Here is a 287,599-nt window from a genome sequence, read left to right on the forward strand (position 1 = left end):
CTTTCTCTGGCCATTTGGACATGAGGCACTGTGGGGAGTGACCCACTGAGAGGATGCAGTAGAGAGGTCAGCAGGGGTTGGGATGCAGAGGGCCAGGCCAAGAAGGGACACAGGGAGTATTGCTGAAGACTGGCCTATGGGGGTGGGGTTAGGGGTACATCTCAGACCCTCTTACTGCCCTGAGAAACAGCACTACCTGAACTTCCTTGCTGTACGAGAAATCCAAATGTTTTCTGGTTGCCAAACTAAGCTCATGTTTAAGGGAATACGCAGGGATGGCGGGATGGGGTAGGATGGAGAGTGACTGCTGGAGGGCTAGCGTGAGGTGAGCGCTTTTGTACTCAGGACTTAAGGGATCGTCACCACCACCTGGGGTGCTGTTAGACCTTCTGTTTACAGAAGGGAAGTTGTGAGTGGGAAGCCATGTCACCATACAAGGTCGCAAGCTGGGGACTCCAGCAGCAGGTCCCTGGGCCTCAGGGTCTCCATTCCTGGCAACGAAAACCTGGAGGCTGGGTTGGGGGGGAACAGTGCAGGTGTGTTCCCAAACAGCCTCCTCTGAGAGAAAACCTGGCTGTGAGGACACCAGCCTGAGAAGCTGCAGAGTGGATGCCTTTATCTCCAGATAGGAAGCCCCCCCACAACCCCACTTCACCTCTATCCCCAGGGTACTGACCCATTTCTCCAGCACATTCTTGACAGCATCTTGTTCTAGCCCTCCAGAGGCCAACCTTTCCCAGTGCCTTCCTGTTTAAGGACACAGGGATGGATGCAGACTCTCAGTTGAAAGGAGCAGGTGGGCGAACTTGGCTGAATAAATTTTCTTTTCTTCCTCCACAAGGAGAGTGAAGGCTGGACCTTGGGCTTCTGACAAGTGCAGGGAGGGGTTTGGCCCAGCCAAATTCTCAACTGGAAAAAAAAAAAGAGCACAGCATTCTCAGAGGCTGGCCTCCATGTCAGGGACTCGAGTTCCAAATTTCAGACCCATCTCTGTGTTCATCTTAGAGTTTTTGGCAAGCACTGGTGTCAGGTTTCCGGGACAGGAGTCCTCACACGTGTCACAAGAGGGTTCCAGGGTTCTCTGAACTACTTCCTGTGCGCAGGCAAGCAGAGAGCGGCCCAAGCACAGAAACACAGGAAGCAGAAACGCTCATTGGCCTTCCTCCAAAGAAGAGCTTCTTAAAGTACTCGGTGAATTTCTTCGTTATTGTATTGCTTTAATTGATTGCAGTGAATCATGCTTTCATAAAACATAAATGCAAAACAGTTATTTTAAAAGATGAGTCCCTGGTTAGGTTATTTGGAGATGTGTCTAAGATGGAATATGGAGAAACCATTTGGAAGAATCTTCCTGTCTATATAGAATCTGATCTTTCATTCCCAAAGACTCAAGGTTCAATTCTTGAGAATTCTGCCCACCAACAGCGGGCCTGTTAGAGACAGACACAGGGACAAGAGCCGTTAGACTGGGCAGCCAATCAGATTCTGAAGGTCCTGGGTTTGGTTCTCCACCTCTATCCAAAGGGCTTGAGTGGGCCCCAGGGGCCTCTGTCCTCCATGCATCCTCCATTCCATCCCCAAACACTGTTCAATCAACATATTTACTGAGCAGCTACAACATGCCAGGCACTGTTCTGGAATCCAGGGCTGTAGCAGGGGACAAAACAGACAAAAATCCCGCCCCTCACGGAGCTGAACTCCTCATGAGGGAGATGGACAAGGAATACATATATGCAGGATGTGGCCTGGGGACAAGAATTCTGCTCTGAAGACAGTTTGAGCTGGGAAGAAGGGAGGGAGACCTCGTCGGGACATGGGCAGGGGCACTGCATTATGAAGCATGATGTTCAGGGGAGAGTTCATTGAGAAAGTGACAGGAAAGCAAAGATCTGAAGAAGTGAGAGAGGAGACCGCAGGGTTCTGAGGGAGGTACATGCCAGGCAGAACAGAATGTTCCAGAAACATTCAGGGAACATCCCTGTTCTGTGTGGGTGAGTGGCAGAAATTGGAGGGAGTGGGCTAAGAGCACAGGAGGTATAGGACCTACCTGGAGTAGGTATGTCCACGTCCCAGAACCTCTGAACGTGACCTTATTTGGAGAGAGTCTCTGCTGACATGATGAACTGGGGATCACAAGATGAGATCATCTTGGATATGCAGGTGTGCCCTCAATCCAATTACCAGTGTCCTTATAAAAGACACGCTGAAGGCAGGCACAGATGCAGAGGAGAAGCCCATGTGACCACAGAGGCAGAGACGGGAGTGATGAGCTGCCAGCCAAGGAAGGTCTTTGGAGTCACCAGGTGCCAGAAGAGGCAACTAAGGATTCCACACAAAGACCTTTGCAGACAGCATGGCCCTGCCAACTCCTTGATTTCCACCCAGTGGAACTGATTTCGTACTTCTGACCTCCGGAGCTGTGTGGGGTAACTGTGTTAGGTCACCCATTCTGTGTGGTTTGTTACAGCAACTCCAGGAAACACATACACCACTGCAAGGAGCTGATGTGGAAGTGGGGAGACCGGGGTGGCGGTCCACTCTAAGACACAGCCACCCAGGGACTCCCAAGTCCATCGGGCCTGCCTGTACCCAGCCAGCGTTTGCTGTGTTTATTCACCACCCGGTTGTTCTTTTAACATCTTTTTTTATTTTTTTCATGTCAATAAACTCATTTAAAAATGCAACGTTAGATCACTAAGTTAAATATAAAACTAATTCATTTTCCATACATAGACGGTAACTGTGAAAATGAGTTCAAGGAAAAACAGACTGTTACTACGTTACTACATTCTAATGTCATACCCCGCTGCCCATTCAGCTGTCTGAGCTCGTGGCCTCCTCTTTGCATCTAAAACCATAAAATCATGCTAGTGTCAGAGAGGGCATCGAGGTCATTAGCATGAGAGGGAGCTTCTCCCACAATGCCACTCCTTACTCCTTACTCTGACACTACTGCGGTCAGCATGGCCCCATCTTGTACAGCCCACATTTGGGCAGGCAGGGTCCTTGCCAGGGTGGGATTGGGGTGGGGAGAATCGGAGTGGAGGCACAGGAGCCAGTCTGGGACCCAGACCTGACTGTAGAGGGGATCTCTGGGAATGAATAGTCTAAACTGGTATGGGTCAAGGGCCAGGGCCAGGAATGAGCCCAGTTTTATTGTTTTTTTTTCGATGTTCATGTAGAGTGAAGTGCACCAATAAATATATGTCCCCTAGTTACTGATGGCCCCGCCAGCTTGTGTGGGGTTGGTCTCTGTCTCAGACCGGATGTTAGGGAAAAGAGTTTCAGTAGTGGAGTGGGGTAGGGCAGCGAGTCCCTAGGGAGGTTGCAAGTTGAGAAACTTGCCAGGTTTCGCCAGATCTCTAGCCGTGAATTCAGAAGTGCAAGAAATGAATGCCAGTGACTCCAGTTTGCCCCCAAAAGCCACCCTGTGCCCCATTTTGTGCCCCAGATGCCTAACCTCTAGATGAATCATAAACCAACAGGCCTTCCCCCGTGGAGAGGTCAGGTATTTCTTCCCCAGGTCTGCTCCCTGCAGGGTCATCTAGGGCTGACTATGTTCCTTTGCCAGAGGTCATGGTTCCTGGCTGGTGGCCTCTCCACAAAGCCCCTTCCTTCCCAGGTTTCTGATAATGGCACCACCCTCCGCACTGACAGGCATCTGGCTATTACCAGCTAGGGCCCTGCACTGTCCCTCACAGTTTTCCTACACCCTCTCCACACCTCCATAGAGCTCATTTATTAAACCTAACCCATTTGAATGTGCTTCAGGAAACTTATCCTTGGAATGGTCTCTGGGATTCTGTTGTTTAGCTATTTGAAGAACACACAGATCACCCCCTCCTGGCTAGGAGAAAGGGGACATGGAATTCTGGCACCCAGTGGCATTGTGATTCCCCAAAGGAGAGCTGGTGGTGGCGTGCGATAAGCATAGGTGGAGGGCAAGGCATTGGAGCATCGACTGGCTATGACACTCAGTTGCTATAGCAACCATGGCCCAAGGAATAGTAATGACCCTGGAGCATCACTTGTCAAAATGTGGCCTAGTCTATGGACTGGTGCCAGGCACTGACTGCTTGTTGCTGGTCAGAGGTGAGATAAGTTGATAAATCTGGAAACTTTTGCAGCATTTTGGTCCAGCTACGACATTGAAGTACATCTGAGAGTGTGACCAGTGCTTTTACTGCACAGGACAGAAGATCTGTTTGGGCCTTTTCAGAGTCACATGGCATATGGCACGTGTTGCAAGCATGTCCTTGATATATGTAGCACGACCATGTCACTAGGTATGGAGTTTTAAGATATGAACATATTTAAAATATGGAATCCACTTCTTTCTTTAAAAGATAATTTAAATTCCATAATCTATAGAATTAATTGCTGGGACTAGTGCTACTGAGGATTTGGAGATGCATTTTTAAAATTTTTTGTTTAAATTCAACTTAGTTAGCATATAGTGTAGTATTAGTTTCAGGGGTAGAATTTAGTGATTCATAGGTTGCATATGACACCCAGTGCTCATCATATCACGTGCCCTCCTTAATGCCCATCATCCAGTTACCCCATCCCCCCACCTCCCCTCCAGCAACCCTCAGTTTGTTTCCCAGAGTTAAGAGTTTCTTATGGTTTGTCTCCCTCTCTGATTTCATCTTATTTTCCCTTCCCTTCCCCTGTGTTCATCTGTTTTGTTTCTTTAAACCCATTACTTGTTCCATTTTATTTTATTTATTAATTAATTTATTTATTTATTTATTCATGAGACACACACACACACAGAGGCATAGACATAGGCAGAAGGAGGCTCCCTGCAGGGAGCCTGATGTGGGACTCGATCCCAGGTCCCCGGGATCATGTCCTGAGCCAAAGGCAGAAGAGAGGTATCTTGAGATTCATTTTGCAATTTCTACACTCATTTCTGCCAACACATCTCTGTGTGAGACTAGTTTCTTTATCATTAAAGTTACTAAATTTAATAGCACTGGTCAATTTGGTTTATCTAATAAATTAACAAGGAGGAAGCTAGTCCATTAAAACTTCAAAACTAGGAATCATCATTGGGCTTCTTTTTGTTTACTTACAGTTGCAGAATGATGAAAGTAATTAACATAATTATGATTCTTTGTATTAATCATCTATCTACGCTTTCAGTGAAATATACAGCTTCTGTCATTTTAATAGTTTCTTCCCCTTGCTGTTTGTTCTGATTATACTTACTAAAAAGTAATTTTATGTGTATTGAATCTAATACTTTGTATGTCTTGCTCTTAAATTTCTTTTTTTTTTTTAAGTAAGTCATTTTTATTGTATTTATATAAGGATCGGTCTGCAGGAGATTGAAAATTTTTTCGAATGACCTCTCCCCACAGACAGTTTGAGAAGCACATTTGAGAAAGCTAGGGACAGCGGGAAGTTTTGAGCTAAGAATGGGAATGCAGGTGCAGGGCCTGAGGCCGGAGGGGGAAGCCCTAGTGAGACACAGTTTGCAGAGGGTAGGAGGGAAGCTGTAGGAAACACTGGTATTCCCCCATCAGCAAAGTTTCTAAGGGTCCAGGGATCTTGGCTTCAAAGTAGAGGTCCGTTGCTACACCTCGTGTCACCTGGAATGATGCACACTCCAAAAGCCTCTTTGCCTTCCCGGCTTGTAGAGCTTCTGCAGCACCACCACTGATAAACTCAGAGACCGCATTATCTACTGATGGTATCCCACACAACATGGCCTCAAAACAAGGAATGCATTTTACACCAAAGGTGTGCCAGTGGGCTCCCACATACCCCATCACCAAGAAGCAGCTGGCTTCTGGAAGAACTGCCCAAATGCTCCATTAAGATACCATCTGGTGGCGGCGGGGATACCTAGGTAGCTCAGCGGTTGAGCATCTGCCTTTGACTTGGCATAATCCCAGTCTGGGGATCGAGTCCCACACTGGGTTATGAATATCCTGCTTCTCCCTCTATGTTTCTGCCTCTCTCTCTCTCTCTCTCTCTGTCTCTCATGAATAAATAAATAAAATCTTAAGAAAAAGAAAGGATACCATCTGGAGGACAATACCTATTGAGGCTGGAGTGCGAGCCTACAAAGTGTGTATATGCATCAAACTGATGACCAAATATGGTGCCATCTCCCCCATACACAGAGTTCACAGGCTTGAGAACCAGCAGTGGAAATGGGAGCGTTTCCCCCTCACCATTTCACTGACATCTTCCTAAAGAAGACTTACATTCTCTCCCAATCACCTTAGACCCATGAGACCTAATAGGTCCTGACATTCAGGGAGGAATACAGTTATGGTTTCTACCACTGGAAGCTGAGAGCGCTTCCTGCTATGTGGGCTCTCCATTTACTGAACCAACAAGCAGATTGAAGTGGTCTCTGTACTAGGAAGGGAGCTGACCCCAATTATGAGAAAGAAATTGGATTGTTGTAGGCAGTGGGAGCAAGAACTTTGTATGAACCTAAGAGATTCCCTGGGTGCCTTCTAGTACCCCTGGCCTAGTAGTACTGGTCAGTGGAAAGCATACAACCCAAAAAAGATGGGCTCACTAAGAAAGGACTCATGCTATAAGAGTAAAGATTTGGAAAAGAACCACCAGATAAATAACACTACCTGATTAAGGTACTGACAGAGGATAAGGGGAATGCGGAATGAGCAGTGGAAGAAGGAGCCCTAGTTGCCAACTCAAGTCTCCTGAGTTTATGTATCATCCATGGCTATTGCAGCAAAGTCAAATTACAAGAACAGTATGGCTCACAAGCTTAAATATCCGTTATCTGATGCTTTATAGAAAACGTTAGGTTAGTGAGGATGTAAAGAAAAAAGAGCCCTCATGCACTGTTGTGGGAATATAAATTGGTGCAGTCACTATTGAAAACACTATGGAGGTTCCTCAAAACATTAAAAATAGAACTACTATATGATCCAGCAATTCCACTTCTGGTAATTATCCAAAGGAAATGAAAACATGAACTCAAAAAGATGTACGCCCCACCATGTTCACTGCAGCATTGTTTATAGTAGACAAGATATGGAAGCAGGCTATGTGCTCATCAGTGGGTGAATGGATAGCAATTTGGTATATATACACAATGGAGTATTATTCAGCCATAAAAAGAAGTAAATCTTGCCACTTGCACAATATGGATGGGTCTTACGGATATCATACTAAGCAAAGTAAGTCAGACAGAGAAAGACAAATATAGTATGAGCTTACCATATGTGGAATCTAAAAACAAAACAAAACAAAAACTCATAGATACAGAGCACAAGTAGATGATTGCTGGAGGTGGGGGTAAGGTGGGAGAAATGGAGAAAGGTTATAAAATAAATAAGTTTTGAGAATACAATGTACAGCATAATGACAATAGTTAATGTATTGCATATTTGACAGTTGCTAGAGAGTAGATCTTTAAAGTTTTCATTACAAGAAAAAAATTGTAACTATGCATGCTGATGGTTTTTTTTTTAATTTTATTTATTTATTCATGAGAGAGAGAGAGAGAGAGAGAGGCAGAGATACAGGCAGAGAGAGAAGCAGGCTCCATGCAGGGAGCCGGACGTGGGACTTGATCCCAGGACTCTAGGACCATGCCCTGGGCCGAAGGCAGATAACTCAACTGCTGAGCCACCCAGGTGTCCCAGGTGATGGATGTTAAGTAGATTTATTGTAATGATTATTCCACAATCATAATCACAATTTCACAAATAATCACATTATTTCACAATGATATGTTGAATATCATTATATTGTATACCTGAAACTTATATGATGTGATATGTTACTTATATCTCAATTAAGAAAAGAAAGTAAAAATTGCCCAATCCCTGCTATAACTATTGGGGTCCCCTGTGGAGACACAGTGTTCTCTGAGAGAATGGATGCTGAGGCCAAAAAGGGGTGGGATGTTTGAGATGGTTTCCATTTGCCCCTGTAGGGCCCCTCTCCACCCACTTCCATCCCTGTCATATATCTGTTCCGGCTACCTCAAGCGTTCTCTGTTCCTCTGACTTCCAGAAATGGAAGACATTTAGCAGGAGATGGGAGGCAGAGAAGGAAGTGAGATCTTTCCTTCAGAGTTAGTCTCCCACAGCCAAAGGTCACAGCTTCTCTTGGACAACCTTCTCCACGTGGCCCTTCCAGTCTCAGAGTTCCAGAAGCTTCTCCCTCCCTTTACCCCATCAGGCCCAGGCACAGTAATGGGCCCCTGCTCTTATTAGCACCAGAGCCCTGCCTGCTGTTTCCCTCCACACTGTCCACACATCCACAAAGGGCCCTTTTACAAAAATCTTCTCAGGTATCCAATTTGAAGGTATTATCTTAAACCACAGGAACCCTGATGGGTACATAATATAACTTGGCTTGTTTTTTTCTATAAGTAAACTTAATTTGAATCCACCAGGCTTCGGTTTGATTTTAACAGAGTTCTGGTATAATCTCTGTTAATTCGAGATTCCACACTTGCCTGCATCTGGCTAACAGGACCCCTCCCTCCTCTGGGGTCGTGTGAATGTAGAGTGACCCTGTGATCGACTTGTGGGTCAGATAGTCCCAAGTCGACACCTGTTGTCTCAGCATCATTATTGTCTTCTTTCTCATATTCTAAACGATGTTTTTAAGGCTATGAACATTCCTCTGAATACCACTTTGTATGCATCCCCCAGGTTTTCATGTGAATGTTCTTAAACAGCTCCAGTTCTACTCCCTCTTCTGCCCTAGGATTATTTAGAAGGATTTTGATTTTTACTTTCAAGGTTTTTTTCTTTCATAATTTTTTTATTGGTTGTTCTGAGGATCAGTACAGACATTTCAATTTGTACACAATTCTTAACGTACGTACCGAAAATCTAAAAAATCATGTAGTTGTGATTCTAAAAGTTATTCCAGTGACCTTCCAGCTTAAAATTTGGAGGCAAATTTTCCTTAACAGTATATCAAGTACCAATATTTTCAAATTTTGATACACTGTTACTTTGTTAAGTCCCATTAATTCACAATTTAATATCATATACACTACATATTCAAATTTTCAATCTTGCACAGCACATTAACAGTTACTAGAAAAACTGGACTACCACAACCAAGATGTTACAGAGTGCACAAGAATTCTGACAAGGAGAGTCAAGATCTAGGAGTGGTTTTCTTTAGGAAACAATTCTACCAAAAACAACATGGGAATAGAAGAAATTTAAAAAATGTTCAAGACATATTAAATGCACGACTGACTCCAAATTGCCATTTAGTATGCTTGGTATTTATTATAGGATATAAAAACTACCCCGTCTATGGAATGTTGAGCTGACACCCAAAACAATCAAAGCCTCCCACATTCAATATCCCACTATTTTCTGGTTGTACCAAAAAAGTAACAACCAGCAAATGATTTCACCTCTTAAAAATAAGCATTCACACTTAAAAAATGGGAGGAGGTGGGATTCCTTCCTTCTTAAAAATGTTTCTAGAGCTACTAAAAAACTTGCATTTACAAAATAGTTGATAAAAATCTTCCTCTGGATTGTACAAGAAGGGAGACAGGGACCACTGATAAGACATGGTATATGGTATTAATCAGACTTGGCTTCTTTGTCTCCGCTTCATCGGAGGCTGGACTCTCCTCGTTCTTGGTTTCTCCGTTTTCTGCAGGTAAGTCTTCTTTCGTTTCTTGGTTAGCCACTTCAGCCTGTTTTCCCTTTGCTCCCCTCTTCCCCCTTTGTTTGCACTTTTTTGTCTGAAGATTTATCCTTTCCTGCCGCCTTTTTTGGCTTCGTTTCCACTTTTGTGGGAGCAGGTTTAGCTGACAACCTCGCTGACCTCCTCTTGGGCTCCTCCTTGGCCGCGCCCTCGGTGACATTCCTCTTGGGCCTCGTGCGGGCGCCGAGAGCCTCCGCGAGGCTGGGCTGCCTGGGCCGCTGACACTCCTCCCGCCGCCCGAGCTGCTGCGGCCGCCAAGTTTTGTTTTGTTTTTACTATGCTTTTATTGTACTGGTATCCCATGTGTGTTCCTGACACCTTCTCTCATTGTCTTTCTCCTCACAACAGCTCACCCAGCTAGAGTATCATTCCCGTTTCACATATGAAAAAACACAAGTCTAGAAAGGGCTAGGCTTTAAGGTCCTTAGGGACAGAGTAGGGAGTCAATCCTAACCCAGCAGGCTAGGAGAAGCACCATTTCTTGCCCTAGAGGAACAGGCTTTCCACAGAAAGAGGCTGCTGGGCAGTTCTTCTCAGCCCTGTCCTGAGCTTTGCATCTTCTCAGTGGGTGACACCAGAGAGACGAGGCCATCCAGTCGGGATGTGCAGTCTCTCTCTCAGGCCCAGAAGCTACCCCTCAGATTCCAGCTGCAGCCCAGGGCCTGCTAGGTCCTCCCTCCAGTGCAGCAAGGGGAGAAAGATGCTGGCAGGGAGGTTATCTATGGACTTACTCAGTTGGCCCTGTTGTCGCAAAGGCAGTGCGGTGACCAAAGCCAGGAAGCACCTGGCAGGTGCTCATTGTCAGTCAAGGAGCCAGGACCATTAGGTGGCCACTTTCAATAGGGGCACTGGGGAGAGGAGCTTTTCTGGGAGGGGACATGGACTAGCCCTGTGTGGCCATTTGGGACTAGGGGGAGGCTTCCAGGCTAAGGGAACACCAAGGGCCTGGAAGAGGGGACAAGAGACTTCTTATGCTCACTAGAGAATGGAGCTCAGATCTCTGGGCACGGCCCCAAAGTCTTTCACACTATCTCCTGGCCTCTTCCTTGTTCTTTGTTGACACACACATATACACATGTACAGACACACACACACACACACACACACACACACACACACACACACACAAACTGCCCAGAAAAGCTGGGCCCTTTTGATAACATCCTGAACCAGCATAGGCTGTGTGTAGGCTTGGGGGTTAATGGAGCATGTGCTAACCCTGAGAGTGGCTCCACCTGAAGGCCCCCTGCCAGCACCAGCTGGTGGCAGCTCGAGGGTCGCAGCCATGCCACATGAATGCATGATGCATCCGGCCTCTCTGGCCCCTCTCCCCATCTGTCCAATGGGCGGGTTGGCCCAGAAGGCCCCAGTGTCCCTATAGCCCGCCATAGTCTGACTCATTCTGCAAACAAGTAACACACAGCTCATTTTCCTCGTCTGCTACTGACAAGACCATCTCGAAAAATCCTGTTATGCTGGGATGGCTGACAAAAAGGCCATCTGGGCAACACCCGTCCCTAAGGCCACTGATCATTCACTTCCCAGCTGTGTTTTTAGGAGAAAATAATTAAGGGTCTGAGCACTGCCAACAGGGTGGCTTTGTGGCTATCCTTGGTGGTGACCCCCCCACTGATTAAGCTCCCTCACCCTGGCTGGAGCCCCACCTGCTGGTCCTTACCATGGCCACTTGACCTCAGCTAACAAGGCCCCAGTAGTCCCTCTGCATAGATGGTCTCTATCCCTCCCTAGGCTGTGGTTCTCAGACCCTCTGTGGCCTCCCCTGCTCACCCACCTCTGCCATCCTCTGAGCACCTTAGACAGTCTATGCTTTGCAGTTTGCATAGGGCATCCTCATCTGTTCTCATAACTGCCTGGGAGCTAGGCTTTCTCAGCCCCATTTCACAGGTGAGGTTCAGGGAGGTGAAGGGGCTTGCAGGGCCACAGGGCTCCAACAGAGGGTACAAGAACTTGGATTCCTCGGTGTACCCATTCCCCCCACACTCTCCACCTCTTCAGATCCAGGTCCTCAGCTCTAAACCCTGCATCCAGCACGGTCCCTCCCTGAGCTCCAGACTCACCTCCAAAGGGGCACATGTGTCCACAGGCAGCTCAGATCCAACAGGGCCCAATCAGTCATCCCCAACCCCTTCAGCCTGCTGCCATCTTCATGTTCCAAAGAGCAGCAAATAGCTCTCCTGCTGCCCCCCAGAGCTGGATACTGAAGACCATGCCATGGCTTCCTTTCTCCCCAATACCCCTTACTGATAGCTCTGGAGCTCACCTGTGTGACCTCCTATAGCTCCCTGGCTATTGCCAGGCCTGCACCCAAGCCTACCCACCCAACCTCCTCTTGCCTCAGAAATCCTTCTAAAGTGAAAAGCCCCCAGATCTCTTCAGCTTAAGGACAATAATTGCCTCTTTGACCACAGAATTCTGGTTCCTGCTGGCTGGGATCCCCCATGCTTTTCTTCTGTCTGGTACGTGTCCTACCCACTTGTGATAGACAAAATGTTTTATAACCCATTAGCCATGGGTTTAGTTTGGTAAAAGCACTTCAGACTTTATTTGGGGATGCCATCCCCAGCCCCACGATGATGGCATATCCAGACCTATGATGGCATATCCAGTGATTAACTCAGGGATGCAAGATTCCCCGGACCATCTGAGGAAACTGCAGGACTTCTGCTGGAATCTCTGGGGAAGGAGCCCCCACTGGAGGTGCTCAGTAAGATATAAGCCTGGGACTACCAGGAGCCAGCAGGTAAGGGAAGCCGACCTGGAGCCAAAGCAGAGATAAGAGACTGGACACGGGATCTGAGCACCTGGATCCAGTTGCCCCTGTACCTACTCCTGCAATTTTGAGTTATGTGAACCAGCAAAGTCCCTTTCTGACTTGCCACAGTTTCAATTTTTTTTTCTTCCAGGTACACACACTCCAGATCGGTTCTAGGAAGAGTGGGTCACTTCCTCCACTTGCTCCTTTTTATCTGTTGTACTGTGCAGCACAGTGGGGATTCACATCTTCCTCCCGGCTTCACCGTGAGCTGTCAACGGCAGGGATTGGAACCTGACTTATCGCCATCCCTGGTGCCAGTGCAAGGCTGGTGCATGGCCAGCCCAGGAAGTGCCTGAGGGGTAAAAGAGTTTGATCCCCTGGTGGGGGAGGGGTCCACGCAGGGAGTTTTCTGAGTGGATCCCCATCCTTGCCTTGGGGGTTATTGTATTCCCTCTCAATCCTCTCAGGAAAGAGACAGGACTGCTCCTCTCTGGGCAAAGAGAAGACATAAGAAAGGAAGGTTCTCCCTGCTTCTGCAGCCTCTCTCAGACTGAACCTACTCAGTGAGTGTCATTGATGGCTGGCTCTAGTCTCAGACCACCCGGCATCTTCCCTTCTTCCCATCTGAGGACCCTCCCTTCAGCAATCATTCCAGGCGGTTCCAGGGCAAACCCCAGTCCTCAGCTCCCAGAACTGGTCCCCCTGACCAGGGAAGAGAGCTCCCTTCTCTCCCCACCCTGGGGGTGGTTCACTGTCTAAACCTGGCAACCAGGCCGGGCACCTGCCTGAGCCCCAAGACTACCTGGACGTGGGTGAATGAGGACAGCACCACAAGGATGCTATTGGAGCTCCTGGATCTATTTTTTGGAATAGAAGATTTCCTTTCTTTTCTTGCTTAAGTTGATGTCTTAGCTCAGGTGCCATAATAAAATAACCAGGTGATTCAAATGAGAGATACTTATTCCTACAGTTTGGAGGCTGGGCAGTCAGGTTCAAGGTGCCAGCAGATGGCGATTCTTCCAGTTCTTGGTAAGGGTCCTCTTCCTGGCACCGAGACAGAGCCCTCTGCTGTGTCTTCCTGTGGCCTTCCCTCGGCGCCTGTGTGTGGAGGGAGAGAACTCTCCCTTCCTTTTCTTGTAAGGGCACAAATCCCAACAACAGGATCCCACCCCCATGACCTCATCTCAATGGAGTCACCTCCCAAAGGCCTCACCTCCAGATCCCATGACACTGGGAGTTAGGGTTTTGACACACGAATTTTTTGAGGGGATGCAAGCATGCAGTTAGGCAGCCAGCTTGAACTGAGCAGGGACCTGAGGCCAGAACCATATGGCATTCCAGGCTGGCCTCGTGGCCGAGGTCGTGTTCAGGGGACAGAAAGCAGAAGGCGGGGGCCCGTCCAGAGTCCTGTGCTCAGTGGAGATCTTGGAAGTCCCGTCACGAGGCAGCTGTTGAGGTGCACAGGATTTCAGGGATCTCTTTGGTGGCCAATGAGAAAACACAGTGTCACATCCGGAATTATTTTCACTGTGCCAGATGTAAAAGGTGCCTGGCGTAATGTCACATAGTGGCCAGCGTCCCTGGAGGAGGCAGTCACCACGGACCAGCCCGTGTGTGTAGGGTTGGTGGGAGTTAAGACGAGGTCCACGTTTCCCCTCCAGGAAAGGCTTCTGTGCTTGTGCGATATCAGTATCCCTGCGTGATCCCATCTATGCGCATGGACGTGCCAGACTTGGAGGGCTAAGTGTCCGGATGTTGGCCTGCTTTCAATTATTTCCACTCTACAACATCTGCAGACCCACGAAAAGATTCAAAGTATTTCATTCCATAGACAGATTGGTCAGCTTCATGTGGGACAGTTTGTATCCCTAGAGGACACAGAGTGCCTTGTTCTCCCTGCCCTGGCTTCTCTGCCAAGGAGTGGGCTGGCCAGGCAGCTTTGCCAAGAGGCCAGCCCTGTGTGCGCCTCCACAGCCTTTGGCTTCATGGGGCCGGCTGGAGCCTGAGTCACAGGACTGGCCACTGGTTACCTTGCCAGCAGGACAGGAGGCCCACACTGTTCTTCCTGGGCTTGGGTAGGCCCCTCTGCTTTCCAGGAGCAGGAGGCCCTTTGTACAAGAAACTTTTCCTGCCAAGCTTGGAGGCTCCTGATTTCTTTTCTTTTTTTAATGGGAAGATGATGAAAATATTCTCTAACCGATTGTGGTGGTGGTTGGACAACTCTGAGAATAAATATACTTAAAAGCATTGAATTGTATGCTGTAAATAGCTGAATTATAGGATACATGAATTATATCTCTACAAAGCTGTTATATATGAAACCAAATGCAATGAGTAGAGACTTTGTAGCATCTCTGTAGCCCTTTTTTCCTGCCAAATAACATAGCCAGTACACACCCATGCCTCCCCTGAGTCCGAGAGCTGTGCAGTATTTCGGGGTGGGTATATTCCACACCATGAAACCAGGCTCCTGTTGATACATATTGCCACATTTCTCTCCTGAAGGCACTTTCTCAGGCACTATATGATCACCTGCTATCCTCCACATTCTCTGGAAGAGAATGCCTTTCTCAAGGCCATACCACAAGGCTGCTGAGAGTCAGAGTGCAAACCTGACCAGCCCAACTAGGCCAGAGGCCAGCTCTCTGGTCTCCTTGCCTCCTATGAGCTCCGCGCCTCCTGCTTGCTCTGAGCCAGGCAGGAGACAGATGTGCCAGGGAGCAGATACTCAGCCTCGCAGGCTGTAAAAACACTTGCTAATATCAGACCATTGCATGTGGGAGAGGGAGATTGTATATGTTTTCGCGGATTATAAATGTAAAAGTCTTACAGGCATACCAGCCAAAGGCGACCAGTAAGACCTGTTGGGATCCCAATATAAATCAACAAGCAAAAAACTAAAAAATAAAAAAAGAAACCAACGAGCTATAAAAAGACATTTTTGCGACAATCAAGGAATATTGAATATACTCCAATATATATCAATAATAAAGATGAGGTGAGTGTTAGATAATATAAATATATCACTATTAATTCTGTTTGGTGTGATACTGGTTACAGCTTAAGAGCCTTACACATCATGAATTATTTAAGGAATAAATCAATCATATCATGACTTATTCCAACAACACAAAAGTTGGAGAGATAGTTGAGACAAAATCAATTACACATTACAATTATTGAATTGTTGACTCCAGGGCACCTGGGTGGCTCAGCGGTTGAGCGTCTGCCTTTGGCTCAAGGCGTGATCCCCGGGTCCTGGGATGGAGTTCCGCATCGGGCTCCCCACAGGGAGCCTGCTTCTCCCTCTGCCTGTGTCTCTGCCTCTTTCTCTGTATCTCTCATGAATAAATAAATAAAATATTTTTAAAAGTTTAAAAAATAATTGTTGACTCTGGGTGATGAGTACATGGGGGTTCATTAGACTATTTTTGAAATGTTTCAAAACAAAAAGTATGTGTGTACATATGTGTGTGCATGTGTATACATATTTGCCAAGGTCAAAAAGATTTTCTAAAGATGATACTTCTAGGGAAGTTAACAAGGGCACCCTCTGGTTGCCATTTACAAGAAAAGAAAGATGGTTTTTGCAGGCAGATCCAGTTATTCTAGAAAATATGTAAGACCTTCATGTGCCAGCAGAATGGGGAAACCCTGTGAGCTCTGAGACTCCCTCTCTCCCCACACTCCACTGAAAATCAAAGTTATGTTAAAGGTCACATTACCATGGTGATGTTCTCACCTTACAGAAACAGGTGGTGATGCTAAAAACCTCCCATGAGGAGTTCACAAAGATCAGTGCCTGGAGGACCATGTCCCAGGAAGGACCCGCCTCCACAACTCACAGCACATGAAGACAATGACCCCCAACTCAATGTCTGGGCAAGCCGCCTGGAAGCCCCCAAACACAGCCAAGAGCAGAGCCGCAGGAGTCAGGGAGAGGGCAAACAAGGTATCAGTGCCTGAGGGCAGGGGTCAGCCTCACCAGGTAAGGCAGGGCCCCCAGCCAAGCAAGGACAGAACGCCTGAGAAGCTCAGGCATGCATGCCTTCCAGCAGGACTGCAGCCAACACAGATCTGCTTTCCTCTATTTTCTCTACACTCTTGAATTCTCCCCACTGGGGTCAAGCTGGCACAAGCAACACCCCCAGTCCCATATTCTAATACCTTCACTGGACTTCACTGGAAAGAAAACTTCCTTTTTCCAATGGGTCCTGCAACACTCTTCCAGGATGATGTTCCTGGTTCTGGTTCTCATCGGCCTGATTTAGGTCTCTTGAAAAGCCCAGACCCAATTCTTGTGTTCTGAGGATGGTGGCCTCATTGTCTAGGCCTGGGCTATGTGCCCACCACAGTAGTTGGGAGGGAAGCCAGCTGCATATGAGCCAGCAAGCTGAGAAGGAGAGAAGGGGTGGTTCCAAGGAGGAATCCAGGGTGTTGTCTCCAGGGGAAAGGAAAACAGGCCCAAATGTCCTCTTTGCCCATTAGTCACTCCAGACATCTTGGCTTCTGTGTCCTAGTGAACTCCCAGGCAGACCCTCCCCGAAGCCTCCTTCTCACCCTCATATCCCACCTGCCTCAACAAACATGAAAACCAGGCTGCACATGAGACAAGAAAGGCTTCGGATTTGCTCTGGAACCCAGACCCTGCCCTATGCAGTTGGACTGATGCTTGCATAGGATGCGCTCCACTGAGCATCTGCATGGGCCACCCAGAAGCACACCCCCTCCACTGTCCAATGGAGATGGACACCAGAAGAGTCCTGGACCCCAAACCTTCACCCTCTGTCCCTGTCCTAGGCTCTAAGAATCATAGGCGAATGTCACTGTTAGACTGGACGACTTGGAGAGGACACGGGCCACCGCATTTGAAGAGCCCCTCCTCTACCCGCCCCCAGAATCTGCACAACATCAGTAGTGGATGGAGTAGTTGACTCAGCTGCCCTAGGGCCCAGCAGGAAACCAGGGCTGGAAGGACAGCCAGCACTCAGCCTAGGAGGGAGGCTAGGGAGGACATGGAGGGCAAGCCCCTCTAAGGATACAGCCACACTCAGCACCAGGCAACAGTGGCCAGAATTGTCAGCTCTTCTAATCAGTCAGAGACACTGGAAGCCCAGGACACAGACTGAGCCCTTCTCAACCCTGTCTCAACAGACAAGAAGGCGAGAAAGCAAGAATGGAGCATCAGAGCATCCAGAGAAATTGGTAGCAGCCAGAGTGGCCAACCACCCCAGTCTGCCCAGGACCGAGAGGTTCCTTGGGATGTGGAAATCTCAGAACTAACCCCAGGACAGTCGCAGTTAAAAAAAGTCAGACAGCTAGTCACCTTGGGTTACACCCTCAGACAGGATGACAGAGCATTTCCTGAAGGGAACGTGCAGGGTTAAGACAACCAGCAGGGCTGGGTCAGCTTCAGGGGTGCTCAGCCGGAGCATCACCACCCAGAGACCTGATGGATTGGACCCTGACAGGGCAGTGTGGGAGAGGCCACCAGACTTTACCTGAGCCCTCAGGGAGAATATTTATATCCTGACCGCACCCCCCCCTCCAGACCTTCTGCTGGCCAGAGCCAACCAGTAGCCAGGGAGCCTGGGATCCCCATGAAGGCCAGTCTCCCAGGGCAGAGAGTCAGGGGAGGGGTAAAGAGTGGGTCTGGTGCCTCTTTGTCCCAGAGGAGATGCTTGCCTGAAATAATGGGGCCTGAAATAATACACGGCTTGGAGTGGTGGAGCTTCTGTAGTCACATGCAAGCCTTACCATCACCAGTTCCCTGGACCTGGCCAGAGAGCCCCCAGAGTACTCCCAGCGCCTGTACCCCTTGGGGTATGCTACTTCTCTCCATTCACAGATACCCAATAGCCAGTGCATGCAATCCCAGGCTTCTGCTTGCCCACATGCACTCCCACCCTCTCTCACTCCCACCCAGTTTTTCCTGGGTGCCAAGGCAGCAGAAGTGCATTGGTAGCACTGGCTCTCCTGGGCCAGATCTGGGCTTCACAGCACAATTTGAAATTATTTCTAATCAGAGATCAATCTCTGGCTAAAAAAAAAAATTTGTAGTACAACCATATTATTGTTTAAATAATGACTACCAGGGGCACCTGGGTGGCACAGAATGTTGAGCGTCTGATCCTTGGTTTCAGCTCAGGTCATGATCTTGGGGGTCATGGGTTCAGGTTGGGCTTCCACACTTAGCAGGGAGCCTGTTTGAGATTCTCTCTCCCTTGCTACCCGCCCCTCCCCCCCCCCGCATTGTGCTCTCTTTTTCTCTAAAATAAATAAATAAATCATTTTAAGAAAAATAAATAATGACTACCAATGCAAAGAATAATGTTATAGGGGTTGGTAAAAATCTGACAGGATTAACTCTTAAAAGTGTTTTTTTATTCTTTATTTCCTAAAATGAATAGGTATCTCTTCTGGAAGAAAAAAGTTACAAAGATTTATAATTAGCCTATTTTTTTTTTAACTAACTTACAATCATAAAAGAATACAGGAGTTGAGGCTTAAGGCAGAACTCCCCCTCGGTCCCCACAGGACAGAGAAAGGAGGTAGAACAAGTCCATGGCTCCAAGGAATTCCTCAGGAAGATAACCTGTGTGTTGTGTTGAAAGGGATGGGGGGGGGCCTCTCCTGCCTCAGTGCTGAGGTGGGTGGTGGCAGTGGGGTGGAGCCATCTGGCGGCCAAAATTGCACTGGACAACCCTCCCACTTTCCCATGCCCGGACAAAGAACCTGAGGCCTTAATCCCTCCAGGATTCCTGCCTCAGTTTCCCATCCAGCTCTCCATTTCAGGCTGTCCTCAAACCCTGGCCTCGGGCCTGTCTCTCAGACCCTCCTTAGCCCTGAGCCTTTTGCATCTCACCCCATACCTGTCCCCATCCCCAACCCTATAGGAGGGAGGAAGGAGGAGTCTGAGGAGGTGGCTTCCTGATTGACCCCAGCTCTGGCCTCATGTTTTGCACTGCTTTGCACTCCCCACCACAGGTCTCATCTGAGGACCAGCTACCCGGAGGCAAGGAACTCCATCCAAGTCACCATACCTGGGGGTTCTGACCTGGGTTCCCCCAACCCTGTCTGTCATGGGCACCGCTCAGGGTCCCCTTAGAATCTGGCGCCCTGCTGCTGGATGGAGTGATCTAACTCAGAGCTCCAGCTGCAGGCTTCAGCATCCTGCACACCCCCCCTTCCTTGAATCCTCTGCCGAAGCCTGGGAAACCCTGTGCTTCACAGCTCTCTGGGAAGGGTTGGATCTCTGGGCTGAAGGAGCTGACACCAAGGTCTGCCTGGCATTTTGGCTCTCAGAGGGGAATAAGAAGACCAGGAGGAACAGGTGACTAACCCTGGTCACCCTGCAGCCACAGCCCAGCTGAGGTAAGTGAAGACTGGTGCTGAGGACCCTTGATGACAACATGGAAGCTGTTGAAAGCCCAGCAAGGACTCCCACAGGAGTTAAGGGCAGCCCTCATCATGCCATGGACCCCATAACCCTGCCCAGGCCCCAGCAGAAATGTTACAGAAAAAGGCGGCTGAACAGGGCCTGTAGCCAGATGATAGCTGGCACCATTCCATGTCTACCAGGACAGTCATGGGGCTTAGTGGACTGTGTGAGAGGAGGAAGCAGATCTCCGGGTTGTTTGGGAGAATCCAGTCAATGAACAAATCCCCTAAGTGTATCAGAGTTGACCTGAGGTTTGGAAAAAACAGTGCAGGTGAAGAAGCTCTTTGCAATCCCAGCACATGGTCCTGCTCTGCTGGCCAGAAGGGTCAAGGTCACTCCTGGAAAGTGGGACAAGAGCCAGGCTTCCAGCTCCTGCCACTCAGGCTCACTCTCCCAGGAAAACGGGCTGAGGCAAGTGTCTATATACATGGTCTTTCTTTCTCCTTCCTCTGAGAGGGGCCACACAAGGGCCTCCTGATCAGACCAGCCTAGCTGGTCTTCCTCTTCCTAGCTGAGTGACTTTGGGGAGATTGCTTAATCTTACTAAGTCCCAGGGGCCTCCTGGGTTGTACCAGGACAACTCCCTGACAAGGCTGACGGCAGGAAGGGTCTCTAACCAGCAGCACCTTACCAGCTGGGGTCACCAGCTGCCTAACTGCTCCCCTGAACCTCAGATCATGGTTCCTACAGGTCAAAGGAGTCAAGACTCTATTCAGTTGCAAATGACAGAAGTCACTTCAGAGTGCACGCAAAGATGGGAACTTATTGAGTCTTGATACTGAGAATTCCAGGGATAAATGCTGGCTTCAGTTCCAACTAAATCCCAGAGCTCAAAAAAATGTTCATCTTTCTCCATCCCACAGATCTGTTGTGCTCTGGATTGCCTCACTCTCAGACAGCCAGCCCTTCCCCACCCCACCGCACCCCAAAGTTGACAAGAGGGTCCCCAGCATCACTAGTTTACCTTCCAGCCAGCTGTGCCACCAGGCAGGAAAGAGGCTCATCTCCTCTGATTTGTCCCATGTCCCTGAGCAGGCAGAGCTCAGCACAGGCCACATGCTGATCCCTGAACCAAGGCCAGCACCAGCCAGATCTAGTGGCTATGTGGCCAGGCCCAGACCACAAAACTAGCCCCCAAAGAGAGGAGATAATGCTAACCAAGCTGCAGATACCTCCATGGGGGTCCTAGCATCCATGCCACTCCCCACTGGGGAGCTGTGAACCCCCAAGGAGGATGGGAGACAGATCTGGACCCTAATAGGCCCCCAGGGCTCCTGGTGTCTTGGTACTAGCAGAGGGCCTGATGACATGATGCTGTTCCCACCTCAGTTACATGGGGGGGGGGGGGGCTGCTGGTCTAGGGTAGCTAGCACTCTAGTAGTCCTCAGCTGTGGGAACTTTGCATACACCTGAACCTCCTTTCTCAAGTCTGTTAACTTCCTCTGGCAACCTGCCATGGCTCTACTCTGACCTGCACCAACTCCAGCCAGCCCAGTCCCCAGGGAGAGCCTGGCACCCTCTCCATCAACCCCTCCCCATTCTCCCCCCACCAATCCAGATCCCACCTGGAAGTTTCTTCCTTTCTGTATGACACTGGATTAGTGTCTGCCTCCCACCACTATCCAAGCACCACGTACATGCCCAGGCTGCACCATTCTCACTCATCATGAAGTCCCTTTACGCATCAGGACAGGCATGAAGCAGCTGCTTAGGAATGAGGGAATGAGAGAATGAAATGAAATGAAAGCAACCCTGCACCGTGAATGGGGACAGGCGGATACAGTGACTCCAGAGCTGGCTCCACAACTTCCCAGCAGAATGAATCAACCAAACCCCTTCTTTACGGTCACTGAGCCTTAGTATCCTCAACGGGCAAATGGGCAACTCTGCGTAGGACCTGCCAGAGCCGTGGTGAAGCTAGGGAAAGAGTACACCAGGCAAAATGCCCCAGACAAGAGGCAAAAAGCTTCGTTTTGTTCTCTAACACGACTGGGAAGTATCTGTTTAGAATTTCAAGATGTTTTTTAAAAAAGTAAAATAAAAAACACCAGATGCCTTCAAAGTACGCAAATGATGGGCCAATTCTCATGACCTTCCTCGGGAGACTGAGGCCCAGGCCCGGAGAGCAGTGAGGAAGGGAGGAGCCAGCCAGGAACCGGGCGGAGGAACGAGTGTCAGTGACTCAGAGCGGGGCCAGACTCGGGCTCCTGGCGGGCAGGCGGGCGGGCAGAGATGCCCCTGCTGCCTCGGACCGGACCGGTGCGCTCAGGAGGGCCCCGGGGTGGGGGTAGGGTGGGGCTTCCACGACCTGCGGAATCCCCGCTTTCCCGGTCCAGCCCTCCTGTAAAGCCCGGGCTCGAATTCTGCCACTTTGACTTTGCCACCGCCGGCCTCCCCTCTCTGGCCAAGTCCCTTTCCACCTGGGAGGGGCCCCAGTTCTGCCCTCCCTCGGGGAGGCCCCTAGGGTTCTCCCCGCGCCGGGCGGGGGGCATGCTTGAAGGCCGTCCACGTGCTCGCTTCTGATGCCCTCGGGGAAGCCTGGCACCCGGAGGGGCCCCAGGGGAACGCGGGCCTCGTGCCTGACCCTGCGGTCTGTGCCCTACACACAGTCTTAATCCTCACCGGGACCGGGTAGGAAGCTTTCACTGTCAGCCCATTTCGCAGACGGGGTAACTGAAGCGCAGAGCTACTCAGTCCCCCGCCCACAGCCCCACGCCCGGAGCGTGCGGAGTCGGGCTGTGAACACGGACCGTCTGCCGCCCCCGGTCCAACTCCAGGACCCGACCCCCGACGCCCGCGCGTCACAGACCCGGGCTGCGCGCCAGCCGCCCCTCACCCAGTTCCCGGACTCCTGGGGGCCCAGGCCCCGCCGTTGTCACGACAACCGGGGGCCAATGGGGAGCGGGCGGCGGCGGAGGCCCCGCCCCGCCCCCCCTCCGGCTGCGGGCTCCTCGCTATAAGGGGCGGAGGCCGGCGCGGGAGCGAGGCCAGCGGAGCGCCGGGCGCGCACGGGATCCGAGTGTCCGGAGCGCGCAGAGTCCCCGGGCCGCGAAGGGCGCGAGCAGCAGCCACGATGTGCGGTGAGTGCGGTGGGCGCGGGCCGTGCCCCTCCAGCTTCTCGGCCCCGGGGCCTGGGAGCGGGGCGCCGGGGACCCTGACGGGCGCGGGACGCGGCCTCGACCTGCGCCCGCCCCAGAGGTAGAGGCTTCCACCGGCCGGGTTTGCCGCCTCCTGCCCCCCGCCCCCGCGGGGGTGTTCCAAGAGGTGTGGGGCAGGAGGTGCCCCTCCGCGGGCTCGGACTTGGCGAGGGCAACCCAGCCTGGCCCCCCACAAAAGGGACAGAATTGATCCTGTCCTGGGCCGGCCCTTCACGGTACAGAGGTCCCCCCCATGTCCAGTGAGGAAAGCGCCCTCAAGTCGTCCACAAAGGCGGCCACGCACAAGCTCACGCGTCCCAGCCCGGCTCTCAGCCCCCCGCGCCCCCCAGGAGGGGCCACCCCACCTGCACCCTCCCTGGCAGCCCGCCAGGCTCGCCCGCGTGGCGCCGGGAGCAGCCCTCGTGCGCTCGGGAAGGGCCTGTGCGTTCTCCTCGCGTCCCAAAATGAACCTCTCGTCCCTGGAAGGGTTGATGCCGTGTTGCCGCCTCTTTGCTGAAACAGCTCTTGGCGAAGCTTGGGGAGAAGGCAGCATCGCCCGCCGAGCCTCGAGCCTCGAGCCGCAGCGGGGAAGGAGTCGGGTCCGGGGAGCAGGGCCGGGCTCGGGCGTCCCCCGCACGGGGCGGCGGCGGAGACGCGGTGCTGTCCCGAGAGGCTGCTGCGTGGTGGGGAGGGCGGCTGCGGCCCTGCGCGCACATCTGCAATTCCTTACTCTCCTGGCTGGGCCGCCCCCGCCGGCTGGGGAGAGGGCCCGGAACTTCTGCAGGGACAAAAGGTCACTGTGCCTTTTTTTTCCCTTGAGTAGGAGTCAGTTACCCATTTCAGCCTCCTGTGGCTGGAGGACCTGGTGGAACTTTTGAAGCCATGAAAGGCCTCTGTCTGACTTCTCGAGGGCTGTGCGGTGGGATGTGCCAGCAGTGAGCCCTGGGCCAAGATCTGTACAGGCCTCGTTTCTGAGGCCAGCCGCTTCTGAAAGTGAAAAAGAACCTCTGACTGAGAAGCCCGCAGCCCAGCGGCTTTGGGATGCAGCCTCCCCAAGGCCAAGCAGGCGTCAATTTAAATTCCTGAACCGCCAGCAAAAATCTCAGGGCTTTGGGGCATCATTAACAACGTATAGGGCTGCCTGTGGGTATTTCTGGGCTGAGAGGCAAGGCAAAGGTGCCACTTTTGCCAGAAGCCCATTGGAGTCTAAATCCCTCAGTGTGGCATTCAAGGCCCTTGACCAACTGGTAGCCCTAGCCAGACTAGTAAACCCACCAGGATCTGCCCGTCCAACATCTTCCACCTCCCTTCTTGCTCCTCTCAGGTACTTTCTTGCACCCTTCCCCACACCAGCACCCCAGCCTTCCCTCCTGCTTCCTACTTGCATCCAGCTTTCTCTGTGGTCTCTTTGAGCCTAGGGGAGAGATGGGCTCAGACTCTCCAGATCTGGGGTTTGGTTCTGCTTTCTTAAGGGGCCGCACATATTTGGTCCCCTAAGGAAAGGATGAGCTTTGGGCTGTAACCACCTATGTCCTTACATCAGGGCTCCCCACTAGCAGATCCCACTCTGAAGGACTCAGTGAAGTCGAGGAGCCACGTGGAATTCCCACATGGGGGTTATTTCCTTTTCAAGTAGCCAGGAGAAAGTCTCAGCTAGGTGCTAACGTGTCTTTTACAGCTCTCCTACACTTGCCAAGCACCCCTTGCACGAGGACACTGCCCCAAGCTCAAGCCTCATGGCGGCAGCTGGCTAGAATTAAACCTGTTGTTCTGGGTTAGTTCTGGATTATGGTCTGTGTATGTATGGCCGGTGATACTCGATTTCGTTTTATGGTTGTGCTCTTTCACAGTGCATTTATTTAGGTTTTCAAAAACTTAATCAATTTCATAGAAAACTATTAAGGATATGATTGCATGTTTGGTACAAGGATTTGGCAAAATTTGCAAAGATGCTCTTAGAATAAGTCGCTTGCCCTTGTCACTGAACTCCAAAGAAGTCTATGCGCACCTGTGTCTGAACACGAGCTGTTTTAGGTCCCCTTTCTGGGCAGGCTCTGGCCCCCACTACGATCTGCCACTTCGAAGCCTCCTCCTAGAGAAGTCAAATCTCCAGGGCTGCTCCTACAGAGGTGAACAGGGACTGAGCTGAAGGCCTTCCCTTTAGTTGCTAATGACCATGCTCAGATTGGCTCTCGTTCACCCTCATCTCTCTGCATCTCCCACAGAAAGCCAGACCCAGTACTGGCTGATCCTCCACACACTAAGCAGCTGATGTACTGAGAGTTTAGCATGGCAGCAGGGACCAACACATGCATGGGAATTTGGCAAAAAGGATTACACTTTCTGTCCACGGATTTTTAGATCTTCCCTATCCTTTACCACTGCATTTAGTAATGCATGGCGGTGGAGGCTGGGGGGAGAACTTGGCTATGCAGAATTAACGAATTCTTTGTTTTTTCTAGAAGGTAAAGCCCTTGCTTTGAATTCATTATCTTTTGTCTTAGTTGGTGTATTAGTGTCTGCTGGCTGCTGTAACAAGTTACCTCAAACTTGCTGGTTTAAAACAACATGAATGTTATTTTCTCACAATTTGGGAGACCAGAAATCCAAAACTCAGTTTTACTGGGCCAAAATCAAGGTGTCAGGAGGGCCTCACTGACACTCTGTTCTCTGGACACTCTAGGGAAGAATCTGGTCCTGTTGCTTCCAGACTCTCATGGCTGTCAGCATTCCTTGGCTTGTGTCTGTACCTTTGTGGTCACATCACCTTCTCCTCTTCCAAGTCAAATCTCTCTCTGCTTCCCTTTTATAACACTTGTGATGGCATCTAGGGCCCACCTGGATAACCCAGGAGTCTGTCCCATCTCTAGATCTTTAATTGAATTTCACCTGTTAAGACCTTTTCCCATATAAATATTTTTACAGATTCTAGAGGTTAGGACATGATATCTTTGAGGGTCATTATTTATCTTGCTACAGTTGGGCTCTTGCTTTTGGGCACCCTCTCCAAGAATAACTCAGTATCACTAATCCCATATGCTCAAGACACAGCCTCAAGGATGTTGACCAGAGGGCTACCAGTGTCCCCTCTATGCCCAATGCATACACACACCCAAGTCCCCGGGTTCCAGAACTTGCAGATTGGGCCCACCATAGTCAGAAGATGAATATAGGCATCAGTTAAAGATCCCGTCCTTCACTGGCATGGCCAGTTGGAGCAAATAGTCTTCACAATTTTTCTAGAAGTCAGGTCTTGTGTCATATAAATATGGTGCTGACCTTATCTCGCCCTCCATGCAGGTACATACTCTTCCTGCTCATGTCTCCCCTGCAAGAAGCAGACGTGGTTTTATTCCCCAGAATCAGGAGGGGCAGGATGCGTGTGCACGCCCTTCCCCCACAAGCTCTCTTTGCTTACATAGTGGTCTTCAGAAGAGCTTGTTATGTGCTTAGGGGGTTTGTCTCTCATTTCAGCTGAGGAAACAGCCATCCAGAAAATTAGATGACACCGGGGAGAACTCACCCTTTTGTTCCAGACTACTTCTGGCTCTGGGAACCCCATCATATATGACACCCATTTCCTCCCTGTAATGGTTCAATTCATGGGATGGATGCTTCAGAAGAGACTAACCTGGAGTTGATGGGGCACAGACTCTGGAGGCAGGCCACTTGCCTTGCCACCTCCCCAAGCCACAAGAACCTTGCAAAACAGAGCCCCTGCTCCAGGATGTGCAGATAAATGTCTGACAGCTGGCTCCCTGTGGCTAATTTCAAGTCATCAGTGTGGGGTCCTTGAGTGTGGAGTTGAGAAGAGATGAGTATGTTTGGCTCTCAGGAGCGAGCCCTAGCAGTTCCCGCACCCTGCTCACACCCTGCGTGCAAGATTCCTGTGGGCATTCTCGAACAGAGGGCTTCATAGGGGCCAGCTGGGGAGGGGCTCAGCACTGGAAGTGACTCCCCACGTCCCCCGCCTCCTCCCCATTATTACGCCATTCCTCCCTCACTCAGTCTTATTCATCCGGGGTTTCCCAAGTTCGCAGGAACCTTCTGGAAATTTTGTGATGTAACCTTAGTGAACAGTACTTTTAAACCGAAGGATTCTCTTTATGTTTAGTGAAATTTGCTTATAAAGGAAGATTGCCTTGAGGTTACAAACACTCCAAGAAGAAAGTTCTGGAGAATTAATTGGCAAAAACAAGCGCTTTCATCTGATTGTCTGTCTCTTTCATTTTCAAAGGGAATATTTCACCAAAAAAAAGTTTGACCTTTTTTTTTATAGCCAAATTTTGGCAGGTTAAGCAAAGACTTAAACTTTCTTAAAAGTATTTTTTAGTACAACTTAGAGTATCTGTTACTTCTCCCTTTGTTCTTTGTGAAATTCTAAAATGACAAGGACACCAAGAACTTTTTCATTAAAAATAGAAATGCCTTGCCCATGTTTACTGCAGGAAGCAGAGTCTCCTGTTATCTCAGAGATTCCAGTGGTGCAGTAACTTTAACTCATGGAGTCCCAGCGAGGCCAGAGGCAGGGTGAGGCCGTCCTGACCCTGAGCCAGGCCCTCAGGTGCCTGTGTCTGTGTGGGAACCCTGTGGTGGGACCTCTGCCTTGGCCCACTTCTGTGAGAAGATGGCAGCAGCTGTCGTTGCCATTTTATCAATACAGTGCTGCCCCGAGAGGCCACAACCTCCTCGGGGGTCGTCCCTGTTGGCACAGTGGCCTCCCCGAGCTGGGCACCTCACCCAGGAGAGTAGACCTGCCCCACCTCTCCTAGCACACCACATATATGCGCCCAACCCTCAAACACACACTCACATACGCTCAAACACGTACCCAACACTCAAACACAAACTTACACACATCCAGCGCTCAAACACACATTCACACCCATACGCATTCACGCACCACACACACTAATATGCTCTCTCACCCTGACACTCAGACACTCACATATATACATACTCTCACGGACACACACGCTCAGGAATTCTGGGAGGCAGGAGTCTGACTGGCTGGCACGTCTTCTGCCTGAGTGGGGAGTGACCCCACTTGAGAACCGGACTAGTATCTAATTTGTACTAGGCTCTGGGACCAAGCAATGCTAAGAAGCATGGGATGGTGGTGGGAAGAGCACCCTCAGTCTCGTGGAGCACTGGGGAAGGGATCCCCAGCCTGGTGGGGTGGTGGCGTGGACCTGCGGAGTGAGCCCCTACCCTGGTGGGGTGCAGACTGTATCTCTAGCTGCAACTGTCCACCCTCCCTCACAGTGAGGGCAGGGCTTTCATTGAGGAGGAGAGAGGGTGAGATTTTCCAAAACGACAGCCACAGATTCAGAACACAGACCCCAGCCTGCCAATTGTGAATTTGACCTCTTCCCATGTGCACTAGGCCCCAGACAGCCCCTGTTCTCCTCCACCACCTCAGGCATTCCAGGGTTGTAAAGAAGGTTCCAGGAGTTCGGTGCTACTAGTCCTGGCCATGAGTCCAGGGGACACGGCCACCAGACCTGATCATTGTCATTATGGTTCAGAGTCCCCCTGCCTGAGTGAAAGGACCTCATCATCCTGGTGCCTTTGGTCCTGATTGCCTGTATCTCTCAAACCGTTTACAGAGGGAGCGCTAGAACCCGCAGGTCCCCAAAGGGAGCCAGGCAGAGGGGCTGCAGCCCCCTTACAAAGGGCTAGTCTCCATTCTACGTCATGTCTGGAGCCTTCCCTGGAGTTTATCTTGGCTTTTCTCCCTCCAGAACCTTTTCTCACTCACTTTCCCCATAATATTTAAGAGCAGGGCCCTAGAAAGCTGTTTAGAAGCTCTGGATGCCGGGGTGGGGTGTGGGCATAGGGCATGTACTGAGCTGGAGTGGTTAGGCCACAGCAGCCTCTGTCCCAGGGCCAGACATTTCTGTAAGCCACCTTGGGAGGATTTCACCACCCTGCCTGTGTAAAGGAGGGACAGATGGACGTAGGGAGAGCCAGACTTGCTGTAGTTGCCATGTCCTATATGGCAGAGAAAGTGGAGTCAGAAATAGCAATGTCTGGTGGGGCCAGGGGGAGTCTCTTGATGTCACCAGGGCCCAGACCCTACCAGGGAGCTTGGAGGTCTTTCCATCAGGGGTGAGGTGGGCATCTCTCCAAAGACCAGGCCCCTTCTACACAAGCGATTTCTCACCCCTCGAATTGTAAGACGGGGCTTATGCTGATTTGAGGAGCAACAGGGAGACACTCGCCATCACTCAGATAGACCCGGCTGTGACTTCCTCGAGTCTTGGACTTGGAGCTAGAGATACCCTGTCCGTTCATGGGAACCACAGCCTTGGCACAGGATGTTGTGAAGATCAGACGAGATAAGGTTCTGAAAGTACTGGCTTCCTGTGTGCTCCGCGCATCTGCTGCTTGGCGTCTCACACTCCCCGGGAGTGGGAAGACCCTTGGGTGGCTCTGAGCCCATCCTTCTATGCATTGGAAGGTGTGCTCAGACAGGGCTTTCTCCTCGAGACCGTCATTCTTCTGGGTGAGCAGGACTTGGGAGCCACGGAGAAGTCAGGTTGGGCTGGATGACAATCCCAGACCTACCAAAACTAATTCATATAGTGGCACATGGTCAGATAGTGTACATGGGCAGAAATACTGTGACCATGCAAAGAACACACATGCAGTAGGAAAGGAGTTTCTGCCCTATAGCCAATGCCCTCTTCTGAGGCAACCACTGCCCCCCCCCCACTCCCACCAACCTCAGGTCTTGAGAGCCCTTCCAGAAATACCGTATGTGTCTCCCAACCCCTCCCTGCATGATTTACTCAGGTTCTGCGAATTGCTTTTTCCCTTAACAGATCTTGGAGATGTAGCTTGTTTTCCAAGAGAATACAGAGCTTCACCTTGTTCTCTGCAGAAGGCCACCTGCCGGGATCCCTGGGTGGCGCAGCGGTTTAGCGTCTGCCTTTGGCCCAGGGCGCGATCCTGGAGACCCAGGATCGAATCCCACGTCAGGCTCCCGGTGCCTGGAGCCTGCTTCTCCCTCTGCCTATGTCTCTGCCTCTCTCTCTCTCTCTCTCTCTCTCTCTCTCTGTGACTATCATAAATAAATAAAACATTAAAAAAAAACTATTAAAAAAAAAGAAGGCCACCTGCCTGTGGTCCCATAGTGGCCCTGCCATGTGGCTATGCTGCCACCTACCTGGTGGCATCAGGGACCATCTTCAGGACCAGGATCAGGATCCCAACCTTGCCCCCATCTTAACTCCCACAAACAGTGCTGAGCAGTGGCTCAGGCCTTGTGCATGCACACATGCCCCTCTGCAGAGATAGCCGTTGGAGACATTCCTAGCAACAGCTCTGGTCAACAGATGTGTGCATTTTTAATTTTGACAGATTGCCAGATCCTTCCAGAGAGCGCACATGCATTTAAACTCTCAGCTTCTTGTCAAACTGTTTGATCTTTACCAATTCCGTAGGTAAAAAACCGAGTCTCCTTGTAGTTTTTATCATGGATGATCTGGATCCCAGAAGGGAATTCTGACACCAATAGAAATGCCTGGGAAAGCAGCTTTATTCCATTTCTTTATTTTTCTAAGCTAGTAAGAGTATGATGTTAATGCTGGGTGTTGGTTTTTTTAGTTTTTTTAGTTTTTTTTTTTTTCACTTCTTCTCGGGAGAGTGCAGGGAGAAGCCTGCCAAGAGGGAGAGCTGTGAGAGGAGATGGAGGCGCTTCGTTAATGAAAGAGCTTACTGAATAGGTGTCTGAATGCAAGAGATTTTTATGTTGAAATTAGATTTATGTTGTCATGTGCAAAGACCTCGAAAACCACTCCCTGGCACCCCCCCTCACCACAGTATTCTCCCAAACTGTGCTGGGGTGGCTGGGAACCTCCTGGCTGGGTGTGGACACAGCTGGTAGTCCTGAGGACAAGGCGGCTTTAACCAGCCCAGCTACCCCCACCTCGGGTGGAGGAGGGGCTCTGGAGGCAGCACCCCCACCTCCCCACCAAGCAGGCTACCCTGGATCTAAGAGCCAGGGGCGCCTGACAGGAGGACCTCAGAAGTGCAGTTTAACCCAGAGGAAGGAGAATCATAGGGGAAGATTGAAGGATTGCAGAGTAGAGCCTGAGCTCACTCTCATAGAGGCATTTCAGATTCCAAACCTTTCCAGGGTTGGTATATGGGCCTTTGAGTCATCTGCAGTGCCTGTCAGCTCCCCTCAGTGAGGAGCCGCTGTAATTCTAGAAGGATTCCCGGGATGCCGGGGAAGACTACAAAAATGATCTGTGAGTGGCTCCCTCCTTCACATAATTGTCTCCCATGGCTATGTGTCTTTACAGGGACTGGAATTGGCCCACGTCCCCCCAAGAAACTTCCTGATATTTTGCAGGATAATTAACGTGAAAAGTTTCACCCAAACATTAGATTGTAGTGGTGGTCGGACAATTCTGTGAACATAGAGTTGGCCCTTGAAAAATGAATAGTGTGTGTGTGGAGGAGTGGGGTGGGGTTAGGGGCACCAGCACCCTGCACAATCAGAAATCTGCATGTAACTCTGATTCCCTGAAAACTTAGTGACTATTGACTAGAAGCCTCACCAATAAGCATTAACACATATAACTATGTTATATGGAGCCTATACTGTATTCTCATAATAAAGTAAGCTAGAGAAAAGCAAATGTTATGAAGAAAACCTTTAGGGAGAGAAAATATACTTATGTACTATAGTTATCAAAAAAAAAGTGGAGTTGGTAGTTCAATCCCATATTGTTCAAGGGTCAAGTGTCCTGAAAACTATAGAGTTATACACTTTAAATGGGAGAATATTACGGTATGTGACTTACATCCCAATAGAATTGCTCAAAAATTTTTAATGTTTCCATTAGAAGGTAACTAGTGGGGTATTTTTTTTTAATGAGTAAGGTGAGAAAAATACATCCTCTGCCCACGTGTTGAGCTCTGAAGTGTAGGGTAAGGTGTGAGCTCCTGTGACCACACCTTCAGCACCTTCACCCAGCAAGTGCCTGAATATACACAAGCCCCTAGACACAGTGGCTCTCACCTTAGAGTTAACCAGGAACCAAAATAGCTGACCACCAAGATAACCTTAGCCATGTTAAAAAGAAAGCATCTGTCACTGCTCAGAAAGCATAGTGTGCATGTTTTTATATAGAAATTCTATACTTTAATACTTGTGTGCAAATATATCCTGTGTACAGTAATATACAGGACAGAATGCAAAATATCATTTTTAGCACTGTTTAATTTTATTGCCCAGCTTTTGACTGTGTCTAGAATGAATTTTAGCAAGTTGATTATTCATATGCTGTGCCCCTACTCACTGCTTAGAGATATAACATCCCTTTAAGTGACATTGGATAGCTCATTCAGAAATACTATATTGACTTAAGTCTAATCTTTTTTTAAAGATTTTATTTATTTATTCATGAGATAGAGAGAGGCAAAGACATAGGCAAAGGGAGAAGCAGGCTCACTGTGGGGAACCCGATGTGGGACTCGATCCCAGGACCCTGGGATTCTCCCTGAGCCCAAGGCAGACGCTCAACCGCTGAGCCACTCAGGCATGCTTGAATCTAATATTCTCAATGACTGGAAATATTACAGGTGGTTTTCTGTAAGTTGTCCCCTCTGAGGTTCATCTCTGACATTTCCCCCCAGTTTTATTGAGATATAGTTGACATATAACATTGAATAAGTTTTCAGTGTACTAAATGATTTGGTATATGTATATATTGTGGAATAATCACCTCACTAAGATTAGTGAACAGCCATCACCTCACATTGTTACTTTTTCCTTGTGGTGAGAACTTGAAAGAGCTACTGTCTTAGCAACTTTCAAATATACAATCAAGTATTATTAGCTTAGTCACTGTGCTGTACATTGCATCCCTAGGACTTGCTTACCTTATAACTGGAAGTTTGTACCTTCTGACCATGTTTACCTAGTTCCCTCAACTCCTACTCCCCCACCCCTGGCAACCACCAGTCTGATCTCTGTATCTCTGAGTTTGGGTTTTTTAGATTCCACATATCACACAATATTTGTCTTCTTCTATCTCACTTATTTCACTTAGCATAACGCCCTCACGTTCCATCCATGGTTTGCAAATGGCAGGATTTCCTTCTTTTTTATGGCTGAGTAATCTGTCATTGTAAACATATACCATAATTTTTTATCCATTCATCTGTGGATGGATAATTAGCTTGTTTCCATGTCGTGGCTGCTCTAGATAATGCTGCAGTGAATACAGTGGAGGGAGGTGGATATCTGGCAAATTTTTAATCCCGGTTAGACCTTTCTGTCATCCCAGGAAAACAGTGGGAAAATTAAAAATTAAAATAAAATCATTAAAATTAGAAAAATAAACCTTCTACACCTATTCATCCTTGAGGCAGCACTGCCCAGTGGTTAGGAGCATTTAAATCCTTTGGTCAGATCGCCTTGGTTCCCAGTCACAGCCTCCCAGGCTTCTGTTCCAGAGAGTAAAGGGAGGTCATTGGTAGGTCCAGTGCCTACAGCTGATGTGAGCTTTGATTGACATCTGTATGGGAACACTTGGCCCAGTGCATGAGTTCTCAATAAGAAGAGTTACTAAGAATGTTCCTGAAGGCCAGTATTGTTCACAATCCAACCTCTTGGCTTCCCTGATGAATGCAGATTTACAGTCATTCTACTCCACACACACTTATCGAAGAAGCATGGTATGCCAAGACATAGTGAGAAAGATAAAGATAGAAGTGCCAGCCTGTGTCCTTATCAGGGGATGTAAGTGTTCCAGGATGTAAGAGCACCGGGGTGGCCCAGAGCAGAGGAGCCCATCTGGCGGGGGCCTGAGAGGGATAAGCCTGCTATGGGAGGTGGTTGGATCTTTGAGGAGCACAGGTCTTCCCAAGTCAGGTAGGGAGAAAAAAGGGCAGAGAGATGTCAGGACAGGCAATTCGCAGGAGACCAAGGGTCTAACCTAGTCTCGAGCAGGCAGGGACATAGAGGACTTTGGCAAGAACCAGCATGATGACTGGTTTATCTCCATTTAGGAAACTATTATTTTGAAATACAAATACAGAAAATGCAGCCAAATAAAATCTTCTTGGTATGCAGATCTCCCTTGAAGATAAGGATTCTCCAGGGGCCAAGAGATAGTTTTATTTTTGCTGTTGTAAAAGTAGCGTTTATGGATGTTGAAGCTCAAGGCAATAAATAGAAAGGAATAAAGGCCCCAGTCCCTGTCCTCACCTGCTGTAAGAGGCTGCTGTGACCTCCTTAGGACTCTCTCCAGGCCTGTTCTGTATGGATCAAGGAGTCCAATAGGCAGGGACTTCCAGATGCCCCTGGGTGGCCAGGTGGTTTTGCTGATCTTTGCTTTTGTAAATATTGCCACAGTGAAAGCCCTGTTGGAAAGTACAGCTGTAGGAGAAATTCTCTGCAGTAGGATTGCAAGGCCAAAGTGCGTGCATGTGCTCTTCACGTGACTTGTGAGACCTTTTGTCGGTCTCACGGATGAGGCTGTGGGCCATGTCCTTCTCAAAGCAGGAGGGGAGCACGGCTGTCGGGTTATGTCAGGGAAAGGCTGTGCACATGGCCAGAGAGCCCTCCAGCCTCGTCACCTGTGCCAGCATCCTAGGAGCTTTTTTTTTTCTAAACACCAACCAAGCAATTGATAAACCTGTGGCCTCCCGTCTTTTCACAGGAATCTTCGCATACATGAACTACAGAGTCCCCCGGACGAGGAAGGAGATTTTTGAAACCCTCATTAAGGGCCTACAGAGGCTTGAGTACAGAGGCTATGACTCAGCAGGTAGGTCCTGCGGCCACCGCATGCAAGGACGCATGTTCGTTTCACTTGACAACTAGAGACCAATAGGAAGAAGAAATCAGGGCAAGCAGATCTCCACCGGAAGTGTCCCATCCATATCTTCGTGTCCCTGTTCAGGTCACTGCTGTGCATCTGCTGGGGTGCTCAGGGGTGGTGAGATGTCACAAATAGATATTATTTTTTCTATCTGATTTCATGATAGAATTATAATTTTATATCCTGTGTTCATTTCTCTCCCACATTTTCCATTGTCTCAAACTCTTCCTGACGCTCTTTCTTGGTGGCTGCACACTCTGACAGCCTCAGAGTTCACTCTCCATCTACTTGACCTATAGACATCTGGTCTGCTTTCCATTTTTAATTAAGCAGCCTGAGGGAGAAGGGGGAGGCAGATGATTTTATATATCCATTCATTTTTTTAAAGATTTTATTTATATATTCATGAGAGACACAGAGAGAGAGGCAGAGACATGGGCAGAGGGAAACAGGCCCCTTAGGGGAGCCCATTGTGGGACTTGATCCCAGGACCCTGGGATTGCGCCCTGAGCCCAAGGCAGACGCTCAACCGCTGAGCCACCCAGGCGCCCCTATCTCTGTTCATTCTTAATGGAGAGCAAGTCAAATGAAGGATCGCAGGAACACTAATGCAGCAAGGATACCAGCTAACACAGCAGAGTGCACAGTGCACAGCATGACAAATGCCCTCCAGTGAGCCTACTGCCCTCACTGGTGGGCCTGGAGGTGCCTCCCTCACAGGCAGGCTTCCGGGACTGCACCCCAGTTGGAAACCCCACCAGGCAACCACAGCCCAGGCCCAGGCATGCGTTCCCTGCTGGCTGTTGAGCACTGCTACAGCCTCTTTTTCCGAGTCGACATCCTGAACACTGTCTAGTTCTCTTCCAGGCCACAAGCCTGGTGAACGAGAACCGATAAATCCACAGTGCTGTGTAGCCCTCACCCGGGGTTGTACTCTGTAACAAAGGCAAACTTAAATTCCAAAACCAAAAAAAAAAATCATGTGTATACCACAGGTGTGGCCATCGATGGACATAATAATGAAGTCAAAGAAAGACATATCCAGCTGGTCAAGAAAAGAGGAAATGTCAAAGCTCTTGATGAAGAACTTTATAGTAAGTGTAACACAGGCCCTGTCAAAGCAGTAAGTGCAGGGTGCATCAGTTTAAAACCTTTTATTGCAGCAAGACTAAGAATAGGAACTTAACAAGGGGAATCAATAGAAGAAGGGTTCAGCCCACATTGTAAACTGTGTCTCTGAGGGTGTGGATTTTTTTTTTTTAGGAGGTGGTGAATGAGCATTTTTAATTTTTTAATGTTTTATTTTTTCTGGCAAATGATAGTGCTTTTCCATTTATAGTAGTGCTCTGTAATTTTCTTTTTCAAGTAAGCTCATCTTGGTTAGTGAGTTAGGATACTGAAGAGTACTGAGTAAACCACAGTGGTGGAAGGTGGGATGTGCTTCTGACCTAGCTGAGGGGACTCCTGTGTCAGTGCTTATTTTTCTTTGATCTAGAACAAGACAGCATGGACTTAAAGATGGAGTTTGAGACGCACTTTGGCATTGCCCACACGCGCTGGGCCACCCATGGGGTCCCCAATGCTGTCAACAGCCATCCGCAACGCTCAGACAAGGGCAACGGTAGGTCCTATGGCCCTGTTCCCCATCCTGAAGGTTCCATCGGGCCCTGACCTGTGCCAGTGTTGAGCCACACACATCACCAGCGGCTGGCTTCTCTCACAGCCCTGTCTTCCCCAAGGACCCAAACAGGTGGCACCAGGCCCAAAACAGGAGGTGAACTCAGCCTGGCTCCTGGGCAGCGCTGACCCTCCAGGCTGCCACAGGAAAACAGTGACGCATCCCAGGCCAGCTACTGGCCCTTGAGACCCAACCCGAGTGGGACCTGGCAGCATGAGGGGTCGAAGAGTCTGGGCACTGTTCTTTCCTCGACAAGGGACTGCAGTGTTCTGGAGGGCTGGGTGCCTCAGGGAGGGGTAGGTGATCTTGAGCCAAGGCCAGTGGCAGTGCTGATCTTGGTTAACATCTGAAGTGCCCGCTCCAAACCTGGGCCTTGCAGTGAGGCCTTGGCTGCCAAAGGCTTGAGATCTGGAGACGCAGAGGCTGCAACAGGCAGCCTGGGGCTCCCTCCAAGCAGCAGAGCCCTCCACTTGGTTCCCTACATGTTTTTTTAGACCTGAGAATGATAATACCTAAAAGTCTGGACTTCTGGCATCCCTTGAAAAACTGAAAGGTATGGTGACGGGGCTCACAGTAACTTGGAGTTCAGGTGGCAATCTGAGGCTACAAGGTAGGATTCCAGACCCTCGTTGGAGGACTGCAGGTTCCCCAGTTTCCCCACCCGGCCCCTCCACATGGCATGCCTGGGCCTCCAGGACAGTTCTCCACACCATAGTTCTTCACGCCCCCACCCACTCTCGTAGGAGGACTGATAGGTCTAGAGATCCTAGTGGGTCTCCACTGTAGGTTAGGCCTGGTCAGGTCAGAAGCCCCCAGTGACCCACACCTGGGCATGAAGGGGGAGGGTCTCTGGCCTAGAGAATGATCTTTGGAGTCAGCAGGGACCCCCACCCCAAGACATCCCCGGCCCCATATTAAAGTAGAAATCAGATACATCAGAGTTTCTGAGTAATTGAGGAGTGGTTACTGGCAAGCACTCAGCTAAACTCTTGGCCAACCTCACTGCAGTTAATCGTCATGCAAGTAGCATCACAGGAGAGACTGGTGCCTCCCTGCTCACTGTCCTTTACCCCTGTGAATGGTGGTTCATCATGCCTGATTTGGAAGGGTGAGCTCTATGCCCCCTGCTCGGCAGAACAGTTGGGATAACACAGGGGCTGGTCAGAGTCTTGGGTAGTGAGGGTTTTTTTTTTTGCTAGAGATTGACCCTTGGATCTGGTGCATGCCCAGAACCATGGGACATCCACTACTGGGGCAGGTGCCCCATATCCAGGAGGCAGATAGCAGACTCCCTGGTGCTAAGGACCCAGAATGTATGCCCAGCCGAATCCCAAGCCAGATACAGACGCTAGCCCCTGGAGCAAACAGAGTCCCAAGATCATGTACCCTGAAATGTTGCCACCCCAGGTGACACAGTGAACCCCCACTTCAGCATAGATGATGACTCCATGTCCCCCCAAGCAGGGAGGCTCCAAGAAGATCCCCCCACACCCAGACTTGAATATTCCTGCACTGACTCAGGATGAGTAATTGAAAACAACGTGAGAAGGAAGCAGAGATTTGTAGAATTCCTTTAGCAACTCACCAGGGATTAAACCAAAGAGCGTATTTTTGAGGAAGACTTCTACCCAGCAACAGCATTACACAAGAAACTCACTCAGAATTTTCACAAAGAAAACACAGATTCTAGGAAACAAACTACCGATGAGAAGTTAAGACAATTGAGTGAAATGAAAAAAAAAATGGGACAGGGTTAAGAAAATAATCTGAAGAAACCGTGTTGGAGTTGGTGTGAAAAATAAGAGGGGGATGGATATGGCGGCAGTTAATAGAAGTCCAACAGGTGGGTATCCCTGAGAAGAGAACAGAACAAATAAAACAGTAAAAACAAAAGACAAAAAAAGCCCCATACATGTAAAGCTGTACTAGAGTTCAGCTGTGCCTAGCACACTTGCTGAACGTGGCTTTTCTATTCAAGCCCTCCAAGTTTTTGCATGACTTCCCCAAAGTAAACCATAGGTTATAAAAAAATAAAAGAGGAAATTATGATAAAAATAAAGAAAAAGAATAAAGGACCAGCCTGTACTAAAGAAGAACTTGAATTGGGGAGCCAAAGTTTCACTGAACAATAATATGTAGACACATCCTGGTAGAATTACTGACTCTCAAGGACAATAAAGGGTCTTTCTATTATCTGAACTCAGGAGGAGTGGGAGTTACTTACCCAGAAAATTTCTCATGCTGGTATTAGACCTTCGAGTTATTTATCAGCTACTTATTGAGAAAATGCAGTGTTGACTAAGCTGATGTATCCTTGCTCTCTCAGGGCTGGCGGGCAGGGGTGGGGGTGGCTGTTCCTCGTGCAGGGAGTAGCCTGACCTGAGCAGGGTTCTGGAAGGCCGGAGAAGCTGCAGCGGGCAGACCTGCAAAGAGGAGTGTTCATGGCCACACAGGAATGTGGCTGAGCCTGGAGATGCCAGAATTTCTGGGAATTCTTCCTCCCCTGAGAAAATCAGGATTTTTTAAAATAGATTTTATTTATTTCTTAGAGAAAGAGAAAGCATGTGTGGGGGCGGGGTGCGGGGAGAGGGAGATCGAGAGGCAGATGCTCCGCTGAGCAGGGAGCCCAACGTGGGGCTCCATCCCAGGACCCTTGGGACCATGACCTGAGCCGAAGGCAGACGCTTAACCCACTGAGCCACCCAGGGGCTGTGAGAAAAAAATCAGGATTTTTAAGTGAAAATTCAAAAATTTTAAACTTAAATCTTTTTATAATGCGATGTGGGTCAAACAAAGCATCTTCATTCTGAATAATGAAGGGTTCATCCTCCCCCATTTGACATAAATACCAAAGTGTGTTTGACAATACTGTAGGGCACCAGCCAGAGCTCTGTGCATGGTCTGGCTGGCAGGTACTTTCTATCCAAAGAGAACTGTGTATTTCCTTGGGTTTAGATTGTAGTCGTAGTAGATGGTAGACGTCAGCTCTCATCTGCATAAGTGATGTTTGCTAAATAGCAGATGCTGTGGGAGCAGAGCTTGCAGAGTTTCAAGCTGTCAAATCAGTGTCCTTCACTGCTGACTTGAACTTCACTTTCTCATGGCATTTCTGTCTTCACCCAACTTTTCTTCCAGAATTCGTGGTCATCCATAATGGGATCATCACAAATTACAAAGACCTGAGGAAGTTTCTGGTAAGATACTTGCCCTGGATTAACATGTAACTCAAGTGATCTTCCCCAGAAGCTTTCCAACCTGCTCATTTGCCTCCGGGAATGGAGACAGGAACTGAGGGAGACCTACTCTCAGTGACATCTCCAAGCATCGGGTGTACTTCATCCCAGCTCAGCCGCCTCCCCTCACCTTGCTGGAGAAGATAGCAGGGCATTTGCATGTACTTCAAGTGCCACTGCAGATTCACAGAATCAAAAGAACTTGAACTTTCTTTTATTAAAGTGTCTGCATTACATAAGCATATCCACTCATACACCAAATGGAATGTGGGGTGGGAATGCAGATGGCCAGTGTCTGATGTATGACAAGGTTGTGGTGCTGGCTGGGACGTGGGTGGATTTGACTCAACATATTTGATCATTTTGACGGCTGCTGTTTTGCAAAGTCCAGATTAACAGCAAGGACAGGCTTCTGAGGAGGGATGATCTCAGGGAATACTGGAATGACTCAGCTGTGTTGGGCTGTGTGATTCAGGCAGACAGTTCTCATCCTCGCTTTCCTTGTTCTTATCTTAAGTCATGTGAGGGTGGGTGGGTCATAAGAAAGGAGGGGAGCTGGCCACGCTCTATTGCGCAATGACCTTTTCTGATCCTCGGTCCCACGAAATATTCCAGGAAAGCAAAGGCTACGAGTTTGAGTCAGAAACAGATACCGAGACCATCGCCAAGCTGATTAAGTATGTGTTTGACAACAGAGAAACTGAGGACATTACATTTTCAACACTGGTCGAAAGAGTCATTCAGCAGTTGGTGAGTTCCTGGTTCCACCTGGTGTCAATAAAGCAACTCTGTACCTTCACTCTTCAATAGCGTCTATGATGCAAATATGTGCAAAGCACCTAAAGTTTAGAAAAGGTTAGTCTACAGTGTCTGTCCTTAAGATGTCATATTGTGGAGAATTGAGAGAAGTCCTGAGGTTTTGGTAATGAACACCAAGTGGGGAGTGCCTGGCTTCATTTCAACCGCCTGAAACTGTGGTCAGAACTTCCCATCTGTGGCTCTCACGTGCAGGACTCAGTTGTGGTGGGTCCTTTGTCATCTGTCACTTGTGTTTCATGTGCCGTTAATTACATACCCAGGGGTCCATTGAACTGATGTGGGAGACTCCGAACTGTAGCCTTCCCTCCTGTTCCAGTGAAGTGATTGTTTACCACGTGTCCTTACTGAGCAGAGTTGGGAAGAAGAGGAAGTAGAGACAGCACGTGTGGACTTTTGAGAAGCTTGATTAAAGTGTGTTGAGAAATGGCCCAGTGGAAGCAGAGGCTTGTGGTTCTGAGGAAGGACTGTGTTTTTGTGATAGGAGCCATCAGATCAGGTCTGTGTGCTGATTTAGGAGAGACAGAGGCCAGTGGTGTCCCAGAGGGCTGGACCCATAACACTAAGCCTCGAGAAGGGGCACATGCTTTGGGAGATTGTCCACGAAGAGGAGGCAGAGCAGACCCAGGCCATCTGCAAGATGTACAGGGAGGAGGAGAGGTGTCCTGACTTTTCAGAGTACCTCCTCCCAGGCATCTGAGATGGCGGTAGCCTGGAGACAGTGTTTGGGGCCGAGGATCTGGAACATCCAGTGTCAGAGGCTGCTGCAGGCACAACACTGTGGTTTAAAATCTATCACCCTTTGGTGTTTTAAGAGCCTTTTTAAGAAATAAATCTAGCGTGAAACCCTTTGCCCTATGACTCCTGTTTTTGGGGGGTCATAACTCAGAAGACACTTATAAATAAGAGCCTGTCCTGTATGAAATGCATAGTGTACTGTACTGTGTGGTTTACAGTAGGCCGATTTGGTTTTGCAAAACAGTATTTCCTCATTTCCATTTGTAATTTTCAATTTTGGAACTACCTCCACAGTGACAACACTTGTAAATTTCAGTGAGTTCTCATAAGGCAGAGAATGGGAAGTGTTTTTCTCTTCAGAGCGACATTTTGTTGCCAGAACCAGCAGGATGAAGATCAGGATCCTCAGGATCTTCCTGAAGCCTCTTCATTTTGGGTAGTTGGAAAGGCCTGGGGACACTACTCTGGGTCCCTCTACCTGTGTGAGTCAGCAATCTGGCCAATGCACACTGGCAACGCGGGGTCTTGGGTCTGTCCAGGAATCAAAAAAATGGGGCATTTCAGGTGGAGATCCATATTTATAGCTCGTGGTACATAACCCAAGTCTACTAGGGTTGTGGCAAATTAGTACAAAATGGTCAGAACATAGAGAATTTTGCGTCAAGGATTTCAATATAGCACTTGGAGTCTTGAGTTAGGAGAACTAGATTTATTCTGGTTTGCACAGTGCAACAAGCTGAAGCACAGAGAACAAACGACAGTCATTGCTAAAGAAATAATCACACTGAAAACAGCCCATGCCTCTATTGGGTTTTCCATATGGCAGCCACTGTTCTAAGTACTTTAAGCGCATGAGCTCATAGCAGGCATAGAAGGTAGGACTATTCTCATTTCTGTTCACCACAAAGCACACAGTGATTGCCAGTTACAGGGTTTAAACCCAGGCTGTACCATGTGTCATGAATTTTGTTTCTCATAACTGCTCCCTGAGTAGGTACCATCCCGGAGGCCCCAGGCAGGACCCCCAGCCCCAGTTGTCATTTCCTGAGGCTCTAACTGCACCCATCCACCCATATGGTCACAGAGCTGGGAATCACTCCTTGTGGGCTTGGGCAGGGGTGGTTTCCGTCGAGTACCATGAAATCCACAAGTTCTGGTCTTTGGTTCTTCAATGTAGTCCTATTTCACTTTCTCCTCCTGTCATCACCCTGAATGAGCTGTCCTGCGTTCAGCCCCTTGAAGGAGTGACCCCAGGACCCACCCACTGTGCCAGTGGCCCCTGTCTGGGGCAGTGGGCCGGGCTGGCCGGGCCAGAGCATGTTGTTCCTCACCCTTGTTTGCTGTGTTTGCAGGAGGGCGCATTTGCTTTGGTTTTCAAGAGCATCCACTACCCGGGAGAAGCTGTTGCCACCAGGTGAGGCACAATACATTGACATTTCAAGAATAAATAAATAAAATAAAATTGTTTAGATTGAGGTCCAGAGGAGAAGTAGAGTGTCTGGCAAGCTGGAAGTTACCCTCTAAGGGATAGATGTGGCTTGTGTACCCCACCATCTCTGTGGCCAGAGCTACTGATTCTTAAAAGAGAAACCAGAAAGTTGGATATTTATTTGAAATCTCCATATTTTCAGAAGTTGACAACAAATGCAAACTAAAAAAATAAAATTGTAAGGGGCACCTGGGTGGCTCAGTCGGGAAAGCATCTACTTTCACTCAGGTCATGATCACGAACCGAACATCTGAACATCCACATCCAGCTCCCTGATCAGCAGAGAGTCTGCTTCTTCCTCTGCCCCTCCTCCACTTGTGCTCTCCATCTTTCTTTCACTCTCTCAATCTCAAATAAACTCATAAAATAAAATAAAATTTTATAGTGAGGGGCATATCTAGGTTGCAGGTCAATTTTGGAGATTCTCTTTAGAGAAAGCATGCAGAATTATGAACATGAAACTAGGAACAACTAGTTTATTCATCCACCCAAAATTTGTTACTCTACGCTGGGCCCTGGGGGACCTAGTAACCCCTAGCCCGGTCCTGCCCTTAAGGACCGGACAGCAGGACAGCGTGGGGTGGAAGGTATTGATGTTCCACATTCGGGGCTGGGGGGTAACGCAGTGGGGGCATGAGGAGGAACAGGTGTCAGCCAAGGGGAGTCAGGCAGAAGGACCAGCATAGCAAAAGCAAGGGGTGCAGAGTGAGCTCAGCACTTCAGGGATCTGCAGGCAGGTCAGGAAGTCGGGAGGTGGGGAACTTTCTTCTCTCCCAGGGCCAGCGAGTGCTCATTGCCTCCTGCTGTGTGCTGGGCACAGGAGAGGGAGACAGCTGTGAGCAGGGTCTTGTACACACTTTCCCTCCAGCTTCAGGGGAGGTGGGGAGTGAGGATGAGGCAGAGGCCCAGCTCTCTGAGATCAGAGGAGTACAGCAGGCTGCAGGCTTCGTTCTGAAGTTTGGGGGAAGCCACTGAGAAGGCACCTGTGGCCCTGGGCAACCAGTAGAGACGATGAGGCAGCCCTCGCAGACTGCCAGACTCTCTAGGCAGGAAATGATGCGAATGTGTCATGATTCAATGTTTTCCTAGGAGAGGAACTAATTTACTATCCAACATCGAGCTCCTTCAATCGTAGGATTGTAAAAGACCACTGGGTCCCTCTCAAATTTAGAAACCTCTTTTAGGGCAGGCCTGGTGGCTCAGTGGTATAGCGCCGCCTTCAGCCCAGGGCCTGATCCTGGCCACATCGGGCTCCCTGCATGGAGCCTGCTTCTCCCTCTGCCTGTGTCTCTGCCTCTCTCTCTCTCTCTCTGTATCTCTCATGAATAAATAAATAGAGTCGTTAAAAAAAATAGAAAGCCCTTTTAAAATCTGGTATTATCATGGGATTAACCATTTGAAATGTAAACAAAGAAGGCAGCAGTGTGAAGAAGCTATAAATTTTTTTCTAAATTGACTATAACTAGTGGCTCTGTAATGCCCAGAGCAATCTTTGGGTTGTCTTGGGAGCATTATCTGTGGCAAGGCTTAGAGAAAACATAGACCTCAATCTACAATAAAATTTGGGGGGGGATGTTTGCCAAGAAAGTTAGATAACCACAGTATCTTCTCATTGTCAGTATTAAAAAGGCTGTTTAAACTGGATCCCCACTGGACTCAGAACCACATCTCCTCTTTGCTTTAGATTTCTTTATTTATTTTAGAGGGAGAGAGAATTTCAAGCAGATTTCACTCTGAGCACAGAGCCCAACTCGGGGCTTGATCTCATGACTCTGAGATCATGACCTGAACTGAAACCAAGAGTCAGACGCCCCCACCTCTTTGCTTTAGATACAATAAAAGTTGTCCAAAATATTCCGGTGCTCAGAGCACCTTCTTCAAGGCCATAGACTTTGTCCCCTCACTTGGAGAAGCCAGAGAGGGGGCTGGGAATAAAAAATCTAGTTGCAGGTGCTCACTTAGGTCAGCTGCAGGAACTCCCCAAGGCTTTGTCTTGTGAAAATCACTGTCCGCTTTGCAATGGGGTCCACCTCATGCAGACAGGTCACTGCAGTCACCCAAGCAGACAAAACCACCCTTGAAAGCATGTTAAGTGGCTCACCAGGTTGAGCAGACCCAGAGTCAGTCATTTTAATGCCCCCAAAGCTAGAGAACAACTGAGTTAGGCAAAAGGCATGGAGGCAGGGAGAGAATCTTTGGGCAGAGTCTCAAGGACTCCTCCTTTGGAGATGGCAGCAAATGGAGGCCAGCTGGGGATGCCAAATGTTCCAGTATGTTGCCATGGACTACTGAAAGTCTCAGCCTCTGTGATCTAACTCTGGGGATTCACTGGGCAATGGGTGGCACCATGAAAACAAGCTGAAATTCTCCCGCTAGTCTGTTGGTCCCTGCTTCAAGCTCTGGGAGCATCTTCCTGTGGCCAAGGACTCTATCTGTGGCATCTCAATAGGACACCTTCCCCTGGGGGGAGGGTTGGATGTGGGTGCCCATCCTGAGAGCCTGGAGGCCATCCAGCCCTGCCCAGGGTGGCAAGGCAATGAGTAACCGGACTTTTTCTTGTCTCTACAGAAGAGGCAGCCCCCTGCTCATTGGAGTGCGGAGCAAATACAAACTCTCCACGGAACAGATTCCTATCTTGTATAGGACACGTAAGTTTTTCGAGAAGGACCTGAACGGGGCTCTGGTGCAGCCAGCCCCCTTCGGAGACAGGATGTCCTCACTCTGCTGGGGCCAGCCTGCACATGGCTCCAGGTTGGAACGGTTTTTGAATAACTGAGACTTTGCTTCATTTTTTGTAAAAGCTTTGTATTATGGATATTTAAAAAAAACTCACAAGTCCAGGGAGTGGCATGCAGCTCCGTTATATAAAGGCGTCCCCGCTCTTGGATGAGTAGTGATTTGGTTTTGTTTTGTTTGCAGCCATTTAAATGCTCTTGCAGTGGTACTGTGCTATTTGGGGATCATTTGCACAATTTGGCTGATGCAGCCAAAGCTAAAAATTGCAAATTTCTCCCACACATATTCAAAGGGGAAGCTGGAGCTTTGCTTCGTGTTATTCAAACAAAATAGTTTAATGGGACTGGAGATTCTTTCCTTCACTTGCTAGGCAATTTTGAGAATGTGAAGAATATCTGTAAAACAAGGATGAAGAGGCTGGACAGCTCGACCTGCCTTCATGCCGTCGGCGATAAAGCAGTGGAATTCTTCTTTGCTTCTGATGCAAGGTAGCTGAACCTTGTTTCTTTTTTTTTTTTTTTTTAAGATTTTATTTATTTATTCATGAGAGACAGAGAGAGGCAGAGACAGGGAGCCTGATGTGGGACTGGATCCTGGGACTCCAGGATCATGCCCTGGGCTGAAGGCAGGCGCTAAACCGCTGAGCCACCCAGGGATCCCATTGTTTCTTTAATTTTCTAGGATTATGTAATCAAAAAAAGACTGGCTAAACACCAGTGTTTCTAATTTATCCCCTTGTTTTGGCTGTTTTCTCACTGCAAGGAGCAGGGATGATGGCAGATTCAATTCTCTATGACCCTTCTCTGAGAATCCTTCTGTAGTGAGCACCTTGTGACCAGAGACCAGGTTGCCTGACATGCACAGTGTTTGGGGCCTGCACAGAATAACTGAATTATTCGCCAACATTTTAAAAGTGGGAGATTTCCTGTAAAAGTCTGGATTTCTAGCTTGTCTGGAAACTCAGCAGGTCTGAGCACACTGGGCTGTGCTCCCTCTGGCCCAGCCTGTCTGGGGCTGCTCAAAGGCTGCTCCCATTAGGTGGGGCAGATGTTCCCAGCCCCATGGTCTTTCTTGTACCCCAACTGCCTTGCCTCAGTCTGACCACTCATAAAAGACGGTGCCAAGATGTAGGGGTTTGGTGCAATTGATTTCAAAGTCCTTGTTCTCATACAGACAAAACCGTGATCCTGAAATTGGAGGAAGTCCGCTTCATACTCATTTTAGTACCAAAAATTTAAACACAGAGCAGCCTGGGTGGCTCAGAAGTTTAGCACCGACTTCAGCCCAGGGCGTGATCCTGGAGACCCGGGATCAAGTCCCATGTCAGGCTCCCTGCATGGAGCCTGCTTCTCCCTCTGCCTATGCCTCTGCCTCTCTCTCTCTCTCTCTGTCTGTGTCTCTCATGAATAAATAAATAAAATATTTTTAAAAAATTATACACACACATACACACGTGTTCAGAAAAGTCGACACACTTTCCTGGTAGTTGAAGTAGAAAAGCACCATAAACACCACCACTATCTTCTCCATGCAAACACTTCTCATGCCCCCTTCCTGCCGGCCTCTAGTAGGGTCTTCCCACAGCAGAAAGCAAGTGTGGTGGACACCAGACAAGATCTCCTGGAATGCATGGAGTCATAGCAACCTAGAGCCCTTGGCTGTAAAGCCTGGTGCAGCCCATAGCCAAAATTGTACTCAGTGCTCATAGGAAAGGGCAGTGTTTCCCAAACTGTGTTCCTTAGAGGACCATTCCAATGACAAGCTAATACAATCTCGGTGATTCTAAGACACACAATTATCTTACAGATTTTAGCATCTGTATATGGCATCTTACAATGGTAATTTGCTGCAATGTCTGTGTCTTAGAAGTGTATGAAATAATTGCAATCCCTAAGACCAGTATTACCTTATATTCAATGAAATATCCTAAGTGTTTTTTAAAAAAGAAAAAAGGCATGAATGCCTACAAAGAGATGAAATAACTATGTGTAGGCAATAGAATCCTATGATTTTAAAATCCAACTGAAAGCCTTTTGGAACCAATCCTAGAGGCTGGTCAGAGAATGAAGATGTGGAAATTTGACCTCCCAGCAGTAAGCTATCTGCTGAATGGGACAGTGGGATCACATGCATCCCGTTTCCTCTGTGCCTCCTCACAGGGCTGGCACAGGAGACTCTCAGCAAACCTTTCTTGAACAAGAACAAAAAGGAATCTATTTGCCAGACCTGGAAAAACTATTTTAATCCCTTAAAATGAATTTGAACCAAAATAGTCCAGAATCTGTTTGGAGAAGGCTACAAAAGTTCACTGTGAAAGACAGAAACGGATTTGAATAAAGGGAGAGAGTCCACATTCCTTGGCAAAAGGGCTTAGTATTATTTTTAAAAATTTATTAGTTTAAAATTATTTTATTTTATTTTAATATTTTATTTATTTATTCATGAGAGACACAGAAAGAGGCAGAGACACAGGCAGAGGGAGAAGCAGGCTCCATGCAGGGAGCCCGACATGGGACTCGATCCTGGGTCTCCAGGATCACACCCTGGGCTGCCGGCGGCACTAAACCGCTGTGCCACCGGGGCTGCCTATTTTATTTTATTTTTATTTTTTATTTTTATTTTTTTTTTTTTTTATTGGTGTTCAATTTACTAACATACAGAATAACACCCAGTGCCCGTCACCCATTCACTCCCACCCCCCGCCCTCCTCCCCTTCTACCACCCCTAGTTCGTTTCCCAGAGTTAGCAGTCTTTACGTTCTGTCTCCCTTTCTGATATTTCCCACACATTTCTTCTCCCTTCCCTTATTTTCCCTTTCACTATTATTTATATTCCCCAAATGAATGAGAACATATAATGTTTGTCCTTCTCCGACTGACTTACTTCACTCAGCATAATACCCTCCAGTTCCATCCACGTTGAAGCAAATGGTGGGTATTTGTCATTTCTAATAGCTGAGTAATATTCCATTGTATACATAAACCACATCTTCTTTATCCATTCATCTTTCGTTGGACACCGAGGCTCCTTCCACAGTTTGGCTATCGTGGCCATTGCTGCTAGAAACATCGGGGTGCAGGTGTCCCGGCGTTTCATTGCATTTGTCTCTTTGGGGAAAATCCCCAACAGTGCAATTGCTGGGTCGTAGGGCAGGTATATTTTTAACTGTTTGAGGAACCTCCACACAGTTTTCCAGAGTGGCTGCACCAGTTCACATTCCCACCAACAGTGTAAGAGGGTTCCCTTTTCTCCGCATCCTCTCCAACATTTGTTGTTTCCTGCCTTGTTAATTTTCCCCATTCTCACTGGTGTGAGGTGGTATCTCATTGTAGTTTTGATTTGTATTTCCCTGATGGCAAGTGATGCAGAGCATTTTCTCATGTGCATGTTGGCCATGTCTATGTCTTCCTCTGTGAGGTTTCTGTTCATGTCTTTTGCCCATTTCATGATTGGATTGTTTGTTTCTTTGGTGTTGAGTTTAATAAGTTCTTTATAGATCTTGGAAACTAGCCCTTTATCTGATATGTCATTTGCAAATATCTTCTCCCATTCTGTAGGTTGTCTTTGAGTTTTGTTGACTGTATCCTTTGCTGTGCAAAAGCTTCTTATCTTGATGAAGTCCCAATAGTTCATTTTTGCTTTTGTTTCTTTTGCCTTCGTGGATGTATCTTGCAAGAAGTTACTATGGCCGAGTTCAAAAAGGGTGTTGCCTGTGTTCTTCTCTAGGATTTTGATGGAATCTTGTCTCACATTTAGATCTTTCATCCATTTTGAGTTTATCTTTGTGTATGGTGAAAGAGAGTGGTCTAGTTTCATTCTTCTGCATGTGGATGTCCAATTTTCCCAGCACCATTTATTGAAGAGACTGTCTTTCTTCCAATGGATAGTCTTTCCTCCTTTATCGAATATTAGTTGCCCATAAAGTTCAGGGTCCACTTCTGGATTCTCTATTCTGTTCCACTGATCTATGTGTCTGTTTTTGTGCCAGTACCACACTGTCTTGATGACCACAGCTTTGTAGTACAACCTGAAATCTGGCATTGTGATGCCCCCAGATATGGTTTTCTTTTTTAAAATTCCCCTGGCTATTCGGGGTCTTTTCTGATTCCACACAAATCTTAAAATAATTTGTTCTAACTCTCTGAAGAAAGTCCATGGTATTTTGATAGGGATTGCATTAAACGTGTATATTGCCCTGGGTAACATTGACATTTTCACAATATTAATTCTGCCAATCCATGAGCATGGAATATTTTTCCATCTCTTTGTGTCTTCCTCAATTTCTTTCAGAAGTGTTCTATAGTTTTGAGGGTATAGATCCTTTACATCTTTGGTGAGGTTTATTCCTAGGTATCTTATGCTTTTGGGTGCAATTGTAAATGGGATTGACTCCTTAATTTCTCTTTCTTCAGTCTCATTGTTAGTGTATAGAAATGCCACTGACTTCTGGGCATTGATTTTGTATCCTGCCACGCTACCGAATTGCTGTATGAGTTCTAGCAATCTTGGGGTGGAGACTTTTGGGTTTTCTATGTAGAGTATCATGTCATCGGCGAAGAGGGAGAGTTTGACTTCTTCTTTGCCAATTTGAATGCCTTTAATGTCTTTTTGTTGTCTGATTGCTGAGGCTAGGACTTCCAGTACTATGTTGAACAGCAGTGGTGAGAGTGGACATCCCTGTCTTGTTCCTGATCTTAGGGGAAAGGCTCCCAGTGCTTCCCCATTGAGAATGATATTTGCTGTGGGCTTTTCATAGATGGCTTTTAAGATGTCGAGGAATGTTCCCTCTATCCCTACACTCTGAAGAGTTTTGATCAGGAATGGATGCTGTATTTTGTCAAATGCTTTCTCTGCATCCAATGAGAGGATCATATGGTTCTTGGTTTTTCTCTTGCTGATATGATGAATCACATTGATTGTTTTACGGGTGTTGAACCAGCCTTGTGTCCCAGGGATAAATCCTACTTGGTCATGGTGAATAATTTTCTTAATGTATTGTTGGATCCTATTGGCCAGTATCTTGTTGAGAATTTTTGCATCCATGTTCATCAGGGATATTGGTCTGTAATTCTCCTTTTTGGCGGGGTCTTTGTCTGGCTTTGGAATTAAGGTGATGCTGGCCTCATAGAACGAATTTGGAAGTACTCCATCTCTTTCTATCTTTCCAAACAGCTTTAGGAGAATAGGTATGATTTCTTCTTTAAACGTTTGATAAAATTCTCCTGGGAAGCCATCTGGCCCTGGACTCTTGTGTTTTGGGAGGTTTTTGATGACTGCTTCAATTTCCTCCCTGGTTATTGGCCTGTTCAGGTTTTCTATTTCTTCCTGTTCCAGTTTTGGTAGTTTGTGGCTTTCCAGGAATGCGTCCATTTCTTCTAGATTGCCTAATTTATTGGCGTATAGCTGTTCATAATATGTTTTTAAAATCGTTTGTATTTCCTTGGTGTTGGTAGTGATCTCTCCTTTCTCATTCATGATTTTATTAATTTGAGTCTTCTCTCTCTTCTTTTTAATAAGGCTGGCTAATGGTTTATCTATCTTATTAATTCTTTCAAAGAACCAACTCCTGGTTTTGTTGATCTGTTCCACAGTTCTTCTGGTCTCGATTTCGTTGAGTTCTGCTCGAATCTTTATTAGCTCCCTTCTTCTCTTGGGTGTAGGATCTATTTGCTGTTTTTTCTCTAGCTCCTTTATGTGTAAGGTTAGCTTTTGTATTTGAGTTCTTTCCAGTTTTTGAATGGATGCTTGTATTGCGATGTATTTCCCCCTTAGGACTGCTTTTGCTGCATCCCAAAGATTTTGAACGGTTGTATCTTCATTCTCATTAGTTTCCATGAATCTTTTTAATTCTTCCTTAATTTCCTGGTTGACCCTTTTATCTTTTAGCAGGATGGTCCTTAACCTCCATGTGTTTGAGGTCCTTCCAAACTTCTTGTTGTGATTTAGTTCTAATTTCAAGGCATTATGGTCTGAGAATATGCAGGGGACAATCCCAATCTTTTGGTATCGGTTCAGACCCGATTTGTGACCCAATATGTGGTCTATTCTGGAGAAAGTTCCATGTGCGCTTGAGAAGAATGTGTATTCAGTTGAGTTTGGATGTAAAGTTCTGTAGATATCTGTGAAATCCATCTGGTCCAGTGTATCATTTAAAGCTCTCGTTTCTTTGGAGATGTTGTGCTTAGAAGACCTATCGAGTATAGAAAGAGCTAGATTGAAGTCACCAAGTATAAGTGTATTATTATCTAAGTATTTCTTCACTTTGGTTAATAATTGATTTATATATTTGGCAGCTCCCACATTTGGAGCATATATATTGAGGATTGTTAAGTCCTCTTGTTGAATAGATCCTTTAAGTATGATATAGTGTCCCTCTTCATCTCTCACTACAGTCTTTGGGGTAAATTTTAGTTTATCTGATATAAGGATGGCTACCCCTGCTTTCTTTTGAGGACCATTCGAATGGTAAATGGTTCTCCAACCTTTTATTTTCAGGCTGTAGGTGTCCTTCTGTCTAAAATGAGTCTCTTGTAGACAGCAAATAGATGGGTCCTGCTTTTTTATCCAGTCTGAAACCCTGCGCCTTTTGATGGGGTCATTAAGCCCGTTCACATTCAGAGTTACTATTGAGAGATATGAGTTTAGTGTCATCATGATATCTATTCAGTCTTTGTTTTTGTGGACTGTTCCACTGAACTTCTTCTTAAAGGGGAATTTTAAGAGGCCCCCTTAAAATTTCTTGCAGAGCTGGTTTGGAGGTCACATATTCTTTTAGTTGCTGCCTGTCTTGGAAGCTCTTTATCTCTCCTTCCATTTTGAATGAGAGCCTTGCTGGATAAAGTATTCTTGGTTGCATGTTCTTTTCATTTAGGACCTTGAATATATCCTGCCAGCCCTTTCTGGCCTGCCAGGTCTCTGTGGAGAGGTCTGCTGTTACCCTAATACTCCTCCCCATAAAAGTCAGGGATTTCTTGTCTCTTGCTGCTTTAAGGATCTTCTCCTTATCTTTGGAATTTGCAAGCTTCACAATTAAATGTCGAGGTGTTGAACGGTTTTTATTGATTTTAGGGGGGGATCTCTCTATTTCCTGGATCTGAATGCCTGTTTCCCTTCCCAGATTAGGAAAGTTTTCAGCTAGAATTTGTTCAAATACATATTCTGGCCCTCTGTCCCTTTCGGCGCCCTCGGGAACCCCAATTAAACGTAGGTTTTTCTTCCTCAGGCTGTCGTTTATTTCCCTTAATCTATCTTCATGATCTTTTAATTGTTTGTCTCTTTTTTCCTCAGTTTCCCTCTTTGCTGTCAACTTGTCTTCTAGGTCACTCACTCGTTCTTCCACCTCGTTAACCCTCGTCGTTAGGACTTCTAGTTTGGATTGCATCTCATTCAATTGGTTTTTAATTTCTGCCTGATTAGCTCTAAATTCTGCAGTCATGAAGTCCCTTGAGTCCTTTATACTTTTTTCTAGAGCCACCAGTAGCTGTATAATAGTGCTTCTGAATTGGCTTTCTGACATTGAATTGTAATCCAGATTTTGTAACTCTGTGGGAGAGAGGACTGTTTCTGATTCTTTCTTTTGAGGTGAGGTTTTCCTTCTAGTCATTTTGCTCAGTGCAGAGTGGCCAAAAGCAAGTTGTATTGGGAAAAAGAGAAAAAGAGAGGAGAGAAAGAAGGAAAGAAAAGAGAAAGAGAAAAAAAAAAAAAAGGGAAGAAAAAGAGAAAGAAAAAGAAAGGAGAAAAAAAAAGGGGGTGGGGGAAGGAAACAAATCAAAAAGCAAAACAAAACAAAAACAAAAACAAAAACAAAAACAAACAAACAAAAAAAGAACCACCGGGGAGTATCTTCTGATTCTGTGTTCTTTAAGTCCCTTGGCTTCTCCTGGAAGTTGTCAGTCTAGCTGGTGTTCTGGGGGAGGGGCCTGTTGTGCTGATTTTCAGGTGTTAGCAGTTGGGGGAGCTGCTGTGCCCCTGCCTGGTGCAGGGCTCGGTGGGGGTTGTTTACCCCGTGAGGCCGCAGGAGGAACAGCCCCAGTGGCGGGGCAGCTCTGGAAACCTGGATTCAGCTCCGGCAGGAACTCCGTCTGCAGGGCCTGGAGGCTCCGGGCGGGGCCGCTGATCTGCTCAGCTGGGGCAGGAGCGTCCTCGCTGTCCTGGGCCCTCCCGGCCTCTGCCTGTCCCGGGGGAGGCGGGATCCTGGGCTGTGTCCCGGCGCCCTGTGCTCCGGAGCCTGCGCTGTTGGATTCGCGCTCCCGGGCCGCGCAACCCTCTCCGCGGAGCCGCCGCCCGAGCCCCTCCGAGCTGCTCCTGGAACCGCGCAGCCCCCTCCGCACGGAGCCTCTTCCTCTGCCCGAGCCCCTCCGAGCTGCTCCCGGGGCCGCGCAGCCCCCTCCGCGGAGCCGCCGCCCGAGCCCCTTCAGCTGCTCCGGTCCCGCCGGGTCCCGCCGTGCGCGCTGCAGCCCTTAGGGAGCTCGGGGCACTCTCCTGGGCGCGCAGTTGCTCTGTTACTGTCCCCGGGAGCCCGAGGGCCTCCTCGCCCTCCTGGTCCTGCTCCAACTCCCCACGAGCCCCTTTCCGCCCGGGAAGGTCGGTGCAGCTCCTGCTCCTCCGGGTCGGGGCTCTCCTGTCCTGGGGACACTCACCCCGGCCTCAGCCCGGCTCCTCGCGGGCCCCTCCCCCTTGGAGGCCTTTGTTCCTTTATTTCTTTTTCCCCGTCTTCCTACCTTGCTAGATGCGCGAACTCTTCTCACTGTAGCATTCCAGCTGGTCTCTCTTTGAATCTCAGGCCGAATTCATAGATTTTCAGGATAATTTGAAGGTTTTCTAGGTAGTTTGGTGGAGACAGGTGATTTGGAGACCCTACTCCTCCGCCATCTTGCTCCTCCTTTATTTTATTTTTAAAAGAGATTTTATTATTTGGGAAAGAGAAAGAGTGAGCACAAGCAGAGGGAGGGGCAGAGGGCAGAGGGCAGAGGGCAGAGGGCAGAGGGCAAAGCAGACTCCCCGCTGAGCAGGGAGCCCAACTCTGTACTCCATCCTAGGATCCTAGGATACATATACAGATGTATATGCACATATAAATGTAAGAGCACTGGTTTTATAATTTGAGCACCACAATATAAGTGGTGCTTACCTCTTGGAGATGGAATCAGGCCATTTTCTCCCTCTTATTATTCTGTGTTTTCTACTTTTTACACAATGAGTTTATACTGTGTAAAGTTTTTTTCTCCAGTGCAGTGGCTTTCCATCCTTCTTTGCCTGTCTTCCTGAGTATCTGTCTGGAGACACCTCTCTCAGGGCCACAGAATATGATCATTTTTCTCTTTAACTTTGCATTAGGGGTTATAAATGTTCATATTTCTGCACAGGGCACATGTGGGTGTGGCACTTGGTACAATGAGGGTTTTTTCTCCCATGGTCCTATAAGCACCATCTTCATGGGATTTTTTTTAACCACTTGTGTTTTTGATTACCTTTTATTTTCACTTGCCAACTTTTCTAACTCCATTTATTTTTTTTAAGATTTAATTTATTTATTTGACAGAGAAAGAGAGAGCATAGCAGGGGGAGGAGCAGAAGGAGAGGAGAGAGAGAAGCAGGCTGTCCATTGAATAGGAAGCCCAAAATAGGACTCCATCCCAGGACCCCAGGATCATGACCTGAGCCGAAGGCTGATGCTTAACCAATTGAGCCACCCAGGCTTCCTAAATTAATTTATTTTTAAAAGAAACCTTGTGTTGCCATTTTGTGAGACAAAAATCATCACTACTTTCCATGCAGAGAAAGTTATTCTAAAAATAAGCACAGTGAAAAAAAAATAAGCACAGTGACCTTACATTTCATTGGTGGACATATTTTGTACTTTACTATTAAAGTATCCTTTTTACCTTATAAGGTATGAGTGTGTGTGTGTGTGTGTGTGCATGTGTGTGTGCTCATGTGTGTGCCTGCGTTTTGAAACTGAGTCATTTGTCCTGATGACTTTCCTACTGTCACAATTTTGCTGAGTGAATCCCCCATGGTGTCATTTAACATGTTCCCCTGCCCATCATATTTTCTGTGCCCTGGCATTCACAGGTGTCTAGAAACTTGATCTCCCTTGGGTTTGATTTTTTTTGGCAAGACTGCTTCATAGGTGATGGTATGTCCTTCCATCCAGAGGCAGGTAGATAGATAGATAGATAGATAGATAGATAGATAGATAGATAGATAGATAGACAATATATTATTGTCTGTTTTTTGGGGGCTGTAAAGATGGATTGAAGGGTTTAAATGTCAGACAGCCTCACCCCTCCATGATAAAGCTGCTCTCTGCTCTTCACCTCTTGGTTTCAGCAGTCATTGATGGTCCTTGCTTAGAACTGTTAATAATTGGGAGTTCTGATACCATCATTCCTTCTTTATTAGCTATATTCCTTCTATAAAGAGAAACGTGCCTTCATAAATGCTGTGTGTATTCAGAAAGGCAAATCATTTTAAAAGGCAGGATAAGTGTTTCATTCTTTCCCATCCTGGTTCAGAATACTGTGTTGGCTCCCAAGCATTGTCCAAAGGAGATGACACTGTCTGGATCTTGACTGGAAAAAAGTAATCATAAAAGGACACCTGTGAGATTACTAGGGACATTTGAACAAACTGGATATTCAATGAGTTGGAGGAATAACTGACTAATTTTAGGTGTGATCATGGTATTGTAGGTGAAAAAAACAATCCTTTTTCAGAGATAGAAGTTAAATGTTTACAGCTGAGGTGAGATGATGCCTGGGTCTGGCTTCACAATAATTCTGGGGGGAAGGAAGGGGGTGTGAATTGATGTTTATCGTGCACTGTTCCTGTCCCTCCTAAAATGCCATCCAATGCTACTCATATGGACCCACACTTGGGAGGCAGTGACCGCCGTCTTGTAGCAGTCAAGCACAAGCCACATCTGTGACACCTGTATTTTCCTTGCTCCAGCGCTATCATAGAACACACCAACCGGGTCATCTTCCTCGAGGATGATGACATTGCTGCAGTAGCTGATGGGAAGCTCTCCATTCATCGGGTCAAGCGTTCAGCTAGTGATGATCCATCTCGAGCCATCCAGACCTTGCAGATGGAACTGCAGCAAATCATGAAAGGCAGGTGTCCTCTGAGGGTCCGTGGACAGCAGCCTTGGGCGGGGGGTGCAGGTGCTCTATGGGGGTGCTCCGGAGACTCTCTGGCCTACCCTGAATGGGTACCACAGCCCTCCTGCCTGCCATGGCCATTGGGGCAGGACTGAGGGGAGGGGGGTCTGTGGCTTGCACAGCCCAGGGGAAGGGGAGCTCCTGACTAGAGCCAGGCACCGGTCTCCCAGCTTGATCTGACCAGTCCATCCACTGCCTCCCTTTACTGGCTCTCTGGGACACATTCCTATATCCAGACATCATTGCTCCTTGGGGTCAGAGGCCTGCAATAACAGGGGTCTGTGGCCCACTTCTTCTTTCAGGGAGAGTCTGCCTATAACCCCTTCTCCGCAGGGCAGCCTGGGTAAACATTTAGGAATGTGAATCAGACCCTCTTATGCTGCTGCTTAAAGCCCTCTGATGGCTTCCCACTGTTCTTAGCATAAAATCCATACTTCCTGCCATAGCCCACAATACCCCACGTCCAGCCTGGCCCCACCTCACTCTACCCTTTCCCCACTTCGCCCCGCCTACCTCTCTGGCCATCTCACTGTGACTTAGGCAGGCCAGGCGCTTCTCACCTGGGGTCATTGCCCTTGACTGGCTCCTTTTGATCACCTACCCCAAAACATCACCCCCCTCAGAGAGCTCTTCTTTGACCCTCCTCCCTTGTCTCTGCTGAAGGTGGCAGACAGGGAACACTGTAGTGTTCGGTGTCACACGTGTTGTGTATCCCAGAAAACATTCCTACCTTGTCTGTGACACCTCCACAGCTTCAGGCACGACACCTGTCAGGGCCATAACCCCACTGCAGCCAGATCATCTCTTTGACATCACCTGGCTCCATTCAGATCAGAGCCTTAGAAATGCATGTGTGGCAGAAAAGGGTTTTTTTCTTTTTTGAGATTTTACCCATTTATGAAAGAGAGAGAATACAAAAGCAGGGGGAGGGGCAGAGGCAGAGAGACTGATGTGGAACTCAATCCCAGGACTCTGGGATTGTGAGCTGAGCCAAAGGCAGACACTCAACCACTGAGCGACCCAGGTGCCCCCAGAAAGGTTTTTCTTTAAATACAGATGCTAGGAGGGTATTTCTTCAGAAGAAAATTGCATATTTCTCTGGGCTTGCTCCATTTGTACCCCTGTAAGTAGCTTGGTTTTTAGAAGTAAAGCGTTTTCCTTTCCTCTGGCCTTGCTAATAGGAGTATGGCCCAGCAGGAGCAGCCACATACTTATCGCTTCCCTCCCTCACTCCTTCAAGCTGCAGGGTCCTATATGTAAAGTGGAAATAGTGATCTTACCTGACCTGCTTCCCTCTCACTTATCCCCATGAGCATCAAGCAGGACTGTTCCCGGGAGGCCCTTGGAAATCTGCAGCGCCCTCCACGTGTGTCACTGCAACTAACTGCTTCCATGACTTTTCACCCTGGTTGGAAGTGAAGCGCTGGTAATGTAACTAAATTAAAATTTACTCCTTTTGTTGATGTTTATTTGACCAGGCAACTTCAGTGCGTTTATGCAAAAGGAGATCTTTGAACAGCCGGAGTCCGTATTCAATACTATGAGAGGTCGGGTGAATTTTGAGACCAACACAGGTAATCGCTGGTCTGTGCCCTGGGCTGATGCACCTACCCATGTGGGGTCAGCACTGATGCCCTGTGTGTGTCCCGCAGTGCTCCTGGGCGGCTTGAAGGACCACTTGAAGGAGATTCGACGCTGCCGACGGCTCATCGTGATTGGCTGTGGAACCAGCTACCATGCCGCTGTGGCTGTAAGTGCAAGGCGCTGGGCCCTTGTTCGTGTTGGGGAGGGAGCGGTGGCCGAGAACAAGATGTGTCTTAAATGCTATCGTGTGTCTGACCTCCTGAATCTGGTGCCCGTGAGCCAGCATGAGAACTGGCGCCGAAGCCTTTCTCCCACGTGGTGGCTGGTGCATGCCTGCAATTCCCTTACCACCTGGACCCGGGGTGCCTGTGTCTCTGTAGCATCTGTGACTAACTCTGGTCCTCATTCTTGTTGGCTTTAGACGAGGCAAGTTTTGGAGGAACTGACTGAGCTCCCTGTGATGGTTGAACTTGCTAGTGATTTTCTGGACAGGAACACCCCTGTTTTCAGAGATGACGTTTGCTTCTTCATAAGCCAGTCAGGTAAAGAAGACAGGTTTGTGTTAGTTCATCTCAGGGTAATGTACCTCTTGGTAATATGCCTTACGTCTTCCTCCCTCCTTTATCCAGTGAAAGTCTCTGCACACTGACCATGTGCCAAGCTCTCTTGTGCATAGGGTCACTTAATCCCCAGAGCCATCAGTTACTATCCTGTTTTATGGGGGTGACCTAAGGGACCACTCACCAAAGTGCTTATTTATGTGTGCTGGGTTTATTTAGAGAGGAGAAAGTTCTTCAAAATTCTGCCGGTTGAGAGTCACTTTAAGAACTATGTGCCTGCTTTGCAGTGCCCATGCTGCCCAGCAGGGGGACACATAGAGAGACATTGCTCAGGTGTTAGGGCCCACCACACCTTCAGTAAACACTAAGCTTGGGCGTTTGCTCTAGTTGGGCTGGGCAGAGAGTCAGGGAGGTAATTCATGGCTATATGCCTGGACTCTCTATGACCTTTAGAAGGATTTTAAAAACATTTTAATTATGGAAAATTCCAAGTCTCTGTAAAAGTAGAGATTCATTTAAGGAATTGCTTATCCTCAGCAATGATCAGCCAGGCAGGGCTTGTGTCATGCAGATCCGCATTAACCTGTCCCCTCCACTGGGTTATCCTGAAGTCAATCCCAGGCATCATGTTGCTTCATAAATACTTCCGAGTGTATCTCTACATAGTAAAAGAAAAAAAAAAAACCATAACCCTGATGTCATTATCACAATGAAAACATTAACAGCAATACACTAATATCCACTGGGACTTTGAATCCTGTTTCCAATTTGAATTTTTAAGACCATTTCTTTTTTTTTAATATTTTATTTATTTATTCATGAAAGACACAGAGAGAGGCAGAGACACAAGCAGACTCCAAACAGGGAGCCCCATGCGGAACTGGATCCCAAGACCGTGGGATCATGCCCCGGGCTGAAGGCAGACACTCAACCGCTGAGCCCCCCAGGTGTCCCTTTAAGACCATTTCCATTTTCAATAACAAACTAAGAAAAAACAATACGGACACACCCACCATCTGGCTAACTCCCTGGAGCCATGTGCTGCCATATGACTTCAGATGCCAGTGTTGCCTTTGGGTTTGCGATCCTGTCAGAGCCTCAGAATGTTTCATGAATTGGGTGGGAGCTGTCAACCAAAGCAAAGAGGGAGATTTAATGTAAAAATAATGCAGTGGCAGCTTCTGGGTATCTACACAAAAAGAATTTAGTTTCATTTTTGTCCAGCCCTTAAGTTAAAAAAAAAAAAACACCAAACACTGGGAGGGGGGTTGATGAAGATCGAGCCATCCTGCTCCCTGCCTCTGAGCCCTAAGCCCCGTTGGCACCGAGCAAGGGCTGTGTGACAGACACCCCAGTGCCCTAGACACACATGGGAAGAGAAAAAGGAGATGAAGACTGGACCAGCCTAGCACCAGCCTACACTGCAGAAGAGCAGTGGCCATGTGGACATGGACGGGTTTAATTTTCTGATTGGATCATATTTAATTTAGCTTCAGGTTTCGGGACTTACAAATACAGGGTTCTTGTGCTGGCTTATCTGCGAACCTATTTCAGTAGCTTTATCATAAAAATAATTTTGAGTTTGCACTGGCAGACTGCAAAAAGTGTTCTTTAAAACAAGATCTATTTGAGAAATGGTATTCAGGGGCATTCTTGCTTTTTAAACGTTAAATCTCAGCACATTCCAAATAAGGCAGCTTAAAGTCCTAGAAAGGAGACTGGGAGCCAGGCTCACCTAGGTAGGCACCAGCTGTCAGTCCCAGCTGCGTGGCCCCAAGAGAGCAAGGCACGACTTCCCTCCACCTCCGAAGACCTCGTCCTCCAAGGGAGAGCAAGCCAATGGCCCCAGGGTTGGGGGTCTGCCGTGAGAGTTCAGCGAAGCAGGGATGGAACATGCTTGCCACATAAATAGCCAAATCTCAAATCCAAGAAATAACCAGAAGCATTGCTGAGTGTGGATCTTCCTTTCTAAGAACATGCCAACTGTGTCTGGGCCCCGATTGGTGCATGAGTGACAGCAAGACTTCGTGAGTTGGGGGCTGGGGGGAAGGGCTTGAGATGGCACAGCCACACTCCTGTGAGCATGTGGCTGAAAGGGGGGACCCCTGTGGCAGGTGAGACTGCGGACACCCTCCTGGCATTGCGCTACTGTAAGGACCGCCGGGCCCTGACTGTGGGCGTCACCAACACGGTAGGCAGCTCCATCTCCCGAGAAACTGACTGCGGTGTCCACATCAATGCTGGGCCGGAGATCGGCGTGGCCAGCACCAAGGTAGCACCTCCCACCTGTGCCCCCAAGAGCACACTGCAGCAGGAGAGGGGGAGGCAGGGGGTTGTGCGTGTGGGTGCTTGGTGCTGTGCCTCCTCCCACGTGTCCCACAGGCTCCCATTCGCCCCTGCTCTGCCAGAGTCACCATTTTATCCACAGGCTTACACCAGCCAGTTCATCTCCCTGGTGATGTTTGGTTTGATGATGTCTGAGGACCGGATTTCACTGCAAAATAGAAGGCAAGAGATCATCCGAGGTTTACGATCTTTACCTGGTATGTTCCAGAACTGAAGTTTCTGTATGACTGTCTCCTGTAAACAATGCTGTTAATCACTTCCTCCCCCTCAGAACTTCCTAGTCACCATGAAATGCCTCAAGAAGCTCCCCCCAGGCCGTGATTAAAGTCCACACTCCTCACCAGCCCTTAGGACCCTGCACACTGGGCCCCTGCCACCTCTGACTTCATCCTACTCCCTCCCTTCCCTCCTTGGGCTGCCTCACTGACCTTCTGATCCTCAGCAATACCAAGCTCTTTCCACCACAGGGCCTTTGCACTGGTCCTTTCTTCTACAGAAACCCTCTATCTCCAGCTCTCCACACAGCTGATGGCTTCTCATCATTCGAATCTGAGTTCAGGTGTCACCTCCTGGGACCCTTCCTGGCCATCCAAACTAGTCCCCCATCCCAGCTACAAAAGATTAGCCCATTTCTTTTCTTTATAGCACATGCCATGATCTGAAATCACCTGTTCTCCTGTGTACTGGCTTGTCCCCCAACTAACATGTCAGCCCAGTGAGCAGATAATCCTCTCTATCAGAATCACTACTGGCTGCCTGATGTCTGGGCAGGGCAGGCATACAGTAGGTGCTCAGCAAACATCTGGGAAAGAGCAAATGGCCCTGAGCCCTTTCCTGTCCCAGATTTATTTTCACCAAACTCCCCTGTTTTGCTGGGTCCCATCTGTAGTAGTCAGTGAGATGCAATGTCTATGACACTAAATCACAAGCTCTTTGAGGGGACCATGGTTTCAGTCATTCTCCACACATTGATCAGGGCCCAGTGGTAGTACCCTGCCCATGTGACATCCTGAGAGTGCCCAGATAAGCAACGGCTCCTTTCTTTAGGATACTTGCACTCCAGGGAAGCACAGACACCTACTGTGTTTTCTTTGTGCAGCTCTAAAAACCTGAAAGGAAGCAGACCTCACCCCTGGGCTGACTTGGAGAAAATGCCAGGGTACCATGGTCACAAGGCTATCTGGCAACCTCTCCCAGAGACAGGGAAGGACTAGGTCCCCCCTGGGGGCCAGGGGCAAACCCCAGAGAAGGCAGTGAGGGAAGGCCACCATCTAATCATGCAAAGCCCAGACCACTTCCCACCTATTATGAATATCTCTGATGAGGCCATAGTAGTTTTAACAGATGTGATTTCTAAAAAATATTTTTATGATAAAATGTGTCCATTTTTTGAAGATTTACATAACTCAGGCAACCTGTGTTTCGCAAATGGCTAACACATAATGTTACAGAATTATACACATGTAGAACGTCCATTTAAATAACTGTAAGATAGACCAATAAATTTTAATGTAACAAGGTAGGAAAAGTTTATTGATATGATTTCAGATTCTACATTTGCAACTGCTCTTTTAAGAAATTACTGTTTCTTGGGGTACCTGGCCGGCTCAGTCAATAGAGCATGTGACTCTTGAGCTCGGGGTTGTGAGTTCAAGCCCATGTTGGGTGCAGAGATTACTTAAATAAATTAACCAATTTTATAAAAAAGGAAATTACCATTTCTTTTTTTTAAAAAGATCTTTATTTACTTATTCGTGAAAGACACAGAGAGAGGCAGAGATGCAGGCAGAGGGAGAAGCAGGCTCCCTGCAAGCAGCCCAATGTGGGACTGGATCCCTGCATCCCGGGATCACGACCTGAGCCAAAGGCATACACTCAACCACTGAGCCACCCAGGTGTCCCTGAAATTACCATTTCTTGAGTTGGATATAATATCAGGGAAGAACATTCACAAATAGTTGAAAAAGTTATTTAAATGTTCCTCCTGGGGATCCCTGGGTGGCTCAGCGGTTTGGTGCCTGCCTTCAGCCCAGGGTGTGATCCTGGAGTCCCGGGATCGAGTCCCATATCGGGCTTCCTGCATGGAGCCTGCTTCTCCCTCTGCCTGTGTCTCTGCCTCTCTCTCTCTCTCTCTCTCTCTCTCTCTGTGTGTCTCTTATGAATAATTAAATAAAATCTTAAAAAAAAAATAAATGTTCCTCCCTTCTCTAACTATGAATCTGTAGGAGGCTGGATTTTTTTCCTATACTTCAACCAAAAGAACATATTACAAGAGGCTGAATGAGGAAACAGATGTGAGAATCTAAATGTCTTTATTACAAAGTCAGACATTAAAAAGATTTACAAAAATGTAAAACAATACCATTATTCTCACTAATCTTTAAAAATGTATGATAAGTTTACTGAGACTTTTAAATGAATGAATAAAAACACTTATAATTTTCTCAGTTTCTAATCTGATACTGATAGAACCAAAAGAAATGAAGTGTCTTAAGGATTGACAATAATTTTTTAAAAAGGTTTTATTTATTTCTCTGAGAAAGATAGAGACAGCACATGAGTGGGGGGAGGAGTAGAGGGAGATGGAGAAGCAGACTCCCCACAGAGCAGAGAGTCCAACTCAGGAATCGATCCTAAGACCCTGAGATCGTGATCTGTGCTGAGGGCAGAGGCTTAACTGACTGAGCCAGCCAGGTGCCCCGAATTCACAATAATTTTTAAGAGTGCAAAGAAGTGTTGAGAGCAAAAAATTTGGGAAGCGCTGGTCCAACATACACTGACATTGTTTCCAGAGTTAACATATGGGCTGGATTGGTGGGGCATTGATTTGGAGTGTCAGCTCTGTGGCTAGCCAGCTGGTGATTTAGCCTCTCTGTGCCTCATGCTTTACGTGTAAAATGGAGCTAGAAATAACACTTCCTGCTTGCCTTACATGCTCAAGAAAGCATGAACATAAACAAAATCCTGGCTATTAATAACTTATTTCCTATAATCTACATTTAAAATCCTTTTAAAGTAATGCAAGGAAGCCAAGGGTATTAAGTGATGTGAGTTTCAAAACTTTGTCTTATCACCATTTTTCTTTGTGAATCTTGCTATAAAGTCTATGTGATTGGCACCCTTCTGCTGTATTCATGACCTAGGGCTGATCAAGGAAGTGCTGTCGCTGGATGAGAAGATTCATGACCTGGCCCTGGAGCTCTACACACAGAGGTCGCTCCTGGTTATGGGACGGGGCTATAACTATGCCACATGCCTGGAAGGCGCCCTGGTGAGCCTCCTCTGCACGCCACACGCCCCCCACCGCCTTCCACCAGCCCCTGCAGGAGGGCAGGCATGGGAGACGCACTGAGACATAGTGGGAAGGAGGGCAGGGCACTGGACGAGGGAAAGGGAGGGCTGTGTGGCAGCATCAAGCACCAGATCAAAACCAGCTGGTCTAGCCTTGGGGACACCAAGGTGGGGGCCCCAGTCTCCTGAGAAGAAAAGAGAAGGGCACCCTCAGGTGAGCTCCTGAGGTGTCATCCTGTGCCAGGTTCCATCTGCGCTGGCCCAGTCATACTCCAATGAGCATCTTCTGAGAGGCTGACAGTTATTGTCCACATTTTACCTAGAGGGAAACCAAGACTCCAAAAAGTGCATCTTGCTCAAGAGGGAGTGATTATTCTGAGATTCAAATTCAGATCCATATGGCCTCAGGTTTTTCCAGAACCGCACGCAGCCCTCGTTGGAGGATTTGGGCAGATCAGAATTGTGGGGTGGGCTCTCTGCAGAGTTTCCCTGTTAGCCATCAAACTTACAAGGGGAGCTGTAGATCCTCAAGGAATGGACTTCGAAGGCCAGGCTGCCTTTTTTTTTAAATTGGTAACTGGCTACTTTGTGTCAATGAAGATCCAAACTTGAATAAGAGAGCTGATGGAGGATGGGCAGGTGCTGAAATCGAGGGCTTTCAGCCCTAGGACGGACAGGGCTGTCCAGGGGCAGAATCTAGTGCCAGCTCTTACCTCATTATCTGCTTGCTACTTATGGATGGGGATGCCAGCCAAAGCAGACAGGAGACAGTGTCACAGGTGAGGGAGCACTCGGTGCCCAGGCAAGGGCATCAATCATCCCTGGTCCAGCTTGGCTTCCCTCCTCTTCCTAGGGAATAAGTCCTTGCTCTTTCCAGGTCACCCCCATTTGAGAGAAACATTCAGAGAGTTTTACAAGTGGTGGTGGTGGTGGGAGGGCACCAGCCAGAGTTGCCCAACCTTCAGTGAGCTCCAAATTCCACATGCGTCTATGGTCAGAACCTATAGAGGTTCTGACCCCTACCAAAGGAAGTGGAGGGCTGGACATGCTGCTTCCGGGGGCCGGGCACAATAGGAGCAATGCCTGGGTGGAGTACATGTGCAGCTCCCCCTGCCTCTGCTGCCTGGTGCGGGGCGGGGGGGGGGGGGGCGGCGCTGCAGAGCACCAGTGTGCTGTGAAAGATGCATATTGAGCTGTTTCTCCAAATTAGTCTTTGGGGGAAGAAAGAAGTTTTTACGATATTACTGGCACCTGTCAATGGTCCCTCTGTGGTCTCTTAGGGGCTGGCACTCTAGCGTCTGTGGTACCCCAGGTGGAGCCACACTCCTGACAGTGTCCCCCCACCAAAATTAATAGTTCTGGGGGAGTTGAGAAATATTTTATTTGACACTCACCAGTTCAGTGACATAGGTTTGATGGTAACTGAATAGAAATGAAATAGATCTCCCTAAACATAGGGGAGAAAATCTAGGAACAACCCAATGTGTGTGATTTTGCTTCATAAGTAAGTTGGAGGAACCTTTTGGAAATTATTAATGGTCTAGAATTGGGGGGAATGACAATCATTACAAATTAGAACTGTGGGGAGGCCATAGGGGCAGCCACAGAGCAGAAGGGGAGAGCCAGATCAGCACCGACTTGTCCATCCAAGGGTGGTGGCTGTGCTGCATGCTGGGCCTCGTGCATGCTCTGGACAGCAGCCAGCTCTGGCCCCTGCCTGTGGCCCCAGCCTTGTGAGATGCCTTCAGTGCTGTTGACCACTTGGTGCATTCGTCCGCCCTGCAGCCCTCAGCTCCCTGCTTCTGGATTCATCCCTTCCACAGCTCCCCTTCCTCCCATCGGCTGATCTGCTCCAGCACCGCCCACCCTCTGCCCCATGTCACACTGACCCCACCTTGTGTTTCCCCAGAAAATTAAGGAGATAACCTACATGCACTCGGAAGGCATCCTGGCTGGGGAGCTGAAGCACGGACCCTTGGCACTAATTGACAAACAGATGCCCATCATCATGGTCATCATGAAGGACCCTTGCTTTGCCAAGTGCCAGAATGCCCTGCAGCAGATCACAGCCCGCCAGGTGACAGCTCTCAGCTGGGCTGGGGCCCCTTCTTTCTTGTCCCCTTCCACACAAGCCCACCTTACCCACTGTCTGCCAGTGCTGGTTAATGAGTGGTCCTGCCACTGAGCAGGCTGGACCACACACTCTCTCCCAGGCCCTTTCATGAGTGGTACACACACTCAGAAATGGCTGGCCAGCCTGTGGCCATGTGCACACTGGGTCCTCAGGGAGACCTTGTGACCCACATTGGCTCGAGCTATTCTGGATCCCAAGCGTGGAGTGCCTTGGAGGTAGGAGCTCGCAGAGCCCCCCCAGATTCATCATGAAATTAACCAGGGCTCATGAAGTTACCAAGAGATGAAGTCCAACAATGACCTTGAGCTCAGCACAGTGGACAGAGAGAAGCTATAAAGCACAAATCACTTTATGTCCCTACTTAAAACCTTCCAGTGGCTTCCCATAAAACTGTAGTGACCACAAGCCTGCATTATCTGGCCCCTTTCTTCTTCTTCCCCTCATGCCAAGCTGATTTCTGCGTCATGCCTTAGCGCTGGCTGTTCCCTCTGCCCTCCATGTACTTCCCATACCTTTTCCGAGTTGGCCTCTAGTCATTGAGGTCTCTGTCCAAATGTCGCCTTTTTCGAGAGGGCTTCCCAGACCTCACTGGTGTCCTGCAGTCATATAACCACGTTTTACTGCCTTTGTGGCACATATCTGGAATTCATCGTTATATAGTGGTTGGCTTGTTTGTTTTTATTTTCTACCACTCAGTTATGAGTCCCCTCAGAATAAGGAGTGGGTGTGCCCTGCCCTTGGGAAGGCTCATTGAGGCTACTCAACGAATGGGAGCTGGATGAATGCCATAGGCTGGCGATCATCCTACCAGGGGAGAACAAGAGAGACTCACCAAACAGCATCAAACACTTTGTCCTTCACACTATCACCTCCTCCCATAATTGCAACAAAAGCAAAAGATCACTGTTATCATTGCAATGAGGTTTATCTCAGAAACTCTGCTGTGTGTGAGGGGTTGCTTCTTTCAGAGACAATCTGCATGTCCTGATCCTATTTCTGTGCTTTAGGGTCGCCCGATTATACTGTGCTCCAGGGATGACACTGAGAGTTCCAAGTTCGCATATAAAACGATTGAGCTGCCCCACACAGTGGACTGCCTCCAGGGCATCCTGAGTGTCATTCCACTGCAGCTCCTGTCCTTCCACCTGGCTGTTCTCCGAGGATATGATGTATGTCTAAAACTGCGCCGAACCCACCGAAGGGGAAAAACATAACCCCAGAACTTGATTTTGTTCTTAAGTGCTCAGTTGGTGTAAATATTCATAGGAGAAATTTTTTCATTTAAAATAACTCTCTTCTCAAATGAACTTATACCCCTTGAGAGCAAGGTGAGACCTGCAAGATTATGAAGACCATTTCATTAGGCTATAAACTCATCACCCAGAGAAGCAACGTTAATTAGTGCATTTAATAATTTACTCAGTCTTTTCCTTGTACATGTGAATTTTTTAAGATTTTTATTATTATTTATTTATTTATTTATTTTTAAAAAGATTTTATTTATTTATTTATTTATTTATTTATTTATTTATTTATTTATTTATTTATATGAGAGAGAGAGAGACAGAGACACAGGCAGAGGGAGAAGCAGGCTCCATGCAGGGAGCCCGATATGGGATTCGATCCTGGGACTCCAGGATTACACCCTGGGCTGAAGGCAGGCGCTAAACCACTGAGCCACCTAAGGATCCCCAAAGATTTTTTTATTTTTTATTTATTCATGATAGAGAGAATGGCAGAGACACAGGCAGAGGAGAAGCAGGCTCCATGCGGGAGCCCGATGCAGGACTTGATCCCGGGACTCCAGGATCGCACCCTGGGCCAAAGGCAGGCGCCAAACCGCCGAGCCACCCAGGGATCCCCCTGTACATGTGAATTTTTAAACATTTTTTTGAGATTTTACCAAGGATGGCATTTTACATCTTCCTTTTAAATATATTTATAAGCATTTCCTTATATCTTGAACTTATTGTAAGCAACATTGACAATATTCCCTATACAATAACGGGTTCATGTTGATACTCCAACACAATCTTGCAGCATGGATTATAACAGTGATTTAGCCAGTCTTCTGTTATTTAAACTGTTGCTAATTTGGGGGGAATATCTGCACAAATCACAACTGCAGTCAACATCTTTGCACATATATCTTCCTCCCGCATTTAAGATTTGTCCTCAGTCTGGCAAATGATTCAACATTTTGAGACTCCCTAAACATATTGTCAATTTATATTCCAGAAAAGAACCAATTTATGATCTCACTCGCAAGTGTATAAAAGCATATAATTCGCTGTGTAAAGAAATAGAAGTTTTGTTACAATTTTATTTTGAGAAGCTTTTAAAGATACATAAACATACCAAAAAAAAAAAAAAAAAAACCACACACATAATGTAACAAATACCTCATGGTGTACATAGCCAGAACTGCCATGGGCCAACATTTTGTCATATTTGTTTCTTTTTGTAAAACAAAAAACAAAAAAAAACAACAAAACCCCCCCCACATTATTGTCACAAAAAGACATTGCAGATAGAGTTGAAGTGTGCCCTGTCAACCATTCCTAATCACCTCTTCTTCCCAACCCCCACCCCAAAAACAAGTCTTGTGGATTTAGTGTGTATCCTTCGAAGAAAAGTGAATATTTAACAGGTATTTAACAGGACAGACTGAGCCAGCTGGTTTTAATAGCATGAATCATATCCTTTTAAAAGTGTTCACACAGAATGACACATGTTAGGTGCATACTAAATGTTTATTGAATGAACTAAACATTACATAGTTGAGTGCAGTTTCTAGAGTAAGGAAGCACTTCCAAGACGTAGGTCTCTGGGAGCTCATGGTCGAAGGTGACCAGGAAGCCCATGTCCTTGTCTTCAAGAACTCTGATAAGAGGCTGTATGATATGGCATGTTTGCTGAGATCTGTGGAGTCCTGAGCGCTTACTTTCTATCTTTTCAGGTCGACTTCCCCAGAAATCTGGCCAAGTCCGTAACTGTGGAATAGAGAACCAGAGGCTGAGGAGGCCCCTGCCACCTATATAGTATGTGGTTCAAGGCCTGCCTCAGGGACGCCCACGTGGGAAGAACAGCGGGCATTCTGTGTGTTCCGAGTAGATCCCAGTAGAGCTTGATGGCTTCCACGTGCCTTGTACCCAAGTGCTTTGCTTACAGCAGATACTGTTTCTCTGTGTCCTGAAATTGCCAGAGGAGAAGGGAATCATTGTTTACACATGGGGATCAGAGCAGACTTTCCCACTACTGTGCAATAGAGACACAGCTCTCTTCAGAGTAACTGTGAACCTTTTTTAACCAACACTAGTTAGTTTTAAAGACAAAATATTTATGATGATTGTATAGCCTTTAAGTTATTTTTCTAGTATGTGGCTTTCTGTAGCCAAGGCATCTCCCAAACTGTGTGGCCCAGCCTCCCGGCAGGGACACTCATCTCAGATTTGAACACAAGGCATTGCCCCTCTGGACTCCATCCTCCAGATTTCCTGTCCTCTCTTGACTCTCCCTGAATCCTGTCCCTGACGTCAGGGAAGCCCTCCCACCATTGCCCTATGCCTTCTAGAAATCCCTTTAAAATCTCAATGCCTTTCAATGATTTCTTCTCCTATAGATTTCCCCACCTCCCCCCACCCCCGCCAGACTCTCCAACTTCTGTTCAATCTGGTCATGGTTCTTTTTAAGCCCAGGCAGCATTTTGGTCCCTGCTCCGACCTATAGTAAAACAGCTTGAAATATCCCATGCAAGAGAGTAGTTTCAAGTGGGCTATCCTGCCCTCTATTTAAAAGCGTGCACAATCAAAATACTATGCAATTTTAAGATAATAAAGACAGTACAATTCTTTTTTGGTTTATGCGTTTGGATTTTTGTTAATCTCCTGCTTGTCATATACTTGGATCTTGAGGGCTCCTCAGGACAGGAAATCCACAGTATCTGGTGGGTGAGTCCTGTTTCTGGGTAGCCAGTGTCACCGTCCCCACATCTGTAACCTGCGTGCTTTCTAGCATGAAAATGAGTATTTATTTTGCGGGACCGAACAAAATGTAAGCTATTTGGGACTCTTGGTTGAATCCACTGAACAGCTATTGGAAGGGGTTGGACCACATGGTGCTGTTTAGGAGGATTGCCCAGAACCCAAAGGCAGCATGCAGGGGTGAAACTCTCAGATCTGTACTTTTTCTTTCCATGAGTCCATTTATTAACTATGATGGTCAATAAATGGTCAATAACTGACCAATTTTATTAATATAATCGTGCAGGAAGATAAGAAGCCAGGGACAGGGTTCTGAAAGCTTGAGGGGTCAGAATTTAGGCTCCCAATGAAAGTGGCCATCCCAGACGGCTTGAACGGTTTCTTCATGACCACTCATTGGTGTGAGTAGCTCTAGTATCCCATCAGACCTCTGTTCGGGATTACCTGCAGGCTACTCAGCAACTATTCTTCCCTCTTCTATGCTATCCCCTGTGTCATAGAGGTTTGCAACCTGGGAATTACATTTCCAAGTTAAATTCCACCAGGGAGAAGCATCATGGAAGGTCTGGAAGGTAGTTTAGAAATCATGTTATTGGGATCCCTGGGTGGCGCAGCGGTTTGGCTCCTGCCTTTGGCCCAGGGCGCGATCCTGGAGACCCGGGATCGAATCCCACATTGGGCTCCCGGTGCATGGAGCCTGCTTCTCCCTCTGCCTGTGTCTCTGCCTCTCTCTCTCTCACTGTGTGCCTATCATAAATAAATAAAAAAAAAATAAAAAAAAAGAAATCATGTTATTGAGAAATTATGTTACTATTCCTCCTCTGATAGAAGCAGAGAGAAGCATGGCTTCAGCAGAAAGGAGGGCCTGCTATGGCCACTAGCCCCAAAACACACACTATGACTAGCTCCCTGCAACTCCCCCACCATCCGGTGCTCTGGGCAATGGCAATCATCAGCAGAGGTTTCCTGCGGCTCCTCCAGAATCCCACTTCTGAAGAGCTGGCAGGCACCCTGGAGCCATGGTGGCATTCTCTGAGCCACATCCTCCAGACTTTCCCACAGATTATCCAGGCCTAAATCTTGCTGGAAACACCAGCATTGGTTTCTGTCTTCTTTTTTTTTTTTTTTTTTTTTTTTTTTTTTTTTTTATGATAGGCACACAGTGAGAGAGAGAGAGGAAGAGACACAGGCAGAGGGAGAAGCAGGCTCCATGCACCGGGAGCCCGACGTGGGATTCGATCCCGGGTCTCCAGGATCGCGCCCTGGGCCAAAGGCAGGCGTCAAACCGCTGCGCCACCCAGGGATCCCATGGTTTCTGTCTTCTAAACCAGACCATGGTCATTACAACTTCTGAGGTCAGAAGGCTTTACAAAGTAGCCAGAACATTTTTATCTGGACAAGAACCAGAGAGGTGCATTTCATCTTACACCCAAAAGGTGATTGCCATCCTGACTTTTGTGCTAATCATTTCTTTGCTTTTCATTATAGTTCTACCTGGGTTCTATCCCCCAGCAATACACCACCTAGTCTTGAAAATGGGGGCAAACACACACAAGATCATGATCCAATTTCCCCCTCTCTGGGAGTTGACACATGTTAGGTGCATACTAAGGCCCCTTCTGGGGAAGTTGCGAGCAAAGTCACAAGTAGTCTTGGGAAATATGGATCTCTTCACATTTGGCTGCTTAGCAAAACTAAGGTGTGGACCAGGCACTGGACGTGCAGTAGTACAGTCAAAGGGAATGGGCTGCCATGCCTCCCGCTGTCAGGGAAAAGCCAAGAACTTCAGTGAGTGACACCCATGTCCTCAGCAGAGCGTGAGGGGAGAGACCTCAGGAGCACATGGTCAGGACAGGCCAAATCCTGATGAGAATCTGGGCCAAGCTGCCCTGCGTGTTCTGTCTTTGGTTTAAGAAGACAGCCTGATAGAAATGAGAGGGTCTTAGTGATGACCATCTCCCTGGGGTCACACTGCTGTAGGACGACGGCTCAGCTCCCTCCACATCTGGTGCAGAGCTGCCTTCAGGGATCCCTCTGTCATCCTCCAAGGGATCCCCTGGTCATCCTGCTTCCTGTATCTCCCATCTTCCTTCTGAGTTTCCTTTTACATTTTGGTGGAGTATATCTTTCTTGAGCAATGGAGCCTGGGAGTTAAATTTTTGAGATGCTAGGAAATATATGACTCCACACCTCACATGGGACTGAGGGTTTAGCTACATAGGAATTCTAGGTCACAAAAAAAAATTTTTTTTCTTCAGAACTGTAAAGGTAATAATCCATTAGCTTGTTCACAGTTTTGCAATGGAGGGCTTCAAGGTCACTCTGTTGTAGGTGACTTTTTCATTTCCTTCTTCTCCCCCGGTTTTCTGGAATGCCACCCTGAGGTGTCTTGGGTCTCTTCTCATTTAGTGTTGATTTCAGTCTGATACCTTCTGCCTGTCAATTCCAGGGAATTTTCTTGAATTACTTTTTTTTTGTGGATTTCTTTGTTTTTCTGGCATCTTATTTCAGAGGTTGAAGTTTCTGGACTGGCCTCTCTTTTCCTATCATTTTTATTGTGCTTCTTACATTTTTGCTCTACTAATGGGAGATTTGACTTATTCCCTCAACCTGTTTACTACTAAGGGTTTTCCTCTCTGCCAATACGATTTCATTTCCAAGGGCTCTTTTTTCTTTTTTAAATTCTGAAGATATAAATTCATATATATTTAATAACACATATTTTTAAGCCCATACTTTATTCACATTTCCTTAGTTTTATCTAATGTCCTTTTCCTGCTTTTTCCTGACATCACATTACATTTTTCCTTAGGCTCCTCTTAGCTGTGACCATTTCTCAGACTTCCTTTGTTTTTAATGATCTTGACATTTTTGAAGGCCACTGGTGGCCTTTCTAGAATGTTCCCCAATTGGGTTTGTCTGATGTTTTTCACATGGTTAGACTGGGGTTATATGTTTTGGGGAAGAAGACCCCCAGAAGTATAATGCCATTCTCATTACTTCATATGCAGAGGGGTACATGCTATCAACATGTCTTGTCACTGTTATGTTAGCTTGGTCACTGCCTGAGGTAGTGCTTGTCCGGTACTCTAATTTTTCTCCTTTTTATACTGAACTTTTTTGGAAGGAAGTCACTATGCCCACCCCCATTGAAAAAGTGGGGAGTTATGCTTCACCTTCTTGAGATTATCTACATAAATTTTTTGGGATTCAATACAGACTTGTCTGTTCTTCCTTGTTTTTTCATTTATTAAATCATTTATTTCTATTAGTATGGACTCATGGATTTTTTTTTTTTACTAAGTTATAACCCAATACTGTTATTTCTTTTTTTGCTCATATTGTCTCCCACCATTGGAAGCTCTTTCAATTGGCTGTGTCCCTTTGACTACCCCCTATGTGTGTGTATTTTGCAAGCAGTTCCTTATTTTCTTGTACCACAAGATGCTTCAGGCTCCCTGCCCCAGCCCTAGAATCAATCATTGCTGATTTGGGATCACTGGTTTCTTTTGCTGGAGAGTAGCAGTAGAAAACAATTCCTGGGCTCTGGGTGTGCTTTTGCTATTGGGGTGTCACTGCTTTTATACCATCTCAGCTGAGAGCAAGGACATAGCAGTGCACTAAATATCTTTTTAATGGCTTCAAGGATGCAAGACCTTGTCATGCTCTCTGAAGCTGGCAAGATATTTTTCCTTTTAGAATTTCCTTTCTTTTTCACTATAGTTTCTGTTTCATTCTATATAATAGGCTGTCTTAGTTTTGTGATGTTTTGTTTTTGTTTCTGTTTTTTTGTTTTGTTTTGTTTTGTTATTTTTTTCCACATGGCCTTGGGCTGTCCAGTCAGATTCAAGGTGGGGGGGGGGATGTTTTGAGTACACCATGGGACCCATTGATGCCGAGATTCACTGCTGGGCAATCTGGGGGAGTTTGCCACAGGGGGGTCGGGGGTGCTTTAGGTTTTAAGAGGTCTGGAAATATCTAGTGGGTGAGGTCTTTGTTTAGGTTTTAGGGCTGGTCTGACTTCCAGAGAAGAATTTCCCAATCCCTTGCCTGACAGCAAGGGTCCAGTTGCTGGTGCTTTGGGGGATGCCTGGAAAAGGAGGGCTGAGTGCCACTGTATTCATTTATACAGCACCTATGCCCTTTTTCTTATCAGAGAATAAGACCCCAGCCTTCTGCCTCTCCCGGCTGTTCCTGCTCTTTTCTCCTGCCATGTTTTCCCATGAGTATGACTGCCCAGCCCAGGGGTGGGAGCCCATGCCCCAGGAGCCCATCAGAGTCATCTTCTGGAGATCTTCAAATTTGATTTGGGACAGAGGGCCTGCCCCCACTTGGGTGGTGGGAGAGCAGAAGGTGACACCAGGAGAAGGAAGCTGACCCAGAGGAAAACAGGGTGTGATGAAAAAGTTTCCCCATAGCTTCCAAGGCTCTGGCCAGGCTCTCTAGGTGGTGGTCCTATGGCCAAATCCACCCATGCTCTCCCAGGTGTTAAAATGCAGAAACATGGGATCAATTGTCCCCACTGGATTAAGCGCAGATTGGCTTTCTCTAACACACAATTGGAACAGTCTTGACTTCCATTCCCTGGCATATGAAGTCCTGGTCAGGGTTGGGGAGGAGATGGGGAGGGAATGCGGGAGCAGGAGGAGAACGGGCAATGTGAGGAGGGAGCAGAGGAGGCCAGCACAAGGACACTCACTGTCCCCTCGTGCACTGGCTATGCCCTGACCTTGGCACTTCTCTCCTTGAGCTCTTGAAGCATTCCCATCAGGTGGGGGTCACCACCCATGCCCACTCCCCATGGAGCTGAGGCTCCAGGAAGCAAACCTTTTGCCTAGAACAGCACAACTAAGTGAAAAGCCTAACAGGAACCCAGTTAAGGCAAGTCCAGATGAGTGGATGATGAGATTGGAGCCATGGAAACCGGTCAGCACTGTGATCCCTGGACCAGCCTCCAGTGCACCCAGCACTCCCAGGTCATGGCATGGAGCCTGAGTTCTTCTTTCTTCCCTCCTGTGCTCCACGCCCCCCCCCCCCCCCGCCTCTGCCGCCCCAGGGCAGGGAAGTGGGCAATGTCTGCCAGGTGGGCGGTGTTTGGTGTCTGCAGCTGCCACCCAGCCCATATAGGAGCCAATGGACTTCATCTCAGAGGGCACATGGTCAGGGCTGCAGAGGCAAAGGTGACAGGAAAGGGGGAGGTGACAGAAGGCAGGTGGGCAGTCGTGATGCAGGTACAATAAGGCCTTCTTCTCAGCAGGAGAGGGAGCAGCCAAGGCCAGAGGTCCCCACCCCAAAAATCAAGCCAGGAACCCTGGCATCCTCCTTGACTCCATCTCCTTCATCACCCCCACATCCCACCTCTAAGGCTGACAATTTTTTCTTAAACAGACTTCTTTACATCAAGTTTTTTAGTATAATTTACATCCACTAGAAGTTACACTTTTTTAGATGCCTAGTTCTCTAACTTGAAATAGTGATATGACCATTATCATCATTAAAATAGAGTATACCTGCCTGGGTGGCTCAGTTAAGCATCTACCTTTGGCTCAGGACATAATCCCAGGGTCCTGGGATCAAGCCCTGCATCAAGCTCCCTGCTTAGTGAGGAGCCTGCTTCTCCTTCTATCTCTGCTGCTCTCCCTTTCTTGTGCACTTTGTCAAATAAATAAAATCTTAAAAAATAATAATAATAAAATACAGAGTTTACCCATCATCCTCCAAAATTCCCTCCTGGCCCCTGGGTGATCATTCCTGCCCATGCCCCTTACCTTGACCTCTGGCAATCACTCATCTAATTTTGCTTTTTCTAGAATGCCCTATAAAGAAAATCATAGAGGATGCAGCCTTGTTTGGCTTCTTTCACTTAGTATAATGTCTTTTTTTTTTTTTTTAAAGATTTATTTATTTATTCATTCAGAGAGAGCGAAGAGAGAGGCAGAGACACAGGCAGAGGAGAAGCAGGCTCCCTGCAGGAAGCCCGATGTGGGACTCGATCCTGGGTCTCCAGGATCACACCCCGGACCGCAGGCGACGCTAAACCGCTGCGCCACCGGGGCTGCCCAGTATAATGTCTTTTGTACTTTTTCCATGTTGTACATTTGTCAGGCCAGGGTTTTTTGTTGCTAGGTAATATTCCACTGTATGGATGTACCACAGTTTGTTCACCCATCAGACAACCTACGGGCATGGGTTGTTTCTAGTTTCTGTTTTGAATAAAGTCGCTATATTTACGTAGAGCTCTTTGTGTGGACATGATTTTATTTCTCCTGGATACATATCCAGGAATAGGATTGCTGGGTGGTATGATAGGTATATGTTTGATGTTACACGAAATTGCCAAACTGTTTTACAAAGCAGACATGCCATTTTGCTTTCCCACCAGCAGCAGATCAGAGTTCTAATTGCTCCACATCATCACCACCTGATATTGTCTGTCTTTATTATAGCCATCCTAGCGGCTGTGTGGTGGTAGCTCACTGTGACTTGTCACATCCCTCAAATCTTGAAATAGTTTTCAAATCAGTTCCTTCCTCTTCACACCTGCCCCAGGCCAGGCCTCTCCTTCTCTTACTAGGGTCTTCTCTTGCAATAGCTCCCTAAATGGTCTTGTGAACATAAGCCCCTCGTCCCTGAAACTTCATGTGCTCTACTGATCTTTCCAAAATAAACACCTAATCACATCATTCACTTCCTTTCTTAAAATCCTTCAAGAGCTGCCCTTTACCTCCATGGATGGGCCCCTATGCTGCAATGCCCCAAGGGCCAGCTAATGAAGTCGTGACCAGAGATGGGTCATAAGAAGTAGCAGGGACTATGGTGACCTAGGAGCTGCCCCTAAAAGCTGCCACTCAGTTCCAGCTGGTCTCTGCCTTCTGGGAATGCAGGCCCCATGTTGCCAGAGCTTCTAACTATTCAAGAGAAACCAGCAATTGAGATTCTTTTCCAAGTGAAAGCTCCCAATTTTCAAATGTTGGCAACTAAGTCAATTAAAGAAACAAACAAACTGGGCTAAACAAGGCATATCAGTGAATTGAAGTGAGCCCATGGGTTTCCAGTCCACCTCAAGGCCCTACTAACCCCCAGTCCACCTCTCCCCATCTCCAGCAAGACCAGGTGACCTCTGATTTCCTGAACACACATATAGGTCCTTATGTCTGAGTTTCGGGTCTCAGGGCCCATTCTGCCTAAACCACTGGCCTAGCACATTCCTGTTAGCCTTCCCGCCTCAGTGGGGGCTTCCTCCTATCCAGGCCTTCTCAACTACTTCTCACCACCTGGCAGGCTAAGTCAGCTGTTAGTCATGCTCATGTGTGCAAATACCCTCTCCCTTCCCCCTGCACCCTTTATTCACTTGGCCTCCACCAAAATTCTGTGCACTTTTCCAAGCATGGACTAGATCCTTCCTCATCACCTCAGCTGTGTCCTCAGCTTTGCTCCTTAAACCAGAAAAGGCAGAATCCTTTTAGAAAATTATAAGTGTGAGTGTGTGTGTTTGCACATGATTTTAGGTACTCACTTTTCATGGGGTGCATGTTGTAAACTTGACTGAAGGGTGTAGCAATGGGTGTCCCATCCTAATCTAAGGGGAAGCAGCCATGAGTGCTTCTTTATGAAATGACAGCTCTGACAGCCAGGCTTTACTAGTCTCCCATAATCCTTGATGATAGCAATTTTTGGATGTGTTTTCTCTTGTGCACCTGGGGCAGGTGAGGCTGATGTGAGGACCAGTGTGGGCAGGAACCCACCGGATGGGCCTTCAACTCAGAAGCTACAATTTCAAGCAAGGATGGGCCATACTCAAGTTCAGAAAACTCCCTCTGGTGGCCAAGGTAAGGAGTGGCCTAAGGGAGGACACCAGGGCTGGATCCCTTCCTCTTCCACTCCTTCGCGGAGGCCCTGGAGCCCTCGGTCTGGCCCTGAATCTCAGACTTGCCATCCTTCCCAAATTCTCTCAGCACCCTCCATGCCCCCCAGCTCCTTGACCTCCCTAGGGTCCTGCTTCCTCCTCTCCGTTTGTCCCCTGCCTTATCACGCAGTGGGTTCTGGCATCCTGTGAAGGCTGCTCCTCTTTCACAATCCTCTACTCATCCGGTCCCCAAAGTGTGCATCGCCCCCCACCCTATTCACGGACCTCTGAGCTTTCTTTCCAACGTGTCCAGCCCCCTTGCCTCACTTCCAGCTTTGCTTTTACAAACGCAAATCTGGCAACACGCGATACCCTGGCCTCTCCCATCATTTCACACGACCCAGGCCTGCTGGAACCTGACCGAGGGCCAGAGTGTTGCAGAAGTTGGCTCAGAACGTCAGCGTCCACGGAGTCCAGGCCCTAGGGGGATCTTAGCACTGCATTCCCTTCAAGGCCTTGCCTTTCTCCGAGTCAGAGGCTTAACCCCAGCCCCGGATACACCCGCCTGTCCCCTCCTCCATTCTGTGAAGGACCCGCCGGGGACTCGAGCACGCGGCCACCCGTACTCCTCGCACCGGGCTCCCCACTCCTGGGAGTTCACAGAAAGCCGCAGGGTGCAAGACCCCTGCCTCTCCTTCCCGCTCCCTCGCCGCCTGCGGGTCCACATCCCTCCGGGGCCACACGGCTCCGATTCCTGGCCGCGCGACGCCAGGGCTCGGATCTCCCCTGGCCCTGGGCTCCCCCCTACGGGCCGCCTCTCCGCCGGCGCCGTGCACCTGCAGCGCGGAGGGCTCCACGTCCCGCCGCTGCGCCGCGGCCCCGGCCCCGGCCCCGGCCCCGGCCCCGGCCCCGGCGGGGGGATGGCCGGCTCGCACGCGAGCGGGGCAGGCCCGCGTCCCCCGGCAGGCAGGCAGCGCTCCGCACCGGCGGGAGCAGCTGCGCGGCGGCGGGCGCCAACCCCGCGGCCCTCGGCTCCGAGCCCCCGGCTCCGCCCGCCGCCCCTCCCGCGCCGCCCGTCACGCCCCGCCCCCCGGCGCGATTGGCCGCGTCTCTCCGGCTTCCCGCGCGCTGATTGGCGGGAGCGCGAGTCCGTCAGGCCGGCGGCGGCGGCGGCGGCGGCGGCGGCGGCGGCGGCGGCGGCGGCGGAGGGGGAGGAGAAGGGAGCCGGACCGGAAGGGTCGAGTAGCCCCGGCGCCCCTCACACCCACTGCGGCGGCGGCGGCGGCGGCGGCGGCTGGGTGGAGCGGGGCGGGGCGGCCGGCCGAGACCCCGGCAGCGGAGCCGCGAGGGCCGCAGCGCAGCGCCGCCCTCCCGCCCGCCCGCCCTCTCCCCTGGCGCGGCGGCTGGAGGCGAGGTGAGCGGGGCTGGCGGGCGAGGCCTGGCGGGGCTGCTGGAGCCGGGCCCCACCGGGCAGGGGCGGCGGGGGCCGCGGGGCGGGGGCGGCGGGGCCGCGGGGCCGCGGGGCGGCGGCTGCCGAGCGGGCCGGGCTCTGCGGGGCGCAGGCGGCCCCGGCCGCCGCCCCTGCCCCCAAGGCTGCCGCAGTCCCCCTCCCGCCGCCGTCAGCATCCAGGGGCTGCGGGCCTGCTCCCGGCCCGGCTGCGCGGACCCAGACACCCAGGATCCGGCGGGAGGCGCGCAGCTGCGTACCCGCGCGGGGATGCTCGGGATCCCGGGTCTGGCCCCCGCGACCTTGGCTAAGGCACTGGCCCGCGCCGATCCTCTGCCTTCCCCTGGGGGAGTGGGGAGATGTCTACCCTTTGGGACAGGGCTGTTGTCAGGCGGTAGGAACGTGTGTGAAAGCGCCTGGGCAGGAACCCCCGGATTATAGGTGGAAAATCGGGCGGGATCCTGCCCCATGGTGGCGTGAGTAGGGCAGGAACCCCTCGGCTCCCCGTCCGCGCGGAGACCCGGCCCCCGCGCCCTGCCAGTGCCTAGTCATCGCACATTCAAGTGCCCGAGCGGGCCCTGCCCACCTCCCCCGCCGCTCCCACCACCCAGAGTACGCGTTCCTGTCCCATCCATCGTCTCTCCTGCCTTGACCGTGCAGCCCCGTTTACCTCAGGACCTTTGCACTTTCGTTTCCAGTGCTTCGAGCTGTCTCTGGGATCATTCCACAACAGTCTCTTGCTGGTCAGATGTCTCATTTTCCACGAGGCCTTCCTTGACCACTCTCTTTCTCCCCTTAGTCATTCTATCTCATTATTTTGTTTAATTTTCTTCCTAGCATTCACTCTGCTTTGAAACTATTTGTTTATTTTGTTTCTCCTCCTAGGATGTAGCTTTATGAAAACAGGTAGTTGTTTCACTTGTCCACCGCTTTATTCCCAGTGCGTAGAAGGCACACAGTAAAGTATTCAGTGATAGCAGTTCAGTGAACGAATGAATGACCCTGCCTGCTGTTGCTTTTGCTCTGTCCGCTTATTTAGTGACTTCTGACTAACTTGTGAAATATGTAAGCAGATGGAAGCTTGTTCTCATTTTGCAAAACATTTTAACGTCCTTGACCCCTTTATTTGGTAACTGTCAGAACAAGCTGGGATATAAAATTTTACGTTTTTGTAATATTTTAGCTCTAATTGCCTTCCACACATTCAGGAGGCGTTTACCAAATTCTGCTTTATCTAGGTCAGGCTTTCTGCTTGGCACTGGGGACACAAATGCAATAGCAACAGGGTCTCTTCCTCCAGAGAGCCCGGTAGAGGCAGCAGACATGTGGACAGGTTAGTGCCAGGACAGTGTGATGCTTGCTGTAGTGGGGGGTCCACACTGTGGAAGTATGGAGGAAGTAACAGGTGGTGCTAGAGTTGGGCCTTGAAGGGTGGTGAGAAGTTTGCCAGGCAGGGAAAGGCGAAAGAAGGACTGTAGGCCAGCGTGGGGTCAGGAATCAGCCTGCAGGGCCAAATGTAAAAGATCATGGACTGGTGGGGACCCTGGAAAACTAAACTTCAACCAGCAATTTTTAAAAGAAGTCAGAACTTTATGCTGTATTTCTGTGCTCCTGATTCTTAAATGTTGGCAATAGCTAATTCTTAAAAATTTTTAAATGCTCTGAGCCATGCAAAATTCACTTCGTGTGGTTGCAGGACTGTCGATCTCCAAGGCAGGTTATATAGGAGGGAAGAACTGCAACGAGCTGGAAAGGTAGCCCAGGGCCAGGGGAGCTGGGCCCTGTTTGTCCAGGTACTCTCACTTAATTGTCCCTGGAGCCCTGTGTGCAGCAGCCGTGAAACCCATTTCTGCAGAAGAGGACGTGGAGGCTCACAGAGTTTCAACAGTCTGCTTCCTAGCAGGCAGCTTGGAAAGTGAAATTTGAACTGGGATCTCTCCCCAGCTAACATCCTTTCCTGGGTGCCTCTGCTCTCACTGTTCTCTTTTGGCTTTTAATTTGTTCTGAAAGAACAACATCCAAGGTATTTTTCTTCATTAACCTTTTCTTTTTCTTTCAAAAGGATCCTGTAGAATTAAAAATAATCCTGTTTTGGCATAGTCTTCTCTGAAGAGCTTTGATATTCCTGAGGATTTAATTTTTGGGATGCCAGGACAGATTAACATGTGTTTAAAATAAGTGTCGGAGGGCATATTCAATTTGTCTATCTAAAATAAAATGTTCTTAATTTTCTGGATAAAGAAAAGTGCCAGATGAAGCAATTAACAGTGAGTAAAGCAGTTGTTTTCATGATGCATAAGGTAAAACAGAAACCACATTTTCTTAACATTTGATTTGGCAGTAGGGCAGCTATTTGTGGTTTAAATATGTAGCTATACTTTACCACTGATTAAGAAGATGACTTGTTTTTTTTTTACAGAATTTTCTTGAAGAATAATTAAATCTGTACTTCACCTTTTGTGATTGCATGAACTAGTTTCAAGGCCAGTCTTTATTTTAACTGTTTATTATGAGAACTTTCAAACAGACAAAATTAAATTAGTATCCAGCTTCCAATGTTATCAACTCCTGCCCCATCTTATTTCACACACAACTCATCTACTCATACCCTAATCCCCCTGTTCTTGTCAAGCAAAACTTAAATGTCATATGTCATATCTCTAAGAGATAAGGACTCTTTTAAACTTAGAAATGCAGTAATTCCTTAATATAATAAAATAATCAGTCAACATTCAAATTCCCACTTGTCCCATAAATGTCATAGTTCTTTAACTGTTTGTTTATTGGAATCAGGATCTAGATAAGGTGCATAATTGTGATTGGTTGATACATCTCTTAAGTTTCTTTTTAATCTGTAGATTCCCCCTTTATTGCTTTTTGTTTGTTTTCCTTGTAGTTTATTTGTTGAATCAGTTGCTTGTTCTATACCATTTCCATGGTTGGTGTCTTACTGACTGCCTCTCTGCAATGTAATTTAACCTGTTTCTTTGTATTTCCTGAAAATTTATAGTTGAATCTAGATGTGGCTTGGTCAGATTCAGGATGCCCTAGGTGGGGTGCTCTCTTCCATCTAGAGGCAAGTAAGCTCACTCTGTGATGTTAGCAGGTATTGGTGCTCAGTGCTTAGACCCATTGATGCATTAGGGGTTGTATTATTTGGGAAGCAAGTTTATATATCTTTTGCACAACAGAAGCTCATTGTTTTGGATTTTATATTGCTTTTAAATTGCCAGTTAAAATGTTTTTAGTTGCTATCTCAAATCCTCTTTGGAAAACGTTAGGGTATAGATTAATAGGTATAAAAATGAGCAAAGATAGTAGTGTTTTAATATCAGACTTTCTTATTGCTAAAGAAGTTTACTAAACATTTGAAGGTAAAATTCAAGAAATTTGATTTGATTTCATGCATTTGGGTTTGTTTGTTGAGGTTTGGTTTGGTTTCGTTTCGTCTGTAAAATATTCCACTCTTCCTCTCTGCCCCCAGCTAATTTTACTAATTTTTAGTATCTTTCTTACGCAAAGACTACACACTCTAAAACTTTTCAGAAATAGTAAAATTGGACTCTAAGGATACATGGATAACAAATGAAATAATTACCTTTTTCTTAAAAAATGAGGCCTTAGTATTAACTACCTGTACATTAAATGGGTTCTTGCCTATTCTGAAGTTGTAATTTTTTTTTTTTTTTTTTTAAGATTCTGTTTGTTCATTCATGAGATACACATGGAGAGTGAGAGAGAGAGGCAGAGACAGAGGGAGAAACAGGCTCCCCACAAGGAGTCCGATGCGGGACTCGATCCCGGACTCCAGGATCAGGATGTGAGCCCAAGGCAGATGCTTAACCGCTGAGCCATCCAGGTGTCCCCTGAAGTTGTAATTTGAAGTATTTCTATAAGTGGATTTTGGGCTTTAGGAGAACAAACACTGTGAACACCTTGTAGTGGTATGTTAAAAGTTTGTCTTTCCATAGGCCAGGATAGGAAAAACTTAGGGATTCGTTTAAAAAACAATTTGTCCTCCCTCTGCCACAACAGTGCAAAGGATAATTGAGAAAGAATGACTGCTTTTAAAAGAACTTCCTTTAAAAACTATATATGTGTATGTGTGTATATACGGATTTGTATAGATCTATGAGTGATTTAATGCGTTAGACTACTTAAGTGTTGTGCATCTCATCCAGTGCTGCTACTAGTTTGATTTTAGTGTATCAAGGGGTGAGGGTGCAGCCCAGGTAATGAATCCACCAGCTCTGATTCTGAAATCAAAATCTGTTTCACCGACTCTTAACTCTCCTCTCAGAAACATAGCACCTCTTATGAAGTAGATGTCTTCAACAAATGTCCTGAAATATCACCTGCTGGGCCCAATCTAGAATGAAAAGTGAATTCTGTGCATTGCCTCCTGTGTGTTGTTTTTGTTTTTGTTTTGTTTTTAAAGATTTTGTTTATTCATGAGATAGAGAGAGAGAGAGAGAGAGGCAGAGACATAGGCAGACGAAGAAGCAGGCTCCATGTAGGAAGCCTGATGTGGGACTCGATGCCAGGACTCCAGGATCACACCCTGAGCCAAAGGCAGATGCTCAATCACTGAGGCACTCAGGCATCCCCTGTCTGTTGTCTTTGACTGTGATGCTCGCCCAGTAATGGCCATGTCATCAGCTTTCCTCTTACCTGATCTTAGTTCACATTTTCAGAATGCAATTGTTTGTTTGGGGGAGAAGTAAATAGAATGGGTGTGGTAATATCTGTCCTAATGGCAGCAGACTTTGAGACCTTGCCCTCTGCGGGCACTGTGCTCACTGTCCCCTGAGTTTGATCCTGTGCTTTTTCTCTGTTATACTGATGATTGTGGTCCAAGATCATCTGGCTACGTGGCAGGCCCATTGCCCTCTGACCCCGGAGTCCTAATCTGTTTTTTTTTATTTTTTAAAAGATTTTATTTATTTACTTGAGAGAGAGAAAGCACAAGCAGGGGAGGGCAATATTGTGTTTCCCTGATAAGCAAGGAGCCCGATGCGGAGCTTGATCCCAGGACCCTGGAATCGTGACCTGAGCTGAAGGCAGATGCTTAACCGACAGAGCTACCCAGACATCCCTAAACTGTTTTTTTAAGTAGATATCTTTATTGTGCTATTATGTGTCACAAATATCTAAAGAGAAAATATAGAAATCCTAATCTAGATAGCTATTTTGATAATTCTTACAAGAAATACTCACTCTAAATCTTAACTCTATATACTATATTCTAGAGGAGAGTAATACATGTTTTTTCTTTCTACTTTTTGGTCTCCTTCACCCATTTCTCCCACCCCCAACTGCACCCCTGGCAACCACCAATCTGTTCTCTGTATTTATAAGGTTGGTGGTTTTTATTTTGTTTTTTTAGATCTCACATATAAGAGAGATCATATAGTATTTGTCTTTTTTTTTTAGATTTTATTTATTTATTTATTTATTTATTTATTTATTTATTTAAGAGAGTGTGAGCATGAGTGGGGGGAAGGGTAGAGGGAGAGGGACAAGCAGACTCCTCACTGAGCCTGATGATGTGGGGCCCAACCCAGGACTCAATCCCAGGACCCTGGGATCATGACCCAAGCCAAAGGCAGATGCTTCACCCACTGAGCCACCCAGATGCCCCAGATTGTCTAGGTTTTTGTTTTTTGCTTTTTGCCATTGAACTGTATGAGCTTCTTACATATTTTGGATATTAGTACCTTATGAGAAATATGATTAACTGATATTTTTTCCCATTTTGTAGATTGCCTTTTATTTTGTTAATAGTTTCCTTTGCTGTGCAGAAGTTTCTAGTTTGTTGTAGTTCCATTTGTTTATTTTTGTTTTTTGTTGTTTTTGGTGCCAGATTAAAAAAATCATTATCAAGACCAGGAGCTTACCGCGTATGTCTCCTTCTAGAAGTTTTATAATTTCCGGATTTATGCTCAAGTCTTTAATCCGTCTTAAGTTAATTTTTGTGTATAGTGAAAGAGTGGTTGAGTTTTATTTTCTTGCATTTTCCACCATTGTGTGGTGTCCCGTTTTCCCATGACCATTAATGGAAGAAACTGTCCTTTCCCTGTTATATATTATCAGCTCCTTTGTCATAAATTAATCAACTGTATACATGTGGGTTTATTTCTGGGCTCTCTATTCTGTTCCACTGATCTGTGTGTCTGTTTCTTTGCCAGTACCATACTGTCTTAATTACTATAGATTTGTAATACTTAATTACTATAGTTTTGAAATCAGGGAGCATGATGCCTCCAGCATTGTTCTTTCTTAAAATTGCTCTGGCTATTCAAAGTCTTCTATAGTTCCATATAAATTTCAGGATTATTCGTTCTATTTCTATGGAAAATGCCCCTGGAATTTTGATAGGAATTGTATTGAATCTTTAAATTGCCTCAGGTAGTATGGACATTTTAACAATATTGATTTTTTCTAATCCATGAACGCAGAGTATCTTTTCCATTTATTTGTGTCTTTAATTTCTTTCATTAATGTCTTCTGGTTTGTTTTAAGTTATTCCTGGGTATTGTATTCTTTTTGATGCAGTTATGAAAGCATCATTTACTTTCTCTTTCTGATGGTTCACCAACATAGAGAAACATGAAAGATTTTTGTGCATTGAATTTGTATCCTGCATCTTTACAGGATTCATTTATTCTACCAGTCTTTTGATAGAGTCTGCCCAGGAGCTTGCCCTCTGACTCCAGCATCCTAATGCTAACCATGGCACCCCACCGCCCTACTACATTTATTCTCCTACTTAGTTTTGCCTTTAACAGACATTTACTGGGCACCCACTATGTAATTAGTAAAGGATCAGACACATTTTCTGCTCTTAAGGAGCTCACAGAGTGAAGTGGAGATAGACTCGCCATGCAGTATAAAATGAATATAAGTTGTGCTGCCAAACACAGGGCCAAGGCCCCCACAGTGGGAAGGGAGAGGCTGTAGACGAAACCTTGCAAGAGAAGCGGGTGCATTCACTAGATTTTGAAGGAGGATGAAGCTGGTCAGGAGAATAAAATGGGGAGGGAAGTCACTTCAGGCAGAGGGAAGAACTCAGGAAGAGGACCAAAGGTGGCCAGGAGCTGTGATGTCAGCCTGGGTCTCTGGTGATTTCATATTGCCTGAGAGTGGGCCAGAGGTCCTGCCATGTTAAAGGGTTAGAGCTTTACTCTCCAGGCAGTTGGTCACCATCAAAGGAATTTAAGCAAGAGAGTGGTATGATCCCTGTGCATGTTCAACAAATCTTTTTGAATTTCTTATTTTGAAAAAATTCTAGGTTCATAAGATAATGTAAAAGTCGTACAGAGAGGTCCCATGCATCCTTCACCCAGTTTCCCCCATTGGTTGTATATTTACATAACTGCAGTATAATACCAAAGCCAGGAAAGTGTGTGCATACAGTTCTATGGCGTTGTATCACCCGCAGAGGTCGGCATAAACACCACCACCAAAGTCAAGATTCACAACTGTTTCATCATCCCAGAGATCTCCCCTGTGCTACCCTTTACAGCCACATACCCCGCCCTGACTCTCCACCATTCATAACCCCTGGCAACCACTAATCTGATCCACAGCTCTATAATTTTGTCATTTCAAGAATGCTGTGTAAATGAAATTCTACTTTGCAGATGGGCTTTTTCACTTAAGGATAATGCCCTTAAAATCTACCAAGTTGTTTAGTGTAAGAGTCGTTGGTTTATTTCTGTTGCTGACTGGTAATGGTACGGATGTACAGCACTTTGCTTAACCATTCACCCACTGAAGGACACCTGAATTGTTTCCAGTTTTGAGCTGTTAAAAATGTAGCTGCTGTGAGCATCTGTGCATAGTTTTGTTTTATTTTTAAGATTTTATATATTTCTTTAAGAGAGAGAGAGATAGTGTGGGGGACAGAGGGAGGGAGAGAAGCAAGCTTCCCACTAAGCAGGGAGCCCCAAGTGGGGCTTGATCCCAGGACCCTGGGATCATGACCTAAGCCTAAGGCAGACACTTAACCAACTGAGCCACCCAGGCAGGCGCCCCATCCCACCCCACTCCTGTCATGTGCAGTGTTTTATGCGGGCAGATCTCCCTTTCTAAATGGCATGTGTACAGTGGTTTGGAGGTAGCAGGAATGGAGGCCTGGAGAGCACTTGGGCAGTTGCCATATCGAGGGAGCTCTGAGAAAGCCATAACCAGAGCAGAGGAAGGCAGGGCTGAGGAGGGGAAATGGACAGGCCCAGCTATTTGCAAGGGACCTGTAGGGAGGAGTCCTCAATGGATCCTTCCTTTCTAATCCAATCGTGGGGACTGTGATCACCAAACACTAGTGGTTGTCCTTTATCATAGTTTGTAGTGTAGTTTAAGAACTGACATCCGGAAGGATGTCTCTGAGATGCTGTAAGTCTCTTGATGATCAAAAACAGAGTAAGTTGTTATGCTGTGCCATTTTTGATAACAAAGTAGAAAAAATAAACGGATTAAAAACTTGAACAGCAAGTACTGAAATTAAGAGGGCAGTTGTGAAAACCTGCTTTTAATGGCAGTGGTCAGGTAATCTGTAGATACTGTATGTCCTGGGTATTCTGAACCATTCCTGTGGTTGAAGGTTGGTTGGCCTGAATCTGTAGATGACTGACTCATCATCATCAAAGAAAAACAGTCTTGGTGGAGTGAAGCCAGTAGGATGAGATGTAAAGGCCTGTGTTTTTTCCTGGCCTGGTCCTGACCAGCCCTTGGACATACCTAAATACAGTGAGAGAGATGAATTAGAATGGTCTATTGGGAAAGACATGAATATTGTCATCAGACACACCTAAATTAAGACCCCAGACCACGCCACTCTCCAGCTGAGGATTTGGGCAGCTCCCTCCTGTCTTCCGGCTCTTGTCTTCAGCTGTAGAGTGGGAGCAGTCCTGCTCACCTGCCAGACTGTGTGGAGGGCATTTATATCCATGTAGCTTAGAGCCTGGCCCACTCCTGCCTCCAGTCTCAGCTGTACCAAACCTACCCTACATTTAGGTCTCAGCTCTTCATTTAAAAAGATTTAATTTGTTTTTTGTTTTTTTTATGTGAAATATGTGCATGACTAAGAAAAAGCAACAGAAAGTTATAGTGGGAAGAGTGAAAGTCTCATTTTCCACTGTGTCTCAGCACTTGCTAGCATAGTGTGTGTATGCACAGGTGTGTTTGTGCATGCACACGTGCATGTGTGTGTATGTGTGTGTGTGGCTTTTCCCATAGATTGACATTTAATACGTGCACTCTTTAACTTGCTTTATTTCCTTTATATATCTTAGATATCATCCCTTTTCAGGACACAAATCCCTACATTATTTTTAATGGCTTTATTATGCTTTTATGCCATAGTTTATTCACTCATTCCAAGTGTACATTTTAGGTTATTTCTCATTTTTTTTTGCCAGTTACAAGAAGTGCCACGAAACATTCTTGCACAAATATCTTTGAATATTTGTACATATATGTTTATCAGATACATTTGAGGAATTGTACTTTCCAGGTTAGGAGTCGCATGCATCTAAAATGTTCATTAGATATTACATATTCTCCTCCCCAAAAATGTTGTGCCAATTTACGGTGCTTACCAGCATGTATGAGAATGCCTGTTCTTTCACACCTGGGTTGATACTGTGAACAGACTTGCACTCAGGTCTTGACCCCTCTGGGAAACCTTCCTTTATATCCACTCTCACTCACATACTCCTGCTCATTCACTGGCTCCCCATCCCCACCCCCACCACTCTGCTGGGTTCCTGCTCTTAGGCCCACATCTACCCCCAAGCCACTTCCTAGGTGGTGTGATAATTATACTTTTGGCTGTTCATGGGAAGGGTCTATCTGGTTAGTGCTCTTTCAACAACCTTTGCCTTGTGCTTGGTGCACAAGACGCCCTCATGAAATGTTGGGAGGTCCCAGCGGATGATACCTGATGTCCCCGCAAGACTTGGACATTAATATTGTATTTATAGTAGTTGAATTGCTTATATTTAGAATGTCAGAGAATTTTTTATTTTTTAATGTTTTAAATTTTTTTGAGAATTTTTTTTTTAAAGAAACATTTCTTATTCTAGGCTCTAAACAAGTAGGATGTTCCTCCTACCCACTGCTTGTCTGTAGAGTGGGTAGATTTTACTCCAGAATCCTGGAGAGGATTCTACAAGTCTTCAGTCTTCGACAAATAGGGATTTTAGATCAGAGTGCTTCATTCAACAAGGGTTCATTGAAGCAGCATGGTAAAGAGGGAAGGGTGTGGATGTGAGCCAGATGCCTTTAGCAAGGGCTGTGCTCACTCCTTCCCCAGAGGGGTTCGCCCAGCACACTCAAGTCTGAAGAACCCAGGGAGCAGAGCGTGGCCCCCAGGGAGCTTCTTCAATGGCTGATTGGTAGACATTGGACATTTCCTTACATTTCTCGATGGAGGAGAGGGAAGACAGACCCTCCCTGCTTGTGAGGTGCTCCCGGCCTGGGGAAGGGAGACACAGGCCTACGGAAACTGACAGTCCAGAAGCAACTTGGGATGGGCAGGGACTGGGTCTCACTGCAGGGATCCCAGGGGAGGAACTAGCGCCCTGTACTGAGGGAAGTGAATGCACTGACTGCACCTTCAGTGTGGTGATAGCACAAAAATTCATACTCTTCCCAATTTGTAAACTGTCTTCTAAAACCTAGTTGACGTCCATTTTGTTGAAATATAATCTCAGCAGAGTTGATTTCATTATTGGCTAAATTACTGGCTTCCTTGGGTTGCCCTGAGGTGCTCACGAAGCCCAAGTTGGGCAGAGAAGGTGGCTTTGACAACTTCTCTCTTAGGTGAGTTTGGTTGGTTGGTTGGTTGGTTGGTTGGGTTTTTGGTTTTTTTTGTTTTGTTTTGTTTTGGTTTTTGGTTTTTGGTTTTTGGTTTTTGGTTTTGTTTTGTTTTTGTTTTGTTTTGTTTTGTTTTTGGCAACTAAGGGCAACATGCTTTAATTTAAAAATTATTTAAATCCTGAGATGAAAATACATCAATTCTCAAACCTAATGACATTATGTTCTCCCCATATTCACAAAAGCTAACCTATTGGTGTACCAGTCAGAATCTAGGCTACAGCAGCTGTGGCAGAGAGAGTTGCAGGGCTGCTCAACAAGGCTTGACTTAGCTTCAGTGTGGGCAGGTGGACCAGAACAGGGGGCGGCTCTGTGCCACAAGATCATTCAGGACTCTGGCTGGTGGGTGGCTCTGCTGTCTTCAGCATGTGACTTCCAACTCTGGGATCTATGACAGCTATTCCCCCAGCCAGCAGCAAGGAAGAAAGGTAAGGTGAATGGCAAGCAGCTTTCTTAAAAAAAAAAAAAAAAAAGAAAAGAAAAATGATGTTGAAGTGGCATACATCATTCTGCTCGTATCTCATCAGCCAAAAGCTGGTCATCTGGCCATTCCTGGCTGTCAGGAACGCAGTCAGATGTCATCTCTGGTTGGGCAGCCATCCGTCCAGCCAGAGCACAGAGGCTTCTGTACTAAAACCAAAGATGGAGGCGTGGGTCCTGGAGCTCGTCAGCAGCCCGGGGTTATCATGCTGCTCATCTCTCAGGCACTGCACATGCTTCTGCCCCAAGCCAGACTCGCAGACTGCATGTGTGCCCTGCCTATCTCCACTTGCTTCACCTGATTTCTCCTCCTTTTCTCTGGGTCCTGTACACCCTTCCTCCACACCGTGCATTCCTTTCCTCTCCACACCCGCCATGGCCCTGCTGTGTTTCTCCAGATCTGTCTTCTGTCCTGCCCACCCAAGCCACCGTTCTCTCAGCTTCCCGAATGAGCACTCTGGAAAGCACATCAGAGCACTTGCCTCTCTGCCTTGATGGCTCCACAGCCCTCAGGCCCGGGCCCAGATGGCTCCCAGCAGCTTCCAGGGCCCATGGTGATCTGGCGTCCTTCTCTTTCTCCTGCTTCTTCCCCTACTGCCCAGCAGAACGAAATCCAATGACTTGTCATGCTCAGAAGGCACGTCCACCTCTCTGCACATGCTCCTCTCTTGCCCAGAGCCTTGTCTATCCTCTGGGTTTAGGGGTCTCCTTGTGTCGGGGGCTCTTCCTGAGTATGCCCACAGTGTCAGCTCACCAAGGACAGACACACTGGCTGTTCCAGCATAGGACCTACCTTGTCCACAGTGGTGTCAGGAAGTGCTTTTTGAAGGCCAACAGTGCTGGTGTACTGCAGTAGGGCTAAGAAACAGCGGGTTGTAGTGGCCACCTGCCTTTCCTCTGGGTCTCCCTCTGATCCTTGGCACTTGCACGCCAATCTACCAACTTGAGCAATTCAGGTCTGGGCACAGTCCGCTCAAGCTCTGTACCTCTGCTGTCTGTCTCTGGCAAAAGAGTCCAAGGCAGATGCCACCTCCTCCATGAAGTCGTCCTTGCCTTCTGCACCCCTGCCAGTGCGTAGCACCTCTTTTGCCTTTTGAATTAGTTTACTTCTTGCTTATGCCCTTATGTTATTGTAACTTGTGTTATAATATGGATAGCAGCCTCAGTTCTCACATTTCTTCCCTCAACTAGCGAATTATGTGTGGTTTCCAGCCTAGCTGATTTGGGGGCACCTGGGTGGCTCGGTCAGTTAAGCATCCAACTCTGTTGTCCAGACCCCTGTTGGGCTCCACACTCAGCATGGAGTCTGCCTGAAGTATTCCCTCTTCCCCTGCCCCTCCCCCTGCTTGCCTGCCCTCTCCTTCTCTCTCTCTCTTTCAAAATAAATAAAATCTTTTTTTAAAAAAAGGACTAGCTGATCTTGCTATATTACCTATGTCACTTAACACCTTTTTGTACAAAAGGACCCCATGAGTGTTGAGTTGAATTGTCTCAGCCTCATAAAAACTATTTAAAAAATCCTCTTTAGAAATGGATATTCCTTCAGATGTCAGTAAAATGAAGCAACGTCATGAGAGAATCACTAGATACTGAATTATGGATCAAGGCAGCAAAAGTTTATTGAATGCTTATACTGTCATCCTGTCCCAGCAGTGTGAGATGCCTCAGTAAGCAAGACAGACCAGTTCCCGTACACCTGGACCTTAGGCATGGCTTGGCCAGGCCATTTAGCTCACAGCCTACCAGGCACTGATAATCCTGCTCTGGGTTGTCACAAGCCCGTGAGTCCATTCATCTAGCGCAGTGCTGGCTTCCCAGAGGTACTCCCTGCCAGTGTGCAATGAGTCTGTCACAGCGGCTTCTGGTAATCATGAAAATGGGTTAAAAAAAAAAAAAAAAAAAAAAACTGGCAAGGGGCAGTGAAAGGAGTGGCCAGTTGGAGAAACTATCCAGTTGGAGAAACTATTCATTCGATCCAGATTCTTTGTTTACACTTGTTATTAATCAACCTATTTCCAGGTTTAATGGAAATTCTAGGCATCACTTTATTGAAATACAAATTATCAAAATTATCACTCCAGAAAACTCAGCAGGTCGACATCGAATATTAGATGGTAGAACAAACAGGAATTTGCTGGAGCTGTGCAATAAAATTTCCTGTTTTAAGGCATACAGAATGTTATTGTTGGCTTGGTAATTTTTTTAAAAAGAGCAAAATAAATAGCTTGCTGACTTTTAAATAAATGTCTTCAGACAAGAGCCAGGGAACCAAATTAATGTAGCTGCCTGCTGATTTCTGTTTGCTTGTTTTCTGTATAAAATCACACAGGCTCCTGCATGGTAGGGATCTCAGCCTATTGCCTGAACTACCAAAAGGCCACTTTGGGACTGCCAGTTTTTACTAATTTATCATAAATAAATGTCAGAGCATCCATGTCATTGACCATAGGTTACAACAGTTCTCCATCTAGGGATTTTACTGAGCCTGCTGGATGTGGGGTTTGGGCAATGCAGGTCCGCTCCAGGATGTGCCCAGGCACATACCCATGTCATCAGGCCCGCCATCCCATTGTTCTGTAACTTTCTCCTTTTACAGTCACTTTGACATAGGACTTGCTTTCTGCTTCATCACTTCACCTGAATTTGTGGACTTAGAAGAAGATAGGCCCTTTTGTAGTTTTTTTTTTTTTCCTTTTTTTTTCCTTTTGTAGTTTTTGCAGGAATCATAGAAGGATCCCTTTGAAACCTCTCCCGAATGCCGTCATCCCTGAGACAGCCCAGCATATGCCAGTTCCACAGGAAGCAAGCTGATAAGAGTCATACAGTGACATAATCTTGTCATGGCTAGCAAACTGTACAAGTAAAAGAAAGGCTGTTATTTCCTAGTCCATTCCCTGGAAACCTGGTCATCCCTGGCCTGAGTGTTCCTTCCTTTCACGAGGGCCTCGTACCTCTGAAATGTTGCCTTTTTTTTTTTTTTTTTTGCATGTTGCTGAAGTTCAGAACTTGGTGCAACTGAGTTTATCAACTTACAGCCCCATTGTCTTATGCCAGAAAATTTGCAGCACTCTTTAAGTGAGCTACACATGTGTAATCTCAGAATGTATGTTCATTCTGTTTTCCTTTTAGGGAACCTGACGACTGTACCAACTCTTTGGAATATTCTATGATACTACATCATGAGTGACAGTAAATGTGACAGTCAGTTTTACAGTGTGCAAGTGGCAGACTCAACTTTCACTGTCTTAAAACGTTATCAGCAGTTGAAACCAATTGGCTCTGGAGCCCAAGGAATTGTTTGGTAAGTATGATCTGTTTCAGTAGCGTGGACTGAGTTTTTTTCATCAAAAAACTAAATAAAACTAAATTGTCAGGACTTAGAAAACACCGATGATAAAAAAAAAAATACTCTTTTCATTGCAATAGGTTTTTGAACTAAATTGAGTCAACCTCTTGCTCTAGTTATATGTAGTCATATTGTAGGATACAAACCTAAATTCTTAGAATGCTGCATAAATTTAAATAGGTAGCAGTTTTTCTCTTTTTTCTTTTTTCTTTTTCTTTCTTTTTCATTCCTCCTGTCATTAGATAACTAGAGTAATAGGTATGACAGTGAGTTGTAACAGAAATTTGGAGTTTTATTCATTTCTTCATCCTGGCCACCTCTCCCTCCCCCCCTTTTACCCCCAATCACTCCTATTCATTTCTAGGCGCCGTCACTGCAGTGCCTTGCCCTTCCTTGGCAGGACGAGGCCACTCAGTGTCATTATCACCCCATGGATTAACCAGGAAGGGATGCTGTGTGAGGGGTTGGGCTGGCCGTCTCTTCCTTGGTGTCTCACTTCAGCCATGTGTCCAGCCCGTCAGAACTGTTGGTCTGACCGTGAGCCTTAGTCTCTTGCATGGTAAGACAGTCAGCTGCCGCGACATCACTGCCCAGCTAAAGGTAAAGTCTTTCACGTGTTTTCTAGACTACAGTTTTCAGCACTTCTCCAACTTTTTATCCCATAGTTTTCCTGGGCAAGACTTTTTTTTTTTTCCTTTTTTGGGTCAATAAAAACAAGATCATCTCTGCCTCTAAAAGAAACCCTGATAAAGCTAAATATCAAATGTTAACTGCTTGTAGGCAGAGGGGATTCCAGATAAGAGAGGACTCTTCTGGATGTTCTGGTAGGGGTGCTTGTTTTCATTAGAGATTTTGAGTTTAGAGACTCTGCACCAGTGGTTTGTAATGATCCTTGGTTATAGAGACCTGCAATCAGGAAGTCAGGTGCTTCCTTCAGCCTAGGTGGTTGGAGGCCCCAGGGGGTTAAGAGGAGATTGCAGTTCAGAGCTTCTCAGTTCAGAGCTAATGCAGGAGAAGGGGCTGTGTGGAAGGAATGTAGGCATGTGTCTAAAATAACGGTAATCTCAATTTCCAAATGATAGCATGCTGTACTGGTACTAAAATCCAGTGTGCCAAGAGAAGTTTTAAAGTCACTGGATGGTCCGATTGAGGACACTTCAATTCGTATAAAAAGGTCTAGACAACAAAACATTCTTTTGATTCATAATCCATCTCTTATTTGGAATCAGTTGGTCATTTGACACAGGTAATTTGGCAAGACTGTTATCAAGGGCATTTAATGTAGTAACCACAGTGAGAGCCTGACTGGAAGTTTAAAAGTCATTGTAAAATGGAAGGTTTTATAAACGGCAGGCAGCTAAAATTAATGACTCAATACAGCATGGTGAATAACAGTAAAATCATGTGCTACTTGATGAAATACTATTTTACAGAGATTGGTTTTGACTTCCAGGTTGCATAGGCCACGTTTCATCTTTATTTTTTAAAGAAGTGTTTAATAATGAAATTACTCATTATGGATGTGTGGTTTTTTTTTTTAATTAAAAAAAAATTTTTTAAGATTTTATTTATTTATTCAGAGAGAGAGAGAGACAGGCAGAGGGAGGAGCAGGCTCCATGCAGGGAGCCCGATGTGGGACTCGATCCCAGGTCTCCAGGATTACACCCCAGGCTGCAGGCGGCGCTAAACCACTGCACCACCGGAGCTGCCCTGGATGTGTGTTTTTCATTTAAAAATTTTTAGTTTCAAACACAAGTTCCTAATATGCCATTATAAACTAAACTTCCTCTGGAAAAGCAGTGGCAGAATTTTACAGGATGGAAAATTCTGAATTAAAAAAAAATTTAAAAACTCAGAGTCCAGAAATAAACCCATACATTTATGGCCCGTTGATTTTGGAAAAGCGTGCCAAGGTTATTCAGTGGGGAAAGAACAGTCTCTTTAACAGTGCCAGGACAACTGTATATCCACATGCAGAGGGATGCAGTTAGATCCTTACTTCATGTCCTGTAAAAGTTAGCCCAGAGTGGATCATTGACCTACGTATGAGAGCTAAAAGCATAAAACTCTTAGAAGAAAAAGTGGGAAGCTTCATGACTTTGGATTCTTAGAAATGACACCAAAAGCATGAGCAATACAATTAAAAATTGGACTCCATCAAAATTGAAAACTTTGGTTCATCAAAGGACATGGTCAAGAGAGTGAAAAAACAACTCACAAAATAGAGAAATGTTCACAAATCACATATGCAGTAAGAGTCTAGCATCCATATGTATAAGGAACTCTTACAACTATAAAAAGACAATCCGATTTAAAAAACAAATAGGCAAAGGACTTTAACAGACATTTCCCCAAAGATCTGTAAATAGGTTAACAAGCACATGGAAAGGGTATCATCGTTAGTCATTAGGGAAATGAAAATCAAAACCGTAGTGAGATACCACTTCATACCCACTGGGATTGAAGAAATTAGAACCCATACACATTGCTGGTGAGAATGTAAGACAGTGCAACCACTTGTGGAAAATAGTTTGACAGCTCCTCAACATGGAGTTACCTCGGGTCCCAGTAAATACACCTAGAATTAAAGACAGATATTCAAACAAAGATTTGTACACACATGTTCCTAGTGGCAGTGTTCATAATAGTCAAAAGATGGACACAGCCCAAATGTCCATCAGTGGATGAACAGATGCACAAGTTGTGTTATATGCATACATGGGATATTTATAAAAAGGAACAGACCACTGGCACATCTGACAATATGGATGATCCTCAAGAACATGCTACACAGAAGAAGCCAGACATTTATGAGAAACATCCGAAGTGGGTAAATCCATAGAGGCAGATACAAATTTGTGGTTAACAGAGGAAAGATAGTGGGAAGCAACTGCTTAGTGGGTGTGGGGTTTCCCTTTGTAATGATGAAAATCTTTTGGAATGATCTGGATACGGAGGTGGTGACTACATGATAATGTGAATATACCAAACGACACTGAAATCATTCACTTTCAAATGGTGAATTTCATGTGTAAGTGAATCTCACCTCGGACTTTTTTTTAAAAAAAAAGCAAACTGGAAGATGCCTTAAACAAAGGATCTTTGTCATTTATAGTGGATATTTAACTCCTGATACCATAGTATCATATGTGATGACATTTTCATACTATATTATGTATAAAATATGTTGTCATTTTCCTGTAGTAGCTAAATTTATATATTCACAGAATCCTAACAGTAATTTCACTAACTCTTAATATTTTCCTTTACATGATTTTATGACAATTTTATTAATATTTATAGGAGCAGTTTTTATTTCACATGCAGAAAGGTAGGAAGAAAGAAGTATGTTGTCACTAAAAATTTTTTTAATGATTTTATTTGTTTGAGGCAGAGCACAAGCAGGGGGAGGAGCTGAGAGAGAGGGAGAAGCAGGCTCCTCACTGAACAGGGAGCACAATGTGAGGCTTGATCCCAGGATCCTGAGATCATGACCTGAGCCAAAGGCAGACGCTTAGTCAACTGAACCATCCAGGTGCCCCTGTAGTGGCTAAAATTTTAACACCATTCTAAATCTTATCTCTTGCAAATCCCCATTCCCATAGCCTGAGTTTTGATTCAAAGGAAAGATCAAACACTGGGTTTCTGTTCTTTCTTTTTTTTTTTTTTTTAAATTTTATTTATTTATGATAGTCACAGAGAGAGAGAGAGAGAGAGAGAGAGGCAGAGACACAGGCAGAGGGAGAAGCGGGCTCCATGCACCGGGAGCCCGATGTGGGATTCGATCCTGGGTCTCCAGGATCGCGCCCTAGGCCAAAGGCAGGCGCCAAACCGCTGCGCCACCTAGGGATCCCGGTTTCTGTTCTTTCTGCTCAAGAAAGAAGTCATTAGGGGATCCCTGGGTGGTGCAGCGGTTTGGCTCCTGCCTTTGGCCCAAGGCGCGATCCTGGAGACCCGGGATCGAATCCCACATCGGGCTCCCGGTGCATGGAGCCTGCTTCTTCCTCTGCCTGTGTCTCTGTCTCTCTCTCTCTCTCTCTCTGTGACTATCATAAATAAATAAAAGTTAAAAAAATAATTAAAAGAAAGAAAGAGGTCATTAGGGGCAGCCCTGGTGGCTCAGTGGTTTAGTGCCACCTTCAGCCACCGGGGTGTGGTCCTGGAGACCCGGGATCGAGTCCCGTGTCAGGCTCCCTGCGTGGAGCCTGCTTCTCCCTCTGCCTGTGTGTCTGCCCCTCTCTCTGTGTCTTTCATAAATAAATAAATAAAATGTTTAAAAAAAAAAAAAAAGAAAGAAGTCGATACTTGGAGCTGATTAAGCCTAATTAATTAGTTAAAACTTAATGAGCCCAGGCACACTCTACAGTTTATTTCACAGTCTTGGATGTCACTATTCACTTACCTTTGTAACACAGCCAATTAATCATTACCAGATCAAAGCCTATTGGCTGGGGTTAACTTTACTGGATGCATGCAAAGGGGGTTAATGTGACACAGATCATTGATGTCTTTTTTTAGAAATGTTGGTACAATTATGAAAATCATTCTTAAACTTCTGAGATGTTTCATCTTTTGGCCTTTAGATGAAGTGTCATCCTGGGATTTGGGCCTACATGGCTAGAGACCTGGTTTCTGTGATTACTACATTGCTCCTCCCCACCAGAGCTGGTGCTGCCTTGCTGTCAGCCAGGGCAGTGGGTGACTGCCCCTCACTTTCCTGCCAGGCTTGAGGCTTCGTGGTCCCGTTGAGCTGCAGCAGTGGTGGTCCTCAAATTGAGAGGAGAGTACTTTTCCCATGAGACTTTCCCCACATCTTCTGAGGACTTCTTCTTGGCTCTATTTTGCATTATTAGCATCTTGGGTATTGGCATTTTGCTAAAAGTTCTCGGAAGAAAAATGTTCTGTACGTGGTGCAAGGAGCAGCCTTACCCCTCGTTTGAATAGAGCAAGAAATCGCTTCTCGACCTTTTGGCTAAGATCAAGTGTGAATAGAGCAAGAAACTACTAATGGTGCCAGACAGACCCCTTTCTGTCCATCAGTGACAGAAAGACCTGAATGTCCCCACCATCAAGCCCTAACTTCTAGATAACCAGTTCTCTCCAGCGTTCCTTTCCCTGCAAACATGGCAGGTTCTTTCCCATGACCATCACTTTTGTTCCCAACGCATGTTCAGTTAGATTGTCCTCAGAAACCCACCAGTCTTTCAAGACACTATCCCTGGTCTTTCAAGATTAATCTCGTGTATGAAATGTCCCCAGGTAATCACAGCTCATGTTTAGAATCCAGCCTCCGCTATGTTGAACCAAATGCTTGATCGATGTGCACATGTGCAAGTGCACATGCGTGTACACACATACACACACACACACACACACACTATCTCACTCTCACTCCAGAACCATAAAATAGTAAATCTGTTATTTAAACTAGGAAATTTGTGGTAATTTCTTATAATAGTAATAGGAAACTAACACGGGGGCATGCATGTTCTTACTTTTTTTTTTTTTAAGATTTTATTTATTTATGAAAGACACAGAGAGAGAGAGAGAGAGAGAGGCAGAGACATAGGCAGAGGGAGAAGCAGGCTCCATGCAGGGAGCCCGATGTGGGACTCATTCCGGAGACTCTAGTATCACGCCCTGAGCTGAAGGCAGACACTTTAACTGCTGAGCCACCCAGGCATCCCATGTTCTTACATTTTTGAGAAATAAAATATCATAGTAGCAATAGTACATGGTTTACCAAACTTGTTCATTGTCTGTTCAAAGTAGAGCTTTATAAAGACCTAGGGACTGGAGTGTGGGCAAGCCAAGGTACCAGTACTGGAATGGGATTACATGGAAGAGCTGTGATCAGAGTAAAAACAATTTTTAATTGTTTCTGCAATTGTCCTTGATTTGTTTCTATGTTTTTGTTGTTCATTAAAAATATTAGTAAAATAAATTAGGAAGTAAGTTTTAAAATGTTAATAGCTTTGGATTATTCATAAGCATCAACTAAATTATTTAATAAAATTAAGTCATTGGAAGATTTTGACGCTGTAGTGGGGAAAATGTGTGTACATTTCTTTTATATCAATTCAGTTTTTTCTTTGTCCTTCTAAAATCTCAGGTTGTTCAACCAAATTAGGATTATCTGTTTTATGGACAGCTGTAGGAAGTGTATATTTTTAAAAAAATGTTTAATATTGGATCCGGCAGTCCCTAGAAGGGACCATTAACCTGAACATGAAATGGTTAGTCTAGCTCTTACTCCTGTTCCTCTCTCTGGTTCTGTGTACCCATGAATGTTGCCTTGCTCTCACACCGTTTTATTTTCTTTCTAGTAGTGCAAGTAAATAAACACATAACTTTCTGCAACAACATTTCTATGATGAAGAAGGTGTATAGCTTAAAGTGCAGGAAGAGTGTGATTCGAGAGGACTGGGTTCCTAGGCCAGCTGTGATCCACATCGCAGGAGTCTTTTGTGACCTTGGGCAAATCCTTTTGTCTTTGTGGGTCTTAATAGTTTCATCTCTAAAATGAGTGGTTTAGAGCTTCTGGATCAGAAGCTAACAAGATGATCCAGGACAGTTAGTGCAGAAGAGCTTTTAACAAGTTTCTCAAATGTAAAAAGTAATTGGGAACTGGGTGCAGATAAACAGAGCAGAGGAAGTGAGAATAAGTAGACAAGACATTTGCACAAGGAAGAGGACCTATCTATAGTAAAACCCCAAAGAGGCTGTGGGTATAGAGATGACAAATACAGAAAATGAAGATGACACAAGTGGCTAGAAATAGGAGTGTTCATTATGAAACATTCATGCCAGTTGGCTCCCAGCATTCCCGTCCTCACCCTCGCACTCAGCATTTGCACTTAGAGTGCAAGTAGGTGAATGAAGAATTACTAAGACAGGATCCAGAGGAGGGCAGAAGCCTAGTGAGGGGAGCCCCGGATTTGGGGCTCTTTCCCCTGAGGACATTTGAAAATTCTAGAATGGGCAGCTGAGGTATTGAGTAATACTTGAGATTGCCTTGGGGGGCACTGGCAGACAGACATTGGAGCCCAGGGCCCTGTAAGGGGCCTGGTGAACTTCTTCACTTTGAGTGGAGTCCTCTAAAGGACTGCATCCAGGAAGTGAGAATGAACCAGAAAGAAACCGTTCCCTGCAGGCACTGCCACTCTGCTTCAGATCACCTCAGTTCACTGAACTTGAACTGAAATTGCTAGTGCCCTGCACCAGGTACCCAGAAGAAGTGAATTTAAATTCTCCCTAGAGGAAAACAGTATCATACTGGATAGTAAATTATTTCTAGATAGCAACACATAATCACAGATAACTAGTCACTGAGGAGATTAGACAACATGCTCACCAGCACAAACAGAAAAGAAACAGATCCAGAGGGGAAATTGGTATTATTAGATCCAAACTTTTAAGTAGCTATGATATTATGTTCAGGATGGTAAAAGGGAAGATGAAAAATGAGAACTTAGAAAAAAAGAGAACTAAATAGAAACTCTAGAACTGTAAGATAAGAAATCAAATTATGAAATTAAGGGACCATAATTAAGGCAATAATTATTTCCATAATTAAGGAAATTAAGGCAGACCATATAACTGAAGAGAGATTTATCAATCTGAAAAATGGATCAGGAAAAAATTCCAGGATGAAGCCCAAAGAGACAAAAGTATAGAAAACTACAGAAGAGCAGATGTATTAGTTTTCTAGTGCTGCATAATAAATTACCACAAACTTGGTGTTTAAAGAAAAAAAACAGCCATTTATAATATCATAGTACTATAGGTCAGAAATCTGCATGGGCTTGCCCAAGTTTTTGCTCAATATCTCACCAAATTGACATCAAGATGTTGGCTGGGCTGCACTCTCATCTGGAGGCTCTGAGAAAGAATGTGCTTCCAAGCACAGTCACAGGACCCAGTTCCTTGCAGCTGTAAGTCTGAGGTCTCCATCCCTTGCTCTCTGTCAGCCAAGGGCCACCACACTTTTAGAGCCTCCCACATTCCTTCTTACAATGCCGCCCCCCCACCCCCATCTTCTAGGCTGCAGTGGTCCGTCTAACCCTTCTCACGATAAAAAATCTCAGACTTTCTCCTCTTCCCAGCAGCCAGAACAAACTCTGCTTCTAAAGGGCTCTTGTCATTAGATTAGCCCCAGCTCCTGTTTCTTAATTTCATGAGAGTATGCTTAGCCTTGTTGTAGGACATGGGTCAATATACGTAAAAATCAAATGTCTAGAAATTGGTAGAATGAACCACTTTGACAGTGGTTTGACATTATCTACTAAAATATATACAGTCTCATCCTTAGCTATGTACTTATCAGAAATGCATGCATAGGGGACTCAGAGCCCTGTGTGAGAACATTTATGACCATGTTTTTTGTAATCGCTTGCAAACTGAAAACAACCAAAGTGTCTATCAACATTATGTCATATAGCCATGCAAAGGCATATTATAGCAATGACACAGAATAGCTACACACAACAACAGACGAGTCTCACAAATGTAATGTTGAGTGAAAGAAGTCAAATTTCAAAAACTAGGCAAAAATAAGCCATGGGAGGTGGGGAGAGGGAGCTTGAAAATTCATGTTTAGCTGGTTGAAGCAAGGAAGTGATTATCATAAAAGTCAGATGTAGTCAGAAGTATCCCTCCTGTCATCTTTGAGGGACAGGAGGGATAGTGATTAGTAGATGTTGTGGGGGTTATTGGAGTGATGCCGACAAAACATGGCTCTTTGTGATAAATCATTAAGCTGAGGAACAGGACAGGAAGTTGAGGAATGAATATCACCAGTACTCAATGTTGGAAATCTGTGGAGTTCTCAGAGAAAATTGAATGTGAAGTCAGAAGACAAACCATCAGTCAAGGCTGAGAGCAAAATAAGATCATTTATCTTCCATACACTTTTTCTGAGGAAATTCCTTGAGGATGTATGTATTCTACCAAGAAAGAGAATATGAGAACATGTATGACCAGAAACATGGGGGCCAGTGAAAAAAATTCCAGGGATGAAGCTGTGCAGCAGGTCTTGAAAGAAATTGCAAGAAAAAAATATCTTCAAGAATGGAATAGACCCCAAACAATATGTGAGTGAGAAGGTAGAAAGTACTGGGGATAGCCTTCAGAAAGGGGTATTTTTCTTCTCCCCACCCCCCCAACTTTTATTTGAGAGAGAGAGAGAGCAAGAGCAGGGAGGAGAGGGAGAAGCAGGTTCCCTGCTGAGGACCTTGGGATCCTCACCTGAGAGAGAGGAAGGCAGATGCTTAACCAACTGAGCTACCCAGGCTCCCTTTCTTTTAATAAGAACAATCCTTCGTTAGGAACTTGTGGTGGAAAAGCTAGAAAGTCATGGTCCACATGTCAAACAGCTTTAAAAGGACATGATGTTTGAACAACTGATGGAATTGAAAAGAATAAGAAAAGAAAATCCATTTGACTGATGCCAGAAGTCGTCTCATTCTCTTGTGAGTGGCAATGAGGGTCATGTGATCCTTAGAAAATGAAATGTCATCTCAGCTCTGCAATTAGGAACTTTGACATGTGCCTGCATACATAGTCTCTTTGTCTTGGTTTTCAACTTTTGGACACATCCAAAACAAGCCCAGAAGACTTAGTTGTAGAGTAAGGAGATATGTTCTCTGGCTTGACTATTTGAGACAGAGTTTGGAGGAAGGGAAAGAGAGCAGAGCGTGCTGAAGGCCAAAGAGATGGACTGTGATGGCCTCATCTTACATACTGGAGGTCCTGAGGTTCCCTTGAAAGTTGATAGAACAAGAAGTTTAGGCACATTGTTTGGAGTTATAAAGGTAACCAAGGGAAAAGTTTAAAATAACATGAGAGCAAAAAACTGGGAGGAGTTCGGGGTTTCAAGTAAAGTGACTAAATCTTTAGTTTTGGGGGAGTAGATAGACAATTTCTGAAACTGATAAATGAGAAAATAATGATAAAAGTATATTTGGAGTTGAGTGAGCACAAGAATTCAAACCAGAAGTAATTGAAGGTGGTTTTTCCAAGGATTGGCACTAGTAGTGGAAATAGGTGTCTGTACACGTCTGCCCATTTGGCTCATTTTGAACAAAAACTTTTGAGATCAAAAAAGGTGTAACTGTTGTCACATTTTAAGACTGATAAATATAGGTACAAGTACACATGTATATTAATTGTTGCACAAGTAGATTTATCATTAACATTTTATAATTTGTATGAATGGTGCATTTTCATATGAGCATGAAGATTTACATATGTGTATACATGTACACATAATGTGACCTGAATTAGAAATAATTACAAAGTAACATGATCTCTAGCCTTCGATTTAAAAAAGATTGACCTGAGGATTGTTGGCAGAAAAACACTAATAGAAATGAATAAGTGAAAACAGTGTTACAAACTGAATAAAATAAATACATAGAAATAATATATTTTTTAAGATTTTATTTATTTGAGGGAGTCAGCATGAGGGAAGGTGCAAACGGGGGGAGGGGCAGAGGGAGAGGGAGAAGCAGACTCCCCCAACAGCAGGGAGCCCAACTCAGGGCTCGATCCCAGGACCCTGGGATCACAACCAGAGTGGAAGGCAGATGCTTAACTGACTGAGCCTCCCAGGCGCCCCCCTGGGTAAACTATGAGCGAAGCATCATAGTTTAAATGATGCTTCGGTTCTTAGGTGGTCCTTAGCAGCTTTTGGCCTCTGATGAGTAGCTGAAGGGTAATAATAGCACCAGGAGTGCCATTAGTACTAATTTGTACAGAATGTACAATCAGGCTACTCAATTTTTCCTATTTTCTGGAAGAAAAAGGAACCATGGCTTTCAGCTGGGAACTTGAGATGCCAGAAACACAGCCTCTGCAAGATTTTATTCATACTATAATGGTACAAGGAGTTATTTCTAGCAGGATTTTATATATAGTAATTGCTTACATTAGGGGTTTTGTATCTTAGGGATTTTACCACGAGCTGAGATGCTGGCTTCTGTTTTCTTTTAGATTCTTTTGTCTGGGGAAAAACACAAACAAAGCTTCTCATAATATTCTTCTCATGAGCTCAACCCTCTCCTCCACCGTGATATGCCAGAATATATTTATATTTTATTCTGTGATATCCAGTGACTGTTTCAATTTATTGGCATATTTAAACTGAAGACTTCATTTCTTGACTGGTCTTACATGCTTTGTATTGAATTACTTGTTTCCAAATACAATAATGTCAACCAATATAATGAGAAGTCAGTGTGCCTCCTAACTGCAGCTGGCATGTTCGTGCTTCTGCAAAGGAGTCAGTCCATTCTACCCTCTTAGCCCCCTTGCCTTGCTCTTGGTGTGTAGAGGTACCCTAAGTGGAAACAAGCTGAAAGGTATTTCCTTATTTGTTACTTAGTCAAAAAGAGAATACATTGAACAAAGACCAAAAAGAGAATACATTGAACAAAGACCGTGCACTGCAGTCTTTTCCAGAATCATCCTAATGGGTTCCTTATTATATTTCCTGATTACAGTGCCGCTTTTGATACAGTTCTTGGGATAAATGTTGCAGTCAAGAAACTGAGTCGTCCTTTTCAGAATCAGACTCATGCAAAGAGAGCTTACCGTGAACTCGTCCTCTTAAAATGTGTCAATCATAAAAATGTAAGTTATGTCTATGTTTTCCTCTGATAATATGGTCAACAATATGGTAATCTTGTGGGTCTTTGGAAATACCTTGAGTTCAGAACTCAAGTAAACTAGTAATAACAGTAACTATTTAAATGGTTCTATTTTATTGACAAAAATTTTTTAATTTTATTTATTTGAGAGAGAGAGAGAGCATGAGTGAGGTGAGGGGCAGAGGCAGAAGCCGACTCCCCACTCAGCAGGGAGTCCGATGTAGGGCTCCATCCTGGGATCATGACCTGAGTCAAAGGTAGATACTTAACCGCCTGAGCCACCTAGGTGCCCCTTATTGACATAATTCTTAATCAGCATTGGGGGAATTGAAGTCAGCCAGAAGCATCATGGTTCAGTCTAGGTCTGATAGCAATATCAATTAACCCTGCATCATTTGACTTTCACTATTTCTGTTACTATAAAATGGCAATAATATTGACCTAACAAACTGAGAAACACCTAGATAATTTCTTAGAAAAACATTGTTCTACAAAGTGACTTTTTACTTTGTATGATGGAAGTTTCATTTCTAAATAAATGTGAGTAGATGGTGTGGTATTCAAGATAGCTGTACTTGACATCTCCACAGAAATCAAAGCACTGTAAATTTCGAGGAGAAATTGTATGTCTTCAGAAAATGAGGTACTCAGGCACATTGTATGTCCACTACTGGTCTCAGAGCATGATTCTGATAACCTTGCCATGTTATAAAAATCATAAAATGTAATGTCTGGAAGGGGCTTTGGAGATCACCCCTTGTGACCCCTTTTTTTGTTGTGGGGGATGAGTATTCAAGACTACACTCAATACTACGTGACTCCCTTTGTTTTAGCGTTTATGCTGGATCTTTATGGTACAGGAACATTATGTACAAAACTAAGATAGGTTTATTCTTTTGAGTCTGTGGTTTGAATTTGTTTTTAATTTCTCCAATGCATACTTTATTTTTATACATTAAAATTTTTTTCAGGTTACATGAAACTATGATTATTATTTTTTAAATTCAAATAAAATAAACAAGGCAAAAATCATTGAATCCCTCAGAACCCTACCATTAACGTTTTGGTGAGCATTCTTACACATGTATCATATGTACATGAGCACAATCAGCTATGTTACTGTGAGTCCTGCCTTTTCCCTTAGGAATGTTTCTGGACCTCAAATACATTACATAGTGTACTATTATTAATACACAATAATTTATTTAGCCAGTCACCTGTTACTGGTTTTTAGATTGCTTCCAGTTTTTGCTATTATAACCAATGCTGCAATAAACATCCTTATACATGCATCTTTGCACACCTGTCCAGGTGAACTTCTTAGCCAGAGCATATACTGCACATTTCTAATTTTAATATATGCTGACAAATTGACCTCAAGGAAGACTGTCAATGAAAAGTTAATGAAAGTTTTGCACTTTCATTAAGATTATCTGAGGGAAAAAAAGAATATCAAAGAATGTGTTTTATTTCAGAATCCCCTCAGGACTATGTACATATTATACATTTTTTTGTTGTTGTACTTTACCAACCTGAGAAATGACAAATGATATTTTATTCTTACTTGTGAGGTTAATTTCTTTCCATACTTTTTAAGCCATTTATTGTTAAAGAACTTGTTTCCCATGGCCTTTGGCAATTTTTCTCTTGGGCTGTTTTTCTCTTTCTTATGCATTTATAGAGGATCTTTGTATATTAAAGCTATCAACCCTCACTTCTTTTCCATTTCAACTCATTTAGGTTGCTTTTGCCATACCAAAATTTTTTTTTTTTTTTTTTTTTTTTTTTTGGTTTGTTGGTCTTGGTTTGGGTTTAACACAACACATGTCCTTGGTTTCCTATCATGCTTAGAAAAGGCGGTTCTTCACCAGGATTACATAAATGTTTATCCACATTTTAATATTTTGTGGTTTCGTGGTTTACATTTAAATCTTTGTTCCATTTTGAGTTGATGTGAAGATCAAAGTATGGATTTGGTTTTATTTTGCACTCGGTCAGCCAGCCACCCCAATCCTATCTACTCAATCATTCATCTTTCCCTTGGTCATTTAAAATGATAGAGGACATGTGTGATTCTCAAGCAGTGGGACTCACTGTTTAACTGTTGTGGTACCAGGACCAATGTCTTGTGGTAAAGGTCTTTCTAGAACTCTCTTAAGTAAATACATAATACTGTGAGGGATTCATCTTCATCATTCTAAAAATACAAGCTTCATATTTCAAAAGTTTAGAAATTTGTAGATAGTATTTCAGTTTTCAGAGTTAACATATTGCTTTCATATTTTTTTGCCCGTAATTTCTACTTTTTTATGTTCAGAGCCCGAATGACATTATGTGTTAAAATTCTGTCATAATAAGATACTAGAGACACATAAAATGTGATGTGATTAAAAGCACATCTTATTTCCAGGATGAGAATCCTAATCATTTAACTTTTCTCATATACCATGTAACAGGATGTTTTGGTAAAACTAATAATAAATACTGAGCTCTGCTATGCTTTGTTTTTCAGTTTTAATACATTTTCATGTTAATTTTTATAATTATGTAGAGTTAGAGTTACCTGATGTGCTGAGGTATAATAAACCTTCTCTTTTCAGATAATTAGTTTGTTAAATGTGTTTACACCACAAAAGACTCTAGAAGAATTTCAAGATGTGTAAGTATCGTTTTTACTCAGTAATACACTATGTATCAAAGACTAAATATTTAGAAAAGAAAGTAACTGCTTTTTTTTTTATTTAGGAAATGTAGGTAGCAATATATTTAGCCACTTTTTTCTGTGGAGGAGAAATAGTAAGGAAGATAAATAATAATATTCAACTGTTTGTACCTAGATATTATCATCTCCCTAACAGAGAAAGGATGATTGAAAATAATTCTTCAGAGCAAACAGTGACCATTAATGCTGCCCATTTGCTTTGCTGAAATATGAAATGTTTTTCTCCAGCCTCCTGAAAGCCAGGATTACAGGGTTTGAGGGTTTATAATTATTATTTGAAATCGTTACATCATTAAATGTTATGTGTTTCCAAAATCTGAAACAGAATTATCTTACTAGCAATAAAATATTAATTTATCGTATTGAGGTATAATGCACAACTAATGCTAAACTTACTGGTGTGTTCATTCAACAAATATTTGATTGCCACTCATGTGCTAGGCACTCTCTTGGACTTACTTGAGGGAACAAAACAGGCAAAAATCCCTTTTATTATTAAAAATTGCATGTAGTCATACTCACTTTTAGAGCTCTGAGAGAGAGAAGAAAAATAACCAACAAAAGTCAGGAAATGATGCTCATAAGGACTTAGCACATACTCTGGAAGAAGCAGAACTGGGTTTAGGGAATCAGAAGTGCTGGGACTTGGAAGTCAGGTTGAGATTGTAAGCAGGGTGGTTGGAGAAAGACCTCACTGTATTGGTGACATCTGAAGAAAGCCTTCAAGGAAGTGAGGGGTTAGTCCTATAGATATTTGAGGGAAGGTAGGTTCAAATAAAAGGAACAGGTAGTACAAAGGAGTGGAAGTGGAGCCATACCTGGTGTGCTTTAAGAGCTGCGAGTAGCCAGTGTGGCTGGAGCAAGGGGAGCAGATGAGAGAAGAGGGTGGGCTCAGGGAAGTGATGGGGCCACACACTGCTGGGCCTCTAAGCCATTGGAAAGACTTCCTTTTACTCCAAGGCAAGGCAGAGTGAGCTTCCCTGACTTACATGTTCAAAGAATAGCTTTAGTTTCTGTGTTGGGAACTCACCACAAAGGGTGGTGACACAGAAGCCCAGTTAGGAGGCTGTTGCAGCAACATAGGGGAAAGGTTATGGTGGTTGCATTTAGACCAGAGGGTAATAGGTAAAGGGGAGAGACTGGAGGCTGAAATGTCCTGAAGGGGAAGCTATGGTGGAGGACTGCAGTATGAGGAGGGAGAGGCTAAGGATGACACCTGGTGCTGGCCTGAGCCCCTTGCAGCCTGACAGTGCTCCCACCTGAGCCGAGGAGGGCTAAGGCAGCACAGACTGGAAAGTGAGGTGGAATCAAAGGCTCAGTTTTAGACATGGGCCTCACAGTGCCTCTTGGATACCCAAGTAGGCCTAGGATGTGGGCAGGTGGATACATGAGCCTGGGGTTCAGGAGAGAGGTCTGGGTGCAAGATATGAACTTGAGAGCTGACAGTCAGTGGATGGTATTTAAAGTATTGAGACCAGAGATCAGTAAGACTGGGATAGTCAGAGAAGAGAAGGAGGCCAAGGACCAAGCATCAACACCCCCCAACAGTAAGGTGTTGGGGAGAGGAGCAGGGCACAGTCAGCAAGACTGTAGGACAGGCCTTTGGGTTTAGCAACATACAAGGAAGTGCCCAGGAACCTGGGCGAGGACAGGTTCAGCAGTGTGTGGGGGCACAAGCCCCATCAGAGTGAGATGGAGAAAAAAATGGGAGAAGAATTGGTGATGCCAAGTGTCGATACCTCTTTGGGGAGTTTTGCTTACAAAGAGAGGGAGAATATGGGGCATGGCTGGTGGGGAAAGAAGGTCAAAAGTTTTCTTAACATAAAAAAAGTAGCAGCATGATTTCTATACTAGTGAGTATGATCCAATAGCAAATAAATAAAGATGTATGTGAGATTTTGAATGTTTGAGATTGTTTACTATTACATAAAAATTGTTTTAATTTGAAATGTATCATTTTTTTAAAACTTCTACTAAGTTCCATTACATGTTTAACTTTTTTACAAGACACCTTATAAATATTTAGAGAAAATAAGTTATCTTTTTTTATACTTTAGCCAGTGCAATAACTAGGTAGTAAATTATTACTGTTTCATAGAAATATAGTTCAGTAACCATAAAGGAATTTAGGGTGATTTTTATATGTACATGGCTGATCTTTTTTTCTTTCCCAGGTATTTGGTTATGGAGCTAATGGATGCTAACTTATGTCAGGTTATTCACATGGAGTTAGACCATGAAAGAATGTCCTACCTTCTTTACCAGATGCTCTGTGGTATTAAACATCTGCATTCAGCTGGTATAATTCATAGAGTAAGTGCTGACACCATGTCAGTTTTATTTTTAAAATCACAATCATTTTGTTATCGTGATTGTCTAGGTACAAAAGAACTATTTTTTAAAAAGTCATCAGTGTCAAGCATCCAAAAACCTATGGAATCGTGTTAAAGTCCCCAAATACCATTGAGATTAGAAGACATTTGTGGAGCACTTCATTCGCAGGAGCTACTCTGGATGCAGGCTTGAGCTACTCTGTTTGATGCTGTGGAAGAAATCTTATTTTTTTTTAATCTTTAATTTTGAAGTATTGTAAAATTTTAAAGTTATAAGAATGGAACAGAGAACTCCCAAGTATTATTAAGCCAGAATCATCTATTGTTAATACATTTGCCATATTTGAAATACCATTTTTAATGAGGCAGGAATTTAGGTTCGGGATGGGGAAAAGTTAGAGGCTAAGTAGTAAATGATACCGTTGCTTGAGAAATCATACATAAATTATGGGTCAAATATCCATGTCTCATATTGTAAAACTTTGCCACTCCAGCATTCTGGCCCCACTGATGGGAACTTTTAGAATGGCCCTGGGTGGGCGTCTTCACTGGGCTAACCTGGGATTTGATGACAGAGTTGCCATTAAGGTCAGGAAGTAACCATGAAAAACCAGCGGGATACAGTGTAACTCTCTAAGCTGATTTTATTAGTTTTTGTTTCTTTTTTTATTTCTATCACTGTGTAAGCAGAACATCATGATAGAATCTTCTTTAACTACTAGAATGTTGAGCGAGACTCCAGGCAGAGATAATAGAATTTTGTTGGAAACATTCTTGGCGTTCCCTAAGTTATTACCATACTAATTTTGTCGACAGACTATCTTTAGATATTATATTTCCAACATCAAGAAGTTGTCACTTCTCTGAACCAAAATCTGTGTGGGGAGAAAGATAGTGAGACCAGAACAATGAAGCCTATTCATATAGAAAAGAATAGAGAGATTTTCAATGATGCAGTAGATTTGTTAGGTGCCAGGAAAATGTTGGCCACAGTGGCACAGCCCGCCAGTCCGGAGAGAACCAAGCTGCCCTTGCCTCACACCATGAGCCTCAGGTCTGTGACTTCAAAGCCAGTAAGCCTGGGCATCATACCTGGTCCTCCTCCCAGGGCCTGTCTGGGGCCTAACACGCTTGTAAAGCACCCAGCTCCTGACAGTGCTATTTCTGAAAAATACAGCCTTTGCTGCCACCAGGTGTTCAGTTAAAATAATATAAATTCTGTTGACAAATTTGCTTTTAAAATAGTACTACTATTTAAAAAAAATAGTACTATTCATTTTTTTCTTTAGTTTTTATTTAAATCCCAGTTGGTTAACATACAGTGTAATATTAGTTTCAGGCACATAACAGTGATTCAGTACTCCTTAAATCACCAGGTGCTCATCATGCGTGCCCTCCTTACTCCCATCACCTGTTTCCCCCATCCACCTACTTTTCTCCCCTCTGGTTGTCTTTTGGTTTGTCTCGCTCTTTTTTTCTGTTTGCTTACTTGTTTCTTAAATTCTGCACATGAGTGAAATCATACAGCATTTGTCTTTCTCTCACTTCTTTCACCTAGCATAATAGTACCCATTTTTTAAAATTAAAAAAAAAGATTTCCCAATACACCATTCTGTATGTCTGCCTAAAATTTTACAGGCCATTACATAAATTAAGACACTCTTAGCAGCTCTTAAACAGATTTTGCTTTAAATTCACACTTTAGAATAAGTTTCCAGACTTATTATTATTAGGCTTCATTATATTAAGCCTTATTGGTTTTGTAAATGAACACAGTTTGCCTGACTTGTGTCTTTCTTCTCAGGCCCAGAGATGTGTGGGGAAACAATATCCTCCCGTTCCTGGGGACCTATTCAGGGCTGCAGGACACATGCCCATGTTAGGGAATATTCAGTCCCTGGAGTTTGGTCCCACTCCCACTAACCACAATGTCAAAGGGAGTTCAAAGAGGTGTCTGCTTTGCCCAGCACAGTGTTTAGAAACCTGAGAATACCCGAGCAAATGATCCCATGGACCACTTCTCCATCCTGTCCACCACCCCACCAGGCCTTGCCACTGCCCCTTCTCACCTTGTACCTGCGCACACATTCATAGGTCTACCAGGCTTTATGTTTGCTCATGAAAGTACCACATGCTCCTTATGGGAAAGGGAGATAGAACAAATAGTGAGAGGCCTGAGTTGGCCCAGCCCACCCACGAGAGATGATGAGTTGCAAGAGCCTTTTAATGAGTTAACGGTTGTCCACGAGCCATTCTAGTCCTTTTTCCTGTATACAACACCATACTCAAGGTGTGCACTTTCAGTTTTGCTTATTAAAATGCTTCTGTATTAAAAGCAAAATTTAATTATTTGAAAAATAAAACACCAATAGTTCCACGACTTTTTATCTTTACAATTCAAAAAACTAAAAGACGGGAAAGTCCCCCAGCTCTCCACTGTTGCCTGGAGGTGGCCAGTGACAGCAATTGGTTGTGTTTCCTCCCAAACTTGACAGTGATGCTCTTTTCTTACTTATGCTAATACCAACATTATCTGTGTATACTTATGTCCTTTCCAATTTATCCTTTTCAAACAAGATCCTCTTGTATGTAATTGTTCTGAAACTCACTAAACAACTTGGTTGGTATGTTCCTTATTTTAATCAAGGATCAAATAGTTCTACAAATATATATTAAAAAAAACAAAGTCCCCATGTCCTCTGAATTTCTCACTCCCCAGAAGCAAACTCATTTCTTTCAGCTGTTATTTTGGTGTTTATCCCCATACCTTGAAATAATATCATACCTTTATTCATTGGCCTTTTTTTCAGTTTCGGGCATAAAGTACCAATTTAGCTCCCTTTCATCAACACAGACCTCCCTACCCCGCCACCTTTCCTGTTCCCTGACCTCCCAGGTATTTACAGCATCATTGGATTTGGACCATGATCCCTAAACGCTCTCTGATGCACACTCCTCTGTTTATACTGTGATTGGATTTCTTTTCCTTTCAGCTTTTTGTCTGTGGAGTTAACAACACCTGTCTTTTATTAGTTTGCATTTTGGCCTTTGTTGTTTTGTTTTTCAAGGAGCGAGCAGTATGTTATATACCCACAGTGCACTCAGCCAGCTCATTTCCTGCCTCTCTGCTGCTTTTTGTCCCTATAGAGCATGTGGGGACTTTCATGCACAACATTGGCATGCCAGGATAGGATTAGACACACAAGACACGTTCTGGAAGAAAGCCTGTGAGGAGGAACCAGGGAGTGGGCTGGAGGGGGTGGAGAGGCAGACAGAAGACAGCTCAGGTCTGACCCCCTGGAAGAGCCACAACTGTGGTACAGCTCTCAGACAACTTTGCCCACCCCAGAGTCCATGGGCCATCTGTCAGGGGAGTCTGCTGTCTCACAGGAATGGGTTTCTGCCCCACACAGTCACTGGCCAAGAGCCACACAGGTCAGGAGAAGCTCCCCGGTTCTCCCCATGGACCTCTCTTCCTGAGGGGAAATTGAGAAGAGGGCAGCCACAGGAGAACACTTTAGCTCCTGTCACTGCAGTTGTTATCTGGGCCCTAGCAGGTGCTCTTTCTCTATGCTCTCAGCCATCACCTCAGCAGGTCTCCATGGCTTGCCTACATGTGACCCTGGTGCCTCAGAATGGGCTTCTGGGTCCATGGATCCACCCAGCAGTCATCTCCTCAACCCTGCAAGTGTATGATTGGAAGGGCTACACTTGGCAGTTGGAGTGACCCCTGCATTGGTTCTTTGGCCTACGAGGTAAAAGGTGTCATGATGGGGAAGGCCAAGTGGAAACATGAAGTTCCTCACAAGATAAATCAAAAGTATTATTGATCTCAGGGGGCAGGAGGGATAGAGATTAGTGCCACCATTGAAATTCCAGGAATGCAAGGACAGCAGTCCATGTCATATCTCAGTTTGACTCCCTAGTCCGGCCCTGGAGGAAACTAGATGATCCTAGAGAATGTGGACTGCCAAGGCATAACCAGCTCGCAGTCCTGGCTGCAGCTGCAGTGGTGGCCACAGTAGAGTTGTTAGATCAGTAAGGCCTCAGGTACAGCGTGAAGCCACTGTGGGGGAAGAACTGGGGAAGTCAAGGCAGCAGACACTTTTCCCCATGTGCAGGGTCCTTCTAGGTCCTGCTTTGGTCAGTGGGTTGTGAGCTGAGAACTGACTGGGTGAGGTGGTACTCTATAGGGAGATGCCTTCAGGCCCCTGCTCCTCTGATCTTTCCCTGCTTTGGTTACAGATGTTTTATGCAGTCTAGTTGTCTGTCCCAGGGACACTGCTCTCTTAGCCATCCCCACACCCTGTGGTCAAGCCCCAAGTTCAAATGTCCTTTGTATGTTAACACGTGTTTCTTGTTTTCCTTGTTTGGAGTGGTTTTCAAGATTTGAAGGGGCAAAACTGTCTTTGCCACCTTGAAGCTCTAAGTCCACTTTGTTCAGGAAAACTGCTGCTGGCTGTATGTGGAGGCTGATGAGAGCGCTGTGGAAGTGGGAGAGGCAACCGGATGCCTGTGAAAGGCATCCAGTTGCCAGCTGCCTCTCCCAAGCCTGCCAGGACTGCCGGCCACATCCTCAAGCAGCTTGATTTGCATTTTGTTACCATAGTTTTCCAGCAGATGGCAGGAAAGTGTGTTGTTCCACCCAAATCTGTGCAAAAGGAGAATCTTCCAAGGGTAGAAGTGGCTGGAGACGGGCACGTTTGCCGGGCATGTTTTCTAGCTCACTCTGCGGTTCATTGAGTGGGCGGTTGGCGAGCTGTTCCACTGACTCTTATCACTGTGGTTGCACTTTATATCAAGGCCGGGCTGGATTTCAGGGGCTGCTAGGTGTCCAAGTAGAGACATTTCAAATTTTTAAAAAATCAGCTTCCTAAAAAGAAAGCACCTGTTGACATCCCAGCCAACAGTGTAAGGCTCTATGTTAGCTTCTCTTACCAGCCCTGGTTGTTGTCATTCTTTTGCTCATTGCCACACGGGAGACTATAGTTCCTTGTCATTTGGACATTTAAAAACTTTTTTTTTTTTTTCACGAAGTTGAGCATTATTTCGCCTGTTAGCAAGCTGTATTCTAAAATTCCTTTTTTTTTAATTTATTTTTTATTGGTGTTCAATTTACTAACATACAGAATAACCCCCAGTGCCCGTCACCCATTCACTCCCACCCCCCGCCCTCCTCCCCTTCTATCACCCCTAGTTCGTTTCCCAGAGTTAGGAGTCTTTACGTTCTGTCTCCCTTTCTGATATTTCCCACACATTTCTTCTCCCTTCCCTTATATTCCCTTTCACTATTATTTATATTCCCCAAATGAATGAGAACATATAATGTTTGTCCTTCTGCGACTGACTTCACTCAGCTGTATTCTAAAATTCCTATTCTTGCCACAGGCTTGGTTTTAAAAAAAGAAACTAGAAGCAAATTGGTTCTTTGCCTTAGTTGCATGGTTGCCTCCTCAGGGGAAAGGTTTGCTGGTGTGTGTGAGGGGCCGACTAGCAGTTGCAGGTACAGGGTGGGGGTACCCCCTGGGTCTCCCCTACATCAGAACACACATATGAGAAGGTAGTGTTCACGCAGTGTTCTGGGGCCAACGAGGCCAGAGCATCTGCTTGGGAATTGGTGGGGAATTTTCATTGCATTTTTCAAACATATTTATACTGAATCCAGGAAGTTTAGAACATTTAATAGTCATGAAACATAATTTTAGCTGATGTAATTTTTAACTCTCTTGCACACCTGTCTGTACCCAAATGTGCAGGAAAGTGTTAGATGCAGGGCCTGACACCCCACATGGAGTCCTCCCAGGTCCTCCTGTGTGGCATGACTTGTGAAGAGAATAGATGAGCATAGCTTAGAAGGCAGTTTCTGGGGTGAGTTTGCAGGCTGCTGTCCCAGGCAGAAGTCAGATCCCTGTGGCCTGAGGAAGGGTCTGGGGACAGAGAGGGCTTCACCATGAAGGAAGGCCCAGGACTTCCTGTGGGAAGAGACTCTGGAAATTTGTTCATATGTTCAGGGTGTGGGGTAGAGGGGAGTGTGATGTGTGTGTTCACACAGCAAGTATTTCCTGAGCGTCTGCTGTATGCGGCTGGGCTCTGATTACTGAGAGCACAGCCAGAGTCTCCTGTCACAGACCTGGCACTGGCAGGGGGAGATGGGGCTGCCTCACAGGTGGTGTGTGCAGTGGGGTGGGCTTGCTGATCATGGCATTCTTTTTTCTGGGCGAAGAAGGAGCTGTTCAAAGATTGCAGAGTCAGAGAATTGTAGCCCCATGCCATGTAGTATGGCAGCCACAAACCACATAGGGCTGTGGAGACTCAGAATGTGGCTCTAATTGTAAATATACAGTGGATTTCATAGACAGTACCAAAAAAAAGAATGTGAAATATCTCATTAATAATTTCTAGATGTTGCTTAATGTTTTAAAATAATGTTATGGATATATTGGGTTAAATAAGATATACTATTAAAACCTACTTGTTTATATTCATTCTTCTTAAGATGGTTACAAGCAAATGTATGTAAATTATGTGTGTGGCTTGCATTAGATTTCTGTGGGACAGCTGGGAACTGAAGAATGAACAGGTGGGAGGAGGGATAAGTGGGTTCTGTGGCAGCTCCGAGGAAATTTTAAGGAAAGGGATGTCATGAAGTTTCTCACACAGGGATGAGGGCAGCCATCTGACTTCTGCAGGCTGATTTGTATTCATTTTAATTTGAGAGAGTAGGGTTTTCCCAAATCACAGGGTTCATTGCTAACCCTCCTCAGTGTCCCAGGACTCAGGTACCTCCATAGACCCCGGCCTCACAAATCCCCACCAACACAAGCTTGTCTCTTTAGCATGCTCTGGTTTGTTGCACTCATTTAAACCATTTCTGCCCTAGGATTTGAAACCTAGCAACATCGTAGTAAAATCAGACTGCACGCTTAAGATCCTTGACTTTGGCCTGGCCCGGACGGCATGCACCAACTTCATGATGACACCGTACGTGGTGACGCGCTATTACCGGGCACCTGAAGTCATCCTGGGCATGGGCTACAAAGAGAATGGTGAGTGTGGGCAGCACCGGCAGAGGCTGTGGCGCTCCTGTGCGGCTGCAGCTCACCACTAGCCAGGTCCCCTGAGCCAGAGGAAACACCACGTGGGGGCTGTGTTATACGCAGGTTGTCATGGCCCACAGACTCGAAGTCATTCATCTCCCGTCTCCACTGGCAGAAGTCACCCATATCTACAAATATACTTTCAAAACGAATATTTTCTCAAAGTATAATGTATTTAGTATAGAGAAGTATGTGGACCCATACCGCCAGCAGTACCCGGAACCTCCCCAGACCTTCTCCAGGTCTCAAACCCCAAAGGGAGCCATTATCCTAGTTCGTGGGGCCAAAACTTGGTTTTATTTATTTTTGAACTTGGTACAAATGGAATAATACATGTTCTCTTTTGTTTAAGACTGGCTCTTTAACATTAAAACTTACCCTACCGATACCAGAGCCCTTTGTAACTGAGCTCTTGACAAATTTGTCAAAAAGAGCTCAATCACAGTTATTTGCTGAGTCTGAAAGTTTGCACAGGTCATCTGGACTGAGCCATGCTTTAAGATATACGTGCTTTGTAACCAGTGCTCCCAGCCTGACAGACACGGTTCTGTGGCTACGTGTTGGCCCTGTTGGCTCCTCCCACCAGCGCCAAGGAGAGGTACTAAATAGCCCTCTGTCCAGCCATCTGAGGCCTGGGGTTCTGATGGGCCCCAAGGAAGCCTAGATGAGCAAGCCCACCCCTGTGAAGACCTGCCAACATGGCAGTTTAGCAGAGGATTACTTAGGAAGCATTGTGTCCGTATTTCACAAAAGCTCCCATTGACAAGCTGGGTTTGTCTTTGTTGGGAGGGGGTTTGAGAAAGATGCATGGGGGTCTCTGGCTGGTTTTAATCACCTGGTGTTTGGTAGTGGACATCTGGTCTGTCGGGTGCATCATGGCAGAAATGGTCCTCCATAAAGTCCTGTTTCCAGGAAGAGACTGTATCCTTCACAGGGAGAGCCCCCGCAATGGCCACCGGGGTGGGCATGGGGGGAGGGCATGTGGCCTACAGATAGCTTTGTGGGGACAGGCACCTCTTTTTTCTGGGGTTTTGTTTGTCTTTTCAGCCATAAAGTACTGGAATCTTTGACACTAAAGCCCAGATTGCTGCAAGCTGAAGGCCAAAGTAGCAGCCAGCAATCATTCACACTGTGTAAAAAGCTCACCTTTAGCTAGAAATTTTTTTCCATTTTTGTGTGTTTAGTACACTGTTAGAATTCCTTTTCCTCACCTTTGTTTTGTTCATGGCACTTCATAATTTTGTCATTTCATTTTATTTTCAGTTGATATCTGGTCAGTGGGTTGCATCATGGGAGAGCTGGTGAAAGGTTGTGTGATATTCCAAGGCACTGATCGTATCCTTCCCGGGACGCTCCCGGCCATGCTTTCCATAAATGCGAAAGGCAGCAGGAGCTCAAATGGAAAATGTTGTAATTCTAGACTGTGTCCTAAGGGGTTCTTTATTATGTTTGTTAAATTAGTGTCACAAACCAAATGGTTCAGGTTTCTGTTTTCTTTTTCACTTGACTACCTGTAATGACTTTATTAAGGCTTAGAATTAAGTTAAACTGATGATATTCTTAATTTTATTAAAAATAGCTTAGAAATTGATTTACTCTTTGACAAATGTATTCTGATATTTGAATGAAAATACTGCTTATTTAGTTCACTGAGTTAATTTAACAAGGGAAGTTGCTGTCTAAATTTAATAGACCAGTATTGTGTCATTTACTTACTATACCATTTTGTTAGTTATCAGTATGGATTGAAATATCTTCCCCCAAAGTAAGAACTGAAGCGTGCTACATAAGACTGAGGTAAAAGAGACCAAAAGGAAAAGTTTGTGAGGAACAGTATATTAATTTTCTCGCCTGTTGACATTTTATAGAAGTTTTTTAAAGATCCATCTAGAAGGTTCTTTTGTGACACACTTGGGGAAGTCTAAACAAACATGATGCAGAAGATTAACTTATACTGTGGTCAGCAAATCACATCAATGACATAGAGCATAAAGCAAAAGAGACAATAGAACAGTTATAAGAGCTTTCTTTCCTCGTGGTCCTCATATTCTTCCATCTTTAACATTTTTTACTCTGACATATTCCCTTTTTCATTTGTGTTCTAACCACTTACGATTTTCATTAGTCTTTGATTTTGTTTTTTTGTTATCAAAGCCTAAAGTAGTCTCTGTCTGTTGGCAGATTGATGGTTATTTTTAAAGGAACTCAAGCTGTGTAGTCAGTGTTTAAATGTATTTTATTGAAATTATTTTAGTTTTTTATAATTTTATGAGGGTGATTTTCTTGTAGTATAAATTCTTTACAACACAAACATGGAATGAAAAGATTTTGTTCCTATCATTTTATTTGCCTTCCTTGATGTTTTTCATATCACAGATTTTATGTGAAGTTGAATACAGCATTTTATTTGTTCTAATAAATTTCCTAGCAGTTTTCCATAATCTTTGCTTTGATTCGCTTGTTCTAAACTGTAAATAAGGAGGTCTTTCTTTGGAAACAGACTCAGCTTAAAAGGAAGAAGTTGATATATTCTAAAGAGAAATAATTTAGAAATATCTACCTAATGTTCAGTCTCAATTCATAGTCATTTTGTGTCTTTCTTTTTTTTTTGAATTAATTAAGAAATGTTTTCTTCAGAAAGTACAAAAACTGGATACTTTTTGGTGGATTTTTAAGCAATTTAAAATCCTTCCTTACATATTAGCATCTTGCAGTATTGGTAATTGATAGTTTTATATATAAGGCCATCTAATGTCATTCTCAAAATACACACAGAGATTAACATCATTTTGCAAAGGCAATTTTGCCCACTCTTTCAAACAGTAGATTAAAAACTGCTAGGATGGAAAAAGATTCTGGCACCAAGATTGCAGTTCTCTGAGATTTGCTTCAGATGCATGACCTGGGATAGAGGGGGACCTCCTGTGGCCACAATAGCCCAGCAGAGGGAGGGAGCTGCAGCCAGCCCTCCTCCAGCACATGGGGCGCCATGCAACAACCTTCGTGAGTCGGGGCCTCCCCAAGCCTTGCTCCTGCTCAGTATAACCAGAGGCCCATAGCCACCAAGGGACAATAATGCATGCACACAGCCGGAAGACCAGCCAGCCTTGTTGGGTTTGACTTTTCCTTTCCCACCTGCCCTGAGTCAGTCTACAGAAATGACCCTTTATCGTGAACACACTAGACATTGAGCGCCTACCCACTTCTAGGCTCCCATCTGACTCAGGTTCGAAGAGGTCATGGCAGCTGCTGCATGGAAGTCCGGTCGACTGTCCCAGCAAGAATAGAAGCAGGAGATGAGGGACTGTTTTGGATAACCCAGGGGAAGGGAGGGTGGCGAGAAGGGCTGGAGGGCTGCAGGAGTCTGCTACAGCTGCACGCAGGAAATGAGGGAGTGAGACAGGAGAACATGCTAGTTACTCCAGAGGCCAGAACCCATCTCGTGAGCCTGTTCAGTGAAGCAGGAGAACATGCGTTACTCCAGAGGCCAGAACCCATCTTGAGAGCCTGTTCTCGTCCTGTGTTCCTTCACAGTGATGTGACTGTTTTTCTGAGACAGACCTCAATCAGATTTTCTTTTTTAACTTTTGAAAACTGCTTTTTAAACATTGCTATTTCCATGATTTCTTTTTCCTACATCCTTTTGTATAATTGTTTACAGTCTCAGAATTCCTTTCCAGTTCATGATGCCAGTTATTATGCCAAGCCCCACCTCTGGAAAATAGGCCACGCTTGTATTCTCACATTTTATGAACAAGTCAGATGAAGAGCCAGGGAAGACTGGGGGCCTGGCACCTGCTGTGCGGCAAGTGTGGTGGAGTCTGAAACCCAGGGCATGTATTTTGAAAGGAAGTCAGATGCGCTCTGGGTCCTGCAATGACAATCAGAGAATGACCTGCAAAGTTGTCCATCTAAGTGCAGCTCCAGGGTGGCTCACGGCCCTGTTGGAGAGGACAAGGCTTGGGCTCCAAGAGCCCCAAGCCCCAGCTCATGCACTGCACCGGGCCTTTGCTTCTCCAGGCGTGAACCCAGGACTCTACTCTGTCTACTTCAGGGAGCTTTCAAATTTAAGACACCTTGGTGTGAAAATTGATTTTGGTTTGCCTAAGTCATCTTTACCTAATTTCACCTTTAATCACTTCTGTCACAGGTAGTCTTTAGTAATAAGAATAACTATGTTGATCTAGAAGGGCATGGCATACATCCCTCGAGGTGTTGGTCTAATAAACTGTGATCAGAGTTTAGAAAGGTGCAGAGGTTTTAAAAGTAGTCTCAGAAACCCACACTGTATTTCAATATTATTTCAGAATACCTGTGCTGCCCCAGTGGGGTAGCCTCGTTAATCACCTGTTGGCAGGTAGAAAGAGGATTTTAGCGTTTCTGTGAATGATGCTACTCTGTGTAATGCAACCGTAAGGTCCTTCAGTTATATTTTCCTCAAGAGACTTCTTAGATATTGATCAGTGGAATAAAGTCATTGAGCAGCTGGGAACGCCGTCTGCGGATTTTATGAAGAAACTCCAGCCAACCGTGAGGAATTATGTAGAAAACAGACCGAAATACCCTGGAATCAAATTTGAAGAGCTCTTCCCAGATTGGATATTCCCATCAGAATCCGAACGAGACAAAATTAAAAGTAAGATGCCCTTCATTTTCCCTCATACCTGTTTCTGCAGCCTGACACCCCTGGACGTGGGGAGATAAAATAGTGGAAGCCCTCAAATTGAGTGAGGTACAGGTGAGCCTGAAGGCTTCTAGACCTAAAAGTTCTGTCCTCAACAGAATGGCCTCATGGAAACCTTTGGTCAAAACAAAAAGGTTCACGTCAGTCTGAAAAACTCATGTTAATTATAGCAATTGGAATTCACACAGTTTTCAGGTCCATGGAACACTTGAATTAAGATTCTAGCCCATAATTGATTAAAAAAAAAAAAGTGGGTGCCTCAGTGGCTCAGTGGTTGACCATCTGCCTTTGGTCAGGTTGTGATCCTGGGATCAAGTCCCAGATTGGCCTCCCCACAGGGAGCCTGCTTCTCCCTCTACCTACTTCTTTGCCTCTTTCTCTGTGTCTTTCATGAATAAATAAATAAAATCTTTAAAAAAAAAAAAAAAAGCTGCTTCTCCCTTTCTCCTGTGCCCGTCACCAAAAACATGATTTAAAAGAATAAATTTCTCTCCACATCAGGGTAAACTGCCTCGGTCAGAAAAGCTCTGTCTCTCCTTTGCCTACCCATGTGAACTTTAATTGCCTAAACCTATGTGAGCCTTACATTTGACTAAGTTACTGAGCTTGTTGGTTTTTTTCTAGCAACTAACCTCTAGATTTTTTTTTAAGTGTCTGTTTCCAACATTATATATAGCTGTGGTCATAGCGGAGGTATCTGTAAAGTATTCTATGGTGTGCAAATGTGAGATTGTTTTATGGCTTAAAAAGCCTGTTCTAATTTTGTTTTGATGGGCCATCAAGAGAAAAGCCTTGCTCATGCTCTGTGCCTGCACTCCAGGCAGCGCCATCCTTATCTCAGCTCCCCTGCCTGCCCTGGTGGCAGCATTCCCCGGGCACCATGTCAGCCTCTGGCTGGCCTGTGTCCACCTGGTACCCTTTTCCCAGGCCCTGCCACTCCTCCCCTCCCAGTTCCAGAGGCAAGAAACCTGAGTTGGAAGACCAGATTTGTAGTGAAAGTGCCTCCTTGGCTTATTCTTAAAGAAAAAGCCTCAGCTGATCCAGAACCTATCAAAAATGTCAAGTTTTAATACATCTTTGTTCTATCTGTACTGTCACATTTTCTCTGTGATTTTCTATGTTTCAGCATTAATTTATTAATTAATCTGATATTTGTTTTCATCCTAGCGAGTCAAGCCAGAGATTTGTTGTCAAAAATGTTAGTGATAGATCCTGACAAGCGGATCTCTGTAGATGAAGCTTTACGTCACCCTTACATTACTGTTTGGTATGACCCTGCTGAAGCTGAAGCGGTAAGCATCTGTTTCGGAAAGACTCGTGTGTAAAGGCAGGGAGTCCGCTTCCTTGGATCTTCTGTCGTTCCAGAATGGCCTCAGTAAGGATAGCAAGTTCTAGATTTCAGAGGACTCCCGAATACAAAGAGGCCAGGGGTTGTCCAAGACCTGGCCTGCTTCTGGGACCTTTGCTCTGGGGCTGTCGCTCAGTGTACTTTAGGGGTGGACATGCTTCTGCTGTGGTGATAGCATTGTCTTCCTTTATGCAGATGCTGATGTATGAGTGTAATAACACGGTTTACTAAGCCTCCATCGTGTACCTGGCAAGGTGCCATGTGCTTTGCCTATAACACCTTGGTTAAGCCACCCCCTCAGAGAGGCTTAAGAAACTTGCTGAAAAGCACAAGTTTATTTATCCTTTCCCAGAGGCACTTGCTGGGCGAGTTCCACTTCCGAGCTCAGTGTTCAGGCGCATTTTCCCTTAGCAGCACCAGCATGGGTGATCTCTGGCTGTAAGCGAGATAACTGGCATAGGGGTGGGCTCATTTTAGGGCTGGCCTGTAGATTTTTTTTTTTTTTTTAGTTTTTTTTTTTTTTTTTTTGGCCTGTAGATTTAACCACCACAGAAACATAACGTTTCATATGAAAGTCCCATTTATAATAAGCATGTGATTTTTAAGGAAATTTTTGGGATGGCCCAATGTGAGCTGCGGATTGGGTACAGGGGCTCTAACATGAACTGTAAACCTGAGCTGGCATGTCCTTATCCAGGACTGGTCTCTAGGAAGTGGCTCAAATTACTGATTTTATAGTTACATTTGGACAGATGCCTTTAGGGTGTCTTGAGGTCATGTTATAATTAAGAGGACCATAATAGCTCCATTTTGGGGGGGGCTAATTTCCCTCTAATTATTTTGATTCTGAAAATGATGTAATATCACACTTATAAAGAAATCTTTAAAAAGCTACATATGAAATGAAAGCCACATGATACATAGATTAGACTCTCCCTGGTGATTTTAGTGTCTTCATGCCTCGTTATGGTTTTAACTGTTGACTTCATATGTAATTTAATTTTCAGCCACCACCTCAGATTTACGATGCCCAGTTGGAAGAAAGAGAGCATGCAATTGAAGAGTGGAAAGGTAAAGAACAGAGCTGATTTTGCCACTCGCTTGCGGCACTTTACTCTCAGCAGTAGCCTTCCTAGGGTAGGAGCTAGGGACCATGCAGCCCCTCTCAGCCCATCTCTTCACAATCCCTAGCACAGAAGAAACTTGCAGATAACAATTAGTGAGGAGCAGGTATGGATTGCATATTGTTTGCTTCTGAAGACTGTAAGATAAACCAAACAACCCACAATAAACTAAACCCATAATCAGGAGGTCAAATAACAATTTTCCATTAAGAAGCAGAATCAGTAGTAGTTGAGAACCATGGTCAGTGCAGGTCAAAGGTGGCAATGTGCCCTGCCCAAGCAGATCATGTCTCCTTGCTCCGGGGCGTCCAGAGTGCCATGACCTGCATGAACACATGCTCAGCAGGCCGACACACACAGGCACAGCCTGTGGCCAACGGTTGGCTCATAGGCCTCCAGAAATGTTTGCAGTGTTCTCATCTTGATTCACAAAGGCCAAAATTTTAAGAACCCCTAATGCTTCCTTAGTATGTTGTTAGCTTTTCTCACAAATCAGAATCAAGGAAATGGAGGTTGAAGCCAAGAAATGACTGAGGAACTTGGATTAATTTCTGGCCAGTCTGGAGGGGCTTCTCACCCATAGATAGATATCAGTTCCTTTTGGAGAATCCCAAGTAACAATGGAGAGAAACATGTGCAAACAGTGTGAAAGCATCCAGTACTCTGAAATGCTCTGTGAGAGCCCTTTTGCTGGTCTCCAGCCCCTTATAAAACCCCCTGTGGGTTCAGAACTGCCTACGTTTTTGGCTGCCCTAACAGTTGAGTTAAAGACGTGGGTGTTTTGGTTTTTGTAGGTGATACTATTGAGTTAACCAGATGATATTATTGAATTAACTGTATACCATAATTAAAAATAAGGCATCACAGTGCCCTTGGAGTGGTTCTGATTGATTAGAAAGCAGGGTTCAGAGACACAAAGAAACTGATGAAGCCTTTTAACTTGCATTTCCATTTGAAGAACTGATTTATAAAGAAGTGCTGGATTGGGAAGAAAGAAGCAAGAATGGTGTTGTGAAAGATCAGCCTTCAGGTTAGTGATTGCTTTAATAGTTTGATCTTAGCACCCCCTCAACCCCATTTCCAAACTGGCAGCAGTGCGCTAAATGCTGGCTTGACCAGCACTGGGCCTGAAAGCTCCCCGAGGTAGATGGTCTTCCTGTCTCAGTGTGTCGTGGTAGCAGCAGCTAACGGGTTACTGATGTAACAGGCACTAAACTGTGTTATAGACATCCCTGCTCTGCACTTGTCCCTGCTGCTGTCAGCTCAGTTTACAGATGAGGGAGCTGATTTAAAATGTTACCAATTTGTGTGACCCTCTTTGTACCACCACACACACACACACACACACACACACACACACATACACACAGTGATTAAAGAAAATTAGCATGAATCTAAGCAAAATGGAATTTGGTTTTCTTTTGAGAAAATCATTCATGTGATTCTCCTGTATTTGTACTTGGTCTGCCTGGGAATCTGTTCACACCGTGTGACTGTTAGAGACCTAACACATGTGTCAGTAGGATCCCACCTGCTTCCTAAGTGAACTCCTTTGAGTTGTATTTATCTTCTCACTTCACATCCTCTGCCACCCCCCACCTCCACCCCCACAGGAGCACACGCACACAGAAGTGCAGATTGCACCGTGTACTCATTCTTGAATTTTATATTCAGCATGACATATGTGTCAAGCATCTAGAGATTATGTAACTTTAGCACAGATTTAGGTGCTGTGGTTAATCAGGCACAAATTTAAGAATGCAAGCACTGGCCTCCAAGAGCTCGACTGTTTTATTTTTGCTCAAACCAGCCTAAAATATGGACAGTCGGTAATGGCATGGTTTTGTGTACTTCAGAAATCAAAACATCAGTATTGGAAAAAAAAAAAAAAAAAAACAAAAACATCAGTATTGGGGATGTAGAAAACAAAAATAAAATGAACAAGAGGCCACTAAATTTTTTCCTTTTTTTTTTGTTTGTATACAGTCTTTAACAGTTTTTTTTTAATTTAAATTCAGTTAGCCAACATATAGTACATCATTAGTTTCAGATGTAGAGTTAATAATTCATCAGTTGCATACAACACCCAGTGCTTCATCACATCACGTGCCCTCCTTAATGTGTATCACCCAGTTACCCCATCCCCTCACCCACTTCCCCTCCAGCAACCCTCAGTTTTGTTTCCTAGAGTTAAGAGCCTCTTATGGTTTGTCTCCCTCTCTGATTTCTTTCCACTCCATTTATATTACAAAAGAATTCTTCAAAGGTTCCTGTTTTTTCCCTTGGACAAAGTGTTGATGATTATAGCTGAAATGTCTGATGACCGTTGAACCCTATTTGGGCTTCAGCCTTTTGTGACACCTATATTTGTAGGATAGATGCAGCAATTTTCTATTAATATCTTTTTTAAAGAAGCATATTTTTCAAACATTATACACATGCACAGATGTGATGTTTAGCCACTAGGAAGAAAAGGAGAATGTTGTAGGGACAGACAAGAAATTTTTGGAATACTGGACCCAAAGAGAGACTCCAGAAAAAGTTGGGCACGTGTAGCAGGCTCATGGGTTGTTAGTACGAGCAGTTAGGCTGGGGGGCCACAGAAGCATGGAGCTGAGAAAGGCCTCATGTCTCACTGCCCGAACCTGCAGCAGTGTCGTGCCTCAGATTTTATTATATTTGGTTTTCTTAGCACAGATGCAGCAGTAAGTAGCAATGCCACTCCTTCCCGGTCATCATCCATCAACGACATCTCATCCATGTCCACGGAGCAGACGCTGGCCTCAGACACAGACAGCAGCCTTGATGCCTCGACGGGACCCCTCGAAGGCTGCCGATGATAAGTCACAAGTAACAAGCTCGTCAACAGTGAAGGAGCTCTCGCTTCCATGGGCCTGAAATGCTTGGGGGTTGATGGAACCAAACAGAAAACTCCATGTTCTGCATGTAAGAAACACGATGCCTTGCCCCTACTCAGTTCTAATAGGATTGCCTGCCTAGATTCTACAACGAAGCAGATTATGTCTGGAGAAAACACGTGCAAGCCACACTCTTAGAGATTTTGTTCAAGGTCATTTCAGGTGAGCAATTAGAATAGACAATTTTTTTTTTAAGTTGTGCGGTCATAGTGACAATTTCTCATCCTCATAACTGTTGGGACTTACATGCATGTGACCACATGTGCTTGCTCAGACTTGCCATCTAGCACTTTGGAAATCAGTATTTAAATGCCAAATAATCTTCCAGGTAGTGCTGCTTCTAGAATGATCTCTTAATCCTCTCAAGTAATTTGGTGTCTGTCCAGAAAAAATAGATTTATGTGTTAATTGGCCACCATCATATTATCACGTCTTACCTTTTATGATACAATTTATTCTATCTTTTGTATTTCAGAAGGAATATAATTAAATCTATTTAATAAAAAAATACAACTTTTTTTTAAATTTTCATGTTTTGGGCTGAGAATTATCACTGCTGAAATCTAGACATTTATATGGACACTTTGTTTCCTCTAAATTGTCTGAATTTGGGATGAGTGTACATTCATCTTTATTGCATGATAAAATTTTAAGTTTTGTGCTGCCTAAGACAGATATACCTTTAAAATCCTAATCTACCCTCACTCATTTTTCCTGGTCTTCTGGACTTATTAATTTAAAATCCCACCTAAAACTTCGCCTTCTTGATCAGGCACCTAACACTTCATGTCAACAACACAATGGCAGATTCTCAAGTCCATTAGCGGTGAGAGTAGAATTTGACAAGACGGTCACTGAAGCTGACTGCGGTGACTTCCTGAGCGCTTGCTTTCCCCAAGCCTGGTCAGGGTCATTCCCTCATTCCTGGGGAGGTGCACCATCTCCCAGGACAGCGTTTCCAATTTCCAACCTAATGTTCTTATTTGGCTTTTCTTTCTTTGCTGAAAGAAGCCACATAACCCCATCCATCCACCCCCAACCTCCCCACACTTGGATCTGTTCGAGGAAGCGAAGTGATTCCAAACGCCTGTGTGGTGGTGGTGGTGGTTTTTTCCACTTCGTGGAGCATCCCCTTTTCCTAAGGGAAACCCATGAATTTTCTGGGAAACCTCCTCATGGGGTTTTTTTGGAGGAAGTGCCCTCAAGAGTGGTGATTAACCATTGAGTACTTTCTGATTTAAAACTGCTCACCTGAAATTGATGCTTTCAGACTTTCTGATGTGGAAATTATTCAGAGTTCACTAAGCTACTGAGTACTGAAGTGTCACTGCAGAAATGGAGTTACAATGATCACATTTTTTTGGTTACCTGTGCTCCTAATGCTTGCCCCATGAGCTTATTCTGTTAAAAATTCATATCTTGTGTTTTACTGTTTTTGGAAGCTATTGGGTCAGCATTCTATAGGAATGTGTTCTGAGGAGGAACTTTGATAAGAAATTTTATTATAAATATTATCAAAAAGATATGATTCTCTCGCACCAGTTGTATCTTATTGGTGGGTCTGATCACTGGAAACTGGAACCCTTGATGAACAAAATTATTATTGAAGGTAATAGTTTTATATTGTGAGGTTTAGACACATTCAGGTACAAGATGGAAATTCTGACTTGGATTAAAGGAGAAATACCTATTATGATATGGCTCAGGATGGTTTTGGCTTTGGAGGCCTGATGGTATAGTGAAGAAAGTTATCATTATCTATATATAAACATCTTAAAATGGCCTTTTCTCTAATACATATTCTTTAAAAAGACTTCACTAAATCTATCTTTAAATAGAAAAAGAGAGAGGAGAATTTTTTAAATGTATGAACTGCCCTTGGCTTCTGTGAACGCGGCCTGGGGATGCTGAGGGCTTGTGAAGCTCCTGTATCCATCCAAGGTCTGGATCCTGAGAGGAGCTTGGGTGCCTCTGCAGACTGGCTTTTTACTCAGTTATCATTCCTCCTGCATATTCTTGGATGGAGCTTGTCTGGGCGTGGGTGGGCTTCCTGCCATGCCCACCACCCATCAGACAGCAGGAGTGCACCAGGGTGGGACAGGCCACTGGCCGCAGAGAGCAGAGCTCCCATAGAAATACCTCAGCCCCCATCATGGTCCTCCGTCCTGAGCCAAAATGTGCCAGGGTCCTGGTGCATTGCAGACAGTTTCAAACTGCTGTCTATGGATGAATGCTGATGTTGGGAAAAGAACTAAAACGTGCTCAACTTTTTCATCTTTTCTATTTTATTTTTGTAATTTATATTGTACACAACCCTGGAAGTAACTATTTTGGACACATATTTTTATAAACCAGGTAATTTATTATTAGCCTGGAATTGGGACTAGGTTTATTTTATTTGTTGGCTTAGTTTTCAGTCAAAAAGGAAACGACTGCCTCCCCTATGTCAGGTCTTGACCTCAGGTGCAGGTTTCAGAGAGCAGAGAGGGTCTATCAGAGCAGGAGAACATTGTGGAAACACGGACTGCTCAGTGCTGATCAGTCGTGGTCGCAGAAATGGAAGTGGGGCTCTGTTCTTCTCTTGGGGACATGAAACTCAGAGCCTCCATGCTGGAAGGAGAAAACCCTTGGCAGGGCCCCCTGCTGACACCCAGAGTCCCTGGTTGAACCTCTGGATGGGATAATCCAGCAGTTTAATCCAGATTCAATACTGTGTAAGTCATGGTGACCATGTATGAGTCTGTCTGGTTGATTTCTAATGTCCTCCTCTGGTGTTTCATGCTGGTAGTAAATACAGGTGTGACCTTCAGATTGCAGATCTCAAAAGTAACATTGCCTAATGTTTTATAATAAAATATATTATGTGTGTTTTGATTAGTGAAAATAATACAGATACATTTTAAAAGAGAAGTATATAGCATGTCCAGTTCTTGTGTGTTTCTAAGTGACACTTGGCTATATTTCTACATCACCATCTCTGATTACAGACTTAACGTGAACACGGGTGGATGTTGGAGTGTCGTCATTTCCTTCCAATATTAGCAAATATTTTTAATCAAAAGGCAAAACGTTTCTTTTTCGTCTGTTGCTAAAAATGTCCTGCAAATTTCTGAATCTCAAGTTTTCAAAAATATGCAAGTATACTAATCAGATATTCCCGAGTATTGGTATAAGTGTTTTTCTCACAAGGTGTGGCCAGGAGGATCCACCGAGGGGTCTTTCCTTGTCTTACTTAGAATCCTTAATGGTGCCTATGTGCTTATAGTTTTGTGAACAGGATGAGCCACTTTGATTTCACTCCTAGTTTTGAGGTACTTGAAGATATTTACTACTCCAGGGCAACCAGGTAGCTCGGTTGGTCAGGTGTCCAACTCGATCTCTGCTCAGGTCTTGATCTCAGGGTCATGAGTTCAAGCCCTGCTTTGGGCTCCATGCTGGGCATGAAGCCTACTTAAAAAAGATGTTCACTATTTAAAATCACAGGACTACAAGGGTCCTCAGTGCCTCGCTTTCTCTTCTCTGCTTAAAAGAGCTAGAATCGTTCCAGATAGATGAGTGTTAGTCTTATTTTTTTAATAAATTTATTTTTTATTGGTGTTCAATTTACCAACATACAGAATAACACCCAGTGCTCATCCCGTCAAGTGCCCACCTCAGTGCCCGCCACCCAGTCACCCCCACCCCCTGCCCACCTCCCCTTCCACCACCCCTAGTTCGTTTCCCAGAGTTAGGCTTATTTTTTTTTAAAGATTTTATTTATTCATGAGAGACACAGAGAGAGAGAGAGAGAGAGAGAGAGAGACAGGCAGAGACACAGGCAGAGGGAGAAGCAGGCTCCATGCAGGAAGCTTGATGTGGGACTCGATCCTGGGTTCTCCAGGACTATGCCCTGGGCTGAAGGCAGCGCTAAACCGCTGAGCCACCCGGGCTGCCCTAGTCTTATTTTTAAAGTTCTCTAGAGAAGGAAAATATTTCTCTTGATACAGATCTGGGTCCCATTTTTTCCTACACCCTTCAGACTTTCAATGCAGACAGTACTAAAATACTTTTTTATATGGACTGAAAGGGTAAATGGAGTGGAGCAGGAGCTTTTTGGCAGGGGGGAGGGTAATCTTTCAAAAGTTCCTGAGGCTCCTCTGGCTATTGTATGAATTTAAGCATAAGGTTACCTTTGGCAATAAGGCAGTTATTCAATATTTTGCTTCCAGTAAGGAAAACTGGTAACAGACTGACAGAGCGGTCGATCACATCTTGTTGCGAGTGGCCATTGGGAACTTGTTCGCTGTGTCCTCAAGGCCCGTGGCCACACACTCCTTTCACACTTTGAAAGAGCAAGGCTTTGAGGGCCTGGAGTCCTTGTGAGCAAGGGTGTTTGCTTCTGCCCTTTCTCTGCTGGTGCTTTAAAGATGAGAGGGAAGTTCAGAGTGAGTTCTCTAACATAGCCCCAGCCCCGCACAACCCGGAGGCTGAGTGAGGAGGGAGCACAGGCATGCCTCCGAGCACACCTGGTGTTCGTGCAGGTGTAGAACCAACTCATCTTTTAGTTATAAGTCCCATTGGAGGAGAGGGGGGCTGAGGCAAATGGTACTCCCTCCCAAGAAAATGCCATGAGCACAAAATTCTGCCATACTTTTCGAGGAGTCTTGGCCCCTGGTGGCTTCTGTGTGAAGAGCTCCATTCTAGAAGCAGCTTCTAGATGCTTTGTGTGTGGGAAGGGAAGCAGAGCCTGCACAAGAAGCCTGTTCCACTCTTACCAACTGTGACACTTTCACACGGATGTCAGACATCATCAGGGACGTCTTCACTCTGAGCCCCAGCACTAGTCAGTAGTTTCAAAAAGAGAACATAGGGGTTCAAGTCCCATGAAATGGATCATTTCTATTATTCCTTCCATGTGGAATTTAAGTGCAAGATTGAAAGGAGCTCTAGGATTATATTACAGACTTCATGGATAAACGGATAAAATTAAGTCCCATCTCTTCATTTTAAAGAAGTAGTTCGTGGGGCACCTGAGTAGTTCAGCAGTTGAGCGTCTGCCTTTGGCTCAGGACGTGATCCTGGGGTCCTGGGGTTGAGTCCCACGTTGGGCTTCCTGCAGGGAGCCTGCTCCTCCCTCTGCCTATGTCTCCGCTTCTCTTTGTGTCTCTCATGAATAAATAAATAAAATAAAAATTTTTTAAAAGAGTGAGGATGGATGGACAGACCCTCCAGTCAACACCTGGCTCAAGGGCAGGAAATCAACTGAGGGGGCTGCCCATCCTCCACTTAGATGGCTTTAATGAAAGGAAGGCCCTCCACGCATGTGCGCGGAGTCTTGTGTAGTTTTGACTGTCAGTTCTTCCTTAAACAAAACTGAATCCTGGCTCCCACAGCTTCCATGACGGCACCCCAGGCGCCCTTGTGTGAAACAGAAGAAATTGATCCATCTCAGGAGACAGGCTTCCCTCCATTTGTTGAGAAGCTAAGCTCTAAATCTTCATCTCTCTAGCTTCAACTCAGAGTTTGTCCAGCCCTCTCCCACATGACCCCACCCCACCCCAGAACCTCACCATCTTGGTGCCCCTACAAATGTGGGTTCCAAGGCGAATGTAATGTTCCAGATAGAGCCTGAGCAGTGTAACAGTCTGCAACTGACAGTCTCGGGGGCCTTAGCTTGACCAGCATGGCACACATGATGCCTGGAGTCCAATGGGGTCACTGGATTTTGTGCTCTTGCAGTTAATCCTGACTCTGTCATCCTTCACAAGCATTCTCTCCGTCAGCTTGTGACCTCTGTCAGTTTTTAAGAACATGAATATGCCTCGTGAAAATTCATCCAAGTGTTAACAGCCTTGAGTGGCAGAACAGAGCCTCGAGGCTGACCCCATCTGTCACAGAGAGGCACCCAGGTGGCCAGTGCTTTGTCGCCTCCTTGGTGACAGCCCCAACGCTCAACAGCGACGTCATCCAGCTCGTGCAGCGTGTCATCTTGCCACCAGGTCAGGAAGCAGGACCTTGATGGACGCCACACAGAAATCATGAAGGCACTTTGGCAGCATCCTGTGAGCTACTTCCTGGTCACATCTCAGGAGGAGAAAGGCATCTGTCACTGTGCACTGGTGCTCAGAATTCATGCTTTTGTTTTCTCTTGGGCAGAGCAGGTGCAGAGCGCCAGCTTCCTCTTCTATATCTATGTTCCTGACAGCCCATGGCCAGTTGTCCTAGTATCAGCAGGTCAGTGGGTAGGGGCCACGGTAGAAGCACATGGTGGCCTTACCCTGTCTCCGTGTCTGGCCCCGACACTGAGACGCTCTCACGTGGCCCATCCACGACAGAAGCATGTGTCAGGCAGAGCCTGGCCCCGGCCTCGGATGAGTGCAGAGGCTTAGCGCCTTGAGCACACACGCCGTTTCGGGAGGCCTCCTTGGTTTTCTCTTCAAGGAATAACCATCACACTACTGTCAAGAATCTGTAAGAAGTATTTGAGCAGCAATATTCAGCTGTATGAGTTTATTTTCACATCCCATCAGAGGTGGTCCCTCTCCGGATGTGCAGTAGAGTCTCCTGCCCCATTCCCCACCTCCAGTCACGCATGTTAGAGGGAGTGAGCTCCTAACCTGACATCCCCCTTGACTCGCTCCCCTTTGCAACACAAATCAAGAGCACTCTATATTCACTTTCTCCACCTCATCACCTCTCATCAGCTCCCTGTTTTAAAAAAATGTGAAATATATATATTCTCTCCCCATATATATATGTTAGAAAGTATAATCAAAGATGAGAAACTAAACATGCTCTATTCCCCCATTGAGAAATGACCACTGTTAATAACCTTGTTCTGTATCTTTCAGATGGTGGTCTATGGACATATGCACATCCAGACGGGGTTTTTTTTTGTTTGGGGTTTTTTGGTTTTGCTCAAATGAGGTCCTACTGTACATGCTTTTTATAACCTGCATTCTTCATTTACTGATCTCTAACTATCCGTGCCTGCAAGTTCTCATCCAGCCTAGTACCTAGGGATTGGGATTTCCCTAGTGTCCCCAAAGTCTTTTAATGGTATATCCGGCCCTCACATTCCTGGTGCCATTTGTTCTTTTCCTTTCTTTCTTCTTTTCCTTTTTTATCTTTTCTTTTTTTCAAGATTTTATTTATTTGACAGCAAGAGAAGAGAGCAAGCACAAGCAGGGAGACCAGTAGAGGGAGAGGGAGAAATAGGCTCTCCACTAAGCAGAGAGCCCAATGTGGGGCTCGATCCCAGGATCCCAGGATCATGAGCTGAAGGCAGGTGCATAACCAACTGAGCCACCCAGGTGCCCCCCCCCTCCCCCCATGCCGTTTCTGCTTGTTGTGTCCCTAAAAAACTTCTAATCTCCCAGGACAGTGGCCTGTGGGACCCAGCAGACTGTCCTGAGAATGTGGGCGCCCTCTAGCGCCATGTGGCTGCTTCCACAGTGGTGCATTGACCCTGTTCCTCATCTCCAGCATTTGCTGGATTAGCAGGTTTTATCTAAAGGTTTGATAGATACATGTATGTCTTTAGTTATAATTCATTTGGGTGATACTGTGTCCTTTGCATGAACTCCCATCAGAAGATCTTTTCATTCTTTTTAACCCACTGTGGGAGATGCTAAAATTGCCCTCTGGGTTTGGGGGTCTCCAGCCCATTCCTGTATCCTACAGCCATATAGAGTCACAATCTTTCTCCCCCTGACCAGAAGGTCATCCATGTGGGCTTACTTTGGGGGTGCCATGTGCTGCCAACCCCAGGTGGTCATCCTTGCCACAAGCAGGAATCTCATGAGAGCTAAAGGAAGATGGAGGCCCATGATTCTGCCCTCCCCCACCTCTTGACACCATTACTGGGGTTCCGCTTTCAGGGAGAGCCTCATGGCATCAGCTGGGGCTGCTTGGTGGCCCCCAAGGGCAGCCTGGCTAAAGGGTGGACTCCACACCTGTCCCTTCTCTCCAGCCACCAGTTTTCAGAGTAGGATGTGGGTTTAATCGCTGCCTCAAGTGGTATCACAGGAGGGCTTGTTTTCTCTTCTCGTTGAGTATTCAAACCACTTTTAAAATATTTATTCATGAGAGACACAGAGAAGGCAGAGACATAGGCAGAGGGAGAAGCAGGCTCCCTGTGAGAAGCCTGATGTAGGACTCGATCCCAGGACCCCAGGATCACAACCTGAGCTGAAGGCAGATGCTCAACCACTGAGCCACCCAAGTGCCCTTCAAACCATTCTTTTTGAGACTTAAATGGCCATAACTGTGGCCAGGGAAGCTCCTCAATTCCTGATTCCCACCAGTCCTCTGACTGCATTCAGCTTTTAACTTTTTGTTTTGAAGTAGTTTCAGAGTGGGAACACCTGGCTGGCTCAGTTGCTAGAGCTTGCAACTCTTGATCTCAGAGTGGTGAGTTCAATCCCCATGTTGGGCCTGGAGCCTACTGAAAATTTTAAAAGTAGTGATAATGAAGTAGTTTCAGAGTGACAAAAAAGTCGCAAAAATATTCAAAGGATTCCCTGTATACCTTTCTTCACCCAGGTTCCCAGGATACAAACACTTTACCACATGCACTTTAGCCTTCTCTGTATCTGCGCAGGGTATATACCTGTGTAGGTAATACATGCATTTATGCTGATATATCTATAGTCACAAATCTCCCCCTACTGATTTTTACATACGGGCAACCAGACTTTTTAAAATCTATAATCTCATGCATACCTGAGGTGCATGCTTGCACTTTGCAGACAAAAATGTAAGTACACAGAGACACATGCACATAAACACCTATATATCAAAAGTGGGTGTGTTCATAGGGTTTATAATAAGCAGCGTTCTTGTGGGTAAATGTGTCCACATGACTTGAGAAAATCTGCTGAAGAATCTGTGTGTGTGTGTGTGTGTGTAAAATGACTGATGGTACCACAGAGAGAAAAAAAAGTATAGTTGGAATCCATTCCTCTCAGAAACTAACGGGTCAAGCAGGTGAAAAATGAGCAAAGATCTAGAAGATTGGAATGCCAATTTAACTTGGGCTCATACACAGTGTTATACCCAATAGGCAAATTCCCTTTCATCACACATAGAACTTAAAGGAAAGCAGACTATGTGCCAGGCCACAGAGGGCATCTCAGTAAATCCCAAAGTCAAGCAATATACAACTGATTTTCTTTTATAAAAGATTTTATTTATTTGAGAGAGGGCATAGCAGAAGAGCAGAGGGAGAAGCAGACTCCCCACTGATCAGGGAGCCCAATGTGGGGCTCGATCCTGGGACCCCAGGATCATGACCTGAGCTGAAGGCAAATGCTTCACTCACTGAACCTCCCAGGTGCCCCACAACTGCTTTTCTATGATAATGCAGTAAAATTTAAAATAATTAGAAAAGATCTCCCCCATTTGGGGACTAAGCAGTGCACTATAAGCAATCTACGTGAAAGAGCTGAAATCATGAAAAAAAAAATTGAGATATTCCTAAAAGAGCATGGCCTCTCAAAAACACAACATACCATATCTGGTAGCCCTCAGCTAAGACCTAAATACATTTATCATAAGACGAGACAAACTAGGGATGGCTGGATAGCTCAGCGGCTGAGTGTCTGCTTCCGGCACAGGGCGTGACTCTGGGGTCCTGGGATCGAGTCCCACGTCGGGCTCCCTGCAGGGAGCCTGCTTCTCCCTCTGCCTGTGTCTCTGCCTCTCTCTCTCTGTCTCTCATGAATAAATAAATAAAATCTTCAAAAAAAAAAAAAAAGACAAACTGTTACACTTGAGTTCATATCCAACTGGAGGGATTGGCAGAAGAGCAACAGAGCAAAGCCCAAAGAAACAAAAAAGTAAGAGTAATAGAAACAGGACAAGGATAAGAAACTAAAAAATAAAAATGAGGAGAAAATCACCAAAATCAAAACACTACTAAGGTAGACAAATCTCTGGCAATACCAGTCAAGGAAAAAAAGAATATACAAGTAACAGCGAAGGGAGATAATCATAGATGTGATATTTGCAATGTTCCAATGCATATGATAATCTGCAAAAAGATCATTTTCAATAGCACTAAAAAGACTGCAGTTGTCTCAAGAGTGACGACTGAGTATACGGTACAGGTGAATTTATCCACTCTCTATAGTTCCCGTGAGCTCAGCATTATTTTCTCCATCGTGAAGTTGGGGGACAGAGGCAGGCAGACAACATGAGCTCCCACAGCCAGCTTATGTGCAAACAGGGTCTGGACCAGTCAGGTAGGTGCCAGTCCCATGCTCATAGCTACTGCAAGTTCTGGACAGTCTCCAGAAAAGTCCAACAGACCAGTGACCATCAGAGAAGGGGAAGTGGCAACCAAAGGCCACCCCTACCCCTTGAAATTTCTCCAGGACAAATCAGTCTTCCAAGCCAGTTTGTACTAAACTGCCACACAACAGAAAAACCTTACCTAATCCAAGATTTCCAAACCACCCAACTACCTTTAGGAGGTTGGTATCCTCTTGATTCCAAAACTGGAAAAAGGACAGCCCGGTTGGCTCAGTGGTTTAGCGCCGCCTTCAGCCCAGGGTGTGGTCCTGGAGACCTGAGATCCAGTCCCATGTCAGGCTCCCTGCATGGAGCCTGCTTCTCCCTCTGCCTGTGTCTCTGCCTTTCTTTCTCTGTGTCTCTCATGAATAAATAAGATCTTAAAAAAAAAAAAAAAAAAAAGGAAAAAATCAAGATCATATGCCCTTTCCACGGATGCTGACTGAATCCAACATTGTCTGGCTTCCAGAATGGGAGGGTAACTCAACACAACTGTTTCAATAAATAACCTATTTTTGTTTAAAAAAAAGGGCTCAGAAAACTCTGAAAAGAGCTTCCTTTGGGGAGTGGCAGGGCTTATTCAGGGAAGAGCAGGGGGAAGCAGAAATGTCAAACATCCCAAAGCCACAGCCTGAAGCCACCTCCTGATGGAGACTGGAGCACATGCATGTATGTGTGTGTGTGTGTGTGTGTGTGTGTGTGTGTGTACCCACATATGAGCTGGCCACCAGAAACGCATGATACACCACCAGTAAGGGACCGCCTGGCACCCAACCAACCAGGAGAAGTAGGCAGTGGCTGCACCCGGTGAGAGGACAGAGACCAGGCCTAGCACTGCTGAGGTGCAGTGCCTGTGTCCTGTTAGCCTGCCGATGCCCCAGACAGCCGCTCCGCTGGAGGTAGAGAGCCCTGGTCCCCAGGGAAGTCCTGCTGCCTCCGTGCAAACGAAGATGCATCCTTCCACAGGACCACATGCAGAATCCTCACCCTCCTCACCCGGGCTGCAGTGCTTCCCCAGCTCCCCTTCCCAGGTCCACCCCCCCCCCCCCCGCCCCCATCCCCTCTTCTCCTCACCCAATCACAGGCCATTCCTTTATTTAGTTCCACAAATGCTTACCGAGCAGCTCATAAATACCTGGACCATAAACCAGCACAGACCCTACCCCTGGACACTCTGCTCTGTGGCTGCAATCAGACACTTAATGCAGGAGAGTTGACAACTGAAGACAAGGAGAAGTCACCTGGGTGAAGGAGGACCTAACCCCTCACCTCCATCACCAAAAGATAAGTCAGCTCTGCTGCCTTCTCCCCATCTCTACCACCACCGGGCTGCAACCCTGTCCTTATGCGTAGGGACCTCGGCTGTCGTGCCAGAGGGTCTCCCTGCATCCACTCTTGTCCAGCTACTGCCTGCCCTTCACCCAGCCCTGGAATGAGCCTCCAGGACACAGCCGTGACCACCGTGCCACTGACTCCATGGCAACCTCTGTGGGTCCCAGTGGACCACATGGCTGTTTTTCAAACTTGAGTCCCCACCCACTGCCACCGCTACACCTTTACCTGTATATTATTGGGGTCACCAGCATCATGTTTAGGACCGATGGATGTCCCAAAAGCGCATTTTGTGTTCTCTCTGCTGGTCCATCATAAAGAACTGAAGGCCGGTACCATGTTGATGCTGCAGTGATGGTGCCACTGCTGCAGGATGCAGATTCCTGTGCCCATCGGACCCTCTGAGACTCAGCCCTTGATAGGGTCTCTAGCATCTGTGTCATAAATGAGCTCCCAGGACCAGGCCGAGCATACATCCTCTCTGCTCAGCCATGCGTGGGCCCTGCGGAGGACAGTTCCCTACCCCAGCCATTCTGCCTCCCCCACCCCACACGGGGCAGCCAGAGGAAGGCAGGGAGGACTTGGGTGCTGGCTCTGTTGGGCCACCTGCACAAACTGCCTGCCCACTCTGAGCCTCTTCTGTGGAATGGTGTCTTAGTTTCCTACTGGCTGCTGTCTCAAGTTGCCACTTACCACAAACTTAATGGCTCAAAACAACACAAGCATGTTATCGTGCAGTTCTGTAGGTCAGAAGTCCCACACGGGGCTCAGTAGGCTGAAGCAAGCTGTGTGCAGGACCAGGTCCTCTTGGAGGCTTGGGGTGGGGTGAGGGGGGATTTGTTCCTTGCCTTTTCCCACTTCCAGAGGCTGGCCACGTTCCTTGGCTCACCCAGATAATCCAGGAGCATGTGCCCATCTCAGAGTCCTAACTGAACCACACCTGCAAAGTGCCCTTTGCTGTGTCAGGTCACCTACTCACAGGTTCCAGGGATCAGGATGTGGACAGCCCCTGAGGGCCGCTATCTGCCCACCACAAATGGGGGTGGTCACATTGCATCCCCTACAGTCAGTGTTTTTCCAGAATGTGCCCCATCTCCTGCCAGCATCTGCGTTACCTGGGGACTGAGGGACCACTAAGATGCCCAAACCTGAGTCTCGATGGGGGTCTTGGGGTGCTGCCTCTCCAAAAGTTCTGGGTGATGCCTCTGCATGGTGGCACTGGACAGCCTGGAAAAGCGAGGTCTCCAGTGTGGCAGGAGCTAGGAGCACTCAGAGGGGGCAGGAGGCTCATGCCATCAGTCCCCTTAGAACCCAGCAGTCACATCACACTGCAACTTTGCCTCCCTGAGCTTGGAGGCTGAGGTTGCTAGGGAGGTGCTTCCCGGGCCCACAGACTGAGGCTGTGCTGGATGCTGCCCCCGGGACCCAGTGGGGGCTCCTCTGATCTATATCTCCTTTGATCTATACCTCCAGGACAGCAGGTGTCCCCAGTGGCCACCTAGGCTAGTGGAGTTGCTGCCTGCGGGTACGGAGGCTCCAGGGAGTGGCGGAGGAGGGGAGTGACCATGTGGACCTAATGTAGAACCTGAGGGAATCTGAATGTTCCTAGGTGGGGGCACTGTTGCTGGCAAGCTTTGCACCCCATGCTGAGTCCCACCTAGCTCAGAGCCTGGGTGGATGGCTCCGTGCACGTGTCAGGAGCGGCCCACCTCCCGTTCTGCGTTTCCACCTCGGATTCTGCTTGATATACAAAGTCTGCTCAGCCTTCCTGCAGGAGCCATCTGGAAGTACAGGGGACATAACTAAGCTCTCTCAGCAAAAGAGGCGGGGACACTCCCCACACAGTTTCCCAAGATCTGAGCCCATGCTGGCCATGAGTGTACCCATCCCAGTAATGCACCCTTTGCGGGCTATTCCCCCTTCTCTACTTCTGTCTCTCTGTTCTCCCTGGATTCCCGGGGTCCTCACCCACACAAACCATCTGCACAGACCTCAGGCTTTGCCACCAGGGGACCCCACCTTTAATGCCTGCCTCTGTCCTCAGACCAGCCCCGCTTGGAGCCTTGTGCCAGGCGGGGGGGGGGGTGAGGAGCAGATGGGGAACACAGTCACATTCATCCCCCCACACACACATGCACACCACACAGAACACACACACTCACATACCACATGCCTGTGCCATATGCATGCACCATGCACATAGACGGAACACACACCAGAACACACACGCAAAAGTGCACACCCTCCCTCTCTCTGACCCTCACTCAGGGGGCATCGGTGCGTAGTCAGGACCCTGGCCCATGAACAAGAATCAAATGTGGCTGTCTTGGTCCCATCAGGCCACTATAGCAAAGGGCCACAGACCGGGCGGCTCATAAACCACAGAGACTTACTTTTCACGGTCCTAGAGGCTGGAGGTCTAGGGTCAGAGAGCCAGCATCACTGAGTTCTGGTGGGGGGCCATGTCCGGGTGCACAGATGGACACTGTCTCCCTGTGTCCTCACAGAAGGGGCAAGGGAGCTCTCTGGGGTGTCTTTTATAGAAAGGCATTAACCCCGTTCATGAGGGCTCACTCACTGGACCCGGACCGCCACCTCCCTAAGGCCCACATCTTAATACCATCACCTTGGGGCTGAGGATTTCAACCCATGAATGGAAGGAGGGGTCCCATTCACTCACAGTGACCCCCGCCAGTGGCTGGCTCTCCCCTGGAGCCTTGCCCTTGCTATAAGCGTGGAGGATTTGCCCCAGACCCAAGGACAGATGAGTTCGGAGTTGCACTAATACAATGTTGGCTGGAGCCCAAAGTTCTGTCTGCACCACTCACAAATGTTATTGGTGACACCATTCGGCTGCCCTGCTCAGGTCAGGTTCCTTTCTGAGTCACCTGCTCTTGCTGGGCCAAGGGTTGGGACAAACATGCTGCCATCTCTCGCAGGCTCCAGGTGCAGAGAACCCCAGCGTCCCCTCCCTCCAGCCCTGGCGGCCCACGAAGGGCCCAGCACCCCAGCCCAGGAGACTCCAGGCGTCCTCCTCGTATCCTCCCTGACCCCAGTCTCAGCAGATCCTTGTCCACTCTAGCCACTCTGGCCAGGCCCCAGCCACTTCTGTCACTCCTCAGGCATCCTTCTCATCCTTCATCACCTGGACGCTTCTCCTCTGGCAATAACCCCCAGCGCTGCCCCTTCCCCTGCCCACCACCCTCTCCCTCTCCTCCACCCTCTGGTGATGAGGACCCCAGCCCTGCCAGCCCAGTGCTGGGCCAGTGGAGCAAGCTCAGGTGGCCTCAGAGTCTCAGGGTAGGAGACATACCATCTGAGCCCAGGGCCACCAGGAGAGGGGCGAGGGGTGTGAGGAAAGGGTTCGTGGGTGCCAAGACCATACACCTGGGGACAGTTCACCTCCCCTGGGCCACATCCGGAGAACAGAGTCCCAGCTTCTCATACCCCAGGATGCCCCGGCCTGGCCTTGCCGCCTGCCACCTGGGCTCCTGCTCTGTCTCGCACCCTCTCCTCCTCTTTAGGCATGGACACTGGGCCTGACCTCTTGCAGGGCCCAGACACAGCGCCAGCAGCCAGAGCTCCCCTGGAGTGGCCCTGTCCAAGGCCAGATCAGGACTCGGCTCAAGGGGCTGCGGGGCTGTGCTGCTCCCTTGGCATCCACCTGACCTCCTGTGCAGCAGGAAGAGACATAGCAGACCTCGCGGGACCATTTCTTCCCACCACAGGGCACAGCCCCACCCACTGCCCCACTGGGACATGAACTGTGGCCACAGGCAAGTTTGCCCTGGGGTTTCAGCTGCTCCCCCCAGCACTGCCCCAACCCCCGGCACCCACTCTTCACTCAGTGTGGCAATCATGTGTCAGCGACCCTGGAGCTTTTGCTCCAAGACAGGCAGCAGGGTGTGGAGAGACTGCCCTGCTTCTCTGAGCTGCACTGGGTTGGGAGGTCCCGCATGGCTGCTCTGACGCCTCATGTCACAGATGAGCAGGCCGGCTCTTACCAGTGCTCTCCTGCAACCTTCTCACCCTAGAACCCAGCATGCCTCTGGTAACACCCTGGGCCTAACCTGAGGGCCACGGGATGGGAGGGAATTGGGGAAAGCATCCCAGCCTGAGGATTGGCCCCAGCACGTGCCGTTGTCCCCTGCTTGCCTCTTCACCCCAGCCCAACCCCTGACGTCGGTCTTGGATATCACCCTCGCGGGAGCCAGCCTCTGCCCTGGTCCCGTCCCAAGGTCCTGTTGCCTCCCTGCCCCATCCAATCAACCCACACCGGCCCTGACACACGTGTGTGCCCCAGGCAGGCACCTGCTGACTCCAGGCCTATTTCCCCAACCATGCAAACCATGGCTGGACTCTGCTGTTGTCACTCATCCAGTGGAAACAGCTCTCAGGACATGCTTGGAGCGGAGCCCTGCTCCATCCATCCTCAGGGTTAACACAGAGCAAACTCCATCCCAGCTCCAGGGAGGCAACACCCGGGCCTGTAATCCTCAGTGTCCAGGTCTGTGGGCCTGAGCCAAGCTCCTCCAAGCCTGTGAGCGGCAGCCTTGGGCTCTTGCCAGAACTATCACACAGGTGCGCACTCTTTCTGAGGGTGTCAACCCAAAGCTGCGGGGCCACTGTGCCACAGCGAGTCTGAGAGATGGGGGAGGTGGATTCCCATTTATATTGTTTCAGCACCTGGATCCAGCTATTCCTTGGCTTTTAAATTTTTTACATGCTTCATGAGCCAATAAATTATTTTTGTTGAAGGTGTTTGGGTTGGGTCTCCTGCCACATTTCATTGGACAGGTTCTGACTGAAACAGAGGACCGCCGTCCTGATCTCTATGCTGGGATACACCAGGAAAATTTAAAGTCCGGGTGGCGCCAGTTGAGGAAGGTCGCCGGATCCTGCTGAGGCTCCCTCCAGCATTCTAACAGTGAAAGAGCACCCAGCGGCCTCAGAGCGGGGACCCACCCTCCGTGCGGGCCGGTCCCGGGCCTGCCACCCCTCCCCCGCGGAGAGCCGTGGGGCGGGGGCGGGGCGGAGGCAGCCTCCCTGCCCCCTGGAGACTCGCTCTGCGCCCACAGGACTCAGGGACCCCGACAGAGCACACCCGAGTGGCCATCGCAGAAGGAGGAAAGGCCAGAGCAGCGGCCAGGGCCCAGGAAAGGGGGTGAAGCGAGGTCTCGGGGCCGGGGGCTTGCAGGGCGAGAGAGCCGGTGGGGGTGGCTCGGGGCCGGAGCCCAGCAGGAGCCACGCTGGGGGACGCCGCCGATGCTCACGTGGGTCCCGGCCACCGGGGTGGGGGGGCCGGGGCGGACGGCCGCGCTCCGCCTTGACCTCGGGGTCGGGAGCGGAGGAGGGGCGCGGGGCAGGGCGGCGGGCGGCGGGCGGCGCGGAGGCCCAGGAGCCGGGCGGGGAGGGCGCCCGCAGCCCCGCCCCGCGCCCCGCGCTCCCCCGGGCGGCCGCGAGGGGGCGCCGCGCCGCGCTGCTTCGGGGCCGCTGCGGGCGCCGCGCGGGCGGGAGGGGGCACCTCGGCGACTGTGGGCGGCGGGCAGCGCCCGGGGCCAGGAGCCGCAGCTCGCGGTGGGCGCGGCGGGCGCTTCCCATGGGCCGGGCCGGGGCCGGGCGCGCAGGGAGCCGGTGAGTGGGGGCGCGGCCGGGCAGGACTCGGGCGCTGCGGGCGGGGCGGGGCGGGGCGGGGCGGGGCGGGGCGGGGACGCGCAGGCCCGACCCGGGCACAGGTGCGCGCGCGGGGCCGGTGCGCGTGTCCGGCCGGTCGGTCCGCGGGGGCGGGGGCGCGGGCGGGGGGTGGCGGGGGGTGGCGGGGGGTGGCGGGGCCCTGCGGAGGGCGCAGCCCGGGCCGTGGGGCGGGCGCCGGCTCCCTGCGCGCCCCCCGCCAGCGCGCTTGGGGTGAGCCGCGAGCTTCCGCAGCCTCCCGAAGAGGAGCCAGCTCGGACCCGAGGCCGCCGCCTCGCACCGCACCTCAGTTTCCCGCTCTATGAAGTGGGAACAGCTGGGCTGCCGGGTGCTCGTGATGAAGGGGGCGGGAGGACGATGTTGTCTCGGAAACTGGGGCGAGATGAAGGAAAGAACGGGCGCCACCGCCATCAGAGAGCCCGCGGGGGGCGGTGGGACAGTTTGGGGTTCGGAGCCTGTGCCTCTCGCAGCGGCCGTGGACAGGGGCAGGGGACCCTGAGTCACTCCTCTCTGTGTTCAGGGAGAGCAAGGCAGGCCCGAGGGGAGGTAGTGGAGGTCCTCCCAAGCCTGCCCCATGGCCTGGGGCGCGTGTGGAAGGGGCAGACGGGGCAGCTTGGGGCGGTGGGCGGCCTCACCCCCCCCCGCCCCGCCCCGCCCCTTCCCTTCCCTCCTGCCTCCGGGGCTCCTGACGCAGATGTCCTGCTGAGCTTCAGTCCCCACTGAAGTGCCTGCAAAGATTCACCTGTGGGCAGGAGATGTCTCCCCGTCTTACAGTGCAAGTGACTGAGGCCTTGAGAGGTGACAAGACTTATTCAAGGTCACAGGACTAGGAAGTGACAGAGCTGGGTTTCCAGCCCTGGGAGCACTGGCTCCACAAGCCATACTCCAGCCGTTGTGCCAGGTGGCCAGGGGAGGCTTGGGGTCCCGGCTCACTGGCCAGAGCATGCACTGAGCCCCGACTGGGAGCTGTCTGCTCCCAGCCCCAGCAAGTGCTTAGAGAAGCTGAGCCAGCAGAGAAAACACCGAGGTCCTGGCGGAGGGTACCTGCTAGGAAGAAAATCAAACAGGGTTATCGGAGCAGAGAGAGATTGGGGTGGGGGCCTAGCCTTAGCCTGGCGAGCGAGGGTCAGGGAGAGCCTCGGACCAGGAACCCTGGCTGGGATGCAGTTTCAAGGGCAGAGCCCACCAACAAGGTCTGAGGGAACAGCAGATGCGGGGCCCCTGAGGCAGACACAGGCGGTGGGTGAAGGAGCTGACACAGAGCCACTGAGGGGTGCAGTGAAGTTTGGATTTTCCTCTGGGTGCAGTGCACAGTCCCCAGAAGGTTTAGAGTTTGGGGAAATAATTCCCCGGAGGCAGGCAGAGAGAATTCAGGGGGCAGGAAGGGGAGCAGGAAGGAGGCTGCTGGAGTCTGCCATGGATCTTCTAGGAGGAGCCAACCCACCCAATGTAGAGTCACCTCCATCCTCGTGGGGATGTCCCCGTGGCTCCTTACAGGGCCAGGAGACATGAGGAGGCTGGAGCATTCTGCAAGTGGTGGACGAGGGAGCCTGGTTTGGGCTTGCACACTGCCCCAGTCCCTCCATGTCCCTAGTGGATCCCTGGTGGTCTTGCACCTCCCTGTGTCCGATGCAGGAGGGACACCCATCCCAAGTTCACAGGGATGCTGCTAGATGTTTAGGCCAGGTGTTCAGGCTGCTCTCTGGACATGTCCCTTTGGACATGTCCTATAAGTCTTTGAGCAGTGTCCCTGCTCTCACTTGTATTTTGACCCAGACATATAGAGTCAGCCCCTTCTCCACGAATCCTCCACACCTTTTAGTGGGGGGTGGGTGTCCGAAACTAGTATCTCGACATTAGCAGTGCTTGCCTTGATGCCATTGTCTCTAGGTCTTCTCAATGCACTGAGGGAAGAAATCTGTTTTTTAACTAAAAATTAATGTTTTCATCTTCCTCCCACACTAAGAACCAGGTTCTCCCCAAACATCAATATATGTAATCATCTGCATAGTCTTAGAATACATCCCAAAGAGTTTTAGAGTCACTACATCCAAACCACTGCCTACCGAAACCTACCAGGTCAAATTCAGGATGTCTGTGGGTGTGCAGGGAGCTCTGTGTGAGTGTGTAGTACCAGCTCGAGTATACAGATAGCTTCATCTATTTCTGTTTGCATGCAATTTGGTTTTTTTTTTCCCTTTTAGTCTTTATGATATAATTTTCTTTGATTTTTTGAGTATATAAAACATTTACATGGTTCAATGTCAAAACTTAAAGAAAGCTATACCGAGAAGTCTCAATCCTGTCGCTGATTCTTCTTGTCTTCACACTGGGTGTAACCATTTGAAATCATTTCTGGTTTACTGTTCCTGGGTGTCTCTTGCAAAGCAAGCCATTTATTTGTGCGTTACCCATCTCCTTTGCATCTCACTTTTTTTCAATTAAAAATATCTGCTTACTGGTTCATAGACTTTCCTCATTGTTTTATACAGCCGCCTAGTATTCCATCGAGTGGCTGTATCGCACTTAACTCAGCTTGTGCTCTACGGATAGACATTTGTGTTTTCCAGGCTTTCATTACTCCAAACCACAAGGGAAAGGATAGCCTTGCACATATGTTGTTTGCATTTGTGGAGGTGTATCTTTAATTCCAGAAGTAGGAGTAAATATGTATTTATATGTTAGCTACTCCAAATTCCCCTTCTCCCCTGGCAATGTATGGCAGTGTCTGTTTCCCCTGCAACCTGGCCACTCTCAGAGCCAGGAAATAGCATTTTAGTGCATTTTAATTTACATGTCTATTGTGAGTGCAACTGGACATCTGTGTGTATGTTTTCAAGCCCTTTGACTATCTTTTTCCATGAACTGCCTGTCCATCTATTTTGCCCACTTCCTGTTGGATTTTTGGCCTTTTTTTCCCCCTTAGATTTAAAAGGTTGTTTAAATACATATTAGGGAGATTAGTGTTTTATCTTTATTATTATTGCCAATGTTTCCCCCAGGCCTTTTTAAATTTTGTTTATAATGGGTTTTGCCATTAAAATCTTTCTATTTTTAATATATTTGATTTAATCATTCTTTTATTGCATCTAGATTTTGAATCCTAGTTAGAAAGGCTGTTCTGGGATCCCTGGGTGGCGCAGCGGTTTGGCGCCTGCCTTTGGCCCAGGGCGCGATCCTGGAGACCCGGGATCGAATCCCATGTCGGGCTCCCGGTGCATGGAGCCTGCTTCTCCCTCTGCCTATGTCTCTGCCTCTCTCTCTCTCTCTCTGTGACTATCATAAATAAATAAAATTTAAAAAAAAAAAAAAGAAAGGCTGTTCTGATACTGGTTGTATGGAATCTACCCATGTTTTCCAATGCTTGTTTATGGGCCCAATTGAATCTTTTTCCAAATGTCTCTTTATCCCAACATGGTACAGTGAAGACGCCATCTTTTCCCCAGTGATCTGAAATGCACCTGTATCGTATAATAAACACCTGAATGCAATGGACTTATTCCAGGCTTCCATGTCTGTCTTACTAGGTCCATCTCTTCACGTGCTGGTTCCCCATGGCGGAAATTGCAAAACTGTCATTGTGTGTGCATGCACGTGCGTGCATGTATGCATATGTGTGCAAACACAAGGAAGGCTTTATCTACAATTATTGCAATAAGAGGGAGAGATTGAGCTCAACTCCCATTACTGTGTTTCAGTATCTGGTAGGGCCTGTCATCCTCCCTCTGCTTTTGTGTCGGGGGATCCTAGCTCTTCCTGTGTATGGCTATCTTTTGTTGGGATCATACCACATTCTCAGATGCACTTCAGGGTAATTGACATTGTTATCAAGTTGAGCCATCTTATCCAAAACCAAGGAATGTCTTTTTAGGTGTTCTAGAATACTTCGTCTTTTATTTGCTCAAGACCACTCTTGGGAGCATTTTGAAGTTTTCCTCACATGTTTTTGTTAAGTTTATTCATGAGTACTTGGCTCTGTTTGCTGCCTTAGGAATTTTTTTCTTCCGTCATGTCTTGGACAGATCATTTTTTGTGTGCCTGTTGTTTTTGTGTCTACCGCACTGAATTTATTTTGTTGTTAGTTTCATGGGTTCTTTTAGAGGGTTTGGGTATTCTGTCATCTGAAAATTGAAATAGTTTGACTTCTTTACTGATTTTTATGCATCTACTTGCTTTCTCTAATGAAGCTGGCTAAATAGCTTCAATTCAGTACTAAAAATTGAATATAAATGAGCCTCCTCCCCTTGCTCCTGAGCTTAGTAAAAAGACCTCTAGTCTCTGTTGGGAGAGATGCTGATTAGGAGAGGGGATAGGGAGATATTTGTGTATGTAGGTGGGAATACACCTTAATTCCTCTTTGGGGAAGGGCTGGTTTCTTAAAACCAGGAATGAATATTGATTTTCATTGAAGACATAGACGGAGATAATTATATGATATTTCTCCTAGCACTGTGAATAAATGAATCATATATATTTTTAAAATATGGAATGCTTCACCAATTTGCATGTCATCCTTGTGCAGGGGTCATGCTAATCTTCTCTGTATCATTCCAACTTCAGTATGTGTGCTGCTGAAGCCAGCACAATAAGATGAATCATATTAATGGATTTCCTAATTTCAAGTTCTGGATGAGAGGATAAGGCAAACAATAAGATGCAAAATTTATTAAATATGAATATTAAGCCATCCTTGCCTTCCTGAAGTGGAAGCCACTTGGGCATGATATATGTTTTAATATGGTTATGTGAGCCATCTATTGCTGTGTAATATGTTAGCATAAACTTAGTAGCTTAAAACAACACACATCAACTATCTCATAGTTTCTGCGGATCCAAAGTCCAGGCATAGCTTTTCTGGATTCCTGCTGGTGTTGGCCAGGACTGGGTCCTCATCCAAAGGCTCAGCTAGAAATGGGTCCACTTTTCTCTTCATGTTGTTGCCAGCAGCACTCACTTCTTTCCAGTTGCCTAAGAGCTTAAGTGTTTTGCTGGTGGTTGGCTGGAATCTGTCCTCAGATTCTGGAAGCCACCCACAGTTACTAGGGGCTACCTATAGTTCCTTGTCTTGTCAGCTTCCTCAACACAGCCTCTTGCTCCTTTAGGCTGGCCAAGAACTCTCTTGAGTTCTTTTATCTAGAGTAAATCTTCTAGCAAGACAGGGTCTTACATAGTAGAATCACAGAATTGACATCCTATTGCCTTCGCCATATTCTGTTGGTTAGAGGAAAGGTTCAATCCACACTCAAGGAAGAGCATTAATGCCAGGAGATAGAGATAGTGGGCACTTTAGAGTCTGTCCAACATAGGGGTGTTGGATTCTGTTTGCTGGTATTTATTTTTGCTACAGTGTCCCCAGTCGTTCCTTGCTTCGCTATAGCATAGCTTCTGATGGGTTCTTCCAGAAGGACTCATCAGTACCACATTCCCTGATTTCTCTCTTGTTGAAGTGATGTTTTGTACCGGTGATAGCCAAAGGATAGTTTGGCTGGTTATAAAATCCCAGCTCACACTTGCTTTACTTGAATTTGTTATGATGTTGCTCTGAGTTGTATTGCTTACATGTTGTCAAGAAGTCTGATATAAACATACTTTCCTTCCTTTTATGGGTGACTTGATCATTTTTCCTGGAGCTCCAAAGATATTTCACTAAGTTGCCCATTCAGTATCAATTTTGTCAGGTGCATTTGGGGGAGCAGTTGAATACGCACATTCAAGTCTTCCTTTATTTCCAGAAAGTTTTCTTGGAAAATAATTATAATGTTATGTTGTTTTTCTTCCAATGCTACACCAATACACTAGATCTTTTTTGCCCATCTTTTGTATCCATCACTTTCTATATAACCCTCTTCACTACTAACTTTATTTCATTTTGGTTTTATGATTGTTTTCATTTGTTTCCTCAATGAGCTTTACTAAAATTGCAGTCAAATCTATTTTCCCTAAAGAGAGCATCTAGTTTAGGCTTCACTTCTGAGATGATGTTGTGTTTTTTATTTCTCTCCAGGGTTTGGGCAGTTATAGTTTCATGTTTATCTCTTTTCTGTGTGTATGTGTGTGTTCATTTCTGTTTTGAGTTTTCAAATTCATACTAAAGGGGTTTTGTCACAAATGCTTTCTCAAGGCTGCTCAAGTCAAGACGCTGTGTTATGTTTTTCACCCACAAAGTGGTTCATGGGGAGAATGGCTGTCAGATCCTTATATTGCTTTTGTATGGATATTGTCTATTACCTTCTGTTAGCTTAGAAATGTTTTTATGTTTGCAGGGACTGCTAATCATAGACAAATGTAGGTTGGCACTGGGGAGTTGGGTAACCTCAGGTTTCTTAGCTCAGGAGTGCCCTCTTGTGTTGGTTTTGGGAACTGCACTACCCTTACTTGGAGTCTTAAGGGGTTGCAGGTTTGTTAGCTGTCTGCTGAATTTACCCTTTGCTTTTGCTTCTCTAGACCCTTGAATTCCCCGTGCTATGTCCTCCTGTCCATTTACCACCGACCCTCTAAGGGCTTCTACCTTTTACCCCCAGCCTCTAGAAGTAGGGACTTTCTGAGACAGCCAACTCTGGTCCCATACATTTTCTGCTTCCCACCTGATCTCAGACCTGCTTGCTCTCAGAATTGCCCCCCTCTGGTGGGCCTGTCTCCTTCTGGTGTTATTTTATCTAAATCCTTGGCCTTGGTTGCCTGCTCCTCGCTCCCACCGGGTCACTGCCCCTCCAGCCATGCTAGCAGGGCTCCAGAGCAGGCTCTGCAGGTTGAGTGTCTTGCAGGTTGGGTGTCTCACACCAGCAGCAAGGGGACAGCAGACTGTCTCTGGGTCTTGCTCTAGGCCTGAGTGTGAGTGGTTTTATTTGCTCTCCTGGTCAATCTGCATTTAGGAAGCTGCCATTATCTCCAGGGACCTGGAGATGTCCCCAGGCTTTTCACTGAGAAAGCTTCAAGCAGCGCATCCCAGGTGGCTCAGGGGTCTAGCACCACCTTCAGCCCAGGGCCTGATCCTGGAGACCCGGGATCAAGTCCCGCATTGGGCTCCCTGCATGGAGCCTGCTTCTGCCTCTGTCTGTGTCTCTGCCTCTCTCTCTGTCTCTCTCTCTCTGTCTGTCTCTCATGAATAAATAAAATCTTAAAAAGAAAGAAAGCTTCAAACAGTATGGTGTACTCCCCACTAACTCCATTCGTCATTAACATCCAACAGCTTGCACTTTACCTCAGTGCTCATGACTTCTCCTGAACCGTGTACGACCCAAGTAGGGCAGCATCTCCTCAGGACAAGGACATTCTACAAAACCTGAATACAGGAATCACACTCAAGGAGCAACATTAACACCACATCTTTGTCATGTACAGTGCATTGTCAGCTTTCTGCAGCTGCCCCAGGAATGTCCTTCTGGGCTGTATTTTTACATCTGGGATCCAATCCATGATCAAGTGTCATCCTTGTTTGTCATGTTTACCAGAGTCTTTTCATCTACCACAGTTCCTCCATATTGTTTGTCTTTCCTGACATGGGTTTGAAGTCTTCGCATCAGTTTTCTCCCATAATCTGGATTTGTTGGAGTCTTCTCTCAAAACTCAATTCATGCTAAGTGTTTTGGGTCAAAGTTGTTTTATAATTACAGATGGGGGCACCTGGGTGATTCCGTGGTTGAGTGTCTGCCTTCTATTCAGGGCATGATCCCAGGGTCCTGGGATCCAGTCCCCTATTGGGTTCCCTGCAGGGAACCTGCTTCTCCTTCTGCCTGTGTCTCTGCCTCTTTCTGTGTCTCTCATGAATAAATAAATAAAATCTTTTTTAAAAACTTCAGACAGGGATGCGTATCTAGGAAGAGAAGCCCATCCCATGCCCTTCTGGGGGCAAAGCAGCTGCCAGCAGTGGCATCAGGAGGGGCCATTGGGAGGAGCGGCTGGGGCCCTGGGGCTGCACGCTTTACTGTGATGTCCCATCTGTTTCCCCTCCCACCCTCCTGTCATCCTTCCCAGTACCTTCCAGGGAGCTGCCTGGCCTGTGTACCCGGCTCTGCCTCAGGGGGTTGCTTTTTGCAGCAAAAGTGCCCACCATGCACCTTCCATGCAGAACCCCCAAAGATTCCTCAAGGAAACAGAGGCCACCAGAAGCAGTGTCCATCATGCGGCCGAAGGTTGAACCCCCTGCTTCTTCACTGGGGAACTGCTCTTACGGTCCCAGAATGAGGCTGGGTTCCAGACACCATAATGGAGCCCACAGTGCCAGGGCCTGGTACAGAGTTGGCATCCACAGTGCGTGTATTTCCTTCCCTTCCTGGGGACCCGACATGCATCCCTCACTTTCAGTAACGATCACGGGGCGGGGTGGGGTGGGGGGTGGAGCGCGGCTGGCCCTCCCTTGCCCAGCAGAGCTCCCTGGGCTTGCATTTACAAAATGAAGCCTTCTCATGCATGTCACATCTGTCTCCGTGACTTCCTTAAGGCCTCCCTACTCAGGCCACCTCCATCGAAGATGCCCCAAACTATCAAGGTGCATAAACTCAGCCAGGAAGAGTTGTCCAGATTCATCTATGAAAGGCCCAGGACTGGAGGTAGAGGCTGCCTCGGTTATATTATTTTCGAAACAAGCTAACACAAGCTCCAGTATTTTTTTTTTAAGATTTTATTTATTTATTCATGAGAGAGAGAGATTGAGAGGCAGAGACACAGGCAGAGGGAGGAACAGGCTCCATGCAGGGAGCCTGACGTGGGACTCGATCCCTGGTTTCCTGGATCAGGCCCTGGGCTGAAGGCGGTGCTAAACCACTGAGCCACCCAGGCTGCTCCAAGCTCCAGTATTGCCCATTTAAGGCCTTTCCATCCTGCTCCAGGGATCATCCTAATTGGGGAATTCCTGCTTTACATGCACCAGGTCTCACCAAGGGCAGGAAGGAGCATGGCCTCTTGAAATCAGAGAAATACTGACCCTGCAGAGTAAAGATTTACTTGATTTATTTGGTCAGCAAATGGTTCCTTTGTTTTTCAATCCAAAGAACATCCAAAAGAAACAGGTTGAAGCACCTGCATTGGGCCAGCGACTGGGACCATGTGGCCTCAGGTACTCTTCCCAGCAACTTCCATCTGCTTTACAGATGAGAAAACAGAGGCTCAGGAATGTGAGGGGACCTCACAGCATCACCCAGCCTGTGTGGGCCTAGGATATCAGTCTATGCTATTTATGGTCTGAGATGTTTACAGTCAGGGCTGCCTATAGGTGGAGTGACCTGCCTGGTGCTTCTGGATTTCAGGGTTCTCTGCTCTCTGCTCAGCCACCTGTCTCTCCATCCACCCGACCACTGGACAGACATGTGCTAAGCAGCAGGAGGTGCCTGTCTGAGGGCTTACTATCTCTCAGACAGGGTGTGCCAAGTTGTTTATAAACATTATCTCACGGGCCCCTGGGGGGCTCAGTGGTTAAGCATCTGTCTTTGGCTCAGGTTGTGATCCTGGGGTCCTGGGATCGAGTACCGCATGGGCTCCCTGCAGGGAGTCTGCTTCTTCCTCTCTATGCCTGTGTCTCTGCCTCTCTCTCTGTGTCTCTCATGAATAAATAAATGAAATATATTTTTTAAAAATTATCTCATGAGATAGGAAAGTGAATAAAACAGAAAACAAGAGAAAAAAAAAACCCTTTTGAAAGAATTGATAAAACTGACAGATTCAGGAGTGACTAGGAGAAAACACAAGTTACCAAAACCCTGCAGACATTAAAGGGATCACAAGGGATTTTTTTCTTTTTTTTTTTAAATTAGAGTTCAATTTGCCAACATATAGCATAACACCAGTGCTCATCCCATCAAGTGCCCCCCTCAGTGCCCAGTCACCCCCCACCCACCTCCCCTTCCACCCCCCTAGTTCATTTCCCAGAGTTAGGTGTCTCATGTTTTGTCACCCTCACTGATATTTTCACTCATTTTCTCTCCTTTCCCCTTTATTCCCTTTCACTAATTTTTATATTTCCCAAATGAATGAGACCATATAGTGTTTGTCCTCCTCCGATGGACTTATTTCACTCAGCAAAATACCCTCCAGTTCCATCCATGTCAAAGCAAATGGTGGGTATTTGTCATTTCTACTGGCTGAGGAATATTCCATTGTATACATAAGCCACATCTTCTTTATCCATTCATCTTTCCATGGACACCGAGGCTCCTTCCACAGTTTGGCTGTTGTGGACATTGCTGCTAGAAACATCAGGGTGCAGGTGTCCCGGCGTTTCACTGCATCTGTATCTTTGGGGTAAATCCCCAGCAGTGCAATTGCTGGGTCGTAGGGCAGTTCCATTTTTAACTCTTTGAGGAACCTCCACACAGTTTTCCAGAGTGGCTGCACCAGTTTACATTCTTGCCAACAGTGCAAGAGGGTTCCCTTTTCTCCACATCCTCTCCAACATTTGTGGTTTCCTGCCTTGTTAATTTTCCCCATTCTCACTGGTGTGAGGTGGTATCTCATTGTGGTTTTGATTTGTATTTTCCTGAAGGCCAGTGATGCAGAGCATTTTCTCATGTGCTTGGTGGCCATGTCTATGTCTTCCTCTGTGAGATTTCTCTTCATGTCTTTTGCCCATTTCATGATTGGATTGTTTGTTTCTTTGGTGTTGAGTTTAAACTTTTTTTTTAATTTTTTTTATTTATTTATGATAGTTACAGAGAGAGAGAGAGGCAGAGACACAGGCAGAGGGAGAAGCAGGCTCCATGCACCGGGAGCCCCATGTGAGATTCGATCCCGGGTCTCCAGGATTGCGCCCTGGGCCAAAGGCAGGCGCCAAACCGCTGCGCCACCCAGGGATCCCCTGGTGTTGAGTTTAATAAGTTCTTTATAGATCTTGGAAACTAGCCCTTTATCTGATAGGTCATTTGCAAATATCTTCTCCCATTCTGTAGGTTGTCTTTTAGTTTTGTTGACTGTTTCTTTTGCTGTGCAGAATCTTCTTATCTTGATTAAGTCCCAATCATTCGTTTTTGCTTTTTATGAAGAACTTCATACCAGTACATTTGATGAAAGGGACAAATGCCTTGAAAGACATAACTTCCCAAACTTGATACAAGGAGTCATAGAAAATCTGAATAGGATTCTTCTGTTAAAGGAATTTGATTTATAATTAGAAACCGTCCCAGAAAGAAATCAGGCCCAGGTGATTGGCCCAGTGCATTCTATCAAATAGTTAAGGAAGCAGCACCACTGCCTGCTCATTCAATTAAAAAGTTAGTTATGTGCGGTAGTAAAAATGCTGGAGACGAGGCGGATCAATAGAAACCGTTCTAATCTACCTGTGGTAGTATAAATTGGTGCGTCCAGAGAATTGTGTGTGCATGTGCTCCCTGAGCCCTGCCCTTAGGAGCAACAAGTGGAACACACCAAGCTCTTGTGTCAAGAAAATGGAAAAAGTCACAGAGCAGACTGGTAGAAATATCGATGGACGTCATCTCAGAAATACCATGTCCAGCGGGAAAAAAAACAAGTCACAGGGCGCTATAGACAAAATGACACCATGTTTATAAAACTGAGAAGCAAGCACGCTATGTAATATATTGCTTAGGGATACATACTTCTGAGAAATTTCTTTCTGTTAGGATCAACTCTCTTAATAACTTCTAAATATATAATACAGCAATGTTGACTGTAGTCACCATGCTATAGACTACACCCCAGGACTTACTTGCTTTATAATTGGAAGTCTATACCTTTTGACCTCCTTCCCCCATTTTGCCCACCCCTAACCTCCCCTCTGGCAATCACCTACTTGTGCCCAGTATCTATGAGTTTAGTTTTCTCAGATTCCACATATAAGAGAGATCATATGGTATTTGTCTTTCTCTGCCTGACTTATTTCACTTAGCATTATGCCCTTAAAGTCCATCCACATCATTGCAAAGAGCAAGGTTTCTTTCTCTTTTTGTGGTTGCATAATATTCCTGTGTGTGTGTGTGTGTGTGTGTGTGTGTGAGAGAGAGAGAGAGAGAGAGAGAGAGAGAGAGAGAGAGAAAGACCACATTTTCTTTTTTTAAGTTTTGATTCCAATGTAGTTAACATACAGTGTTATTTTAGTGTCCAGGGTACAATATAGTGGTTCAACAGTTCTTTACGTCACTCAGTGCTCATCACACAGTGCCCTCCTTAATCTCCATCACCTGTTTCTTCCATCCTCCTACCCACCTCCCCTCGAGTGACCATCAGTGTGCTCTCTATAGTTAACAGTTTGTTTCTTGGTTTGTCCCTTATTTTTCCTTTGTTTTGTTTCTTAAATTCGACATATGAGTGAAATCATATGGTATTTGTCTTTCTTTCATTGGCTTATTTCACTTAGCATCATACTCTCTAGATCCATCCATGTTGTTGCAGATGGCAAGATTTCATTATGTTTACGGATGAATAATACTCCACGGTGTGTGTGTGTGTGTGTGTGTGTATAGACCACATCCTCTTTATCTATTCATCTGTGGATGCTTGGGCGACTTCCATAATTTGGCTATTGTAAATAATACTGCTATAAACAGGGGTGCATATATCCTTTCAAATTAGCATTTTTATATTCTTTGGGTAAATACCCAGTAGTGTGATTACTGGATCATAGGGTACTTCTGTTTTTAGTTTTTCAAGGAATACTGTCTTTGAAGATACTGTCTTTCACAGTGGCTGCACCAGTTTGCATTCCCACCAACAATGCACGAAGGTTCCTCTTTCTCCGCATCTTCACAAACACTTGTCGGTTCTTAGTCTTTTTGGTTTTACCATTCTGACAAGTGTGAGGTAATATCTCATTGTGATTTGCATTTCTCAGATGATGAGTAATACTGGGCGTCTTTTCATGTGTCTGTTGGCCATCTGGATATCTTTTTTTAGAGAAATGCCTATTCATGTCTTCTGCCCATTTTTAAAAATATTTTATTTATTTATGATAGACATAGATAGAGAGAGAGGCAGAGACACAGGCAGAGGGAGAGACAGGCTCTATGCCGGGAGCCCGATGTGGGACTCGATCCCGGGGCTCTAGGATCCCGCCCTGGGCCAAAGACAGGCCCTAAACTCCTGAGCCACCCAGGGATCCCCGTTCTGCCCATTTTTAATTAGATTGCTCTTTTGGTGCTGACTTGTATCAGTTCTTCATATATTTTGAACACTCACCCTTTATCAGATGTGTCATTTGCAAATATCTTCGCCTAGTCAGTAGGTTGCCTTTTAGTTTTGATTATTTTTTTTCTTTGCTGTGTAGAAGCCTTTTATTTTGATGTAATCCCAATAGGTTATTTTGCTTTTGTTTCCCTTGCCTCAGGAGACATGTCTAGTAAGAAATTGCTACTGCTGATGTCAGAAAGATTACTGCCTATGCAGTCTTCTAGGATTTTTATGATTCCAGGTCTCACACTTAGGTCCGTAATCCATTTGGGGTTTATTTTTGTGTATAGTAAGAAAGTGGTCCAATTCCATTCTTTTGCATGTAGCTGTCCAGTTTTCCCAGCACCATTTGTTAAAAAGACTGTCTTTTTTTTTCCCTTTGAATACTCTTTCTTCTTTCATCAAAGGTTAACTAACCATACAATTATGGGGTTATTTCTGGGCTTTCTATTCTGTTTCCTTAATCTGTGTGTCTATTTTTGTGCCAGTACCATACTGTCTTGATTACTACACCTTTGTCTATTACTTGAAGTCTGGGATTGTGATACTTCCCATTTGGTTTTTCTTTTTCAAGATAGCTTTGGTATTTTAGAATATTTTATTTTATACAAATTTTAGGATCATTTGTTCTAGTTCTGTGAAAAATGCTGTTGGTATTTTGATAGAGATTGCATTAAAGGGCAGCCCTGGTGGCACAGCGGTTTGGTGCCACCTGCAGCCTGGGGTGTGATCCTGGAGACCCGGGATCGAGTCCCACATCGGGCTCCCGGCATGGAGCCTGCTTCTCCCTCTGCCTGTGTCTCTGCCTCTCTCTCTCTCTCTCTCTCTCTCTCTCTCTCTGTGTCTATGAATAAATAAAGTCTTAAAAAAAAGAGAGATTGCATTAAATGTGTAGATTGCTTTGGGTAGAGACATTTTAACATTTGCTCTTCCAATCAATGAACGTGGAATGTCTTTCCATTTCTTTTGTTGTCTTCAATTTCTTTCAACACTGTTTTATATTTTTCAGTGCTGGTTTTCACATCTTTGGTTAAGTTTATTCCTAGTTATCTTATTAATTTTGGTGCAGTTGTGAATGGGATCGTTTTCTTAATTTTTCTTCCTGCTGTTTCATTATTAGTGTATAGAAATGCAATGGATTTCTATACGTTGATTTTATCCTTCGACCTTTCTGAATTCATTTATCAGTTCTGGTAGTTTTTTGGTGGAGTCTTTCAGGTTCTCTGTATACAGTATCATGTTATCTGCAAATAGTGGAAGTTTCACTTCTTCCTTACTAATTTGGATGCCTTCTATTTCTTTCTCTTCTCTGGTCGCCGTGGCTAGGACTTCAAGTACTATGTTAACTAACAGTGGTGTGAGTGGATGTCCCTGTCTTGTTCCTGGCCTTGGGGAAAAGCTCTCAGGTTTTCACCATTCAGGATGATCTTAGCTGTGATATACCACATTTTCTTTACCCATTTGTCCATCAGTGGACAGTTAGGTTGTTTCCATATCTTGGCTATTGTAAATAATGATACAATGAACATGGGGGTATTTTCAAGTTAGTGTTTTTGTTTCCTTTGGATAAATACCCAGAAGTGGAATTGCCAGATCATATGATAGTTCAATTTTTAGTTTTTTGAGGAACCTCCATCCTCCCTTCCATATTGATTGCACCAATTGACATTCTACCAACTGCGACAAATGTTCCCTTTTTTCCACATCCTCACCAACACTTGTCATTTCTTGTCTTTTTGATCCTAGTCATTTTTACTGGTGTGAAGTGCTATCTCATTGTGGTTTTGATTTGCATTTCCCTGATGATGGGTGACATTGACATCTTTTCATGTGCCTCTTGGCCATCTGTATATCTTTTTTGTAAAAAATATCTATTCAGATCCTCAACGCACTTTTTTTTTAAAGATTTTATTTATTTATTCATGCGACACACACAGAGAGAGAGAGAGAGAGAGAGACAGGCAGAGGGAGAAGCAGGCTCCATACAGGGAGCCCAACGCAGGACTTGATCCTAGGTCTCCAGGATCACAACCCAGGGAAGAAGGCGGCGCTAAATCTCTAAGCCACCAGGGCTGCCCTCAACCCACTTTTTCAATGAAGTATAATTATTAACCATTAACTAATTATAATTAATCCATTTAATTGGATTGTTTGGGGGGGTTGCCATTGAATTATATGCATTAGATAAAATATTTTTAATGAATTTATTTGAGATTCCCATACTCCTCATGTTGGTCTGCACTCTGGTGACACACACTTTCCTCTTGGAAGACCACTAAGTCAATCAAATTACGGGTCACCAGCAGACCCTGGTGTGGGGCCTAGGGTGTCCCTGAACTCACACCTGGGTGAGACAGGGCTGCAGTTGGGGTCAACTCTAGGGAGGCTCCCTGGGGGATCCCATGACCCAGCTGCTCTGGAAGGTCAATCAGGAGGTCAGGTAGGAGAGGAAGGATTTATGGGTATAGGCCACCCCCCTCCACCCACGATCAGACACCCCAGCAGGTCAATGCCTGCTCTCTGCATCTTGACTTGAGCAGCTCAAGGAGAGACGGTGGACCACTGTCGCTGCCACAATGCCCACAGGCTGGAAGTGCACCATGGGGTATACAGTGTGCAGGAGGGCTCCGGGCCCTCTTACCCTCTTAACTAGCCAGCCCCTAGTTCCCTTGTCAGCCCTCAGCAGACACAAATGCAAGAGGAGCAGGGAGAGGGGCCAAGAGGAAGGAGCTGGGGCTCTGGGCTAGATTACATGCCCAGACCCACCCTGGGCAAGCGACTTGGGGGAGAGGTTGCCTCTAATCCTCGGAAAAGGCTAACAATGCATCGACACCCCTGTTGGGAGGCGAGATCTACTTGTGATACATCAACAGGAAAATGGTTGAACTCCCCAGTCCTTTGAGATTTAATGGTGACCCCCATTGGTCCCCCAGGGATGCCATGTCCTGACCACACCAGGGACAATCACAGCTCAGCAGCTCTGACACCCGGGCTGCTTCAGGATAAAACATTGTCCACATGGTGGTTTGTGTGTATGTGTGCAAGGGGGATTGTGCAAGAGATGACAGAGTATGTGACAGCTGCACCCGGGCATGAAGTGCAGGTCCCCAGCGGCCTATGGATTGAAAACAGATGTTTCTGCATGAACGCAGCCAAATTGTATTAGCACTTTGGATGATGAAAAGGGCCTTAAGTGTCTGCATGTTGCAGTTTTGAAATGTTTGCCAGAGAAAATGTCCTTAAATTTTGCAAACAGTGAGCGTAAGGAGGGGGAACAAAGTGGGTTATTGTGCTGTAACCGATTTCCAGGAGCAGAGCCATTGACAGGTGCAAATCACATGTAATGCACTGATCATCAGTGTTGCCACTCACCTTAATGAGGAAGCCTGCATCCCTTCCTGCTGCTACCTTCATCCCTGGCTCAGTCCGGAAGCGCATCCCAAGGTCACACCACAGCCCCGGGCCATGGGACCTTCAGGGAGAAAACCACAGACTTCCTCTTTTTTCTTTTTTAAACATTTTCTTATGGAAACTTTAAAAAATGTAAACATGTAGAGAGTAGGTCAGGGATGCCTAGGTGGCTCTTGATTTCAGCTCAGGTCATGATCTCAGGGTCATGAGCTCAAGCCTGGTGTTAGGCTCCATACTGAATGCTGGATGGGCAGCCTACTTAAGTAGTAGTAGTAGTAGTAGTAGTAGTAGTAGTAGTAGTAGTAGTAATAATAATAATAATAATAATAATAATAATAATATAAAGAATAGGGCAAATATGATCTGCCACCATGTCCCTGTCTCCCAGCCATCAGATCTTGGCTCACCTTCCTGTGTCTGTGCTCCCACCTGGTCGTATCCTGGCTGGGACTCTGACATTGACAGCCTGTATCTGTATAAGCACCATGCCACTGACGACACCTAATGAAATTGGTAGCTCAATCCCACAACCCCAAAATCATGACCTGAACCAAAACCAAGAGTTGCACACCCAACCAATGGAGCCACCAAAGGCATCCCGTATTTTTTGTTTCATATGTTCTTTGCTTCTTATATCTTCTTTTTCTTTCTTTTCTTTTTAAAGATTTATTTATTTATTCATGAGGGACATACAGAGAGAGAGAGAGAGAGAGAGAGCAAGGCATAGACATAGGCAGAGGGAGAAGCAGGCTCTTCATAGGAGCCCGATGCAGGACTCCATCCCAGATCCTGGGATCACGACCTGAGCCAAAGGCAGCCACCCAACCGCTGAGCCACCCAGGTGTCCCTTTTTTTCTGACGACTTTTTTTTACCTCCTTTGTTGACTTACTAGCTATATTCCTTTGTTGTATTAGTTTAGTACTTGATTTAGGTACTATAAAATATATCGTATCACTTTTCTGCTGCTGCTTAAAACATTAAAACAATCTTGGCAGCAGAAGACAATAAATATTTATTATTTTAGTGTTTCCATGAATCAGGTTCCAAGGACAGCTTAGTTGGGTTCTCTCCTCAGAGTCTCACAAGTCTGAAGCTGGGGTCTCATCAGAGGGGTCCCCTTTTAAGCTCATGTAGATGGTGATGGAAGTAATTTCCCTGCAGCTATAGATCTCATAGCGGCTTACTTCTTCAAGGACCCCAGGAGAGCCTCTGAAGTGAGTCTCTGACCTCTTCACCTTCTTTTAAAAGAGCTTGCCTGATTAGGTCAGGCTCACCAAGGATAATCTAGATTTGTTCAAAGTCAACTGATTAAAAGCTCTGATTAAATTTGCATAACTCCCTTTACCCCTGCCATGTAACAGAAGCTAATCACTGGATTGCAATCTATCACACTCAAAAGGGCATTATACCAAGAGTGGGGGGCTGGGGGGGATGTGTATCTTAGAATTCTTGCCCCCACATTTTTAACGTACCACAATCTACTATCAAGTGATATTTATGCTACTTCCCAGGTAGTGTGACGACCTGATGCCAGCACACTTCCGTTCTCCCTCTTGACCTCTGCACTCCCACTCATTTCCTAGGACTGTGTAACAGCATACCACAAACTGGGATGGCTTAAAACAATGGGAATTTCTTTTCTCACAGCATAGAAGTCCAAAGCCGAGGTACCAGAGGGCCATGCTTCAACTGAAACCTCCTCCTGATTTTCTTTACCAGAATCTTTGACGTTCCCTGGCTTGGGGTCCTATCTGGACTTTCAGTGTCACATGATGTCGTTCTAGAGTGTCTGGGTCTTCAAATAGCCATCTTCTCATAAGAACACCAGTCACATTGGAGTAGAGGCCCATCCTACTCTAGAATCACCTCATCTTCACTGATGACATCTGTAGAGAGCCTATTTCCAAATAATGTCACAGTTTGAAATACTGGGGCTTCGGAATTCAATGTATTTGGTGGAGGTAGGGAGAAAAGGGTCGGGGGGGGACATAATTCAACTTGTAACAGGGCTGTATGGTTGCCATACAAGGCTGCCCACATATTTACAAATGCTGTACTACATGATTTTTGCTTTTAATGGTCAATTATATTTAAAAATATGTAAGTGAAAAGCAAAAGTCTTTCCTTTAAAATTTTTTTAAAGATTTTATTTATTCATGAGAGACACGCAGAGAGACAGACATAGGCAGAGGAAGAAAGTGGCTCCCTGCAGGGAGCCGGATTTGGGACTCGATCCCAGGACTCCAGGATCATGACCTGAGCCAAAGACAGATGCCCAACCACTGAGCCACCCATGTGTCCTGAAAATAGTCTCTCTATTTACCCATGTGGTTAGCATGTTCCTGATCCTTTGTGTAGACCTGGGTAGGGCTGAGCACTGTGTTCAGCCCACCTCAGCCACATGGGGCCAGGCACGCGAGGCCCATCTCATATTCTCTCTCCCTAGTTTACTCCAAGCGTCCCTCTGGGCTCGGCGTGTCTTGGGGTTTGGGTGTTTTGAACTGCAATGGTCTCCCCATGTGGGAATCCCTCTTCATGTTTGTTTCTTTCCAGATGAAATGAAGGGTTAGTGAAATCAAGAGGCTCAGGCTGGACTTCTGGGGAGCTGAAAGTGTGTTCTTGACGTGGGTTCTGGTTACACAGAGGTATGTTTGCTCTGGGAGCGCTCACCTGGCTGCACATCTCAAATCTGTGTGCATTTCAGGACAGATGCTATACTTCAATAAAAAGTTAGGAAAAAACCCATACAAAACAGGGGTGTCTGGGTGGCTCAGTTGGTTAAGTGTCCAACTCTTGATATGAGCTCAGGTCATGATCTCCATGATCTCAGGGTCCTGGGATCAGGCACCGTGTCGGGCTCCATGCCCTCAGTGGGGAGTCTGAGGATTCTCCCTCCTTCTCTCTCTGCCCCTCCCCCTGCTTATGCACACGCTCTCTCTCTCTTTCTCTCTCTTAAGCAAATAAATCTTAAAAAAAAAAAAAAGGAAGAAACAAGCAACTCACTAAGGCTGAAAGAGAAGCTGAGGACCCCCAAGGCCCTGCTTGTGCAAGTGGACTTGGCTGTTCACTGGTGGCCAGTGTGGGGCCACCATGGGGCTGGGGCTCGGCTCTCCAAGCCTGGGGGCAGGGACCTAGGACCCAGGAGTGATGATATCTGTTAAAACTGTAAAGTGCTTGCACATGTCCATCTGAACCCCTAAATGGCCATTTGTCTTCCGACTACTTTGGCTCATGGGACTCATGTCAAAGAGTGGTGGTGGCAGCTCTGGTTTTAGCAAAGAGGTGGCCTTGCAGCTGTTGTGTGTCTGAAGGCAGCAGCCAGGCACCCCTGCACACCAGCCTCTGCTTTGACAAATGACTTGGAATCCATCATCCCTGCCTTTGTTAAACACAAATGCGCCCTCCCTGCTTCTGCATGTTATTACCACCACAGACTCTTAAGTGGCTGGAGAGAGAGGCCTTTTAGTGGAATTGGCTGGTTTTCCCTGAAGCAGCAGACAGGTGCAGCTCCCGCAAGAGGCCCCCTGCTCCTGACCGCCTGCAGGGTGACCAGCACTCCCACCCACCTGCGGTACCGCACTCCACACTCATCACCTGTTTGCTCTCTTTTCCTTTTGAAGGAAAAAAAAAAAAACAGAAAGGGGTAAAGCAGAAACTAAAACCACTTACCATCCCATTATGTGATGAAATAATCCTTCTTGTCACTAAACATACTAGGGCTTCTCTGGGTGCATGGAAGTAGAATTTTCTTCTGCAGAGATCCATTTCATACTAAGCAGAGCCTGAGTTATCACTGGCTTTTCTCACTCCGGTAGCTGGAAGACATTCTTCTCAGAATCTGCTGTGCTCCTCTGACAGCCAGGTGGTATAGTCCCTTGAAGAGCAGGCCCACACTTTGTTAACCAGTGTTCTGTTTCTGGGCGCTCCTCATTTTCAGCCCAAGGCGGTGCTACTGATGGTTATACCCACACTGGATTGGGTCCCAAGTAATTGCTGGGTCTGAGGTCAAAGGTGCTGATCTAGGCTGGCTTCTGCCTTCATGCCATCCACTAGCTGTTCTTGGGAGGGTCCTCAGAGCCTCAGGCATCACCCATGGGGTCACTGCCTCATGCTCCCCTGCACATCTCTGTACCCTGGGCCCCCTGGTCAGTCCTTCTGTCCTGCACTGCCCCCGCTCTGGGCCTCCAAGACCCCCTTCCCTTCTCCAAGCATTCTCCTGCTGCACCCCCCTCCCCAGTCTCTCCTCCCCGAAATCTCCCTCATCCTCATTATGTCAGCCAGGTGGTCAAGTTCTACCTGAGTAGCTGAGGACCCTGCCCATCAGTGATGCCTCTGCCTTCCAAACATCAACATAGCCTGTGGGTGTCACCTTCCCGATCTGGCCAGAATGCAGCCACTTCTCTCTATCCCCTGACTCCTGCCTGTTTCACTCCCCTGGCTCTCCCTCCACCCACTCTTGTCTCAACAGTCAGAGGGATCTTGTCGCAACCCCCTCCAGGGATCATCCTGCAGCACATGACCAAACCCATCTCTTCCACAGCCCAGGCCCTGCCTTCTCCCCATCCTGTGCCCCACAACGAGATTCCTTGTCAACCTACTGAAGCCACAGCAGCCTTGCTTCCCTTGGCTTGCTCCTTTCTCTGGGCCTGGGTGCTAGCTGAGCCCCTACACACACTCCCAGAATGTCCCTTCCAAGGCTGATTCTTCCTGTCACTGAGTTTAACCAGATGTCACCTCTGCACATCAGCCTGGGAGCTGGGGTCATTAGGCCCATTCTACAGGCAAGAATGTGAGAGGGCAAGTGACATCCTCCAAGTGTCCCAGCCAACAAGGACCAAGCCCACAATCACCCTCCGGTTCCAAAGCCTGTTGCCTCTGCAGCATAGCTACTGCCTGCTAGGGATGGTGTATTCCATGTGGGCATATTCTACCCACATCAAGAGTCTGGGGTGTTATGACTCTGTGTATGGCATGTGTAGAATCTCAATTTAATCAGACTTAAGCTCAAAGAGATAATGTGTTTGTGACTGTAAATAAAAAGCCAGGCATAGCTAGATCTAGGACCCAGTGTCCATCTCTCTGCCTCTTGGCTCTGCTTTCTCCATGTGGGCTCAAGGGTGGGTACGAGGAGGTCCCAGCAGCTTCACACTTATTTCCTAGGCTTTCCTTGACCTGAGCAGAAAGACACAGTGCAATAATGAATGTTAGTAAATGTTCCAAGAACTGAGTCTCGGTACTATGCCTACCACGAATCTATTTCAAAGGCTGGAGGGATGAAATGTACTGGTGCCCAGGCCTGGATCCCACACCCATCTCAAACCGTTGTCGGCCAAGGCAGTTCCTGCCCTGGGTAGGCTATCAGGGCCATATGCCCTTCTATCCCAGGCTGGAGAGGGAGGACACAATGGGTTTTGTAGACAGAAGAAGGAGGGACAGATGCTGGGCAGGAAGAAGCTGCAGTGACCCTGACCCTGGGCAGCTGCTGCAGGACCAAGTCTTGGCGTGGAGCCCAGAGGCAAACCCAGTCTCCCTCTGGCCTGCCAGCGCCTGCCACACCCCGACCTCACGCGGTCCACCTGCTGCAGCGTGGCCAGGGGATGGTGCACACACTCACCTGAGGGCCCTCACTGGGGCTGCTGGAGCACAGACGAGGCTAAAAATGGAGCCAATTAGAAACTTACTCTCTTGGAGAAGCTGCTAGGTGAGCAGAGCGTGAGCCTTCAGTGAAATCAGCTTGAGTAATTAGGGACAACAGCACGCAGCCCCTGTGCTGGGTGGGAGGCAGCCAGCCTCTTTTCCCCAAGGGGGAAAACACTGGGGCTGCTGAGCCAGGCACCTGATAGGCCACTGGCCCCAAAAACATCGTTTCCACAGGGTGGGTGTTTCTGGAAGTAGCCCCAGTTGCTCTGTGGCCCTTAGGCCAGGCTTTCTATCCCTGCCTCCTGCCCAGTGCAGCCTGACAGGGCTGGAGGTATGACGCATGACAGCTGTCTCGGCCTGCAGCCGGTGGCAGAACCCAGAGTTGTCCTGATGACAGGCCTGATGCTCCTCAGGATGTGTTTGCAAGACTGAAGCAGGCACTCAGTGTGGCTGGATCATCCAGCACCCTCCTTAGCCTCCATCTGCAGGAGTGCTCGGGGAGTGGGGAGGGCTGCAGGATGGGGGCTGGGAGGGCAGCCATGGCCTCTGCCTCCAGAGCCACCTGCTGCCTGAGGGTGTGACCCACTGAGGCCCAGGCACGTCGAGGAACCAGCTTGGTTTGCCTAAGAGACCCCAGGTAGGAGGTCCAGAAATCTACGCCATGTGACAGCCATGTGTCCTTGGCAGCCAGCAGCGTGCAACAATGTGTTTGTTCACTGCTGAGTTATTACATATTGATGTGTTTACTTTAACACATTTTAAAAAGCATATACCCAGTGCATTAGACCCATGAGGTCATAGATAGTGTTGGTAAGAACAATGCTAATTTTAAAACGTGAATTGATATGAGGAATGTGATTAGCCGAATAGCTACATAGGGCCTAGACATACCCCAAAAGTGACCCTGGAATGCCGCAACTGACAGACACTGAAATGGTTTCATGTCCCAAAGGCCCTAAGCCTGAGGCCGGGCTCTTCAAGGGACCCAAGGGGCTGCCCAGGGCAGGCGTGCTCAGGGAGAGCCCTGTCTGCATCACCCGCCAGCACCTGGCATCCAGGTGTCCCCAATCCTGGGACTGCTCCTCCTCCTGCTGGAAGCCCTAGCTCCTCCAGCATCCTTCAGGGCTTCCACGGGCACACACGCGGAGTGCGGTGAGCTGGGTTCCGGGTCACGCAGTGCCACAGCCTGGCTCCCTCGTCCGCGGGGTAAGCCACCGCTGCTGTCTCCCAGGAAACAGCAAGAGAGCAACCTGGTACAGGTGGGCAAGGACTGCGCGAGCCAGTGCAGGTGACAGCCGTGCCGCTGTGATCACGCTGTGATCACGATGACCCCCCCCTTCACGACTGCTCCTGCTGGGGGCTCTGTTGAACTGGTGGGAGGGAGACAAGCCGTCCCCTCTGCGCTGAGGCTCGTTCTGCTTTCTGATGCCCACGTGTCCATGTTTAGGCACGCATGTATTGGCTAGGTTTGGACTGTGACTTTCACTGGTTCATATCTGTACCCTCCCCTTCACCGACATGGGGCAGCACACTGGTGTCCACTTCATTAGGAAGCTCTGTGGGGGCTCCGGGGCTGGGGAGGGTGGAGCAGATCTGTGGGGGCTCTCAGGTCAGGGACTTCTCTGGGTGAAGGTTCTTGCCAGCCTGAGCACAGGAGGTATGCAGACTGACCAGGAGCTAGGGCATCTATGAGTGCCCCTGGATGCAGAGAGTGGTGACAATTGTCCAATGCCCGCAGCTGACCAGTGGTGAGTGGTCCTGGCCCCAGAAACAGGGGTTCGCTGGCTTCTGCACTGCTCCACAAGTGGCTGTGTGGCCTTTAGGCAGGACTTGGATCCCGGCAGCACCTCTTTGACCATCTTTCAGGTCAGTGGCCCAGGAGACCCTGTTCTGCCCCAGGCCCCGGGGCTAACCCCGTGCAGTGGGGTAGCCCCTAGGGTCTGTGGTCTGAGTAGCCCACCATCCAGCCGGGGCCCCTCCCCACACAAGCTGCCTGGGGTGTTCCTATGTGGAGACCCGCCCAAATCAGAGCCAGTCCCTGCTTTGGGCTACCCTGGACCCATTTGCAGAAGACGGTAAAAGTCTGCCAATCAATTTGAGAGCCATTTGAGCTGGGTGACCCAGCACAGGTCAGGTCTTCTCTCTAAGCCTCAGTCTTCCCTTCTGTGAAATGCACATAAGGACAGAACTGCTTTTCAGCAGGTCTTGAGAGAAGCCAACTCACAATGGTGTGTTTGTGCACCGTAGCCCTGATGTCGGCCTGTGGCCCAGGACAGGGCAGGGAACTGAACTCACAATTGCGAGTGGAACCACCAGGCTGGGGGGTGGCTCACACACACGTACACACAGCTTCCCTGACTTTCTGACAACGGCCTTTTCTCTGTCTGCTGGATGTTTCTGAGAGAAGCCAGAGGAAAACAGTATGCTTCTTTGTTTTATTCTCACACAGATGACTCCATCTCCCCTTGTTCTTCCCAGAAAAGACGATGACGAATTTGTTAAAGTTCAGCCATGAGAGCCTCCTCTTACAGCAAGAATGACGAGTATTTCGAGGCAGCTTCTTGCTTTTTGGAGTTATTTTTGGATAAGTGGCCCTACTCCGGCTGGAGGTGGGTCCCCGGCTCCCACTGTCCATGGGGAGGAGGGCCGGGAGCACCTGTTCTGGCATCTTGGCTCCCCAACCCTCTGGGTACCCCCACCCACTACCATGTGTCTGGACCTTGCAGCTGTGTCCCAGTGACTGGGCACCGTGAACAAAAAGTTGTGCAGTTCTCAACTCATTCACCCAAATTCCCAAATTCAGGACAGAAATGAAATGATTTCTCTGTCCTTTAAGATTCTCTAGACCCTTGACGGACCTCTAGTTAGGAGGAAATGAGTGGCTCTGGGGAGTGAGCTCCGTGCAGCCCCCACTCTGCGCTGATGTGGAGCACCCCTGCGCTCTGGGCCCGGCCTCTTCAGCCACCCTGGGATTGGGATCCCCGGGCCCTGACCGGGACAGCCCCAGGTGCACGTGGCCAGGCTCAGAGAGAGGACAGGACAATACGAGTGGTGATGGAGGCCAGGCAGCCTGCTCTGGGAGCAAGTCCTGCCTGTGGGGAGGCGGGGGACAGGCTGGGGCGGCCCCCCAGCTGTTGGGGTGTGATGAGGAAGATGGCTGGCAGAGAAGGTGGTTCCCCTGGTCCTCCTCGGCCCACCCTGGGGAGCGGTGGGGCGGGGGGTGGGCAGAACATATGGGTGCAGCACTGACCCTGCTCCCAACCCAAGTATGTCTACCTACCGGGTGGGGGAGGTCTGATGAGCCTACTTTACAGGTATGGAAACTGAGGCCCAGCCAGGTGAGGGGGCTATCTCACAGCCAGACAGCGGAGCAGACCCCCCATGGGCCACATGCTGCCCCCCACCCCTGGGTGCCACAGAGCCAGTAGCAGCCTCACAGGCTTGCCTCCCCAGACCATTCTTTGAAGCAACTCCCAGAAGCTGCAGGGAGAAATAAAAGTGTTTATTTTTGCCGACCGTTCCTCCTCCCCGAAGGTGCCCTTGAGGTGTCTGTCGGGAGGCGTGGGTGACTCCCGCAGATGCTCCAAGACGGAACCTGCTGTTTTTGCTGCAGAATTGGGCATGCCATTGTGGCCCAGGCTGACCAGCGGGGAGATGGGGCAGTAGAGTCGGTGTGCCCAGTGCCGCCAGGGTTCCTGAAAACAAGGCCCTCGGCCAAAAAGGCAGGTTCTGAGTTCCTCAGGATGCTTGTCAACTCCAGGGTCTCCTGGCCCCCAAAAGGGTGATGTTGGCCCCAGGCTATGGGGAGGGAGGACCGTGATCCTGGTTGCCCCACGGTCCTCCATTCTGCATCTGAATGTGAGATGCCCCCTGTCCTGCCTGCTCCAGGCTGCAGGCCCCAGATGACTCCTGCCTGAGCCTTGCCTTTGTGGGTGCAGCTGGGGGAACCCAAAAGTCCCAGGCTCTTATAGCTCAGGAGCCACAAAACTTGAGCTGTGAATGGTTTTTCTCCCCTATGCTCCTTTCACTGGGTGCTTCCTCCCTGAGGAGGTGAATGGAGGGCAGGCCTAGAATGGAGGGCCTCCGTGGCCAGTGTCTCATAGTGGGGTTCCCACATCCTGGAACCAGGGCCATGGCCTTCTGACCCAGGCTGTCCTCCACTTCCTGGGACTCAAGGGCTTTGATTTGGAGAGGCTTCAAGGTGCTTATGAGAGCCCCTTCCCTCCAGGCCCACACCTGAGCAGGAGCCACAGGGGGGGTCATCCTGGCTCTACTCACAGGAGGGAGACACACCCACTGAGGTTAGTCCTGAGGACAGATCACACAGCTGCCAACATGGTAGAGACTCAGCCCTGAGGACAACGGGAGCAGGAGAGGAACGTGACCCGGTGAGCAGGTGCCACACAGAGAGGGACTCAGAGCCAGACAGGGCAAGTGGCCTGCAGGGTGGGCAGGGCAGTGGGGAGGTCTGGGTGGTTCCAGTGCAGCATGGGGAGGAGGGAAAGCACCAAAGGAGGGCGGAGGCCATAAGAGCCATCAGAAGATTTAACGGGAGAGGAAACTAGGAGCAGCTGACCCTGAGTGCTCACAGGAGGGTGGTGAGCCCTCCCGGGGCAGGGGTCCCACCATTATGAGGCGGTCAGGACTGGAGGAGTGGCCTAGCAGGAGGCCTGTGGGGCTGAAAGATTCTCAGCGCAGGAACAGTTAGCGCTTTCATCCCCAGTCCTCCCTTCACACATCTCACTGGCAAATGTGCTCTTCACACAGTCTGATATTCATTCTCCGTGTAAATAAGACACTTGTTCCCCTCACAAAATAGGCCATGTTGCTCCCTGGCAGCTGCTGCCTGGCTGGCCAGGCCACAGAGCAGCCTGGTCACCGCTGTCAGCCTCAGCTGGTTGCCAGACACTGCCAAGCACTCTCTCCACCCTCCTCCATGGGCTGTTGCGGCCAGCGACCTCCCAGTGACTGTCATTCCCTCAGCCAACTATCCGTGCATCCACCCATCCACCTGTCCCTGTGTTCACCCAGCAAGCAAGCACTGATTGACAGAGCCCTGGTCCAGATGCTGGGGGCACAGCTGCAAGCAGGACTGAAAAGACTGTGCCCCAAAGGAGCTCACGGCCATGTGGGGAAGACGGGTGATGAGCAAGTAGATAAAAGGCACGTGAGAACTTCACACTCAGATAAATGGCACAGGACAGCAAATGAGGCTCGGGGTACAGTGAGTGCATGGCGAGCAGCCAGGGGAGGGGGTACAGGACGGCTACCAGAGGAAGGCCCGGAGGATGAGCATTCCCAGTGGGACCACAGCAAGCACAGAGCCCTGAGGCAGGAGTGAGAGGGGAGTATGGAGAGTATGGGAAGAATCAGACACAAGGTCAGAGAGGCAGTCCGGAGCCCAGGCAATGGACTCACGGGCCTTGAGAAGGACTTGAGGGAAGGGCCTGGGCCTGTAACGGGATGCTCAGTGTTGGTGCTGAGTCCCAGCCGCTCTGAGCTGACCCAGGCCTGTTAGCCCCCTTGGGCGTGGGGGGAGACTGAGGCTCAGGGAGGTGCCTGCGCCTTTCTTTGCTGCTCACATCCACCTGCCAACAGCACCTCTTCTCCAGCTGACTGGCTCTTGGATGTGGCCCCTTCTGAGCCCCAGTGGCTCAAAGGACCTTTTCTCTGCATTGACCCCAGCACCCCTCACCCCTGTCTGCTGTGGTTCTGAAGGTCCCTTCCAGGAGGGGACCCTGCAGCTGGACCTCCAGGGAACAAAGGGAAGGGTGTTCTAAAACAGAGGAGACAGTGAAAAGCCTGAGTCAGAGGCAGCAGTGTGGATGGCATGTCTGGGACACAGCAAGCAAGCACATAGGTCTGGCGTCATCTTGCTGGTTTTTTTTTTTTTGTAAAATCAATTCATTTACTAAAGTGAATATATTCTGTGATGAAATTTTATGTTCTTACCTAAATCACCAACATCACTTCCCATAAATAGAAAGTGACTGTAAAAAGTCAGGTAGCAGGGGCACCTGGGTGGCTCAGTTAATGAAGCATCTGCCTTCAGCGCAGGTCATGATCCCAGGCTCCCTGCTCAGTGGGGAGCCTGCTTCTCCCTCTCCCTCTGCCCACCCCCCCACACACACTCTCTCAAATAAACAAACAAAATCTCTAAAAAAATGTTTTTTTAATTCATGTAACAAAAACAAGTATTAATTTTTAAAAAGAATAAAACTGCAAAATAAAATACAAGCACCAGTCTTCTGGTTCCAGGCTGGTTCCACTCTACCTCTCCCACCAAATGTGGGGCACCTTCCTCTCCAAGCAGAGCTCTTATCCCCCGGAAGGCAAGAGGAACCCACTGCTTTTCTTTCTCCCTCTGTCCTCCTACCTCTAGACACAGGTATAGTCATGGGGAAGTGCTCAGCAGAGGGGGGTGACTAAAGCCCGTGCCTTCTGGCTGGCCAACCGAAAAGGGGAGCTCCAGGAAACTGCAAAATACCATGGAGATTTTAGAAAAAGAGAGCTCAGGAAAGCAAGATCCTACGGTTGTGTATTACCTCAAATCATAGAAATCAAAGATATATACACAATGATATATAATACAAATTGAATAAAAAATATAATAATATAGTTTTATTTTATGTAACATATAAACTATATAACCAAAATATAGAAACAAAAACAGAAGACTCTTCAGACATTTATACATTAAACAGCACATTTCTAAATAGTCCACAGAGAAGAAAATTTCGAGGCAAATTTGAAAATATTTTGAACTGAAGGAGAATGAAAACATTACATGAGATTTTGTGGGTTGTGCCTCAAATAGTACTTAGAAGAAACCAATAGCATTAAATTATTGTATTAGAAGGGAAGAAAGGTCTTAAATCAATACTTACAAATTTCACCTTAAGAAACTAAGGGGGAAAAAAGCAAAATTGACCCAAAGCGGGTGGAAGGAAGTAAATAATGAAGATAAATATAAAAATCAATGACATCAAAAACATACCAGGCTCATGGGTTGGAGCATTATCAATTCTCCCACAAATTTATCTGCAGATTTACTGCAGTTCTGATCCCAAGTCCCAGCAGGGTTTTTTTTGATAGATAGGACAAGGTCATTCAGAAATGTATGTGGAAAGGCAGAGGAATGAAAGTAGCTTAAAACACCAACATGTGAATAGCAATAAACATAATTCAGTTTGTGACAATACATGCCTGTAGAGAAAGTTCCTTAGTGAGACCAGGGGTATCATTTATCAAATGTCACCCATGAGGGACACCTGGGTGGCTCCGGGGTTGAGCGTCTGCCTTCGGCTCAGGGCATGATCCCAGGGTCCTGGGATTGAGTCCTGCATCGGGCTCCCCACAGGGAGCCTGCTTCTCCCTCTGCCTATGTCTCTGCCTTTCTCTCTCTCTCCGTCTCTCATGAATAAATAAGTAAAATCTTTTTTTTTTTTTAATGTCACCAATGAAAGGCCATCTGGCTTTGTTGCTCAGGGTAGCCCAGAGGGGATCAAAGCCAGGACGATCATTCCATTCTGGCTCTGAGAATCTGAGACTCCCTCTTGCATCTGCTCTACATGCTGGTATGTGGTCTTTGGCCCCTGGGTCCACCGCCCAGGATTGGGGGCCCCCAGAGTGTTTGGGCATGGAGTGCAAATATCTCCATCTCCTGGCCCAGCAGGATTATCACCTGGCACTTGCAGAGACTCAGGGGTGAATGCTCAGCCTCTGCATGGGGTCTCCGTGAGCAGGTGGCAAGCAAACACCATTCTGATTTTCAGAAAGAAGGCAGGGCCGGTGAGCAGGAAACCAGGTTGCTGTTGTCTGTGGACAGTCCTTATGGCTCTAGGAGTGCAGGTCCCGATCTGTATGGACATCTGAGCAACCCCGGCTGCATCCAGGAACTAGATGTGGGAAGCTAGGATTAGGCACTAGATGTCAGAGGCACCTCACACTGGGGATGCCCACGGCCCCATCTGGCCATGCAGGTGATCCACATTTCGGGCCCCAGGGTCCTCTGCACCCCTCCCTGCCTGGGAGACACTTCTCTAGCTTGAAGGCTGTGGAGGTGACCTGTCCATGTCCACAGTGTCTGGCCCAGGCATATGAAATGCAGAGACCCAGACAGTCCCCTTTTCTCTACTGCTCTGCTCTCTGCTGACCCTTCCTTCCTTCCTTCCCGGGGCTCCACTGGCGATGGGGGCAGTGGGCAGGTGGGGTGGTGGTCACCATAGGGAAACTGGTTATTCTCTTAAGTGAGGCCTCTCCTCTTCTCAGTATCCACAACCTTCCAGGGTAGTGGGCTGAATACAGGCGTGCGCCCCACCTCGGTGCTCTGTGCCCCCTCTTGGTGACACCACCTTGTGTTCTGCTGTGGGTATGTGCGTCAAGAGCAGCACACCAACGCCAAAGCCTTAGAGCATCTGAGGGAAATGCTCCTGAATCCACACTAGGGATCAGCCGGTTTTCACTGGCAGGTTCTTAAGTCGTGGGTGGATTATTGCTGCCCCTGCTGAAGGAGGTAGTCTTCTCAGTTCTCTGCCCTATGCTCCTAATTGGAGATTAATTTTCTACCCATCGGCTCTAAAGGCATTTTATGTATTTTTTAATAGCTTTTATTTATTTATTCATGAGAGACACAGAGAGAGAGAGAGGCAGAGACACAGACAGAGGGAGAAGCAGGCTCCCTGTGGGGAGCCCGATGCAGGACTCAATCCCAGGACCCTGGGATCATGCACTGAGCTAAAGGGAGATGCTCAACCGCTGAGCCACCCAGGTGTCCTGGCTCTAAAGGCATTTTAAAAGCTTTCCTAACCGTGTGTCATTGGTGACAGGCATACTGCATATGGCTTATCAGCAATAGGGAGCCAGGTTTTTCTTCACAGAGGCGAGGCTGACCTGGATGATGGGGATGACACTGGAATTGTGTTAGGATGAGAGAATGTGGGAAAGCAGCTTGATGGTCTTTCCCTGGAGGCTCTGCTCCACAGAGCCAGGTGGAGGGACCCCAGGTGGTGAAGCGGTGGCCAGTATGTGTCACCAACACGGAGAACCTTCTTTCCAGCATGGAACCCACCCCTTGCACAGCCTGGAAAAGTATGTCTCAGTCCATAGAACAACATGCCTGGGTGTATGGAAAGTAAGGGGTGCCCAGTCTGGAGGAGCCAGAGGCCAACTGCTCATGGAGGGAAGTGATGCCTTGACTGGACCCTGGAGCCCTCACTGACCCCTCTCTGCTCCTCAGGCCCAGGCAGCGCTGGATGGCTTCTTGCAGGAGGGACCTGAGAAGGGTGCAGGATGGATTCACCAGCAACTAGGGGAAACCTACAGGAATTATCTCCAAGTTAGCAAAGAGTTCTACTGGTACATCCCTGCCCACCTTCTATGGGATAAATGAGGCCACAGGTGGGCAGCTGTTAGCCCCACAAGCAGGAGTGTCACTGGAGCAATTGTTTGGCATCAAGATTCTTTCCACTTCTGGCGACACAGGCCCAGGTCAAATTGGCCTTTAAAAAAAAAAGAAAGAAAGAAAGAAGAAAAAAGAAAGAAGAAAGAAAGAAAGAAAGAAAGAAAGAAAGAAAGAAAGAAAGAAAGAAAGAAAAGAAAGAAGAAAGAAAGAAGAAAGAAGGAAGGAAGGAAGGAAGGAAGGAAGGAAGGAAGGAAGGAAGGAAGGAAGGAAAGGAAGGAAGAAAAAGAAAGAAGAAAAGGTGATGGGATTTACTCTTTCACATCCAAAAAAGCCTACCATGGATGGGAGGACAAGTCCAGGAGGTCCAACATGAGTAGTAAGAGTTCCCAACAAAGGAAAGAGAGGAAGTCTTCAGTGTAATTGCTTAAATATCCCAGCACTGAAGGCTTGAGTTTCCAGCAGAGGACACTGGCAAGTGCTCTACACAAGGGATGGAAGTGACCTGTACAAGGTGCATCATTGTGAAAGTTCAGGACACTTAGGACTATGACAAACAACCATCTTGGTTTGCCTAGGGCTGAGGGGTTTCTTAGGATATGGATTTTCAATGCTACCAGCTGAATGGTCCTGGGAAAGCCAGAATGGCCAATCACCCTACTGGGACCCAAAAATATCTACAAAGCTCAGAAAGAAGCCAGAAGACAATACCTTCAAAATTCTTAATGAAAATGATTTCTGATTTAGAATTCTATACCCACTGAGCTTTCCATCATACTACCAAGTATGACAGTAAAGTAAAAACGTTTCCAAAAATATAAGGTCTCAAAAATTTCTCCCTAAGGATCAATTTTCAAGAAGCAATTGGAGGAAGTGCTCCATCAAAATGAAAGAATAAGCCAAGAAAGATGAGGAGACAAGGTATAGAAAGCAGGTGACCCAACATAAGAGATGAGGAGGGGATCCCTTGGCGGATGATGGAGAGATCCCCAAGGGCAGCTCTGCACCAGATGTGGAGGGAGCTGAGCTGTCCTGTGTGACCCCAGAGAGATGGTCATCACTAAGATCCCCCCATTTCTATCAGGCTGTCTTCTTAAAACAAAGACAGAACACCCAGGGCAGCTTGGCCCAGATTCTCATGAGGACTTGGCCTGTCCTGACCATGTGCTCCTGAGATCTCTTCCCTCACGCTCTGCTGAGGGCATGGGTGTCACTCACTGAAGTTCTCGGCTTTTCCCTGAGAGCGGGAAGCATGGCAGCCCATTCCCTCTGACTGTATTTCTGCTGCACGTTCCAGTGCCTCGTCCCCACCTTAGTTTTGCTAAGCACCCAACTGTGAAGAGACGCATGTTTCCCAAGACTACTTGTGACCTTGCTCACAACTTCCCCAGAAGGGGCCTTGTCAACTCCCAGAGAAGGGGAAATTGAACCATGATATCTCATGTGTGCTTGCCCCCATTTTCAAGACTAGGTGGTGTATTGCTGGGGGATAGAACCCAGGTAGAACTATAATAAAAAGCAAAGAATGATTGGCACAAAGGATGGTCATCAGCTAGAGTTGAGGGTTGAGCAGTCAGCTTGATTTGGGAAGGTGCATGAAAGATTTTTAAGGTACTGATAATGCTTTCTATATTAGCCTGGGTATTAATTCACAGATGTTCATCTAGTTATAGTAATAGACAATTCTTATTATTTAAATTGTAGGTGTGTTTACAGACTCTTATAATTTTTGTAAAAGTGTAGAGAGGAAAACATATCAAGGGAACATGTCTCTAGGGTGATCTCCCAACAAGGCCCAGGATTTACTCTGATTGGATAACTTGGGTCCCTGGTCAGGGGTGAGTGGAGGGGATGTGGCATTCTCACTGGCCAGAACCCAGTAAGCCCCACCCCCACCCTAAGCAGGGTTCTAGCCAGTGGGCAGAAGGGGTTGCAGGAAGTAAGGAAGCATGTCGGTTGGGATCCTATCTTTTAGGATCCAGGTTTTCTCAACTATGAAGTCAGCAATCATTCCCATATGGTTGTTTGAAGGATTAAGTGACATGTGAGAACAAAAGACGCATAAAGCATGACACGTGTTTTCTCTTGAACTGAGGCCTCTGGAGCATAGAAACTGTCCGGGTCAGGTGGCACAGGCACTTTATCCAAGATCCTTGGAAAAGGCCTCAAGTTCAGCTCCCCACCCCCTAAAGGTACAGGAACTGTCCCCATTCCTGCAGAAGCAGTTCCAAGCAAAGATGCCCACTTGGCTCTTTTAATAATGCCCTGGTCTGGCTGAAGCTCCAAACACGGTATCTGGGGAGTATGTCTGATGTGGACCCTGTGAGGAAACCTGTAATTGAGGCTTCTTCTTGGAGCTCCTGTAGGCTCTGCACAGATAAAAGTAAAACTGAACAAGGCTGAAGCATGGGCTCTGAGGAGGCCCAGCTGGACTGGACAGGCACTCTTTCTTATGAGGAAAGGAAGAGACCTGGGGTTTTCAGGACACACACAAGAACCGTATAGCCCCAGGTCCTCCCAAAAACCTGCAGAGGGACTAGGAACATCATCCTAGAAAGGCTCTCAGCTCAATCCCCAGAGCACACCTGGCCCTGATAGAACAATATAAGATGCTTATTTTCACCAGCATTATTATCTTTGTTTGTCCTGGAAAGTTCTGTTTAATATATTGTGACAAGAAAAGTAAGTAAGATTTAACCATCAGAAAGGAAGAGATTAAGTCACCATTAATTGTAGACATAATTGTATTATGGAAAAACAAGACTGTTTAGAACTAATGAGATTTTAAAATCCACATATAGGGCACCTGGGTGGCTCTATGGTTAAACATCTGCCTTTGGCTCAGGGCGTGATCCCAGGGTCCTGGGATCGAGTCCTGCATCAGGCTCCCTGCAGGGAGCCTGCTTCTCCTTCTACTCATGTCTCTGCCTCTCTCTGTGTCTCTCATGAATAAATGAATAAAACCTTAAAATAAAAGATCCACATATAAAATCCAATAGCAATATCCAGTTAAAGATACAATGGGGAGAGGAGGGTTATTAGGAAAGACAGTGGAGCAGGAAGCACCAAGTCTTCACCATCAGTTAGCTGAACCAGCACAATCCATCTGATGTAACCATTTTAGAACTCGGGAACCTATTCTGGACTTTCAACTTCCATAAGAAGCCTTGGAAAATTTCATTAATTTTGTCAATTTCAGCTCTTAACACAGTAGCAGCTACCCATCCACCACCACCACCACCCCAGCCTCTGAACAGACAGCCATGCATATGTTCCTGGAGTAGCTTATCCACAGCTAGTGGAACCAAGGTGGGCAATAAGGGCCTTGTCCTGCAAATACTGGGGAATCTGTGTTCTGATGCTTATTGCTGTTTCTGATCACAGAGGTGCAGACGGAGGCAGGCCACCATTGCTGCAATCTGTACTGGTTGAAGAGGATTCCAGGGGACTTAAAGAGCCAGAACCTGTTACTTTCCCTCTTCATTTTTCCCTTTTTCCTCTTTTGGAAGCCAGACATTTAAGGACTAGGATATTCAAAAGCAACCCCGTATACAGGGAAATTTAGAAAGTCACTTCACATGCCCAGAGAAAGGTGTAGGCTCAGAGAAGACCTGTAAAGGACCTTAAATTTATACCTCAGTCTGATCCTGGGACAAAGGGTACCTTAAAGCAATTAAAAAAAAAGAAAACAGAAAATGCTGCAGAAATATGATTTCTAGAGTTACTACATTATAAGATTCAAACATTCTATTTTCAATAACAAATCACAAGACCTACAATAAACAGTAAAAGAGACTATCCCTAGAAAGATGAGGTGATGAATTTACTATGCAAATACTTTAAAACAACTATCTTAAGGATGTTCAGAGAGCTAAAGTTAAAGTCAGATAGTCAGGAAAACTATATATGAACAAAATAGAAATATCAATAAAGAGATAAATAGCATAAAAAGGAACCGAAAGGAAATTTTAGAGCAGAAAAATACAATACCTGAAATGAGAAATTCACTAGAAATTTCCAAAAACAGATTTGAGCAGATAGAAAAATCAGTGAACTTGAAGATGAGACCATTGAAATGATTGATTCTGAGGAACAGGGGAAAAGAGATTGAAGAAAAATGAACAAAACTGAAGGGATCTGTGGGACACCATTAAGCAGACCAACACACATGTTGTGAGAGTCCCAGAAAGAGAACAGAGAGACAGGGCAGAATGTATGAAAAACCTGAATATAAACATGCAAGAGGCTCAACAAATTCCGAGTAGGATAAACTCAAAGAGACCCACACTGAAATACATTATAATCAGACTGTTGAAAGACAAAATCTTGAAAACAGCAAGAGTAAAGTGATTTGTCACATACAAGGAATCCTCAATAATATTATCAGCAGATTCCTTATCAGAAACTTTGGAGGCCAGAAGGCAATGGGTTGATATATTCAGACTGTCAAAAGTAAAAAAAGAACCCTCTAAGCAGCAAAACTGTACTTAAAATATGAGGGGAAAATTGAGACATTCTCAAAAGCTGAGGGAGTTCATTGCCACTAGACCCGCCCTACTATAAATACCAAAGGGAGTCCTTCAGGTTGAAATGAAAGGATACTAGTTAGTAACTTGATGCCATATGAAGAAATAAAGATCTCTGGTAAAGATAGATACATGGGCAGTTAGTTATAAAAGCCTGTATTATGATAACTTTGATTTGTTACTCTGCCTTTTGCTTTCTCTATGATTTTATAGAGACTGATGTATTCTTTTGTTAAAAAAATAATCACTAGTCTATGTTTTTAGACACATGCTGCATAAAGATATGATTTTGTGGCATCAATAAATGAAATGAGGCAAGGCAGTGTTTCTGTATGCTATTGATATTCAAACTGGAGTGTCATAACTTCAAAATATGAAATGTCAACCCCATGGTAATCACAAAGAAAATAGCTATAGAATATACACAAAAAGAAACAAAATAATTTAAATGTTTTACTATAAAATTATCTAAACACAAAGGAAGACAGTAATGCAGGAAGTGAGGGACAAAAAGCTAAGACATGTAGTAAAAATAACAAAATGGGAAAAGTAAATCCCTCCTTGGTTATTTAAATGTAAGTGGAGGGATGCCTGAGTGGCTCAGTGGCTGAGCATCTTCCTTTGGCTCAGGTCATGATCTCGGGGTTCTGGGATCAAGTCCCTCTTTGGGCTTCCCACAGGGAGCCTGTTTTTCCCTCTGCCTGTGTCTCTACCTCTCCCTCTGCAATCTGTACTGGTTGAAGAGGATTCCAGGGGACTTAAAAGGCCAAAGCCCATGTGTCTCTCATGAATAAATATAATCTTTAAATAAATACATACATACGTACATACATAAATACATAAATAAATAAATGTAAATGGATTAAATTCTCCAATTACATGGACGGAGATTGGCAGACTGGATTTCTTAAACATGATTAAACTATACAATGTCTATAAGAGACTCAGCTTATATCCAAAAATCCAAAGAATTAAAAGATATTCCATGTAAATGGTAACTCAAAGAGAGTGGGGTGGCTATAATAATAAAAAATAGACTTTAAATAAAAAATGGTTACAAGAGACAAGGAAGGGTATCATATATTAATAAAAAGTTCAGGGGTACCTGGATGGCTCAGTTGGTTAAGCATCTAACTCTAGAAGTTCTAGTCAGCACAAAAAAAACAAAAAATAAAGGCAGTCAAGTCAGAAAGGAAGAAGTAAAATTAGTTCTTTGCACATGATATGATCATATATGTAGAAAACCCTAAACACACACCACACTGTCACACACATGCACACACACACACACCTATTGGACTAATAATTAACATTCATTTAGCAAAATAGCAAGATACAAAATCAACACCAAAAAAACCAGTTGTGTTTCTACACACTAACAATGAACAATCAAAAAGGGAAATTAAGAAAGCAACCCCACTTACAATAGTTTCAAAAAGAATAGACTTAGGGATTTATAGTTAGGAATCAACTCAGCCCAGAAAACAAAAGACTTATACAGTGAAAAGTATAAAACATGGCTGAAAGAAATGAGAGAAGACACAAATAAATATGGAAAGATACCCCGTATTTGTGGATTGGAGGTTTAATTTCGTTAAGATGTCAGTACTATTCAAAGCAATCTGCAAATTTAATGCAATTTCTATCAAAATTCCAATGGTGTTTTTGCAGAAATAGAAGCCTCTATCCTGAAATTCAGATGGAATCTCAAAGGACTCTGAACAGCCACAATGATCTCAAAAAAAGAACAAAGTTGGAGGAATTGCACTTCCTGGTTTACTACAAAACTACAGTCATCAAAATAGTGTGGTCCCGGCATAGAGACAGGCATATGGGCCAATGGAATGGAATAGAGAACCCAGAAACAAACCCTGTATATTGAGTCAAATGATTTTCAACAAGACCATTCAGTGGAGAAAGGACACTGCTTTCAATAAATGGTGCTGGGAAAACTGGATATCCACGTGTAAGATAATGAAGTTGGACCCCTACCTAATACCACATACAAAAATGAAAATAGATTATTAAAGACCTAAACATAAGACCACAAACTATAAAATTTCTGAAAGAAAACAAAGTTTCAAACCTTGGTCAATTCAAAAATGAGCCAAGAGTTTGCATAGACCGTTCTCCAAAGGTTATATATGCAAATGGCCAATGAGCGTGAGAAGATGCCCACCATCACCAGTCACTAGCAAAACACAAAATCACAATCAAGGTTCACAATGAGATACCACTTCCCACCCTGATGGATGGCTACTATCAAAACAAAACAAAACAGGGATCCCTGGGTGGCGCAGCGGTTTGGCGCCTGCCTTTGGCCCAGGGCGCGATCCTGGAGACCCGGGATCGAATCCCACGTCGGGCTCCCGGTGCATGGAGCCTGCTTCTCCCTCTGCCTATGTCTCTGCCTCTCTTTCTCTCTCTGTGACTATCATAAATAAATAAAACTTAAAAAAAAAAAAAAAGAATGTGCTAAAAAAAAAAATAAAAGAACGGGCCTCAGTGTGGAGAAATTGGAATCCTTTTCCATTGTCAGAAGGAATGAGAAATAGTGCAGCTGCTGTGGAAAACAGTATGACAAAGGTAGAAACTACTCAAATACCCATTGGTGGATAAAGCAATAGAGAAAACATGCAGTGTGTATGTGTGTGCACGTGCGCACCATATGATTCAGTCTTGACAAAAGGAAGGACATTCTGACACACGCTGCAGCATGGATAAACCTTGAGGACATTATGTGGAGTGAAATAAGCCAGTCACAATAAGACAAATACTACATGGTTCCGCTTATACGAGGACCTAGAATAGTCACATTCAGAGACAGAAAGTAGAACGGTGCTTGCCAGGGGCTGGGAGGAGGAGAGAACAGGGCATTATTGCTTCATGGATGTGGGGTTTTAGTTGGGGAAGATGAAAAGATTCTGGAGGTGGGTAGTGATGATGTTTGCACAACAGTGTGAGTGTACTTAATGCCACTGAGGAGTACCCTTGAAAATAGGTAAATGGCAAATTTGATGTTAAGCATAGTTTCCCAGGATTTTTTAAAAAGATGTAAGAGTGAGGGGCTGATGGGTTGAGAGGTATAGATGTACACAATCTGCTACATACTAAGGCAAAGGCAGAAGGCTCCGATTTGGAGTTGTGGCCATATGTTAGCCCGCATGGCTAAATTGGCAGCCATTCATAGCTGCTCTCAAAGGCCCAGTGGCCACAGGACTGGATGAGCAGGGGAAAGGGCCATCCAGGCCACAGCCAGCTTGGAAACCCTGGTATATCGCAGGAACCCAGGTGACAAGTTGTTCTGGCACAGAGCACCATGAGCAGTTGGAATAACACCCCGTGTTGTGGTTCCAGGGCCCTTGGGAGGATTGGTCCTGGTGGCCCCTTCATCTCCATGGCAGGCATGATGCTGGGCTCTTTATGCACTTAATTTCGTGACTCTTCTCCCTAAACCGAAGAGGAGGGAATATTCCTTTTCTTAGCACGTGAAGGCACTTGAAAAGCCCAGGAGACTCTTCAAGAAGCAAAGAGCCATCCTCTAGGAACATCTTTGTCTCTGTCCCTTCAGCTGGACCCGACCCAGCCCCCAGAGGTGCCTGAGAGCACATCTCCTCTTCAGGCCCCAAGACACGCTTTGCTGACCAGTTGCATGCTTTTCTTCCATAGGTTCTATGGCTTTCCATTTTTTACAGATTTTTTTAATGCCAACCAACACTACTGGGGACTGTGACAACAGAGTGGTGGTTGCAGACTGGGAGCTAAAGATATTGTTTCTAAATATGCTTTTGTCTCACAGTGTGGCCCTCATGGTGGCTTTTTTCTTTCTTTAAATAGGTTTAATTGCCACCTTTAAAATCAGAGTACCTGGGGCTACTGGGTGGCTCAGTCAGTGGAGTGTCTGATTTCTTGATTTCCACTCAGGTTGTGATCTCAGGGTTGTGAGATCAAGCCCTGCTTCGGGCTCCTTTGGGCTTTGGGTGTGGAGTCTGCTTAAGATTCTCTCTCCCTCTCCCTCTGCTCCACACCACCCCAAGAAAAACAAAATAATAAATAAAATCAGAATACCAAGCATACAAGTCAGGAGTCCTAGCATTCCTTAAACTTGGAAGATCTGAGCATGTGGTCAGCCTCCCAGGAGCCCAGTGGAGCTGTACTTTTTTTTGTGGCCACAGCTCTGGCCTCTCTCTAAGAACCTCACACTGGGGGAGGGGGGATGAACATAGAGCACCCCAGGGCCATTGCCAGCCTCTTGCCAGGTCAGCTTTTGTGTTTTCCAGTGAAGAAGAGAGTTAGATATTGGGTACACATATCTCTGTCAAAAGTTGGGGAATGAAAGAAAGGTTATCGTCTAGGTCTGTACCTTCCTTCTAATCCCACCTGGTCCAATGCTTATCCCTGCAGACATTTCCCCCTGTCTCCCATACTCCCATACAGGAGTTAGGCTTGGACCACACAGCCCCAAAAAGTTGTCCTACCCTAGACCCCGATGGCAAGTGGTCTCAGGGTCTGAGCACAACTCCAGAAGGAAGGGTGCTCAGCTGCAGGGTGGTTTTCCCAGGGGGCCCGCTCCCTGCTGACACAACACAGCCTGGCCACCTGTGTGACTGTGGTGGGAGCCCCAGGACACCCAGATGCCAGGCCTGGAGACCTACACACAGGAGACAGATGCACCTGATGGGTGGGGGCCGGGCAGCAGGAGTAGGGAACGTGAGCAGGGAAACCAAGGCAGAAGCACATGCGTAGGAAGGGGAAGCTGTGACTCAGAAACCAACTCCTGCCTGCAGGGGTCAGGCATCTTCAGGTTGGGCCCCCTTCGGGTACATTTTTCAGGGTAGCAGCGCCTGATGGGCCCAGCCTGGGTCGGTGCCTGCCCCTGGCCAGGTGAGGGTGGAGCCTCCCTGTGGGTCTCACCACCCCTTCCATATTCAGCAGAGGGCATGGTCATTCCCCCCAGCAAAAGCCTGGTGTTCTGGCCACAGGGAAAGGCAATGTACACGGAGGACGCAGACCTGACAGCTGGAGGCCCCAGGGGTGGTGGCCTTGGGTCCAGAGCCAGGGTCTGGGCTGGGAAAGAGACGCAGCACCTGAGGCTAATGCCCACAGCCCAAATGCCCTGTGTGCATTTTTTTTTTTTGACATGAAAGCTTTTTATTTAGTATTGTTGTCATTCAACAGGAAAGCATGAGAAATTCACCTGAAGAATATGTTAGGTCACAAATTTTTAACAATTATTTATCTTTTATTGAAAAACATATTACTTTAAGATATAGTCAGCTCTTAACTGTAGATTTTTCACAGATGTTCCTTATCAAGTTGAGGAAGTTCCTATCCATTCCTACTTTGCTAAGAATTCTTACCATGAATGGGTGCTGGGTTTTGTCAAAAGCTTGTTTTAATGTCAAGTGATATGATGATATGATCTCTCTTTTTTAGCCTGTTGAAATGGTAGATTACAGTGATTGATTTTTTTTCATGTTAAACCAGCTTTGCATATATGAATAGATACCACTTGGCTGTCACACAGGGCACACAGGGCATTGGGGACCCCAAGGCCAGCCAGCGCAAGCTTCTTTCCTCACACACTGAGCATCGCTGAGTCACTTGAACATCACACACTGAGCACCCGCTGTGTCAGGCCGAGGGTGGGGTTGCCCCAAGGGTACAGCAGTGAGTGCGGCCAGGCCCCTTTTAGACCACACACAGTGCAGGAAGACCTAGGCTGGCCTGAGGCCTAGCGTCTGGGAGGCGGTGGGCAGGTCCAGTGTGTGCTTAGGCCCGGTGAGTGGCTTGTCCTGGGGCAAGAGAACCTGCACTGGACAGGTCAGAGACTGGGCTTGGGAGTTCCAGCTGCAGAGAGTGGCTTGGTGCCTCTTGGATGTGTACCAGACAGGGACCCTGTCGCAGGGTGGACACGCCCCTGACCCGAACCATATCCCCACACAGGGCCCTGGGATCCGTCCAGGTGTTCCTGGGGCCTGTCATCATCATGACTTTGATGACTGAGCTCGAAGGAATGACACAAAGTCACAACAACCGGACCGACAGGGTGGTAGGGATGCACATCAATGACGCCCATTTCAGTGCCCCACTGTAGTCTTCTCTGCTCCAGTAAGCAGATCGAGCTCTGTGCACAGTACTCCCTCCTGTACCACTGAGCCTTCTTCGCCACCACCCCAATGGCAGCAGACACCCCACTAACAGATGTGTAACAGCATCCTCACGTCATCATTCGTTCATCATCTCTGGCACCCTGGATTGCAGGGAACCCGATGCAGGACTCGATCCCAGGACCCTGGGATCATGCCCTGAGTCTAAGGCAGACGCTCAACTGCTGAGCCACCCAGGTGCCCCCATTTTAGCCATTTTTAAGGGTACAGTTCAGTGGCGTTAAATGTATTCATATTACTTAGCAGCCATCCCCACCGTCCATCTCCATAACCCTTGGCAGCTTGCAAACCTGGAAGTCTGTCTCTGTTAAACACTAACTCCCCCACCCCCAGCCCCCCAGCCCTGGTAGCCCCCATTCCAACTCCTTGTCTCTATGAACAAGACTATTATAGTGCTTCATCTCCATGGAATCACTCAGCGTCCGTCAATTTATAGCTGGCCTGTCGCATTTTGCGTACTCCCCTCAAGCCTCATCCATGGTGTTGCACGTGTCACAGTTCCATTCCTTGTTAAGGCTGAACAATATTCCATTGTAAGGATAGTCCACATTTTGTTTATCCATTCACCTGTCGGTGGACACTTGAGTTGCTCCATCATTGCTTTTAAAAATTACCCCTGGACGTCCAAACCATAGAATACCATGGGACAGTTTAAATAAACAAACAAACAAAGAAACAAATAAATAAAGCAAAGACACTCTGCCCTGCTATGGAAAGATCCCCCAGGGATCCCTGGGTGGCTCAGTGGTTGAGCGCCTGCCTTCAGCCCAGGGCGCGATCCTGGAGACCCGGGATCAAGTCCCACATCAGGTTCCCTGCATGGAGCCTGCTTCTCCCTCTGCCTGTGTCTCTGCCTCTCTCTCTCTCTCTCTGTGTCTCTCATGAATAAATAAATGAAATCTTTTTAAAAAAAAGAAGAAAGAAAGAAGAAAGAAAGAAGAAAGAAAGAAAGAAGAAAGAAAGAAAGAAAGAAAGAAAGAAAGAAAGAAAGAAAGAAAGAAAGAAAGAAAAAGAAAGAAAGAAAGAAGAAAGAAAGAATCCCCCAAATGCATTGTCAGGGAAGAGAGCACAGGAGAATGTGTACAATATGCTGATGAAGACAGAGGAGGGGAACATGTATTTCTAGTTCTTTGTCTTTGCATGAAGCAGCTCTGGAAGAATGGACAGGAGGTGAATACAAGCAGCTCCTTATGGGACAGGGGCATATGGGGCACTCGCTCTTCATGTGGCTGTGTTTTGTACATGAGCATGTGATACCCCAGCACCCTGCACTCTCCCTGACCCCTGACTTAGTCACTGACTACTGTCTCTTCAGGATGCACAGCCTGGCTCCTGCCACCCAAGCATGCACTCCCATGATCACAGCATGTCGCCCCCAGCTGGACTGAGCTCTTGTGCACGCTGAGCCCCCGGGCCTGACGGCTGAGTCTCTAGGTAAACTGTCTCCTGTCCTCAGTTCTGAGCACAGATGGCACCACCCCTGCCCCAACCCTTCTCGGTGCTTCAGGCAGCCTGGAGCCCTTACTGGAGGAAGGAGGAGGCTGGTTTGTGCCTCTAGGGGTCCCCGTGTGGAGGCCAGGGGTGGGTTCCCACAGCCTGGTGCATACCAGCACACCTGCAGGAAGGGGCAGGAAGACTGGTGGGCCTTGACCACAGCTCTGACTTCACCTACCCTCTCTATAAAGGGAGCCATTACCCACCTCTCCCCTCGCCTGGGCACACCCTGTGGAGCACGTGCCTCAGTAGAACAGTCTGTCTGCACACATTGGCCTGCTTCTTGTCTGCCTTCCTCCACCGGCTCTGAGAAAGTGGGCTCGGTCCACAGTACCTAGAACAGTGCCACTCCACACAATAGCCAAGGGAGGGAGGCACCCAGAGACTGTAGCAAGAAACTATCCAGGAGACTCAGTTGGGGACACAGTGGGTGGCTGGAGGTCAGAGGGGTGACCCTGGCAACCTGTCCACTCTGGACATCGCTGTGGATCATGATGGTCTGGTCTCCAGCCCCACCCCAGCCTCTAGCCTATTGTCCCAAAGCAGAGCTGAGTCTGAGCCCACCTCCCTCCCCATGTGCCCAACATTCCACATCCAGGCCCCAGTGGCACGCCAGGCCTGGAGGTGTTCTGGGTGCTTCCCAGCTCATCTCTTGAAGATCCTGGCCTCCCCCAGGAAGGCTTCTCCCACACTGTCTGGTAGACCACCCTGTCCTGCAGAGAGGTTTCCAGAATCACCTTCACCCATGCTATTGGCTCATCTTTGTGAAAATTGGACTGGGATCCAGGGCAGCCCCAACACTGCAGGGAAAAGGTGCCAGGAGGAGGCACCACACTTTGCCAGCCCCATGTGTGTTCTTTCTTGTGGAGTGAGGCTCCCACACAGGGCCATGGGCACGATGCAGAGCTGGCGCCCACTCCAGAGCTGCCCAGCACTCCCCAGTGGGCACAGGCAGCCCCCTGTGTGCCCAAGTGCACGGCAGCCTCCCCACCGGGTTGGCAGGAGGTGGTTTTGTGACATTTTATAGTTTCATCAGCTAAGAATGGAATACTTCCAGCGCTGCTGGGGAGGTGAAAATAAAGTTGCCACTGTTGCCGGGGCCAGGGCTGGGCAGGCTGCCATCCACACTGGTTCCCAAGCCACCCTTGGGGGCTTCTTCCAATCCTCCCAACATCAGCTCTGACTCTGCACATCCTGACTCTACTTTCAGGGCCAGATAACCCAGAGGTAACAGGAGACAGACAGAAATGGGCCTGGGTCCCCATCTGTGATGGGCACAGCACAGGCCGGGTGAGCAGGGTGATGGGGAGACTCTGTCCTCTGGAAGGTCCTGGTAGTGAGCCTGCGGGACTCCATAGTTAAGAAGCTGGGGGTGACTTCAATGTCCGGCCTGGGGAATGGTGGTAAAACAGACATAGGCTTGGCCAGGACTCACCGCCATGAGCACCTTGAAGGCTTAGTTCAGGGAGACTTGCACTCAGGGATATGCAGAACCTGGCCGAGGAAACACAGGTCCAGGGCACATGCATGGATGGGCAGCTGCTGTGAGCCAGACCCTTGACTCACTGTCCGCTCAGAGCATGTGCCCCGAGCCCCCGCTGGAGGAGATTCGGGTGGAGACGTCACCATACAAACACTTATGGGGGCTTTCCTCTGCCCCCGGCACCACAAGCCGTATGTCCAGTGCCCCCAATGCCAACAAGGAGAATCTGGTGACACCCACTGGGGGGTCGGGCCCAGCCTGGGTCAGGGTTCCTGCAGGGAAGAAAGGGAAGGCTTCATCGAGGAGGAGGTGGCATTTCAGCCATGTCCAGAGGGATGGAGGTGTGGACACGGTGGGAGAGCCTTCCCATGGGGGAGACAGCTGAATGGGTCAATGGGTCTGAATCACAAAGAGCCTAGAATGCCAGGCTACGGAGGGGTGCCTGCAAGAGTCCCAGTTTACACAGGTTCACTCAATGGAAAAGCCCACACAGCAGTGTGCAGGTCCTCACCCAACGAACTCAGGAGTATGCCCACTTCCCTGGTGCTCTGTGAGCCAAGATGGCCCCAAGAGTGCCATTCTTCCAGCTCAGGGACCCAAGGTGGAAGAGAGCTTCCACCAGGGTGCCATCTGAACCCTCCAGTTGGGATTAGGCCCAGTCCTGAACTAAGAGTTTTTGTGGCCAGGGGCAGGGGCAGGGGCAATGTGCTAATTATCTAAGCCTTGTCAAAAACAACCTTCCCCAGGGGTAGGAGTGGAAAGAGTCAGTCCCTAAGTGGCTTAGACAAAGAGTAGAGGAGGGTTGGTTCCTGAGGGATGCTAGGCTGTGGGGGAGGGATCCCCAGCAGCCCTCCCAGGAAGTGATCACTAGGTTTGGATAGGCATCAAACCAAGAGGAATGACCACCGAGCCAGGAGCCCAGAGGAACCAGCGGGCCCCAGCGCAGGTGTGCCTCAACTGCTCCTCTTACTGCAGACAGGCATGCCCCGGACCCTGAACACCTCCAACATGGTCACTCCAGGCAGCCTTGGCCCACCCCCCACCGAGCCCACGGATGGCGAGCCGGCCGGGCAGTCCCTCCTGGATGGAGCTCCCTTGTCAGCCTCCCTGGACACCCTGATCCAGCACCTGGTGCCCACGACTGACTACTACCCTGAGGTGGGTGACCTACCCGGCGGGGTGGAAGGGCACCAGGGAGTGGGCTCCCTTCCACCAGGCATGGGCGAGACAGTAGGGCTGGGGCTGGTCTTGTGAGTACATGCTGCTTTCTCTGTGTCCCCCTAGAAAGCCTACATCTTCACCTTCCTTCTGAGCTCCCGCCTTTTCATCGAGCCCCAGGAGCTCCTGGCCCGAGTCTGCCACCTGTGCATTGAGCAGCAACAGCTGGACCAGCCAGTGCTGGACAAGGTAAGGGGCAGGGCAGGGGGCCCGTGAGTAGATAGACATGCCCCTGACATGCCCTCATGCATCAGCCTCTTGGAGTGGTAGTGATTATCTCCATTCTCCTGAGGAGGAGCCTACAGGGGGCTTCTGATATGTCTGAGGCCCAGAGCTAGAAGGGACAGAGTTAAACCATTAAGCCCTGTGGGAGCCCCTGAGCTCACACCATGCCCAGAGCCCCACCAGTAGGACCCTTGCCATCTGGGATGGCCCTGCAGCATCTGCTGGGCTTTCTGCCCTCTGCACACTCTGTTCCACCCTGCCCTCCTCTATAGGTTCCCCATATTCACTCTGTCTCTGGTCAGATCCCAGGAATTGTGACTCTCTATTTATAGGTATGTCGATCGAGCTCTGCTGCTATTGTGATAGAAACCCAACTTCAACTGGCCTAAGATGAAGGGACTTTACTAGCTCATGGAACTGCAAAGTCTCAAGTACCACTAGCTCCTGGGGGCTCAAATGACCCCGATGGAAATGTGGTCTTTCTCCCTCCAACCCTCTGCTCTGTTTCTGGGCCGGCCTCACCCTCACTTGGGCAGGTTCTCCTCACACAATGACAGGTGGCCTCTGTCACTCCAGGCTCACCACTTACTCTTCCCAATTCAATGGCAAGAGCAAGCCCCGTTCTAAACAGGTTCCAATGCAAGTCCCGATCTCATTGGCTTAGCTTAGGAGACATGTTCATCTGTGAACCAATCACTGTTCAGGTTGGGGAGTGTACCATGTACTCTTTGACCAGCACTGATCTGGGCCCATGCCAGGGGACCTGGGGCAAGGTCAGCTGCACCTGAACCCCAAGGGCTGGGGATGAGAGAGAGGGAAACCCCCAAAGCAAGCTGAGATGTTATTATCACAGAGAGGGAGATGGAATGCCCAGCAGGCAAACACAACAGAGGATACTGCCCCAAATGTGTCTGTCCATTGCTGTTCCCCCATGTGGTCAGCCCCCATCCCTATGTCATGTCCCTGTCACCTGACCCAGAGAAGGCACAAGGCATACCTCCTTTGGCTACCAGAGGCACTGCCCTAGTAGCCCAACCCCAGCTAAGGATGCACAGTGAGTGGCCAATGCGCTAGCTGATGGGGTCCTGCCTCTAGGCACCCTTCACCTTGCGAGGATGCTCCTTGGCTTGTCTTGCAGGCCCGGGTCCAGAAGTTTGGCCCCAAACTGCTCCAGTTGCTGGCCGAATGGACGGAGACATTCCCGCGGGACTTCCAGGAGGAGTCGACCATTGGGCACCTGAAGGATGTGATGGGCCGCATTGCCCCCTGTGATGAGGTAGGCAAACCTAGCACAAGTCCTACACCTGTCTGCACCCCTGCAGACAAGCCTGTTCCTGGAGCCAGCCTCAAGGCCTTCCCTCATCTTCTCATCTGTACCCTGTAGCCCCTGTAAAATCAGCCCTTTTCTCCATCAGGAAATTAGGCCTGCAGAGCTGGCAGGGAAACCAGGCCTCTCTCCTCCCCCGCACTCATACATGTCATCAGATGGCAAGCGAGGAAGGACCTACTCACGGGCTCTTGTGATCAGGCCCACTGGTCAGTGACCCATTAGGCTGGCCTGGAGAGCCCTGGTTGGGGCAGAGGAAGAAAGAGGGGGCCCCCCTGTGGCCAAAACCACATCCCAAGGTACCACCCTAGTACTCTAGTGGCTTGGAAGACAGCCAGTGTAGTGGGCATCAGGTGCTTCTGTACCCCACTCTACCCTGTTCTCCCAGCTGTATTACTCTGGGGGGAAGACCTTTAAAGGTATAAGGAGGACATAGATCCCCCCATCTCAGGGTAAGGGTCAGAATACAGAGCAGGACCCTGTGAAGCAGAGGGAGGTCTCCTGGCGCAGTCAGAAGAAGCAAATGTAGCAGAATCTCCAGAACAATTCTCCAGCAGTGCTCCAGTGGCCAGCACTGATGTGTTCCCTAGGACAGAACACGGCAGGGGGGTGGGGGGTGGAGGATGCAGGTCAGTTGCCCTGGGAGGACGCTGAATGTGGCAAGCTGGTAGCTAGTCACGTGCCTCAAAGTGGTTCAGACGTGACAGAGCCAGGTGCTTGTGAAACAAAGGAAAACTGCCAAGGCAGGATGGGCAATAGGGAGCCATAAAGCCTATAGCCTAACAGGCTCAGGGAAGGAGGCCTTGCCTATGGGCCACTTCACATAGTAAACAAGTGACTTAGCCACTCTGAGGGCTCAGTGAGATGAGGGTCATCTCTTCCTCCTCCATCTCCTCCTCCTTCTTTCTTCTCCACCCCTTTCTCCACCTCCCTCCTACCCCTCCTCCTCTGCATCCCCTAATCCACCTGGGGATCCTGACACTTGGCTTAGGATGCAGCAGGATATAGGGTCAGAGAAGACTCAATGATTGGATAAATCAAGAAGGATGGATTAGAAGCAGGGAGGGTATGCTGGCTGACTGGATGGATAGTTAGCTACTTTGATGGATGGGTAGAGGGGGGAAGAGAGATGTTTGGATATTCTGATAGGAAGATGGATATTTGGTATGAGTGGATGTGGAAAGATTGATGAGTGGGGATGGATGGATGGATGGATGAGTTGATGGATGAATAAGAATGGATGAGTGGATGGGTGAATAAGAATGGATGGGTGGATGGATAGGTGGATGGGTGGATGGGTGGATTGGTGGATAGATAGTGGATGGATGAATAAGGATGGATTGGTGGATGAGTAGATGGATAGATGGGTAGCTGAGAGGATGAACGAATAAGAATGGATTGATGGACGGGTATGTGGATGGATGAATAAGGAAGAATGGATGGGTCAATGGATGGATGGGTAGATATGAGTAGATGAATGGATGTGTGGATGAATAGATGGATGGATAGATGAGTAGATGAATGGAGAAGTGGATGGAAGGGTGGATGGGTAAATGGATGGATGGGTAGGTGAGTGGATAGGTGAATAAGAATGGATGGGTGGATGGATGAATAAGGGTGAATGGGTAGGTGGATGGATGGGTCGATATGTGAGTGGACAGGTGGATGGATGGGTGGGTGAATGGATGAGTGAATAAGGATGGATGGATAGATAGGTAGATGGATGGATAGATGGATGGATGGATGGATGGAGAGATGAATGGATGGGTGGTTGGGTGGTAGAAGGTTGGGTGGGTGGGTGGATGAATGGGTAGGTGAGAGGGTGAGTGAGTGGGTAGATGGATGGATGGGTGGAGAGATGGATAATTGGGTGGGAGGGGGAGTGGCTCAGTGGATGAATGGGTGGAGGGATGGATAGGTGGGTGGATGAGTGAGTGGCAAACATTAGGAAGGAAGGAGGAAAGATAGATGAGTAAATTGGGATGTGGGTATCATATAAAAGGAGAGATGGGCCCTAGCAGATGGGTGGATGCAGGGGTGGATGGATGAGGGTGTGCAAGGAGATGAGAGTCTCCTGCTTGAGCCCCTCTCCCCAGGAGGTCTTCAGCAGAATGAGATCTGAACCATCCACAAGACAAGACAGAACCATCCACCCTTGTCAGGCCTGCCTCTGCCAGTGTTGGAGCCGTTTCAAAGGCAAACCCTACCCTTCCAGCTGTGGTGGTAGGGATGGTTTAAGTCCTGCCTGGTTTCCTAGAGAAACAGGGCCTCCTTGCCAGCCTCTTAGAGCTGTCAGTCCTGCCACCAGGGCTGTGCTGGGAAATCCTTTCTAATCACGCTGTGGATGAGAAATGAGTGAGGCTTAGGAAGGGCTGTTGAGGGCAGCCATCCAACAGGTGTGGGTGTTCAGAGAACAAGCTCATTTGTTAACCTGGGATCCAGTCAGGTGTGCTGAGCACTGTGGGCTGGAATGAGGGTTCCTTGGCCCCACGCCCATCCACCCAGGCCCAGGCCAGGGCGCTTCCATGTGTCTTTGAGATCTCCAAGTTGCCCAGTTGCCCTTAACAGAGAGCAGCCACTCCAAAGTGATACCCTCTGGGTGCTGCCTCCCCTCCCCTGGAAGCTGCAGGTGGAATGTGGGTGGCTCCCCTTCCAGCATGGACGGCAAGGGCTCAACCCAGAAAGGAGCTGGTCTGATCAGGCAGGGCCAGTAGGACTCAGAGCATGAGGTCTGGATGGGGCCGCCTGAGCTCACTTGGATCCAGGCTCCAAAACCACAGCTGTGTGGCCTTGGGCAAGGCGCTTCACCTCTCTGAGCTTTGGTCTCTTCATCAGCAAAACAGAGAGAAACCGTTGCCACCACACAACTTTTTGGCAAAGAGTCCCCGACATCATGTGCACTGTTATTTTGGCTCTTGGTATATGTGAGCTGTGATGAGGAACAAATTGTTTCCAAAATTCAGGTGTTTGGGGCCTACTTTTAAGCTTTTACTGTGGAACATTACAAGCATACACAGACAGAGAAAAACAACCATTAACTCCCGTGATTTCATCACCTAGGCTCAACAATCATCAGCATTTTGCCAAATTCACTCCTTCTATCCCTTCACACATTTCTCCCTCCCTCCAAAGTATTTTTAAACATTGTATCTTTGGCTCCAAAAATATTTCAACATTTTGCTGTAAAGGATTTCTCACACAGGGATCGGGTCAGATGATATAAAGTGCCATGAGCAGGTCAATGAAATGATCCCGAGTGTTTTCAGAGCTGTGTGTCTTTGGGCAAGTTACTTGACCTCTCTGAGCCCTAAATGTCGTTCCTATAAAGAGGGAGGGTGATCAGGGCTATGAGATAACAGTGGGGCCCAGGGAAGAAGAGCATGTTTACAGCATGGGGCCAGGGGCCAAGGGGGCTTCCTCATCAGAAGACCAGAAAAAGTACCACCTCTCGCATCAGCCCCCGCTCCTGAACCCCCATGTCCTTCCTTCACTACCCACCGCCTGGGAACAAAAGGCCAGAGAGGAGCTGAACAAGCCCTACTCCATGACCAAACATGGAAGCTTCCCCAGCATCTGGCGGTGGCACCGAGGTACCTGCTCAGGGCCACCCTGTGCGAGGCAGGGAAACCAGCCTTGGAGGGGGTACTGGTAGGTTGGACTCAGTAGTCTGGGTTCAGGGAGGCCAGTGCCGAGGCTGAGGATGGGAATCCAGGGAAGGTTCCAAGGTCCCAGCTCCAATAAGGGAGACCAGACAGGAGGACACTGGTGTCCTGGCCACACCCGCTGGATCAGCTGCAGAAGAGCTGTACCCTGGGCCCTGTGGGGGACTGGCTTGCTGTCCCCTTTCCACGACTACCTGCTGGGCTGACCCTGCTGCCCTCAGAGGCCCCCTCGCCCAAGGACACAGGTGGTCAAAAGCTGACACTGAAAATAACTGTGGCAGGTGAGGAGCTTCTGCCCACACAGGAGGGGGCTGAGCCCATTGCAAGTCTCCTGGGCTCACTGAGGTGGGATTTTCGAGAACTTCAAAGATAGAGGCCCATGGCTGTCCAGGCAGAGAAGAGGCTGGATAACGACAGCCTTCATCCCTGGACGACCCCTGCACTTGAAACCCAGCTTCATGTATGCAGCAGGTGGCTCCGTGGATTGCATGCGCATGAGCTACAAGGGGAAAGGCTCTCCCACGTTGGGCATGCCCCGGTACTCTGGAATCTGAATTCCTGATGGCGACAAGGGGCAGCCTCAGCATCCTCAGAGCCAGGTCTCTGGGTCTGCTCAGACGTACCTAGATCTCTCAGCTTCTATCCATGATTCCCAGGGTGTAAGAATCATGAGACAATGAGAGAAGGTGAAAGAGAAGGATAAATGCCATCCCCATATTCAAAGGGGGTATAGAAGATTCAGGAAAGAACCAACGGATAAGCTTGAGGTGAACACCACCGGAAAAATTCTAAAGGAAACAGAAAATGATAGTCATTCGGAGTACTGGTTTAGTAGAAACAAGTCTTGGGAAATTATCTGCGTATTTTTTTAAGATTTATTTATTTATTTATTTATTTATTCATTCATTCATTCATGATAGACACAGAGAAAGAGAGAGAGAGAGGCAGAGACACAGGCAGAGGGAGAAGCAGGCTCCATGCCAGGAGCCCGATGCGGGACCCGATCCCGGGACTCCAGGATCACTCCCTGGGCCAAAGGCAGGTGCCAAACCGCTGAACTACCCAGGGATCCCCTATCTGCGTATTTTTAAAAGAGGGTAAGCACATGGTTCTATCAAACTACAGACACAAACACAGTGGGCCCCTGACCTCAGAGGGGCTCCACGGTCTACGCTGGCAAGGCCGACCAGCCAGAAGCAGGTGAAGGCCACATTCATCCAATCGGCACATGTGTGTGAGCCCTTCCCGTGTCCTTTGTGCTGGGGATGAGCAGAGAGTGACCTGGTCTGATCTTCATGGAGCTGGTAGTGCAAAGAGGAGATACACGATCCCCTGATCCACGCTCAGCCAAGGGTTGAAGGAGGCTTGGTGCTCTGAGGTCCCAAGGACGAGAGGAACATGCAGGGAGAGGCTGCACAGGCCCTGCCGGGGTCTCAGGCGAGAGGAGCAGGAGGGGCCTGTACCTGGAGCACTGAGAAGGGTAGCAGGGGCCATGTGGAGGCCACCAAATGTGGCCGGAGCTGACTTCAGGAATCCTGAGCCCCATTGCGGCTTCTGTCTTTGCAAAGGCACTGGGGCATTTTAAGGAAGATGTTAGATGTGCATTTTCAACAGACCTGCTCTGGCAGCAGAGTGGAGTGGAGAGGCTGGCACAATACGCCCACCCTACCCCCTGGCCCAAGGGCCTCCTGCAGCCACAGGGACACAGCAATGGCCTATACCACAGACACAAAGCACGGAAATGGCAGGAAGCAAAATCAGGAGGAGGCCACCAAGGACAAGGGGAGTGAGAGGTCCACTCACACACACTGGGTGGGGGTGGCCCCATGGCCGAGTGGCTCCAGAGCTCAGAGAAGCTGCATCTGTTCAGCTGGATGCTGTCCACGCAGACACTGAGTGACACACTGGGACATGAGGCAGCACGCCTAGGGACAGGGACAGACCACAGGGAACAGAGGGCTACACAGAGGCAGGGCAGCGGAAGGACGGTGCAGAGAGGCCTGCCCACAGCCTGAGGCAGGAGGGACCGGAGGCAGGTGCAACCTGGGAGGGGGCCCGGGGATGCCTCCCTCAGAAGGTGGCCATGAATGAGGCCACATGGGCCAGGGTGGAGGACAGGGCATTGGGGAGGAGGGAACATGATGGCAGTGTGGCCGCCCAAGTGAGGAGAGAGATGGGGCCTGGGTGGGCATTGGGGCTCAGCACGCACTCAGTTCCCTATTTTCCCGGCATGCAAACGAGGACCTAACTGGCAATGTGCCAACCACACTCTCAGACTCAGCAGAGTTGTTCCTTCCACAGGTGATGGATGGAAGACTTGGACCTCAGTTTACCCACATACTGTCCAGTGGGCCTGCCCCCACCAAGGCTCTGGGAGCAAGATTCAGGGTTTGGGTTTGGTTGAGATTAGCAGCCTCCTGTCCTGGTTCCTGTATCCCAAAGGCTCTTGTCTGAGGCCCCTTGACAAAGAAGCACTTCCGAGAGTGCCAGATGATGCCACCTTGGTCACCGGAGCTCTGGGCACCAACAGTGCTGGCTGGACTTCCCGGCCCCCTGGAGCCCTGTTGGGCTTGGGGAAGCACTGAGGCCTCCCATGCACACTTGGCCCAGGTAGCCAGATGCCCCACCTGCAAGCATTTTTTATGTGTTTCAAAGCAGCATGAGAAAGCACGCTTTTTTTTTTTTTTAAGATTTTCTTTATTTATTCATGAGAGGCAGAGATATAGGCAGAGGGGGTAGCAGGCTCCATGCAGAGAGCCTGATGTGGGACTCGATCCTAGGACCCCGGGATCATGACCTGAGCCAAAGGCAGATGCTCAACCACTGAGCCACGCAGGTGCCCTGACAAAGGACGCTTCTATCCGACGGTATCCGGCCGCACCAGCTCCTGAGCATCCGTTACCCTCCCAGGCCCCTGGGGCCACTGGGCACCCGCCTGCCTGCATGATGGCTCATCACTGCCAGGAGGCCAGGCCCAGACACTTTCCACTGCTCCCAAGCCAGTTCCCCCTGACTTGTGGGGCTTGAATCAACCTCTGGGGGTGGGGGGCATTTGCTGACCAGTTTGGGGGTTTCTCCTGTGGACAACTGACCAACCCCTTGGAAGCATGGGCGTCAAGCTCAGTAAACACAGCCATGTCCAATGATGTCTTTCTTGGAGACAGGGGTCCCCCAGGGGGAAATAGAGCCCATGCCAGGGAGGGTGTGGGTGTGGGAGGGCAGGTGCCCCTCCAGGTCACCACACCCCATCCAGGGTGGCCCAAAGCAAGAATGCATCCGTGCCAGCTGCACGGTGAGATACTTTTGTCAGTGTGAGCGATTATTCAAGGCCTACAGTGTGCCCAGAGCCAGGCCTCGATCTGCCGACACAGAGGGGGCCGCTCAGGCTTCCCTGCCCCTGCCGAGCTGCCACTCTAGTGAGGTGGTAAATAGCCCTGGTCATCTCCCACGGTGGTCCTATAGGGAAGTCACAGAGGGTGACCTGAACAAGTACTGTCGGGGCACAGATGGGGCTATGTCACTGGTCAGGAAGGCCTCTCCAAGTCAAGAGAGAGGAGGGCCTGGGTGGGAACCCCCATGACAGCTGGGCAAAAAGCCAGTACCAGGGGCAGGGCCCATTCCATGCCTTCCTCCTCTCTCCCCGCCTCTCCGTGGTGGCGCACCCCAGTCTGCCCCACAGCCCAGAGAACTGGGGCAGCCCTGGGAGTCACCCTCCCTGGCATGCATGGGCTCTTCTGGTAATCCTGCAGCCTTTCCCCACTGCCCTGGGCTGGATCCTGCTTCAGGGTGGGGACAGGAGCAGTCACCCCTAGCCACAGCTCACATCCCAACTGGCCCAGAGCCTCAGACGCTAGACGCGAGGAGATGGGTTTGAGACATGAGCTCCTCCCTTTCCACCTCCCCTCCAGGCCTACCGAAAGAGGATGCATCAGCTCCTACAGGCTCTGCACCAGAAGCTGGCGGCTCAGGGCCAGGGCCAGGGCCCAGAAGCCGTGCTGGGGGCCGACAAACCCATCTCCTACAGGACCAAGCCGCCAGCCTCCATCCACAGGGAGCTTCTTGGCATCTGCAGTGACCCCTACACTCTGGCCCAGCAGCTGACCCATGTGGAGCTGGTGAGCAAGCCTGTGCCATCCTCTAGCCAGACCCAGAGGCAAGGACAGCTGAGAACCAGCCATCCCTGGTCCTCACCTTGGCTCAGCGTACCCCAGGGCTTGAGCCCGTCACAGCAGGGCCAGCTGGGCACCTCTAGGATGCCCTGGCTCTGGAGCAGTCTCTCACCTTCCAATAGGAGGGCTGCACATGCTAGGCCTGCCCAACTTTGACCCTTGGCCTGCCTGAGAGGATGGGCCTGGGACAGAGGAACTGGGTCCCAATCCTGGCTCTGCCACCCCCTGCTGTGTGAGCTTCCTACCACTGGTGTCTTCCCTACCAGGGCCTCAGTTTTCCCATCTAGGACTCACAAACACTGCACCACCACCTTCTCCTTCTGGAGAAGTCCGATAGGCTGGACTCTGGATACATGCAGCCTAGCCTTCAGCATGTTGGATTCCTTGTACATGCAGAGGCCAAGGGGCCTGTCCCAGACAGAGGGGAGGTGGGGGAGTAGGTTTCTTCTCTTTTAAACCTCCGCCACCACCATTTATGGCTCCCTGACTGCTTTCTGGTGTTATACTCAGCACTCTATGTGTACTATCTCAGTTCATCTTCCCACCACTCTGTGTGGGAGGTGCTATTATTATTCCCTTTGCATCAATGAAGAAACAAAGGTCCAGAGAGTTTAAGTGACTTGCCTGAAGTCACACAGTAAAAGGGACAGAGCCAGGATTGAATTCTGACCCAGACCCTGGGCTCTTGGCCACTAGGCCTCCCCTGGAGGAAGCAGGTAATTACCCAGTTTCCAGCCTGGTGTCCTGGGTATCACACCTCCCAAGCACCCCTTATGGGGACATTGCCTCCTGCCCCCCATGAGCTAGGGACGGCAGCCCTTGGGCATGGTTTCAAGCTCTGTGACAACCCAGAACGGGGTTGTGGAGCGCTTGTGAGAAGGGCAGGTGTCCAGAGACCCTCCCGGGGTGGGCTGAGGGAACCTGCAGGAGGACATGCCAGCCCCCCAATGCCATGCCCTGCCCATGGGTCCCCCCTTTCCCGACTCCGCTTTTTCCTTCTGGTGCAGGAACGGCTGCGGCACATCGGGCCTGAAGAGTTTGTCCAGGCTTTTGTGAACAAGGACCCTCTGGCCAGCACAAAGGTAGAAGGCCCTTGGACAGGCCGGCCCACTGGGCCCTCGGGGGAATGCCACGAGTGTCAGCTGGGCGAGCTTCCGGCGGGCCCAGAGCAGAGCAGATGGGCTTTGGGGGGCTGTGCCCACTCCATCCCTGCCCCTCCAGCTTGCCCCCCAGACCGAGGGCCTCAGACCCCGACAGCCCTGAGTCCTGGGGAAGCCACCTGTCACCAACCCAGCGGGGGCGGATGCGGGGTGGGTGTGGAGCTGAGGCCGCTGGGTCGGGAGGAGAGTGGAGGGCGCCCCAGGTGCGCTCCAAGACCTCCAAGCTCTCTGGGCGCGTTTCGGTGGGCGCTGGTGCCCTCCAGCGGCCACCCGGGGTAGCGCCCTAGTGGGCTTTTGCCCTCTGGCTTAATAGAAGAAGAGCAACTGTATTTAGAATGCATTTTCACCTCTCAGATAAGCAAAGATTAAGCATTGTGGGTATGTAGGGGAAGAAGCACACGCGTACATGGCTGGTACAGGGTGAAATTGGCACAGCCGCTTTGGGGGGCATCTTGGCAATAGTATCAACACTTGAAATGTACACTCTTGACCCCAACTTTATCCGCCTAATAATTTATCCTACGGATATACACACGCACGTACACGAAGATGTGTGCATGAAGATATTGTGCACTATTAGGGCCAAAGGCTGGAAGCAAACTGTCTTATCATCCTTGGGGACTCAATTACAAGTTATAGTATGTCCACATATGGAATGCTATGCATCTATTACAAAGAATAAGTGACTAGAAGTATAGAATACCCAGATCCACTATAGAGAGAAAAAACTAGAGTGAAGGTCAGGACAAAGAGGATGTGGCCATTTGTGTAACAACAAAAGGTGGGTGCGTGATACCTGTTTGCACAATCCATGCCTGTGAACAATCTCTAGGAATATGGGTTACTCGCAGGAGCTGGTTGTTCTTTATGTTTGGTTTTGCTTTGGGGTTTTGGCCATCTCCAAGAATTACTTATTTTTTGTGAAGTACATCGAAGATTGCACGTGACCTCTCTTCACCCATCTGTGGTAGACGGACATTTGTGGTGTTTCCAGCCTCTTGATTATAGATACTGCTGCTACAAATGTTCTTACATGTTTCCCTGTACATTGGTGCGTATTTTTCTAGGGCATCAGTTCTCAAATAATTTGGATTTAGGATCCCTTTAGACTCTTAAAAATTATGCAGGACCCCCAAAAACTTGGTTATGTAGATTATATCTACCCATATTCATCATATTAGCTTTTAAAACTGGTAACTGTAGGGCAGCCCTGGTGGCGCAGCAGTTTAGCACCGCCTTCAGCCCAGGCCATGATCCTGGAGTCCTGGGATCCAGTCCCATGTCAGGCTCCCTGCGTGGAGTCTGATTCTCCCTCTGCCTGTGTCTCTGCCTCTCTCTCTCTCTCTCTCTCTCTCTGCCTCTCATGAATAAATAAGTAAAATCTTTAAAAAAACTGATAACTTTTAAAGATATTTATTTATTCAAAATAGCAATAATAAACTATTACAGGTTCACATAAGTGGTATATTTTATGGAAATAACTAGATTTTCCGAAGTAAAAAATTCTTGGGAAGAATGATATTGTTTTACAGTATTCTTACAAATCTCTTTAATAACCAACATAACAAAAAGACAGCTAGGTTCTCTTACCTGCTTCTGCATTCAACCCCTTAATGTACATTATTTTGGTTGAAAATCCAACCTCTCACAAATATATAGTTGGAAAAGGGAAGAATATTTTACAGCATTTTCAGATGAGTGAATATTTTCCTTTGATACTATGCTAAAATTCAGCAGGTTTGTAAAGATTAATTGCAATTTGGAATCTGAAAATATACCAGTGGACTTTCTGTGCTCTATTACATTAAAATCCATTGGTCCATCTTGCATCTTGAATGGATCTTTTGCTCCTGCATGATATTATAACATCATACATCAGACATTTGGAAACTATGAGTTCACTGAATTGGGCAGATCCTCCAAATGTTGGTACATTTCATTCATTATACAACATTTTTAAATCATATCCACTAAAATCATTACTGATCTTATCCTTCCAAAAAAAGCCCTTGAGTATTGGGAAACTCTCAAGATCACAGAGGAAGATACATATTTTACAAGTTCCCAATTCTCTGTTGAGATCTTGAATTTTAACATTAGCAACAAACACTATCAATTGTTTTCTTGAAGTGACAGGCTCATTTTGTTGGTTTTCAAGAAAATATCAACCAAATAATGAAGTCCGAAAAACCATAGTTGGTCAGTCCTTTGAGTAGAAATGGTGTTTCATGAGAAAAGTGGCCAGTACTGCTCACAAGTCTATCACACTACTGCTTTTCCTCAAGATTTGACTTCTGTATGCAGAAGTGCTTTTATGTACTGCTTTGTCATGTAGAATATCAAAGAGATGTGTGCACAAGATTGAGATTTGATAGGATTGAAGAGTTTGCTTCCCCACGGACATTCTGAAATCACACTCAATTTTTTTCTCTTTGACTATGAACATGTGATAGTGAAGAACGTAATGACCATGAGTATGGTTTGATGACTCTGCCTTGTTTTGGGCTATGTTGGGAGGGATTTTACCCACTATTCTTTTACACATCTGTGCAAATGTCAACACACTGGAAAGATAATGACACTGTGTGAATATGAAACTGGTTGTGCCCTTGAAGAATTGTCACTCCACAATATACCTAAGAGGGAAATCACACTGTCACAGGCGATGCCAGGTGAGGCTGTACCCATTAGCACTGCCAGCAGGGAGGTATTCCTTCTCCACATCCTCAATGACACTTAAAATTGTCAAACTTTTACGTATTTGTCAAACTGTTAAAGGGAGCATCTTTTCATATGTTTTGAACATTCCTGTTTTCTGTGAAATGCCTGTCATCCAGTTTCCTATTGGGGTGATTTGGCTTTTTCTTGAGTATTTTAAAAGAGGTTTTTTGATGTTTTTTTTTTTTTAATATTCTGTATTTTTTAAAGATTTTATTTATTCATGAGAGACACACACAGAGAGAGGCAGAGACATAGGCAGAGGGAGAAGCAGGCCCCCCAAAGGGAGTCCAATGTGGGACTCAATCCCAGGACCCCGGGATCACAGGCGGAGCCAAAGGCAGACGCTCAACCACTGAGCCACCCAGGCTGCCCTGGTGTTTTTAATTTTAACTTCATCAAATTCACTAACATTTTCCTTTACATTTTTTTAGTGGGGAAGGGAGTAAGAAATCCCTCCCTACACCCTACCCAGGTCATAAATATAATCTCTAATGTTTTATTCTAGAAGTCTTAGAATTTTGCCCTTCACATTTAAGCCTTGGATTTAAAATTCACTTCGTGGATATGGCCTGAATTGGAGATCCATGTTCATGGTTTTACCACACAAATAGCAACTTTTCCTACACCATTATTGATGTATTGTCTTGCTCACTAATACGCCCCAACGGTTTTGTCACTATCATATGTCATGTTCAATCAACATGTGTAGATCTGTTCCTGGACAGTCTGTTCTGTCCACTGGTCAATTTTTCTATCTCTGTATCAATATACACTATCTCCATTATTGTGGTTGTATGATCAGTTTTTTCTCATTGTCTAGTGAAGGAAAGCCTCTGGTTCTTCTTTACAAGTCACTGAGATATTCTTGGTCTTGTTTTTCTATTTGAAATTTTGTATCCCTTGTAAATTCAGTGAAAAATCTTACTGGGATTTTGTTAGAATATATGAAATATGGACCAATTTAGGAGGAATTTGCGTTTTCATGATACCGAGTCATCCGACCCATACAAATGGTGTGTCCTGCCATTTACTTAGATCTAATGTTTTACTTTCTAATGTTCTATAACTTTCTCCATAAAAATATTAAACAGATTTAGTTATATTTTCCCTCTGAGTTCCTTATGCATATTTTTGCTATTATTTATGGCATATTCTATTGTACTTATTTCTGAACTGCTTCTGTCATTTAAGGAATGTCATCAACTTTTGTATGTCAACTTTGTATCTGATGATACTGTACATTCTTGCTATTTCTCATAGTTTTTCTTTTTTTTTTTTAATTTTTTATTTATTTATGATAGTCACACAGAGAGAGAGAGAGAGAGGCAGAGACATAGGCAGAGGGAGAAGCAGGCTCCAGGCACCGGGAGCCCGACGTGGGATTCGATCCCGGGTCTCCAGGATCGCGCCTTGGGCCAAAGGCAGGCGCCAAACCGCTGCGCCACCCAGGGATCCCCCTCATAGTTTTTCTTAATTCTTTGGTGTTTTTCACATATACAGTTACATCATCCAAGAATAGAGACAGTTTTTTCCTTCCTTCCCAATCCTTATTCTTTTTATTTTTAGTGTAGTCATACAAAGAATCCTCCACTGATATGAGATGGACATGAATAACATATGGGTCCCATGTTGTACATCTCTGAAACATTAGGATTATTAGTTGTTGCAGAATAATCCCGCTAAGTCTGACCAAATTTGTTTTTCTTGCTCATTGTGCTAACTAGCACCCCTGGCAAAATATTTAAGAAGTGTTGCTAACTGACATCCTTCTTTTGTCTTTATTTTATTTTAAGATATTATTTATTCATTCATGAGAGACAGAGAGAGAAAGGCAGAGACATAGGCAGAAGGAGAAATAGGCTCCCTGCATGGGGCTTGATACAGGACTTGATCCCAGGACCCCGGGATCACAGGCAGAGTCAAAGGCAGAGTCAAAGGCAGATGCTCAACCACTGAGCCACCCAGTTGCCCCTTTTGTCTTGATTTTAAACAGAATATTTTTACATGTCACAATAGAGTATGATGTTTGCTCTGAGATTTTTTTTCAATGACATTTATCAGCTCAAGGAAGTCCTATGGTCCTACTTTGCTGAGAATTCTTATCATGAATGATTATTGCATTTTATCAACTATTTTGTCTGAGTCCATTAACCTTATGTTCTCTTCCCTTTCAAACTGTTACGTGATTATTTTATACAGGAGTCCCCCTCTTTATCTGTGGGGTATATGTTCCAAAACCCCCAGTGGATGCCTGAAATCATGGATGGCACTGAACCCTATATATACTACATTTTTTACTACACATGTTATGATAACACTTATGAATCAGGCACACTAAGAGATTAACAACAATAACTAAAAACCAAAAAGAACAATTATAACAGTATACTCTAATAAAAGTTATGTGAGTGTGGCCCCCCTCTCTCAAAATATCTTATTACATTGTACTAACCCTTCTCCCTGTGATGATATGAGATGATAAGATGCCTATGTGATGAGATGAGGTGAGGTGAAAGCCATAGGCAGTGTGATGTAGTATTAGACTACTAGTGATCATCTTGCTTCTGGACCATGGTTTATGCCAGGTAATTGAAACCACAGACAACAAACCATGGATAAGGGGAGATCTAATGTATTAGTTGGTTTTTTTTCTTTTTCAATGTCAAACCAACCTGGCATTTTTGGAAAAAAATGAAACTGAGTTGTGATCATTATCTTTTTTGTACACCCTTAGGCTCAATTTGCTCTTATTTTATTTAGGATTTCTGCAACTATAATCATGTGATTGACTTGTCAGTTTCCTTTCTGTTCCCGTTCTTGTCTAGTCTTTGTTTTCTCTCTCCCTGTTCTCTGTTCTGTGTTCCTGGACCATTTGGTAGAATTTGCTAGTGAAACCATCTGAGTCTAGTATTTCCTTTTAGGGAAGACTTTTATGTAGCTGTTCAAGATTTTCCTTGTTTTAGTAATTTTAGGACTATTTAGGCTTTCTATTTCTTCTTTACTCTGTTTAATTTATATTTTTCCAGAAAGTTGACTCAGTCCTCCTAACTTTTCACATTTATAGACACAAAGTTATTCACAATATTCTCTAGTTATCTTTTCAATCTTTCACACTCATATTCACAACTAATCTTTATATTTATCTCTCCATTTCTTCATCAATCTTACTAAGCATGCATCAGGGTTTTTTTTTTTTAAGATTTTATTCATTTATTCATGAGAGAGAGAGGCAGAGACATAAGTAGAGGGAGAAGCAGGCTCCACACAGGGAGACTGACGTGGGACTCGATCCTGGGTCTCCAAGATCAGGCCCTGGGCTGAAGACGGCGCTAAACCGCTGAGCCACCCAGGCCGCCCCATTCATCAGTTTCAGTAGTCTCTTCAAATAAAGAGTTTCTGGCTTCATTGACTCTATAGAGAAAAAAAATGAAATAGTGAAGAAAGATGCAACACATAGAGTAAATCTTTATTATTTCCTATCATCTGCTTTCTTTGGATTCTTTCTTTGTTATTATTTTTCTAATTTTTTATGTTGGATGTTCAGCCTGTTTTTATCCTTTCTTCTGTCCTAATAAAAGTATGAAAGACTATTCGTTTCTTTCTAAATGTATTTTTTATTTTCAGCCTCCAAATTTTGTCTTTCAGCATTCTCATTTTCATTTCCTTGGTGACTTTATCTTTGACCCATAGATTATTTTTAAATGTGTTTTTAGTTTTCTATTTGAAAAGAATACACATTCTCATATGATTGAGTGCAGGCAGGCTTCCAGACTTGTTCATTAACTCAACTACGTAAATTGTGTTGCTTAAATTTATAACTGTTTTTTTAATCCCCATAGTCTATGCATTGCTGATATTATGTTAAAATCTCCCACTGTGGCAATAAGATTTGATTTCTTCCTACAAAGGAGTTTACCCTTCTGACTATATTTGCCTCCATATTTTGAGGCTATGTTGTTAGGCACAAGCAAGTTTAGATTTGTGACATATTCTTGATTAATCAAATCTTTTATCATTATGCAGTTACCCTTGAATCTACTCTGGTGCTTTTTGCCTTAGAGTCTTTTTTTGCCTTAAAATCTATTTTGTCTAATATTAGTATAGCTATGTGATATTCATCATATATATTTTTCAATTTTTTTACCTATATCCTTGGGCTTGGGGTGTGCCCCACTACTTGAAAATAGCAAGCAGCTGGAGTTTTAAAATTATAGCAACTGTAATTACCGACTTATATGGGTTCAGTTTTACCACCTTCTGTGCATCCTTCACTTGTCTTCCCACCTCTTCCCTGTCTTTTCTCTCCTTCCTGTACTTCTTTTGGATTAATAGATCCCCTGTTACATTTTCCCCTCTACTTATCGAAGGTCACACTGACAATTTCAATGTGGATATTGAAGTCAACTTGAGTTGAATCTTTTAAACGGTGGTGCATTTATGCAGTTGAATTTTTAAAAATATTTTAATTTATTCATAAGAGACATAGGCAGAGGGAGAAGCAGGCTTCCTGTGGGAAGCCTGATGTGGGACTTCATCCCAGGAGTCTGGGATCATGGCCTGAGCAGAAGGTCTCATAACCTTCGTGATCATGATCCCCCTGGGATCACAACCAGAGGCTCAACCACTGAGCCACCTATGTGCCCCTGCAGTTGAATATTTTACCTCAATTGAAAAATTATATTTCCAAGGGATATTTTATGGCATGAAAAAGTTCATGTGGAAAAATATGGAAATATATATATAATTATATATAGATAGAAAGAGGCCCACATACAGTTGACTCTTGTTATTTAACATGATTATATCCCATGATATCATCATGAACATACCACTGCAGTAAATACCACTGCTCCCAAGGGAAATACAGGGTTGGATCCCTTGCAAGCCTCACACCACATTTACATCAACCAGTCCATACATAGCCTTGCATTGTGTGTGTGTTTGGCTGAAAAACACCTTATTTAATATATATTGTTCTTCCAATAACATTGAACTCATAGCCAGCAGTGCCATGATTCATGTCTGAGTGAAGCTTATCTAACACATATTTTCTCCTTAGGGCACATCACAGCCTTCAAATGCTTAGAAGCTTTAGTGCTAGTGCTTGGAGCGCTTTAAGCAGGGAACTCACCATCGCACTGAATAGACCACAAGAAAAAGAAAGACTTGTTCACAGTATGGGAGCTAATACAAGAAGCCAGGTTGTCACTTAGCTCAACCTCAGCTGGGAATACACAGTCACTTTGGGTGACTCAGATTTTTTTTGCCACCCTGCACATATCCATGAATGACAGTGAAAGTGACAGGAATAGTGATTTGAGGTTACAAATATATTTTTAGCAAGCAGACATATTCACAAATACAGAATCTATGAATAATGATAATCAACTGTGTGTGGGGTATATATATACATATGCAATTACATATTATGTATATCATATTAAATTATGTCTTTGAATGTATAGAAAAAAAGACTGAAAGGATATACATCAAATCATTGATATTTGTAAATGGTTTTAAGGTTCCAGCATTTTCTGGATTATCTATAATAACAACAAACTGATTTCATTCCAAAAGTTGACAGAGAGACTGAGTATGGTCCTTGCATCTTTCCTAGCCTTGTTTCAGTGAGAAGACTACTAATCTGGAGGCTTATGTGAAATGGTTCAACAGATTGTGCTACCTCGTGGCAACTGAGATCTGCATGGTGTGTAAAAAGCTGGGGGGGTGGGACATGACCTGGCACAGCCAAAGGAGGCCAGGGACATGATCTAGCATAGCCAAAGGTGGCAGGGGTTGGGGGCAGGCCCCTTGGAGGGAACCAGAACCAGAAGCCTGTCTGTTTCCAAGATCAAGAGAGAGGTGCCCAAGATCAAGCTGAGCACCTCTCTGGGACACCAGGTGTCACCCAGCTTGCATGCAATGACATTTCCCTCTGGGTAGAGCCTGGCACAGATCCCCTGGACTCTGACAGAGAGTGCCAGAGACCACTTGCCGAAGGTGTAAGAGGCAGTTTACTGCTCTGCCAAGTGGCTCTGCTCCCTCCATCTGTGCCTGTCTGCCTTGGGTGGGCCCGGCCAGCAGCCATGCTGTGTTTGCCTCTCTCAGGATTTAGAATAGAAATGACCCAACCTTTAATCTCCTTTGGGAGATTGTACATGTAAAGTCCAGGTTTCCAGCTTCTCCCAGAAATCAGGAAGACTTGTCAACACCAAGCCAGATGCACGAGTCACAAGTCATGGTCCCTTAGGACCAGACCCTGTTTGCTCTCTTCACTTCCTTAGAGTGCAGGGATCCTCCTCCAAGCCCCTCTCACCATCAGGTGAAGCCCTAGGGCACTTTTATCAGGGAATGATTGGAAGCAACTTAGGTGCCAGGTGGAGCTCTCCAGGAGCAAATGCTGAGATAGAAATTGGGAGAACAGAGAAAGGGGCAGGAAGGCTCAGAAGGAGAAGCTGGTCTGCGGTGCCTCAGCCTTGGGCTGAGCACCCACAGCGGGCTGAAATGCTTGGCCTCTATCCCCCTCCTTGCTCAGCCATCACTGACACCGCATAGGCTGCCTGGGAGGGACAGGAAGGACCTCAGGAGGGAGGCTTTCTGAAGGTGGTTCAGGCAGCATGTCTCATGCTTCTTGGTAAAGACCACTGCTGCACATAAGTCGGGCAAGCTAAATCTGTATGGGGAGAACAGAAGATAGGGTTCTCAGGCCCCCCTACTTCCTGCATTTCCATGTCTGGCCTGACAGCTCAGATGGGGCTTTACTTGGGCAAAGCTGGGCTGAGCCTTCCCTGGAGTTGGGTAGTGCTTCTCCAGGATGGCTGGGGGGATGATAGAGATTGTTTGGAGCCCCCAGAGAAGTCAAAGTCCCAATCACTTAGCCGTAAGCTGGAGGCGAAGTCATGCAGTCATTTAACAGAAAACAGTGACAGGGCTGCTCCTGGGATGGGACCTGGGTCAGTGTGTGGCCCCAGTGTGGGGAGAGCCAGCTTGATGCTGGGGGGGCGGGCGAGGGAGCCATGGAAGGTGCTGGAGCTGGACCTGAATGTCGCTGAGAGACTGGCCTAAGGTCAAGGTGGGGACGTGTCAGAACTGAAGCTCCCGTGCCCTGTCCCCAGCCGGCCAAGAAGAAGCAGAGGGCCCAGGTGGTGGAGTTCTTCATCGATGTGGCCCGAGAGTGTTTCAACATTGGCAACTTCAACTCTCTGATGGCCATCATCTGTGAGTAGGCTGGCCAGGCCCCTGCTAGGAGCGCCCCCTAGAGGCCGGTGCTGGCACATATGGGCGAGGGGCGGGGCGGAAGCCTGGGCACTCCTCTGGGCAGGGTGGGTGCAGTTAGGAGCACATTCCCTTGCCCCCCGAGGTCCCGGAGAGGTGCCCCTTTGAGGCAAGTTTAGCCTCCTTGGGGAGCTTCGGGGGCGCTTGGCCATATGTCCCCAGATCCAGGGAGAGTGGGGACCCAAAACAGAGCTTGGTCAGGGTGCAGGGCCAGTGTCGCGGGGAGTGGGACAGGGGCCTGCACAGAAGCCAGGCTCACCCGGACACAGTGGCCACCAGCACCTGCCCACCCACCGTCCTGCCATCTGTGGCAGGCTCATCCTGCTGGGGCCACCCCCCAGTCCCCCTGCCCCAGGGAGTAAGCAGCCTGTGACACCTGGAGATGCCCCCCCAGCCCCACCCTCCCTCTTCCAGCCGGCATGAACATGAGCCCTGTCTCCAGGCTGAAGAAGACCTGGGCCAAAGTGAAGACGGCCAAGTTTTTCATCCTCGAGGTGAGCAAGGGCCACTGGGCTGCCAGCTGGCACTGGCCGACCCTAGGACACAGCTCCCCTACTGCCTTCCTGTCTCTTTCTAGCACCAGATGGACCCAACAGGGAACTTCTGCAACTACAGAACAGCCCTGCGAGGAGCGGCCCACCGCTCCCTGACAGCCCACAGCAGCCGAGAGAAGGTAGGTCAGAGGCTGGAATGGCCTTCAGAGCTCCTCCCTACTCCCCACCTTGGCCCAGGTGGGCTGCATCAGAGAGCCTAGCTGGTGGCTCAACCCCCTGCCGTTCTGCAGTATCTATGTAGACGGCCATGTTCCCTGGATGCCTCCAAAATGCGGGACTCACCACCTCACAGAACAGATTACCCATGCCCAAGCAGCTCTAACTGATAGGAAGTACTTCCTGGGGGGAAGTACTTCAGGCTGGGGTTATCCTCTCTGGAGGGTCATGCCAAGTGAGGCTCCTCCCTCTTCTTTTTTTTTTTTTTTTAAGATATTTATTTACTGAAAGAGAATGCAAACACAGCAGGGGGAAGGGCAGAGAGAGAGAGAGACTCTCAAGCAGACTCCTAGATGAGCAGAGACCAATGTGGGCCTCAATCTCACGACCCTGAGATCATGACTTGAGCCGAAATCAAGAGTCAGATGCTCAGCCAGCTGAGCCACTCAGGCACCCCCTGGCTGCTCCCTCTTCTACCCACCAGTCCTTAAGTACCCCCAGGTCCCCTCTTCCCTCCAAAGCCAACAGCCCAGGCCTGCCCCGCTGTACTCCAGTCTCCAATCCCCTCCGCACTTGGATCTCTTTGGTTCCTGAACAGTTTCACTTGTCAGGGTCCCTCTGTTTCAGATCAAATTGTTTCCAATATATAGGGACTTACACCTTCTCATTCTAAATGCAATACCTTCATTGATGTAGCCTCAGATCACATTCACATGTATGGCAAAGAGTGAACCAAACTTCTCACTCACTAAAACTGCCTTTTCACAGGTTCTGTTCTTAAACATTTGCACTTGGTTGGGGGGAGAAGGGGGCTTTGCTGACCCTAATCAATTTTATTTGTCTCCCAAATTCTTCTGGTGGCCTCCACACAGGAAACTGGGCCTTGGTTGCAGTGAGCCTCTGGCTTAAGACCTGGTACCAGCCTGATGATTATAGTTGTCATCTCCATAGAAAGGAAACGCCAGGCACTTGCTGTGCCTTTCCTGCCTGATCTCTTGGCAGGAGTATTGGAATTAGGTCTCTGCCATGATTTGTGCAGCTCTGTTTCCAGCTTGAGGGGTACCGGAACAAGCTGCTCCTCTTGAAATTGAAAGTCATTCTGGAATTGGATAGGATGGGTACCAGTGGTTAGGCTTGGGAAGCAGGCCAAGAATGCATCCTTGTGCCCCCGGGAACATCTTTCAGCCCTACACCCCCCTCCCAGCAGGGGTGTTGTACACACACCCTGGCCACATGGATGGCCACGTCTCATCCAACTGGCCTGTCCTGGTCAGGCTGTGAGCCTTTCAGCAACTCTGGCTCTGAGGAGGGTTGATGCTGGGGAGCAGCATTCAGTAAGGCAAGACCTCAAAATCCAGGACAGGTGAGCCTGTCCCTCGGAGCCAGGAAGCTAGGAAACCAGAGCAGCAGGGAAAGAGACCTTGCTTTACTGAGCACCTACCACCTGAGAGCCACTTGACTCTGTTCCCCCCGCCCACCTCCCTGCATTTAATTCTGATGACGACTTACAGGGTGGAGTCTAGCAGTGCCATTTCACAGATTGAGTCTCAGAGAGGATATCTCACTTGTCCAATCACACAGCAAGTAGGCAGCAGAGCCGGGAATCAGGCTTTAGCCCCTCCAGCACACCACCAGGCTGCCTACCATTCCCAGAGTACAGGTGTGTGTGGCAGTCACAGAGCTACTGGCCTATGGCCCAGGAGTTGGACTGTGAAGTGGAGGAGCTGGCTGCAGCCTTGGTCTGAGATGTCAGCTATGACACTAGTTTTTCTTCCATCTGTGCTGGCCAGTGTCTGTGGGGCAGACTGGGATGTCCTGTTCCTGCACGCTGAGCCCCCTTCCAGATCTGGGGTACAAGGATGCCATAGTTTAGGTCTGTGGCTAGAGGTGGATGATTTACAGAGCTGTGCATTTCATTTCACTGCATCCTCCTCTAACTTCCAAAGAGATGTGGACTATCAGCTGGGCTCACAGAAGGTGTTTCATAAATGTATGGGAGACTGGAGGATGGATGCATGCGTGGGTGGAAGGAAGCAAGCAAGCAAGCTTGCAGATGCTCTCACAGTTTCCAGATACCCCTGCTGAAATTTTGAGGCCAAGAGATCATGGCATTCTGTGCTTTCTTCCAGGGCAGGTCAGGGAGATGCAGGGAGACCACCCTCCCTCCAGGCACAGTGAGGAAACAGGCAGGACAGGGGCTCTGGAGCCAAGCCACCTGGTCCTAGTCCTGCCCCTGCTACTTACTGCTCTGTGAGCTCGTGTGACTTACTTAGCCTCTCTGGGTCTCGGCTTCTTGTCTGTCAGGCAGGGTAATAGAGCTCTGCTTCCCAGAACTTGCTGAGAATGAAACTTGATCCTCGAGAATGTGTCTGGTTTGGCACAGTAAAGCACTCAGACCCACCACCAATGCCCCTGTGATGAGGGTGTGTGGGGGGGGGGAGACTCTTTAGGTGGCCAAGACTTTGCACAGGGCTCATTCTGTAGGTGGGGTTTCTGTGACCTTCTCCTGCTACACTGGATGGGCCTGATGTGCCTCCTTTTCCCCAGCACCTGGCATGGAGAAGCCCTGGCAAATGTCTGCAGAATTGACAGATCTAAGAGGACCAGTCTGTCCCAGTTTCCCTGGGACTACTCCAGTTTGAGCACTGGAACTGCATCCCAGGGACCCCCTCAGGCCTGGACAAACCAGGCAGCTGGTCTCCCTGCTAAATCTGGCTCCAGTCCTGGCCCCAGTGTTCACTCGCAGGGTGACCTTGGGCCAGGCCCTGCCACTCTGGGGACCTTGGTTCCCCACCTGCCCTGCCCTGATGGGCCATCCATGCCTCTGTACTGTGCCATGTGGTCATGCCCAGGTCCTCACCTCAAAGCCCTTGTCAAGTTGGATGGGGGATGGGGAGAGCCGAAATGTCAGGGCCCGGCACCTGGTCCCAAGGGTGCCACAGACGTGTTAGTCTGTGGGGCCGGCGTACAAAGTACACAACCTGGGCGGCTTGGAACAACAGAAATGTATTCCCTCCCAGTTCTGGAGGTCAGATGCCAAAATCAGGGTTTTCAGGGCCATGCTCCCTTCAAAGTAGATCCTTCCTTGCCTCTTCTAGCTTCTGGTGGTCCCAGTATTCCTTGGCCAGTGGCCAATCCTCTGCCTTCATGTGTGCCTAAATTGTCCTCCTTTCTCAAGGACCTTGGCCACCACAGTAGAGCTCATGATGCCCAGTGTGACTTCATCTTAGCTCAATCCCATCTGCCAGGACCCTTTTCACCTAAGGTCCCTTCACAGGCATGGCATTGAGGACTCAAACATAGGTTTTTGGGAGGCACAGTAAACCCACGGCAGCAGCATACAGCCAGCTGGCTCCCTGAGGCTCATCTGAGCTTCCAGCAGCAGGTGTGCCCTCTCTAGGGCCCCCAGTTGGCTCGTGCAGAACAGGCATCCCACAGTGATGCACAGAGCCCCTGCCTTCCTCCCGCTGAGCTCAAAAGTCAGACCCCTCAGGCACCAGAGCAGGGCACCACAATGCAGCAGGCCTGGATCTTTAGCATCCAGAAAGGCACAAAATGACAAATCCTTATAAATACATTTTTTTAAAGGTAGGCCAGAAAAGTTTGCAAGAAGCGATTCACATTCCGTATGCAGTTAGTGGCGGGCTCAGCATGCACCTGTGCTCCTACCGGTGTGCTTGAGCCAAGAGGCCCAAGTCTGTGGATCCCTGGCACAAACTGCCACAGCCTTGCCCAGTGGGCAGTGGGGGAAATGTCCAAGGCATGCTGGGACCGTGCGTCTTTCATTCAGCCCCAGGGAGAATGGCACCATATACATCATGCGCTCAGTCTGCACTGGAGTCTCGGGGCCCAGGAGGAAACAGTCTGGGCCCAGGGTCAAGGGCCTGAGCCTCCTACTGACCCAAGGCTAACCGGCCCTCCTCCCCCTAGATTGTCATTCCCTTCTTCAGCCTGCTCATCAAAGACATCTACTTCCTGAACGAGGGCTGCGCCAACCGCCTGCCAAATGGACATGTCAACTTTGAGGTAGGGTGCGGGGGCCCCGGATGTGTCAGGGTCCCAGGGCAGAGGCAGAGGGGCGCTGAGCACAGGAGGAGGTGTTCAGACAGAGTGGGCAGAGGGAAGGAAAGATTTCTACTCCCTGTCCCCTCCTCCGGGAAGCCCTCCATGACCTCCCAGACAGAGGGAGGCCCATGCTCAGTGGGCCAGACATTCCTCGGTCCCAGCACTGTGGTCCCCTAGTTCTTTAGAAGCAAAGTCAGGCTGACCCCACCTCATGGGACCACCCAGCACACACATCTTAGAGTGGCTGGTGGGCTCAGCTCTGGGCCTGGGAGCCCCGAGAGCACTGGTCACTGAGTCAGGCAGTCAAAGCGTGCTGTACAACAGTGGAAGGAGGAGGCGCTTTTCCTTTGGGAAGGCTGGCCTGCCCTGGTGCTGGCTCCACCCAGCCTCCAGTACCACCACGGGGCAGTCAGTTCTGGGCTGGCCCCTTGCTCTGTCTGGGCCTCAGTGTCTCCCTCTATAAAACGGGGCTTCAACTACGGGTGCACAGCAGGCCCAGCAAGTGTTCCCACCCAACATCTGGGCCCTTTGGCCTGAAGCTGCCTGTGCTGTGGGGCCTCACACAGTTGCAGTCCCACCCCCAACCCCTGCAGCAGACTTCACATGCCACTTGCAGGCCTGGCTACCCCTGAGGGCCTGCGTAGCAGGGGACATGCAGTCCAGCAGATGACTGGGTGCTGCATCCCCAGGAAAGTCTGGACTGGAGGTGACATGGAAGAGGCTGGGCTTTCATGAGACAGCCTGGGATCATACTCTCCAGGAAAGCCTACACACACTAGGTGTGGGAAGCCCTGCATGGGGCCCTCCTGGCATGGGTCCTCAGAACCAAGACCAGGACATGAAATGCAAGGCTGCGTGGTGCTCATGTGGACACAGATTTGGGGCACGGGCAGTAGGAGCTGGAGCCAGCCACAGGACTGATCAGACGATGCCAAACAGTATAGTTCCCACCCACTCATGACTTTGTGCTATTTATTTTAAATAAAATCCTTTTTTAAATTAGCACAGTTTTTTTAAATTTAAATGCATTTACTTAAATTTTACTTAAATAAAATTCTACTTAAATCTTCCTTAAATATATTATTTGCTTAAATCTTCCTTCAATATATTTATTTAAATTTCTTTGCATCATTCTCTAAATAAACAAACTTGTAGGGATAATCACAAAAATAAATAGAAATTAATGTTCCCATGTAGCTGGATGTACTGCCTGCTGATGACCTAGCCCTCTCCCCAGATTCCTCAGAGAGACTGAAGAGATGTGGCAAACACCCAACATTCCCAATGGAGGAGTCTGTCATTTACTGCCTGGTGCTCGCCCTGCCCTCCCCAGAGGGATCTCTGTGGGACAGATGAGTGGGGCTGATCTCCAGGCACTGAGGGGCTCCCATTTTGTGTCTCTATGACCCTGGCAGAAATTTCTGGAGCTGGCCAAGCAGGTTGGAGAGTTCATCACATGGAAACAAGTAGAGTGTCCCTTTGAGCAAGACCCCAGCATCACTCACTACCTGCACACCGCTCCCATCTTCAGCGAGGATGGTAAGGTGGTCCCATGGCCTCTGTCACCCCCAGCTCTGGGACTCTTGGGTGGTTTCTTAGTCATAGCTCCATTTGGGGCTCCTGCTCTGAGCAAGATGCATCAGGCCTGTGTTTACTTGATCTGAGAGGGAGCAGAGAAGGCTGCATCCCCTGGCTGGATGGTTGCCACCCCCAGAGCATAGGATAGGGCCCAAGGAGCTGCACGCTGGGACCTCAAGGGTCCCAAGGGCCAGGTTTCCCCTCGAACATAGCGTAGATGCTGTTGGGCCTCATAAATCTAAACCATCTTTCTGACCCACCTTCCTCATTGGTGAAGCTGGCATGTTGATAAGAACTACCCTCCCAGTGCTCACATAAGGAAGATGGAGCCCTGGGCTCACTGTGGATCTTTGTACAGCTGGGTATGTGTGCAGGTGTGTGTGTGTGTGTGTGTGCGTGCGCATATGTATAATGAGATGAGGTATCTTTTCTCCAGAGTGCCATTAATGTCTGTCCCTTTCAATAAATCAGCATTCCCATCTGATCATTTGTCAAATGTGACACATTTGCTTGTGAACTTGTTAAGCAAGCATACCCCAGGAGCCCTTCAGGAAGAGAAAGTACTGGAAGCAAGTGGTCATCTGGGCCTAAGTTCATCATCCCAGGGTAGGCCCCATGGCTAGCTGCCTTCTGGATCCAAGACCCTCCACCCACCCTGGGAGGTCCCTGCTCTGCACAAAGGAGGCCTGCCTCCTCATCACAGCAGGCATTTTACAAAGGGATTCCCCACTCATGCTCAGGAGAACATTTTCTGCCAAAAACAAAAACTTAGGGGAAGGATTATTTTCATGATTTTGCTTTTAATTGTTAATACTTTCAAGTTTGCCATTTTATTGTTTATGTTTTGGAGCAAGGAACTTTTTGGAGGGGGTCTCATCTGTAACTGGGAGCACAGCAGCTTGATGGATAAACCAGCCTGGGCTACTTCCACCCCAGCAAGCTATGTGACCCTGAATAGGTGCCTCACCCTCTCTAAGCCTCATCTGGTGCATCTATAAAGTGGGGCAATGAGAGGACCTACTTCCTAAGCCACGGTGAAAATTACTTGAGTTGGCACAGGCAAATCCTATAGGACAACACTCAGTTGAGTGTTGACTGATACTAGTTGTGTTAGTTTCCTATTGGGCCTATAACAAATCACCACAAACATGGTGGCTCAAAACAATAGTAATTTATCCTCTTACACTTATGGAGGTTACAGTCCAAAATCCGTTCCACTGGGCTAAAACCAAGGTGTCAGCAGAGCTGGTTATTTCTGGAGGCTCTGAGGGGAGGGTTGTTTCCTGGCCTGTTATGACTTCTGGTGGCCACCTGCCCATATGCCTTGGCTCATCACTCCTTCCTCCACCTTCAAAGCACATCATTCCAACCTCTACTTCCACCATCACATCGTCTTCTCTCTCCTGTGGTCAAGCCTCCCTTTGTCTCCCTCTTAGAAGGACACTTGCAGTGGGATTTAGGGCCCTGCTGGATAATCCCAGATAATTCCCCAATTCTAGATCCTTAATCCCACCTGCAGGGTCCCTTTTGGCCATGGAAGGTAATGTCCAGGTAATAGTCACATGTCCCAGGGATTAGGATCTGGATATCTCTGAGGACCATTATTCAACCTACAACACTAGTCACTGGGATGATTGCTGTCATTAGCCAATAGAAGTTGGGCAATAAAATGTGTCAAAGCCATATTAGAAGAGGGGTGGGGGTGGGGTCTGAGTCAGGGAGAGGTGTGAGATAGGGCATTTCATTCACTCTTTCAGCAAACAGTATCTCTAGAGAGCCCACTGTGTGCAAAGCAGTGATCTGGCTATGAACATACAAATAAAACCCTGGCCTTTCTGAAGTGTACTTAGAAAGGAGCATCTTACAGTGACCCTTTCTTCCTCCTCTCCCTCCTACCCTGAGAAAAGTGGAGAAAGCAAGAGACCTAAGCTGTGTTGAGCCCAAACTGGTCTGTCACAGCCTCTGACAGAAATCCTGTCCTACCTCAGCTCCAGGCTCCCCCTGGCAGGACCCACCTAGCAATCAAGTCAGCCTTGAGGCTTCCTGAAACAAATGATAATATAAGAAGTATCAGCAAAGAAACAGAAGGTATAAAGAAGAACCAAATGGAAATTATAAGACCGAAAAATACATAACTGAAATAAAAAACTGAGTAGATGCGCTCAACATCGGAACAAAGAGGGCAAAGGAAAGAATTGATGAACTCGAAGACAGAAGAATAGAAATTATAGGATCTAAACAACAGAGCCTCAGGGACCTGTTGGACTACAACAAAAGATCTAACACTCTTGTCATCAGAGTCTGAGAAGGAAGGGGAGAAAACAGGCAGAGTTGAAAAAAAATCATCTAAGAAGTAATGGCAGGAAAGTTCCCAGATTTGAAAAAGATATGCCTACAGATTCAAGTAGCTGAGTAAACACCAAAGAGGATAAATTCAAAGAAACCCACACCAAGATACATCATAGTCAAATTTCTGAAAACCAAAGAAAAAGAAACAAATTTTGAAATCACCGAGAGAGAAATGATACTTTACCTATAGGAGCAAAATGATTTGGATGACAGATTTCTCATCAGAAACTATGGTGGCCAGAGGCAGTGGCATATTTTTCAAGTCCTGCAAGAAAATAACTGCCAGCCCAGAATTCTATATTCAGTGAAAATATCCTTCGGGAATTTACTACAGATAAATCAAAAGGGAATTCTAAAAACTGTTCAGGTAGCCCACAGGAAGCTGATTCTCTGAAAAGAACTATAACACTGCCATTCTACAACAAAGAACTCGACAAGGAAAAAGAGAAGACAGAAATACCTAATATCAAGACTGAAATGAAGGATATCATTACAGACTCTGCAAAATTGGAAGGCTAATAAGGAAATAGAATGAACAACTCTATACACATTAATTTGACAAGTTGAATGAAATGGACCAATTCCTTAAAAAAACAAAAACTACCACAAATTCAACACAAAGTAGATTATTTGAATTGCCTTATGACCATTAAGGAAATCACATTTGTAATTCTAAAACACCCCAAAAATGAAATCTCTGACTTCAGATGGTTACACTAGAGAATTCTATTAAACATTTAAGTAAGACTTAATACTGATTCTGCATGATCTTTTTCAAAAAAAATAGAAGAGGAGGGGCCTTCCCAATTCATTTTATTAAGTCATTATTACCCTAATACCAAAACCAAAGATAGTAAGTAAAAAAAAGGGGGGGGGGGTAACAACAAAGATCCCTTATGAATATAGATGCAAAAATTCCTTAACAAAATTTAGCAAATAGAATTTGGCAATACCAAAAAATAGGGGCGCCTGGAGAGCTCAGCCAGTTAAGCGTCTGCCTTCAGCTCAGGTCATGATTTCAGGGTCCTGGGATCAAACCCTGCACCAGGCTCCCTGCTTAGTGAGGAGTGTGTTTCTCCCTCTTTTTCTGCCCTCCCTCCCCCGCTCCACTCCTGTACTCTCTCTCTCAAATAAATAAATAAAATCTTTCTTTACGTACCATTATCAAATGAGTTTATTCCAGAGATACAAAGCAGTTCAATATTTGAAAATCAGTGTGATCCACCATATTAACGGGTTAAAGGAGAAAAATCACTCGATTCTATCAACTGATATAGGAAAAGCTTTGACAAATTTCAACACTTATACATGGGGAAAACTCCCAGAAAGATAAGAATAGAGGGGAATTTATCAACTTGAAAAATCGCATCTACAAAAATCTTTCCTCTAACATCATATTTAATGGTGAAAGACCAGTAACAAGGCAAGGATATCTACTCTCCCCACTTTTATTCAGGGTAGTAATAGAGTTCTAGTCCATGCAATAAGGCAGGAAAAGAAAATAAAGACAGATCAGAAAGGAAGAATTAGTACTGTCCCTATTTGCAGAAAATGTAAAAATCCCAAAGCATCTGCAAAACTCCTAGAACTAAGTGGGTTCAGCACAAGTTGAAGAATACAAAATAAAGATGCAAAAATCTATTGTATTTCTATGTGCTAACATTGAATATTTGACACTGAAATTAAAATACAATCCCATCACTCAATATAATCACTCAAATACATGAAATACATAAGTATAAATCTAACAAAGCATGTTCAAGGTTTGTATGCCAAAAGCTACACAATGGTAAAGACAGAAATCAAAGATCTAAAAAAAAATGGAGAGACATGATGTTCATGAGTTGGAAGACTCACATAGCAAGGACAGAGTAGAGAACCCAAGAATAGACCCACGCAGATATGCCCAATGGTTGACAACGGAGCTAAAGCATAAATCTTGTGATAAATGATGCTGGGGCATTTGAACATCCGTAAGCCAAAAGTGAGCCTCAACCTCAGCCATACACCTCCTACAAAAAATTAACCCAAAATTAATCATAGACCCAAATGTAAAATGTAAAACTGTACAACTTTCAGGAAGAATAAAAGCAACAGAAAATCTTTAGGTTGTAGAACTATTTAGACTTTCTTGTAAAACTAAATATGCAACTGCTATCTGACTCAGCAATTGCACTCTTGGGCATTTCTTTATCCCAGAGAAACGAATCCTTGTGTTCACATGAAAACCTGTGCTCCAATGTTTATGGCAGCTTAATTTGTTCTAGCTGGACACTGGAAACAACACAGATGTCCTTCAACGGGTGAGTGGCTAACCGCACTATGGTATATCCACACCATGGAACACTCTACAGCAAGAAAAAGGATGAAGTATGGACACACACTACAGCTTCAGTGACCTCTGGAGGATTACTCTGAGTGAAAAGAGCCCATCCCAAATGTTGTGTACTGATTCCATTTATATCGCGCTCTCGGAATGACAGAATCTGCACACGGGGAACCTATTAGTGGTGGCCAGGGGCTAAGAAAAGTGCCCCCTTGCCAGGGCAGCATGAGGCAGTGACGAGGATGTTCCGTGTCCCGACTGTGTCAATGTCAATATCCTGCTGGTGATCTTGTGCTATAGTTTTGCAAGTGGTTCTCTCTGTGTCAGGAGAAACTAGGGAAAGGGCACACCAACCTCTCTTTCTTAATTGCTTCATACGACTGCATGTGGGTCTACTCACAGCTAATTTAATTTAAGAACAAAAAACAGGTCAGACGCTGAGTGTGGAGCAGGCTATCATCGCTGACCATAACTGTAATTTCACCTTGCTTCCTGACCAGGTCTTTATTTGGCTTCTTATGAAAGTGAGAGCCCAGAGAACCAAACAGAAAAAGAGAGGTGGAAATCTCTAAGGTGAGTCCGTGAGCCAAGACAGGACTGGGGACGGACTGAGGGGAGAGGGGTGGGCGCTTAGGGCCAGGCCAGGGCCCAGGGGCTTCACAGATACCCAGGTCCACAGGGAGGGGGGCAGGCCGAGCCAAGCTCCTCGGGGTGAGGGCAGAACTCAAGCCTGGGATGGGAGGAAGGCTGGGATTGTAATGGCCTCCCAACCCCCACAGCTGGAGGCTGCCCCTATGGACTGTCAAGATGAGCGTCCAGGCCCTGGAACTCCCAGTCTGTATTTTTACGCCAGAATGTGAGACAGCACCTCCTGTTTGTGCAGCCTGTAAACACAGCTGAGTGGAGGCTGGCGTGGACTCGCAACAGTGGGCTCTGAGGACTGAGCCAGGAGGGTTGTGTGGAACCCCTCTGGGGTGGGAGTCACCTGCCTAGCAGGTGACATGCTGGAGAGAAATATAAATACCACCCTGGACATATTTAAATCTGCAGATCTTCTATTTTGGGGAAGACGTGAGAAGTGCTGAAGTGGCAGAGGAGGAGGAGGAAGAGGAGGAGGTGGGGAGGAAGTCAGCAAAAACCTTCCACAGCCCTGCCTCAGCTGGCCCAGCAGAAAATAGAGGTGTTGGTACCTCACTGTTTTGCAAATGGTGACCCTATGGCCTGGCGCCCGCCCCAGCAGCCACATGCCACAGGAGAGCTTTCTCCACCTTTCGGAAAATTTCAGCCCCAGCAGGCCCAGGGCCTCCTGACATGTGGGGGGCACATGCTGCAGGGGCTCTGCCTTCAGGATGCTGGGGGTCACATTGCTGGTCCATCTGTCCATCCTCGGCAAGGACATGGCACCACCCCAGAACGTTGAGCGATGAGTGCCACAGAGGCTGACACCCAGTCTGTCACCAGGTGGCCTGGGAGCCTCCTCCTCTCCAAGCAGGCACCACGCCAGCGGCCCCTGCCATTCTTCTGATGGACCCTACCCTGCCCCCCAATATGGGCTGGTTCCTGCAGCCCAGTTCATCCCCTCTATGGATCCTGCTGGTATCAGGGGATAGCTTTCTGGTGACGACTGTGACACAGGTCACAGGACAAATCTGAGTCATGAGAATGACTGTACAGTACATTGTAAATTTCTGAGTTGGTATCAACACGTGGTATATACCCTGCATATCTACATCCAAGCTGCTTTTCACTTATGGGCCTGGGATCGGCTTCTGTTAGGATGCAGGGCAGTTTCCCAAGCTCAGGCCTGGGAATGTCATGGCCTCAGGTCAGGAGAGGGACATGGTGGCCATTTCCACTCCAGTACTCTTGTGCTGACAGGGCCTGGCAAATGGACACTCACAGCCCTGCATGTGGCCAGACACCTCTGATATTAAGGTGGGGTGGGATGGGGCTAATGAGCCCACCATGAGGCTCCTCCCTTTGCCCCCCTCCCCAGAACCTCATACACTGAGTCAAGTTTCTGGGCCAGGAAGTAAATGGGAAATGGAGCTGCTGAGCCCCCACCCGGCATATGACCAGGTCACGCAGCCAGGAAGGCAGGGAGTACGATACATACCCGGTCTCCTGGTCATGCCTGCTGGGAAGAGGGGTGTGTGTGTGTCGGTGAATGCTGACCCACCCTGGCCAGCTCCTGGGCCCCACTTGGGTCCAGACATGGCTGTCCTGGTGGCATGAACTTGGGTCCCGTCTGAGGGACAGGGAAAGGCTCCTCTGACTCAGAGAGTTCCGCCTGGTGGGCCCAGGACCTCCGCAAGGCCCAGAAGGCATAAGGATGTCAGGGTTGAGCAGGATCTGCTCTTTGCCCCACCCTGCCCACCCCCTTTCTGTCTGAGACCCCAAGAGGGTGAGTGGTGGAAGGAGCAGGGGCTGGAGCAGGGTCTGGGCTCCAGCTGGGCTCAGGCTCCCCCCTCTCCCCACCTTATGCCACATCCAGCTCCTGCTGGGGCCTCACAGAGCCCTGGGGCCCAGGAGCTGGTTAGAAGCACCTCCTCCCCTCATTCCACCACGAACAGGCCCCCTCGCACCCTCGCATCCCTGGGGCAGCTCTAGACAGGACCTCCTACAGACACCAGCAGGCACTGTCCCTGCCTCCTGGCCACACTGGGTACTGCGCGTCAGAGGCAGGGAGCCAAGCATCACAGAAGGAGCTGGTGGCCTTGGATAAACACTATGGCAGGTCCAGGGCTGATGCCGAGGGAGCTCAGGAAGGCTTGCTCAGAAGCCAGTTCCCACCACAGGATGTCACCTCCTACCCCAGCCACAGGGAGATAGGACACTCTACTCTGTCTGGCCCAGCGTTCCAGCTCTTTCTCCAAAGCCAAAGCCCTATCTGCCTCCCCAGAGCCATGCGTCCCCATCGCCAAGGCCCAGCTCAGTCCCTGCTCTGTCCCAGCCCCAAGATGGCAGCAGCCTCCCCCAGGCCGCAGTGAGCGTGAGGAGGGCACACGGGAGACAGCAGAGCAATGCCCATAGTTGCAGCTGTGACGGTGAGACAGGGAGGTCGCTCAAGCTTGTCAGTGCCCACAAAGGGTACTGCTGGCCCTACCACCCACAGGCTGATTTGTCCATGCTGTTCCCACTCCCCGGCATGCTGTGCCCCACCTCATCAATCCAGTCAGAAGCCCAGCCTCTGGGGAGGGATTCCTGACCTGCACCCTCATCTCCATGCCTGCTCCCCACCAGCCCCGAGTGGCTCAGAGCAGAGTGGGTGGGAAGGACGGCGGGGAAGGCCGGTACTCACCACCCCACCCCCCACCGCGCTGGGCAGGTGAGGATCATGGGGTCCCTTCACCAGGTACAGCTTCAGAGCCCTTCAGGGGTAGTGCCCTGCCATCATCACGTCTGGGACTCATGGCCCTCCCCTGCAGAGGCCTCTTTGTCTCCTGCTGTCCCAGCCTCAGCCCTTACCACTGAGGGAGCTGGCCTGTGGGGCTATAAAGGGCAGACCCCACACCTGTGGGCAAGTGTCAGCAGGACGGGTGGTGGCCAAGACGGTGCCTGTAAGTCCGGGCTTGGTGCCAGGTGACATCACCCCTGACACGTGGCCCAGGCTTTGGGTCTCCAGCTGGCCTTTGAAGGTGCCCAGCTCAGCCACGAGGCTGGCAGCTGGGCCTCGAGGTTCCAGGGCAGCCAGTGGCCTCACTGTGTGCAGGGGGCCAAGGCAAGGGCATGGCTGTGATCTCTTCTCGTGCTTTCTTGAAGACATCCCCGACTGGGGTTTGCTTCAGAGACCCGTGGGCCTGGGCTGAGATTCAAAATCAATTCATTTTCCAAAACCCATGACCCCACATGGCTGAATCACTGGAGACACACTCCACCACGCCCAGCCCCCCAACAGTTCCTGAGGTGAGGTCTTCTCCATCATGACCCAAGATTTATCCCAGTAAACTAGCCACCTCCAGGCCTCTGCAGAAGCCCTTCAAGGTAGGACCCCAGAAGATCCCAAGGTGGTTCTCAAAGGCTGCCCCAGAGAACACCACAGACGACAACCCTTTCCCCAACAATTCAGGGATTGATAGCTGCCAGCACAGCCCCCGGTGCTTCGGACCTCTCAGGCAGTTATCAGACCTCAGACCATCGCTTCCCCAAGACTGCAAGGCTCATGTGAGGTTCTTGAGGAATCGGCACCCCCAAGCAATGCCCAGTCTCTTTCAACAGCTGACATACCCATTGATGCGCCAAAGTGGCAAGAAGCTGAGTAACGCAGTCAAGAGCCATAGTCCGGGAGTGCCCCAGCTAGAAGCTCCATTTTACCTTAAAACTCAAATGCTTCCGTCACAAGTGCCAAGTGCCAAGCCCCCACCAGTTAGGCTTTACACACAGCCTAACAAACCCCAGGGGGTAGGCGCTGTCACCATCCCATTTGGCAAGTGACAAAACAGAGACTCAGAAGGACAAAGCCACTGCCCAGGGACACTCACCTTACAGGGATGACACCTGGGCCTACCAGAATCCAGCAGCCTCCCCAGCTCTGCTTCTGAGGGTGTGGAGAAGCCAGGGGACTCCAGCTGGCCACCTGGTCTTCCTGCAAGCACAGACACAGTGACACACATCTCTCCTCCACTCCTGCCCCTTCCTTTTTTGGAAGGTCTATGCCCCCGGGTGCTCCCTGGTGTTTTAGGAGTGCCCTACAGGGTCTCACACATCCTCAAGACAAAACCTCCTGCCTGTCTCCAGCTACCCTCCATGGGCCCCACCAGGCAAAGCCATGCCTCATGCTCAGCGGCAGAAGACAGCAGGCCTCATTCCCCATCACACCACCCTTTATCACCAACATGCGTGCTGTGAGGTTCATGTCCTGCTGCATGGCATCTTCAGCAAAAAATGGCTCCATTTTCACTGAGTCCTGGGGCCCTGGGTCAGGAGACAGATCAATAGGAAGACCTGGAAACATATGTGCAGCATACCTCTCAGCCAAAACTGTGCCCTTGCCCATGGCTGAGCAGGGTGCCTGATACCATCTTCCTCTGGCACCCTACCCTGGGCCTCAGACAGGACCAGACAGTTGGAAAGGTTAACTGGAAATGAACAGACCTGAGTCATGAGTTGGAACCCTCACTACTGATCAGTGGGCCTTGGCCAACTGGACAAGCAAAGAGAACAGTAGTTCAGCAAAAAGGAGGGAACAGAAATCCAGTATTTCTGGGATAGAGAGCAATGGCAGGATAGACCAGCAGAGGCCATACAGTGGGAGGTCCCATAGGGCTGACCAAGGAGATTGGAGTTTATACTGCAGGTCTGAGAGAACAGGACAGGGGGGCAGGTATTGAAGAATTTTAAGGAGGGATGTCATGGTTAATCTGATGTGTCAATTTGATGACACCATGAGGTACCCAGATATTTGGGCAAACATTACTCTGAATGTGTCTGTGAAAGTGCTTCTGGGTGAGATTCCTACCTGAATCAGTAGACTGAGTAGCATGGATTGCCCTCCCCAACGTGGGTGGGCCTCGTCCAATCAGTTGGAGGCCTGAATAGAACAAAATGTGGAGGAAGAGAGTATTTTCTCTCTGCCTATCTTCTGCATTTGGAATGGAATATACATCATTGGTTCTCCAATGATCTTGCATTCAGCAGATCCTGGGACTTCTTAGCCTCTGTAATCATGGGAGCTAATTCATTATAATAAATCTATCTATCTATCATCAATCTATCTATCTATCATCTATCTATCTATCTATCTATCTATTATCTATCCAGCTATCTATCATCTATCTATATCATCTCTCTCCTATCTCTCCTTTGATTTCTCTGGAGAACGCAGACTAAACTGGAACAAGGTCAGTTTTAGAAAGATCTCTTTGATAGCTTTTAACTCAATAATTCTACTTTTGTAATTTATCTCATGGGGAAAAAAATCCAAGACTAGCACAGTATTTGCATAACAGAAAAGTAATGAATGGTTACATTATTCCCTTTCCTGGGGCAAAAAGCAGGTGGATTTAGCTCCCCAGCCCAGCCCAGAGCCTGGAGAGCCCCCACTGCTAAGGAGTCACACCTGAACTGTTTCTTAGAGCCCAAGGGGAACTCTCCTGGCGTCCAGGAGAAGGGGCGCAGGATGAGCTAACAATGAGGGCTAAGTGCTACAATAAGCTCAGCACGGCCTAGCAATGCAAAAAGGTTTTCGGGCACCTAGGTGGCTCAGTTGATTAAGTGTCTGCCTTTGGCTCAGGTCATGATCCTGCAATCCCAGGATTGAGCCCCACACAGGACTCCCTGCTCAGCAGAGAGCCTGCTTCTCCCTCTACCCCTGCCCCCTCCCCAACTCATGCCCTCTCTTTCTCTCAAATCAATAAAATATTTTTTTAAAAAAGAAAACTTTTCAATGGCTTTGTGGACAGTTATACCCTCTTTATTTCAATAATGATTTACCTATTTGGAGTAGAACAGAAATAAAATACAGCCACAGAGAACACATTTGGGTTTAAATTAAGATCTTTTAACGCAAATGTACACAACCTCTCTGTGTAGGTCTGCCTTTAGACTTAATTGTTGGATCTCACACACCACGGTTCTTAGCAGGGAGAATTGCTGGCAGGTGATGGGGTTGAAAGAAGAAGGTGGGCTGGGCTGGGGTGTGGCAGCAGAGTGGCAAATGGTGGCCAGGTGTGGGGCATATTTGGAAGGTAAAGCCAACAGGATTTGCTGAGGACCTGCAGGTCAAATGTGAAAACCAGGAAAAGGTCAAAGCCGACCTTAGGAATTTTGGCCTCAGCGAACAGAAGAGTGACATTTCAGAGAGAGACTGGGCCTGGATACATACATCTGGAAACTTCAATGTGCAGGCTGCTCATACAGCCCTGGGCCTGGGTGACGCATCTATGAAATAATGAAGAGAGAGAGACCCAAGGAGAGGGTGGTCAGCTGTGCCAAGTGCTGCTGAGAAGCCAGCAAAGACAAGGACCAAGAGCTGGCCTCTGGGTTGTCACCATGGACGTGAACAATGGCCTCACAGGAAGGAGTCCCAGGAAAAGGTTAGGGACAAAAATCTGACTGAAGATGATTCCAAAGAAAATGGAAAGCTCGGGATCCCTGGGTGGTGCAGCGGTTTGGCGCCTGCCTTTGGCCCAGGGCACAATCCTGGAGACCCAGGATCGAATCCCACGTCGGGCTCCCGGTGCATGGAGCCTGCTTCTCCCTCTGCCTGTGTCTCTGCCTCTGTCTCTCTCTCCCTGTTTGACTATCATAAATAAATAAAAATTTATAAAAAAAAATAAAAAGAAAATGGAAAGCTCAAGTATCCCGTAGAAGAATGGGCAGGGGACGAAAACAGTTCACAGAAGAGATATGAGTGGATCAAACATGTGAGAAGATGCTCAGGGATCGCAGGAATGCTCACCTTTGCACCTGCCGCGCTGTCTCCCTCCAACCATGGAGATCCTCTGCCCAGTCTTCAGATCGATTTCCTGGGTGTTCCAAGTGACCTGACCTTAATACAGCTGTATTATAGGGACAAGGAAAGCCCAGGGTCCCCCTACTGCTCCACCATCTTCACTCTGCACCCAGGAATGCTCACCTTCACACTGAAGAAGACCACACAGGCATACCATTGTTAACTCTTAGATTGACTAAACTAATAATAGTAATAATAGTAATAACAATAATTATCATAACATCGTGTGGACAAAGCTGAAGAAATAGGCATACCTACCTTGCCGTTTGGGGTGTAAATTGATAACACCCCTACAAAAATGAGCCTGGCAGTTTCCATCAAAATTACGAGTATGTGCACGCTGTGGTGCAGCAATCTGACCACTAGCAGTTGTTCTTCCCATCATGCTTGCATACCACCAAGTGAACAAGCCCGCAAAAGGCTATTCATTGTGGCACTGTGTGACAGCAAAAGATTGGAGAACACCCAAGTGTCAATAAATAGGAAACTGGTGAAGAAATCAAGCACCGCACAGCCCAAGCATAGAACACTGTGCAGCTGTAATGAGGATGCTGCTCATGTATTGATATGAAAAGGACCCATGAGATGATACAGGTAGAATGCACCCTGTAGAGTAGGTTAGCATTTGCATAAAAAGAAATGAGCAGGAAGACATATTTACATTCATTTATGTTACATTAAAAATCTCTTTAAGATAAATAAATAAATAAATAAATAAATAAATAAATAAATAATCTCTTTAAAACTTAACAAACATTTAAAAGTACCCAAAAGGGCACCTGGGTGGTTCAGTGATTGAGCATCTGCCTTTGGTTCAGGGCTTGATTCCAGGGTCCTGGATCCAGTTCCGCGTCAGCCTCACTGCAGGGAGCCTGCTTCTCCCTCTGCCTGTGTCTCTGCCTTTCTCTGTGTCTCTCATTAATAAATAAATAAAATCTTTAAAAAATAAAAATACCCACAAACTTAATAATAATAGTTAATTGGGTGAACAGAGAGACTTTCTGCTTCGGTGCCATGCATGTATGTTACCTATTCAAGAATGAAATTAATTTTCAAAATTTAACACACATAGTGAGGGAGCCTCTAGCTGAGAATCTGAGGGGAGAGGGCTTCCAATTTCTAGCTATCAGAGATTCCCTGTAGGTAGGATTGCTAGACAGGATCCATAAATTCTCAATTTCACAGAATATAGTAATAGTGGTTTCTAGAATGATGGTACCAGAGTGTGCTCCCACAACAGAGCTCCCCAAATTCTTGCCAACACTTAGCATCATTAGGATATGGTCTGCTACAAAGTACGTGCCCCAAAATGAAGAAATAAATCAAGAAAGATGATGAAGGTCAGCAATCACAGGATCCAATGCAGGGCAAGAACAAGGAAAGTCCTAGGAGACAAAGGGACAGTCTTAAGAGAGCACCCAGGACCCACTGGAGTGAACAGGCGGATCCGGGCTCCAGGAAAAGCCTGGCACTGAAAGAAGGCTGGCAGGGGTGACCAGAGTGCCTCCGTGAGGTGGAAAAAGACTCCCAGGCTCTGGGCTGGGCTGGAGAGCTAAATCCACCTGCTCTTTGCCCCTGCAACAGGACTAACGACTGGTTTCTGTTACAAAGGCTTTAACACTGTGAATTATTTTCAAGTCAAACTTTGATTTTAAATTTTAATTCTAGAAATAATTTCTAAAGCCAAATTATAAAGTCCCATTCAAGCATTTTCAAACAAAGAATCACAGTAATTCACTGTGGGAGGTAGGGTCCGGTTTCCAAATCTGGGATGGCATGTGACCTTGCAAGGGAGTTCTGCCCTCAGACCATGGGGAAGTATAGGAACAGCAAAAGATGGATTTCTCTCCCAAAGGCTATCTCCTTCCAAAAGACTATGATCCCAAACACACAGGGCTACCTGGGGACATAGGATGGGGAGAGGTGGCTATACAGATGCTCTGCTCCAGGTGGGTACAACCAAAAACACATGGCTCCCTCTCCCCATCCCCTGCCCAGATTAAAGTCAGGAGTTACCATATCTCCTCAAGAGGAGCAAACTGCCTTCCCGCTACATGCTGCAAAAGGTAAGGTTAAGTGAGTGCAGCTGAGTGGTTGGGGTCCACTTTCCTCCACCTGGTCCCTGTCATAAATTGGAAACTCTACGCCAGGTGCTTTCATCAGGGAATACTGGGGCCCTGATCACCCTTACCTAATGTCGTGTGTAGGGTGTTCTACGGTAGGAGAGGCAAGTCAAAAAGACCAGAAGTTACATCCAGTGCTCTGCTCATGAAGCAAGGGTATCACTCTGAGAAAGTGGGCCACTGTCAACTCTGGAGCACGGCTCAGAGGTTTTTTCAGTAGGGAGAGGCAAGCTATAAGAACAGAGAACTCCCAAGCTCTACCCAAAGAAAATTACTTGACGTAAAATAGAGTGTAGGGAAGCTCCAACTTAAGGGGCTCCTAAAAACAAATTTTGGTGGCAAGCAATTCATAGGAGACTGGTAGCTTCTTGAGACCAATCTAAACCGTAAATCAGCTAGTTTATCAGAGAGAATCATGGGAAAGGACAGCCATGAGGAACCCAGTCTTTTCTCGAGAATCCAATAGTAGCAAGGACTTCACTGTCCTTTGGGTGCTGGTGACCATATCTCTTCAAGCCCCTTCAAATTGCCACCACCAACCACTCCCAAAGCCAATGTCACATAGTTCAGGCTTCCACTGAGACAGTGACCCACTTCCAGATACTGACATTTGTTCCAGTTAGCTATTGCTGCATAAGAAACCACCCCAAAATTAGTGCCTTCCTAAAAATGATCACTTTGTTTTATCTCACAATTTTGTTGTTGATGGTAAATTTAGGGGCTCAGCTGAAGATTCTCCTGCTCCATGCAGCATCAACAGAGGTCACTTGGCAGTATTCAACTAATAGATGGGTTGGTCTAAGAGAATCCCACTGTAAAAGAAAACCCAATATTTTTTTCTTCCTATGTAGGGAAAAAAAACAGTTCTTCCCTAATATGAGTTTCTTACATGTGAGCCTCCTTCCCTACTCACACAAAACACTTGACTTCTGACATTTCTGGTCATCAAATGTCTGGAGGTTTTTCTCCCATGATAAACAATTCTCTGTGACACAACCTGGGTGTCCTACAAATTAATCCAGTTCTGACACATCTCTCAGGAGATAGTGCAGGAGATAGTGTCAGGTGACACAGGTTAAGGGCTTGGTCCCATAAGACTGTTCCTACCATCACCATTTGAGGTGCCAAATTACAAGACCAGGTTGTCACCTATGCTCCTGGCCAACCAGATACAGACTGAAGATTCCAGAAACCACCTTCCTTGGGTTCTATTAATTTGCTGGAGTAGTTCATAGAATTCAGAGAAATATTTTCATCTACCAGTTTATTAAAGGATACAATAAAGCATGCAGAAGAACAGCTAGATGAAGAGATACATAGGGTGAATTGGAGGGCCCCGAGCATGGGACCTTCTTCTGCCCCATGAAGTAGGCATGTGTCATCCTCCCAAAGTGGATGCACTCATCAACCTGGAAGCTCTCTGAACTCCTTGATATTAAAATTTTATGCAGTCTTCTTCATGTAAGCATGATCAATTATTACATCCATTTCTACCTCTTCTCCTCTCTGCAGAATAGTGGAAGTGGGGGATGCTGAAAATTCCAAGCTTCTGATCAGGGCTTGGTCTTTCTGGTGAGCAGCCCTGAGCTGGGAGCCATCCAGGAGCCCCTGTAATCATCTAAATAGTACAATAGAGGGATCCCTGGGTGGCGCAGCGGTTTAGCGCCTGCCTTTGGCCCAGGGCACGATCCTGGAGACCCGGGATCAAATCCCACGTCGGGCTCCCGGTGCGTGGAGCCTGCTTCTCCTCTGCCTGTGTCTCCACCTCTCTCTCTCTCTCTCTCTCTCTCTCTCTGTGACTATCATAAATAAATAAAAATTAAAAAATAAATAAATAAATAAATAAATAAATAAATAAATAAATAAATAGTACAATAGATGCTCCTAGAGCTCTTATCACTTAGGAATTTACAAGGGTTTTAGAAGCTCCGTGTCAGGGATGGGGTCAAAGGCCAATACTAAAACAAGAGATATTCCCATTATTCTTATTCCTGAGGAAATTACAAATATTTCAGGAGCTTTGTGCCAGGAAACAGAAGTAGAGACCAATATCTATTTTCTGTCATTCATTCATATGACTAGCACATTGGTGCAGGGAATGATGGTAAAGTTGAACTCAGTTGAGACTATTAAGTAAAGCACCTATGGTCGTCCTCTATGTATGATAAGCTCAAAACTTTTCAGACAGGGCAATCTCAGGGTGATCAGGCTTTTTGCATGGTGGCTGGATTGCTCCACAGTGAGAATTCCAAGAGGATAAGTGAAAAGTGCCTGATTTCTTATGACCTAGACCTAGTCCCTGATTATTACTTCCACTGCATTCTCTTGGGTTCTTTTTTTTTAAGATTTTATTTATTTATTCATAGAGACAGAGAGAGAGAGAGAGAGGCAGAGGGAGAAGCAGGCTCCATGCAGGGAGCCTGATGCGGGACTCGATCCCAGGTCTCCAGGATCACACCCCAGGCTGCAGGCGGCGCCAAACTGCTGCGCCACCGGGGCTGCCCGTTCAGTTGGGTTCTAAACCCAGCCCAGATGCAAGAAAGAAAGAGGAATAGATTTTACTTTTTTTTTTTTTTTTTGAGAGAGAGAGAGAAGGGGAGTGGGGACACAAGGAGAGGGAGAGAGAGAAAATCTTAAGCAGGCTCCATGCCCAGCACAGAGCCCAATGCAGTGCTGAATTTCACGACCTGAGATCATGACCTGAGCCGAAATCAAGAGCCAAATGCTGAACTGACTGAGCCACCCAGGTGCCCCAGATTTTACTTCTTAATGGAGAAATACCTTAGTATTCAGGGCAGAAAATAATTAATGATGGACATCATGGAGACAAGTCACCACAAATAGAAAATATCCAAATTAAAGTAGAGATTTTTTTTAAAATAAGAGAATATACAGAAAAGAGTGTAAGAGACATGTAGAACACAGGAATGAAAGTAAAACAGGAGAATTGGAGCCCTAGAAAGTGAGAAGAAGAAATTCAGCAGAAGCAATATTTGAAGAGAAAATTGCTGAGAATTTTCTGAAATTAAAGACATCAGAGCACAGATTCAAGTGACAAATTCCAGCAAGATAAATACAAAGAAAACCACACTTAGGCATTTTAGTATAAGAATGTTAAAATCAAAGGGGGGGGGGAGTAAAAATCTTAAAAACACCCAAATAAAAAGAATATGCTACCTTCAAAGAAACAAAAATAAGATTAATAACTGACTACTCAGCAGAGATTATGCAAACCAGAGCACAAAGAAACATCTTTAAAGCATTGAAACAAAATAATTATTAACCTAGAATTTTAGAGCCAGCGAAAATATCCTTCAAAAATGGAGGGAAATAAGGGTGCCTGGGTGGCTCAGTCATTTAATCATCCAACTATTGATTTCGGCCCAGGTCATGATCTCAGGTCATGAGATCCAGCCCTGAGACAGGCTCCACACTCAGCAGGGAGTCTTCTTGAGGTTCTCTCTGCTCTCCCCTCTCTCTTCTCTCTCTCTCCCCCAATCAAACAAACAAACAAATTCTTTTTTTTTAATGGAGGGAAATAACAACTTTTCAAACATACAAAACCAGAAAGAATTAATTGTCAGCAAACTTATAAAACCTAAACCTCAAAAAAGTTAAGACAGGAGAAAAATGATTCCAGAGAGAATTACATAATTGAAGAAAGGAATGAAAAGTACAAATAGGGTAAGTATATGGGTTAAAATTAATGAGTACTGATTGAGTAGTGACTATACAAAGCAATAATAGCAATGTCATGTGGCATTTAAAAATACATGTAAAAATAAAACACATACCAACAGTACTGCAAAATCCAGGAAAAGTCTATGTGATGGAAATATTTTGTTTATTTTGTTTTAAATATTTATTTATTTACCTTAAGAGAGAGAAAGATAGTGGGGAGGGGCAGAGGAAGAGAATCTTTCAAGCAGTCTCCCTGCTGAGCAAGGAGGCTGACTCAGGACTCAATCCCATGATTGATGAGAGCATGACCTGAGCCGAAGCCTAGAGTTGTACATAACCAACTAAGTAAGCCACCTGGGCACCCCTGGAATTGAAATGTTTTAAGCATCTAGCATTAATAGGGAAATGGTAAAAGTAGTAATTTGTTGCATTTGTAAGAAGAATATTTGTTATACTCTCTAGGTTAAAAGAATGATAAAAGAAATATAGCAGGGCAGCCCAGGTAGCTCAGTGGCTTAGCGCCACCTTCAGCCCAGGGCATGATCTTGGAGACCCAGGATTGAGTCCTAGGTCAAGTTCCCTGCATGGAGCCTGCTTCTCCCTCTGCCTGTGTCTCTGCCTCTCGCTCTGTGTGTGTGTGTGTGTGTCTCTATGAATGGATAAATAAAATCTTAAAAAAAAAAGAGCTGTCTTTAAAAAAATAAGACCAAACATTCCAGCAGAAAAATGGACAAAGAGTGAACAATTCATATTGGCCCTTAAATATATGAAACAGTGCACATTCTCATTCATGATAAGAAAACTGCAAATTAAAGTCACAACAACATATTTTTCACCCATAATATTGGCAACACACTCTTGACAACTTGTCAAGTTTGCAGGGAATAGCCACTTACAGGTTGCCATAACACAAAAGAAAACAGATTGAGTGGTTTAAACAGTAAAATTTATGTTCTCACAATTCTGGAGGCTAGGAATCTAAAACCAAGGTGCCAGTTGATTCTGTTTTTGGTAGGATTCTATTCTTAGGTTGCAGGCAGACACCTGCCATCTTCCTGTGTTCTCACAGACCTCTTTTTTGTGCACGTGTGAAAAAATAGAAAGCAAGTTCTCTGGCGTCTCTTCTTATAAGGCACTAATTCTATCTGACTAAGGCCTCAGCCTCATAACCTTATCTAACTCTGATTACCTCCCCAGAGTCCCATCTCCAAATACCATCATATTGTGGTTTAGGGCTTCAATATATAACTAGGGAGGGGTGTCACAAAAATTCAGGCCATTATAGCACCCCATTAAGGACAATGTGGTAATAATATACATCAAATTTATATTGCATTTACCCTTTGACCCAGTTATCCCACTGCCGCTGATACAGCAATTGTCACAGGCTGCCTTGTGTCCACCCTTCAAATGCACATGTTAAAGTCCTAACCCCAGGTAACTCAGAATGTGACTATATTTGGAGATAGGACCTCTCAAAAAAGCAGTTGAGATAAAATGAGGTCCGAAGAGTTAAGATGGCCAAGGAGCAAGGGGGCTGTTTGTCTCCACTGTGGAACACATTTAGATGGTTATCAAATCATTCTGAACACCCAAGAAATCACTTGGAGATCTCAGAGAGCCAAACTACAAGTCTACAAGTAAGAAAGCAACCACCTTCTGGAAGATAGGAGGTGCAGGTTGATTTGGGGGAGATATAACTGTGGGTAGTGGGGTGGGAAGGGAGCCTGCTTAAGGAGGCTACCCAGAAGTATTATCATCAGTGGAGTGCAAAACCTGAACTTTTAGAAGTCCACTGCAGTGGGGGTGATGTGCCTGACTTAGAGGTGCTCGGGTGGGAAAGTAAGGCAGAGTCCCAAGAGCAACAGCATCGTCTGAGGATCCTCTGGGTTGCAAGAAGAACAGGTGGCACCAAGGGCTACACTGTTCCTGGCATAGGAGCCGGGATGCCAGCTGAAGGCAATGCATCCTGCTGCAGCTTTCTCCTCTTTTTGGCCATAAACTCTGAATTGCTGTACAGTCGTGTAACCACTTTTCTGAGACAGGCCAGCAAATGGCAAAAGTGTGACAAGACCCTCCCCCAGAGGATCAGCGCATTGTGGGAGCCTCAAAATTTGGAGTACTGAAACTCAGTCACATTCCAGAGATTAAAAAAAAAAAAAAAAAGCTTGGGCACAGGCAGGATGAATGCAGAGTTCTGTTCTGATGGGAACGGGCAACACAAGAGGGCGATTGGTTGCTCCTCTGTGAGGGTTCCCTGAAGAGCAGGAGGCACGGAGGCTACAGAAGGGGAGGGTGGCCTTCATTCTGCCCATCAGCGCTGAAAGCCTTAGGGAGCAAAAGAGCGCCTCCTAGTGGAAAGGGAGTCGCTTACAGCGGAGCCGGCCTCCCCGTGCCCTGGTTGGGCATTTCCACTAGGGCAAGTCCACCTGAGAATCAGCGCAACAGGCCCCTTTCCCAGAAGACCAGCACAAACAACTCCCTTGCACCAAGTCTACTGATCACAGAGTGCTGCAAAACCCCAGCTCCAGGGAAAATGTGATCTAGCTTCCTTTTCACTTTTTTAAAAATTATTTCTTCATTTATTTTCTTATTGTTTTCAATTCCCTTTTAAATTATTTAAAAATTTTGTTTATATATATTTTATGTATTTTCGTTTATTTTCTTTTTTTAAGATTTATTTATTTATTTATTTATTTATTTATTTATTTATTTATGATAGACATAGAGAATGAGAGAGAGGCAGAGACACAGGAGGAGGGAAAAGCAGGCTCCATGCCGGGGCCCGACATGGGACTCGATCCCAGGACTCCAGGATCGCACCCTGGGCCAAAGGCAGGCGCTAAACCGCTGAGCCACCCAGGGATCCCCATTTATTTTCTTTTTAAAAAACTTTTGGATCTAGATTTTTTTAACAAGCCAACCAAAACACATCCAGGATCTAGATTTTTGTTTGCTTTGTTTTTTTGTTTGTTTGTTTGTTTGTTTTTTCTATTCTTTTCTTTTCTGGGCAAAACAATGAAATGGAGAAATTCACCCTAAAAGAAAGAACAGGAAGTAGAATTCAGCCAGTGATTTAATCAGTACAAATATAAGTAAGATGTCTTGAACTAGAATTTAAAACAATTATAGAACACCTGGAGTTTCAGTCAGTTAAGCATCCAACTTTTGATTTTGGCTCGGGTTATGATCTCAGGGTCGTGAGATCAAGCCCTACATCAGGCTCCACACTCAGCACAGAGTTGGACTGAGATTCCCTCCTTCTCCCTCTGCCCCTCCCCCTACTTGTAGTCATGGACGCACTCTCTCCCTTTCAAATAAATAAATAAATGTTTTAAAAAAATAAAACCTAAAACAACGATTATCAGGATACTAACTGGGGCTGAAAAAAGCATAGAAGACACTAGGAAATCCCTTACTACAGAGATAAAAGAACTAAAATTTAGTCAGCCAGAAATTTAAAATGCCATAACCAAGATGTAAACCCAAAGGGAGGCCATAAAAAAGAGGATGGACAAAGCAGAGGAACGAATCAATGATATAGAAGACAAAATGTTGAGAAATAATGAAGCTAAAAAGAAGAGAGAAAGAAAGGTAATGAGTCATGAACATAGACTTAGGGAACTCAGTGACTTATTAAGACACAATAACATTCATACCAGAGGAGTCTTAGAAGATGAAGAGAAAGAAAAGGGGGAAGAAGGTTTATCTGAACACAGCACGACAAATTTAAAACAACAGAAATCATAATGTTTGTTCTCAGACCACAGTGAAACTAAACGAGGAATCAAGAACAAATAAATAGCTAGAAAATCCCCCAAATACTTGGGAGATTAAACAACACACTTCTACTTCTAAATAATGCATAGGTCAAAAAAAATCTCAAGAGAACTTTTAAAATATTTTGAACAAAATGAAAATGAGAACAGACCAAAACTTGTGGGATGCTGCAAAAACTGAGCATAGGGGGAAATTTATAGCATTGGATGTGTAATTAGAAAAGAAGAATATCTAAAATCAATCACCTAAGCTTCTACCTTAAGAAACTAGGAAAAGAAGATCAAATATAATCCAAAGTAAGCAGAAAAAAAGAAACAGTAAAAATCAGAGAAATTAAAAACAGAAAATTGGGACACCTGGGTGGCTTAGCAGTTGAGCGTCTGCTTTTGGCTCAGGGCATGATCCCAGGGTCCAGGATCCAGTCCCACATCAGGCTCCCTGCGGGGAGTCTGCTTCTCCCGCTGCCTATGTCTCTGCCCCTCTCTCTCTGTGTCTCTCATGAATAAATAAATAAATCTTTAAAAAAATAAAAATAGAAATATAAAATCAACAAACTCAACAAAACCAAAATCTGATTCTTTGAAAACAAAATTTAAAAGGTTCTAGTCAGATCAATGATAGAGAGAGAGAGAGAAAGAGAGGACCAACTATTGATATCAGAAATGGAGGACAGGATACCATCAATGCATATCCCATGGACATTAGAAGGATAGCAAAGGAATACTATGAGCAACTCTATGCCTACACAGTTGAGAAGAATCTGGATGAAACAGACCAATTCCTGGAAAGACAATCTCTGAAAACTCACACAAAGAGAAATAGATAATCTGAATAAGCCTATATTTACTTTTAAAATTGAATCAATAATTAATAACTCTCAAAACAGAAAACACCAGGCCCAGATGTGTTTACCGATTAACTCAATTTCTTTAAGGAAGAAATTATACCAATTCTCCACAATATCTTTTAGAAGATTAAAGCCGGGGGAATACTTCCTAACTCATTCTATGAGGCCAGCATTACGCTAACATCACACTTAACGGTGAGAAACTAAAATCTTTTCTGCTAAGGTTAGGAACAAGATAGGTTTCCACTCAAGACTCCCTTTCTTTTTTTTTAAATTTTTTTTTTTATTCATTTATGATAGTCACAGAGAGAGAGCGAGAGAGAGAGGCAGAGAGAGAAGCAGGCTCCATGCACCGGGAGCCTGATGTGGGATTCGATCCCGGATCTCCAGGATCGCGCCCTGGGCCAAAGGCAGGCGCCAAACCGCTGCGCCACCCAGGGATCCCTCAATACTCCCTTTCAACATTTCCCAGAAATTCTAGCTGATGCAATGAGCCAAGAAAAGGAAATAAAATGAGTACAGATGGAAAAGGAGAAACTAAAACTGTCTTCGTTTTTGCAGATGACATGACTAATATGTGAAAAAAAAACAGAAAAATATCCAAAAACTTCTGAAACTAATAAGTGATCAGAGGAAGGTTGTCCACACCTATTAGAAAGGCCAGCCTCCAGAACACTGACAACATCAAATGCTGACTCGTGACAACAATGTAGAGCAACACGAAGTCTTGTTCATTATTAGTTGGAGTGCGAAATGGTGCAGCTACTTTGGAAGATAGTTTGGTGATTTTATATAAAGTAAACATACTGTTAAATGAATAAATGAACAAACAAAAAGCAGAATCCTATAAATACAGAGAACAAACTATGGTTGCCAGAGGGAAGGGGGGTGTGCAGATGGACAGAATGTGTGAAGAGGAGTGGGAGATATAGGCTTCTAGTTATGGAATGAATGAAGTCACAGGAATTAAAGGTAGAACATAGAAAATACAGTCAATGATATTGTATGGTGACAGATGGTAGCCACACTTAAGGTGAGCACAGCATAATCTATAGAGATATTGAATCACCCTATGTTATACACCTGATACTAATGTAATCTTGTGTGTCAACCTCACTCAAATAAAAAAAATTAAAAAGCAAACAAGAAAAACTAAACATTTTCTTGCCATACAACCTAGCAATTGCTCTCCTTGGTATTTACCCAAAGAAGTTGAAAAGTCCATATAAAAAGCTGCATACGGATGTACACAGTAGCTTTAATTGCCAATACTTGTTATCAACCAAGGTGTACTTCAATGCGTAAAAAGATGAATATCTGTGGTACATCCAGACACTGGAATACTATTCAGTTCTAAAATACAATGGGCTCTCAAGCCATGAAAAGGCATGGAAGAAACTTAAATGCATATTACTGAACCAAAGAAGACAATCTGAAAGACTACACATTATATGATTTCTACTCTATGACATATTAGATTACATAAAAGTATGGAGATGGTAAAAAGGTCAATAGTTCTCCAGGGATTAGGGTCAGGAAAGGGATGAAAAGGCAGAGCAGAGAGGATTTGGGGGCCAGGGAAACTATACTACAGAGGTAGATATATGTCATTATACATATGTCCAAACTCATAGAATATAGGCTCATCAATTATAACAAATATGCCACTCTGGTGTGGGAAGTTGATACTGCGCTTACATGGGGCAGAAGAGATATGTGAACTCCCTACTTTCTGCTCAGTTTTGCTATGAACCTGAAACCACTCTAAAAAATAAAGTCTAATTTTAAAGGAGAAAAGAAAAGACTTATATCAAGGCTATTTTGCACAGTGCTTGCCCTCCTCCTGCCGTGTAGCTGACAATAAAGAGCAAGAATCTCTTCCATGCCTTGGCAAAGTCTCATACTCCATTCTGAGTCTGGTATCCACTTCTGACATTTTATCCTTTGTGCTTTTAATGTTCCTTTAATGTGAAGCTTTTGGCTGACATCATTTACTCTCTGACATCTTCATCCTTTTGTCCTGACCCCTTTCCACAGGTACTGATTGTGCCTTTACTAAGTAGCTTTAGTTGCATATTTACTCTCACTTTGCCTGCAGATTCAACATTCAGAGGCAGCTATTCTGTAGTGGTTCCTTCATATTCTGTGAGAATTGCATTTCCAAAGAATCGCTTTCTGTTCCCTTGTGACACATGTGCCTTTGTTGTCTCTCACTCCCACTCAAGATTATCCAGTTTTGTGATCTGTGATGTGGATGTTCAAGAGGAGGACAAAGATGCAGCAGAATGACATGTTTGCTGTCTGGGTATCTGTGTGTGAACTGAATAACGTGCACGGGGACCAAGCACTGCCTGACTGAGAAGGAAGTGACGGCTGATCATGACGCACATCTGTTATCTGTATGGTAATTTGAGTTCTGAGGAATTAGCTATGAAGTTTGTACTTCATGTATTTTCTCGCCCTTAATATATGGTGGTAACTAAAATGTGAATTGTGTTGCCCTGGGACCGAGATTATTTAACTAAATAGTGGTAACTGAAATTTGTGCAAAGGTGTGCAATGCAGAGCAAAAACTGCCTGTATAGCATGCATTTGGTAATATTGTAAGAAAAGGATAATGTAGAGGAACGTAAGGTAGGATGAGAAATACTGTTCTTATTATAATGAAGTCTTTGTGAAAGCAAAACATGAAAGTGAGATGTCAGAAAGAACCAGGCAGTGGATTGGACATTGTGTAACTTAAAAAATTCTACATGGCAAAAAGTAATCTAAACAGAGTTACATACAGATACAGTGAAACGCAGGAACACCTGCACCCCAATGTTTATAGCAGCAGTGTCCACAATAGCCAAACTGTGGAAGGAGCCTCGGTGTCCATCGAAGGATGAATGGATGAAGATGAAGATGTGGTCTATGTATACAATAGAATATTACTCAGCCATTAGAAACAACGAATACCCACCATTTGCTTCAACGTGGATGGAACTGGAGGGTATTATGCTGAGTGAAATGAGTCAATCAGAGAAGAACAAACATTATATGGTCTCATTCATTTGGGGAATATAAAAAATAGTGAAAGGGATAAAGGGAAGGGAGAGAAAGTGAGTGAAAATATCAGTGAGGGTGATAGAACATGAGAGACTCCTAACTCTGAGAAATGAACGAGGGGTAGTAGAAGGGGAGGTGAGTGGGGAAGTGGGGGGTGACTAGGTGACCGGCACTGAGGGGGGCACTTGATGGGATGAGCACTGGGTATTATGCTATATGTTGGCAAATTGAAATATATATATATATATATATATATATATATATATATATATATATATATATATATATTGCATTTCTCAACGGATTCAGGTGCTACCTGAAATTAACATTTCAACCAGATTATTATTTCTAGGTCTTACTACCAGCAATTTCTGAAACTTAACTCCCCTCAGTTTCTGCGCACATTCATTTCCTCGTCCTCATTCATTTCTCTTCTGCTTTGAGTTCATGCTTGTCAACTTAGTCCTTTTCCTAAACACAGTTTATGATAAGGCAACACAGCAAAGTGATTAAAGTCTAGATGGTCTGTTTTTGTTTTTTGTTTTTTTTATTTTATTTTGTCTTTTTTTTTTTTTTTTTTGATGGTCTGGTTTTAAATCCTGGGTTTTGCTACCAACTTACTGTGTGACTTGGACAAGCTATATAACCTTTCTGGTTTCCCCCAAAAAGTGGATATTATGAATAATACCTATAGGGTTGCTATTATGAGGATTAAGTGAGTTAATATTTGCTAAGTACTTGTCATAGTGTAAGCACTACACATATTTTTTTTTTTATGATAGTCACAGAGAGAGAGAGAGAGAGGCAGAGACACAGGCAGAGGGAGAAGCATGCCCCATGCACTGGGAGCCCGACGTGGGATTCGATCCCAGGTCTCCAGGATCGCGCCCTGGGCCAAAGGCAGGCGCCAAACCGCTGAGCCACCCAGGGATCCCTACACATATGTTTGATAACAATGATAAATGCAAAATCCAAGCATATAACTTTCTCAACATTCTGTCATAACTTTTTCAAGGGGAACAGAAAGATATTTCTTTTTTTTAAATAAATTTATTTTTATTGGTGTTCAATTTACCAACATACAGAATAACACCAAGTGCTCATCCCGTCAAGTGCCCCCCTCAGTGCCCGTCACCCATTCACCCCCATCCCCTGCCCTCCTCCCCTTCCACCACCCCGAGTTCATTTCCCAGAGTTAGGAGTCTCTATGTTCTGTCTCCCTTTCCGATATTTCCCACACATTTCTTCTCCCTTCCCTTCTATTCTCTTTCACTATTATTTATATTCCCCAAATGAATGAGAACATATAATGTTTGTCCTTCTCTGATTGACTCATTTCACTCAGCATAATAGCCTCCAGTTCCATCCACGTCGAAGCAAATGGTGAGTATTTGTCGTTTCTAAAGGCTGAGTAATATTCCATTGTATACATAAACCCCATTTTCTCTATCCATTCATCTTTCGATGGACACCGAGGCTCCTTCCACAGTTTGGCTGTTGTGGACATTCTGCTAGAAACATCGGGGTGCAGGTGTCCCGGCATTTCATTGCATCTGTATCTTTGGGGTAAATCCCCAACAGTGCAATTGCTGGGCCGTAGGGCAGGTCTATTTTTAACTCTTTGAGGAACCTCCACACAGTTTTCCAGAGTGGCTGCACCAGTTCACATTCCCACCAACAGTGTAAGAGGGTTTCCCTTTCTCCATGTCCTCTCCAACATTTGTGGTTTCCTGCCTTGTTAACTTGCCCCATTCTAATCGGTGTGAGGTGGTATCTCATTGTGGTTTTGATTTGTATTGCCCTGATGGTCAGTGATGCAGAGCATTTTCTCATGTGCTTGGTGGCCATGTCTATGTCTTCCTCTGTGAGATTTCTCTTCATGTCTTTTGCCCATTTCATGATTGGATTGTTTGTTTCTTTGCTGTTGAGTTTAAGAAGTTCTTTATAGATCTTGGAAACTAGCCCTTTATCTGATACGTCATTTGCAAATATCTTCTCCCATTCTGTAGGTTGTCTTTTAGTTTTGTTGACTGTATCCTTTGCTGTGCAAAAGCTTATCTGGATGAAGTCCCAATAGTTCATTTTAGCTTTTGTTTCTTTTGCCTTCGTGGATGTATCTTGCAAGAAGTTGCTGTGGCCAAGTTCAAAAAGGGTGTTGCCTGTGTTCTCCTCTAGGATTTTGATGGAATCTTGTCTCACATTTAGATCTTTCATCCATTTTGAGTTTATCTTTGTGTATGATGAAAGAGAGTGGTCTAGTTTCATTCTTCTGCATGTGGATGTCCAATTTTCCCAGCACCATTTATTGAAGAGACTGTCTTTCTTCCAATGGATAGTCTTTCCTCCTTTATCGAATATTAGTTGACCATAAAGTTCAGGGTCCACTTCTGGGTTCTCTATTCTGTTCCATTGATCTATGTGTCTGTTTTTGTGCCAGTACCACACTGTCTTGATGACCACAGCTTTGTAGTACAACCTGAAATCTGGCATTGTGATGCCCCCAGATATGGTTTTCTTTTTTAAAATTCCCCTGGCTATTCGGGGTCTTTTCTGATTCCACACAAATCTTAAAATAATTTGTTCCAACTCTCTGAAGAAAGTCCATGGTATTTTGATAGGGATTGCATTAAACGTGTACATTGCCCTGGGTAACGTTGACATTTTCACAATATTAATTCTGCCAATCCATGAGCATGGAATATTTTTCCATCTCTTTGTGTCTTCTTCAATTTCTTTCAGAAGTGTTCTATAGTTTTTAGGGTATAGATCCTTTACCTCTTTGGTTAGGTTTATTCCTAGGTATCTTATGCTTTTGGGTGCAATTGTAAATGGGATTGACTCCTTAATTTCTCTTTCTTCAGTCTCATTGTTAGTGTATAGAAATGCCACTGATTTCTGGGCATTGATTTTGTATCCTGCCACGCTACCAAATTGCTGTATGAGTTCTAGCAATCTTGGGGTGGAGGCGTTTGGTTTTTCTAGGTAGAGTATCATGTCATCGGTGAAGAGGGAGAGTTTGACTTCTTCTTTGCCAATTTGAATGCCTTTAATGTCTTTTTGTTGTCTGATTGCTGAGGCTAGGACTTCCAGTACTATGTTGAATAGCAGTGGTGAGAGTGGACATCCCTGTCTTGTTCCTGATCTTAGGGAAAAGGCTCCCAGTGCTTCCCCATTGAGAATGATATTTGCTGTGGGCTTTTCGTAGATGGCTTTTAAGATGTCGAGGAATGTTCCCTCTATCCCTACACTCTGAAGAGTTTTGATCAGGAATGGATACTGTATTTTGTCAAATGCTTTCTCTGCATCTAATGAGAGGATCATATGGTTCTTGGTTTTTCTCTTGCTGATATGATCAATCACAATGATTGTTTTACGAGTGTTGAACCAGCCTTGTGTCCCGGAGATAAATCCTACTTGGTTATGGTGAATAATTTTCTTAATGTACTTTTGGATCCTAGTGGCTAGTATCTTGTTGAGAATTTTTGCATCCATGTTCATCAGGGATATTGGTCTGTAATTCTCCTCTCTGGTGGGGTCTTTGTCTGGTTTTGGAATTAAGGTGATGCTGGCCTCATAGAACGAATTTGAAAGTACTCCATCTCTTTCTATCTTTCCTAACAGTTTTAGTAGCATAGGTATGATTTCTTCTTTAAACGTTTGATAGAATTCCCCTGGGAAGCCATCTGGCCCTGGACTTTTGTGTCTTGGGAGGTTTTTGATGACTGCTTCAATTTCCTCCCTGGTTATTGGCCTGTTAAGGTTTTCTATTTCTTCCTGTTCCAGTTTTGGTAGTTTGTGGCTTTCCAGGAATGCGTCCATTTCTTCTAGATTGCCTAATTTATTGGCGTATAGCTGTTCATAATATGTTTTTAAAATCGTTTGTATTTCCTTGGTGTTGGTAGTGATCTCTCCTTTCTCATTCATGATTTTATTAATTTGAGTCTTCTCTCTCTTCTTTTTAATAAGGCTGGCTAATGGTTTATCTATCTTGTTAATTCTTTCAAAGAACAAACTCCTGGTTTTGTTGATCTGTTCCACAGTTCTTCTGGTCTCGATTTCGTTGAGTTCTGCTCGAATCTTAATTAACTCTCTTCTTCTGCTGGGCGTGGGGTCCATCTGCTGTTTTTTCTCTAGCTCCTTTATGTGTAAGGTTAGCTTTTGTATTTGAGTTCTTTCCAGTTTTTGAATGGATGCTTGTATTGCGATGTATTTCCCCCTTAGGACTGCTTTTGCTGCATCCCAAAGATTTTGAACAGTTGTATCTTCATTCTCATTAGTTTCCATGAATCTTTTCAATTCTTCCTTAATTTCCTGGGTGACCCTTTCATCTTTTAGCAGGATGGTCCTTAACCTCCACGTGTTTGAGGTCCTTCCAAACTTCTTGTTGTGATTTAGTTCTAATTTCAAGGCATTATGGTCTGAGAATATGCAGGGGACGATCCCAATCTTTTGGTATCGGTTCAGACCCGATTTGTGACCCAGTATGTGGTCTATTCTGGAGAAAGTTCCATGTGCACTTGAGAAGAATGTGTATTCAGTTGAGTTTGGATGTAAAGTTCTGTAGATATCTGTGAAATCCATCTGGTCCAGTGTATCATTTAAAGCTCTCGTTTCTTTGGAGATGTTGTGCTTAGAAGACCTATCGAGTATAGAAAGAGCTAGATTGAAGTCACCAAGTATAAGTGTATTATTATCTAAGTATTTCTTCACTTTGGTTATTAATTGATTTAAATATTTGGCAGTTCCCACATTCGGGGCATATATATTGAGGATTGTTAAGTCCTCTTGTTGGATAGATCCTTTAAGTATGAGATAGTGTCCCTCTTCATCTCTCACTACAGTCTTCGGGGTAAATTTTAGTTTATTTGATATGAGGATGGCTACCCCTGCTTTCTTTTGAGGACCATTTGAATGATAAATGGTTCTCCAACCTTTTGCTTTCAGGCTGTAGGTGTCCTTCTGTCTAAAATGAGTCTCTTGTAGACAGCAAATAGATGGGTCCTGCTTTTTTATCCAGTCTGAAACCCTGCGCCTTTTGATGGGGTCATTAAGCCCGTTCACATTCAGAGTTACTATTGACAGATATGAGTCTAGGGTCATCATGATATCTATTCAGTCCTTGTTTTTGTGGATTGTTCCACTGCACTTCTTCTTACAGGGGAATTTTAAGAGTCCCCCTTAAAATTTCTTGCAGAGCTGGCTTGTTGGTCACATATTCTTTCAGTTCCTGCCTGTCTTGGAAGCTCTTTATCTCTCCTTCCATTTTTTTTTTTAATTTATTTTTTTATTGGTGTTCAATCTCCTTCCATTTTGAATGAGAGCCTTGCGGATAAAGTATTCTTGGCTGCATGGTCTTCTCATTTAGGACCCTGAATATACCCTGCCAGCCCTTCCTGGCCTGCCAGGTCTCTGTGGAGAGGTCTGCTGTTACCCTAATACTCCTCCCCATAAAAGTCAGGAATTTCTTGTCTCTTGCTCCATTAAGGATCTTCTCTTTATCTTTGGAATTCGCAAGCTTAACTATTAAATGTCGAGGTGTTGAACGGTTTTTATTGATTTGGGGGGGGTGGATCTATTTCCTGGATCTGAATGCCTGTTTCCCTTCCCAGATTAGGAAAGTTTTCAGCTAGGATTTGTTCAAATACATATTCTGGCCCTCTGTCCCTTTTGGCACCCTCGGGAACCCCAATTAAACGTAGGTTTTTCTTCCTCAGCCTGTCGTTTATTTCCCTTAATTTAACCTCATGGTCTTTTCATTGCTTTCCTCAGTTTCCCTCTTTGCCATCAAGTTGTCTTCTATGTCACTCACTCGTTCTTCCACCTCGTTAACCCTCGTCGTTAGGACTTCTAGTTTGGATTGCATCTCATTCCATTGATTTTTAATTTCTGCCTGATTAGATCTAAATTCTGCAGTCATGAAGTCTCTTGAGTGCTTTATGCTTTTTTCTAGAGCCACCAGTAGCTGTATAATAGTGCTTCTGAATTGGCTTTCTGACATTGAATTGTAATCCAGATTTTGTAACTCTGTGGGAGAGAGGACTGTTTCTGATTCTTTCTTTTGAGGTGAGGTTTTCCTTCTAGTCATTTTGCTCAGTGCAGAGTGGCCAAAAACAAGTTGTATTGGGAAAAGGAGTAAAAGAGAGGAGAGAAAGAAGGAAAGAAAAGAGAAAAATAAAAAAGAAAAAAGGAAGAAAAAAGGAAAAAAGAAGAAAAAGAGAAAGAAAAAGAAAGAAAGGGAAAAAAAGGGGGGTGGGGGAAGCAAACAAATCAAAAAGCAAAAAAAAAAAAAAACACGGGGGAGTATCTTCTGTTTCTGTATACTTTTTTTTTTTTTTAATTTATGATAGTCACACACAGAGAGAGAGAGAGAGAGAGGCAGAGACACAGGCAGAGGGAGAAGCAGGCTCTATGCACCGGGAGCCCGATGTGGGATTCGATCCCGGGTCTCCAGGATCGCGCCCTGGGCCAAAGGCAGGCGTTAAATCGCTGCGCCACCCAGGGATCCCCTGTTTCTGTATACTTTAAGTCCCTTGACTTCCCCTGGAACTTGTCCGTCTAGCTGGTCTTCTGGGGGAGGGGCCTGTTGTGCTGATTTTCAGGTGTTAGCACTTGGGGGAGCTGTTCTGCCCCTGCCTGGTGCAGGGCTCAGTGGGGGTTGTTTACCCCGTGAGGCCCCAGGAGGAACAACCCCAGTGGCGGGGCAGCTCTGGAGCCCTGGAGTCAGCTCCCGCAGTAACTCCAGAGCTCTCGGTCTGCAGGGCCTGGAGGCTCCGGGGCGGGGCCGCTGATCTGCTCAGCTCGGGGCAGGAGCGTCCTCGCTGTCCTGGGCCCTCCCGGCTTCTGCCTGTCCCGGGGGAGGCCGGATCCTGGGCTGCGTCCCGGTGCCCTGTGCTCCGGGGCCTGAGCTGTTGGATTCGCGCTCCCGCCCCGCAGCCCCCTCCGCGGAGCCGCCCCCGAGCCCCCCGAGCTGCTCCCGCCCCGCAGCCCCCTCCGCGGAGCCGCCCCCGAGCCCCTCCGAGCTGCTCCGGGTCCCGCCGTGCGCGCTGCAGCCCTTAGGGAGCTCGGCGCACTCTCCCGGGGCGCAGGTGTCTGTTAGTGTCCCCGGGAGCCCGAGGGCATCCCCGCCCTCCTGGGTCCTGCTCCAACTCCCCGCGAGCCCCTTTCCGCCCGGGAAGGTCGGTGCAGCTCCTGCTCCTCCGGGACGGGGCTCTCCTGTCCTGGGGACACTCGCCCCGGCCTCAGCCCGGCTCCTCGCGGGCCCCTCCCCCTTGGAGGCCTTTTGTTTCTTTATTTCTTTTTCCCCGTCTTCCTACCTGATAGGAGCGCGAACTCTTCTCACTGTAGCATTCCAGCTGTTCTCTCTTTAAATCTCAGGCCGAATTCGTAGATTTTCAGGATGATTTGAAGGTTATCTAGGTAATTTGGTGGGGACAGGTGATTTGGGGACCCTGCTCTTCCGCCATCCTGCCCCTCCTCTCCAGAAAGATATTTCTATCCAGAAAAAAATTTTTGAGTGATTGTCCATGTGGCTAACTTAGGTATTAGCCAGTGTTTCCAAATTTCTGTATGACAGCCTTGGTTAGTCTAATGGAAAACTGGAAACTGAACTTCTGTTTTAAAGCCTTTACCTCAAGGCCCTTCACTGCCATCTCTTTATGCATAAACTTTCATTCGTCCTCCACGTTATGAAAATCTACTTCTAAGTCTCTGATGTCAAGCTCAGCATGGATTTAACAAAAAGACACTACATCAGAGAGAGAGTTTTTCAGGCCTGGTTTTGTCTTGTTTTTTTTTGGTTGCCCTCCTCACACCTGTAGCCTCAGACAAAATCAGGAGATCCACATCATGGCTCTAATTGTTAACACCTGTTTGATTCTGCCAGCCTCAGTTTTCCTAATCTGGAAGGGATATCTTCCAGAGGACAACACGGTCTTGGGACTGCTAAAATGAACATTTCCAGCTCTGTCTCAGGTGAGGTGTGAACTGCTGGTGGGAAGCCTGGTTACATCACATGACCCTGGGATCTTAGCAGTGATTGGGTCAGGAAGGGCCTGCGCAGGCTCATCACACTCAGGTAGTTTCTAGATCTCTAAAATGAATATATCTAGGGCAAGAAGATATGCATACATGAGTCTGAACCACTGAAATTTTTCACAAGCTACCTTTTAGTTCTTGAGAAATATATGTAGGGAAAATGTCCTGCTTATTACTAACTGGAGTTGTAGCCCAACATGCCATATAAAATGTTTAATCTTGTAAAATGTATGGGCCCTTTGGTGAACCCTTACTTAAGGCCCAAATCAGTATTTGGTATAATATGGAAAGTGGACTATTTGGATCATAATTACCTGCAGTGCTGGTTGAAATCAAGATTGTTGTTTCTCCCACAGAACTACAAACTTAGGATAGTAGGGCCAGAATTATGCATTTTTCATAATTAGTGATTAGTGAGCATTTCTGGCCTAGCCTAAAAGCAGTTTGAATGGCCCCTTTGGCTCCGTTTCTCTTAGAATCATGCCTTACTTTGATCATGTGTCTTCCAAACTGAGAAGGGGAGGGGCAAAGGGTTCTAGGAAAGGAAGGGATCTGGCCAAGTGAACACTACTGAGTTTGAAAATAAAATAGTTTAGGGCGCCCGAGTGGCTCAGTCCATGAAGCATCTGCCTTCAGTTCAGATCATGATCTTGGGGTCCTGGGATTGAGCCCCGAACCAGGCTCCTTGCTCAGCAGGGAGCCTTCTTCTCCCTTTCCCTCTACCTACCATGTTCTCTCTCTCTCTGTCAAATAAATAAATCTTAAAAAAAAGAAAAGAAAATTACTAATGAGCAAGTGAGCAGTGCAAGGATTTATAAAAGAGGGAAACAATTCAAATTTTAGGAAAAATTATTTAAAATGTATGAGAAAATAGTAGATGAAATATCAAGCAAACTAAAATAGAGCTTGATTTTAAACAAGGAATGGTAAGTAGGAGTGCTATACTGACAGAGTAGAAAATATAATCCTACCGCATTATTTTCCCCAGGACTAAGCAATACTTAGTCAATACAGGCTGTTGGTTTTCAGCCCTTAGAGCCAAGCTGTGGATAAAACACAGAACACGTTGCTACAATTGTATGGAAACATGTAAATACTAACAGCACAAACAAAAGCAAACATGTTATTGATAGAAAGTGAGTTAAGTGAGTTAGTTATGCAAGGGGAAAGGCAAGGCAGAGGAGCCATGGCACACAGGCTCATGCATAGAGAAAAATCACGAGATTAGGGTGAAGGTAGGTAACACAAGAAATAAATAATTGTTAATATTTCTTGAGCTGTCCTGTGTGTTAGACACTAAAGTCTGCAAATACGTTACTATTTGCATCATCATAAGCAACCCCATAAGGTAGGTTGTGATTCTAATTCAAGTAGCGCATCATCAGAACCACAGCTTTTAGCCCTTTGCTACCCCTTCCTTCACCAATAAACCCAGCGCAGTTACATGAAGGTACAACAGGGAAACAGCAAAATTAATTGAATATGATGTTTGGAAAGGAAGAGGGAGGGAAAATAGTGGGAATGGAATTTATCTTCCTCCATCATGTTAGACTGGTAAAAACATTGTCTAAAATGACTATGTCATGATACAGCAGGATAAGCATAACGTTTAGAATTATGGGGGTGACATCAAAGTAGCAAGAAACTGACTCTGGAGAGGGGACCTTGACGGAGAAGGGCTGCATTTCACTATCATTCAAGTTGCTATCAGGTTTATGTATTATTTTCATAAAAATAAAATATCTACTTAGAAATTGCTTCTACTGTGTAAGTGCATCAAAACATGATATTCAAAATCATCTTTACCTCTACCACATATTTGTTAAATATTTTCCTTATTCAGGGTATTGCTTTTAGCTTGAAGGCTTAAAAAAAAAGTCAAGAAGTACAAATTTTTAAAAGTTGTCCCTGGTAACATTAGCAGACAGGGCTGAGAGAGGGTGCAGGACTATTAGAAGCAAACTGGATTTCAACCCTGCTTCTGAGAGGCAGTTCTGACTACAAAGGGTAAGCAGTTTTTTGCAGCCAGGGAACAGGAGCTTTGATCCTCTGGAACTGTAATAAACAACTTAAGAGTAAATGAATCAGGCAGCAGGGTGCCCAGAGGGGTCCAGCAGCCTCTGTGCCTGGTGTTCTTTGTTTTTACAGGGCTGATGTCAGCCCTGTAAAATGGGATCTCCAATTTGAATGGCCTGCTGAAGGCAAGTGCTTAGGCACTACTGGCCTAAGGAGCTCATTAGCATGCATATATATGTATATGCCCTATCTCCATCCTCCCTCTCTCTGTATATCTACTTACTTATCTACCTACCTACCTACCCACCTATCATCTATCCTTATTTATAGAATAACAACATGGTTTATAAGTTACTTCCTTATTTTAGCCTTCCAAAAATCTTGCAATGTTAAATAGGCCACGGAAAAAGCACTGATTCCACGGAGACTCCTGAAGGTTGGTCTACCATTTGTCATCGCACAGCCAATAAATGGTGCAGAGTATTCAGCCCACATCTTCTCTTTCCTCCCTGTGCTGACCCTATGCCAGCCACCCACATTAGTTTGTAACTGCTCCCTGAGGGTATCCGGTACCCTTCTTATGGGTCTTTGCAGTGATTATTCCAATTATTTACAACGCTTTTCCCTCAGATATTTGATTCGTTCCCTCCCTCCAGCCTGTTCAAATCCCACTTTCTAGTGAGGCTTATCCTGTCCACTGTTAAAATTGAAAGCTGTGCTTCCCTCTGCCTACAGCCTCAATGCTCCATATGCTACTTTGTTTTCCACAGGACTCGTAACTGACTAACCCACCAGATAGTTTACAGGTATGTATTTTTCTCCCCTCCAACTAGAATGTAAGCCCCATAAAGTCAGCAATTTTGCCTTTATTAAGTCTAGTGGAGATCCAGAAAAGTTTAGGGTCAGCCAGAACTGGGCACAATTGTAACACAGGTGATTTGATATTTTAGTGATTTAGATCAGAGCTGGGCTGATTATTGAAAAGGATCTGTTCCACTGCGCTTAAGCAGCACAATAAATTCTAAATAAACTGACATTTCTAACACTTACAGAGCAGGCATGTATGTGCCCTTTTTCCATTTGTTTCTCCGGGCTCAAATCTGTCTTCTCTGGGTGAAGTGGGAATGTGTAAGAATGATTGGCCTAAGTCTAAACTAAGAAGGCACCGAAGAAAACATTTAAACATTTTGAGGGTGGTTTCCTTTCACTCATCACGGGTTATTCAACCTCTATTGAGGTCAGAGTCAGGGGAGAGGAGAGCGAAGCACAGAGGGTAGAGGCAAGGATGAGTCACCTCATCTCTCCCTCCTTTGGACCTTCCTTCCTCCTGGATGCCCATCCCTTACACTCAAAATGCAGATTTCAGGGGTCTGTGCGTGCAGCCAGAACCTGTGGCTACTTCCACATTCCAGTCACTGAGACACAGAAAATTTGGCATAAAGTCTGGTTCAACCCACCACCCTCACATAGGTTCATTCTTTCTCTACTGCCGAGACAAAAAGACACACGAGCAAAAGCAGATTAGTAAGAACAAAGTTTTATAGATATATATCTACGTAATCTGGGAAAGATAAGAGCCCATTGAGGCTCTGATACAGCAAAATCCATTTACTATTACATAAAATATGTGGAGGAGTATCTGTTCCATAGATGTTGAGATTCATGACAAAAGGAAGGAACCAGTGGGTGGTGGCTCCTAGACAGGTTATGAAGGTACCTAGCCACGCCCAGAGCACAGAACAGTGGACCAAGAACTTGCACACACAGTGCTGGCTCACCAAAGTCAGAGGGGTGCCCTGACTAGGGGCAGGTCCACGTGTTCCAAGAGCAGAGAGTTCTAAGATGCATGGTGGTATCCCCCATTGCACCACTAGTGCTGTGGCTTGGGGGGGTTCTGTGTGCTCTGTAGGAATGGGAGACCACTATTTTGTCCAGTCACAGTAGGTATGGTGCTGTTCCCCGTAGCACCAGTTGCCTTAGAGACAGGTAGGCCCCCAGGGTTCTGAGGGCAGTTGCTGATACAGAGGGCTTCCATCATAGAGACGATGAGGTTTTCATCTGTGTTTGCATCAGGTGGGCCCCCATTATGCCGACATAAAGCGGGAATTCCAGGTCTTCCAGTCTTGGGAGTGACGTTGTTCCCTTCCTCCGCACCACTTACACGCTGGGCAGGTGGGCCCCAGGTGCCTGGATTTAAAGTCCCTGCAGTGGTAGCAGGGACTGCAGGCCCCACAGACGTCTGTGGGCCTGCAGTGGTAGCAGGGACTGCAAGCCCCACAAAGGTCTGTGGGACAGTAGTGTTAGCCATGAGGGGTGGGCCAATGGGGACTACAGACCACACAAAGGTCTGTGGGACAGTAGTGTTAGCCATGAGGGGTGGGCCAATGGGGACTACAGACCACACAAAGGTCTGTGGGCCTGTAGTGTTTGCCATGAGTGGAGGGCCACTGGGGACCGCAGGCCCCACAAAGGTCTGTGTGCCAGTACTGTTAGCCATGAGTGGTGGGCCACTGGGGACCGCAGGCCCCACAAAGGTCTGTCGGGCTGTAGTATTAGCCAGGAGTGGTGGGCCACTGGGGACCGCAGACCACACAAAGGTCTGTGGGACAGTAGTGTTAGCCATGAGGGGTGGGCCAATGGGGACTACAGACCACACAAAGGTCTGTGGGACAGTAGTGTTAGCCATGAGGGGTGGGCCAATGGGGACTACAGACCACACAAAGGTCTGTGGGCCTGTAGTGTTTGCCATGAGTGGAGGGCCACTGGGGACCGCAGGCCCCACAAAGGTCTGTGTGCCAGTACTGTTAGCCATGAGTGGTGGGCCACTGGGGACCGCAGGCCCCACAAAGGTCTGTGGGCCTGTAGCGTTCACCATGAGGCGTGGGCCACTGGGGACCGCAAGCCCCACCATGGTCTGTGGGTCCGTAGTAGTAGCTGAGAGTGACGAGCTAGTGTTCCCAGTGGGACCTCCAAAGCCAGTCGCGGTAGAATGAGGCGTGTGGAGAATACCTGGCTGGTTACCAAAGGCCGTCTGCTTGTTGACTGTGGGGCCAAAAGGAGAGCCCGTGAAAGCTGCCTGCACCGTGCTGCCTCCGGGTGGGTGAGCTATAGGCGTGGTCAGGCCGACAGCCTGTGGTGGGGCTACTGTTTTTCCCAACAGGTAGGAATTGTTAGGCTGTTGCCCACTGTGACCTCCAGTGTGGGCTGAGAGGCGATTCCTGCGTTAGAACGCTTGGAAACGGGGGTCTGTGTGCTGGCTGGCTTTTGAGGTAAAGTGGTAGAGCCGTGGGCCCAGGCAGTGCTGCCCGTAGGTGGTGTGTTGCCAGAACCAGGAAGTGCCCTGTAAAATGACAAATGGTTCTTCCGCGACCCAGGGGGAACCTGAAAGATGACAGCCCGGGAGGGCGATGTGGTATCCATGGCATCGGGGTCACAGTGAGCGTCGGGGTTTGCAGAGGCGCTGCCTACTGGAGTGCCGGTGGCTCCAGAACTGAGGTTGGGCAAGCCAGTGGCCATAGCAGCACCGGGAAGAGAAGCTGTTGGCTGCCTCCCAGCAAGAGTCCCGTGTGTGGGCTGAGGGGTGGTGTGGAGGCCGAAGAGTTGATGAAGAAGTGGGGTGGGGCCGGGGCCATCGACGTCGGTGGATTGGTGGATGCTGCGACTTTCGCAGGGCATCGCTGCGTCATGCTGCAACGGCCCCGGGCAAACGGAGGACAGCTCATCCCGGAGCGTGGGGGCGTGGAGGTGACAGCCCGCGAGGGAGGCGTCGTGTCCATGTCCACGACAGCAGGATCTGAAATAGGCTTGGAGGTCAAAGTGGATGACTTTGCTGCGATGGTAGAAGTCGTCGGCTTAGAGGTGCCGGGCTGGACGACGACGGAGCTGTCCGTGGAGCCGCCTGGACGCGGGGTTGTTAGGAAAAGCGGGGGAGAATCCACACACACAGGGGTTGGGGATTCTTTTGTGCAGGGGGTGGGGGTAAGGTGTGGGGCGGTCGGGGGTGGGTGCTGCAGCGCGGCCTGGGGGAAGAGGGCCTCCCTGAAGTGGGGTTTCCCCAAAGGGACAGGAACTAGGGGGAGGAAGAGACTCAGCAGGAGCAGCAAGAGGAGGAGATTCAGGAACGACACGTCCTGTTTCCCGACCACCATGTTGTGTTGGGGAAGACGGAGGGACAGAGAGGGTCGGGGACCTGGGCAGCGGGAGCGGCCGCGGCGGGGAGCCTGCAGCCTCCGAGGCAAGTGGGGGCGAGGAAGGGGCAGGCGGGGCGGCCCAGCAGTCGGCCGAGGTGTCTGTTCTGTCCTTCGGGATCTTGTCCCTCGGACGCTCGGCGTCCTGCGAGGTGCCCAGGTTCTTGTCAGGAGCAAGGCGAGGAAGCTTCGGGGTGGGGGCCAGTCCCCCCGATCCCACAGCAGTGGTAGAGGCGGCGGCACTGGCAGGCGGGGGGCAGGCCTAGTTTCCTTCTGTGTGGCCCGCTGCTGGCCGACGCCGGCGGGAGAGGGCTCCGTGGCGAGACGCCCGGGCCCCCAGCCTGTGTGTCCCTCCTCCCCGCGGCCCGCACGCTCCCGGGCGGATGGTTTTCAGCCGCCGCCCCCTCTGCGGAGGGCCCCTGCGGCCCGGGGCAGCCTGGGCGTGGGCGCGAGAGCACCGCGCGTCCCTGTCGGGGTCCCGAGGACCTCTCCCACGGGACCGCCTGAAGAGGTGGCCACGCGGCCTGCAGAGGACGACATGGGAGACATCTGGGTGCTGGCCCACGAGCCCTCTCCGGAGGGGGCGAGACGTCGGTCCAGGGCTGCAGGGCTGGCTTGGTGGAGGCTGAGAGCGCCGCTGGTGTCCGGGGCTCGGATGTCCACTGCGTGCCCCGCGGCTGTGGGGGCGGCCACTGCCACCACCCGGCCCTTTGGTCTCTCCGAGAGCCTGCGTCTGTCCTCCGGGGTGCTCCGGGACCTCCTCCTCCGTGCCCCGTGGGCTCGAAAGGGGGAGGGGACGGGTCGGTACCTGACCCGCGGCCCTGGCTCCCTGTGCAGGTAGTGAATGCAGGAGCGTGACCTCGCGCCCCGGGGGAGGGATCCTCACAGTCCTCGAGGGCCGGACCAGCGGGCAACTGCGCAGACAGCTCACGCCCCCCGGAGGGCTCCCCCAGCTCCCCGCGGGGAGGAGGCCCAGAGGGGGGCCCGCGGCCTGAGGGAGCGGGAGCCGCCTCCTGGGCTCCCCGTGGCAGCGAGCCGGTACAGGCTCCCCCTCCGCCCCCGCTGGGATGGCCTGCGCCCAGAGCAGGGGGCGGGTGCAGGAGCCGCAGGGTGGTCCGGCCAGGACGGGCGGTGTCACGGGCGGGCGTGGCCAGCGGGCAACTCCGGCGGGGCAGGGGCCGGCGGGGGGGGCGAAGAAACTTAGAAAATAAACGGCCCATTTAGGGCTAGCTGGGCGCCAGGGTGGGAGGTTGGAGCATAAGGCCTTGCAGAGGGTCTCCACGGCTCTGACTCCTCTCCAGGACCAGCACACCAAGCCTCTGAGCGTGCACCCACGTGCTAAGGCGTCACAAAGCCGCCCACGCGGGCCGTGCAGCCCCGCCCACCAGCGGGGGGAGGGGGGAGGGGGCGGGGCCCACCTTCCAGCTGCTGAGGCCATAGAGCACCTGCATGGTTGCCCCCGCGTGGGGGAGGGGCGGGGCCTGGGACTGCGGAGGGGGGGGGCCTCAGACCCCAGGGTGTGCCTGGCCAGCCCTTCCCCGGGGAAGCCCTGAGGGGGAGCAGGAGCCTCCCGAGGCTTAGAGGGCGAGGGTGGCCTGCTTCGCCGAGGGCCGGCCCTGCTGCCCTGCGAGGCCTGCTGCCCTGCTTCCATGTGAGGCTTCTGCCCTGCTGCCCTGCAAGGCCTACAGTCCTGCTGCCCTGCTACCCTGCAAGGCCTGCAGCTCTGTGGCCCTGACAGGCCTGCTGCCCTGCTTTCCTGCAAGGCCTGCAGCCCTGCTGCCCTGACAGGCTTGCTGCCCTGCTGCCCTGAAACGCCTGCTGCCCTGCTGCCCTGTGAGGCCTGCAGCCCTGCTGCCCTGCAACGCCTGCTGCCCTGCTGCCCTGTGAGGCCTGCAGCCCTGCTGCCCTGAGACGCCTGCTGCCCTGCTGCCCTGCGAGGCCTGCAGCCCTGCTGCCCTGCTGCCCTGCGAGGCCTGGAGCCCTACTGTCCTGCGAGGCCTACAGCCCTGCTGCCCTGCTGCCCTCCTGCCCTGCGAGGCCTGCAGCCCTACTGCCCTGCAAGGCCTACAGCCCTGCTGCCCTGCTGCCCTGCGAGGCCTGGAGCCCTACTGTCCTGCGAGGCCTACAGCCCTGCTGCCCTGCTGCCCTGAGAGGCCTGCTGCACTGCTGCCCTGCGAGGCCTGCAGTCCCGCCACCAGTGTCACCTGCCCAGCCGTTGAGGTTTCTGAGCAGACACTGGACCCTGACCTGACTGGATGCTGCCTCCTGTGACCCCCCCCCTCACTGGCTGGCAAGTTCTTTTCTTTATGGGAATTTGCCAAAACAACATTTACAATGTATACCACTCCTTGGGTCATGGACATGGTAGTGGCATAGCCGGGTCGAACCCAGCCTGACTGCTCCCAGAGCTCTTAGGAGTGTGTGTTACCATTTTCTTAAAATTAATTTTTATTTTTCATAGTTCTTAGGGTACTTAGCACGGTGCTATACTTACTCAAGCACTGCCCAATATTAGGTATTCTTTTGTTTGATTCGTAAATTGATCAGAGACCACACTGGGCTCTGATCTTAGAAGACAGAGGTCATGGACCAGCAGTCGTCAGCATAGCATCATCCCACATTCGTAATTCAGCCTTGCAGCTCCGATGTGGTCTTTGGTCTCCTTTGGAGGATCCAAATGTGTAAGATTCTATGTAAAGATTTTATGTAAATCTATAAAGATTATATTGTAGATAAATTGTAATCTACCTGAAAGGAATGCACCAGTGGATTGTTGCATATGGATTAGAAGCTGGTTTCTCTGGCCTCTAGGACTATGTCTAGTAAGGCATCTCGTTCATGTCTAGAAAGCAAATACAGCATTTATTGTAAGTTAATAGTGGAGCAATGTAATGAATGGATTAAAGTAAGATCCTTATCGGTCATTATGAGTATGCCAACCAGGTTCACCCTTCACCTCACATTGTTGGCACCCATATGTAATTCGAGAAATTCTTATGCCCAAGAGAGGAGACATACCCTTGGGCATCTGACAAGGGAAACATGTATTATTGCCTAGGAGCTGGAAGCTTCAGCACGTGAGGAAGATTTTAAAAATCCTGGCCAAACACGTGGCTTTACCTAGTTTGAATCTTGTTTCTTTGGCTTACATCATTGAAGTGTTTTCTCTCTCACGGGGCTGATGTTGCATTTTAGGAATATGACATGCAGAAGTTTCAGAACCAAGAATCCTACCAACCAGTAAGAAGCATATATGTACATTTTAAAATGTCATATATTTATTTTTTATATTTAAAATAGCACTGGACATAATTCATATGTACAAAGTTAGTTTTAGCGTTCTGCTGAACAGATTCCTTTTATGCATGTTAGAGCGAATTTGACTTCCATCCCCAACACATTTTGAGGTTGGTAGGACACAGAAGGTTTCAACCAGACTCACGTTCTGTTTGAAAAAAAGGAGAAATGTTATGAGCCCTTTCTAACCTCTCTAGGAGCAGAAATGATTTACAGCTATGACATTTAGCCATAATTCTTTGATATCATTTGGGAAGAGTTCAATAAGGAACAATTTCTTGGTTTTGTTTGTTTGAACAAAAATAGCAAGCTTGCACAAATTTTGGGCCAAGATTTCTTATAGGAACTCTGAAAAAGGTGATCATGTCAGACGTATGTGAAAACAATAAACTACAGTCATATTATTTCCATTTTTTTTCTCAAGGAGGGAAATTTAAACATATAAGAGTTATTAGTACTTCAGGACAATAAAAGGAAATTTGGACAAGGATATCCCAGAAAAATCTACCTCTTCATTTTTCTTGTCAAATGAGAGAGGAGGGACAAGGTGCTTTGTTGAAATAAAGACCATTCTCTTATATGTCCTTGTAAGTCAAAATAATAGTAGGTGACAAGTGGTAATTCTGAGGTAATTTGGCTTGGCAGAAGCAAACATGTTGAGACAGAATTTGTCAAGGCAAAATATTTTTTTAAATGATTAATTTAGTCATTAATAAAAATATTTTAATAAGAACAGCAATTTATAGTTGCCAGGAAGATTACCTCTCGTCTGACAGTTTATAAAGCACAATCTCTGATTACAGCAAAGGAAGCCATGGGCGGGCAGCCTTGATGGAATTTATAGTAGTGACAGTGAACCATAGCTAACAACCTGTGTTTGACCACGCATCCCCTGTTCCCTTCTCTTCCTCACCAACAATCCATTGTAATTCATACAGAGTTAACACGGAGGGCAGACTGAAGGATCCATGGAGCTCGTTAAATGAACTTTTATTCCCTAAAATACCTTTTGTCCCCTTGTTTACAGCCCCTCTTCTCTCTTCTCTTTATTATAACCAAGGCTCAGCAGAAGCAAACTGGCTTTGTGCAGCCCCTTCTTAGGTGGTCTTTTCTTGATCATTTTATCACTCCTACATTTCACTTTTGCCATCTAGAAATGTATCAAAACCTTTCTGTGGTGGATGACTTCTCCAGTGTCTTGGCGTTGATTGCTTTAATTTTGGAATTTCTACACTTTGTTAAATATGCTGTTAAAAGGAACAGAAAGTAAATATGTTTTTCTGGTCTGCCATCTTGAACTGAAAATATGTGTTGATTTTAGCACTCAGCATTCCCATAGGGGAAAAAAAAACACCTCAGAATTCACAGACGTAACATTCAAGACTTCAACTTTTCTTGAGAAATCACTTAGGATTTAGCATGTAGTAATTTCTTCTTTTTTTTCTTTTTCTTTTTTCTTTTTTTTTTAAAGATTACTTACTCATTCATGAGAGACATAGAAAGAGAGGCAGGGACACAGGCAGTGGGAGGAGAAGCAGGCTCCATGCAAGGAGCCCAATGTGGGACTTGATCCCGGGAATCTGGGATCACGCCCTGAGCCAAAGCCAAACACTCAACTGCTGCGCCACCCAGTCGTCCCAGGATGTAGTAATTTCTAATGAGAAATTACCTGTTTTCATGATAAAATGAGATAATGAACATGAAAATCCTTTGTAAAGTTTAAAGCCCTATAAAAATGTTTTTTATTATTTTTTGCTATTTCACTGTGCCTGATGTTGTTTAGGCGAGAAAATGCCTTCTGGTTTTACCGTTTCAAAAAATAGACCGTATTTTTCAGTAGCTCAATGAAAATGACATTGTTCTTCAAGGGTAGGAGTAAAGACACAAATGTTCCTTGACACGTATCACTTTATAATATTTTCAGCAACTAAGTTACTCATGTATTCCCCCTTCCAGGTTTATTGAGGACCTACCACTAGCCAGATGCTTTATATTAGGTGTTGGAAACATTTTCCAGGTTTTAAATATTTTAGGCTCTTTGGGCCATGTACAGTTTCTGTAGCTTCTTCTCTTTCTTCAACAACTTCTCAAAATTTAAGAACCATTATTATCTCATAGATCCTACAAGAACAGGCTGAGAACCCAGTTTGACCAGGGGACCGTTATTTGCTAACCCCTGCCCTACACCTTCACTGATTAGAAGGCACATCTTTTATTATTATTATTATTATTATTATTATTATTATTATTATTTATTCATGAGAGACACAGAGAGAGAGGCAGAGACATAGGCAGAGGGATAAGCAGAGGGATACCTCTGCTATCATAACAGAAGTATAAATGCTAAAAGTCAGGCAAACCTCAAATTTTTTTTCTTGTCAAAGAACAAAGATGTTTTAACAGGCAAAAAACATTTATGATTAATATCATTTTTCCCTAGACAAAAGTAAGAAGTCATCAAAAAATAGTCAAACATGGCTATTTACAATGTATTCCTTCTGCTCTCCAAAGGAAAGCATTAGCTTCCATATGGCTCATACGTCAGCCTCAACATGACCAAGAACCAGAGTTTGGAAAATATAGGGCATCATAAATGACACAGTGGCTGAGACACCAGAAGTGGTCATATTTTATTATGGTTCAAAACAACTCCAGTCCCATGCCTTGAAGGGGACAGAGGTTAGAAAAACATTGGCAGTCGTTTTATGATCTTTCCAGCTTTGGAAATGGAGGTCCCTTAGGACAAGCAAAGCCCCTTTATCTGCCTGAATTGAGGACCGACAGTATTTTATCATGGTGCAAGAGGTTGATTCCAGTTGTGTGATAGCATACATCCTCTCTGCTGGAGTTGAACACTGTGGTTCACAAGGGCCAGGATTCCTTCTCCTCCTTTTTCTTTTTTTTTTAAGATTTTATTTATTTTATTTATTCATGAGTGACACACAGAGAGAGAGGCAGAGACATAGGCAGATGGAAAAGCAGGCTCCTTCCGGGGAGTCTGATGCAGGCCTCGATCCCAGGACCCTGGGATCATGACCTGAGCCAAAGGCAGACGCTCAACCACTGTGCCACCCAGGAGCCCCACTCCTTCTCCTTCTTTTTTTTTTTTTCCCTTCTCCTTCTTACCCCGAGCCTGAAGTGGCTCAGTACCTTTCCCTCAAGTGACTGTTCTCTGCAAGCCATAATTCATCGTTTCTTTTTCTCTTAACACTTCATCTTAAAAGCTGCCTAGTGGCGTGTGTGAATCTCTAGCATCAGAATGAAAGGAGCAAGAAGAACCTCAAAGGATCCTAAAGAAGAGATATTACCAAGGAATCAAGACTCCCATAGTAGATTCCCCCACTACCACCGCTAGAAATAAGGAGCAGGCCCAGACAAGGAATAAGTATTTCTTACTGGCCACAGGAGTGAGCCTACAAGATTCATAGGAAAGATGGTAAAGAACTTACAGTCCTGGCCTTACAGAGAGAAGAGGCCACAAGGAGCTTGAGAGGTCAAAGGTGATTGGGATCACTCAATGGGCAGCTAGGAGAGTGTTGGTGGCACAGCAGGCCTATGTAGATAGCAGCCGCAGGACATGTTTTACACAGCATCCTGGAGGAGATGGTAGGGAGCAGAACCACACAGTAGAAGCACATAGAATGGCATAAATTGTATGTAAAATAACCTTCCTATGGGGTCTCCCAGAAAGACTGGAAAGGAGAAAGCTAAGGTCCAAGTGAAGGCACCTGCTGAGCCCCCTTGAGCTCGCTGCTGTCTCAGTACTACTGGAGGTGATAGGAAGGACCTATCATCCTTTTGGATCTGAGTTCTATAATTTTTGCACAATGAGCTTTCAGACTTTTTTCAAGTATTCCTTTTTCCAGGCCAGGTCTGACTTAAAAGTTGGACTGTGTCCAGGGTCAGAATGGGTCCAATGTAGAAACCAGGCTGGGTCTGACTTAGAAACCAGATACCAGGTCCAGTGTGAAGCCTTAGGTGAATAAAATTTTGTCATTAGGCTGAACAACGGTTAACCTTACCAAAGATAATCTTAGATTACAATTGGCCACAGTAGAGACAATTTAACCCACCTAAGTTTAGCCCTGTGCAAGAAGCCCTAAAGACAAAGGGGTCTTAGCCAAGTGCTCATCATGAGGGGTAGAGGGAACGTTTTTTTTTCCTCCTCTACAGTTTCTAGTGATAATGATGGGACCTGCTGGGACACCTCACTGTCTCTAGAGCCTACAGGCAGGATTCTGGGAAAACTGGCTGAAGTCAGCAAAGAGTGAGAATTCTTACCAAAATCAGCTCTCCCAGGTCTCTGTGAGTGGTGCCTGGTCAAGAGGGGAAGGTAAAATTTTACTTAGTCCCTTTCTTTCCAAATACAATTGGCAGGCAAAAACATTGGTAAGAGTTACAGCTCTCAAGTGTGCCTTGTGAATTTGCTTTTGGGTACCATTTGTCGTCGATCCATTCTCTCCCGGGACAGCCATGGCCTTCTTATTTGTCACACTTTGTATCCTAAGGACTTGACTTGCCAACCGTCGGGTTGGGGGCTGCAAATATACAGCTGGGCTGAAAGGGGGATTGCATCCCAACTGGGGTTCTACTGACTGTTGCCAGCTAGCGTAACAGAAAATTCACAACCGCCTAACTGCTTCGTTTTCACTAGGAATGAAGGAATTCTAAGGGTTAAAAATTCTGTCTAGTCTATGCAACTGAAACGACGAGAAATAATAAGAGGAATAATCTTTGTCGGGGAAAGAGGACACATTTGGCGAAGAAAAGGTCTGAGCAACAGAGATACATTTTTGCTAAAGGAGATGAAAGTAATTGTGTCCTGAAGTCTGAGTGGTTGTTTCAGAATGGAAAGAGGAGGTAAAGGGCAAACAAATGAGATGCAGGAAGTTGAGCAGGGAGGATGGGGAAGAAAGGCACCCGAGAGAGACAGAATTTCACCTGTGTGGCCAAGTCAGCTAAAAACGCAATGAATTCATGATAGTGGGTTTTTAGTATATGTGCTGCCGAAGCGAGCACTTGATAGTGGGTTTTTAAAATAAGCTTCAATAAATAGTTTACTTATGTGAAACTAAGAATTTCCTTTCATCTGCTTAAAGGACAAAGTTCTCTGGATCTATTGGTCTGCTATTAATAAGACCTATGAAATGTTCTTCTTTACCTTTTAAGTGATCTGTCTAGAAGAGAGATTCTGTGTTTTATCAGAATTCAACTCCTTGGGCTTCTTGTCTTTACCAGATCTTTGATTACTTCATAAAACTCAGTCTTCTCGATATTGAAAGAGTTCAAGTCTCACAACTATGTAACTATTTGTATTTGCCTTTTAAGTTTTTTAATTATTGCTTGGGTTAGGTGGATATTTGGGGGACATACTTCTCAAAAATAAAATTCTAAATCAAGTTTTCTTTTTTTGACTTTGAAGTAACTTTGGGGTTTGCAGAGGGTCCCTGATTCATCTCAAAAGATTTTTTTTTTTTTTTGGTCTCTTCTTATAAAAACAGAGATGTTAAACTATTTGGGTTTGTTTTATACATTAAACTACAGGGGAAACATCATCAAACAAGAAGTAATGCTAAACCTTCTTTAGTTTATAATATATGGATATATGTTACTAAACATAAATATTCCAGAAATTGTATAAAATTCCTGAACATCTAGGATACCTGGGTGACTCAGCGGCTGAGCATCTGCCTTCGGCTCAGGTCGTGATCCTGAGGTCCTGGGATCAAGTCCCGAATTGGGCTCCCCTTGGGGAGCCTGCTTCTCCTTCTGACTGTGTCTCTCATGAATAAATAAAATCTTTTTTAAAAAAATTCCTGAACATCTGATATGTCCTAGTACAATAATGTTTGTAGTTGTAATTCCAGTTATTATCTTAAAACCATGCATGTCAAAGAAATAACCAAATTCCCTTGTCATTGTCATTAGAACAAACTCTCCCCTCAGATTTTTAGCCATGGCCATTTTTAAGTCTTTTGTCTTCTGGACAGTTACCGTTTTACTCTGATGCCTTTGCCAAAGTGCTTCATCTTCAAGAAAACTCATGGAAAGGACTCTGATGAGTACAACTTTGTGCTAACTTTCAGGTCATACTACTGAACAGGGTCAGAATTTCAGAACTTGAACAGAGAAAGTGACGGCTTCACAAAATCGTAACAAAAAAATCAAGATCAGTAAGAATTAATTACATGGGACTCAGTGAACTGATGAGGATGATTGCACTTTTTATGACTTGTGTGGGACCTTTAAAGTTTTGCTTTTCCAGATTTAAGGAAACCGTTTATCTCTTTTCTCTAACTATCAGCGATTTGGAAAATACACTTTTGTGAGCAAGGATGAAACATTTATCTTTTTCTTCCTACCTGATGCCACCGGAATTCAGAAGCCCTCTTCTTAATTTGATGGCAATAATAGTTATTTGCAGAAGTTCAGTAAGAATCCGTTCTTGTAACAGGAAACAATCAGAAACGTTGGTTATACTACCAACATTGGAAAACATTCGAAAAACCCATCCTGGTACCTTACTTACTTACAGAACAAGGAGATGAACAGCAAAAAACAATTCTTCCACAGATTTGACATCATAACTTAAGAGTTTCACATTGGGACAAAAGCAAGAAAATGATCAAAAGCCAGGAATTGTTAATTAAACAAGGAGGTCGTTAGACCGATATAGCTCTAATGCCATGGCAGCCTAATTAAGCAAATCAAAATCTAAGCCTGCAAATACCTCAAGAGCATGAAATCAAGACACTTATAAGAACTAGGGACATCTGGGTGGCTCAATTAAGCATCTGCCTTTGGCTCAGGTCATGCTCTCAGGGTCCTGGAAGCGAGTTCTACATCCGGCTCTCAGCCAGGAGCCTGCCTCTCCCTCTCTCTCTACCCCTCCCCTGCTCATGCTCTCTCTCTCTCTCTCTCTCTCTCTCTCTCACGCACATGCGTGCTTAAATAAATAAATAAAATATTTTAAAAAATGACATTAACAACAACTAATCACAAACAGCCAACCAGGCTTTCACTGTAGCCAATCAAGAGCTTCCTTAGTTTGTTTGGACCTTTTCTCTATGCAAGTGTCTCACCAAGCTCCTGTCGACGGAGCGTTCCTGACCACTTCTGGCTTGGTGCTGCCTGATGTGAATAGATTTTTGCTCAGATAAACTCAGGCTATCTTTTACTAGCATGAACGCTCTGCACAATGTCCTGCGCAATCCCTACCACTCCTACATGTCCTTTAGCAGCTATATTTCATATTTTTGTGCTTCGGTGACATTTGAGCTTGAGGGCCTATCCTATGTAAGTGAGTGCTGGCTGGGTCCAGGGGTAAGTGGTTCAAGCACAGGCCAACTAAGCTCTTAGGCCACTGCTGCTGCTACCTCAGCTCACATATTTAATAACTGGCAATATTATATTTCTGCTTTCCTAGGCTTTCCATTCAGGATGCCAAAGTTCAATTTAAAATTTTTTTTAATGATTTTCTTTATTTATTTGAGAGAAAGGGAACTCATGAGAAGGAGGGAGGGGCAGAGGAAGAAGGAGAAGCAGAATCCTCAGTGAGCAGGGAGCCTGATGGGAGGCTCAATCCCAGGACTCCAGGATCATGACCTGAGCCGAAGGCAGAGGCTTAACCAACTGAGCCACCCAGGTGCCCCAGGATACCAAAGTTCATTACCAGAAGAATACATAGTCATGATACATACTCTTTTCTTCTAGGGTACATACATTCACAGAATCTTTGCTGGTGTGATTCAGAGAATCACAGCACACATACATCTTTTTTGCAATTTATTTGTTTAATTTGAAGTATCTTCCTTCAGTGTAGAACAAAGGATGAAGTAGTATAAATCCTGACACAAAAGTATCTAGTATTTTTCCTTCAGCTTAGCGGTGTACAGTAAAGCAACAAACAGAAGGCATTAAGAGCTGAATTATTTTGAAATTGCTTACACAGAACCCCAAACTACTTGTCAAAGATTTTAAGAAATGGATGTTAGGAAGACAATGCATATATTTACATGAATCTAAGAACATTTTGTAGCCCCCTACAGTTGAAATATACTAGGCCATAATAAGCCTCTAGACAACATTCAGATCATTTCTGTAATTTAAATCTCTTTTGTACTAATTTCATAGAACAGCATAGACATCAAAACATCCAATTTGTGTTGGCACAAAAAGATTCCATTATTCATTCATTCATTCATTCATTCATTCATTTTGAGATTCTTAGTTGCAAACCAAAGAAACTGTTCTAGCTCACTAAAGCATTTATTAAATGACATAAGCCTCAGAATTTCTGGAAAAGTCACAGAGACAGGCTTGATGACCATTCTTCCCAGGAAAACTCTTCAAAATAGGATGCGAATTGGTGCCAGCATCACAGCTAGCATGAGGCACAAGGCCATAGTTTGCACTGGTGATTCCAGGTACCGAAGACAATTTCTGGCGTCTTCTAGACTGTGCCTGTGAAAAGCTGAATGCCACTGTCTGTGCATGGCTACAAAGTAGGATGGCTAGGGAAGGAAGTTTCTGGGCTCTGCCACTGTGAGTCGTGGACTCAGAAAGTGAAGAATCCCCCCAAACAAAAGAAAGGTACAAAGGTGCCAAAAAGTCAAAATAAATAACCAGTGCTTCCAACAAGCAAGAGAGCACTAGACACAAACTGATGAAACAATAAGGTGAAAGAAAACACCTTAAGCAACAAATTGTGCAGCATCTATAGTTTTTTTGGGGGAAGGTAGAATAAAAATCAAGTTATCACATTAATGAAGATACCATCATAAACCCTACAAGTGATGCAAAGGAGAGAGATCCAGGTCTCCGAGAGCTGTTATCAACGGGACCCAACTCGAACTGGGGATCCAGGAGACTTCTTGAGGAAATTATTTTGAACTGAGTCTGAGGAAGGAATGAAGTAAGCAGATGAAAGGAGCTGAAGAACATTCCAGTCAGGGGAAGCACATATGCAGAAGGCCTGTGGTGGAAGGGATCACGGCAAGTTGAGAAGGTGGAACAAGTGTCATTGATTCTAGATTAAGGTTGATGAGGGAGAAGAGTGTTGGAAGTAAGATAGAATTAGGGCAGCCCTGGTGGCCCAGAGGTTTAGCGCCACCTTCCGCCCAGGGTGTGATCCTAGAGACCCAGGATCAAGTCCCACGTCAGGCTCCCTGCGAAGAGCCTGCTTATCCCTCTGCCTGTCTCTCTCTCTCTCTCTTTGTCATAAATAAATAAATTTTAAAAAATTTTAAAAAAGGAAGTAAGATAGAACTAGATGAGGCCATATATCTTTCTTTATTATGAAAGCAAATGTGGAAGTCTTGTGCTGGAGGACTCTAAAATAATCAGATCACCCTGACTGTTGTGTGCCAAATGAGCACTGGGAGGCAGTGGACATTGTGTGGTTCAAGAGAGAGGTGACAGTAGTCTTGTTTCATAGAAGACACAAGGAGAAAGCCCACAGGCCCCGTGGCAGTAGACTACTGTCACGCTCACTTCAACATTTATGCTCCATTTTAATCAGTTTTCCCATATCTGTTATTTTGCAAAAATTTTTCTGAATTTGAGAAGTTTAATGCCATAAATATTCCTTTTTTTTTTTTTGAAACTCCATCTGGGATGACACTACAGAATATCTGCAATTCATAGCCTAATGCATTTGGACAAATTGAGATTCTTTGAAATTCAGAATTTATTATAAAATGCATTATGAAAAAAAAGAAAAAAGAAAAAAATGCATTTTGGTTTCCAAACAGTACTGGGTGACCAAGGAATTAATTACAGTACTTATCACTGCTTTTTAGACTTCACTGGAAAGTTTTCTTACCCTGGTTCTCTTCTTTACTAACTCTTCCCAATTAATTCTTAGCTAATTTCTGCATAAATAGCAATAGAACCCTCTGTAAGAATTCCATTAATTTTTTCTTCGATTTCTTAAATTTCAATTAGGACTAAAGATTTTTTTGCATTAAAACAGCCTAAAGCATTAGATTCTAAAAAGTGGAATTTGGAGCCAAAAGTCCTGACATTAAAATCTGTTTCCATCACTTCCCAGATATTTGGCATCTTGCAAGTTGTTTGGTTTTTCTCGGCCTTTGCCTTCTTAGCTGCAAAAGTACCGTGATAGGGTCTCCAAATGATCCGTAGCAAACACGAATCATTGTTTCATCAAAGTGACTTGTATATTGTAAAACCACAGAAGCATGAGTTGTTACTAAACATGAAGGTAATATACTAAACAGATAGGGGAGGAGATGCAGAAACATTGGAATTCTTGCTAGCAAAGATAATATTCAAATTTTTTGCAGCATTTTAACAACATGTACGAAAGAGATCACAACCATTTTGGTGGTGCATGTGCTCCTTCCTTCTGATTTCTCTTGCTGGTCTCTAACCTCAGACCATGTGAAAACCCCAGATGAGCCCACAGCAGCCTCCCGGGTGGGCTATCCCCCAGAAGGCAATCATGGTGGTAAATTTAAAGAGGCAAGGAGTAGGCAAGTCATAATTCCTCTATAACAATGAACAATGAACACTTAGGATCGATCCTCCGGTACTCTGTTTTTTCTTATTTTTTTGATTTATTCATCAGATATTAATTACACTCCTCAGTTCAAGGCACACTGATCCATATGAGGCTCTCTAGTTTTAATATTTATCTATTCCATTTTATCCCCATCTCCAAAGTAACCATTCTGTTGTGTTTATTCCTTTTTATTTTTAAATGCTTAAAAATTGGATGTGTAATTTTGTTGGCATTTATGTTAAACTATGAAAATCTTTATAGATCTCAATCAGCTTCTATTTTTCTGAATGAAGTTCTTTTTTTTTTTTTTTAAAGTTCTGATCTTATTTCTATGTACGTATCAGATGTGTTCTTTCTAATGCTTCCTAAGAACCCACGGTGGTATTCTCCAAGTCTGTTCTGTGTACCCTAAGTGCCACCAACTTTAACCACTATAAACAACACTGCAATAAATATCTTTATATTTGTCATGCCATAAATGTTTGAATTTGGGGGGGGCATAAATTCTCAGGAGCAGAATTGCCAGGTCATAGCATATACATATATTTAATTTGCATACATCATGACAGATTGTTCAGAGTGACTGTGCCAGTCTACTTCCCCAGGAAGCTTCCTGTGCACTTGCTTCCCTGACAACACTCAGCATTATCCAGCTTTCTGATTTTTGCCAATTTAATATTGTTCATTTAACCTGCATCTGATTATTATCTCTAGCATGGCTTCTGGTACATGTTGGTTTTGAGAGTTTTCTGTAAATTCCTTGTTTATATCCTTTGCTTCCCTGCTACAGAAACTGACATCAATTTACAGAATCTCTGCTAATTATTCATCCCTTGCCAGTTTTAGATGCTGACAACACCTCCTCCTAGTTAGTCATGGAGTAATCTGGCCCGTGGTAGTCTTCATGAATGGAAAGCTTTAATTTTGATCTACCTATGGTTATCAACCTTTTGCTTTACTTTGTTTTTGAATTTTTTGAACTGTTTCGCTATTCCTAGGTTACAAGACATTCCCTTCTATCAGCTCTATGTTTTTCCCTTTCCAATTTAGATCTTTAATCTACCTGGTGATCAATATTTATTTGGGGTTAGGTAGGGATCCAACTTAATTTTTCTGCATATAGTGAGCCAGCTTTCCAAAAAAAACTTCAACTAAACAACTTTCATTGATTTGTGGTAATTTCTTTAAAGTTTATTAAATTTCCATGGATACATGTGTCTCTTCTGAGTGTATTATTTTCTTCCACTTATCTGTTTATCTGATCTTACACCAATAGCATATTGCTTTTTATCACTTTGGCCCTGTAGTAGGTCTTAATACCTGACAGGGCAAGGTCTCCAACTTTATGACTTCTCTTTAAGTAACAGGCAGCCATGAGCTTTTATTTGCCTCTACAAATTTTACTGCAAAATATTTAACTGTACTTTGGATTGAAATTGGATTGCATTTATATACTGAATTGAAGAAAATCTACATTTTAGTAATATACATTCATCCCATCCAGGAGCATGAAATGTTGCTCCATTTATTTAGATCATCTTTTATATCTTTCACTAGAATCTTTTTTTAAAAAAAATATTATATTTATTTATTCATGTGAGAGAGAGAAAGAGAGAGAGAGAGAGAGAGAGGCAGAGACACAGGCTGAGGGAGAAGCAGGCTCCTTGCAAGGAGCCGGATGGGAGACTCGATCCCAGGTCCCCAGGATCACGCCCTGGATCAAAGGCTGGCGCTGAGCCGCCCGGGCTGCCCTCTTTCACTAGAATCTTAAAGCATCAGGAAATTCATGTGAAACTTGGAAATAAGGCCCAAAAGATGCATGGAACATGCTTTCAATATTCATTTTGAAATATTCAATATTCAATTTCAATATCATTTGGGGATAAATGCCACAAAAGGAAAGGATTGCCATGAAATGTATCTGGTTTATCTCACCATTTACTATTACTGAAAGGTTTCAGACTTAGTGAGGTTACATTTTAATTTCTCGAGTTTCATCCAGTAGATACAAATAATTTTGTGACTGATCAAACAACTCCCAAGATTTAAGGTCGGTGGTACATTTACGTTATAGTCAATTCAATAATTTTATCTTCATATTTCTCTACTAAATTGCCTATAAATCCCTGGCTGCTGCTGCTGCTGCTGCTTCTTCTTCTTGTTAATGAAAATAAGCTGTATTACATCAAGTAATAAATACATACAAAGATGCAAACAGTTTTAGTCATTTTCTTCCAGATGTTTGGATCAACTTACAGGTAAAGCAGAACTGAAATCCACAGAGTCTTAGTAGGAAAATTTTGGTGGGGGAAGGGGAGTTCTTGTTAGGTTAGGTTTGGTAGGTTGCGCTTTCTCCGGTATTTATAGCTTGTGCATTTTGTAAATTGACCTCAAAGCACTAATAGTCATGCAAGCAAATGCTTAATTAAGCTCAAAAGAAGTTACATTAAGCAGAATCCACACCACGTGGCAAACGGATGCACTCAAAACAGAACCCTCAGAGTAGTATTAGCTTATGAAAGAGAATGTAAAACAATCTGAGTAACTTACGTGTACTCCAAAAAGAGGATGAAAGGGGCTGGGATATCTGCTGTGAGATAGGGATCTGTTACGTGCATCTTTTTTTTTTTTATTAGCAGGCTCCATGCACCGGGAGCCCGACGTGGGATTCGACCCCGAGTCTCCAGCATCGCGCCCTGGGCCAAAGGCAGGCGCCAAACCGCTGCGCCACCCAGGGATCCCTGTTACGTGCATCTTTTAAAAACAGAAAACGAAAAACCGAAAAATAAAAACAAAGAACCCTGGGTAGTTCCTATTTAAAATGTAAATCCTAGTCACCTGCAAAGTATTTCTCAGTCTCAGAGCCTCATGACCCATGGGAGGGACACGGGAAGGAGAAACCAAACCGTTACCATTTTGAAAACGAGAGTTTCATCTGAACAGGGGAGACGAGCTGTGTCTTCTGGTCTTGGGAGAAGACGGAGAACCTCGCACGCTGCTGGGCAGCTAGGACCCGGCGGTCCTTTCCGGCCGAGCCCAGCACTCTGGAGCCAGGCCTCAGTCCCCGGCGGAGGAGGCCTCGGCGCGGCCCCCCGCGGCGCTCTCGCTCCCCGCCTGGGTGGGTCGGATCTCCTCCCCCAGCTCTTCAGCGACGCCCAGCAGCTCAGCAGATTTGCTTTGGGGTACCCGGCTGTTCCCGGCTCCCCGGACTCACGCAGCGGCGGGCGGCACTGGGGGGTGGCCGTACTGGTGGAGGGCGGGGGACGCTCCAGCGGCGCTGAGCGAGGGCCACGGCCGCCTGGGAAGACCAGCCCGCGGGCGGCGGGGGCGCGGGGGGCGCGGGGGGCGCGGGGGGCGCGGGGGCGGGGGCGGGGAGGCGGCCCCTCGCTCCGGTCACTTGCTGCTGACGGCGCGGCCGCACCCTGGCTCCGTAAGGGCTCTTCGACCTGACCCCGACAGGATCAGTTCCCTCATTAATTAACTAATTTAAAACCTTTGACACCGGTCCATTTTCCATTTACGTGGACACCGTGATGTTATCTTTTTGAAGATTTCATTTTGGCAACTTCCTCCACAAAGGTCTTCTATATTCTAGGTTACATTACCTCCTGAATACTGCACAGTTTCATTGCAATTAGAAATGGAATATAACTTTTCTGATTGGTTATTGCTGGCATAGAGAAATGTTTTCTTCATTTGACGGTTAATGGTATATCTAGCAACCCTGCTAAACTCTTGTTGGTTTAGTAGCTTCTGTCTGGATCCTATCAGTTCTTTCAGGCAGGTAATCATACCAGCAGTTAGTGAACAGTTAGATGCTATACATTACTAATTTTTTAAAAGATTTTATTTATTTATTTGAGAGTGAGAGAGGGCACACAAGTGGGCGTAGGGAGGGGCAGAGGGAGAAGCAGACTCTCCCCTGAGCAGGGAGCGCAAGTCAGGGCTGGATCCCAAAAACCCAGGATCATGACCTGAGCTGAAGGCAGATGCTTAACCAACTGAGCCACCCAGGTGCCCCTACACGACTAAATTTTTAAAAGTAGATAAAACAGATAAATTCCTAGAAAATTATTAAATGCCAAAACCAGACCTAAATTTGCACATACCTCTATCCAGTTCAATCCTAATTTTAGCTTCTGACTCTTAACAAAAATGCATATTTATGGTGTGATTGCACACGAATGCCGTTTTCCTATGAGGGAAACATCATGCCCATTATACTCTGAAGAAAATAAGTATATACAGGATAAATGCATTGTGAAAAGTCAAAGCCCTAGTTGTAGTGGATCCTTGTCAATACCTTGCTCTTGTGCTTTGGAATCAGGTGTAATTTCTGCAGCAGATACTCTTATGTGTCCCTCTACTCTCCAGGTTATTTTACTACCTGGGAAGTTCACCGAAAAATAGGGTTGATCACAAAAGCAGTTCTAAGAATTAAGTTTAGAGCTATACAGCTCTACCTCAAGAAGCAGGAAAATTCTCAAGTAGACAACCTAAGTTTACACATAAAGGAGCTAGAAATGGAACAGCAAATGAAGCCTAAATCCAGCAGAAAGAAGACAATAGGATATAGTAGAGCAAAATAAATGAAATAGAAATTACAAAACCAATCATACAGATCATTGAAACCTGGAGGTAGTGCTATATAAGGTCCACAAAATTGATAACCCCTTAGCCATACTCATCAAAGAACAGCCAAATAAAAAAGGCAGGAGGGGAAATCACACAAAAAATATGAGAAATGAAAGAGAAGGAACAGCAAATGACACCACAAGAATACGGAGGATTGTAAGAGAATATTATGAAAAATTAGATTCCAATAAATTGGATAAAGTTCTAGAAACATGTAACTTTTCAAAACTGAAACAGGAATAGAAAATTTGAAGAGATAAATTACCAGCAAGGAAATAAAAAATCAGTAACCAAAAACTCCCAACAAACTGAAGCCTAGGAGCAGACAGCTTCATAGGTGAATTTGAGCAAACATTGAAAGGACAGTTAGTACTTGTTTTTCTCAAATGATTTCAAAAAATGAGAAAGGAAAATTTCCAAACTCATTCTATGAAGCCAGCATTACCCTGTTACCAAAACAAGACAAAGGTGTTATAAAACAAGAGAACTATAAGCCAATATCTCTGATGTAATGCACCTCATCAATAAGAGAAAGGATGATACTGGGGGTATGTGTGTGATGAGAATACTTAATATTTGCTCTCTTAGCAACTATCCAGAATATAATACAGTATCGTGAACTATCATCATCATATTATACATTAGGTCCCTAAAACTTGTTCATCTTATAACTGAAAGTTGTACCCTTTGACCAGCATCTTCCCATTTCTCTCCACCTCTGGTAACCACCATTCTACTGTTTCTATGAGTTCAGCTTTTTGCGACTCCACATATGATTTTTGTGTAACATATGGTTTTTTACTTTCTCTATCTGACTTATTTCACTTAGCACAATGTGTTCAGGGTCCACCCATGTTGTCAAAAAAAAAAAAAAAAAACAAGATTGGGGCACCTGGGTGGCTTATTTGTTTAAGTGTCCGACTTTTAATCTCAGCTCAAGTCTTTTTTTTTAATTTTTATTTATTTATGATAGTCACACAGAGAGAGAGAGAGAGAGAGAGGCAGAGAGAGAAGCAGGTTCCATGCACCGGGAGCCCGATGTGGGATTCGATCCCGGGTCTCCAGAATCACACCCTGGGCCAAAGGCAGGCGCCAAACCGCTGCGCCACCCAGGGATCCCCTCAGCTCAAGTCTTGATCTCAGAGTCATGAGTTCAAGCCCCACTAAACAAACAAAAAAGGCAAGATTCCTTTTTGGCTGAATAATATTGTCATATATATATATATTACATAACGTGGTGGTGAGCAATGCAAATATCTCTCCAAGATACTGATTTCAGAAATGGGATTTCTGGATCATATGGTAGTGCTAATTTGGAATTTAATTAAATTTTTTGAAAAACTTCCATACCGTTTTCCATAGTGGCTGAACCAATTCACAGTCCCACCAAACATGCTCCGTATCCTCACCCACACTTATCTCTTGCCTTTTTTTTTTCTTAACAATAGCCATTCTAATAGGTGTGAAGTGAGATCACTTTGTGGTTTTTATTTGCATTTCCCTGATGATTGTAATAGTGAGTACTTTTTCATGTACCTGTTGGTCACTTGTATGTTTTTGGGAAAATGTCTATTCAGGTCCTCTGCCCATTTTAAAATTTGAGTATTTGGGATTTTTTTGTTTTGTTTTTGTTGAGTTATATGAATTACTTATATATTTTGGATATATATTATATATGTGGATATATTTTTAATATCCTTGTTTGCTGTTGAATTGTATGAGTTCCTTGAATATTTTGATATTAACCTCTTATCAAGATGTATGGTTTGCAAATATCTTCTCTCATTCCATAGGATGCATTTTCATTTGTTGAGTGTTCCTTTTGCTGTGCAGAAGCGTTTTAGTTTGATGTAGTCCCACTTACTTATTTTTGCTTTTGTTGTTTATACTTTTGGTGTCATATCCAAAAAACGGTTCTGGAGACCAATGTTGAGAAGGTTTTCCCCTGTTTTCTTCCAGTAGTTGTGCAGTTTCAAGTCTTATAGTTGGGTCCATTTCAAGTTAATTTTTGTAGGTTGTGTAGTACAGGGGTCCAGTTTCATTCTTGCATAGGAATATCCAATTTGCCCAGCACCATTTATCGAAGAGATTATCTTTCCCCATTGAATATAATTGGCTCCCTTATCAAATATTAGTTGACCATGTATGAGGGAGTTTGTTTCTGGATTCTTGATTCTGTTCCATTGGTCTATGTGTCTGTTTTTATGCCACTAACATATTGTTTTGATTACTATAGCTTTGTAATATGGTTTGAAATCAGAAAGTGTGATGCCTCTGGCTTTGTTCTTTCTCAGAAATGCTTTGATTAGTCAGGGTCTTTTGTGGGTCCACACAAATTTTCAGATTGCTTTTCTGTTTCTGTGAAAAAATGCCATTGGAATTTTAATAGGGAATGCATTGAATCTGTAGATGGTCTTGGATAGTATAGACATTTTAGCAATATTAGTTCTTCTAATCCATTAATACAGCATTCAAGATTTACTCCTTATCTTTAGTTTTCATCAGCTTGATTATGATGTATTTGAGCATAGTTTTCTTTGAGTTTTATCCTATTGATATTTGCTGAGCTTCTTGAGTCTGTAAATGTTGCCTTTCATCAAATTCCGGAAATTTTCAGCCATTATTTCTTTAATTTTTTTCTTCCTCTCTTTCTGGGACTCCAACAGCATGAATAATAAACCTTTTGATATTATCCCATGATCCCTCAGGATTCTGTTTTCTTGCATTTTTTACTTCTCTTATTGTTCAAATTGGATCATTTCCAGTGGCCCACCAAGAATGACTATTTCCTCAGTCATCTCTCTTTTGCCACATACCACATTGAGTGAATTTTTAATTCAGATACTGTAATTTTTTCACTCTAAAATTTCCATTTGGCTGCTTTCATTTCTCTTCTGAGAGTATCTATCTTTTTAATTTTTTTCCAAGAGTTTACTTTTACCTCCTGGAGCATAGTTCTAATAGCTGCTTGAACATCTGGGTTATCTGAGGGTTGGCATCTTTCATTGGTTGCCTTTTTACTTGAGAATTGGTCACATTTTTCCTTGCTATAGGTACTTGAACTAATTTTGGATTGTGTTCTGGACATTTTGAATATCATTTTGTTGCAATGCTGGGTTCTATTGAAGTCCTTTAGAGAATGAATTTTGTTACAGTGTTTTAGCAATCAAGCAATCCTGGTTAGATTCAGACCACAAGTTCTGTCTCATCTTCTGTCACTGGTAAATCCAAAGTCACCTTACTTTTCAAAGGCTTTGCTTGGTGGGAATGTGAAATGGTAAAGCTGCTCTGGAAAATAGCTTACTAGTATTTTTTGTTTTGTTTTGTTTTGTTTGTTTTTTGTTTTTGTTTTGTTTTTTTAGCTAACTAGTTTTTTAGAAAACTAAAAATGCCCTTCCCATATGACCCAGTAATTGCACTCTTGGTCATTTATCTAAAGGAAATGAAAACTTATGTTCACACAAAAACCTTTGCATGAATGTTCTTAGCAGCTTTATTTAGAATAGCCCCAAACTGGAAACAATCCAAATGCCTTCCCTCAGGTAAATTTTAAATAAACTCTGGCACAACCATTTGATAGAATATTACTCAATGATAAAAAGAAACAGGCTATTGATACATGACACAACTTGGATGGATCTCATAGGAATTACACTTAGCAGAAAAAGCCAATCTTAGAAGATTCTGTACTCTATGATTCTATTTATACAACATTCTCAAAATGACAAAACTACAAAAACAGAGGCAAGGTTAGTGATTGCCAGAGGACAGGGAAGGAGATGGGGGTGGGCACAACAGTTAAGGAGCAGCAGGAGGAGGTCTGTTTGTGGCAATGGAGCCATTCTGTGTGTTTGTGTGATTTTGGTTTCAGTTACACAAATCTATACATAGGATAAAATTTCATAGAATTACACACAGGGCACGCAAAAGCTGGTGAAATCTGCATAAGGTCTATAGTGTAGTTAATAATATTGTACCAATGTCAATTTTCCAGTTTTGATATTGCACTACAATTATTTAAGATGCTCCATTGTGGGGGGACTGGGTAAAGGGTACACTCTATGAATTTATAATTATTTCAAAATAAAAGCTTAAAAAAAAAAACTTTGCCATACTGCTTTGGATCTGTTCTGTGCAGCTTGGAGGTAACCCTAGGATTTGTGTCAGCTCACCCACAGAATTAGGAATTTTCCTTCCATTTCTCTTCTTTCTGGGATTCACCCCACATTCTCTGGCTCACATGGATTTCCTCTCAGAGTTGTAGGTGTTCATGATGCTGGTACTAGAGTATAGCTCCGCAGCTGTGGCTATCCTTGGGACAGGGGTAAAAGAAGGAAAAAAAGATTAAATAAAGTGAGCTCAAGGATTTTCCCATACACACTTCATCTTGAAGAGGCCTCTATCCCAGTCCTCTGGCTAGAGAGATGGTTTCTCTGCACGTTCTACCCTAGAACTGACCTTTAATCAAAACTGAGAAACCAGAGACAAAAAAAAAGAAACTGGGAGTCTCACCCTCGTGGCAGGTCATTCTTCAAGTTCTGATTCTTCTCTCCAACCTGTGTGCCATCGTTAACAGGTTAGAGTCCTCAGCTGGTTACTTGTTCACTTTGTCTAGAGTGCTTAGTTGTAATCAGAGGAATACGTAGATTGTAGTGGTTTTACTTCATCTTGACCAGCATCAGAACCCAAAAATGTAACTTTCAGCATTCCCAAGAACCAAAATAAACTATCTTTATTTTAAAGATAAAGAACTCAAGGCTTAAAAGATGCATAGCCACCTGCCCAAACCATGTAGCTAATGCTAAGGTGAAATATATACATGATTAAAATTATGTCATGGACAGATGAATGGGTAAAGAAGATGTAGTCCATACATATACAATGAAATATTGCTCAGCCATCAAAAAGAATGAACTCTAGCCATTCACAACAACGTGGACAAACTAGAGGGTATTATGCTAAGTGAAGTAAGTCAGTCAGAGAAAGGCAAATATCAGATAATTTCACTCATGAGGAATTTAAGAAATAAAACAGATGAACATAGAGGAAGGGAAGGAAAAACAAAATAAGACAAAATCAGAGAGGGCAACAAACCATAAGAGACTCTTAACTATAGAAAACAGAGGGTTGCTGGAGGGGAGTTGGGTGGGGAGAAGGGGTAACTGGGTGATGGGCACTAAGGAGGGCATGTGATGTAATGAGCACTGGGTGTTGTGTGCAACTGATGTGTCACTGAATTCTACCTTTATTTTTTAAAAGATTTTTATTTATTTATTCATGAGTGACAGAGAGAGAGAGAGAGAGAGAGAGGCAGAGAAACAGGCAGAGGGAGAAGCAGGCTCCACGCAGGGAGCCCGATGTGGGACTTGATACTAGGACTCCAGGACCACACTCTGGGCTGAAGGCAGGAGCTAAACCGCTGAGCCATCCATGGATCTCCCCTGAATTCTACCTTTAAAACACTATATGCTAACTAACTTGAATTTAATTTTTTTTTGTTTTAATTACTTCACGGAACAGGCATGTGGAATAGAGTTGGAAAGCAGGAGAGGGCAAAAGGAAACCGCTGAGCCATCCAGGGATCCCCCCTGAATTCTACCTTTAAAACACTATATGCTAACTAACTTGAATTTAAATTTTTTTAAAAATTTTTAATTACTTCACGGAACAGGCATGTGGAATAGAGTTGGAAAGCAGGAGAGGGCAAAAGGAAAGTTGGAAGTGGAAGAATAGAGTGGTGGAGAGAGAGAGAGGCTGAAGTGGAAGAGAAAAAGAAGAGGCAGAGAAGGAGAGCCTAGAGAAGAGAAGGAGGTCTCTTCCACATGGGTAAGAGAAGTATTACGCAACAGCAGCTCTGCATTGAGAGTACCTAGCCAGAACTCACCCCACCCCTTACAGGCATCCCCTTCTACAAAGTTAGTACAAGCAAATCACCTCTCTAAGAAATAATGTACTCCTACCCCCCTTTCCCTTCAGGGTCCAGGCTTAACCCAATGAGCCTTGGCACTTCCTTGTTAATCTTACTTGTCCAGGTACAATTGGGCAGGTCACCACAATCAGCTGAAGACAAGGATTTTTATTCTACAGTTGAGGGAATGTCTTCTGTCTCCCCACCCAAGATGAATGAGGAAGTATGTTGTTATAAGTATGTTGTTGTACCACTGGCATCCACCTACAGCTGTGAGAGAAGACAGCCTTGGGACAATGCCCATATAGGACAGCCTGCCCGGCACCTCCTTTTCCTCTAGATTTCCTTCTTAAGGGAGCCAGTTTAAGTCAAGGATTTTGTTATTTGCAGCCCAAAGCATCCTAATTGACCCATCCCAGACTGAGCTGTTCTTAGATGGTCTCCAGGAGCCCCCGTCCCTAGGTTAGTGCTGGAGAACTGCTTGACTCTGTGCCTAGGATAAGAGCAAGCCTACTTCTGATCACAGATAAGGAATCCAAGCGCATCTCTATTGTCCCTGTCCAGATCTGTGTCCTGTATGCTTGTAGGTATATCCTTGGGAAACCCCTCTGGTTTGTTTGTTTGCTTGTTTGTTTGTTTCCACACCAATAACCAATTCTTCAACTCTGCACACCAACCAACTCTGACACCCACCGGGTGTCCTGTAGTCCAATTCAATTCTGACACTAACTACCTGGGGTTACATTAGGCTTCACAGGTTGAAGACTCAGTCACATAAGACTGGCCCTACTTCAGATGCCAGTCAGAAGCATCTGCACTTAAGTCACCTGCACTTCAGTCTCATTTAGCTACAAAGTCAGGAGTTCCCACAACACCCCTCTTCAGATTTAATATTTTGTTAGAATGACTCATAGGACTAGGAAAATGGTTTACTTAATATTATCAGTTTATTATAAAGGATATAACTTAGGAATAGCCAAATGGAAAAAATGCATAGAACAAGATATGGGGAAGTGTGCAGAGCTCCCACGTCCTCTCTAGGTGCACTACCCTTCTAATACCTTCATGTGCTCACCCACCAGGGAGCTCTGCAAACTCTGTTGTTTAGGAGTTTAATGGAGGTCCCAATATGTAAGCATGACTGATAGAATCATTAGCCATTGGCGATTAACTCAATATCCTCCCTGGAGTGGGGGGTGAGGCTGAAAGTTCCAACCCTCTAAACATGCCTTGGTCTTTCTGGCAACCAGCTCCCATCCCGAAGCTGTTTAGGGGCCCTCAGCCATCTATTCTCCTTAGCATACAAAAGACACTCTACCTGGGCACTTTGGTGGCACAGTCTGTTAAGTGCCTGACTCTTGTTTTAGGCTCAGGTCATGGTCTCAAGGTGGTGGGATTGAGCCCCGCTTTGGGCTCCATGCTCAGCAGGGAGTCTGCTTGAGATTCTTTCTCCCTCTCCCTCTATCTCCCCCTATGCCACTTCCACTCATTCTCTCTCTCTCTCTCTCTCTCTCTCTCTATATATATATATATATATATAATAAAATAAATCTAAAAAAAGAAAGAGAGAGAAAAGGACACTCTGCAGATGCCAATGGTTTTAGGAGCCAGGAACCAGAGGCAAACACCAAATATTTATTTTCTTATTTTTTTTAAAGATTTTATTCAATTATTCATGACACACACACACAAAGAGAGAGAGAGAGAGAGAGAGAGAGAGGCAGAGACACAGGCAGAGGGAGAAACAGGCTCCATGCAAGGAGCCCAACATGGGACTTGATCCTGGGACTCCAGGATCACGCCCTGGGCCAAAAGCAGGTGCCAAACCGCTGAGCCACCAAAGGATCCCCTATTTATTTTCTTATTATACCACACCTTCATTCTCAGTCCATGAGGTTGGGTCAAGGAGACTCTATCTGCCTCCAAGGGTGAGCATCCAGTAAGGACTGGCCAGTCAGAGCATTTTACCCCCTTGGTTACAGTGGTCAGCTTAGTGTTGAACTCATAACATAAGGTGGACCAATGAGACTCAGAATATGGAATGGAAAGTCCATTGAGAAAGAAAAGGACTTTCTCTCCTGCTTTGACCTCTTGGGATTCTGTAAGAACAGAATAGAATGTACCCCCTGGTCTCCTGGGAATTATCTTGCATCCATATGGAAAGAACCCACCTGAGAACAAATGAAGGCCAACAGAAAAGAAAACAAGGTTGAGAGGGAGTCAGAAGAATCCCAACTCTGATTACTTGAGCTCCCAGATTCACTTGTGCCTGAGCAACCCCTGGACTTTTCGTTAAGTGACCGTATATAAAATTCTCCTCCACAGTGAGTTAGATTTCTGATATTTGCCACTGAAATGGCCCCAAGTATGGGCACCTGGGTGGCTCAATGGTTGAGCATCTGCCTTTGGCTCAGGTCATAATCTCAGGGTCCTGGGATCGAGTCCCACATTGGGCTCCCTGTAGGGAGCCTACTTCTGCCTCTGCCTGTGTCTCTGCCTCTCTCTCTCTCTCTCTTTCTCTGTCTCTCATGAATAAATAAATGAAATCTTTTTAAAAAATAAAAATAAATAAAAATAAAAATAGGGGATCCCTGGGTGGCTCAGCGGTTTGGCGCCTGCCTTTGGCCCAGGGCGCGATCCTGGAGTCCCGGGATCGAGTCCCACGTCGGGCTCCTGGCGTGGAGCCTGCTTCTCTCTCCTCCTGTGTCTCTGCCTCTCTCTCTCTCTCTCTCTCTCTCTGTCTATCATAGATAAATAAATAAATCTTTAAAAAAATTTTTTTTAAATAAAAATAAAAATAAGATGGCCCCAAGTAGTACATACTGTCCAGTGATTACAGGGCCACCTGCCTGCAGCAAGACCCTCTTCAAACTTCCCTCTTCACTCATACCGCAAATCCCAAGCTCCTTCTTCATTCTTAGAGTTTGTTCCCTCAGTCAGGATAAGCTCCTTTCTCTAGGAAAGGCTTAGTCTGAGAATCTTTTAAGATGAAATGTATGGGGGATATTTCAGAACACCAAGACATCCAGAGCCCAGGAATAGTGTTTTTCTGTCCTTCTCCTTCTCCTTCTCCTTCTCCTTCTCCTTCTTCTTCGTCTTCTTTTTCTTCTTCTTCTTTTCTCTCTCTCCTTCTGTCTCTATCAGTTAGGGCTGCATTCAGATGCAAATAATGGGAAATCTTTCACATGGCAGTTTAAACAAAGAAATGCAGAAGACAGAGGACACAGACCCACACTCCCTCACCCTTGCTTCTCCACCATCCTTGGTGTGTGGCTTCCATGCTTATGATCCCACGTGGGCAGGAGGAAGGGGATGATGTGGCAAAAGCAACCTTTCATCCCAGCTCACTGGCCAGAAAAGCATCTTGGCTGAAATATACCCTGAGGGTGGGGATCTTGAATTGTTTGCTTAGGTATTTCAAGTGCCTAGAACTGCTGCCCAAATAAATATGCTAAATGAATGACTGGATGGATGGATGGATGGATGGATGGATGGATGGATGGATGGATAGGTGGATAGGTGGATAGGTGGATAGGTGGATAGGTGGATAGGTGGATGGGTGAATGAGTGGATGGGTGGATGAGTGGATGGGTAGATGGGTGATTGGGTGGATGAGTGGGTGGTAGATGAATGGATGGATGGGTGAATGAGTAGATGGATGAGTGGGTAGATGGGTGGATGGATAGGTGGATAGATAGGTAGATGAGTGAATGAGTGGATGGATAGGTGGATAGATGGATGGATGAGTGGATGGTTGATGGATGATTGGGTGGATGGGTGTGTAGTTCGATGAATGGATTCCCATATGGGAAAATTGAGTTTTTATCTCCTTCTGGTCCCACCATGGAATCAAGCAAGGAAGAAGGGACTGGAATGGCCACTGAGTGATCCCTCACATCATCTGACCCCCATTCCCCACACTAGCACACAGTATCCAGGAGGATGGGCCTTCACCCTCCACAGGTGGGATCTCTTATAAGAATTCTTTTTTTCGTATATCTGAGCCAGATATGGTTACCCCCACCCCAATCTTAGGAGATTTTTATCCATCATGGAGCATATGCTTCATTGGGGAGATGTGTTCCTCACCTTTTGTAACTTCTCTTGGGGCAAAAATGATGACAGGAATGAGATCCAACTGTGACTCCAGGGAATGTAACAGGCTGGCCCCTTCTGCTTTCAGTAACAACAAACTGGCACCATTTTTGAATAAGGACTTCTTATAGGAACATTGCCATCATACA

General features: G+C 46.5%; 3 protein-coding genes, 2 long non-coding RNA genes, 1 other non-coding gene and 1 pseudogene across 34 annotated transcripts in view; 4 read left to right on the top strand and 3 right to left on the bottom strand.

Annotated features, from left to right (window-relative positions):
• LOC140641105 (uncharacterized) overlaps positions 1–2,434 on the bottom strand; it is a 15,821-nt gene extending 13,387 nt beyond the window's left edge. Inside the window, exons 1-2 of one of the 2 annotated variants that reach the window (XR_012037626.1) lie at positions 2,048–2,434; positions 677–909 (exon numbers count right to left, since the gene is read on the bottom strand). This is a non-coding gene — a long non-coding RNA (uncharacterized lncRNA). Of the gene's footprint in view, positions 1–676; positions 1,241–2,047 lie in introns of both variants that reach the window. The other variant, XR_012037625.1, reaches the window with a different exon arrangement.
• The window catches only part of LOC140641104 (uncharacterized), a 16,845-nt gene extending 14,205 nt beyond the window's left edge, over positions 1–2,640 (top strand). Inside the window, exon 4 of one of the 2 annotated variants that reach the window (XR_012037624.1) lies at positions 2,468–2,640. This is a non-coding gene — a long non-coding RNA (uncharacterized lncRNA). Of the gene's footprint in view, positions 1–841; positions 965–2,467 lie in introns of those variants that run through there. The other variant, XR_012037623.1, reaches the window with a different exon arrangement.
• Positions 2,641–8,759: 6,119 nt separating this feature from the next.
• Positions 8,760–11,073, bottom strand: LOC140642010 (non-histone chromosomal protein HMG-14 pseudogene; annotated as a pseudogene).
• An 11,518-nt stretch (positions 11,074–22,591) lies between these two features.
• On the top strand, positions 22,592–70,504 carry GFPT2 (glutamine-fructose-6-phosphate transaminase 2). Its single transcript, XM_072840425.1, has 19 exons — positions 22,592–22,981; positions 34,720–34,827; positions 35,877–35,975; positions 36,377–36,502; positions 39,695–39,753; positions 40,408–40,542; positions 42,699–42,760; positions 45,404–45,483; positions 45,942–46,059; positions 56,525–56,688; positions 58,215–58,310; positions 58,389–58,486; positions 58,742–58,862; positions 60,995–61,152; positions 61,309–61,423; positions 64,370–64,497; positions 66,427–66,594; positions 67,659–67,820; positions 69,611–70,504. The coding sequence occupies exons 1-19, from the start codon at positions 22,975–22,977 to the stop codon at positions 69,653–69,655; spliced, it is 2,049 nt and encodes a 682-aa protein (XP_072696526.1). The 5' UTR covers positions 22,592–22,974; the 3' UTR covers positions 69,656–70,504.
• A 9,252-nt stretch (positions 70,505–79,756) lies between these two features.
• Positions 79,757–131,416, top strand: MAPK9 (mitogen-activated protein kinase 9). Of its 6 annotated transcripts, none has more exons than XM_072840431.1 (13): positions 94,446–94,586; positions 94,996–95,231; positions 106,134–106,263; positions 108,881–108,939; positions 109,118–109,254; positions 111,177–111,315; positions 118,216–118,381; positions 119,696–119,767; positions 122,886–123,068; positions 124,284–124,408; positions 125,472–125,535; positions 126,547–126,618; positions 128,286–131,416. In XM_072840431.1, exons 5-13 carry the CDS (start codon positions 109,217–109,219, stop codon positions 128,426–128,428), a joined length of 1,002 nt encoding a protein of 333 aa, XP_072696532.1. In that variant the 5' UTR covers positions 94,446–94,586; positions 94,996–95,231; positions 106,134–106,263; positions 108,881–108,939; positions 109,118–109,216; the 3' UTR covers positions 128,429–131,416. The 6 variants fall into 6 exon arrangements, with proteins under 6 accessions (XP_072696529.1, XP_072696531.1, XP_072696530.1 ...); XM_072840432.1 differs by having other exon boundaries at positions 94,447–94,586; positions 95,032–95,231; XM_072840428.1 differs by lacking the exons at positions 94,996–95,231; positions 109,118–109,254; positions 119,696–119,767 and adding exons at positions 79,757–79,894; positions 119,282–119,353 and having other exon boundaries at positions 94,415–94,586.
• A 13,635-nt stretch (positions 131,417–145,051) lies between these two features.
• Positions 145,052–225,547, top strand: RASGEF1C (RasGEF domain family member 1C). 22 transcript variants are annotated; one of them, XM_072840441.1, is made up of 16 exons: positions 145,052–145,274; positions 164,880–164,971; positions 170,445–170,575; positions 192,015–192,197; positions 192,324–192,446; positions 193,621–193,758; positions 201,380–201,586; positions 202,648–202,722; positions 211,139–211,228; positions 212,637–212,739; positions 213,211–213,290; positions 213,374–213,469; positions 217,437–217,532; positions 218,987–219,110; positions 224,325–224,397; positions 224,604–224,867. In XM_072840441.1, exons 4-16 carry the CDS (start codon positions 192,021–192,023, stop codon positions 224,722–224,724), a joined length of 1,503 nt encoding a protein of 500 aa, XP_072696542.1. In that variant the 5' UTR covers positions 145,052–145,274; positions 164,880–164,971; positions 170,445–170,575; positions 192,015–192,020; the 3' UTR covers positions 224,725–224,867. The 22 variants fall into 22 exon arrangements, with proteins under 22 accessions (XP_072696542.1, XP_072696540.1, XP_072696535.1 ...); XM_072840439.1 differs by lacking the exon at positions 170,445–170,575 and adding an exon at positions 189,378–189,496; XM_072840440.1 differs by lacking the exon at positions 145,052–145,274 and adding an exon at positions 145,666–145,744.
• On the bottom strand, positions 150,279–150,385 carry LOC140642085 (U6 spliceosomal RNA). Its single transcript, XR_012038652.1, has one exon. It is a non-coding gene; the product is annotated as a U6 spliceosomal RNA (small nuclear RNA).
• Positions 225,548–287,599: the final 62,052 nt, after the last annotated feature.

This window comes from Canis lupus, chromosome 10 (assembly GCF_048164855.1).
Source record: "Canis lupus baileyi chromosome 10, mCanLup2.hap1, whole genome shotgun sequence".
NCBI classification, from domain to species: Eukaryota; Metazoa; Chordata; class Mammalia; order Carnivora; family Canidae; genus Canis; species Canis lupus.

Bases quoted from the DNA above. Each gene is read 5' to 3' on its own strand.
- MAPK9 (XM_072840428.1), top strand. From the start codon at position 94,465: ATGAGTGACAGTAAATGTGACAGTCAGTTTTACAGTGTGCAAGTGGCA. The intron at 94,587-106,133 runs GTAAGTATGATC...TCCTGATTACAG, and splicing joins GGAGCCCAAGGAATTGTTTG to TGCCGCTTTTGATACAGTTC. The intron at 111,316-118,215 runs GTAAGTGCTGAC...TTTCTGCCCTAG, and splicing joins CAGCTGGTATAATTCATAGA to GATTTGAAACCTAGCAACAT.
- RASGEF1C (XM_072840434.1), top strand. From the start codon at position 192,021: ATGCCCCGGACCCTGAACACCTCCAACATGGTCACTCCAGGCAGCCTT. The intron at 217,533-218,986 runs GTAGGGTGCGGG...TGACCCTGGCAG, and splicing joins ATGGACATGTCAACTTTGAG to AAATTTCTGGAGCTGGCCAA. The intron at 219,111-224,324 runs GTAAGGTGGTCC...CTTCCTGACCAG, and splicing joins TCCCATCTTCAGCGAGGATG to GTCTTTATTTGGCTTCTTAT.
- GFPT2 (XM_072840425.1), top strand. The intron at 58,487-58,741 runs GTAAGTGCAAGG...TGTTGGCTTTAG, and splicing joins GCTACCATGCCGCTGTGGCT to ACGAGGCAAGTTTTGGAGGA. The intron at 61,153-61,308 runs GTAGCACCTCCC...TTTTATCCACAG, and splicing joins TCGGCGTGGCCAGCACCAAG to GCTTACACCAGCCAGTTCAT.